At 56.3% G+C, this 276,471-nt stretch overlaps 6 protein-coding genes and 1 pseudogene across 18 annotated transcripts in view; 6 read left to right on the top strand and 1 right to left on the bottom strand.

Annotated features, from left to right (window-relative positions):
* Nucleotides 1–26,093, top strand: part of HTT (huntingtin) — a 119,016-nt gene extending 92,923 nt beyond the window's left edge. For both annotated transcript variants that reach the window (XM_081071428.1, XM_081071429.1), the window contains 21 exons: nt 216–338; nt 1,884–2,097; nt 2,471–2,616; nt 4,146–4,323; nt 5,258–5,353; nt 7,876–8,063; nt 9,565–9,691; nt 11,522–11,622; nt 12,522–12,676; nt 13,065–13,204; nt 14,627–14,709; nt 16,448–16,575; nt 16,698–16,827; nt 18,514–18,669; nt 20,955–21,145; nt 21,390–21,504; nt 21,617–21,830; nt 22,200–22,305; nt 24,123–24,285; nt 24,460–24,620; nt 25,393–26,093. In XM_081071428.1, the coding sequence (XP_080927554.1) occupies nt 216–338; nt 1,884–2,097; nt 2,471–2,616; nt 4,146–4,323; nt 5,258–5,353; nt 7,876–8,063; nt 9,565–9,691; nt 11,522–11,622; nt 12,522–12,676; nt 13,065–13,204; nt 14,627–14,709; nt 16,448–16,575; nt 16,698–16,827; nt 18,514–18,669; nt 20,955–21,145; nt 21,390–21,504; nt 21,617–21,830; nt 22,200–22,305; nt 24,123–24,285; nt 24,460–24,620; nt 25,393–25,606 (3,129 nt within the window). In that variant the 3' untranslated portion in view covers nt 25,607–26,093. The remainder of the gene's footprint in view (nt 1–215; nt 339–1,883; nt 2,098–2,470; nt 2,617–4,145; nt 4,324–5,257; nt 5,354–7,875; nt 8,064–9,564; nt 9,692–11,521; nt 11,623–12,521; nt 12,677–13,064; nt 13,205–14,626; nt 14,710–16,447; nt 16,576–16,697; nt 16,828–18,513; nt 18,670–20,954; nt 21,146–21,389; nt 21,505–21,616; nt 21,831–22,199; nt 22,306–24,122; nt 24,286–24,459; nt 24,621–25,392) is intronic.
* A 2,372-nt stretch (nt 26,094–28,465) lies between these two features.
* On the top strand, nt 28,466–41,090 carry MSANTD1 (Myb/SANT DNA binding domain containing 1). Of its 4 annotated transcripts, none has more exons than XM_081072566.1 (5): nt 28,466–30,359; nt 31,214–31,299; nt 34,226–34,437; nt 37,835–38,110; nt 40,350–40,793. In XM_081072566.1, the coding sequence occupies exons 3-5, from the start codon at nt 34,268–34,270 to the stop codon at nt 40,588–40,590; spliced, it is 687 nt and encodes a 228-aa protein (XP_080928692.1). In that variant the 5' UTR covers nt 28,466–30,359; nt 31,214–31,299; nt 34,226–34,267; the 3' UTR covers nt 40,591–40,793. The 4 variants fall into 4 exon arrangements, with proteins under 4 accessions (XP_080928692.1, XP_080928689.1, XP_080928690.1 ...); XM_081072563.1 differs by having other exon boundaries at nt 28,843–30,359; nt 34,173–34,437; nt 40,350–41,090; XM_081072564.1 differs by having other exon boundaries at nt 29,224–29,380; nt 34,173–34,437; nt 40,350–41,088.
* Nucleotides 41,091–57,902: 16,812 nt separating this feature from the next.
* Nucleotides 57,903–214,290, top strand: RGS12 (regulator of G protein signaling 12). 6 transcript variants are annotated; one of them, XM_081062131.1, is made up of 18 exons: nt 57,903–58,018; nt 111,760–113,736; nt 126,971–127,087; nt 158,785–158,806; nt 191,787–191,956; nt 192,387–192,479; nt 193,450–193,593; nt 194,762–194,941; nt 195,207–195,360; nt 197,086–197,162; nt 198,816–199,010; nt 199,454–199,527; nt 199,986–200,112; nt 201,593–201,689; nt 203,165–203,235; nt 203,550–203,703; nt 205,170–205,607; nt 213,773–214,290. In XM_081062131.1, exons 2-18 carry the CDS (start codon nt 111,856–111,858, stop codon nt 213,997–213,999), a joined length of 4,221 nt encoding a protein of 1,406 aa, XP_080918257.1. In that variant the 5' UTR covers nt 57,903–58,018; nt 111,760–111,855; the 3' UTR covers nt 214,000–214,290. The 6 variants fall into 6 exon arrangements, 5 of the variants coding, with proteins under 5 accessions (XP_080918257.1, XP_080918256.1, XP_080918258.1 ...); XM_081062130.1 differs by lacking the exon at nt 57,903–58,018 and adding an exon at nt 62,551–62,637; XR_013994151.1 differs by lacking the exons at nt 57,903–58,018; nt 203,550–203,703 and adding an exon at nt 62,551–62,637.
* Nucleotides 177,991–178,291, top strand: LOC308497888 (non-histone chromosomal protein HMG-17-like; annotated as a pseudogene). The gene has a single exon. The product of its transcript is annotated as a non-histone chromosomal protein HMG-17-like (transcript).
* Nucleotides 214,291–215,903: 1,613 nt separating the features above from the next.
* HGFAC (HGF activator) lies at nt 215,904–225,177 on the top strand. 2 transcript variants are annotated; one of them, XM_081062181.1, is made up of 14 exons: nt 215,904–216,133; nt 216,589–216,769; nt 216,920–217,016; nt 217,261–217,340; nt 218,043–218,165; nt 218,309–218,440; nt 218,568–218,678; nt 218,803–218,977; nt 219,209–219,294; nt 220,037–220,292; nt 221,965–222,104; nt 222,486–222,626; nt 222,722–222,870; nt 223,900–225,177. In XM_081062181.1, the coding sequence occupies exons 1-14, from the start codon at nt 216,029–216,031 to the stop codon at nt 224,080–224,082; spliced, it is 1,959 nt and encodes a 652-aa protein (XP_080918307.1). In that variant the 5' UTR covers nt 215,904–216,028; the 3' UTR covers nt 224,083–225,177. The 2 variants fall into 2 exon arrangements, with proteins under 2 accessions (XP_080918307.1, XP_080918306.1); XM_081062180.1 differs by having other exon boundaries at nt 216,589–217,016; nt 223,900–225,171.
* Nucleotides 225,178–228,523: 3,346 nt separating this feature from the next.
* DOK7 (docking protein 7) lies at nt 228,524–250,951 on the top strand. Of its 2 annotated transcripts, none has more exons than XM_081048977.1 (8): nt 228,524–228,659; nt 228,732–228,777; nt 238,060–238,290; nt 239,679–239,879; nt 247,191–247,310; nt 248,458–248,577; nt 249,031–249,755; nt 250,373–250,951. In XM_081048977.1, the coding sequence occupies exons 1-8, from the start codon at nt 228,606–228,608 to the stop codon at nt 250,430–250,432; spliced, it is 1,557 nt and encodes a 518-aa protein (XP_080905103.1). In that variant the 5' UTR covers nt 228,524–228,605; the 3' UTR covers nt 250,433–250,951. The 2 variants fall into 2 exon arrangements, with proteins under 2 accessions (XP_080905103.1, XP_080905104.1); XM_081048978.1 differs by lacking the exon at nt 250,373–250,951 and adding an exon at nt 250,160–250,314 and having other exon boundaries at nt 228,563–228,659.
* A 10,887-nt stretch (nt 250,952–261,838) lies between these two features.
* LRPAP1 (LDL receptor related protein associated protein 1) lies at nt 261,839–272,205 on the bottom strand. Its single transcript, XM_081062417.1, has 8 exons — nt 271,955–272,205; nt 268,431–268,575; nt 266,851–266,975; nt 265,905–266,025; nt 265,294–265,452; nt 264,711–264,793; nt 263,491–263,667; nt 261,839–262,230 (listed from the first exon to the last, which is right to left on the bottom strand). Exons 1-8 carry the CDS (start codon nt 272,141–272,143, stop codon nt 262,168–262,170), a joined length of 1,062 nt encoding a protein of 353 aa, XP_080918543.1. The 5' UTR covers nt 272,144–272,205; the 3' UTR covers nt 261,839–262,167.
* Nucleotides 272,206–276,471: the final 4,266 nt, after the last annotated feature.

Here is a 276,471-nt window from a genome sequence, read left to right as displayed (position 1 = left end):
TTCGCAGCCACCTGTGGTGTGGTAGTGGCCTGCACAGCCAGCGAGTCATTTTCCAGATCGCATTCTTAGTCTGGGGAGTACACGGGTCCTGTGATCGGGGGCCACAGGCCGCCAGGGCGGCGGGTGGAGACGCACCACGTCTCCAATAGTGTTGAGGGCCCTTGAAAGTCTGGCCCATTGTATGCTGTCGTCACCCACCCTCCTCTCCTTCCCAGGACTGGTACCTACGCCTCGTCCAGTCCCAGTGCTGGACCCGGTCAGATTCTGCGCTGCTGGAGGGGGCGGAGCTGCTGAGTCGCGTCCCTGCAGCAGACATGAGTGCATTCATGATGAACTCGGTACAGTGGGCACCGCGGGATTGGGCCTCCCTGCCTTTCTCCTGTTGCTGAGACACACTGGCTTTCTCTCACTGCCATCCTGCAGCCTCCTTGGGATGGTACCACTCACCCACCTGCCCTGTTGGCTGAGGTGCTGTCCAGGCAGGATGGGACTTTAGTTTAGTCATGTTCGAGTCCAGAAGGAGGCAAACTGTTTGTGTCAACTTTTCACACATGTAAAGAAAGTAGGTTCTGGTAGATTACAGTCCGTTCTAACGGCTCGTTCTCATGGGGCTGAGCAAGGCTGTTAGATGGTATCAAGTGCAGGATTTAACACTTTCCTGGAGCTCTGGAAGTTGATCTTTCATAAGCCCCCTCCCTAGATGCAGTGAGGTCCTGCTCTCCCATAACCTGTAGTGAGGTCCCTCCACCCCTACTAGATGCAGCAAGGTCCCCCACTTCCCCACTAGTTGTCCTGAGGTCCCTCATGCAGGGCTGGCCCAGGTCCTGTCCTTAGCTCCTGGGCAGGTCCCTTTCGGTGTCATCCAGCCACAGACTTACTGGACTCCTCAGACCTCCTGGGACGAGCAGTTAACTCAACTTGTAGTGTTTTAGTGCTGCTCTGATATGTGCCAGTGGCATGTAAACCAGCAGGGACTTGGGGACAGCAAGGCAGTTGCATGGGGGGGGGGTGGCACCAAAGACTGGGCCAGTGTGGACGGACGGAGACTGGGGAGGCTACGCAGTACTTTGTTCCCACGTACTAATCTCCAGCAGTTTGAAAATACAAGTCACATTGACAGAAACAGGAGAATTGGCCCCAAAGCAGTTGGCTAGAATCAAATCAGTTTCAGATCCAGTCACTGAAAACTGATTTGTTGAATGATAATGTTGTTTCAATGACCAATTTATTGAATTTTCAAATTCAGTGATTGGACTTTTACCAGTTTTTAAACTTCTGGCTGTAACAGAAGTCTTCTCTTCTGGTCACTGATGGTGATACGTGCTTCTCTGAATATTAACTAAGTAAAGATTGACATTCGACCTGAAAATTGACCCTCAACATCCTTAAATGGTTTTTAAAAGTTGGCAAAACATAATACAAATTGAAACATCCTATGAAATGCTATTTTTCCAACCAAAGCGGTGGCATTTGTATGGTACTTTGATTTATCTTAGCCGTTTTTGGACATAGCTTATTTTTCAAACTTTGGGAATGTTAGGTGTTTCACTGATTTCTTGGATGGCACATCAGCTCGATTTTGTATTTCTATCAATTAAATTTTGTTATTAAATTGTTTATTTCACACCAATCTGAAGGCATAATAAAATAAAAATATTTCTTTAAAATTAAAACACCCAAGAGACCAGAAATATACTTCACTGCGTGTATGTTTAATGGACTTGTTTGTGTATTTATAACAGAAATAGAATATTCCTTATGATTTTTTATGGTTTAGTAACCTGTGTTGTCTCAGAAATGTTCGCATTGTCCTTTCTTCTGTTGTGTTTTCTTGCCTGGCTGAAAGCCTGTCGTTGTTGTTGCACCCCGACTGCCCGATGCAGGAGTTCAACGTGAGCCTGTTGGCCCCGTGCTTGGGCCTCGGGGTGCGTGAAATCTCCGGAGGCCAGAACAGCCCCCTCTTTGAAGCAGCTCGTGAGGCGACTCTGGAGCGTGTGAGCAGCATGGCTCAGCAGCTCCCGGCTGTCCACCAGGTTTTCCAGCCATTCCTGCCTGTGGAGCCCACTGCCTACTGGAGCAAGCTGAATGATCTATTTGGTAAAACAAAGAGAGTCTTATTTTTAAAACCTGCTACAGAGCCATTACCGTGCTTTGCAATGAGTAAACATAGAATAAACACTGCTTTAATCAACTGAAAGCATTTACAGGGTAACTGAGGAATGGCGTTGGGGTCCCTAGCTCTGCATGTCTTTGGTGTGTCTGCCACTTTGCCGTTCGCTGACACTGCCCGGTCTTGAGCCGGGAGCCACACTAGGCTAAAGCCCAGGGGACGCGGGGCCTGGAGTTCACATGCAGGTTGGTGTGTGTGCAGGTGTGCTCCCTGGCAGCGGCGTCTTCCGCTCCTGTCAGATTCTCAGGAAAGTCACGAGCCTTTGTTATTTCTCCCGCCCACTGAGCTGTTCCGTTTCAGGGGATGCCATGTTATACCGTTCCCTGACCACTCTGGCCCGGGCCCTCGCCCAGTACCTCATGGTGCTCTCCAGACTCCCTGGCCACCTGCAGCTTCCTCCTGAGAAGGAGCCGGACACGGTGAAGTTTGTGGTCATGACCCTCGAGGTAAGCGGCCACTCCGGAACTCGGTGCTTCTGTGACTGGCACTGTCACACGAGAGAGGAAGACACTTTTAACCGGAAATGGGAGCTGTGCAGTCCGGGGTCCTCTTCAGCTCATTCCCACTGAACTAACGCCTGTTGTCAAGTGTCACACCTGTCCCTTACTTTTCCTGAGTGCTTTCATAGCTCAGATCACGGGTGCCTCGTGATTTGGCGATACGGCACTTCCGACACCTACTTCAGAGCCAAGGAAGGCGGTCTCTGAAGAGCCAGGCCTGGGACCTGTGCCTGGGCTCCCCCATGCCATGGCCGGTTGTCACCAGGTCTGGGGAGTGGCTTAGTGGAGTGGGTATCAGTCCTGGAGGAGGGCCAGCAGCGAGTTGGTGAGACCATCACAGGCCTTTCGGGGTCTCCCCGGTACAGTGAGGTGAGCGTGTGCTTGGGCATGAATCTGCTTCCTTGATTCTCAGACGCCTCTGATTTTAGTATAGGCGGTCCATTTACACTTTTTTCCCCAAGGAAAAGGAAGCACTACAAGTGTAAGGTGGATCCCAATTTTAGATACTTGAACAAAAATTGGGAAATTTATTATGTTTTAAATTTAGCAGTAAACCTGGACTTTCAGCCATGAGGAATTAGCACTCTGCGTTAACACTTGGTAGTTACCCCAAAATGTGTGCGCGTTGTGGGTGCACTGCCTTTCCATATGGCTTCTGGAAAATAGAGTGTGTCCTGCATCTTTGGAGCCTAGAGCCAGAGCTGTGTTGTCTGGCCTGCGGGGGGACAGGGCTGACCCAGCCCTGGTGGCACCAGCCAGCTCTCGGCACAGAGCAAGCTGTTGGGAGACGTGCGTGTGGTGGTTCTTGAGACTACGAAGCAGCGTTTACTTGGAGCCAGGCCGAGTCCCGTGGCTGTGCTTCCGTCCTCAGGGTAGTGGGGAGGCTGGCAAGCAGCACTGTTTCAGTAAGAGTGACCGCTGCCCACTCGGTCACGTGCCCACTGTATGCAGGATGAGACACTGCCTGTTGTGTCACCTTATTCAGGTCTCACATCTCCCTGAGATGGGCTGTTAACTCCTGTCCCACAGACGAGGGAGGAGAGCTGGCCCTGAGAGTTCTTGCCCAGGTCACCCAGCTGGGACCGAGCCTCTGTGGCCTTTGAACTCATGCTCTCCATTCATCCTCTGTGACCATGACAGAGGCATGGCCAGCACTTAGGGGCCCCGAGGAAGAGCCTGGCCTGGAGTACGGCGCCCACAGAGCCGAGGGAAAGGGGTGGCCAGATCAGGGTGGGCGGTCTGGCAGACGGGGAGCCCCACGCACTGTGGGGAGCAGTGGTCAGGAGTGAACGGAAAGGAGTGGCAGTGGCCTGTTCCTCAGGATGGGCAGGGTCATTGGCGCCTGCCGGCCTTTCGAGCCTCCGACAACGGTTCCTTGCCAGCGGGTGTTGTCTGCTTCCCTGATAGCACACGCGTGTACGATAGGAGGGAGCGTGGGTCTGAGCCTCTTTAACGCAGCCCTCCCTCCCCTCCAGGCGCTGGCGTGGCATTTGATCCATGAGCGGGTCCCGCTGAGTCTGGACCTCCAGGCGGGTCTGGACTGCTGCTGCCTAGCTCTGCAGCTGCCCGGCCTCTGGAGCACACTGTCTTCCCCCGAGATGGCCACTCACACCTGCTCCCTCATCCACTGCGTCCGCTTCATCCTGGAGGCCAGTGAGTCCCTGACCCAGTAGTCAGCTGTTTCGATTTAGTCACAGACATTTGCTTTGTGCCAACTGTCTGCCTGGGGCCACGTGAGGCATTGGGGTGAAGAGGTGGATAAGATAGGGGCTTTGCCTTAACCTCAGGGTCTCGGAGTCCACGCTAGGATGTAACCTGAATTGGCTTTTCTGGTCATCTTTAGATTTTTGAAGTTCCAGCTTTCATAAAAAAATACTCTTCATTTTATGTCTCTTTGGTCTTTGGTCCTAGTTGACAGTTTCATGCCTTTAGTCCTAAATGATTGTAAGATTAATAAGATTACATTCAAAGATGACTTGATTTCTGTTACAGTCAAAATGCTTGTTTCTATACTGTATTGTAATACTAACATATTGTAAAAATTCTTTTCAAGGGACTGTGTCCTCAACAAGGGTCATTAGCCAAAATTTTTCAAAAATTGGACATTATAGTTTACATGTTAGAGGGTGTTTTGAAGTTTTGTGTTTCTAAATGAACATTATAGAGTGGTGTTTTGAAGTTTCATTGTTAAATTGTTTTCATCTGTACATTTGTAGTCAACTTGAAGCGAAGATCCAGGGAGTAATATTTCAAAGCCAGACCAGTTGGGGGTTGTGGGACGCTTTTAGCAGCAGTGAATCCTGGCCCGTCTGATAAAACCCTTCAGGGATGGAGGTGGCGACAGCAGACAGTGGGAGGGCTTGGCAGTCTGAACGTAGGAGCCCAGCTTCTCGTGCATTTCACGGCGACCCAGACCCATGCCGAAGCCTGGTACTGCCTAGCTGTCTAAAATTGGCTCTATGATGGCTGTACCTCGTTTGACACAGCTTGTCACTTGAATGTTATGAGGCTGCATAAATGTGGACAGTTGAATAAAAAGGAATGGGAAGATTGTTCAGAAATTCTTCTATCTGTGTTATGATTTTAGTTGTGGTGCAGCCCGGGGACCAGCTTCTCAGTCCAGAAAGACAGACGGACACCCCAAAGGTTGCTAGAGAAGATGGAATACACTCACACATGCAGAGTAAGTCTCAAGACCCCTGATTTCTTACCTGTGTTTTTGGGTGTTTGATATTCATCCACAGAAGACATTTAAAGTGGTAAATGTGGACCCTGGAAAGCCGTCTTGTAGCTCGTCCCTAAACTGGGGGCAACTGGGGACACTGCCCTGTGTCTGCTCTCCTCCTCCTGCACATCTGCCCCCTTGGTGACTCGCTTCAGCTGACCTTCCAAGCTCAGCAGGCATCACGGTCCTGGGGAGGCCCTGCTGTCCCCCATCTTGCACTCAGAGGCTTCGTGCGTCTCTCACCTCAGACTGGCTCCTGGGGGCTTATGCGGCCTTCTGTATTCTCACTATTATAAGTAATAGGCTAATGTTTGTTTAGTAATGAATGAGCAAACTACTACAAACTACTAGAAATACTAGAGAACTTGCAGTTAGGGGAAATACCCACCTGAACATTAGATAACCTGAATGTCTATTTTAGCCATTTGCTTTGGTGGAATTTTTTTTTTCTTTTCATTTGGGAATATAGGGGAACAGTATGTTTCTCCAGGGCCCACCAGCTCCAAGCCGTCGTCCCTCAATCTAGTTGTCGAGGGCGTAGCTCACTGGCCCCTGTGGGAGTCGAACTGGCAACCCTGCCTTTGAGAGCTTGCGCTCTAACCAACTGAGCCATCCAGCCGCCCCTCCAGAAGCTCAGTGGCAGCTCGTTGTCTTCAGTCTAGTTGTGGAGGGCGCAGCTCACTGGCCCCTGTGGGAGTCGAACTGGCAACCCTGTTGTTCAGAGCTCCCGCTCCAACCAACTGAGCCATCCGTTTGCCCACTTGGGTGGATTTTTAAATGAAAATTCTTGCTCTTCCGACAGAAACAAAAAGTCCACATCCCATTTATTTAAACCTGCCTATTCCAGATTTAGGCAGAGATCTCAGTCTTTCACTTACTTTTTCCCAATTCAGGTGTTTTACCCTGCACATGGAGGTGAGGGAGGGTGAGAGGAAAGCTGTTCAGCTGAGTGACTTTTTGTCATCTGGGTTTCTAGGCTCCGGGGTCTTTCCTGGTCTTCACCAAGGGTTTGGCTGGAATGCCAGCCTGCAGCCCATCCCACAAAAAAGGGGAGGAGATGCCCCGCATGGCGGCTTTTATTTGGAACACCGGTGTCTTATCCGTGCTCTGCTGGTTTAAACACACCTTTTTCATAGCAAGTCCATGAATGCCTTGTATCTTTTTTCTTTTATTTTTCTTTTTTTGCCAGTTTTTGTGCAGTCCCAGGTAATTAATGTAATTAATTACAGGAAGATGGAGTCTTCCTGTCATTTGTATTCATGGTTACCTACTCAAGGCTTTGTAATTGCACAGCCATCCAGAAGCAGTGGTGTTTCATGACACAGCCAGGCTCTTCTCCGAGTGTTCATCCTAAAACTGGTTCTGTCAGCCCTTTGTGGGGGACTTCAGGACTTCTCATTGACACCTGAGGGAATGTGCAAACACTCACTTCCCTGCTTGGCCCCTCTCTCACTGAGTGGCCTGGGCCAGTTAGTTGCCTTGTGCTTCCATGAGGCTAAGAGTGATGCTGACCTTCCAGAGCCTCCCAGAGTACAAGGCGGAGTAAATTAATCCTCGTAAAGCACCCAGACCAAGTGCCCTGCTGCTACAGGTGCTCGGCCCGTGGCGCCCTAACTGTAGGTGTGATTTGAAAGGACTTCAAGTGTGTCAAGGGTTGAGTCGGAGCAGGCAGGCCGCTGGCTAGAGCGTACTTCCTTTGGGTCAACGCTGTCGTGCTCACGCTCCATGACCCTGCTCAGGCCACTTACTGTTCCTTGGCCAGAGGAAGAGGCCTGCTTTTTGTCTCACCCCCAGGATGATACCTCCGAAAGACTGCCCCGTCAGTTTTACTGAAGTCAGCCTCGTTTCTCTCAGCTTAGGGTCTGACTCCTTGCACGCAGTAAGAGTCCTCTGCGTAAGAGGAGGTCGCCTGGCCTGTTGAATCTCACGGACCATGGCCACAGTCCTAAACATTTGTCACCAGGTGATTTGGGGCACATACTCGATGCCAGACTCAAAGCGAGTCAGAAGCAGCCCTTGCTGTCTGAGTGCTGGGTTCTCAGCTAAGGGTGGGGTTTTCTCCCGCCTCCAGAGTTCTAGGCTGGGACACCCACCACTCTGAGAACCCCGATTGTGGGAAATGGTGAACCGGGGATCACACCATGACTTTTCGCATGCCAGTGTAGGGGCGAGCTCCAGGTTCTGGGAGAACCAGAGAAAGCCAGCTGCAGGGAGGGTGGGAGGGCTGGGACGCCTGGTGGCAGACCGGGTTCACGATGATCACAGCAGTCCAGGCCCACATGGAGTCGGCTGAGTGTGTAGACAGATAAGAGCAGGTAAGTCTGTAGGCCTTCAGTGAGCAGCTAGAAGTCTGGGGGCGCCTCCGTCCTGGACGGAACGACTGGTTGTGGGGTGTGCTGGGCCCAGCGGGAGGAGGAGGAGAGGCGGATGGTCGGGCGTGGCTTCACAGCACCGCCCTCCCCACTGTGCTCTTTGCGTAGGGCCTGAGTATATCACTGCAGCCTGTGGTATGGTGGCGGAAATGGTGGAGGCTCTGCCGAGTGTGCTGGCCTTGGGGCACAGAAGGAACAGCAGCACGCCTGCGTTTCTCACGTCCGTGCTCAGGAACATCGTCGTCAGCCTGGCCCGCCTGCCCCTCGTCAACAGCTACACGCGCGTCCCCCCGCTGGTGAGTCTAAGCCATCCTTTGTGGAGACCAGGGCTGGGGTTCCCAGGTGACCATGGTCGTGACTTCAGATGCCACCCTGAGGTGGCCAGGGCGCTGCGTGTCGTCCTGCTACCTGCCTGGTGTCCTTGGGCATGACACACACCTGGAGTTAGCAGAAATGCTGGCTTTTCTGTGGGGCAAAGCAGCACGTAAGAAATAAGGCCATATTCCCTCTAGTAGGCACTTAGTGTCCGGTGTGATGCTGAAGGCACAGGTGAATTTGGTTAACGGTGTGACAGAAATGGCCCCCTCCAGGAGTGTCTCCCTTTCTGAGTAGTCCCCTTTGGAGGTCATTGACGTGCTTTGGCACCACCCCCTTTCCTTTCCTTTTGAAATTGTCTTCAGAATCGGTTTCAGGGCTCGTTTCAGACAACGGAGGTTAGTGTGAGCAGGGTGGGTGGTGGAGGCTGGACTGCGCTCCCCCTAGGGAGTGTGCCGCAGTAACCAAGGGTGATGGGCTGGCCCAGGGCCTGGCGCAGGAGCGAAAGGTCAGCCAGGACCCAGAGGGCAGGCGCTGGCTTCGCATCCGCCAGTGGGGCTCAGGCCCCGTGCGTGTAGCAAAGTAATGGTGCTCGATAGACCTGGGGACAAAGAGGGCTGTGCTGTGGGGTGACAGTACTCATGTGGAGGGCTCCTTCTGAGAGCCCCAGGCATGCTGTGCCGGGCGGCTTTGCAGAGCAGGCAGTTGGCGGCGTTTCCAACAAAGGTGCGCTCCGGGAAGAGAGGCTGTGGTCACTGGAGGGCTGGTTTCAGCTGTGGCAACAGAGTCACTGTAGGTTTTGAGACAACTGCACTTGTGAGGGCACAGGGCGATGGCGCCGGAAGGCAGTCTAGAGGTCAGGGTGTGTGGGACGGACCGGGGAACATGTCAGCACAGAGCTGTCCTGTAGATGAGCTCTTCCAGCAAGGCTCCTTCCTGCACCGGGCAGCCCCCTGGAGGCGGTGGTGACAGCCGTGCGTGGGGGTCTGGGGAGGAACGGGAGGAACTTCGGAAGTGTGTTCCATGGGGAAGAGAGAGATGCCCAGCAGCTGAGGGTGGGGCCGCGCCTTAGAGGCCTGTCGGATGGGCTGGGGGTCCGGGTCCAGCTTGTAGGGCCCCTGACTGACCGACAAAGCTGGATTTAGTGGCGCTCACATACGTGGAACGGGGGGCTCTTGGTGCCTGCCTCAGCACAGCTGCCGGCTCCCTCCTGTCTGCCTGTCATGGAGGCGCAGCCTGGCGGGGATGGTGGGGGCGAGGTGGGAGCAGACGGGCTCGCTGGTGGGCAGGGAGCTGCTCAGCCAGGTGGTTGGAGCCATTTTCCTGGGAAAGGGGCATACTTGCTGTTAGGGTGGCTTGTGTGTGGTCAGCAGGCTGGGGCTCGGGAGGGAGCTGCGCTTAGAGAAGTGGCCTTTCCTGGTGCCCTCGCGACGCAGTGTCCTCCCTTGACTGTGCAACTTGGTTCCTTTTTCATCCCCTCAGGTCTGGAAGCTTGGATGGTCGCCCAAGCCAGGAGGGGACTTCAGCACAGTGTTCCCCGAGATCCCTGTGGAGTTCCTGCAGGAAAAGGAAGTCTTCAAAGAGTTCATCTACCGCATCAACACACTAGGTAGCTGCCATTTCTCCTGCAAGTCGGGGGCCGTGAAACACGTCAGCTTAGGGCAAACCCCACGCCCCAGAAGTGGGCTCTTCTCATCTTTCTCCCTAAAAAATTCAGGGCGTGACCTACTCACACAAATGCATTTGGCAGTGTGTTCAGAGCTATCACAGTGGGAAATTCGATCCTAGTTTGTATGTGAGTTGAACCCCAAATTCTCATACATCACGCTTGTTTGAGGTTGGGTACGGTCCTCTGGCAAATGACAGTGAGCGCCACATTTGGTCTTCATACTGGGCACCTGTCCTGGGCATTGCGTTGTGTGATCCCTGCTGCCGCTGCTCGTGTGTTGGACAGTGGACCCAGCGTGGTAGGGGGGAAGGAGGCAGATTTCAGGTGAGGCAGCACGGGTCCCTGTGTGATGTGGGCAGGACCCAGCCTGTCACCAGAAGTTCAGAGAGGCACCAGTGCCCAGTGCCCCTATAGGTGACGGCGGTGGCAGTTTTCCTGTCAGGACTCTTCTCTACAGCACAGGGGAAGTGCCTTTTTTGTTCCTGTTTTATGTCTGGAGGTGTCACCCGCTGAGAGTTGCGATCAGTAGACCCTGAATGGTAGTGCCCTGCTACGGTGTCCCGGGAGTGTTTTGTCTGCTGTGTCAGGCATGGCACCCTGACTGCGCTGGACCCAGCCTGGGTCCCGTGGTGCCCTCCTGTCCTGGGCCATGCAGGCTTTGTGCTCACTTAGGTCCCGGAGGATTCGGGCTGACACCCTTACTGCCTCTACCTTTCCCTTCAGTCGAATGCACGACCCATCACCCCATCCAAGATGCAATCAGCGCAGTTGAAGGCCGGCTGCCCCAGAGCGTGTCCTCTTCCTGTCTCTCTGGAGGTTGTTGCCAGCCCATCTCCTGGCCTCCCAGGGCGTCTTCCTCACTGAGCCATCCTGTGTGTGGCTTGTCAGTCAGGCCACGGGACCCAGGACCGTTGGGCGGGCAGTCTGGTCCTCATGATTGCATTTGTTCTTGTTTACTCTCCCTTGGTTCATCCTTTGCTTCGAAAACCCTGTGTAAATTGTTACATGTGTCTGTCACCGTCTGTGTATATCTAGCCTATGTCCTCATCAGTCAGTCACTCTTTCTTCATCCAGCTTAGCAAGGATTCTGTCACTTGTAGCCCTTATCAGGGGGCGTAGCCACTTGCACCTCCGGGGTCATGAGTGAGGATGCCAAGAGCAGCCCTCAGAAACAGCTGTCACCCGCCTGCCGGAGCGCAGCCCATGGCCTGGTGCTTGAGGTCCCAATGTGCCCTCAGGACCTGCGTGCCCCGAGCTGCAGTCCACTTCTTTTGGGTCTGTTCTTCTAGACAGGCCCGGAGATACCACTGCTGTCACTTTCTTGTTGAGACAGACCCCGCACTGCACACGCTCCAGCATGCACAGCGGCACATTGGACCTGAGCTGTGTGTGTGCAGAGCACCATCCAGCGGCCGACACACTGGGGGAGTCTGACCTCTGGTGCGCAGGGCCGAAGAGGCTCCAAGCCCATTAGACTGCTGCACCTCCAAACGGGTGGAGAGGGCGCCTCCCCAGCGGGCGCCCTTGCTTAGCTCGTATTGCTTCTCTGTCGTGTGGTCTCCCACGTGCATGCCTCAGCGTCCTTGCTGATGGGCTGGAGCTGGCAGTGTTTGTGCGTCACAGAGCTGTCGTGACGGTTAGGGGGGCGGCTGTACGTGGCCCTGGGGCAGGGCCTGTGCCAGTTAGAGCAATGCAGCCCAACTGTCACAGCTCGGCGAGAAGTTGGAGGACTGGGTGACCCTCCGTCTCACGTAACATTTGCATTCTTAGGGTGGACCAGCCGTACCCAGTTTGAAGAAACATGGGCCACCCTCCTTGGTGTCCTGGTGACCCAGCCCCTCGTCATGGAGCAGGAGGAGAGCCCGCCGGAAGTAAGCCTCGTGCCCGCCCGCGCACCCTTTGGCTGGCATGTGGGCAGTTACGGCGGCTTGTGAATTGGTGGTGGGGGCAAGGAGGCAGCAGCCTCGTGTTTTCTGTCTCACGTTAGTTTTAAAAGAGTAGCCGGAGCAGGAACAGATGTCCCCAAGGTTTGGGGGGTCCTACCTGGGTGGCCAGTGGCTGCAGTGCATTTTGTCACAGTGTCTTGCATGCTGAGAGTCAGTAAATTGTACCCTTTCTTGAATAGATTTCTGAGTTCTGTTTCCCAGTGTGCAGGTGCGCTGTGTAGGTTGAATCAGAATGAAAAGGGGCTTTATAAAGGCCGTGCGTTGTACTGTGTTCATTTCTCCTGACTGTTTTGCAAAGCATCACCCAGGCTTCTTGGCGTGTTAATGTGTACTGTATTGATATAATATTTATGAAAGCCACGTTCTGGGAAAGCAAAGCCCCTAGAGATCTAAAGCCAAGGCATGTACGTAGGTTCTTGTTCCTGCAGAAGGTGTGGTATGACTTACGGAGGGACAGGTTCAAAGATGAGATGGACGTCAAAACTGTCCTCACTGTCTTTACATCCACGTGTAGAGGCTAACAGGTGCCCTATCAGGAAACTCATGGGGAATTGTTTTAAAAAGTGATTCCTGTTGGAGGTTTGTGCCCATGGAGATGTTGCTTTGAAAGGTGGACGTTTGCCCCTCAGGTTTGTTTCGGGTCACCTGTGGGTGGGTGGTGGCGAGCGTCGGCAGGCAGAGCAGCCCCTGGCCGGGAAGGCTTGTCCCGCCGACACCCAGGGCCACAGCCTCGGAGCCCGTGTGCTGGCGGGGCGGGGAGCGGGACACAGTGCTTGCTGGCAGCCGGCTGCTCCTGGCGTGCTGACGCGGGGCTGTCCTTGCAGGAAGACACGGAGAGGACGCAGATCCATGTTCTGGCCGTACAGGCCATCACCTCCCTGGTGCTGAGCGCGATGACTGTGCCTGTGGCCGGCAACCCAGCTGTGAGCTGCTTGGAGCAGCAGCCCCGCAACAAGCCACTGAAGGCCTTGGACACCAGGTCTGTCCCCAGGGCGCAGCTATAGGGGGTTGCGGGGGCCCTCTACCATCCGGGGCAGCCAGCATCGGCATCCGGGCCTTTTCCTTGTTGCTGAAATTAACATAAAACCCGGTGTGTGTTGTCTGGCTATAAGACGTGCGAATCCAAAAGCGATGTCGTGACCAGAGACAAGAAAAGGAGACAGGACGCCACAGGGGTCACCTGAATTAGCAAGCTAACAGAATGTCTGTGCGAGGGCACCGGGCAGGGATCGCCGACAAAGGGGATGTCCTTTGGTACTGTAGGTGCCTGTTTCCTTTAGGCAAAGCTGGGGGAGGGGTGGCTCTGGCGTCTCTCACTGTTAAGATTTTGAAGGAAGCAAATATTTACCCTTTGTTCTGAATCTTAGGTTTGGGAGGAAGTTGAGCGTGATCAGAGGAATTGTAGAACAGGAAATTCAAGCAATGGTTTCAAGGAGAGACAATATCGCCACCCATCACTTGTACCAAGCGTGGGATCCTGTCCCCTCTCTGTCTCCGGCCACTACAGGTACCTGTGGGAGGGGGTCGTTGCACTTGGGCCAGACTGAGATGGTGGCCGCAGTGACAGCACCGGTTGGGCAGACAGACCGAATCGTGGTTTTATTTGGAGGCTCTTTACTTAATATGCTGTCCTAATTTAAGTGTGAGTCTCAGTTGGGACCTGGGAGTTCAACAGTCCTCAGGGAATAAAGCCTGGAAATGGACGGGATCTCTGTCTCTCATCAGTCAGGCGTTGGGAGGCAAAAGAGGCGTCAGGCTGAGAGACCTCGGCCTACATGGGGCTGTAAAAGCTGAAAATTAGAAAGTCAGCAGAGTTCACGGGGACAGTGTGAGTGTCCCCTCCTCGTGAGAAGTCCCCGCCGCAAGCACACTGCATTTCCCAGTAGCTCTCAGGGCTGGGCGGCCTGGGGCTGAGCTCCTTCTCCCCACACACACACCGCCACCCTCATCCGTGGCCCCGTGCATGGGCTGGGCAGGGCACCTGTCCCATCTGGGCCTGCAAGTGGCGTGTCTGCTGTGTAATTGGCCCTGGATTTTGTCACCCTGGCTTCAAAGAAGGGAGTTTGGGTGTTTTTTTTCTTTAACACACATATTTTTATGTTGACACTATTTTAGCCTAGAGTTTTTGTGATTCCATCAGTTTTTTAGGAGTGACTGGATCCTGCAAGTTGAAGCATCTTGAAAGCTTCTCCTGGAAAAGGTTCTGTATGGAAATGCAGTGCGTTACACACGTCCAGGCATTTACTGGGGCTGAGTTAGGCTGAGTCTGTGAACTTGAGTGGCTGTGGGTCCCTCGAGGAGCTGATGGCCAATAGGAGAGATGAGAAGTGGCATCCTTAGTGTCACAGAAGGAGCAGAGCCAGTGCCAGGAGAGGTACCGACAGACGCTCCCGGAGCTCCGAGGAGAGCAGGTGCTCCCCGGGTGTCAGGGAAGCCTCTCGGGAGAGGCTGACGCTATGTCTGGCGAAGGTTAAGGGGCTTTTCAGCTGGTGTGAAGGTGACGCCCAGTGGAAGGAAGTGAGGGGGCCATTCGTTCTGAGGCGTGGAGGGCATGGAGGGCGGTAAGGGGTTTGTGGGGAGAGCATCAACCTACCCCCTGTTCCTGGTGGGCATAACGCTGTAGCCCGGGCACCACGGCAGGCTCCTAGGAGGGACTGTCCACTGAATTGTCCTCTGGGCCCCCAGGGCTTGTCTGCTCTGGGCTGTTGCCTTGTCCGCAGCTGCTGACCCGTAAGCTTCTGCAGCTTAGCCGGTTCCTGTCAGAAGTTGGTTTGTCCCGGAGAAAAGTGATGGTCCAGCAGTGCCCCAGTGTCCCTGCCAGCTAACCAGGCTCTAGAGTGCCAGAGAGGCCCCCGGCTCCGCAGAGCTGCGCCCCTGCCTGGCTGGGTGGTGCCTTTGGGCGGGGCTGATGCACTGTCGTTGTCTACAGGGGCCCTGATCAACCACGACGAGCTGCTGCTGCAGATCAACCCCGAGCGAGAACTGGGGGACATGAGCTACAAGCTCGGCCAGGTCAGTGATGCCCTCGCAGGCACCTCCTCCGCTTGCCTCGCTCTGTCCTGTCCCCAGACTTGGGCCACTTCACACGATCACAAGAAAGGATGAACCCACTTCTTACCTGAAAGGAAGGATTACTTTTGTTTCACTGATATTATTATTCCACGGAGGATTCAAGGTATTTTCTGTCCGCAGTGGTATAAACGTATGTAAACGTGCTGAGCTGGGCTGAGCTGAGAAAGGACAGAGGCCGGGGTCCCGCGGCCCGGGGGTGTGAACACGTGCAAGGGCCCTGGCTGTGCTGGCCGCAGATCGGCCGCAGCATCCCAGCTGCCAGCTCAGGAAGCACGGCCACACAGCCCAGTGAGGTACAGGGCCGGCGGCACTGGGTGCTAGGCCCACAGCTTCCTGGGTGGGTCACTGAACTGTGTTCAGTTTCCCCTCAGAAACGTGGGGGCAGCGTGCGTGTGATGGTGGGTGGTGGTGCTAGGAGGCCACATGCATGCTGGGCACAGGGACTTGGTGGTGCCAGGCTGCCCAGAAAGCACTTAGGCTGACGTCATTCTTTAGCTTGTGTTTCAGAAGAAACTGGTCAGAATAGGGTTTGCAAACACTGGTCTGGTGGTTCCCCGTGCGCCCTGGACAGCGGGCTTTGCAGCGGGGCCCCATTTCCCCTGCACAGCCTTCCTGTGATCGGGAAGCCCAGGCACACTGTCCGCTCTTTGGCAGAGACGTTTCTCCCCCGCGCCACTAGTCCGAGCGGTTGGAAGCATTCTGTCATGTCTGCAGAGGGGTCTGAGGAGCAGGCTGTGAGCACAAAGCTGGGACCGCGGGCTCAGTGGCATTTCTCCAACTGCGTCCTTCCTTCAACGTCTGTGTCCATAACCCACCACCGAGAACCCAGTGTCATGTGGGGCACCTGCCCTGCCAGGGATGCTTGTCGCCTCCAGCCCCTCTGCCCTTGGCTGCCGCTGGCGTCTAGGAGAAGGTGTCGGATGGGAAGTGAGGGGATATCCTGAAGATGCTTTTAGGGATCCCTGGGTTATCTGCATTCTGGCAGGCCTGGGGCAGCGGCCCCCTGCCTCACTGCAGGTGGTGGGCGGGAAGGAGAAATGGCTGTTGATGCAGAGTGGGCGTTGGGGCTGGTGTATTGGTTGTGGGAAACAGCTCTGGGGCCAGCGTAGCCCGCGGCCACTTGTCCCGTCACCGGGCAGTGCGGCACCGTGCCTAGGGCTGGAGGACTTCTCGTGAGCTGGCCGTGGGGAGGCAGGTGGTGTGTTTGAGCTGGGGCGGGGGAGTGTCGCAGGGATACCTCCTGTTCCAACACTGCCGTGCCCCTAGCCCACCAGCTCCAGAATAAGCACGGCACTGCTTTTGCATTGGGAGGAGTGCTTTTCTTAGCAAGTAAGTCAGAAAATGGGGTTTACCACAAATGGCCCGCATGAGGCAGGACTGGTTTGGGAAGAAACCGTGTCCTGGTTCCGGTTCTGCTGGACCTCAGCCACATGTTCCCCAGCCTCTCAGATGTCCTTTCTTGGAGGCTCTTTCTGTCTCTGTTCTCAGCTGCTCCCCTCGCTCCGGGTCTTTGGTCCTGGAGGCAGAGCTTTCCAAACCACTAGCCCATCACCCCTGGTCTGGGGCGCTCCGCCTGGGCCTACTGGGGCTGCTCGGTTCAGAGGCCCTGGGCCGCGGCGCTTGCTTCCGGGACCTGCCGCCTGGTCGAGCGCTGACCCTAGTGGCCTGTGTCTCTTAGGTGTCCATCCACTCGGTGTGGCTGGGGAACAACATCACACCCCTGCGCGAGGAGGAATGGAGCGAGGAGGACGACGAGGCCGAAGTCCCCGCACCGTCGTCACCGCCCACGTCTCCGGTCAACTCCAGGTTCGCATCGCCCTTAGTTTAACGCTATTTGAAGTTTATTAATCATTTGATTTGTTGGGGTGCCTGCTAGGTGAGCTTCTGTGTTCTGTGCGGGGAAATGACCCGGCTCCCGTGCCCTGCAGGAAACACCGGGCTGGCGTCGACATCCACTCCTGTTCGCAGTTCTTGCTTGAACTGTACAGTCGCTGGGTCCTGCCGTCCAGCTCGGCCCGAAGGACCCCCGTCATCCTGATCAGCGAGGTGGTTCGATCTGTAAGTTTGCCCCCCACCCCCGCCCCTGTGTGCACATCGCTTCTATGAGTACGTGCGTGCGCACGCACACGCGTGCACCACTTCACTGTCTCTGGGAACCTATGCAGGAACTCTCAGAGCCACAGCATGACGAACTGTATTTCTCAAGCCGGTGGCAGTGTGGGAGAATGTCATGCTGCTGTCCGAGTTTAAGGCCTCCTTTGTCCACGTGTATCTCCTGGAGGGCTTGTGACACAGTCCCACGGACCCCCTTGGAGAAGCACGGTTTGGAGCTGTCATTCTCAAACTGTTGGTCTCACAGTTCACTTCCATCCTTCAAATTAGTGGGGGCCAAAGAGTGTTTGTTTCTGTGGCTTATATCTGTCGGTATTTACAGTATTAGGAATGAAATCTGAGAAGTTTTAAAAATAGCTGCTTGCTGCATCCTGCTCACCGTCTCTACCATCTCCCAGATAATGTCCACCAGGAAGAAACAAGTAGGAATTCCAGCAGGAAGAAATGGGCAAAACGTTGGAGCTGAGACCTTTTAGCACTTGGCTCTCTGCCCGTTGAGCAGAGAACCAGAACCTCTGCATTTTCTGTGTAGCATGGGGTTTTTATTATTTTTACCTACAAACGTCTTTTTAGTAATGACAAATGTGTATATTTTTTTAAGCCTGGTTTTTCTCAGTGCACCTTTAAATTTTTTTAAATTGTTTTATGTCTGGTCAAGTTGAGATTTTTAAGAACTTCATTTTTTCTTTGTAATAAAAGTTTACACTTGATTTTTCAAAAATGTCAAACTGTAAGCACCATTAATAAAGGTCTTACGTTTGAAAAAATAACTTATTAGTCTGTTTAAAATAACTGATCATTTTTTATTTTAAAATAATTTTTCAAATTGGTGAGAAGAGCTTTATTTTATACTTTTGTGAATCTCTTTAATGCCTGGCTTATTAGAGAACAGTGGATTCCCAGACCTGCTCTGCTCTTACTCTCAGGTAAATTCTAGAAAATAGCACACAGCTGGAAGAGAACAGGAATGAAAAGGCGAGTAAGGTCTTACTTTGATTATGGAAAGTTTTGACTCTGAACTCCAGGTTTCCCATGTGTAAGCACTGCTGACTCAGACAACTTGTGGGGTTCGCCTGTGGCCTCTGAGAAGGACCAACCCCACTTTCCCACAGGCTTCCAGAGAACAAGGGCCATCTCACCTCACTCACGTTCATTTTTAGTTGGAATATGAAGAACAGCACTAGAGAACTAAACATTTTGGGAAGACAAAAAATCGTTGGCTAAGTATTTATTTGTGAAACAACTTCTCTGTCCCGGGGCGTTTGAGAACCTGGCCCCCTACACTGTGAGAAGGGCCTGGGGTTTTGTAACAGAGCAGATGTGGGCTTGTCTGTGGTGACATGGGGTGTGGGTGCGCATTCCCACCCCGCTCGTGATAGGACCCAGTGCACCCTGGTCTGCAGCTTGTGTGTGCAGAGGCGTCTGGAAGAAGCTGTCGCTGACCAGCTGGTCCTCACATTCGTGTCTATTGTATTTTAGGTCTCCAGGTGTTTGCCGATTGCTTTTCCCAGTCAGGGCTTGTGGGAATCCGTCCTTTATTGTCCGTTGGTTGTGAGAACGTGCTTTTCGAACTGCATTGCTTACTTTCCTGATTGCGGGCCTCTCCCCTTCTGTCTGAATGTCTGTCTCCAGCTTCTCGTGGTCTCCGACTTGTTCACCGAACGCAGCCAGTTTGAGATGATGTATCTGACGCTGACCGAGTTGCGGAGGGTGCATCCCTCAGAAGACGAGATTCTGCTGCAATACCTGGTGCCCGCCACCTGTAAGGCGGCCGCCGTCCTCGGAATGGTAAGTGGGGGTGGGGCCGAATGTGGGGGCCACGTCAGCCTTGTCATCCTGTGAGATGTTGGAGAGCTCAGTTCCCATCTGTGCTTCTCCACGGGACACTGGTGTGAAGAGTGCTGTGGTGGGCAAGCCCGGTGTGGGGCCCCTGGACCCGTGTTCGTTAGGCTGTCACTGTGGCTTGTGCCCTAGGAGCTCAGCTGTGCGGCTAGTGGGAACGTGGCTGACGTCTCCACATCGCCCGCAGTGCCCCCACTCCCTTTTCCCTGATGTGCTTCCGTCAGCAGGGCTCCCTCCTGGGGACTGCTCTCACAGTAGCCCTGTTTCTACCCCCAAAGAGGGGGTATCGTAAGGGCAGGCGGGGCCTTCTTTGCAGTTCTCCCTTACTGTGCATCTAGTTGGTCAGAACTCAGCCAGCCCTGCCCCTGCTTGGGGACGTCACTGCGCAGTTGTCTGCTGAGTAGACCTTCCCCACTGTGTGCTAGAGCATGCTGGAGAGCAGCACTGGACACCACCCTGCCCAGCGCTGGCCTTGCTCCCGGCGTGTCACGCTAGCCAGTAACTGGAGCCCATCCTTATGGTGGCAGCGGAGACTCATTCGCTCAGCAGACACGACCGGCTGCCCTTGGCTGCACGTTTGGGACCATTGGTGAATGGTGTGGCAATGCCTGCCCTGTCTCCCGCCACGTTCTATCCTCGGTTCTGTCTGTCCTAACGGTGACAGTAACCACGTGCCATTGCATTTGTGGGGTTCTCCCTCCCGCACCCTACATGGCCCCCTCCACAGTCTGATGGGCAGGGAGCGCTGTTCCCATCTTCCCCCGGAGGCCACACGTGGCCAGGGTGTGAGCCAACGTGCTCCAGGTCACACAGGACGGGGCGAGGGGGTGTGACCCGAGCCCTGACTCTCGTCCCTTCCCCCCCTGTGCTCTCCTGTCCTGGTTGGCCTCCAGCCCTGGTGCCACCATCCAGGGAACAGAAGCACTGAGTGCACGGGCTCTCCTCCCGTGAGCTCTTTAAAGCAGGCGCCCTGTGGGTGTGGAGAGATCGTGAAGAAGCAGCTAGACTGGGGGGTCTTTCTGTCTTTGTGGGGAGTTTGAGCTGCTGGCTTCACTCCCATCGTCACTGTGTGTGTGTGCCAGGCCCACACCCCCAGGCAAACGCTGTGTTCTAGGAAATCAGAGTCACAGTCCTTTGTTAAGCAGTACTTCAGGCAAGATGATGCATTTGGACTCCCCGGTCCTGACGTGTCCGGGCACTGTCCCTAGGACGGTCTTTTGTGAGTGTCGCCTGTGTGCCCTGATGCAGGGGGCAGGGCCCCGGCTGTCTTTTCTTCCCGAGACACATGCCCAGTGTTGTGAGGTCTGCCCCCTCACTGTGGCCCTACTGGTGTTTTCAGAGCGGGGGACAGGAGGTACGGGTGGGAGTGGCCCCAGGAAGGTGTCTGCAGCCTGTGGATGTGAGAGAGGCGGAGAGCAGGGAAGCTCTGAGCAAAGAATGTCACCCCTCAGCAGTGACTACAGGGACACAGCCCCCGTGAGGCCCACGTGGTCTGCGTGCCTCTTGTTGCTTTCGCGGAACGAGACAATTTCTCAGCCAGCAGGGGTCTCGTTTCGCTGGGCGGGATGGTCTGAATGGTTGCCCCCAGTTCTGCACTGTACTTTCTCTGAAGGGCTTCTCAGTGTTTAGGTTCCTGCTCACCTCGAGTTAAGGATGCTAAGTGAAGTGGACAGCATTTTGCGTAGACGATGGTCAGGGTCACGAAGACCACCTGGGTGTTTGCTAGGAGGACTCACAGGCCTCAGCTATTCTCACGGCTAAGAGTTATGATACAAACGCCAGTCAGTGAAGGGAGAAGGCACGCGGGGCGAAATCCAGAGGAAACCAGCCTCAACTTCCAGAACCCTCTCCCAGGGTCGCACAGGACGCGCTCAAGTCCCCCAGCAGCTCGTGACGACACGTGTGGAGTGCTGTCCACAAGGGAGGCTCCTCAGAGACTCCGAGCCAGGGCCTTCATTGGGGGGCTGGTCACACAGGCCCCTCTGGCGGGCATGTCCCAAACTCCAGACCCCCAGGAGGAGAGGGGTGTCAGCACACAGGAGAGGCACAGGGAGCCGCTCTTGTCAGCCGGGGTGCTGAGGACGCTCGCGACGCCAGCCCAGGGCCAGCTCTCACGCAGGCGTCTCCCAGCACAGCCAGGCCTGCTGTGCGTCTCTCACGTAGCATGAGCTCTGCCGTCCTTGGCCTGCCCTGTCACTGTAGGCCTGCCTCTGCTTGTGCCTGTGCTCTAGGACAAGGCCGTGGCAGAACCGGTCAGCCGGCTGCTGGAGAGCACCCTCAGGAGCAGCCACCTGCCCAGCAAGATTGGGGCCCTGCACGGCGTCCTCTACGTGCTGGAGTGTGACCTCCTGGACGACACCGCAAAGCAGCTCATTCCGGTCGTCAGCGACTATCTCCTGTCCAACCTCAAGGGCATCGCCCAGTGAGTGGTGCTGGCCACAGCCAGGGGCGGGGCTTTAGAGGGGCCTGGGAAGAGTGAGGGTGCACGTGTCCCAGCTACGTCAGACCCTGGCCAGATCACAGGCAGGGGTCAGTGGGAACCTGAGCAGGCACCCTGCTCATGGGGACGGTGGCTGAGGTCGCTGGGACGCAAGGACATCACACAGCGTCGGACGGGAGCAGCCTGCTGTGTGTGGCTCAGCGTGGTTGTCGTCTGGTGTTTGCAGCTGCGTGAACGTTCATAACCAACAGCACGTGTTGGTGACGTGTGCTACCGCCTTCTACCTGATCGAGAACTACCCTCTGGATGTGGGGCCTGACTTCTCCGCATCGGTGATTCAGGTGAGCGGCCGGCATCCTCCCCGGAACGTGACGGCACCACTGGGTGGTGATCTGGGGAGGAAGCGTGAGCGGCAAGAGGCTGCTGTGACTTAGACAGCTTCCTTCTCTCCAGATGTGCGGGGTCATGCTGTCTGGGGCTGAGGAGTCCACTCCGTCCATCATTTACCACTGCGTCCTGAGGGGCCTGGAGCGCCTTCTGCTGTCCGAGCAGCTCTCCCGACTGGACACAGAGTCCCTGGTCAAGCTGAGTGTGGACAGAGTGAACGTGCACAGCCCACACCGGGCCATGGCGGCCCTGGGCCTAATGCTCACCTGCATGTATACAGGTGAGCAGTGGCGCCAGGGCTGGCCCAGGCCCGCAGGGTCTGAGCTCCAGACCGTTCGAGTCTCCTGTCACTTCTCGGGACGCAGACCACAGGTCCCCTCTCATTCTCCAGGAGATTCTAGAGCTGGAGAAGGTGACCAGCTCCAGCCACATCACTATGCTGGTGTTGGAACCACACCTGGGGAGCAGGTCTGCAGACTGAGCACTGCCACCTGTTCAGCTGGCTGGGCTGGGCCCTAGGCTGCCAGGGGCTCACACACATGGCTTCAGGGCATGTCTAGGGTTCATTGAACTCCCGTGTGAGCTCAGGGCACTGTCTGCAAAGCCTGTCCAGTCCTACAAAATGATAGTTCTGAACGACTCGTTTCAGGAAAGGAGAAAGTCAGCCCAGGCAGAACCTCCGACCCTAGCCCAGCTGCTCCCGACAGTGAGTCCGTGATTGTGGCCATGGAGCGGGTGTCTGTTCTTTTTGACAGGTAAGAGGTGAAGCTTGCCTTTGTCCTGAGCTGCCTGCAGCGGCCTTCACGCACATCCGCTCTCCTCCACCTGCACTGCGGTCCCGGGGCTTCCTGCTCAGGGCTCTGGGGACAGGGCCGTCTTTGGGCCGCAGCCCCCAGGAGTTTCGAGGGGACCGGCTCCGAGGCCATCCCAGTGCTCGCCCATCTCTCCTGAAGGTGGTGTGGGTATCGGGAGGGGCACGTGAATGAGACGTGTGAGAACTGGCCATGGAGCCCTGGGCAGTGACAAGAACGTCAGGCGCTGCTGCCTGTGGGGAAAGGAGCCCCCGGTCACATGGCTGCCCACCGTGGCCAGGGGCCAGCACAGCAGCAGAGCAGCTTCAGGAAGCGTTCGGTAGACCCGGTGAAGGTTTAAACAGCTCACTGGCATCTCAGAGTTGACATTAACCCCACCTCCCCACTGTGTGAGCCGGTTGCCAGAGTCGGCTCAGCCTGACCATCTGGACAATGGGCCAGGGGCCTCCTCGGTCATCTTCTGTAGGACAGGCCCCGAGTTTCGCTCAGGCCTCAGTGCAGCCGACATGGTGCGTGGCCTCGGGGAGGTCAGTTCTGCACTGCTCGGCCGTCATCTCCTGTCAGCTCGTGTGGGGGCAGTGGGGCATTTGGATTTTCACGAGAGCACCCTGAGCAAGCCCCTCTGTGCACTCTGGCCAGATGAAGTGTGCTGGAAGCTTCTGGAAGCTGAGCAGATGGGCTGTTTCTGCATTGAAATTTAAACAAATGTTTACAGTCGGGCTTCCTCTGCTCCACAGTCGTCCACCAGCCAGCCAGGTGGTGGGCAAGGAGCACACTCGGGTCCCTCCCTCCCTGAGGCTTCCATCCCAGGGCTCATGTTACAAAGGCAAACTTGAGCAGCTGCGGTACAGGCATTCAGCTTGATTGCTCTGCAAACAATAGATGGACACTGGGCTTTGTGGTGGAAGGACACTGTCGGATCTGGGTGCTGGCATCTGCAGGTGGCTACATCTGGCCACACCTGGGAGGGGGAATAGGCCTGGTTTCTGTGTCACTTCCCGTGCTTTTCAGTTACAGACAGCCTGTGTGCACTGCCAGGGTAGTGGCCTGGGGGCTGTCTGCCAGCACTCAGGATGCTGCTCGTGCACACTGTGGGGTCCGTTAGGGAGGAGCCAGCAGGGACTCCCACGTCCAGGGTAGAGCAGAGGGAAAAGTCCTCGCTGGCAGCTGTGCTCCAGCGGCAGGACGTGGCGGTGAAAAGGCCGTGTGCCGAGCTCTTGGGCTTGGAGAAGAGAAGAATGTCACAGGGATGGTATTTTCACTGCGCATTTTTAAATGCGTAGTGTCACCACCCAAACCATTTCTGCTTAATACTGTACACGACCGTAAGACCCCTTTTGGGGTCTTTTTTGGGGGTATCATTGGCCCCCCCATGGGTTGGGGAGCCCCAAGCCTGTGCCTCTCTGCAGTCACTGTTGAGGTCAACAGGAAAGGGTTGCCATTTTTTTTTCCGATTGGGGAATATTGGGGAACAGTGTTTTTCCAGGACCCGTCAGCTCTAAGTCAAGTCTGTTTTCAATCCAATTGTGGAGGGCGCAGCTTGCTGGCCCATGTGGGAATCGAAGGGGCAACCTTGGTGTTACGAACACCGCGCTCCAGCCACCTGAGCCACCGGCCGCCCCGAGGGTTGACGTTTGGTCCCCCAGTTAATGTTTTAGGAGCCCAGCTCATGATCCCCCTGGAAAGGCCCCGAAGGTCCTGGGTGGGGTGGTGAGGGCTATAAGGGGCAGGCGGGGCTCTGAGTGTGACCCTCCTTTTAGGATCAGGAAGGGGTTTCCCTGTGAGGCCCGAGTGGTGGCACGGATCCTGCCTCAGTTTCTAGACGACTTCTTCCCACCCCAGGACGTCATGAACAAAGTCATTGGAGAGTTTCTGTCCAACCAGCAGCCCTACCCACAGTTCATGGCCACCGTGGTGTATAAGGTGTGGGGGTGGGGTGGGGCGGGGACGTGCCTGGGGGGGCTGCCTGACTCCCGACTCCTGGGCTGTGCCTCTCCCAGTGGCCTTGCCGTGGGCCCGCCTCCTCCCCTTTGAACAGCTGTGTTTCCCTCTCCCCGGGCTGCCTGTGCCCCTGATGCTCCGGGCTCCTCTTCTCAGGTTTTCCAGACTTTGCACAGCACGGGGCAGTCGTCCATGGTCCGGGACTGGGTCATGCTGTCCCTGTCCAACTTCACGCAGAGGACGCCGGTTGCCATGGCCGTGTGGAGCCTCTCCTGCTTCTTCGTCAGTGCATCCACCAGCCCATGGGTCTCCGCCATGTATCCTTCCCCGGGGTCCTGGCGGGGCGGGTGGAGCAACCCTGCTCACCACCAGCCACCGTGTGCTCCTCTGTCAATGTCTGGGCAGATGTTCTGTGTGTGTTTTTAAACTTGACCTCTGTAAAACCCCAGATGTCAAGGTGACATTTACTTTAAGCCCCAAGAGAATGAACTATTGACAAGGGAACAAAACAGCATGTTCACCTCCAACCAGGAGGGCCGAGGTCCCTGCACACTCACGGGTTCTGTGCATCTGGGTCTGTCACCAATGCTGCTTCTCATTAGCCTCTGTCAGTGTGCCCTGTATCATCCCCTTGGGTAAAGGCTCAATGAAGATCCAAGTCCCACCCCCTTTTGGCAGCCTCCCCCCAAGACAGACCACAGAGCCTCTGAGCAGACGGCCGTCCTGGTGCTGACAGCAGGCCTCACCCAGCGTGCCTGGGAGGCCCGGGGAGGGCGGCCATGGCTCTGCCCTCACTCGCAGGAGCAGAGCTCAGAGGAGCAGCAGCCACCAGCGCCTCTCAGGGAGCCGCGCCAGGTAAGTGCTATGAGGAGTGCCCTCCAGCCAGAGAGGGGCAGCGTCCTGGGAGCCATTGCGGACTCGGCTTCAGGAGCCGCCCTGGCAGGCAGCTGCTGCTGGGCAGCCCGGCTCTGCCGCCTGCTCCGGGCGGCTGCTGTGACATCCTGGGCCCGATTGTAGCCATGTGTCAGGTGAGGACGGGGAGGCGGTTCTCCGCTCACTTGCAGCCTTGCTCCTTAACTCCGCTGCCAGCCTTCCCCACGTCATCAGCAGGATGGGCAAGCTGGAACAAGTGGACATTCACCTCTTCTGCCTGGTGGCCACGGACTTCTACCGGCACCAGATAGAGGAGGAGCTGGACCGCCGGGCCTTCCAGTCTGTGTTTGAGGTGGTCGCAGCCCCGGGAACCCCGTACCACCGACTGCTGGCTTGTTTACAGAACGTCCACAAGGTTGCGGCGTGCTGAGCATCGCATGGGCAGCCGCAGGTGGCGCCCGTCTCTGCAGGCAGACGCGCTGTCGCTGGCGCCGTGGGGCTGCGCGCAGGGCGTGTATGCGGTAACGTGGGGGTGAGCCTGAGTCCTTCCAGGAAGCATGGACAGCTGTGATGCTGGCCCTTCTGCTGTAACTAGTGTTACCTGCCAGTTAGCCCGCTGTCCCTCTTTTCCCTAACGTCTGGCCTGGTCCTCGTCACCAGGGTACACGCGTCCTCTGCTCTTGCAGGTTGGCCGTCAGCCCCCCTGCTGTGTCAGGCAGAGGTGATGCTGTCAGGCTTTGCGAGCCTTGCCGTGTCCTGCCGCGCGGTACAGGAAGCCATGGGTGGCGGTCCTGCTCCTGGCGCTGTGTGCCGGGCGGGCCAGCCGGGAGCACACCCTGCGCCATACTTCCCTTTGTCTGTTTTCTTCTCAGGATTTCAAATTGAATTGTATCAGTAAAGAGATTAATTTTAAGGTACTCGCTACGCCCGTGTAAAGTGTGTGCTGCATGCCACAGCCTCCGTGGGAGCCGACAGCCTGTCCCTCTCCCGAGTCCAGCAGCCCCTCTCACCTAACACCTAATTCCTCCTTAACACGCTGACACATTTCAGGCATGCGCCAGTCTTTTTCATGCATTCACACCCATTAGAACGTAGAGAAGTGTCGATTTCAGATCTTTGTAGCAGGAATTCTCTGTCCAGCCCCTCGAAGGACTGACAAAGTGCCCACTCGGCTGTACTGTGTCCAGGGGCCCCTCTGCCCGCAGCAACCTCTTCCTGAGGGGCCAGCAGTGAGGGGCGGCCTTGCTGGCACTTAGTGGGCCCGGCCAGCAGCCTCTGTCGAACCCAGAGCCACCGCCTTGGTGTCCTCCGGCTCCCATCTCGAGCTGGCTCTGGGCTGCCCTGTGGTCTACCCTGGGGCTGGCCAGCCACTGCAGGGCTCTGATTCCCCTGTGGCCCCACATGCACACCTGGTCCGGCCACCCCGGATTTGTCCGGACCTCTTGGTCCAGAGCAAAGCTTGGTGTCTAGGCAACTGTCAGAGAAAGACCACAGCACTCCTTGGCCCCCTTTCCACTCAGCCGCTACGCCAGGCCTCCTTTCAGCCCAGGACAGCCAGATCTGTGCCCACTGGGCCAGGGATGGGGCAGGAATGAGATGGGTTGGGCAGTGACCGGCCAGCCCATGCTCCTCAGTGTAGCTTCTAGCCCAGGCTCAGGCTCCTGGACCAGCTTTCTGTTTCCAGGCCCAAAGCAGTCAGACCATCCGATGCACATGAGCCCTGGGCAGTCAGGCTGACGTGGGTCTGGGAGCTCGGAGCGTAGGGGTGGGGCTCTGCTTGCCGTGGGTCGCAAGGCCCTATGGGTGCTCTGCCTCCTTGGTCCCCAGGGGCCGGCTGGCCATTTGGTCAGCAGTTCAAGTGCAGTCAGGGTGGGGGGTAGTTCCTATGGTGAGTGGAGATAAGTTTGCCGTTGTTTTCTGGAGTCTGCGAAGGAGGAAGAGCCTTTGGTTACTTGATCAGTTAATTTCACGTCTGCGTGCGAGGACCTGACGTCTCACCAGTGTGCACACGGCCAGCGAGAGGCTCTGCCCCGCTGCCCCACTCCCTTGGGCCAGCTGAGGTGCAGACTTTGCCTGCTGCCCACGCATGTGAGGGAAGGCTGTGGGGCTCCTCCCCAGAGCAGTCCTTGGCTTTTCCCGCCAACCCCCAGCAGAGACCCAGCCGAGCCAGGCGTGATGGTGGAAGTGGGGCACATGTCTGAGCAGGCCGTTAGGGGCTCTGCTGAGGTTTAACAAGAAGGCAGAAAGTCAGCGCGGACCCTTACTCACTTTGGGCCCCCGTTTCTCATCCTAGCTTCTGCCCTAAAACGCCTGTGAGAGGGTTGGTGAACACGGGGAGTTCTCAGAATGTGCTGCCTCCCGATATTCCAGCAGCTCTGAGATGGATGCGCCACGGGCCGGTGGGTTCCTGGTTAGGTGTTTGCACTTGTGAACAACGCTGAGCGTGGGCTTTGGGACCTTCCCCGCAGGGCTCCTGTCACGGGCTTCCCTTGCTTACGACGTGATCTAAGCAATCAGTTCTTAACAAGGGGTCTTGGAGCCCAGCTCTGGTGATAGGTGCCAACCCAAAGACGTGCCTGTGTGCTCCGGAGATGGGTGTACGTTTGTGGGTGGTTACTGTACCCCTGGATAAGGGCTGTCCATATGCGTGTGTACGTGTCTATAGTTATCTGTGTATCTCAAGATATAAATATGCAAGGTCTCTAGGAATGCCGTCAGTTCTTTGTAGAGGCTGACTTTTCTTAGACCTGCCAGATGGAGTCGGCTGCGTGACTGGAACGTCTGAGAGTGGGGGGTCATTGCTCATTAAATCCCACTGAGGAAATAGGCCCCCTTGTCAACTCTGAGGAAGGGATTAAGACTTTACATTCCTGAATGTCTGGCAGGTACCAATCATATCCTCAATCCAAATTTATTGAAAATATCATTCATTTGATTGCCAGGGGGGTTTTGTGGGGATTGTTTTGTTTTCCTGGTGATACCAGGAAAGATCTGAACGCAACCAGGGTAGAGTAGTTCCGCAGTGCACTTCAGCGTGTCCTCTCCAGAAACGTGCCCCCCCCCACTGCTGGCCCCGCCCCGCCGTGTGCGCCGGTGGCCTTGCCAGCTGCCAAGTGCCCTTTACTACTGTTTGCTCGCACTTTTGTCAGCAGCGCTGTCCTTTCAGGAGGAAAGGATGACGCTGAAACACCTTCAGACACCCAGAATGTAGCACTGGAGAAGGCCTACACCCAGACACTCGCTGCCGGGGTCACTTCCGAGCCCTTGGGGCCGTGGGCAGCTTCTCCTGGAGCTGAGATGAGCCGTGCTGTCGGTTCCTTGGGTCAGACTCTGAACGGCAGTGACTGCTCGCTGCCTTGCAGGCCCAGCTCCCCTTGGTGGCCGGGGCTGCAGTGGGCTTGGTTGTCTGATTTGGGGGGAGTGGAACAAGTTTCCTCCACATCTGAGCACCCTTCCCAGCATGTGCCCTCACTTGTGCTCCAGCCCTCCTTCTGGGGTGAGTGCCCGAAACCGAGTACCAGCCTGGGTGACACTTGACTTGTTCTGTCCGGGGGTGATGGGTGGGACCCGGAGAACAGCTGTGACAGTCGCTGGCTGGGAAGCTAGGGCTGGGTCCTTGGAGGGGACGGCCCAGGCTGTGGTCTGCGCACATGCTCAGCCGGGAGGGGCCACTCAGAGGGCAGTGACAACTCAAGGTGTCCCGGAAGGTTCAGGGGACATGCTCCCCTGTGAGCCTTTCACTTACTAATGCGATCGAAGGAGCCCCCACCCCGAGTGCTTCTGGGAGCCTCTGGCTCTGGACAGCACTCTGCTCCCCTTGCACACCAGGGGGCGCTCAGGCCTCAAGGACCCGCCGCCGCCGCCGCCGCCGCCGGTGACTGCGCCCTGAGCTAAGGGGCGGCGACAGAGTGGCTGTCTGTGGGGTTTGAGCCACGTTGCACCACCACCCCGTCTCCACCGAGTGGTGAGCCAGCAGGGCTGGGGGGCGCATCCCGGAGCCGGGCCCACACCTGACTGTCTGCTTTTGAACAGGACTGACATGAGATGTATGTTTAAGGTTTTGAAACGGCTGCAAACATTGTACATCTGAATTAAAGGAAAGGAATTAAACCGTGAACTGCTGTGCAAGGCCTGCTTTGCTTCGAGGACCTACACCCTGCTGGGGGAGCAGAGGCTGCTGCTGCACCACACGCCCGACACCTCGGTGGGGAGACCCGCATTTGCGCCCACAGACCACAGCGCGGGGGGTTCTGCTCTGCAGATACGGCTGCAGGACCCGTGCTGGTCAGATGATGTAATCCAGTTACGCAGTGGTTTTTGGCACTGAACCTGCCTCCACATTCGCCCCAGGGCCCTGGGGGGCGGTAGAGGCGGGGTCGGGACTAGAGTGCTCACGCAGAGCCATGACCCAGCCTTTGACCCACTCCCCAGACCCCCAGACCCCACGGCCCGGCTGGCCCCTGTGCCTTACTGGCTGTGGGCACCCGTGCCCCCTGGCCTCATTGTGTGGCAGTGTGTGCCACGCCCATTTGAGCTTGCAAGTCCTTGTCACCTGAGAGCCCAGCGCCTCTGGAAGTCTGCCCAGCTACAGGGCACGTCCTTAGCTCTGGTGAGACCCTCCCGGGGAGCCTGGGTGGTCAGGGCCGTGGTAAACTCGGGGTGCAGGTGTTTCCCACCAACCTGCAGACACAAAATCTCTAGGCCGTAGGCTGCTCAGGCAGGTACTTCGGAAATGCCCATTGAAGTCCCGTGGGTTCCACTAATTTGGTGGGAGTGGTCGGCAGGGCAGTCCCCCAGCGACACTGCAGTGGAGACGAGCACGGGCTGCCCGGCCCTGCATTTGGGTCTCAGCGGTGTGACTACACGTGGGCTTCCCTGAGGCTCTGTGACAGCTCTGCCACCTGCCCTCCTGAGGCACAGGGATGGTGACAGCATTGGTTGCCAGGACCAGGGGGACAGGCCACATCAGCCTCCGGTCTCATCTCAGTTGCTCTAAACATTTGATGGGAGTGACTTCACCTAAATTTGTTTCCTCTGTGACAGAACTCCAGGGCCCCGTGGCCTCACCCGTCAGAGCCACCTAGTTGTAGTCCCCTACCTGGGCCACACTGGGACAGCCAGACCCCGGCTGGCACGCCTGAGCACACCTGGTCTACCTGTCATTTCCAGAAAGAGCCCCTGGTGTGAGTGGGCTTGTTTGCCACACGTCCCCTGCTCGTCCACCACGGCAGAGGGGCCCTCAGGAGAGGGCGAGACCCTGCTTTTCTCAGAGGAAACCCCTGCTTCTGACCTGAGACCCTTGAGCCCTGGGTGTGGGGTGGCCCGCACCTCAGCCCTTGGCAGCGTAGCAGTGGGTCTGAGCGCTGCTGGAGGCAGTGTTCTGCCAGGGCACACGGGCACAGAGGTTGACCTGCTTTGTGGAGTCACGAAGACGTTTGGGAAACCATGAGCATCTCCTGAGGTTCCCATGGGTTTTGGGGCGTCTGTAGTCAGGCTCCTCCATGTGGCTGGATGGCTCGTCCACGGCCTCCCAAGCAGGAAACCCAGGCACCACCCATATGGCCTCGCCATGTCCTGTAGGGGCTCTGGGGTTCTCAGGCCTTCACCCTGCGTGGGGAGGGGGGGCGGGAGGAGCCACTGGCCAGGCCTTCCCTTGTCCTGGCCCAGGGGGCGCTTGGGGTGTGGGTGGGCCCAGGGGAGCCATCAGGCCAGGGTTGAAACCTGCTCACCGAGGGCTCAAAGCTAGGGTCTGGGCTCCTGGTGTACATGGAAAGGGTGATGGTGTCAGCAGGGCCCTCAGGCCCCAGGCGTCCCACGGCTCTGCCCTGCCCTGTTGCTCCCCAGCCTGGACACCTCCCCCCCACACACACACACCTGGTGTGCTTTCCTCCCTTTCCCCAGGCTGGGAGTTCTTCCACCACCAAACTTTCCTACCCGCTGCCATAGGCCCCAGTCACTGCTGCCTGGACCCCTTGAGGGGCTGCCCGCTTCCTGCCCTGGACTCCCACATGGGCCTGACTGCTGCTTCTCCCCGCAGGTGCTGCCGGCTGCCCAGCCCCTAGCCCTTTGCCTCCCCCTCCCGCAGACACTGAGGGTCCCAGCAGGCCATGCAGCTGTGCCAAGGTATGGAGCCCCCCTTCGCAGATGAGGACAGACAGGACTCCCCCCCACCCCCCGGGCCGGCACAGCTGGGTGCTTGGCCCTCCTCACACACACCCAGCTGCTTGTCTCTGGGGGCGCATGAGGGCTCTGCTTCCAGCACTGCCCTCAGGGGTGCTGGGCTTCTGGTGTTCACTGAAACCCGAGAAGAGACAGTTGGAGGTTGGAGTCCAGCCTCTTACCCTGACTCCCTGGACATGCCAGCTGGAGGGCAAACAGGAGGTGTAGGCACCTTTCTGGTGCCACGTGGGTGTCAGGCCCAGAGACACCACATGGGCCAGCTGCTGCCCCTGGGGCAGTGGGACTGGCTGTCTGGGTGTTACCCAGGCGGGGAACCCTAGGGCGGCAGCCATGCCAGCATCCAGCCTCTGCTCCAGCCAGACCCTGCCTGCATCTTTCTGGCCCCCACCTCGTGTGCTCGGGGGCCAGAGACAGCACCAGGGCCACCTGAGGGGCCGGCCACATCCTTTGTGGGAGGAGTGGGGCCTTCCAGTCAGTCGTGCAAACACTCCTGAGTGCTCTGCCCAGGCAGTACAGAGATGCAGGGGTGCTGCACGGCCAGGCGCTGGTGTCACCATGTCCCCAGGTGACCCCTGAGGCCCAGAGAAGAGGGGCTCCCACCGGGAGCTGATGGCAGGGCCGGGCCTTGACCCACATGTGCCCACACCTATCCCACTGCGTTTCCAGTTCTGACCAGGGAGGAGGGTGCCCCAGCCGCCAGCCCATCCCGGGCAGCTCCCCGAGTTCAGCCACCACCAGAACGCTGAGAGTACCATGCGTCTGGGGACGGGGCTGGGCTCCACAGGGCCATCAGGGCCTGTCCAGCAGGTGCCGTGGGCTCGTGCTAATTGGCCACTTGCTGGAGTTCAATCTTCTAACTTTCGAATGTTGATGCCTTTAGGTGGCCTTTGCTCTCTGCAGTCACCTCCGGCTCTCCTGCTCTGGTCTCCTGTCCCCTGGCTGGTCCCTAAGCCCCACTGAGGTGGGGGAGGGAGGCAGCCCTAGCCTCACTCTAAAGCCCACCTTTGCTGACAACCCCCCTCCCATTATAGTCACACTGTCTCACGGTGCCCTCCCAGCCCAGCCAGTGCTGGAGGTCAGTGTCTGTGTGTCCTGGCGCTCAGGACATCGGGATGAGCCTGTCAAGCCCTGACAGAGGCCCACTGAGGCAGGGCCAGGGTTCGACGGCCAAGGACCCCAGCCAGACCCTGGGAACGGTGGGGAGCATTTGCCCAGGCTGTAGCAGTTTGCATTGGCTACGTCATGGGTGCAGAGGACGTGTGACAGTGGGCTTCCCAGGGAGCCTGCCCGCCAGCACGGGGTCAGACCCAGCTCCAAGGCAGCCTGCCTGGGTTCAAAGCCTGGCCCAGCCCAGCCCCTTGTCCACAGGGTGACCTCACCTTTCCAGTCTCTGGGTTTTCATCTGTAAAATGGGAATAACAATAGTGTCAGCCTCCCTCAACAAGAGTGCCTTGAGGATCAAAGTAGAAAACACACAAATATGTCATGTAGAACAGTGTCCAGCGCTCAGAGTGCTCGGTTCTCATTACTGTCACTTTTGCCAGTGTTCTAAACCCGGGGTCACACAGCTGGAAGGGAGAAAGCAAAACAAGCTGGCTAAAGGTGGGTCCAATTGGCAGGAGGGAGAAGGGATAGAAGACAGACCAAAGTCAAGTAGGAAGACTTCAGAGAGGAGGTGATGGCAGAACGGCGTTTTGAAGAATGAATAGGAGTTTGCCAGTAAGACCGAAGGCCAAGTCTAGGTGATCTACTGGGAAGGGAGGGAGGAGTACTTGGGGTTGGCCCCTTCATTTGTACATTACTTTACGCAGCAGGCCTGTACCAAGCCCGTTCCTGTGGGGTACGGGGGATAGAGGGAGCACCCCACCCGGCCAGGGGGAGCAGGCAGGTCTGGGTACAGATGGCGCTGATGCAGGGTGGTCAGGGCTGCTCAGAGCAGGAGGGACTCACACACCACATGCTCCCAGGTGCTATTTGGCCTCAGAAACTGTCCTGGCTCCTCAGCCCACCCCACCTCAGCCAGGTCAGCAGCCAGCCCCACCTGCAGGGAGGGAGACGTGCCCGCAGACGGGCAGAGCTGGGCCTGCTCAAGCCAGAGTCCCACTCGCCTGCCTGGCATTTACACATTTATATTTCCTATCACAAAATATGAACATGTTTGGGGACACGGTGCATGGGGCCCTCGGGTGTGAGTGTTGGCATGTCCTTGGGGGTGTCTGCTCCTGTATCTGCCCCCTCTCTGTCCATTCCTGCCCCTCCCATCCACTCTTGTCTGTCCTCTCTCAGTCTCCCTGTCTCCCTCTCTGTTTGCCATGCTCTCCTCGTTTGTCACACTCCAACTCCCTATCTTGGGCTCTCCCAGGCCCCGAGCCGTCGTGAGCCAGGGACAGACTGAGGTGGGGACCTGGATCCCGCTCCTCGGGCGCCCGGTCAGCCCAGGGCAGGCTTCTGGCTCCATGTGGCCTGGGCCAGACAGGCCTGAAAGCCAGGCTGGGCAGAGGCAGGGCTGGGAGCCTGGGCCGCCGGTTTTGGGCCTGGCCCGTCCGCTGCAATATTGATGGCCCATCACGGTGGCCCTGATTCCTGCGCTTTCAGTTAAAAGGTTTCTGTTGTTGTAGCTTATGCAGTTGCTCTGTTGCTATGGAAACGTGACATCAAAATGACGTTTCCCGTTTAAAAGCTTTTAACTAAATTCCTGCCTGTCAGATGTAGGCCCCATTTTGAGCGCGGAGCTGCCTTCCAGGAGCGGGGCTCCCGCCCGCTGTGGTGTGCAGGCCGCAGCCAGCCTCCCGGAACGCAGTCCTTTAACCCCGCAGGTGCCTCCAGCATGGCGGCGGCCGAAGTACCCGGCTACCTTGTATCTCCTCAGACGGAGAAGCACCGGCGGGCACGCAACTGGACGGACGCTGAGATGCGTGGCCTCATGCTTGTCTGGGAGGAGTTCTTCGACGAGCTGAAGCAGACCAAGCGCAATGCCAAGGTGTATGAGAAGATGGCCAGCAAGCTGCTGGAGATGACCGGCGAGCGCCGGCTGGGCGAGGAGATCAAAATCAAGATCACCAACATGACCTTCCAGTACAGGTAGGGCCTCCGCGTGCCCAGCCTGGAAGGGGCTGGGGTCCCCACTGGAACGGCCCACACATGGCCTGCCCTGGACGGGCCCCACAGGGTGACATGAGAAACCACTGGTGCAGCCTCCCATTGGGGAGGTGGGGAAACTGAGACCCAGTGAGGGCAGGGCTGGGACTGGCACAGGCCGGCTCTCCGGGGAGCCTCTTCCAGGGCCGTCCCAAGGGCACCCTTGGCACTGTCCCCCAGGCCCCCACAGTGGCTGGCCCTTGGCCTACACACTACGGCCAGGAGACTGCAGGCTGCCAGCCCAGGCTCAGCTCTGCAGCAGGGTGGCGGGACGCTGCTGTACAGACAGGGAAACTGAGACCCGAGGCGAGAAAGAGGCTCAGCTCCCGGCCCGTGAGCCCTGCGCGGTCCTGATGTTCATTTTCAGCTCCTCCTGAGCCAGCTGTGAGCACAGCGTCGTGCTGACTTCAGGGTCAGGGAGCGGGTGAGGGCTGATTGGGCAACCCTGGGCTCTCGGGAGGGTCCCACTGTGGGAGGGGCCTTGTTTGTGGAAGGAAGGGTTGGGGCCCCAGGCCTGGCCCCACCTCTGCTTCTGCCCATCCCATGGTGGCCTCGCTTCCCAGGCAGCCTGAGGGGAGCTGCTGGGTCAGGGCCAAACATGGGGCTGCGCTGTGGTGCAGCGTCCAGGGAGTGAGCCGAGTGTGCCTGGCACCTCGGGATGCGTAGGGCCCATGCCTACCTGCAGAGGGTCATGGTCAGGGTGAAGGTCGTGGGCATGCCAGGGTCTTGATGGGGTGAAGGTCAAGCAAGAACTAGAGGCTGTGGGTGAGAGCAGCACCGAGCGCCCCGGGTCCTGTGGGCGGCCTGGGCACAGCTAGGCCTGTCAGTGTCCTGGGAGGACGGACAGGTGTCCAGCGCGTCCCAGGCCTGGCCGCTTTCTGGTCCTCCTAGTGGCCGCCCTGCAGGAAGCAGAGCTGTGCCCAGGGCTGGGTGCAGGCCGGGCCCTGCAGGGCTGCCTCGGGCACCTTGGGCCACACCCTGTTGGGAGCACCCTACCCCCTCCACAGACAAGGAGACGACACCCCAACCTGGAGGTGTGCAGAGGCTCTGCAGGCCCTTGACAACCAAAAACCTGTTTCAGTTGCATCCATCTTACTTTTTATGGCCCTTGCAGGAGCAGGTCCAGAGCCTGGCCCCATGAAAAGGCCCTTTTCTGACCCACAGCCCCGGCCCCAGCCAGGCCGGGCCCAGAAGGCATGAGACACTTGGAGAATTCGTGTTAGGTCCCAGCTGTAGCTCTGGGACGCTTAGCGCTGAGTGTCTGCCGACGCCCCTCAGCGCCTGGTGGGGGGGCACAGCGGTGCTGCTGGCTGGTACTAGCCTCCCCTCTGACTGTAACGCAGGCTCTGATTGGTGTCTGGCGGGTTATTCATTATTTACCCTGGAAGCCTACTGACTCTCAGGGGAAGGATTCAGTTCCATTCCTGGAGACGGGGCATGCGGGCCCAGGAGCCGCAGGAGATGGGGGTACAGCAGAGCGGGCACCTGGGGCCTCCACTCCCGGGGCGGGGGTCAGGGCTGCATGTGTGCACAGCACTTCACAGCTTATCAAGTATGTTGCACCTCACAGCTCCCTTTCACCCAGGGAGAAACTGAGGCCTAGAGCTGGAGAGGGGCGTGGCTTGCACAGCCCTTAATTAACAGGCCAACACTTTGGCTGACTCGTTCTTTATCTGTGTCCTGAGAGGGCCTATCCTCCGCAGGGCGTTTTCTTGTGTTCTCACAGTAGCTCTTTATATATTAAGGTTGTCAGGCTAAGGCAGCCTGAGAAGGAGGCCGGGTCCCGTGGAGCATGGTTTGTTAGAATTCAGGGGCCTCCCATGCTGGGAGCAAGTCTTTTCTTTTCTCCAAGGAGTGGGCGGGCTTGCGTGGAGCCGAACAGAAGTTGGGGCTCCAGAGGGGCTGGAGGGGAGCCCCAGGCGGAGGCTGGGTGTGGGCCCAGGCCAGTCTCGCCCCTGCACCCAGCACTTGTGCAGCCTTACAGGGTGACGGACGGCTGTCCCGTGGCTGGGAAGACGGGGCAGGTGTGCTCTTCCCCATGTCACCTGTCCCTGGCTATCTGCTGAGGACACGTCACTTGGTGGGTGCTGCTGCCAAGGCTATTCCCTGCCATGGCTGGACTCTGCTCGCTTATTTCTTGGGGGCCACTCATTCAGATGGCCAGTCCATTATATCTAGTGACCAGTGGCCACACTCTGGTCGGGAACCCATGTTGGGAGACAGGAGCCATCAGCCACGGGGCACTCTAGCTCCAAGGCCTTCCCACATTTTGGAGGAACATGGGGCAGGGAACATGGGGGACCACAGGCTGAGGCTGGGTCTGATGGGGCAGAGAGCATGCACCCGCCCCCTTGTGGTTGCTTTCCTGGCCTGGCAGCCCCTTGTCCCCATCCCTCCCCTCCAGAGGATGGCCTAGGACCAGGGCCCGTCAGCATGGGAGGGCAGGACGCAGGGCCTGCGAGCCGCTCAGCCCCGTGCTGGGCAGAGCTGCACTGTGCAGACCCTTGGCTCGAGGTCTGCGTGGGGTGGAGGAGGTCAGGCAGCGTGAAAAGGGGTCCTGTCAGGCCCAACCACACTGCATCTTGATACCTTCAGCCAACACGCTATCTGGGTAGCTCACTATTTGTCAGGCCCTGGCTATTGTCATTAAATCCTTCCCACAGCCATGTGAGGAGCTCACTTTCATCATCCCCATTTTACTGATGTGAAAATGGAGGCTCAGAGAGGTTAACAAACCTGCCCAAGGTCACACAGCAAAGTGGTGGGGCCAAGACAGACTCAGATCTGTTGGACACCGAAGCCTGTGCTTTTAACTCCGGCGGTTCTCATTCCCTGGGGCATCTTCTTTAGAAAACTGCATTTTTCACGTTACGGTATTTTTTGTTCGTGTTGCACCCTTTATTACATCACGATATTCTATTCCACGTGTGTCTTATGTTTGATTACGGCACGGTGTTGTACCACGGCTGGCTGACTGATTTAGAAGCAGTGTTTGTTCATGGCAGAGAGTAGAAACTACAGCACATGAAAGGCAGAAACAATAGGAGTCAGCCCAAGGTCGCGGCACTGACCGTGACCTCACTCACGTTTGGGGCATGTGCTGTCGTTTCACGTCCAAGGCCGTGTAGGTCCCACGCCTGACTTCTTTCTAAGTGCAGTGTCACCTTGGCCCTGGAGCCTGGCCGATTTTTCTGGGGTGGCCTTTCTGGCCAAGAGTGGCTCCTGCCCGTGCCACGTGGCCCCCCGGGTCCCAGAGTCCCGGTGTCCCTGCTGAGGGCCGGGCGGGACGGGTGGGAGCAACTCTGTTTCTCACCCTTGGCTCTTGTGTCTCTCGTTTCAGGAAATTAAAATGCATGACAGATAGCGAGTCCGTCCCGCCCGACTGGCCCTATTACCTAGCCATTGATAGGATTCTGGCCAAGGTCCCTGAGTCCTGCGATGGCAGACTGCCAGACGGCCAGCAGCCGGGGCCCTCCACGTCCCAGACCGAGGCGTCCCTGTCGCCGTCTGCTAAGTCCACCCCTCTGTACTTACCGTATAACCAGTGCTCCTACGAAGGCCGCTTCCAGGACGATCGCTCCGACAGCTCCTCCAGCTTACTGTCCCTTAAGTTCAGGTAGTGTGTGTCCCCTTCTCCTGCCCCACCACCAGTGGGGCCAGGAGCCCATTGTCCAGACAAGGGGCTTTAAGTGGTGAAGGTGGCAGCTGTTGTGCCAGTGGCGTCCTCTGTCATCCCTGGCTGGCTGCAAAGCATGAGGGGGTGTGTGAGTGCGTCCAGGTGCAGCGAAGCCCCAGACACAGAGGCTTCAGATGGGAGGGCCTCAGACAAGGGGGTCTTCAATAGGGGGGCCTTAGACAGGGGAGCCTCAGATGGGGGACTCTTAGACGGGGGGGCCTTGAATAGGGGGCGCCTTGGACAGGGGGGTCTTCAATGGGGGGCCTTAGACAGGGGAGCCTCAGATGGGGGGCCTCAGATGAGGGGGCCTTGGACAGGGGGGTCTTCGATAGGGGGGTCTTAGACAGGGGAGCCTCAGATGGGGGGCTCTTAGACAGGGGGGCCTTGGATAGGGGGGCCTTAGACAGGGGAGCCTCAGATGGGGGGCTCTTAGACGGGGGGGGCTTGGACAGGGCGGTTTTAGACGGGGTAGGGGCCTCAGATGCAACAGCCTCAGACAAGGAGTCCTTAGATGGGGGGGGGGGCTCAGACGGGGTGGCCTCAGACGTGACGACCTCGGACAGGACGGCTCATACAGGAAGGCAGCTAGTTATGGAAGCATGGGCTGTCCTGTCCACAGACTGGGTTTGTCTCCTGGCTCCATCACTCTTTAGCTGTGTGGAATGTTCTTGACTTCTCTGGGCCTCAGTCTCCCTCTATAAAATGAGGACAAATCAGTAGCTTTTCCATGGATGACTGGGAGTGTCAGAGGAAAGAACAGACTTGGGCACAGGGAGGAAAGCCAAGCGCCCAACACCAGTGTGCCCTCCCTGCCTGCCCCTCAGCTTCTGGCTTACTGACTCCCCGTCACCCCAAGCAGACCCCGCCCTGGCGTCCCCCTTCTCTCTGCCCTTGCTGGGTCGGCTCGTCCTCGCAGTACCAGGGAGGGGGTGCTGGGCCGAGTCTCCAGTGTGCTTACAACCGGCTGCAGTGGGTGTGCCCGTCCCTTCTGCTGTGTATCACATGCTTCCTGCCACGTGACCCTGCCCTCAGGATATCCACACCTGTGTGGTGTGGGGGCTGGGGCCAGAAGAGGGACATTTGGGATGGGCTTTCAAGGTTGAATAGGAGTTGGCATTTTGGGGAAGTGAGCAGGAAGAGTATGGATTTGAGCCATGGCCCTGCCTCTCCCCCAAGCCCCAGTCTTCAAGTCTGTCAGATGGGGTGGAGGAAGGGAGGCATCTCTGGGGGTGTCTCTCTGATTCTGACACCTCTGATGTTGGGGCTGCAGTTCTTTTGTCCAGTGCCCCTTCCCTGGAGGGCATTTTTCAGCAAAGACCCCAGGCAAAAATGTTGTTTGCTGACAGCCAGACCGAATTAGCAGGGAAGCCTGAGATTTATGGCCAATTGTTTCTGTGGATTGAGCCCAGTTCCCAGACTCACAGCTACCCCAGGCGTTGCACCAAGGCTGGGCAATTGGGACCCAGAGCTCTGCTCTCCCACCCTGAGGTTGGCTAGGTCACTGTCCTGCTCAGAAGCATAGAGCTCAGACTGGGAGATGGGCAGGGCCTTGGGGTCTGGTGGGATTGGGCAGCTCCCTGCCCACCAGTGGGGACCAGTTAGACCAGGGGTACCCGCCACCCCACAGCAGGGAGCCCAGGGGAGAGCCGTGGACTTGGGCTGTCTTTATCTCCTGTCCACCAGAGATCCCGGCCCTGGGGAGGGAGGCCTCGGCCCTGGGTGCATGTCTTTCTGCCCCCCCTCCCCAGCCCCTTCCTGCTGGGACCTGAGTTTCCCCATCTGTCCAAGGCCAGCCCAGACTGGTCTCCTCTGGCTTCCCGGGAGAGCCACACTGCCCAGCACCCCAACCCACCCAACCTTCTTCTTAACTCCACCCCTGAGTCCCTCCATTGTGCCTGTGCCAACCTGCATGCCCAGCTTAGTGGGTTTGTGGGTGCTCTCGTGTTCCCCATCCCCTGGATTGTGGGTGTTTGGAAGTCCTGTGACTGGGGCCATTGGGTCTCAGTGGACGGCAGAGCTTGCGGCCACCGTTGCCCCCTCACATGCATGGATGGTGGGGCCCTGGCCAGTGGCCCAGCTCCCCGAGGCCTGTTTTCAGTTTATCCAGTGGGGGGGGGGGCTGGGAGGGTCAGGTGGGGCCCTCGTGCCCGCTGTTCATGCACTGGCGCTCTCTTCCCAGGTCGGACGAACGGCCTGTGAAGAAGCGCAAGGTGCAGAGCGGCCACTTCCAGAAGAAGAAGCTGCGGCTGCTGGAGGCCATGTTGGATGAGCAGCGGCGGCTGAGCCGGGCCATGGAGGAGACGTGCCGCGAGGTGCGCCGTGTGCTGGACCAGCAAAACATCCTGCAGGTGCAGGGGCTGCAGCTGCAGGAGCGCATGATGAGCCTGCTGGAGAAGATGATCGCCAAGTCCAGCGCCTAGCTGCCGCTCCGGGCCGGGACCCCGCAGGCTCTGGGGACCCCGCAGCCCCGTGTCCAGCAGTAAAGCCCCTTGGACACAGCCAGGGACTCCAGGGTAACTCTGGGTGAATCCCCAGTAAGGACGTGCCATTATAGGGTCCACCGTAGTCACCATCCATGGTACTTGAAATGGCTTCTGATAGTAAATGTGTGATTTCTCCTTCCCACCTGGAAGCAGAGCTCACTTCCCAGGCCCGGGGGGATGCGCCAGGTGGGTTGGTCTGTTCTGGAAACAAAAGCAAATGCAAACAGGTCAGGCTTGCTCGCACCTCAGCGAAGGAGGGGGCCGGTCTTCTCCCTCAGCCGGGTCCGCGTCTGCCCTAAAGTAACCTCCGACACCCAGCAAACCCGGCCCGCCGGTGGCCTTCCAGCGCCTTTTTATTCCTGTCCCTGGAACGCCAGGGGTTGCCACCACCTCCTCAGTGAGAACTCTAATAAAGGTAATGACGCCTGCTCACATGCTCCGGGGGCCCCGTTCAGTCTCCTGGGCCCGGGGTCTGGTGGTGAGACAAGGCCTATCCTCATGGAGCTTAGCCCCAGTGGGGAGACAAACACATGACTAGAGAAGTAAACTCATAGTGGGTTGAGATAGCACTGGAAAGGAAGAGCCCGCAGGAGGCCAAGGAGGGGCCGGCACAGAGCTGGGGCGCCAGGCCAGAGAGGTGCTCTCCACGCCCGGGCCACGGCTGCTGGGACCTGGACAGGAGCTGGGGTGGGGCGGCCAGGGCTGCAGGGTAACCTCACCTCCCTGCCCCTGCCCCTTGGCTGGTGGAAAACCTTTCCAGAGGCTCCTCTGAGGGATTCCTCCTGAGGCTTGTTGGCTCCTTTGGCTTTGGCCACTGGCTGTAATGGAGGCTGGGCACAGCAGCGGACGATTCTCCCCTGGAACTAGCACATTGCTGCGCACAGAGCAGGTCCTGAGGTGACACGGTGCGTGGGTTAGTGGCAGGTGAAATGGACTGACTTATGGTCCAGGGAAGCCCTCTGTGGCTACAGCTGGGCCAACTGCTGGGGGTGGTGGTGGTGGAGGGGGCCTGCCAGGAGATTTCATCACATGTCATCCTGGTGGGACAACTGCCAGCTCATCTGACACTTCAGTGGCGCAGAGGTTAGCCAGGCAGTGGTTGCCCAGTGGTGCAGAGGCCAGAGGCAGAGCTGGGCGGGCAGGGACCCCCTCAGCTACTTAGGGATCTCCCTGAAGGTGCCTGCCGTGGACACAAACCCTTTGGCTTTGGGGCTGAAGACAGTGGGGGGTCGGGTGACTAGTTACCAGGCCTTGCAGTGGTGGCTGGACCCCGAAGTGTGGCCTTGTGCATTTCCATGGTGGAGATATTCCCACTAAGGACCATTTCAGGTGCAATGTGATGTCACCGAACCCGTAGTGGAAGAGAGGCTGACGTCGGCTCCAGCACCCCACTGCCAGGATGGAGAGCGGGGAGATGGCTGGGAGGTGGAGGAAGAGTTGAGTCTGCGGACTTGCCCAGCTGATCTCTAGCTCCGGTGCCCATCTGCCTTTTAGAGAAGACGCCCCCCAAGAACTCATTTGTTTAATGAACACTTGAGTCCCTGCTGTCTGGGCCTGAGAGGGTGCTGGACTCACCTGAGCAAGCGTGCGGCTTGCCACACCCAGAAGCTTCCCCAGGAGGCGACAGGTTAGGTTCTAAGTTATGTAGCAGGTTTTCACCTTAAACATCTTTGTTCCTTGGTCATGACCGTGGGACATTAGGACTACAGTAACCACAGGTGTCAGTCACAGTGTTTGTTGCGTTTTCCCGTTTGTCGAAGGGGTGGTTTGGTCTGTTGTCTTTTCCCTGCTGTCTGTCAGAGTGGGAGTCAGGGTTCTGTGCGTTCTTGTCCTTGGGAGTCACGCTGCCTGTCGCTTTCCCTGGGCTGGAACAGAGTCACCTCCGTCGGGTGGAGCTCGCTGTGGGACCAGCAGGCTCGCTCCCTTCGTAAACAGTGTCTTTGTGAGCTTCTCGTTTCTTCTGATGTTATTGGCCCGTTAAGGAGGAAAACGTGACTAGATCAGTAAATGCTAAAATATTTGACAGGGTTCAGCAAAATTACATGTGAACACAGAAAACTAAAATCAGGAACCAGATTAATATGCTTGCTCTGGCCATTATTTAATGTTGTTTTGACAACATTAGCTAATGCACTAAGACAAATGAAATAAGCAGGATAAGAGATGAATGGAGAAACGAACATTACCTTTATTTTCAGATAGTATTTTTATATACCCAGAAAACCAAATGTCCAAAACACCAAGAGTTCTTGACACCACCTTAAACCTGTTAAATATGAGAATGGAAACGTGTTTTATCAACGGTTATGATTAAAAACTGCAGAATGTCTAGGAGTGAATGTAACCAGGAAGGTATAGGATCTGTATGAAGATAACTATTTAGTTTTATTGAAAAATCGAAAAACACCTGAGCATGTGGAGAAACTTAACATCCTCCTGAAAGCCCCAAAAGGAAATAAAATGTCATCATTTTATTAATGTAATTCCAACTAGACTCTCAGTAACGCTGGGTTTTCTGTTTGTTTTGAAATGGACAAGATTATTTTAACATTTATGTGACACAGGAGTGCAATGGGTGTCAGGGGCCCACGAGCTAGGAAGACACGCCCCGCCCCGAAAGTGATGGGGAAATGCAAAACAAAACCCCAACGGGCCATTTCATACTCGAGAGCTTGGTGTGCCCGCTGTCAGCATCGAAGGGGGCGCCCACTTCGGAAAGGAAGCTGAGAGCCCGCGCGTGGGTGTGTGAAGTGGCACAGCCCCTCAAGGAGCAATGTGGCATGGTGTCAGAAAGCTGGAGCCACTGTGCTTTTCACGCACATGCTGCCCTTGGACACCCGCTTCAAACTGTGGCCTTAGGACCCCCGGCCTCTCTTCAAAGTTATTGAAGGTCCCAGAGAGCGTTTGTGCATGGGGGTTCTAACTACCAATATCAGTACCTGTAAGATTGCCTGATTAGAAATCAGACCTCAGATTTAAAAAATGCTCCGTTCAAAATATCAATAAACCCATTACATGTTAACATAAATACCAGTGGCATGGAAAATACATTTTTCCGAAACCAGTTTCAGCGTGAAGGTGGCCTTATGGTACCAGTCCCATGTTCTCTGGCCGAGAGGTCATCTGGGCCCCCAGCCGGCTCCCGACTCAGGCTGCTGTGGGGTGTTGTTTGCTGGCAAGGATGAGTTTCTGGGGGAAATCCAGCCTCACACACAGGCGTATTTGGAGAAGAAAGGGATATTTTAATAACATCTGTAGATGGCTGCACCCAACTCAACAAGTGCCGATTCCTTACAGGTAGTTGTGATGTGGAGTCTGAACCCACATCAGGGCCTGTCGCTGCCGTATCACGTTAGACGCCATCCATCCATCTCGCACCTGTGGACCCTCCCCATCGCATCGTGCTTTCGTGACATCACAGGCTCGGCACTTGGAACACGCAGGTCTTCCAAACGTTGATGCGGTTCATTAAGCAGTCTCAGTTACTTTTGTTGGTGTCACCGTCAAGCTTAGCAGAAAAGTCTTTACTTTGGGTGGCAGATGCAAGTTTTTCAAATTTCCAATTTTTGCACGAAAGCTTGAATTTTATCATTGATCACAAATGCTGTCAGTTAGCATTTCTTGAAGCGACAGGCTTACTTTGTTCATTTTCAAGCAGGTGTGTGCCAGGTGCGGGAGTGTGAGTAACCGGGACACTCAGGGCCACGTGGTGTTGCCACGGGGATAGCCAGCGAGGGTGGGGCAAAGATGCAGGACAGCCGACTCAGGAACAGCATCCGACAGAGACGACAGTGGCGACCCTCGAGTTCCGTGCAACAGGCAGGAAAACACGGACGAGCCTCTCATAACCTTTACAAGGTTAGTTTCAGGTAGATTAGAGGTTTAAAAGTTAAAAATGGAAACTTCCAGAGGAAATTTTAGAAGAATACATAATCTTTCTGAGTGAGACAACTCATAAAGGGAAAAATGGTCTAATTTGATTAATGAAATGTCCAAAATGTTGTATGACAAAAGAGCTTTAAAAACTCGAGACATGCAACCCATGGACAACGTAGAGGATGGATAAAAGAGTGCTGCTTGTAAGCTGGGGTTTGAATGGGGCTGAGAGTTGTAGCCCCCGCCAGGTGACGGGGATGGAAGGGCAGGGGAGGAGAGAGCTGCGTCTGGGAACTGCTGTGCCCCTCCCACTCGCCCACCCAGCCCCGAGGGTCTCCTCCTTCCCCACCCAACAGCAGGCAGCACGCTGAACCCCCATGTGCACACCCGGCCTCTCCTTCCAGGGGCCTCTGCTCTCCCTTCTCCAGTAGGTGCTGCCTCTAAGGACCTGAGCTGATTTCTGACACTGTGTTCTGGAGTCTCATTGTTATTCTATATGCTGGGAACCATGTTTCCCAGAATCCTTCACCATGTACGGTTCCAGGATAGGTGAGGTCAAAGGTGAGGTTATATGAGACTTGGAGGCAGAAGAAGGCCTGGCCATGATGTTCTGAAGGTCATGGATGGTTAGGGGTGTGCATGGTTAGGGTGTGGATGGTTAGGGTGTGGATGGTTAGGGTGTGGATGGTTAGGGGTGTGGATGGTTAGGGTGTGGATGGTTAGAGACCATATATGGTTAGGGTGTGGATGGTTAGGGTGTGGATGGTTAGGGTGTGGATGGTTAGGGTGTGGATGGTTAGAGACCATATATGGTTAGGGTGTGGATGGTTAGGGTGTGGATGGTTAGGAGTGTGGATGGTTAGGGGTGTGGATGGTTAGGGTGTGGATGGTTAGGGTGTGGATGGTTAGGGGTGTGGATGGTTAGGGGTGTGGATGGTTAGGGTGTGGATGGTTAGAGACCATATATGGTTAGGGGTGTGGATGGTTAGGAGTGTGGATGGTTAGGGGTGTGGATGGTTAGGGTGTGGATGGTTAGGGTGTGGATGGTTAGGGTGTGGATGGTTAGGGTGTGGATGGTTAGGGGTGTGGATGGTTAGGGTGTGGATGGTTAGGGTGTGGATGGTTAGGGTGTGGATGGTTAGGGGTGTGCATGGTTAGGGTGTGGATGGTTAGGGGTGTGGATGGTTAGGGTGTGGATGGTTAGAGACCATATATGGTTAGGGGTGTGGATGGTTAGGAGTGTGGATGGTTAGGGGTGTGGATGGTTAGGGTGTGGATGGTTAGGGTGTGGATGGTTAGGGTGTGGATGGTTAGGGGTGTGGATGGTTAGGGGTGTGGATGGTTAGGGTGTGGATGGTTAGGGTGTGGATGGTTAGAGACCATATATGGTTAGGGGTGTGGATGGTTAGGGTGTGGATGGTTAGGGTGTGGATGGTTAGGGGTGTGGATGGTTAGGGGTGTGGATGGTTAGGGGTGTGGATGGTTAGGGGTGTGGATGGTTAGGGTGTGGATGGTTAGGGGTGTGGATGGTTAGAGACCATATATGGTTAGGGTTGTGGATGGTTAGGGTGTGGATGGTTAGGGGTGTGGATGGTTAGGGTGTGGATGGTTAGGGTGTGGATGGTTAGGGGTGTGGATGGTTAGGGTATGGATGGTTAGGGGTGTGGATGGTTAGGGTGTGGATGGTTAGGGGTGTGGATGGTTAGGGGTGTGGATGGTTAGGGTGTGGATGGTTAGGGTGTGGATGGTTAGGGTGTGGATGGTTAGAGACCATATATGGTTAGGGGTGTGGATGGTTAGGGTGTGGATGGTTAGAGACCATATATGGTTAGGGGTGTGGATGGTTAGGGTGTGGATGGTTAGAGACCATATATGGTTAGGGGTGTGGATGGTTAGGGTGTGGATGGTTAGACACCATATATGGTTAGGGGTGTGGATGGTTAGGGTGTGGATGGTTAGAGACCATATATGGTTAGGGGTGTGGATGGTTAGGGTGTGGATGGTTAGAGACCATATATGGTTAGGGGTGTGGACGGTTAGAGACCATGGATGGTTAGGGGTGGATGGTTAGGAGCCATCCAATGTTGGGGCATCAGTGGTTGGCAGCAGAAGAGACACAGAGGTCTCAGCAGGGTCTAGTTTGTCTGGTGCAGTGTAACTGGCCACATTAGCCATTTCAGTGGACTCATTCCATGCCCTTTTGGGGGGCACCTGCTCGGATTCAGATTCTGTGATGCTGTGTCTGCCCTCAGGGAGCTAAGGACAGACCTGAATTCAGTCTTCCAAATCTCCGATGTTAGGAGTCTTGGTTGATTCAGGGTTTTCCGTGTTACAGACAATGCATGAAGAGTCTTCCCTCCTGGCAGAACCTGCTAAAGGCACCGCAGTATCCACTCCTTCCTTCATAAGTAGCACAATGCTTATTTTATTCTGAGCAGCAATGTTCTGACTAAAATTGGACCAAATGTCCTTTGCTGTTTAGGGTGACAAGTGACAATCTGAGGAAGTTGGCAAATTCTGAGAAACCTCCTTAAAAAGGGCACAGGTAGGTGTGTGAGGTTTTTTGTTTTACCATTTTCCTACTTTCTCCGGCTCCCTGTCCAGCGACACAGGGGATATAGGAGATGGCTGGCTCTCCAGCAGCCTTGCAGGACTATGAGGCACTCTTGAGGATAAAAGCCGTAAGACCCCCAGCCAGAAAGACAGCAGGGTCTGACTGCTCTGCCCTGGCTTCTTTTATGTGAGAGAGACATAAAATTCCAGCCATGCCAGTGTTATTTCCAGCCAAACTCAATTTTTAGCAGAGAATTTAATTTAGTCCCGGAAAGGGGAAGGTGTGCTGGCCATGGCAGCTCCTAGAACAATGGTTGGCTAAGTGGAGGCAGTTGAATGTGGGTGGAGGGGACCATAAGGACATACCCACTGCAGACTGGAAAGCTGGTGACCTGTGTCACATCGTGGGAATCGTGGTGAAACTGTCACCTGGCCCACCTTGGCAGGCAGACCACACACAGACCAAGACGGCAGAATGAGGGGAAATGGTGAGGGAAACATTTGGAATTCTGTCAAGGTTGGTCCCTTCTCGCCACATCTCCCAGAGGAAGGCGGGCTCGGCTGGAGCAGCCACTGCAGCACAGATAGTAGGACGCACTGCTTTCGGGTGGGGGGGGGGGCTCCGCTGTGCCTATGGCCTCCTGGTGGGAGCTCTGCAGGGCTGTCCCCCAGACGGCAGCACGTTTGAGGGATGCCCCGTCACAGGGCCCACCCCATTGTTATTTCCCAAAGCTCCACTGGCACCAGCCATGGGGACCCTCCCCAGGTCATCTGCTGACCTGTGGGACAGTCAAATCTGAGACAGCCCTTCCCTCAAGGAGCAACCAGCATGGGAGGGGCAGCAGTGAGCAGGGGTGTGATGGCAGCAGAGGGTGGCATCCTGACCCCCATGTTGTGAGGGAGCATGTGTGAGGGGAAGCCCCACGGATCTGGGGGCAAGGCCAGGCCATCCCTTTACCTCTACACTGGCTCCCAGCTGGGGCTGCAGCGTGGGGGAAAGGTCAGGACCCAACAGGTGAAGGGGGGCCCAGGGGTGCGCAGGGTCCCAGGGCATGGCCAATGCCCCCGAGCATGCATATGAGCCCCAAGTCGGGAGAAGGAACCAGAGAGCTGCTGGGTATGGGGGGAACCCTGAGGCTCCCCTCTCACTCTGGCCCACCTTCTGTGGGGTCCACAGCAGCCCCGCTCCTCTCGGGCTTGTCCATCTGGTGCTGGAGGCTGGGCCCTGAGGTTTCGGTCCGCTAAGAGTACCCGCCAGGCCTGGGGCTCACTCCCGTGGGCTGGTCTCAGGGCCGAGATGGCTCTCATCTGTGGGGGGAGGACCTGGTCACACAGCTCCCCACCCTTCCTCCAGCCCCAGCTGCCAACTCATTTCACTGCCACAGAATTCCCTCCATGCAGGCCTCGCCCCACAGAGGGTTCTATCAGCTCTAGAACTTTCCCATCTTTCCCATGTCAGTCCTGAATGCCCTGGTAACCCACACTTGGTCCTCCTTCCATCTAGTCCCAGGCTCAGGCCCAGGTCTGGGCGGCAGGCCCCTCCCCTGGGAGGCCCAGCTGCTTCCCCAGACACCCATTCATTACACTGATATTTAGATTCCAACGGTGTGCCTGACCCCTCACCCCCTCATTTGCCAAAACGCCTCTGTCTTCCTGTTCAGAGAACTTTCAAGAGACTTTCCAAGTTCTGCTTGGGAACAGTGTGGCTCCCAGGGCACCAGCTGGCATCTCCTGCAATTATCCTGCAATTACAGGGAAAATTTTAATTTCACAATAATTAGAAATATCAACTGCAGCTCAGGCCTTCAAAACTAATGGAATTTTAATGGGCAGCTGCTTAGGTTACAGCCAAGAATAGGAACTCTCCACCGAGCGCAGAGCCTAGAGCCCTGAGCACTGGCCTCTGTGCGTGCGGAAGGCACCGTCCGCCCAGCAGGCCCGAGCGAAGGTGGGGAAGTGAGATTCAGGGGCGATGGGACTCCCCCTGGCAGGTGGAGTGCAACCTGCATCCCAGACTGGGGCCCCCAGTTCAGTATATTTCTCCTAACACGTAGCCCTTCCCCACGTCAGCCCAGCCCACAGCCTCCACTCTTGGGTTTGAGCTTCTTCCCAGCCCGGGGCCAGTGCCCACCTCCCCCGGCTCCCGCAGCCTTGGCCCACAAAAGCCTTCCTCCGAACGGGATACAAGGCTTCCACTCAGGCCGCGCTGGCCACAGGCAGACAGCCAGGGGTTTGGGAGGCTCACCTCACTTGCATCTCAGAATTATAGGCTGCTGTCCCAGAGCCATCATTTCTCATGTACTGTCTGGTTTTCAGCTGTTTGAAGTATGGGGCGGTGGGTCTCCAGCCAGCTCCTGTGAGGTCAGCATGGCGGATAGTGGAAATTAGTGGTGTCTGTTGGTGGGCAAAGATTTTGCTTTTGAGAAAATCAGAATTATCTAATTTATTTTTCTTTACTGGCTAGAGCTTTTCATGTCCTAAGAAATCTTCACCAATATCACGAAGATGTTTTCCCCTATCGTATTCTAGAAGCCATGACTGTGTTTAAGACTTTTGGGACTTTGAGCCGTCTCCAATTAATTATTGTCTATGATGTGAGTTAGATAACAAGTTTCTTCCTCCTCCCGACTCCCCTCCCATGATTATCCAGCTATTCCAGCACCGTTTGTGAAGTCTTTCCCTTCCCTACTGAGTTGTTTTCATGCCTTTGTCAAAAAGGCAATCCATTGGGCAGGAGTGGGGCCGCCGGCCTCTCTGCTTTATCCCGATCGCTGCAGCTTTATAGCAGGAAGGTCTGGAGGTCAGATGGTGTAAGTCTTCCAACTCTGTTTCGTTCCAAAATTGTTTCGGTTAGTCCGAATCTTTTGCATTTCCAAATACATTTTAAATCAGCTCACCAATTTGTACCCCCACAAAGCCTGCTGAAATTTGCATGGGGATGGCGTTCAACTCCAGATCAACTTGAAGAGAACTGACACGTTACCAATCAGCATTGAGTCTCACAATTTATGAACGTGGTCCACTCCTCTCTTTGGAGAAGCCTAGTGCACTCTTTATTAAACTTACTCCTCAGTGTGTTAATTTTCCAATTGTTTGTTGATAGTGTAGAGAAATGCAATTGAGGTTTGTATTTGTAGCCTGCAAGCTTGCTAAAGTCTCTTATTAGTCTGGTAGCTTTTTAAATAAACTCCTTAGGACTTTCTCTGTTCACAATGATGCTTTCTGTGAAAAAAAGGTGCTTTGCTTTTTGCTCTTTAATCTATATGGTTTTTATTTCTTTTTCTTGCTTAACTCCTCTGGCTAGAACCCCAGTACAATGTTGAAAATAAGTGGTAAGAGCAGCATTGTTGCTTTATTCCTGACGTTAGGGGGAAAATAGCCTCTCACCAGTGAGTATGATGTTAGCTGTAGGTTTTCCATAGATGTCCTTTATCAGACTGAAGAAGTTTCCTTCTATTTTTAGTCTATTTAGAATTTTTAATTATAAAAGGCATTGAATTTTGACAAATGGTTTCTCTGCATTTATTGAGATAACTACAAGATTTTTCTCCTTCATTTTGTTAATGTGATGAATATAATGATTGCTTTTCAAATGTTAAACCAACCTTGCATTCCTGGGATGAACTATGTTTGTTCATACTGTGTTGTTACTCAATTTAGCAATATTTTTCTAAGGACTTTTGTGCCCATGTTCATGAGAACGTGCAATTTCCTTTTCTCATGATGTCTTTGTCAGGTTTTGATATCAGAGTTATGCAAGCTTCAAAAAGTGAGTTCAAGAGTATTCAGTCTTTCTCTATTTTTTGAAAAAGTTTGTGTAAGAATGGTATTATTTCTCCCTTAAATTTTGATTTATTCCCACACCATATGGTTTTGGGGTTTTCTTTGTGGGTAAGTTTCTTTATGGAAAATGCTGGCTTTTTCCCTGAAATTTTATTATGAATAATTTCAACCACTCAGAAAAATAGACAGAATTGTATAATGAACAGTCATGTCCATTTCCTAGAATGACATTTTATTATACTTTCCTTGTCAGATATTTATTCATCACTCCATCTTACTTTCTGATGCAGCCCTAAGTAAGTTGCAGACATCAGCACACTTCCCCTTAAAGGTTCTGAATTATCAATTCAATTTCTTTAACCGATACAGGGCTATTCAAACTTTCTATTTATTCTTGTGTAATCGTGTTGTGTTGTCAAAGGAATTTTTCCATTTTATATAAGTTATCGAATGTGTTGTCCTAAAGTTGTTCATATTTATATTTTACTATTCTTGAAATATCTGTGGGCTCTGTAATGATATTCCTGATATTAGTAGCTTGTGTTTTCCCTCTATTTTTCATTAGTCTGATTAAGACTAATGAAATTTTATTAATCTTTTTGGAAGACCAACTTTGGCCTCTCTTGGGTTATTTTTTTTCTGTGGTTTAGCTGTTCTCCATTTCATTAATTTTCACTCTTATTATTTTCTTCTTTCTGTTTACTTTAGATTTAATTTGCTCTTCATTTTGTAGCTTTTTAATGTGGGACTTAGATCATTCATTTCAAACTACCTTTTCCAATATAAGCATTTTAAATTATGCATTTATCTATAAGAACTTTAGCTACATACCACAAATTTGGGTATATTATGTTTTCCTTACTATTCAGTTAAAATATTTTAAAATTTTTCTTTGTGATTTCTTCTTTGACTTGTGGATTATTTAGAAGTGTGTTAACTTAATTGTCAAAAGTTAAATACTTTTCTAGATATTGTTATTGATTTCTGTTGTTAGAAAACATATGCTATATGGCTTCAATCCTTTAAAATTAATAAAATTTATTTTATGGCTCAACATATGTTCTCACTTGGGAAATGTTCCATGAGAAGAATCTGCACTCTATAGTGAATGGGTGGTCTTCTATAAATATCAATTAAGTTAGATTGTTTGATGGTGTTCAAATCTTTTATATCCTAACTGATTATTTTGTCTGGTTTTCTCATCAATTTATGATAGAAAAATGTTAAAATGTTCAGCTGTAAGTATGGTTTTGTCTATTATTATTTGTCTTCTTTATTTCTCACAATTTTTGCTTCACATATTTGAAGATATAGCCACGGCAGTTTTCTTATGGTTATTTTTCCATTTTATTTTAATCCTTTCACTTTCAATCTAAATGTGTTTTTATGTTTAGAGTGTGTCTCTGTCAAAGAAAATATAGCAGGGTTTTTTAAAATATCCAGTCTGCCATGCCTTGTCTTTTAATTGGCGTGTTTAGTCTATTTATATGTAATGTAATTATTGATATAGTTAGATTCAAGTCTACCTATAATCTTGCTAATTATTTTCTATTTGTCCTGTTTGTTCTTTATTCTTTTGTTCTTTCTTTCCTGTCTTCTTTTGAATTAACTGATTTAAGTTTTTAAAAATGTTGTCTCTACCATTGGGTTTTTAGCTACAATGCTCTGTATTACTTTTTAGAGTTTGCTCTCGGGCTTCCAATACGTATCCTTGATTTACCTCAGTCTACTCTGAAATTGTATTATACTACTTCATGTATAATGAAAGACCTTTCATCATATAATTCTGTTTCTTTCATCTTTTGTGCTCTCGTTGCATATAATTTGCATGTTCTTATGTTACAAACCTCGTAAATACAATATTATTATTTTTCCCTTAAATGTTCAATTGTCTTTAAAGAAATGAAGAAAAGGGAAATATAGTCTTTCATATTTACACACATATTCACCATTTCTACTTTCTCTTCACTCCTTTGTGTAGATCCAAGTTTTCATCTGGCATCGTTTCCCTTCAGCCTAGAGAATTTCTTTTAGCGTTTCTTGTAGAGTGAATATGCTGCCAGTGGATTCACTCAGATTTTGTTTATCTGAAAATGCCTTTATTGTTCATAGATATTTTCACTGGATATAGAATTGTCGGTTAACAGTTTTCCCTCCTTTAGAGAAGTGCCTCTTTTGTCTTTGGGCCTCCATTGTTTCCTATAAGAACTCAACCATTTTTGTTATTCTACTAAAACATCTAATGTATCTTTATTTCTTTGGCTGCATTGAAGATTTCAGTTTTTATTTTCAGCGATTTGTTCCTATGTGTGTTTTCTTTGTAATTATCCTTCTTAGGGTTTGTTGAGTTTTAAGATCTATGGATCATTTTTTAAAAATCAAATTTGAGAAAATTTTGGCCACTATTTCTTCAAATATATTTCCCCCATTTTATAATTCTGGGCCTCTAATTACACATATGTCACTTGATATTATCCCGTAGGTCACAGGTGTTCTTTTCATTTGATTTAGTCAATTTTTTCCTCTGTGATTTAGTTAGTATTATCCATATTGATGTGTCTTCAAGTTCACTGAATATTTTTGTGTCTAGAAGCCTAGCCAATACGTTTTTAAAATTTTCAAATATTGTGATACTGTAGTTTTCAATTTTTGAATTTCTTTTGCGACTTTAGAGTTTCCATTTCTTTTCCAAAATACCCCATCTCTTTATCTATTATTTCCATCTTTACCTGTAAATTCTTCTACATATTCATAATATTTTTTTTATATTACATGTGTGCTAATTTCTATTACTGGATCATCTGAGATCTACATGTTTTGATTGTGTTTTCTTTTGACTATAGGTCAAAATCTTCACGTCTTGTAATTTTTATCCCATTCCAGACATTTGTGCAAATGAACAGTGGAGACTAATAATATGCAATGTTTTGTTTTGATTTTATTCTGCTTATTTCCCACAGAATACAAACTGTTTCCTCAGTTTGGGTGAGGAGTTTAACATTCAGATTTCTCCAAGAGTCAAGTTGACTCTGGAACTGGGACACAGCTTTACTTATTTTGAGTTTACCTATGTTCACCCCAACCTTCCACATCCTATTCCACTGCAGCCTTTTTTTATCTTTTTATCTTGTCAGAATTGGAGCTGGGAACCCAACTACAGTTTCAGACATATTGGATTCACTGTAGATTTAACTCTGGCAGAGCACTGGAATCCCAGCACGGTGAGACTTTGGAGGACTAAATGATATCGCTCTGCTTTCCAGCCTTTCCTCTCACTCTCTTTGTATAATTTGAGTCTGAGTGGGTGAAGGTAGACTGGTGGGGCTGAGCGACTTGTTATCTAAGACTGGGCTGGTTCCTCTTCACCCCTGCAACTCCACCCACTAATATGTGGGCCAGACTTCCGTTACAGGTATGGCTGCCATACTCTGTTTAGTGATGAAGAGCTCGTCTTTCTCGGGCATTCAGTTCTTAAACATTTTCTTGCATCTCCTTGTCTACTAACGCCATAGAAAAGTACAGTTTTTCCCTCCCTGGGTTTTTCTTGTAACCATGGGAGCAAAAGTCTTTTGCATCCTTCCACACTCCAGCTGGAAGAGGAAGTACCACTTTCTTTCCTTCATTTTGCTTCACTTTGAAAATGCTTGCGTTGAAATAGAAGGTAACAAACTTGTCAGGTCCTTCTCTTCAGGTGGACCGAATGCCACAGACTCACATAATGGTGTTGACGTCTATTTGCCTTGCTTTCCTTCATATTTCTATTTGTGATTATTTCCAGAGGTTCTCAGAAACTGACAGAGCCTTCGCAACAGCCCACTTGGCAGGTGGGGGGCGTTTTGCAATGCGAGTGTTCGCATTACTCCTCCGTTTATGTGCACATCGGGCGAGACCTAACGGTGAAGTGGGTGACGCCATGGCAGACCGGCAACAAGATGGACGCTGACACTAACGTTGCGAATCCTTTTATTTAATAAGATTCATTTACATTTTCAAAAATCAAATAAAACAATCTTACCTTCAAATACTTTAGAAGATGGTCAAGAGAAGAGTGTGATAATGGTACTATCGCAGTGGGCAAAGGAAAAGGTAAACGAGCCCAAATTTTGGCCGGAAACCCAGAAGCCTTTCTTGTGCCAACTGTGACATAGTCTGAATTTGTTATTGGGAGACATGGCTGTGAGGCTGCTGGCCGTGATGATAGGCTCTGCAATCATTCAAAGACTGTTGGATAGCTTCTGCATCTGCCCAGAGGTGGACCATCTTGATGAAACATGTATTACATCTACCCTTATACTCACCCTCAGAAACACAAAAGAATGCCACCGAAATGCTGTTAAAGGAATTAGATTTAATTTATAGAAGACTCAAGCTGCATTAGAAGAGTTAAGTGAAATGCCTAGCAGAATATCCTCAGCGAATCGCTGTCTTCAGAGGAAAATAAAACTGATTTCAAATTTGCTCTATTCCAATCACTCAGTATGTTGATTGCTATTAATAACATTAGAAAAAGCTGACCAAGAAAGAAGATACAGAAATAAGCAAGGTTGACTAGTTCATGTTTTAAGAATTAAATGCATTGTTTTTAATTGGAGAGAAAATGGGCTTTCTGCACACGTCTCCTGCCTGGGGCCAGGCACCCTCCCTGCTCCTCAGGGAGAGGCCCCGGAAGCCCACCCTGTAGCGGGATCTGGAGGGGATGATAGGAACATCTGGGAAAACACCCAGATCGCCTGTCTGGGAGCTCCCAGGGCTCACAGCATGCCTTTGTACAATTCTCTACTAATTCTCAGGAGGGGACGGAGGGGAGCTTTGCTGCCAATAAACGCTGTACTAGTGGCGGGAAAATGCCCTTGCTGGCCGGGACCTGACACTCCTGTGGTATCAGCAACTGGGGCTGTGACTGGGAAATGGCACCCAGAGAAAACGACGAGGCCCAACTCCTTCAGGTGTGACAGGCAGTATCTTTGCCCAGCCTGGCATGTCTCTGGTTATTCGTGAAGTCCATTGGAGGTGGGACGACTAGTTGCCCGTTTGCCTGCAACTGGGAACCCAGGAACGCAGGAGTTGGGGTGCTAAGACCCAGAGAGGCCCAAGCAAACCCAGACAGTGTGTCCCCTACAAGGGACAGGTCACACTTTTCACCCTGCCATCTGGAATATCTAGCACCATGCAATTGGTGAGTTGAAAAGCATTTCTCATGATACAACCAAAATGTAACTTTCTTTGTTTTCTCCTCTTTCCCACCCCAGCTGATGCTGTGGGGCAAACTTCTGCCTGCCCTAAAAACTTCTGGCTGGCCTTTGGATTTTAGGTTTCTCTTAAATAAAAAGGCAGCTTTCCGTAACTTCAGTAGCAAATCCAGTGTCGATTTAGAATTTGTCCTAATCCATGCTCTCAAGTCTGAGATGTTAACCAAAGTTCCATACTGATTTCAAGTCAAGCCCTCCTGCCCCTGTACCCCTGTCCTGGGCCTGCTCTGGGCTAGGGTGGGGTGGGGGTGTCTGCTCCCCCCTCCATCCACACTGCACCCCAGCCAGGCGCCCCCTTTCTGACCCTTGCAGGTGGAGTGTGGGGTGGGGGAGAGGGAGAGGTCGGAGGGGTCAGGGATGACCTTCTGTGACCCAACCTGGGGAGCTGGCTTCCTGCAGCTGGGCCTGGGGTGCTCAGCGTCTTCTCTCTGTGGCCGCTTTCCTGGGTTCTTGGGGGGGGACCCTGGCTTCCTTCCTTGGCCTGGAGGAACTGGGGTCCACTCCTGTCTTTGCTGTGGATGCTTTGTCTCTCGGGGTGCCAGGTAAACAGGATGACGGGTGGTCCACGGGAACCCGGCATCCCTCATGCCCACAGACTCAGGACGTGGGATGGGCTGGGCCGCCTGAGATGCACTTGGGTCCCCTGTGTCCCCTCTGCAGCAGACACAGTGACACCTGGACATGGAGGGGCAGCACCTCCCCCCACACTGGCAGTGGGGCCTGCAGTAGGGCACTCCACAGAGTCTCTCTCCAAACTCTCTTCCACTCTGCAGTGGGTGAGCTGGCCCAGGGGCCGTGTCTCGTCTCCACTGTCACACCCCGTTACCCCTGAACTCCTGCTGTCACCTGGACGCAGGCAGACCTTGGCTCTGGCCCGCTCGTGCTGGGGGGTAGGAGTGGGTATGACTTCACCCCCTGAGCCTGTTTTATTATCTGACAGTTGGGATAGTACTCATAACACCCATGTTGTGAGGCTGGCTGGCTAGGATGATGCCCAGAAAGTTCCCCACACAGGACCCATTATCACCATAGAAAATGCAGGAAGCACGTGTGGGTGGGGAGGAGCCCGCACAGGGGGAGAAAGCCAGGTCCTCTCCAAGGTGTCGCTGGGGGCTGTCAGTCCCTGGAGGTGGGTGTGGGCCTCCCTTTGGCCGCTGCCTCCCGAACTCTCTGTTGCTGCTGCAAATCCTAGAGGTCTGATACCAGCCTGAGGCTCGTCCACTCGCACACCTGCTGCACCCCGGCAGGAGAAGGAAGATGAGCCTTGGGGCTCCGGCCCTCCAGTGCCCGCCCACCTGCCGGGGGACGCTGTGTGCCGCCTGTCGCCCCAGGATGCGGAGCTCGGGGGGCAGCTCTCAGTGGTCGCTGGGTCCCAGACAGAGGAGGGCACACAACAGACAGGGTGGCCTCTCTGGCCAGCCATGCCGTCACTCCTCTCCTCCCGGCCAGCTGTGCCCCACGTGGCTTCACTGGGCTGCCCCTCTGGGCCCTGCAATGCCCTGGTGCATACAGAGCATTCGCAAAGCTTGGAGCCAGCACGGGAGGCAGGAGGCCAGGCCGGGCATGATACACACTGGGAAGGCTCTCCCCAGCACGTGTGTCCCTGAGCCTCAGTCTCTCTATCTGTAAATGGGTGTGTGCAGGGTTGTAGGGGGATTAAAGGGCCTAGGTGGGCAAAGTACCCAGTAGGCACCTAATTGGCATGGCTGTTGGTGCCAATCCTGCGAAAGGGAACCCAGCACAGAACCAGGGGCTGTCTCTGCAGGACGTGGCCTTAGCCTGGAACATGCTGGACAAGGCCCCGGCCCGTGGCCTCAGCTCGTGCACACATCAGGGAGCAACCCAGAGGAAGTCACCGTGTTCAGGAAAGCGTCGCTCATTCCTTCGGAATCCTGGTCTGAAAGGTGAGTTCTTGGGCCTCCTGTTCACTGAGTGTCCAGGAAAGGAAGCCTCAGAGGGCAAGGCGCTGTGTCCACTCGGGAGCGCAGCATGCAGCGCAATGGTGAGTGTGGGCCTGCTCACGGCACTCAAGATGCTTGTAATTTCCCTGGCTTGAGGGGACGCTTTCTGGTTTATTTCATGTTTATTTTCTGCGAAGGAAAACACTCTCCTAACAGACATTTTCCCCAAAAGGGGACTTCCCAGCACAAGTGACGCTGTGACAGCAGAGACACTTCACAGTTGGGTCTGCACACACAGGCGGTGTTCAGGCCACACAGGGGGCTTCCTCTCCTGCCCTGTGAACTCGCCGAGGCCGGCCTGCCCGCCGGACCTCCCTGTCCTTGGCCACCGGCACCCTGCACCATCCTTCTTGGGGCCCCAGGAAGAATGAAGTGTGTTCCATTGTGGGAACAATGTGTGCTGGTCAGTTATTATACATTTTGTTCAGTAACAACATGGTCGATTTAATTAACGCCTGTTCCATTTGGTGACGATGTCCCTGATTAACCGGAGTTCTATTGAGCAACAATATGCTCAATTTAATTGATTTCATGCGTTCTGGTTAAAAACATTGTGCTTCATTTGATTTATTTCATCTGTTCAGTGATCCTAATGAGTTCCAAAACACAGGGGTGCAGCAGGGGCGGGGGGTGTTGGGAGATTCTTGTTCCCTGGGGATTCTTGTTCCCTGGAAATCAGGAGGGCCTCCTGAGGGGGGGCTTGGAGCCGAGCATCAGGTGGGGGCAGGTGCGAGCTGGGCCTGGGTGGGGCCCTCAGCCCACCCTAAGTGTCGGTGTCCCCTGGCTGCCCCAAGGACCTTGCCTTTGTCTGGTCCTGTGGCCTCCTTGGTTCTTGTTCCAGGGCCCCGCCCTCCCTTCCATCCCACTGACTGCAGCCTTTCAAGTCCACCGTGGCTCCTTCCCCAGGGTGCTTTCCTTTCCGGGGCAGCTCACTGTCCCTGCTCCCCAGTCACCCCCCGCCCCCACCCTCTCTGTTGTCCCTCCCCTCTACACAGTCAAGGGCTTTTCCAGAAACACAAATCTGCCCAGTCTCCTGGACATGGTTCCCAAACCCTTGCCAAGTGACCCTGCAGGCCTCTGCCAGCTGGCCACCCGTGGGCCATCGCACCTGCTGGGCTGGTCTACCGTGAGTTCTTGGAGCCCTAGACGTTGTGGCCCCACGCCTGGCATTCGTTTGGCACAGGTGGTCCATCGTGGTACTTCCTGGTCAGTAGCTCCAGGGTCGGGGTGAATAGTGTGGGGGCATAAGACAGATGTGAACTTGACCATCTTACAGAGGGATAGGATGGTGACAGGTGTGTGTTGGGTCTGGTGGGTGCATGGGCGGGGCTCCCTTCCACTGGGGTGGGGGTGGGGTGGGGTGTGGTGCGTGACACCTGAGCCGATCTCTGACAGTTGAGGAGGCAGCCAGCAGGTGTGGCAGCAGGTGGCATTTCTGCCTGCCCGCCAAGGACAGGGAGCATGAAGGGCACCAACTGGAGAGGGGTGGAGAGGACCTCGGCCCGCAGGCCTGCTGTATGCTCTGACCTGGCCTCATGTCTAGCTGGCTGCAAGGTCCCCCGGTCCCATCGCCTCAACTCCTGGAAGGCAGAAAGGGGTTCTGTGGAGGGACGCCCAGACCCAAGCCTCGGGAATCAATCGATTCCTTAGTGCAGACAGTGGGCCCTGTGCAGGGCTACACGGCACAGGCAGGCTGGGGAGAGGGGCTGGCCGTGTGACGCTGGGTCCAGGAGGCCCTTCCACGTGGTATCCAGGGCGTGGGAGCAAGGGGTGCCATGGAGCTGTCAAGTTTTGGGAGCCAAATCCCAGCTTCTCTGCTTAGTGGTGCGCTGCTGCGGGACCCTGCTCCAGCCTTAATCTCCATCTGTAAATGGGCTGACACTAACACACCTACCTTGGAGGGTATGGCTGCATCCAGTGTGAGGGACACTCCTGGCATAGCTTGACACCAGGTCTTAGCTCCACGGTAGCCAGTGAGGTAATGACTCAGGCTGGTGGCTGGCTGGTGGCCTCAGGCTGAAGCAGGGTGCTGGGAAGATGGCTGAAGGTGCCAGGTGCTGGGCAGGGGAGAGCAGGTATCAGCCAGGGCGGAGGCAGTGTGGGATGTCCCTTTGCGCATGTCCTGCAAGTAGGCCAGGGGCTGGGGAAGCTGACCTGGTGATATCCATGTGGCAGAGGGAGTAGACACCAGAGAAATATGTGTGTGCCCCCTCGCTCTCTTCCTCTCTCTTTCTCTCCCTCTCCCTTCATGCTCCCTCACCCTCTCTCCCTTTCTCTCCCTTTTCTCTGCCCCACAACCCTGGCACCCCCTTCTCTGGGCTGCCCCTGCTCTCCCAGCCCTAGGGGTGGTTCCTGGCCCCCGCCCTGCTTTTCTATCTCTGCTCTACACCACCCCTCTGGATCCTCTGTAGATTGGGCCTTTACTGGACTCGAGTTCTCAAGTTTCCCTGTTTGAGAATGCCATGTGTTTCCTCCTGGGACCCGAAGTAATAACACAAGACTTGATGATGATGAGCTGCCAAAAAAGGACTTGGGAGACACAGGGGGAGAGGGAAAGAGAGACAGTGGTATCCTCAGAGTCAAGCAAAGCAGATGACACACTCAGAAGAGGAAGGGGACAGGAGCAGAGCTTCAGCAAGTCGCCAGGGTGTGCAGAGTTTGGAGAGTGGACAGGCAGCGAGTGGTGTATTTAAAGGGGAAAGAAGGCAGGAGAGAAGGAGGCATGGTGGGCCAGAAGGAAGGAGCAGAGCATCCAGCATTGGAGAAAGGAAACAAGAGGCTGAACAAGGAGGCCAACCTAAAGAGGTGGCTGGGACAAGTCTAGAGAAGGCAGAATTCCAGGAGGCGGGAGCGTGACATGATCAGAAGGAGACAGTGCTCTCCGACTGCTCTCCTGCCCCTACCCCTTGTACAGAGGGTTGGACTTGGGTGCTTGTCTCAGAAGACCACAGACTGGGGGGCCTTAGAGAGAACAGGAACTAATTTCTCATGGTTCTGGGGGCTGGAAGCCTGAGATCAAATCGCCAGCAGATTTGGAATCTGCTGAGAACCCACTTCCTGATTCATGGACAGTGTTTTCTTACTGTCACCTCGAAGGTGGAGGGGACAAGGGGGCACTGTGGGGTCTTTTATAAGGTACTAATCCCCTTCGTGGTGGCTCCACACGCATGACCCAATCTCCTCCCCAAAGCCCCACCTCCAAATACCATCACATGGGGGTGTTAGGCTTCAACACATGAATTTGGGGCGGGAGACATACATTCAGTCCATAGCAGTGCTGTTGTAGAGACAGTGGCCCCCAGCCACAGAGTCACCGTTTCCTGCCCTCTGGTAGCAGAGCAGGGCGTGTGCTTCTACCAGGGCCAGTTCCACATTCCATGGCGCTGTCCAGGTATTTCATTTGCAAACACGGCGGAAGATGCCTACTGATAACAGCCCAGGTAGTGAAAACATTGCCCTTGCTGTCATTCTGGGAGCATAACTTAGACTTCCTTGTTGTTGGGGTCAGTGGAGGGACTGGAGTGTGACGGCTGGTGGCTTTGTCCTTAGGCTGTAACATGCAACCCAGCAGGCTCCAGCCGGGTTTGGTGCTGGCGGCAAAACTGAAAGCCAGGGCCCAGCTAGTCAGGCGTCCTGGACCTGATACCCCGCCACTCCCCGCACTTAGGTCGTGCAGTACGTGTCCGGTGGACTGCTTCCTGAAAATCCTCTGGTGGGTCACTGGGAGGAAAGGAAACGGAATTCCCAAATAGTGACTGCGGGGGAAGACAAGCGGAGGCAGGGAGAGCTGCCTGGAGGCCCTCCGGGGTCAGAGGAGTCTGGGCAAGCCGCGGAAGCAGGTCCCGGGGCCCTCCCCGGGGTCGGCTGGGCACCCGCGTGCCTGGCCTCTGCGCCTGTTGGAGGACGGGGGGGACCCCGCGCTTCCTATCTGCTCTTCGTTAAACATAAAACCATTTCCCGTGGGATGCAGTCTCCACGAACATCAAAGTCCGCGGAAGGCAGTCGGAGGAGGGGGCGGGGCGGCCTTGGCGGGGGCACAGGAGACTGGGCGCGGGTCGAGAGGCGACCCGAGCTGGGGGTCGGCAGGGGACCCGGGGTTAGGATTCGGGTGGGAACCCGGTGTCGGGAGACCGGAGGGGACCGAGGCGGGGGCGCAGGGCTTCCTCCGGAGAAGCTGGCCCAGCGGCCAAGCTTGAGCAGCGGAAGTCCCGCCCCTGCCCGGAGGCCCCGCCCCAGACCCGCCCCTCAGGCCCCGCCCCTCGTTTCTTCTTACCTTCGTCTTCTGTATGCTCCGCCCCTAGGGCCGGGACGCGCGTCCAGTTTCCCGCCCCCTGGAGGCTCCGAACCACCCACACACCGCGCACCGCTGCCCCCTCCTGAGACCCGCCCACGCCCTGGAGGCCACGCCCATCTCGCCGGAGACCACGCCCCCGACGACCACGCCCCCGGAGGGCCCGCCCCATCGACCCCGCCCCGGGCCCGCCCCTTGCTCCGGGCCGCGGAGGCAGCGGGGACCGTTGGGCGCGCGGGCGGCGCGGTCTCCGCCGGCGGAGGAGCGGCCGGTAGGTTGCGGGCGGGAGGCAGGGCCGCCCCGCCTCCGCTTTCTTTCTTTTCTAGGCGCGCGCTCGCGCCCTTCGCGGGCCGGCCCCGCCCAGCGCGGCGGAGGCTGAAGGGGCGTCCGGGGGGCCGGCCCCTCAGGGCCGCTGTCCCTCGGGACCCGGCCCCCGGGCCGCCGGCTGCTCTCCTTTTGTTCCCGGGCCCAACTCCGGGGGCCGGTCGTGGGCCCGGCGCGGGTGTGGTCGCTGTGAAGCCGGCCGGGTGCTGGCGGGAGTGCACGGGCCGGGCCGGGCGGGCGAGAACCGGGGCCTGCGTGTCCGCCGCGGGCGCTCGTGCCGCGCGGTCCTGGCTTCCTGGCCGAGCCCAACAGGCGCCGCATTGTTTGGGCAGAGGCTGTCTCCAGAGACCCAACTCTGGAAGTTCAGTGCCGCCGCCTCCTGCCGGCCCCGGTCCCCGGCTCTGCTGCCGCTCCGGGGAGGTGGGATGCAGACAGAGCGGCCCCGGGCTGGTGGGGTGCAGGCAGAGCGGCCCCGGGCTGGTGGGGTGCAGACAGAGCCGCCCCGGGCTGGTGGGGTGCAGACAGAGCGGCCCCGGGCTGGTGGGGTGCAGACAGAGCCGCCCCGGGCTGGTGGGGTGCAGACAGAGCGGCCCCGGGCTGGTGGGGTGCAGACAGAGCCGCCCCGGGCTGGTGGGGTGCAGACAGAGCGGCCCCGGGCTGGTGGGGTGCAGACAGAGCCGCCCCGGGCTGGTGGGGTGCAGACAGAGCGGCCCCGGGCTGGTGGGGTGCAGGCAGAGCGGCCCCGGGCTGGTGGGGTGCAGACAGAGCGGCCCCGGGCTGGTGGGGTGCAGACAGAGCGGCCCCGGGCTGGTGGGGTGCAGACAGAGCCGCCCCGGGCTGGTGGGGTGCAGACAGAGCCGCCCCGGGCTGGTGGGGTGCAGACAGAGCGGCCCCGGGGTGGTGGGGTGCAGACAGAGCCGCCCCGGGCTGGTGGGGTGCAGACAGAGCGGCCCCGGGCTGGTGGGGTGCAGACAGAGCCGCCCCGGGCTGGTGGGGTGCAGACAGAGCGGCCCCGGGCTGGTGGGGTGCAGACAGAGCCGCCCCGGGCTGGTGGGGTGCAGACAGAGCGGCCCCGGGCTGGTGGGGTGCAGACAGAGCCGCCCCGGGCTGGTGGGGTGCAGACAGAGCGGCCCCGGGCTGGTGGGGTGCAGGCAGAGCGGCCCCGGGCTGGTGGGGTGCAGGCAGAGCGGCCCCGGGCTGGTGGGGTGCAGACAGAGCGGCCCCGGGCTGGTGGGGTGCAGACAGAGCGGCCCCGGGCTGGTGGGGTGCAGACAGAGCGGCCCCGGGCTGGTGGGGTGCAGACAGAGCCGCCCCGGGCTGGTGGGGTGCAGACAGAGCGGCCCCGGGCTGGTGGGGTGCAGACAGAGCGGCCCCGGGCTGGTGGGGTGCAGACAGAGCGGCCCCGGGCTGGTGGGGTGCAGACAGAGCGGCCCCGGGCTGGTGGGGTGCAGACAGAGCGGCCCCGGGCTGGTGGGGTGCAGACAGAGCGGCCCCGGGCTGGTGGGGTGCAGGCAGAGCGGCCCCGGGCTGGTGGGGTGCAGACAGAGCGGCCCCGGGCTGGTGGGGTGCAGACAGAGCGGCCCCGGGCTGGTGGGGTGCAGACAGAGCCGCCCCGGGCTGGTGGGGTGCAGACAGAGCGGCCCCGGGCTGGTGGGGTGCAGACAGAGCCGCCCCGGGCTGGTGGGGTGCAGACAGAGCGGCCCCGGGCTGGTGGGGTGCAGACAGAGCGGCCCCGGGGTGGTGGGGTGCAGACAGAGCGGCCCCGGGGTGGTGGGGTGCAGGCAGAGCGGCCCCGGGCTGGTGGGGTGCAGACAGAGCGGCCCCGGGGAGGTGGGGTGCAGGCAGAGCGGCCCCGGGCTGTTGGGGTGCAGACAGAGCGGCCCCGGGCTGGTGGGGTGCAGACAGAGCGGCCCCGGGCTGGTGGGGTGCAGACAGAGCGGCCCCGGGCTGGTGGGGTGCAGACAGAGCGGCCCCGGGGAGGTGGGGTGCAGGCAGAGCGGCCCCGGGCTGTTGGGGTGCAGACAGAGCGGCCCCGGGCTGGTGGGGTGCAGGCAGAGCGGCCCCGGGCTGGTGGGGTGCAGACAGAGCGGCCCCGGGCTGGTGGGGTGCAGACAGAGCGGCCCCGGGGTGGTGGGGTGCAGGCAGAGCGGCCCCAGGCTGGTGGGGTGCAGGCAGAGCGGCCCCGGGGTGGTGGGGTGCAGACAGAGCGGCCCCGGGCTGGTGGGGTGCAGGCAGAGCGGCCCCGGGCTGGTGGGGTGCAGGCAGAGCGGCCCCGGGCTGGTGGGGTGCAGGCAGAGCGGCCCCGGGCTGGTGGGGTGCAGGCAGAGCGGCCCCGGGCTGGTGGGGTGCAGACAGAGCGGCCCCGGGCTGGTGGGGTGTAGACAGAGCAGCTCCAGGGTTGTGGGGTGTAGACAAAGCGGCCCCGGGGTAGTGGGGTGTAGACAGAGTGGCTCCAGGGTTGTGGGGTGTAGACAAAGTGGCCCCAGAGTGGTGGGGTGTAGACAGAGCAGCTCCAGGGTTATGGGGTGTAGACAGAGCGGCCCCAGAGTGGTGGGGTGTAGACAGAGCGGCCCAAAGTTGTGGGGTGTAGACAGAGCAGCTCTGGGGTTATGGGGTGTAGACAGAACGGCCCCGGGGTGGTGGGGTGTAGACAGAGCGGTTCCAGGGTTATGGGGTGTAGACAGAGTGGCCCCGGGGTGGTGGGGTGTAGACAGAGTGGCCCCGGGGTGGTGGGGTGTAGACAGAGTGGCCTGGGGTGGTGGGGTGTAGACAGAGCGGCCCAGAGTGGTGGAGGGTGGGCAGAAACCCCCGAGTGGGCTGCCTGGCCTGGCACCTGCCTGGCTGCTCTGCAGGGATGTGCCCTTGGGCCGGTGAGCACCCTGTCTGTGTCTCAGTTTCTTCATTGGTGGGTGGGGTTCGTCATGGGACGTGCCATGGGGCAGGCAGGCGCTGAGTGGATCTGCCCGGAGTCCTTAGCGTGCTCAGGGTCACTTACCTGCGTGGTCGCAGCTGCTGTGACTCAAAGCCCACTTGTAAGGCCCCAGACCTGCAGGGGGGCGGCAGTGAGGTCTGCGTGGAAAAGGGCCCCACACTTACTTCCGAGAGGAGGAGAGAAGGGTGGCGAGGCAGGTCCCTGGACAGGGGTGACGTCCTGAAGAGTCCTGTGAGCTTTACAAAGGGTCTGAGACTCAGCCTGGAGTGCGCAGTGGGTGGAGGGCGGCGAGTAGGAGAGAACGTGTTTAAGTTTTACTTTAGAAACACAGTTGTCACGTCACAGTGTGAAGTTTCATAAAAATGCCTCCCTGCCCTGTGGTTTTAAGGACCAGAGATAATGGGCCTTGAGTGCCCGCAAGGACCTCTGCTTCAGGGTTGCTCCTCAGGTGGTGACGGCCTATTGTTGAGGCGTCCACTGCCAGGGCACTGGGTGACTGATGACGAGGGACACCTCTGGGTGGGGCTGAGGAAAGACCACGGACTTGGGCTGTGGAGGGGGTGGCAGGAAGGGGCAGCGACAGGTGGCTGGAGGGCTCAAGGTGGCAGTGCCGTGGCGCGGGTCAGGAGGTGTGGAGGGAGACGCTGAGCAGGCGTGTGGCAGAGAGGCGGGGGCTGGAGGCTCATGGGCCTCAAGGTCAAGGGTAGGCCTTTCTAGAATGATGGCGTCTGAGAGGATGGCGTCAGTAGCCAGGCAGAGGAGCAGCTAGGGGGCTGGTGAGGGCCAGAGGAGATGGCCCCGGTCCCAGGCAGGGCCTGTGATGTCGGGAGGTGGGGCAGCTCCAGGTTTGGGGTGAAAGTGCTCAAGATGGCCGTGAAGGAATAATGAAAGGAAGCGAGGCTGTGCCCACAGCCTGCACCTCCACTGCAGAAGGTGACAGTGTGTTCATTTCTGATTTTACTCTCTTTTGACATGTTGTATCTTTGTCTGAAAAGGGCCAAACAAAACAGAGTGAAGGAGAAAGCAACGTGTTAGTTATGACAACACATTCTGTGTGGCAGGCACAGAATCAGTGAGCCAGAGTATTTTCATTTTCATTGAATTTGGTGGCATTCCTGTAAGCATTTTACTTTCTTAATTAGCATGTGTGTGGTTCCCGTGGCTGTTGAAACAAATTACCACCCACTTGGGAGCTTTAACAACAGGAATTTATTCCCTCACAGTTCTGGATGCAAGAAGTCGGAAATGGTCTCCCTGGGCTGAAACCCAGGGGCCGCTTCGGGAGGTTCCAGGGAGATCTGTTCCTGTCCCTTTCAGCTCCTGGAAATTGTCCCCAGTCCTTGGCCCCGCCTGACAGCCCAGTGCCCACCGCCCTCGCTTCTGCCGCTGTCACATCCTATGTTCAAGTCCCCCCCTTACACCCCAAGGACACTGGTGATCGCTCGCATCCACTCCCACCTGCATAACCCAGGATCCTCTCCCAACTCAGGGTTCTTGAGTTCATCACCCCTGCAAAGTGTTCCCTGTTAGGTGACATTCACAGTTCCAGGGGCCAGGACCTGCTGTCTCTGGGGACTACCCCTGAGCCTAGCACAGTGCTCCTGACTGCTTCTGGAAGGACTGTGGTTCTTCCCACTCCTGCCCTGGTCCCTCGGGCATGTCTGTCAGAGGGGCTGCCACTGCCCCTGTGTCCAGATGGGCCTAGTGGTTTCCCTGCTCTGCCCTGGAAGAGAGACTGGGGCTGTACTAGGAAGGGCATCCCAGGAAAGAAGATAAACCTGGCTTGGGGTTCGAGTCTGGTCGATCACTCATTCTTTACCTTTTGGGGTTGGTGGCCACCAGGGCTTTGGCCATCTGATGAAAACTATAGTCTCTCTCCAGAAGTATACACACATGTACACGGGATTTTAATATGGGCACAAGTTTTCCTGTGATTTACAGGGGGCTCACATTTCAAAAGTTCACCAGCTTCATCCATGAAGGAGGCCCTGTGCTCCAGGCAGAGGACTCTTCTGTTGGAGCTGTCTCAGAGAAAACATGGAGTTCGTCCTGTTTTCCTTTCTTCCCTCCTTTCCAGTGGCCTTGCTCTCCCCAACACTGTAGACATGGTGATTTCCCAATGCGTGTGTTTCCCAATCTTTTTCCTTGTTTACACATTTGTAGACATATAGACACACGCACACACAGACACACACTCCATGCTATTTACATATCTTTTTCTACATCTTGTTTTTGTCCCTTATTCTTCTGGGACACTAGCTGAAGCTAAGCCTACTGGATTTAAGAATCAGACCGTAGGCCTTCTGTCCTGCTTCTCCTCATCTCTGAGATGCAGTCATCTTCAGGTATAGCTGCTAATTAAGCTGCTCTTTTAAACTATGTATGTAGACATTATCTTTTGATTTCTCTCAAAAGTGTGGAGGAAGCTTTAGCTTTCCTCTCTATCCATCACTGCTCCCCCTCCCTCCATTTCTCAACGTTACTATATCACCTTTTGGTTAAACCAGTGGTCATTGCTTACCTTTTTTATAGCTCTATTGTTCATTACCGAACTGCACAGTACACTCGAGCACAACTCCTTTCTCATCCAACCCTGTCACTCATCTATCCCCAAACTCCTTTTCCTTACATCCAGCACACGCTCCACCACACCCCTTTTGTGGTTGTTGGGAGACTTCCTGCCCCAGTCTTCTGGTCCCAGAGACCTGCATGCAGCTGCCGACTGGGTTTCTCTGTGCTGTTCTCCCTCTGTGATGGGCCTCTGTGTTCTGTCTGGGCTTACTCCTTCTTTTGTTGAAGTACATGCTCTTGACAACTAAGAAACGTTACATAGATTTTTCTTTTGTCTTTGATTTAAAAAATACCTTTACCCTTCAGTTAACTTTTAGTTTAGCTGGGTATAGAAATCTACTGAAAAGTATTTCCTTAGCATTTTGAAGATGTGGCTTGACTGTATTTAGTTTCCAGCACTGGTGGGAAGTCTGTTCCTTTCTGATTTCAGTTTTCTGTGTGGGATTTGGCCCCACGTAGCTCATAGGAGCGGCTTTTGTTCCCTGTGTTCTGCAATGTCCCATGATTGTACTTGTTCTCATTACTGGGGGTGTCGGCAGGAAGCACGTGGTGGCACCTTCAGATTGAGGACTGATGTTTTGTATCATTCCAAGATAATTTTCTTCCAATTTTGTGTCTTTTCTTTCCTGAACTCATTTATTTGGAGGTTTGATTTCCTGGGCTGATGCTCTAATCTCCTGATATTTTTTCTCCTTTTGTTGGTCTCTTTGATGTTTGTCCTGCTCTTGGGAAATGGCTTTCCATCATCTTCCAACTCTCCCATTATTTGTTTTATTTCCATTATTCTTTTTGGTTTTCAAAAGTTCTTTTAAATTTTGATTTCCTTTTTCTATTTTTTAAAATAATATCTCATTCTTCATTTAAAGATGTAAGATCTTTTAGAAGATAATTAAGAATACTTTGAGTTTTTATTCTGTTTTTTGTTTTTCCTTTTTTCCTTCTGTTTGCACTAGACTATATTCTCCATGAAACCAGGGATTTTTTTTCCCCCTCATTATTATTAGTGGTTGAATTCAAACACCAAAATGCCTGGCACATAGAAGGAACACTACATAGTGTTTTGATCTGCTGTATTAGTACTGATTTTTGGCGGGTGAGGATTCAGATAGTTCTAACCGTTGCTGGAAAGGTGTTAAATAACATTGACTGTGGATCGGTCTCCTTCTGCCTTTAGTTCTTTCCAGTGTGGTTCATGTATTGAAGCCCTATTATCAGGCCCCCACACGTTTACGGTGATTCTGTCTTCCTGATGAATGGAGCTTTTGTGTCTAGGTCTATTTTGTCTGAGATTAGGACAGCGCCTCCAGCTTTCCCATGTTTGTTGTTTTCATGGTATAGCTTTTCCATTCTTTTACTCTCAGCCTACTCGTGTCTGTATATTCTAAGTCAGCTTCTTATAAAGCATATAGTTAGATGGGGCTTGCCTTTTTATCCAGTCTGATAGTTTTTGCTTTTGAATGTGAATGTTTTATCTATTTACATTTTTTTAATGTTTAAATATCCCCCAATTGAAGACTTTTTTATTAGCTAATAAATAAAGAATAAACACCATTTTTTTCCAAAGCAGCTTGGAGGGTGAGGCATAAATAATATTTGGAATACTCTTAAATCCAATTTTAAAAAGTGTTCATTATGGAAAATATTGAATAGATACAGAGTAAACAGAAGAATATGTACCTGTCACTCAGCTTTAACAACTGTTGATGTCCTGCCATTCTTTTTCAGCTCTACTCCACGTACTCCTCACTCCTCTCGTTGCAAAGTTTTTCATTTCCATTTCATATGAATATTAATATGGCTGATCTGTGTCTCCCACTTTGTATTCTATTTGCCCTATTTTTTGTTGTTGCTGTTTTTCCTTTCCTATCTTGTTTTGGGTTAATTGAATATGTACTTATATGTATACACACACACACTCACACACATATATGTACATGTACATAATATATGTGTGTATTTGTAATATACATACACATTTTTTAGTATTCTATCTTAATTTCTCTATGGGCTTTTTTGGCTATACTTCTAAGCATTCCTTTTTTTTTTTTCTATAATTTTATTTTTTTTGTCAGACAAACATAGTTGTTTTTTCCCCCCAGGACTTTATTGGGGAACAGTGTGTACTTCCAGGACTTTTTCCAAGTCAAGTTGTTGTCCTTTCAGTCTTAGTTGTGGAGGGTGCCGTTCAGCTTCAAGTTGTTGTCCTTTCAGTCTTAGTTGTGGAGGGCGCAGCCCAGCTCCAGGTCCAGTTGCCATTGCTAGTTGCAGGGCACCCCACCATGGGCGCAGCCCACCATCCCTTGCGGGAGTCAAACCGGCAACCTTGTGGTTGGGAGGACGCGCTCCAACCAACTGAGCCATCTGGGAGCTCAGTGACGGCTCAGCTCAAGGTGCCGTGTTCAATCTTAGTTGCAGGGGGCTCTGCCCACCATCCCTTGTGGGAGTTGAGGAATTGAACTGGCAACCTTGTGGTTGAGAGCCCACTGGCCCATGTGGGAATCGAACCGGCAGCCTTCGGAGTTAGGAGCACGGAGCTCTAACCGCCTGAGCCACCGGGCCAGCCCTGCATTACTTTTTAGTAGTCTGAAATATCTTACTATAGTCTGTTAGGTTAATTTTGTAACACTTTACATAAAATGTAAGGATTTTTGTCATAGTAAGTTCCATTTATCCTCCCTGGAGCTATTCTCGTCTTCATATTACATCTACATGTTGTAAATCACACCACACAGTGTTACAATTTTTGCTTTAAAAAAATTATATGCATTTTAAAGAAATTAAGAAAAGAAAGTATTTAAAAATTTTTAGTCACATATTCACCATTTCTAGTGTGCTCCATTCCTTCTTGTAGATTTGAGTTTCCATTTGGTACCATTTCTCTTCAGCTTGAAACACTTCCTTTAGCATTTCTTGCCTGTTAATGACAAATTCTCTCAGTTATCATTTACCTGAAATGTCTTCATTTTCCTTCAATTTTAAAGGATCTTCTTGCTGGATATAGAATTCTAGGTTGCCAGTTTCTTTTTCCCAGCTCTCTGTGTTGTTGTAACATCTTCCGGCTGCCCTTGTTTGTAATGAGATGTTAGCCCTGTCTTCACTGCGTTGTTCCTGCGTGTCCTTGGTGATGCTGCTTTCCAGTTCCCTTTGTGTTCCAGTAGTTGGACTGATGTGCTTAGGAGGGGTTTCTCTGTATTTATCCTGCTCAGGGTTTGTTGAACCTCATGGATATATACGTTTATAATTTTTTACTAAGTTTGGGGAAAATTTGGTTATTGTTGCTTCAGATGTTTTTCTATCCCACTTGTTCTCCTCTCCTTTTGGTACTCCTGTTACATTTATGTTTGATATTGTCCCACAGGGCATTCAAGCCCTGTCCATTTAAAAAATCATTTTTGCCTGTTTTTTATATTGCATAATTTCTATTGATCTATCTTCAAGTTAGTTCACCCTTTCTTCTGTCTCCACTCTGTTAAGTCCATTTGGTGAGTTTTCAAAATTGTTACTGTAGTTTTTATTTCCAGAATTTCCATTTGCTTCGTTTTTATCGTTTCCATCTCTCTACTGAGATATGCCATCTGTTTATTGTGACTGCATTTTCCATTAAATCTTTGATCACACTATATTAACTGCTTTAAAGTTCTTATCTGCTAATTTCAACCCCTGGGTTATCTCAGGATTAATTTCTGTTGACCTCTTTTTCTCTTGACTGTGGGCCAGATCTTACTGTGTCTTTGAAGATCTAGTAATAGTTGATTGTGTGCTGGACATCATGGGTGATCCATTGTAGTGACTTTTTGTGTGTGTGTGAAGAGTTGATTTTTGTTCTAGGAGTTCATTTGTCTGGACTCAAACTGAAACCTCTGCTGTGATCTCCACTTGGTGAGTTCAGCCCACCAGCTACCTCCTCCTGTTCCTTGTGCATGGACAGCTTGGGCTGGCCCAGGACCTGGCAGAGTTTATGAATGGATTCCAGGGTTTCCTCTCCTCAGCGCCTTCCTTTCTGAGGTGGTGAGATGTCCCCCTCTCTTTCTAGGCACCCTGCCATGCCCATCTCCGTTCTCTGACTAAGCCAGGAGGAGTGCAGCCTTCTGCGTGTACTGCAGTCACTTGTACAGACGCACAGCGTAACATTTTACCCACTGCAATCTTTTTCGAGGGGAGAACATTCCCCGCCCCCAGTTTCTGCTCCCTCTTTACAGCTCTCCAGTACCTTCAAATAGTCGGTCTTTATTTTGTACCTGGTTGGAATTTGATTGAGCAACAAAGGAGAATGCAGGAGGCTTTGTCACTGCACGGACAGACTGGGACTCGTAGTCTGTTGGTTCGTGGGTTTTGAACTTGGGGTTTACTTGTTTCTCCCCTGGAAAATTGAGTAATCAGAGAGTGAGGCCCTCTACCCTAAAAGAAGCTTCCTTACAAAATTCTGGGTGAGCTAAAGCCCACGGCTGGCTCTCCTGCGTGTTAGCCTCAACAGGTGCCCTTCTCCGTATGGAAAGGAGTTTGATGAGCGTGGTGGCAGTAGAGGCTGAGCAGTTTTCACTGTCTTCCTCGGCACTACTTAGGAGTAAGGACCTGGCAGGTGTCCTGGGCCTGGCGTGTTTACTAGGCGTCGGGCTCCGTCTGAGGCCTGAGAGGCAAGAGCATTGCCTTTCGGTACCAAAGGCACCGAAATGCGGTTCTTTACCGCATCCTGTTGTCTAGTTTGACCTTGTGCAAACTCTTCTGTGCTGCAGTTTCTCTCGCTAAACCAGCAGTTGTGAGGATTAACTGGGCGACGTGTGTAAGACGGTGGGAGCTGGGCCTGACACCGGACGTTCTCAGTATCCGTGAGCAGCGCTGTGCTGACGTCGTGCCTCGGCTTGCAGGGTCGTTTCTGGGAGTGGGTCTGTGCCCAGGTAGGCGACCCTGGCCTTCATGTGGTACATCTGTGTCAGGCACGGCCGGAGGAATGAGCTGCGGGAGACCAAGCTGGGTCTGTTGGAATTTATTGGGCATGTTTGAGCTGTGGGAGGTGAGGCTAGAGCCGAGGGAAAAGATCATAACCTCCCCGAGCAAAGAGGAGGATGGCTGTTCCCCCTCAGTCTTCAGGTGTTTTCGTTGACAAAGATTTCAGGGCATGGTCAAGCCCTCCAGCTCCACACCCAGGCCTAGGCCCCTAGGAGATAAAGCAAGATGGGCTCAAGACAAGATGGCTTTTCAGATAAGGTTTCTGCTCGTGGCCTCAGTGTGGCTTAACACGATGTGACTCCACCTGAGCGCAGTCAGCGCAGCCACGGCCAGGACACAGTTTCCCAGGGAGCAGTTGGGCAGAGGGAGGTGCCCGCTTGCCAGAGCCCCGCATCCCTGTTTGCCCGGAGTCCAGCCCAGAGGACGGTCTGTGGACGTAAATGTGTAGCAGCTGGCCTGCTTCCTCACTGCGATGGGGGGCAGTAGGGCCGGGAGGAGGAAGGAGGGTTTCACTTTCCTGGGTCTGTTGTAACGAAGCACCACAAACTGGGAGGCTTACAACAGCAGCCATGTACTCACTCACAGTTCTGGTGGCCAGACGTCCACGTCAAGGTGTGGGCAGGGCTGTGTTGCTTCTGGAGGCTCCAGAGGAGGGTCCTTCCTGCCTCCTCCAGCTTCTGGGGGCTGCAGCCGTCTGGGCTTGTGGCTGGTCCTCCAGGCTCTGCCTCTGTCTTCACACGGCCTCCTTCCGGTCTGAGCCCTTCTCTCTGTCTGGATAATCCAGGAGCATCTCCTCAACTCAGAATCCTTAACTTAATCCCATCTGCAAAGATCCTTTGTCCAAATAAGGTCACGTTTCCCAGTGTCTGGGATTAGGACCTGATGTCTTTGGGGCCACCATTCAGCTCACCTCACCCTGCCTGGATGTGGGAGGTGAGGAGCCATCTGGGGTCCTGGGGGGTGGGGCCTCTTCTGGCCACCCCTCCTCCTTTGCTCCCAGCACCCTGTGTGTGGGCCTGTGGCTCTCAGCTTGTCCCTCCTTCTCCAAGCTGACCCAGGTGCGGGCAGGTTTTCTTGTCTTAACAGTGACAGGGAAACAATCAGAGAGCTGAAAGATCTCCTTGAGCCCCAGTGAGAAAACCAGGACAGGCCAGCACCCGTGGCTTTCTCATCTCAAACCCCAGAGGGAACGACTACATTTGTATGTGGGAGAGGGAATTGCATGGAGGAGGCTTGAAATAAGACCCATTTAATGAGGAGGAAATTGTTCTCAGTCTTTCCCGGGCCTTTGGGGGTGAGGCGGGGTGGCAGACGAGGCTGGGGATTGAGTGGGGCAGGTGGAAACAGGGCTTGGCCTGCCCACCCTGTCCTGGGCCTGTCACTGTTGGCTTTGCCCCGGGAAGGGTGTAGGGGGGCCAGCCAGGCTCCAGCAAGGAGGAGCTCAGGGAGACAGAGCGGGGGGCATGGGCGCTGCAGTGTGGCCAGGCAGGAGGGCAGCCTCAGCCGTTCCCCCCCAGACTGGCCAGATAAAGTGTTCTGCGCAGTGTTTAGGACATATTTACACTAAGCAGTTATTCGTCTTTTATTCGAAATTCAACTGGGCGTCCTAGTTTTACTTGCTAAACCCAGTAACTCTATTTATAGTCCCACTTTGCCCAGGTTTTAAAACCACAAACAAATAAATATGAAGCAGAGATAAAAGAAAGTCAAACGATAATGGCAAGGGAAGGCGGAGATGATATAACCTTCATTATTCTGGGATTGTTGACCTAGAATTTGTTTCTGGAATCAGGAAAAGCCCTGCAGTTCCCTCAGCTGTAGGTCCTGAAAGTTCGTAGCTCAACTTGTCCTGCCCCTTGCACAGCTTCCCCTCAAACCTGTCACCCATCCTGACGTCCACACGTGTGCCCGCAGCCTGCACGTGTCCTCAGTGTGTGTACCGATGCTGTGTGCGCCCACTGCGCCGCCTCAGAGACACGGAAGTCTGCTCACTGATGTCCCTGGGCTGACCAGTGAGCAGAGCGTGCGGCCCCCTGGGCTGCGGGCGGCTGGGGGCGTCTCAGACCCCACCTCCTCCCTAACGACCCCGCCAACTCCCGCACCCGGCACCAGCCACCACACACCGCCACTATGAAATAACCCCCTTCTCTAATCCGCGGGGTCTGATGTCTGTAGTTATTTTCCATGAGAGAGCTTGTGTACATTTGTTTCTCTTAATTGTTATCCTTTGGCATTTGCTTGAGGTAGACTTTACATGACAAAGGATTAGAATCAACATGTGATACAGTCGACCCTTGGACAATGCGGGTTTGAGCTGTGCAGGTCCCCTCACAGGCGGGCGTTTTCAGTAACTATCCAGTCGGCCTCCATATCCCTGGGTTTCGCATCCGCGAATTCAACCAGCCGCGGATTCTACCAGCCGCAGGTGGAAGCAGTATTTCTGACCCTGGTTGGGGATCCTCGGGTGCGGAGGGCCGGCTGTGTATGTCGTTTCATGCCACTTGATGTGAGGGGCTTGGGCACCTGCTGGGGGGTGGGGTCTGGAACCACCACCCCAGCAGATACCTAGTGACTGTAATTAAGTTTGGGGGGAGTCAAAGTTACACTCAGATTTCGACTATGGTGGGGGTTGGCGCCCCTCACCCCTGTGCTGTTCAAGGGTCAACTGTATATTCATATTTTTGAACCAGTACAATGGACCTTTGTAATTTAAAACAATGTCTTTTCTGCTGAATCTAGACTTTCTTCTCCGCACATGAGAAAAAGGGAACATCCTGTGCTAGAGATGCTGCCTGGCCTTCTCGTGGGGGCGGGGGACAGTGGGAACCAGTGATAAAATATTCAGGCAGCTGGGCAGGTATCCTGTTCCCACAGGCCCTTCTGTGCCAGGGCTGTGGTCGCTCCCTCCCTGGGGGCAGCCCCTCGTTCCCCTGCGGCCTGAGCTGTACTGGGGGGCACATAGCTGCACGTATCTTCGTGGGGGCCGCGCATCGCTCCGTGCTAAGAAGGCCGGGCTGTGCTGTCGTGAAGGAAGAAGGAGCTAGATGAGTTCACTGTTTCAAATTTTCCTTGTGTGGTAAGTATGACATTAGCATAACTGTATTTCTTCAACCTTATATTATTTTTGGCATTCTGTTTCCGTTTTGCATTATTAGACTGTGAGTAATAATTGTGTGTACACTTTTCTGCTGTGTTCAAAGAAATGAAACATCCTTCAATTTGCCAGCCAGTCTGTAATTTCTTCTCTCCCTTTCTTATTTCTTTCTCCTCTCTCCTGGTTATGTGTGTTTGCTGTATTTCCGAATTCCACGAGCTGCTTTCCTGTTGGCGTAAGTTCTTGTCCATCCCTATCTGCCGTGCGGCTGCTTAGTTGGCAGTGAGCCAGGCTGGGAAGGCAGAGGGGACATGCTCCCGAAGACCAAACCAGGCATCCGATATGTGCCCGAGCCTGGCCTCTTGGTTTCTTGAAGTGGTAACACCTCAAGAATTGACATTTGAAAAGAAAAACCCACACAAAAACTCTGCATAACAAATGTTGAACTGGGACTTTTATATATTGTACGCTTCTGTTCAGCCTACTGTAAATTATTCCACAAGCATGCATACTAATAGTTTGGCTGGCTTCCGACCGACCTGCTCCCTAAACTTAGATTAATGTTCATATTTGGGAGATGAAACTCCCAAGGAATTGGGGTAGACTCTCTGAGAATGAGGCAAATCATTTCTGTCAGCAGCAGAAATGCTCCGAGGGGCGTTTCTGCCCCTTTTGCTTGTGCGCTGGTGGTGAAAAGGAAGGCACAGCGGAGACGGCCTTGGCGGTGGGTCCAGCGCTTGTCCTCTGTCGTGGCGGCAGGCAGCTGCTCGAGCCGCGGTGTGCTCGTGTGTGTGATGGCGCGGTTTTCCTATTTAGCTGTGAGACTGATTGCTCAGGTAGTCGTCCTGCAGAAGTCATGTATTGGCCCCTTGTTTCCATTCTGTAATCAGTTTATCTCTGGGGTACGCAGCACCATTTCCTCCATCACCTCCTCACAGATTAGACTGCGGGAACACGAGACACACGTAGCCACGCATTGCTGCCTAGAAATAAGTAGGCGCTGTTTTTATGTATTTGTGGCAGGCATGGTAATAAATCAAACCCTGACATTAGATTTTGCATTATATGGTGCATTAGTTACCTGCTGCTGTGTAACAAACCACCCCAAACGTGGCCGCTTACCGCAGGCGTTTGTCACCTCAGGAGCCGGGGGCAGGCCTTCTTGGGTCCTCTGCCCCAGATCTCACACAGGTGTCGCCAGGCTGTGGTGGGTGCAGACCCGCTTCCAGGCACACTCCGAAAACCCCCCTCCAAGGCCAGCGGTGTGGCTGTCAGCCGGCGACGTCGCTCCCTGCTGTGTGGACTGCTGCTCAGGGCAGCTCACAGCCCAGCAGCTGACATCCCTCAGAGCGCGTGCGCGGCAAGGTGAACAAGACAAAAGCCACAGTCCTTTTGGAACCCTACTTGGAAGTGACATCTGTTCACTTTTGCCACATTCTGTTTGTTAGAAATGGGGCACTGGGTCCAACTCACACCCACGGGGAGGCGCTGCCCAGAGTAGGCCCCGGGGGCCACCCCAGAGGCTGCCTGTCACTGTCCAGCCCCGGGCCCAGTGGTTCATGTCCGTCCTGCGTACAAAACACACGCCCTCAAGGGCCTCCCCTCGAATCTGAGTCCCATTGTCCGAATCAGCTCCAGGTGTGGCTGAGGCTCCCAAACGTAGCCCCTTGACTGCCACTCCTGGGGTGCACTTCTTCTCTGCCTTAGACCTGAACACCAGCCCCCAGCTCCCGCCTCCCCCCGCCCCCACAAACCAGAAGTGCATTGTTGGCACAGACATACGGCGACCACTATAGACGCTCCTGCTCAAAGCGCGGTAAAATGGGAGGCATGGTGGGGCCACGGGGTGTAGCTGTCTTGTCTGCCTGGCAAAGGTGGCAGTTCCTTGGTTAGCTCTCCAGACTTGGGGATCGTTCTCTCACCCTGATCAGTCTGTCTGAGCCATCTCCCCTTCTCGGGACCGAGCACGTGCTTTGCCGTGGAGTCGTTTCCTCAGCCTGCTTCCTGGCAGTGCAAGTTGGGGGATCCAGTCCCACTTCTCATTTTGTACTGCATCCGACCCTTCGCGTTCAGGCTGGTAGTGTTTCTACGGATACAATTTTCTAGAAAATGTCGTGGGCCTCCTGTGAACCTCATTGGTGTTCACTCCGTCAGATAAGAGCCATTCCTCAAATCTCAGAAGGTGAGTGAGGGACAGCGCCCGCAAGCCCCTTGGGGCCCAGCTGTGCTGTGAGGGCTTGTGAGGCAGTGTGGGGACAGAGCCCCAGAGAACCGTTTCCAGGCTCTCGGTCTTGAGTGGGGAGGTGCTGGCTCAGGTAGTAGATGGCCGTCAGCTGTTTCCGGTTAGCTATTAGCCACTAATATAACTGCCGCGGCTGCGTTGGTTGGTTGGTTGGTTGGCAGGCAGAGAAGTAGATGGTGGATTGCGGATCGTGTGGCTACTACTTCCTGTGTGCGTCTTGCCAGGCCGCCAGAGAGACTGGGGGACAGGCAGGCCCCTTGTTGGGGTACTGGCGGACGTTTGCCCCGTGTCTCCAACCTAGCCGCCAACGAGACTACAGTGGTATGACTCCCCTGTCTATGGCTCCGTGGGTGTTCCTTTTTGGCCTCACCATGTCCTGCATTCTTGTGCGGGGATCGGGAGCTGAGACCCTGCGGGACCCCCTGCATGACAGGCATCCTCGCACCTCCTCCCCCTCTGCTCACACACAGCCCTTCCCCTCAGCGTCACCGCACTGGGACAGGCCTTGCACAGGCATGGAAGGTAAGGCGAGGCGAGGAGGTAGCTCTGGAGACATAGGGTCCATGTGGGTGGTGACCGCTCAGAGGGGAGAGAGAGGTGGCACGGGGAGGCGAGGTGGTGGGACAGGAGCTTAGCAGGGCGTGGAGAGAAGGCGCCCTGGCCCAGGTAGAACCACTCAGCCTTGCAGGAGGAATGCTCGTGGGGGGAAAAGAGGGGCACCCCGAGGTTGTACTCGTGCCATGCCCGCCCCCACGTGTCACGTGGATCCACCAGCACACCTGGGCTTTAACCCAGGCTTTCTGTGCCGTGTTGCTCAGCCCCTTGTGCTGCGTATGCCTGCACAGCCGGCCCGGCCTCTTCGGAAAACTCGTGCTGATTGTTTCCTTCTTCAAATATAACCGCTGTCAATCTGTCTGCCACTTGGACCTCAGCACCGCCCCTCAGGGGACACGTCACGTACCTGGAAGCGGCGAGAGACCTGAGTGGCGGCCCGTGGCCCTGGCCGCTCGGCCCCAGCCCCCATGGCACTCTGCTTCTCTTTGGGTCGGGATGTGGTGCGTGGGGCACTGCATCTCTTGCCGGATTACCTGGCAGTTAGGCTGACAGCCTTGGTGGGAGGAGTTGGGTTGGGTTAAGGGGTGATGGGAAGAACGGAGACAGGGGACTCTAGCTTCATTTTAGGGAACTCTGGATTTCCGTCAGTTTTCTGATGTTTGGTTCCCTTTCATCCATTTACTCTTCTGAGTTGTGCTGATTAATGTGTGTGGGGGGTGCCTTGCTCACCGCTCCCCACTGAGCTCGGGAGCTCTGATGACGGCCGTGTTTCCACCCGGAGCCAGCAGTTCGACTTGCTGGTCTGCTCCTGGGCTACGGCATCCAGCCGACGTGTCGCACCCTTGCAAATTCCCTCTGTGGCTCAGGTACAGCCGCCGGGACAGGGGCCCGGCGTAGTGGGGACAGACCCCACAGCGGCAGCAAGTGCACACCACCAGGCACTGCTCCCCACTGTTGGGTCCCCACTGCGTGCGACAGGAGTGACGTGGGTCTGGAGAGAGAAGGCCACCTTCATTGTACACTCACAGTTAGGTATTTTGTTCCTGATCGTTTGTGGCGGCCGACGTGTAGAAACGCGTCATCCTCTTTAGTTAACGTATTTTTCTTACTACAAAAGTCATATCTCTTCTGTTTAGAAAGTTTAGATACTGGGGATGAAAATAATTAAATTCTAACACTTGGAGAAAGCTCAGGCTGTTTCAGCCACATTTATTCGTTCAGCAGGTGGCTTACTGAACACTTTCCCACTCCAGTGGGCACGTGACATGAACACAACACCTCCTGTCGTATCTACACGTCCCGTGGGGCAGGAAGGGAAGCAAGCCATGCCATCGGGCTTGTGATGTGCCCTGGGAGAGTGGGACCTTCCAAAGGGGAGGGCGCGGGTGCGGTTGATACAGGTGCAGAGGGCCAGGAGCCAGCACATTCCTGTCCTCAGGGAATTGTGTGGGTCGCATGTCCTCTACGGGCCCTGGGGCTCGTCCCAACAGGCAAGGATGAAGCCACAGCTAAAGTGTAAGGCGGGCCGGGCTTCTGCCAGGCCTCTCACATGTGACCCCATCTGACCCTCCCAACCTCAGGCAAGGGGCGCTGTGGTCTCTGTTGGACTTGTAACCAAGGTCGCAGGAGTGGCGGGCCTGGGTTTCCAGCATCTGGCTCTGCAGTCTCTGCCCTGACTGGGACAGTCTGCAGGACTCTGTTTCAGCTACTGATGCTTGGACAGAAGGCGGGCCCCCCCAGGGTGGTCCCCCCAGGACAGGCCCCTCCCCAGGATGGTTCTCCCCCCAGGTGGTCCCCTCAGGAGACGCCCCCCAGGGTGGTCCCCCCAGGACAGGCCCCTCCCCAGGATGGTTCTCCCCCCAGGTGGTCCCCTCAGGAGACGCCCCCCAGGGTGGTCCCCCCAGGCCAGGTTCCCCCAGGACACGCCCCCCAGGGTGGTCCCCCCAGGACAGCCCCCCTGGATGGCCCCCAGGCCGGGCGGGCTGCCTCTGTTGACCCCTCTTCCTATAAGGGCCTGAACAGAGCACAGGACTAGGCATTCGTGGAATGGGTGGGATGAAGAGCAGTTTGCTCCTCCGTTTTACCGTGTTTCCCCGAAAATAAGACCGGGTCTTATATGAAGTTTTGCTCCAAAAGATGCATTAGGGCTTATGTTCAGGGGTTGTCATCCTGAAAAATCATGCGAGGGCTTATTTTCTGGCGAAGTCTGATTTTCGGGGAAACCTGGTCGCAGGGCTCCGTTAGTGCCTCCGGTATTTAGGGGAAGGGTGTAGAATTCTGCGCTCAGAAGGTGCTGCCAGGGCAGCAGTCGTTTGAAAAAGGGAACTTCCTTCTCTGTTCCCAAAGTCCACAAAGCCCTGTAGGGAGAGGAGGGGAAACTTTCCTTGCCTGACATGTTTGGGCTCCAGCCGCCCCACTAGGGTGTCTGGGGGCTGCGCCGAGGCCTGTTTACCCCTGCGGCTGTTTCTCAGACACTTGGAGTTCAGGCGGGTGTGGTCAGACACTGGGGGGTGCGCTGCCCGCAGCACACCTGTCTGTCTAGCTGGGTGACGAATTCGGTCTGTGCCTCTGCTGACGTTTACAGGGGGCAGGGGCCAGTCCCCTCCCAAGGCCGCCCCGCACCGCTAGAGCTTGCATCCTGGGTGAATAGAAAGGAACACGCCGGAGGAGTCAGACAAACGGTCTCCCAGAGACGGCTCGCGGTGAAGGATGTGGAGTCCAGCCTGCCAATCCGTGCCGGGGACGGGCTCTGGACAGGGTGCCTCATTTCAGCCTTCCCTTGCTCTAGGGCGACCGTCACACTGAAACGGTGAGATGCAAGTGCTACTTTTTCTGGCCACCCTCACCTGTCAGAGCGGCCACAGGTTGAAGTCCTGGGGATGGGCTTCTCACACAAGCAGGTGGGTGCTGGTCACACCCGGGAGCATGGCCAGTCTGCGGGTACACTGTGGACACGCGGGTAGCCCAGTGGGACCACCCCGCCCAGGCCTTCGCTGCCTGCTGCCTTCTCACCGCATACATGTTTGTTCTTCAGCACGCCTGCGGGGAGCCACAGAACCTCACCGTGGGTTCTGCCATCCTCAGACGTCCGCTGGCAAATCCTGCTGCTTTGTACAAGAGCTGTCTTTTCTCCTGAAAGTCTGGGGACTTTTCACTCACCCTGCTTAGCACTTGCTGGGCCTTTTGAATTTAAAGGTTCTTGTCTTTCTGTAGCTCTGGGAAATGGTCCGTTAATTTTGGGGCCAACCAGCTGTTATTGAGCAGACATTGACTACCACTAATGAATTCAGTTCATCTATTCATCCATCCATCCATCCCCCCATCATCCATCCATCCATCCATCCATCCATCCGTCTGTCTCCCATCCTTCCATCTGTCCCTCTCCCCCTCTATTCATCCATCCCCCCACTTATCCATATGCTCATGGCTGGAGCTGTGTCCCCTGGGCCTGTGGTAACCAGTTGCTCATGCAGGAGCAGCCTGATTGGAAACCACTCCTAGTCTTAGCATAACTGGTGACTTGCAATGAAACTTTGTCTGTGGGGCCTGAGCACATGGCCTGTGTCCCCTGAGTGGCGGGGGTGGGCTGGGGAGTCTTCCCTTTGTTTTGGTGGCTGCAGGATCCTTCCGCTATTTCTTCCAGTTTCTTTCTCTCCATCTTCTTTTCCCACTTCTTTTTAAAAAAAGCAAAACAAGGCCAAACATCTACCAAATGCTAATACCTGGCTTCAATTTCAGCTGCCTCCAACGTTCTCCAAAGAGAATTTTGCGTTTTCCCCATTACTTACAATTTAAGTCATACAACCCCCAACACATGCTACAAATTTGGGGAAACCTTCCTGGCTGTCCTTTGCGGGTGACGCAGTGACAGATACACAGAGAGACAGCTTTCACTGAATTTCCCCCCCTGTTTCCTTCCCTTCCGTTCCACACTTGTCCCCTTGGTGGCTCCTGGTCACCAAGATGCTCTGAGTCTCTCAGCTTGTCTGTCGTCCTCCTCCCGTCTCACGGTCCTTCTGCTCTGTGTGGAAGCTGCACTTGGCTGGCCTGGCCTGTGTTTGTGGGGCTCTGTAGATGTTCACACTCTTGCTCCTTGTTCGTAGTCTGCCTGAGGCTGGATCTCTGTGTCCTGATTAGGATTTCAGGAGTCTCTGGGAGCCCCCATGTGTGTCGGCCCCTGCCTATGCTGCTGTGGAACTGGTGGCCAGTCACTGAGAGGGCGTCAGCTTTGGGGGACAGAGTTTGTTTTGACTGTGAGTTTGCGGTGCCCCGAGCTTGCAGAAGCAGTGTGGGCGGGAGATACGCAGGTGGGAGACCCTGGCCTTGGGGTGGGTCTATTTCCCCAGGGAAATGGGGGGAGACCTCAGAGTCACGCCCCACTACCTTGGGGAGGGTATTGAAGTTCAGAGAGGACATGGATCCTGGAGGGAGAAAGGACGGGCACAGACCAGGGGCCCTCGGCAGGTGTGCAGCAGGTGTGTGAACAGCAGGTGTGCAGGTGTGCAAGCAGCAGCTATGTGAGCAGCTGGTGTGTGGACAGGGGACCCTCGGCAGGTGTGTGAGCAGCTGGTGTGTGGACAGGGGACCCTGGGCAGGTGTGTGAGTAGTTGGTGTATGGACAAGGGACCCTCAACAGGTGTGTGAGCAGCAGGTGTGTGGACAGGGGACCCTGGGCAGGTGTGTGAGCAGCTGGTGTGTGGACAGGGGACCCTGGGCAGGTGTGTGAGTAGTTGGTGTGTGGACAGAGGACCCTCGGCAGGTGTGTGAGCAGCTGGTGTGTGGACAGGGGACCCTCGGCAGGTGTGTGAGTAGTTGGTGTGTGGACAAGGGACCTCGGCAGGTGTGTGAGCAGCAGGTGTGTGGACAGGGGACCCTGGGAAGGTGTGTGAGCAGCTGGTGTGTGGACAGGGGACCCTGGGCAGGTGTGTGAGAAGCTGGTGTGTGGACAGGGGACCCTCGGCAGGTGTGTGAGCAGCAGGTGTGTGGACAGGGGACCCTCGGCAGGTGTGTGAGCAGCAGGTGTGTGGACAGGGGACCCTGGGCAGGTGTGTGAGCAGCTGGTGTGTGGACAGGGGACCCTCGGCAGGTGTGTGACCAGCAGGTGTGTGGACAGGGGACCCTGGGCAGGTGTGTGAGAAGCTGGTGTGTGGACAAGGGACCTCAGCAGGTGTGTGAGCAGCAGGTGTGTGGACAGGGGACCCTGGGAAGGTGTGTGAGCAGCTGGTGTGTGGACAGGGGACCCTGGGCAGGTGTGTGAGCAGCAGGTGTGTGGACAGGGGACCCTGGGAAGGTGTGTGAGCAGCTGGTGTGTGGACAGGGGACCCTGGGCAGGTGTGTGAGCAGCAGGTGTGTGGACAGGGGACCCTGGGAAGGTGTGTGAGCAGCTGGTGTGTGGACAGGGGACCCTGGGCAGGTGTGTGAGAAGCTGGTGTGTGGACAGGGGACCCTGGGCAGGTGTGTGAGCAGCAGGTGTGTGGACAGGGGACCCTGGGCAGGTGTGTGAGCAGCTGGTGTGTGGACAGGGGACCCTGGGCAGGTGTGTGAGTAGTTGGTGTGTGGACAGGGGACCCTCGGCAGGTGTGTGAGCAGCAGGTGTGTGGACAGGGGACCCTGGGAAGGTGTGTGAGCAGCTGGTGTGTGGACAGGGGACCCTGGGAAGGTGTGTGAGCAGCTGGTGTGTGGACAGGGGACCCTGGGCAGGTGTGTGAGTAGTTGGTGTGTGGACAAGGGACCTCGGCAGGTGTGTGAGCAGCAGGTGTGTGGACAGGGGACCCTGGGAAGGTGTGTGAGCAGCAGGTGTGTGGACAGGGGACCCTGGGAAGGTGTGTGAGCAGCTGGTGTGTGGACAGGGGACCCTGGGCAGGTGTGTGAGTAGTTGGTGTGTGGACAAGGGACCTCGGCAGGTGTGTGAGCAGCAGGTGTGTGGACAGGGGACCCTGGGAAGGTGTGTGAGCAGCTGGTGTGTGGACAGGGGACCCTGGGCAGGTGTGTGAGAAGCTGGTGTGTGGACAGGGGACCCTCGGCAGGTGTGTGAGTAGTTGGTGTGTGGACAGGGGACCCTGGGCAGGTGTGTGAGAAGCTGGTGTGTGGACAGGGGACCCTCGGCAGGTGTGTGAGAAGCTGGTGTGTGGACAGGGGACCCTCGGCAGGTGTGTGAGAAGCTGGTGTGTGGACAGGGGACCCTCGGCAGGTGTGTGAGCAGCAGGTGTGTGGACAGGGGACCCTGGGCAGGTGTGTGAGAAGCTGGTGTGTGGACAGGGGACCCTCGGCAGGTGTGTGAGTAGTTGGTGTGTGGACAGGGGACCCTGGGCAGGTGTGTGAGAAGCTGGTGTGTGGACAGGGGACCCTCGGCAGGTGTGTGAGCAGCAGGTGTGTGGACAGGGGACCCTGGGCAGGTGTGTGAGCAGCTGGTGTGTGGACAGGGGACCCTGGGCAGGTGTGTGAGCAGCTGGTGTGTGGACAGGGGACCCTCGGCAGGTGTGTGAGCAGCTGGTGTGTGGACAGGGGACCCTCGGCAGGTGTGTGAGTAGTTGGTGTGTGGACAGGGGACCCTGGGCAGGTGTGTGAGAAGCTGGTGTGTGGACAGGGGACCCTGGGCAGGTGTGTGAGTAGTTGGTGTGTGGACAGGGGACCCTGGGCAGGTGTGTGAGTAGTTGGTGTGTGGACAGGGGACCCTCGGCAGGTGTGTGAGCAGCTGGTGTGTGGACAGGGGACCCTCGGCAGGTGTGTGAGCAGCAGGTGTGTGGACAGGGGACCCTGGGCAGGTGTGTGAGTAGTTGGTGTGTGGACAGGGGACCCTCGGCAGGTGTGTGAGCAGCAGGTGTGTGGACAGGGGACCCTGGGCAGGTGTGTGAGCAGCTGGTGTGTGGACAGGGGACCCTCGGCAGGTGTGTGAGCAGCAGGTGTGTGGACAGGGGACCCTGGGCAGGTGTGTGAGCAGCTGGTGTGTGGACAGGGGACCCTGGGCAGGTGTGTGAGTAGTTGGTGTGTGGACAGGGGACCCTCGGCAGGTGTGTGAGCAGCAGGTGTGTGGACAAGGGACCCTCAACAGGTGTGTGAGCAGCAGGTGTGTGGACAGGGGACCCTCGGCAGGTGTGTGAGCAGCAGGTGTGTGGACAGGGGACCCTGGGCAGGTGTGAGAGCAGCAGGTGTGTGGACAGGGGACCCTGGGCAGGTGTGTGAGTAGTTGGTGTGTGGACAGGGGACCCTGGGCAGGTGTGTGAGAAGCTGGTGTGTGGACAGGGGACCCTCGGCAGGTGTGTGAGCAGCAGGTGTGTGGACAGGGGACCCTGGGCAGGTGTGTGAGAAGCTGGTGTGTGGACAGGGGACCCTCGGCAGGTGTGTGAGCAGCAGGTGTGTGGACAGGGGACCCTGGGCAGGTGTGTGAGAAGCTGGTGTGTGGACAGGGGACCCTCGGCAGGTGTGTGAGCAGCTGGTGTGTGGACAGGGGACCCTCGGCAGGTGTGTGAGAAGCTGGTGTGTGGACAGGGGACCCTCGGCAGGTGTGTGAGCAGCTGGTGTGTGGACAGGGGACCCTCGGCAGGTGTGTGAGAAGCTGGTGTGTGGACAGGGGACCTCGGCAGGTGTGTGAGCAGCTGGTGTGTGGACAGGGGACCCTCGGCAGGTGTGTGAGCAGCAGGTGTGTGGACAGGGGACCCTCGGCAGGTGTGTGAGCAGCTGGTGTGTGGACAGGGGACCCTGGGCAGGTGTGTGAGCAGCTGGTGTGTGGACAGGGGACCCTCGGCAGGTGTGTGAGTAGTTGGTGTGTGGACAGGGGACCCTGGGCAGGTGTGTGAGCAGCTGGTGTGTGGACAGGGGACCCTCGGCAGGTGTGTGAGTAGTTGGTGTGTGGACAGGGGACCCTGGGCAGGTGTGTGAGAAGCTGGTGTGTGGACAGGGGACCCTCGGCAGGTGTGTGAGCAGCAGGTGTGTGGACAGGGGACCCTGGGCAGGTGTGTGAGAAGCTGGTGTGTGGACAGGGGACCCTCGGCAGGTGTGTGAGCAGCAGGTGTGTGGACAGGGGACCCTGGGCAGGTGTGTGAGCAGCTGGTGTGTGGACAGGGGACCCTCGGCAGGTGTGTGAGCAGCTGGTGTGTGGACAGGGGACCCTGGGCAGGTGTGTGAGAAGCTGGTGTGTGGACAAGGGACCTTCGGCAGGTGTGTGAGTAGTTGGTGTGTGGACAGGGGACCCTGGGCAGGTGTGTGACCAGCAGGTGTGTGGACAGGGGACCCTCGGCAGGTGTGTGAGCAGCAGGTGTGTGGACAGGGGACCTCGGCAGGTGTGTGAGCAGCTGGTGTGTGGACAGGGGACCCTGGGCAGGTGTGTGAGCAGCTGGTGTGTGGACAGGGGACCCTGGGCAGCTGTGTGAGAAGCTGGTGTGTGGACAGGGGACCCTGGGCAGGTGTGTGAGAAGCTGGTGTGTGGACAGGGGACCCTCGGCAGGTGTGTGAGCAGCTGGTGTGTGGACAGGGGACCCTGGGCAGGTGTGTGAGCAGCTGGTGTGTGGACAGGGGACCCTGGGCAGGTGTGTGAGCAGCTGGTGTGTGGACAGGGGACCCTGGGCAGGTGTGTGAGCAGCTGGTGTGTGGACAGGGGACCCTCGGCAGGTGTGTGAGAAGCTGGTGTGTGGACAGGGGACCCTGGGCAGGTGTGTGAGAAGCTGGTGTGTGGACAGGGGACCCTGGGCAGGTGTGTGAGAAGCTGGTGTGTGGACAGGGGACCCTCGGCAGGTGTGTGAGCAGCTGGTGTGTGGACAGGGGACCCTCGGCAGGTGTGTGAGCAGCTGGTGTGTGGACAGGGGACCCTGGGCAGGTGTGTGAGCAGCTGGTGTGTGGACAGGGGACCCTGGGCAGGTGTGTGAGCAGCTGGTGTGTGGACAGGGGACCCTCGGCAGGTGTGTGAGCAGCTGGTGTGTGGACAGGGGACCCTGGGCAGGTGTGTGAGCAGCTGGTGTGTGGACAGGGGACCCTCGGCAGGTGTGTGAGCAGCAGGTGTGTGGACAGGGGACCCTGGGCAGGTGTGTGAGCAGCTGGTGTGTGGACAGGGGACCCTGGGCAGGTGTGTGAGCAGCAGGTGTGTGGACAGGGGACCCTCGGCAGGTGTGTGAGAAGCTGGTGTGTGGACAGGGGACCCTGGGCAGGTGTGTGAGCAGCAGGTGTGTGGACAGGGGACCCTGGGCAGGTGTGTGAGAAGCTGGTGTGTGGACAGGGGACCCTGGGCAGGTGTGTGAGAAGCTGGTGTGTGGACAGGGGACCCTCGGCAGGTGTGTGAGCAGCAGGTGTGTGGACAGGGGACCCTGGGCAGGTGTGTGAGCAGCTGGTGTGTGGACAGGGGACCCTGGGCAGGTGTGTGAGAAGCTGGTGTGTGGACAGGGGACCCTGGGCAGGTGTGTGAGAAGCTGGTGTGTGGACAGGGGACCCTCGGCAGGTGTGTGAGCAGCAGGTGTGTGGACAGGGGACCCTCGGCAGGTGTGTGAGCAGCTGGTGTGTGGACAGGGGACCCTCGGCAGGTGTGTGAGCAGCAGGTGTGTGGACAGGGGACCCTCGGCAGGTGTGTGAGCAGCAGGTGTGTGGACAGGGGACCCTCGGCAGGTGTGGGAGCAGCAGGTGTGTGGACAGGGGACCCTCGGCAGGTGTGTGAGAAGCTGGTGTGTGGACAGGGGACCCTGGGCAGGTGTGTGAGAAGCTGGTGTGTGGACAGGGGACCCTGGGCAGGTGTGTGAGCAGCTGGTGTGTGGACAGGGGACCCTCGGCAGGTGTGTGAGCAGCTGGTGTGTGGACAGGGGACCCTGGGCAGGTGTGTGAGCAGCTGGTGTGTGGACAGGGGACCCTGGGCAGGTGTGTGAGAAGCTGGTGTGTGGACAGGGGACCCTCGGCAGGTGTGTGAGCAGCAGGTGTGTGGACAGGGGACCCTGGGCAGGTGTGTGAGAAGCTGGTGTGTGGACAGGGGACCCTGGGCAGGTGTGTGAGAAGCTGGTGTGTGGACAGGGGACCCTCGGCAGGTGTGTGAGCAGCTGGTGTGTGGACAGGGGACCCTGGGCAGGTGTGTGAGCAGCAGGTGTGTGGACAGGGGACCCTGGGCAGGTGTGTGAGCAGCTGGTGTGTGGACAGGGGACCCTCGGCAGGTGTGTGAGTAGTTGGTGTGTGGACAGGGGACCCTCGGCAGGTGTGTGAGCAGCTGGTGTGTGGAAGGGGACCCTCGGCAGGTGTGTGAGCAGCTGGTGTGTGGACAGGGGACCCTGGGCAGGTGTGTGAGAAGCTGGTGTGTGGACAGGGGACCCTCGGCAGGTGTGTGAGCAGCTGGTGTGTGGACAGGGGACCCTGGGCAGGTGTGTGAGCAGCTGGTGTGTGGACAGGGGACCCTGGGCAGGTGTGTGAGCAGCTGGTGTGTGGACAGGGGACCCTCGGCAGGTGTGTGAGAAGCTGGTGTGTGGACAGGGGACCCTCGGCAGGTGTGTGAGCAGCTGGTGTGTGGACAGGGGACCCTCGGCAGGTGTGTGAGCAGCAGGTGTGTGGACAGGGGACCCTGGGCAGGTGTGTGAGCAGCTGGTGTGTGGACAGGGGACCCTGGGCAGGTGTGTGAGCAGCAGGTGTGTGGACAGGGGACCCTCGGCAGGTGTGTGAGCAGCAGGTGTGTGGACAGGGGACCCTCGGCAGGTGTGTGAGCAGCTGGTGTGTGGACAGGGGACCCTCGGCAGGTGTGTTGAGCAGCTGGTGTGTGGACAGGGGACCCTCGGCAGGTGTGTGAGAAGCTGGTGTGTGGACAGGGGACCCTCGGCAGGTGTGTGAGCAGCAGGTGTGTGGACAGGGGACCCTCGGCAGGTGTGTGAGCAGCAGGTGTGTGGACAGGGGACCCTGGGCAGGTGTGTGACCAGCAGGTGTGTGGACAGGGGACCCTCGGCAGGTGTGTGAGCAGCTGGTGTGTGGACAGGGGACCCTCGGCAGGTGTGTGAGCAGCTGGTGTGTGGACAGGGGACCCTCGGCAGGTGTGTGAGCAGCTGGTGTGTGGACAGGGGACCCTGGGCAGGTGTGTGAGAAGCTGGTGTGTGGACAGGGGACCCTGGGCAGGTGTGTGAGAAGCTGGTGTGTGGACAGGGGACCCTGGGCAGGTGTGTGAGAAGCTGGTGTGTGGACAGGGGACCCTGGGCAGGTGTGTGAGAAGCTGGTGTGTGGACAGGGGACCCTGGGCAGGTGTGTGAGAAGCTGGTGTGTGGACAGGGGACCCTGGGCAGGTGTGTGAGAAGCTGGTGTGTGGACAGGGGACCCTGGGCAGGTGTGTGAGAAGCTGGTGTGTGGACAGGGGACCCTGGGCAGGTGTGTGAGAAGCTGGTGTGTGGACAGGGGACCCTGGGCAGGTGTGTGAGCAGTTGGTGTGTGGACAGGGGACCCTGGGCAGGTGTGTGAGAAGCTGGTGTGTGGACAGGGGACCCTGGGCAGGTGTGTGAGAAGCTGGTGTGTGGACAGGGGACCCTGGGCAGGTGTGTGAGAAGCTGGTGTGTGGACAGGGGACCTCGGCAGGTGTGTGAGCAGCAGGTGTGTGGACAGGGGACCCTGGGCAGGTGTGTGAGAAGCTGGTGTGTGGACAGGGGACCCTGGGCAGGTGTGTGAGAAGCTGGTGTGTGGACAGGGGACCCTCGGCAGGTGTGTGAGCAGCTGGTGTGTGGACAGGGGACCCTGGGCAGGTGTGTGAGAAGCTGGTGTGTGGACAGGGGACCCTCGGCAGGTGTGTGAGCAGCTGGTGTGTGGACAGGGGACCCTGGGCAGGTGTGTGAGTAGTTGGTGTGTGGACAGGGGACCCTCGGTAGGTGTGTGAGCAGCAGGTGTGTGGACAGGGGACCCTGGGCAGGTGTGTGAGCAGCTGGTGTGTGGACAGGGGACCCTGGGCAGGTGTGTGAGAAGCTGGTGTGTGGACAGGGGACCCTGGGCAGGTGTGTGAGCAGCTGGTGTGTGGACAGGGGACCCTGGGCAGGTGTGTGAGCAGCAGGTGTGTGGAAGGGGACCCTCGGCAGGTGTGTGAGCAGCTGGTGTGTGGACAGGGGACCCTGGGCAGGTGTGTGAGCAGCAGGTGTGTGGACAGGGGACCCTCTACAGGTGTGTGAGCAGCTGGTGTGTGGACAGGGGACCCTCGGTAGGTGTGTGAGCAGCAGGTGTGTGGACAGGGGACCCTCTACAGGTGTGTGAGCAGCTGGTGTGTGGACAGGGGACCCTCGGTAGGTGTGTGAGCAGCAGGTGTGTGGACAGGGGACCCTCTACAGGTGTGTGAGCAGCTGGTGTGTGGACAGGGGACCCTCGGTAGGTGTGTGAGCAGCAGGTGTGTGGACAGGGGACCCTGGGCAGGTGTGTGAGCAGCAGGTGTGTGGACAGGGGACCCTCGGCAGGTGTGTGAGAAGCTGGTGTGTGGACAGGGGACCCTCGGCAGGTGTGTGAGCAGCTGGTGTGTGGACAGGGGACCCTGGGCAGGTGTGTGAGCAGCAGGTGTGTGGACAGGGGACCCTCGGCAGGTGTGTGAGCAGCAGGTGTGTGGACAGGGGACCCTCGGCAGGTGTGTGAGCAGCTGGTGTGTGGACAGGGGACCCTCGGCAGGTGTGTGAGCAGCTGGTGTGTGGACAGGGGACCCTCGGCAGGTGTGTGAGAAGCTGGTGTGTGGACAGGGGACCCTCGGCAGGTGTGTGAGCAGCAGGTGTGTGGACAGGGGACCCTCGGCAGGTGTGTGAGCAGCAGGTGTGTGGACAGGGGACCCTGGGCAGGTGTGTGACCAGCAGGTGTGTGGACAGGGGACCCTCGGCAGGTGTGTGAGCAGCTGGTGTGTGGACAGGGGACCCTCGGCAGGTGTGTGAGCAGCAGGTGTGTGGACAGGGGACCCTGGGCAGGTGTGTGAGTAGTTGGTGTGTGGACAGGGGACCCTGGGCAGGTGTGTGAGTAGTTGGTGTGTGGACAGGGGACCCTCGGCAGGTGTGTGAGCAGCTGGTGTGTGGACAGGGGACCCTCGGCAGGTGTGTGAGCAGCAGGTGTGTGGACAGGGGACCCTCGGCAGGTGTGTGAGCAGCAGGTGTGTGGACAGGGGACCCTCGGCAGGTGTGGGAGCAGCAGGTGTGTGGACAGGGGACCCTGGGCAGGTGTGTGAGAAGCTGGTGTGTGGACAGGGGACCCTCGGCAGGTGTGTGAGCAGCTGGTGTGTGGACAGGGGACCCTCGGCAGGTGTGTGAGCAGCTGGTGTGTGGACAGGGGACCCTGGGCAGGTGTGTGAGCAGCTGGTGTGTGGACAGGGGACCCTGGGCAGGTGTGTGAGAAGCTGGTGTGTGGACAGGGGACCCTCGGCAGGTGTGTGAGCAGCAGGTGTGTGGACAGGGGACCCTGGGCAGGTGTGTGAGAAGCTGGTGTGTGGACAGGGGACCCTGGGCAGGTGTGTGAGAAGCTGGTGTGTGGACAGGGGACCTTCGGCAGGTGTGTGAGCAGCTGGTGTGTGGACAGGGGACCCTGGGCAGGTGTGTGAGCAGCAGGTGTGTGGACAGGGGACCCTGGGCAGGTGTGTGAGCAGCTGGTGTGTGGACAGGGGACCCTCGGCAGGTGTGTGAGTAGTTGGTGTGTGGACAGGGGACCCTCGGCAGGTGTGTGAGCAGCTGGTGTGTGGAAGGGGACCCTCGGCAGGTGTGTGAGCAGCTGGTGTGTGGACAGGGGACCCTGGGCAGGTGTGTGAGAAGCTGGTGTGTGGACAGGGGACCCTCGGCAGGTGTGTGAGCAGCTGGTGTGTGGACAGGGGACCCTGGGCAGGTGTGTGAGCAGCTGGTGTGTGGACAGGGGACCCTCGGCAGGTGTGTGAGAAGCTGGTGTGTGGACAGGGGACCCTCGGCAGGTGTGTGAGCAGCTGGTGTGTGGACAGGGGACCCTCGGCAGGTGTGTGAGCAGCAGGTGTGTGGACAGGGGACCCTGGGCAGGTGTGTGAGCAGCTGGTGTGTGGACAGGGGACCCTGGGCAGGTGTGTGAGCAGCAGGTGTGTGGACAGGGGACCCTCGGCAGGTGTGTGAGCAGCAGGTGTGTGGACAGGGGACCCTCGGCAGGTGTGTGAGCAGCTGGTGTGTGGACAGGGGACCCTCGGCAGGTGTGTTGAGCAGCTGGTGTGTGGACAGGGGACCCTCGGCAGGTGTGTGAGAAGCTGGTGTGTGGACAGGGGACCCTCGGCAGGTGTGTGAGCAGCAGGTGTGTGGACAGGGGACCCTCGGCAGGTGTGTGAGCAGCAGGTGTGTGGACAGGGGACCCTGGGCAGGTGTGTGACCAGCAGGTGTGTGGACAGGGGACCCTCGGCAGGTGTGTGAGCAGCTGGTGTGTGGACAGGGGACCCTCGGCAGGTGTGTGAGCAGCAGGTGTGTGGACAGGGGACCCTGGGCAGGTGTGTGAGAAGCTGGTGTGTGGACAGGGGACCCTGGGCAGGTGTGTGAGAAGCTGGTGTGTGGACAGGGGACCCTCGGCAGGTGTGTGAGCAGCAGGTGTGTGGACAGGGGACCCTGGGCAGGTGTGTGAGCAGCTGGTGTGTGGACAGGGGACCCTGGGCAGGTGTGTGAGAAGCTGGTGTGTGGACAGGGGACCCTGGGCAGGTGTGTGAGAAGCTGGTGTGTGGACAGGGGACCCTCGGCAGGTGTGTGAGCAGCAGGTGTGTGGACAGGGGACCCTCGGCAGGTGTGTGAGCAGCTGGTGTGTGGACAGGGGACCCTCGGCAGGTGTGTGAGCAGCAGGTGTGTGGACAGGGGACCCTCGGCAGGTGTGTGAGCAGCAGGTGTGTGGACAGGGGACCCTCGGCAGGTGTGGGAGCAGCAGGTGTGTGGACAGGGGACCCTCGGCAGGTGTGTGAGAAGCTGGTGTGTGGACAGGGGACCCTGGGCAGGTGTGTGAGAAGCTGGTGTGTGGACAGGGGACCCTGGGCAGGTGTGTGAGCAGCTGGTGTGTGGACAGGGGACCCTCGGCAGGTGTGTGAGCAGCTGGTGTGTGGACAGGGGACCCTGGGCAGGTGTGTGAGCAGCTGGTGTGTGGACAGGGGACCCTGGGCAGGTGTGTGAGAAGCTGGTGTGTGGACAGGGGACCCTCGGCAGGTGTGTGAGCAGCAGGTGTGTGGACAGGGGACCCTGGGCAGGTGTGTGAGAAGCTGGTGTGTGGACAGGGGACCCTGGGCAGGTGTGTGAGAAGCTGGTGTGTGGACAGGGGACCCTCGGCAGGTGTGTGAGCAGCTGGTGTGTGGACAGGGGACCCTGGGCAGGTGTGTGAGCAGCAGGTGTGTGGACAGGGGACCCTGGGCAGGTGTGTGAGCAGCTGGTGTGTGGACAGGGGACCCTCGGCAGGTGTGTGAGTAGTTGGTGTGTGGACAGGGGACCCTCGGCAGGTGTGTGAGCAGCTGGTGTGTGGAAGGGGACCCTCGGCAGGTGTGTGAGCAGCTGGTGTGTGGACAGGGGACCCTGGGCAGGTGTGTGAGAAGCTGGTGTGTGGACAGGGGACCCTCGGCAGGTGTGTGAGCAGCTGGTGTGTGGACAGGGGACCCTGGGCAGGTGTGTGAGCAGCTGGTGTGTGGACAGGGGACCCTGGGCAGGTGTGTGAGCAGCTGGTGTGTGGACAGGGGACCCTCGGCAGGTGTGTGAGAAGCTGGTGTGTGGACAGGGGACCCTCGGCAGGTGTGTGAGCAGCTGGTGTGTGGACAGGGGACCCTCGGCAGGTGTGTGAGCAGCAGGTGTGTGGACAGGGGACCCTGGGCAGGTGTGTGAGCAGCTGGTGTGTGGACAGGGGACCCTGGGCAGGTGTGTGAGCAGCAGGTGTGTGGACAGGGGACCCTCGGCAGGTGTGTGAGCAGCAGGTGTGTGGACAGGGGACCCTCGGCAGGTGTGTGAGCAGCTGGTGTGTGGACAGGGGACCCTCGGCAGGTGTGTTGAGCAGCTGGTGTGTGGACAGGGGACCCTCGGCAGGTGTGTGAGAAGCTGGTGTGTGGACAGGGGACCCTCGGCAGGTGTGTGAGCAGCAGGTGTGTGGACAGGGGACCCTCGGCAGGTGTGTGAGCAGCAGGTGTGTGGACAGGGGACCCTGGGCAGGTGTGTGACCAGCAGGTGTGTGGACAGGGGACCCTCGGCAGGTGTGTGAGCAGCTGGTGTGTGGACAGGGGACCCTCGGCAGGTGTGTGAGCAGCTGGTGTGTGGACAGGGGACCCTCGGCAGGTGTGTGAGCAGCTGGTGTGTGGACAGGGGACCCTGGGCAGGTGTGTGAGAAGCTGGTGTGTGGACAGGGGACCCTGGGCAGGTGTGTGAGAAGCTGGTGTGTGGACAGGGGACCCTGGGCAGGTGTGTGAGAAGCTGGTGTGTGGACAGGGGACCCTGGGCAGGTGTGTGAGAAGCTGGTGTGTGGACAGGGGACCCTGGGCAGGTGTGTGAGAAGCTGGTGTGTGGACAGGGGACCCTGGGCAGGTGTGTGAGAAGCTGGTGTGTGGACAGGGGACCCTGGGCAGGTGTGTGAGAAGCTGGTGTGTGGACAGGGGACCCTGGGCAGGTGTGTGAGAAGCTGGTGTGTGGACAGGGGACCCTGGGCAGGTGTGTGAGCAGTTGGTGTGTGGACAGGGGACCCTGGGCAGGTGTGTGAGAAGCTGGTGTGTGGACAGGGGACCCTGGGCAGGTGTGTGAGAAGCTGGTGTGTGGACAGGGGACCCTGGGCAGGTGTGTGAGAAGCTGGTGTGTGGACAGGGGACCTCGGCAGGTGTGTGAGCAGCAGGTGTGTGGACAGGGGACCCTGGGCAGGTGTGTGAGAAGCTGGTGTGTGGACAGGGGACCCTGGGCAGGTGTGTGAGAAGCTGGTGTGTGGACAGGGGACCCTCGGCAGGTGTGTGAGCAGCTGGTGTGTGGACAGGGGACCCTGGGCAGGTGTGTGAGAAGCTGGTGTGTGGACAGGGGACCCTCGGCAGGTGTGTGAGCAGCTGGTGTGTGGACAGGGGACCCTGGGCAGGTGTGTGAGTAGTTGGTGTGTGGACAGGGGACCCTCGGTAGGTGTGTGAGCAGCAGGTGTGTGGACAGGGGACCCTGGGCAGGTGTGTGAGCAGCTGGTGTGTGGACAGGGGACCCTGGGCAGGTGTGTGAGAAGCTGGTGTGTGGACAGGGGACCCTGGGCAGGTGTGTGAGCAGCTGGTGTGTGGACAGGGGACCCTGGGCAGGTGTGTGAGCAGCAGGTGTGTGGAAGGGGACCCTCGGCAGGTGTGTGAGCAGCTGGTGTGTGGACAGGGGACCCTGGGCAGGTGTGTGAGCAGCAGGTGTGTGGACAGGGGACCCTCTACAGGTGTGTGAGCAGCTGGTGTGTGGACAGGGGACCCTCGGTAGGTGTGTGAGCAGCAGGTGTGTGGACAGGGGACCCTCTACAGGTGTGTGAGCAGCTGGTGTGTGGACAGGGGACCCTCGGTAGGTGTGTGAGCAGCAGGTGTGTGGACAGGGGACCCTCTACAGGTGTGTGAGCAGCTGGTGTGTGGACAGGGGACCCTCGGTAGGTGTGTGAGCAGCAGGTGTGTGGACAGGGGACCCTGGGCAGGTGTGTGAGCAGCAGGTGTGTGGACAGGGGACCCTCGGCAGGTGTGTGAGAAGCTGGTGTGTGGACAGGGGACCCTCGGCAGGTGTGTGAGCAGCTGGTGTGTGGACAGGGGACCCTGGGCAGGTGTGTGAGCAGCAGGTGTGTGGACAGGGGACCCTCGGCAGGTGTGTGAGCAGCAGGTGTGTGGACAGGGGACCCTCGGCAGGTGTGTGAGCAGCTGGTGTGTGGACAGGGGACCCTCGGCAGGTGTGTGAGCAGCTGGTGTGTGGACAGGGGACCCTCGGCAGGTGTGTGAGAAGCTGGTGTGTGGACAGGGGACCCTCGGCAGGTGTGTGAGCAGCAGGTGTGTGGACAGGGGACCCTCGGCAGGTGTGTGAGCAGCAGGTGTGTGGACAGGGGACCCTGGGCAGGTGTGTGACCAGCAGGTGTGTGGACAGGGGACCCTCGGCAGGTGTGTGAGCAGCTGGTGTGTGGACAGGGGACCCTCGGCAGGTGTGTGAGCAGCAGGTGTGTGGACAGGGGACCCTGGGCAGGTGTGTGAGTAGTTGGTGTGTGGACAGGGGACCCTGGGCAGGTGTGTGAGTAGTTGGTGTGTGGACAGGGGACCCTCGGCAGGTGTGTGAGCAGCTGGTGTGTGGACAGGGGACCCTCGGCAGGTGTGTGAGCAGCAGGTGTGTGGACAGGGGACCCTCGGCAGGTGTGTGAGCAGCAGGTGTGTGGACAGGGGACCCTCGGCAGGTGTGGGAGCAGCAGGTGTGTGGACAGGGGACCCTGGGCAGGTGTGTGAGAAGCTGGTGTGTGGACAGGGGACCCTCGGCAGGTGTGTGAGCAGCTGGTGTGTGGACAGGGGACCCTCGGCAGGTGTGTGAGCAGCTGGTGTGTGGACAGGGGACCCTGGGCAGGTGTGTGAGCAGCTGGTGTGTGGACAGGGGACCCTGGGCAGGTGTGTGAGAAGCTGGTGTGTGGACAGGGGACCCTCGGCAGGTGTGTGAGCAGCAGGTGTGTGGACAGGGGACCCTGGGCAGGTGTGTGAGAAGCTGGTGTGTGGACAGGGGACCCTGGGCAGGTGTGTGAGAAGCTGGTGTGTGGACAGGGGACCTTCGGCAGGTGTGTGAGCAGCTGGTGTGTGGACAGGGGACCCTGGGCAGGTGTGTGAGCAGCAGGTGTGTGGACAGGGGACCCTGGGCAGGTGTGTGAGCAGCTGGTGTGTGGACAGGGGACCCTCGGCAGGTGTGTGAGTAGTTGGTGTGTGGACAGGGGACCCTCGGCAGGTGTGTGAGCAGCTGGTGTGTGGAAGGGGACCCTCGGCAGGTGTGTGAGCAGCTGGTGTGTGGACAGGGGACCCTGGGCAGGTGTGTGAGAAGCTGGTGTGTGGACAGGGGACCCTCGGCAGGTGTGTGAGCAGCTGGTGTGTGGACAGGGGACCCTGGGCAGGTGTGTGAGCAGCTGGTGTGTGGACAGGGGACCCTCGGCAGGTGTGTGAGAAGCTGGTGTGTGGACAGGGGACCCTCGGCAGGTGTGTGAGCAGCTGGTGTGTGGACAGGGGACCCTCGGCAGGTGTGTGAGCAGCAGGTGTGTGGACAGGGGACCCTGGGCAGGTGTGTGAGCAGCTGGTGTGTGGACAGGGGACCCTGGGCAGGTGTGTGAGCAGCAGGTGTGTGGACAGGGGACCCTCGGCAGGTGTGTGAGCAGCAGGTGTGTGGACAGGGGACCCTCGGCAGGTGTGTGAGCAGCTGGTGTGTGGACAGGGGACCCTCGGCAGGTGTGTTGAGCAGCTGGTGTGTGGACAGGGGACCCTCGGCAGGTGTGTGAGAAGCTGGTGTGTGGACAGGGGACCCTCGGCAGGTGTGTGAGCAGCAGGTGTGTGGACAGGGGACCCTCGGCAGGTGTGTGAGCAGCAGGTGTGTGGACAGGGGACCCTGGGCAGGTGTGTGACCAGCAGGTGTGTGGACAGGGGACCCTCGGCAGGTGTGTGAGCAGCTGGTGTGTGGACAGGGGACCCTCGGCAGGTGTGTGAGCAGCTGGTGTGTGGACAGGGGACCCTCGGCAGGTGTGTGAGCAGCTGGTGTGTGGACAGGGGACCCTGGGCAGGTGTGTGAGAAGCTGGTGTGTGGACAGGGGACCCTGGGCAGGTGTGTGAGAAGCTGGTGTGTGGACAGGGGACCTCGGCAGGTGTGTGAGCAGCAGGTGTGTGGACAGGGGACCCTGGGCAGGTGTGTGAGAAGCTGGTGTGTGGACAGGGGACCCTGGGCAGGTGTGTGAGAAGCTGGTGTGTGGACAGGGGACCCTGGGCAGGTGTGTGAGAAGCTGGTGTGTGGACAGGGGACCCTGGGCAGGTGTGTGAGAAGCTGGTGTGTGGACAGGGGACCCTGGGCAGGTGTGTGAGCAGCTGGTGTGTGGACAGGGGACCCTGGGCAGGTGTGTGAGAAGCTGGTGTGTGGACAGGGGACCCTGGGCAGGTGTGTGAGAAGCTGGTGTGTGGACAGGGGACCCTGGGCAGGTGTGTGAGAAGCTGGTGTGTGGACAGGGGACCTCGGCAATGTGTGTGCGCAGCAGGTGTGTGGACAGGGGACCCTGGGCAGGTGTGTGAGAAGCTGGTGTGTGGACAGGGGACCCTGGGCAGGTGTGTGAGAAGCTGGTGTGTGGACAGGGGACCCTCGGCAGGTGTGTGAGCAGCTGGTGTGTGGACAGGGGACCCTGGGCAGGTGTGTGAGAAGCTGGTGTGTGGACAGGGGACCCTCGGCAGGTGTGTGAGCAGCTGGTGTGTGGACAGGGGACCCTGGGCAGGTGTGTGAGTAGTTGGTGTGTGGACAGGGGACCCTCGGCAGGTGTGTGAGCAGCAGGTGTGTGGACAGGGGACCCTGGGCAGGTGTGTGAGCAGCTGGTGTGTGGACAGGGGACCCTGGGCAGGTGTGTGAGAAGCTGGTGTGTGGACAGGGGACCCTGGGCAGGTGTGTGAGCAGCTGGTGTGTGGACAGGGGACCCTGGGCAGGTGTGTGAGCAGCAGGTGTGTGGAAGGGGACCCTCGGCAGGTGTGTGAGCAGCTGGTGTGTGGACAGGGGACCCTGGGCAGGTGTGTGAGCAGCAGGTGTGTGGACAGGGGACCCTCGGCAGGTGTGTGAGCAGCTGGTGTGTGGACAGGGGACCCTGGGCAGGTGTGTGAGCAGCAGGTGTGTGGAAGGGGACCCTCGGCAGGTGTGTGAGCAGCTGGTGTGTGGACAGGGGACCCTGGGCAGGTGTGTGAGCAGCAGGTGTGTGGACAGGGGACCCTCGGCAGGTGTGTGAGAAGCTGGTGTGTGGACAGGGGACCCTCGGCAGGTGTGTGAGCAGCTGGTGTGTGGACAGGGGACCCTGGGCAGGTGTGTGAGCAGCAGGTGTGTGGACAGGGGACCCTCGGCAGGTGTGTGAGCAGCAGGTGTGTGGACAGGGGACCCTCGGCAGGTGTGTGAGCAGCTGGTGTGTGGACAGGGGACCCTGGGCAGGTGTGTGAGCAGCAGGTGTGTGGACAGGGGACCCTCGGCAGGTGTGTGAGCAGCAGGTGTGTGGACAGGGGACCCTCGGCAGGTGTGTGAGAAGCTGGTGTGTGGACAGGGGACCCTCGGCAGGTGTGTGAGCAGCAGGTGTGTGGACAGGGGACCCTCGGCAGGTGTGTGAGCAGCTGGTGTGTGGACAGGGGACCCTCGGCAGGTGTGTGAGCAGCAGGTGTGTGGACAGGGGACCCTCGGCAGGTGTGTGAGAAGCTGGTGTGTGGACAGGGGACCCTCGGCAGGTGTGTGAGCAGCAGGTGTGTGGACAGGGGACCCTCGGCAGGTGTGTGAGCAGCTGGTGTGTGGACAGGGGACCCTCGGCAGGTGTGTGAGCAGCTGGTGTGTGGACAGGGGACCCTCGGCAGGTGTGTGAGAAGCTGGTGTGTGGACAGGGGACCCTCGGCAGGTGTGTGAGCAGCAGGTGTGTGGACAGGGGACCCTCGGCAGGTGTGTGAGCAGCAGGTGTGTGGACAGGGGACCCTGGGCAGGTGTGTGACCAGCAGGTGTGTGGACAGGGGACCCTCGGCAGGTGTGTGAGCAGCTGGTGTGTGGACAGGGGACCCTCGGCAGGTGTGTGAGCAGCAGGTGTGTGGACAGGGGACCCTGGGCAGGTGTGTGAGTAGTTGGTGTGTGGACAGGGGACCCTGGGCAGGTGTGTGAGTAGTTGGTGTGTGGACAGGGGACCCTCGGCAGGTGTGTGAGCAGCTGGTGTGTGGACAGGGGACCCTCGGCAGGTGTGTGAGAAGCTGGTGTGTGGACAGGGGACCCTCGGCTGGTGTGTGAGCAGCAGGTGTGTGGACAGGGGACCCTGGGCAGGTGTGTGAGTAGTTGGTGTGTGGACAGGGGACCCTGGGCAGGTGTGTGAGCAGCAGGTGTGTGGACAGGGGACCCTCGGCAGGTGTGTGAGCAGCAGGTGTGTGGACAGGGGACCTCGGCAGGTGTGTGAGCAGCAGGTGTGTGGACAGGGGACCCTGGGCAGGTGTGTGAGAAGCTGGTGTGTGGACAGGGGACCCTGGGCAGGTGTGTGAGAAGCTGGTGTGTGGACAGGGGACCCTGGGCAGGTGTGTGAGAAGCTGGTGTGTGGACAGGGGACCTCGGCAGGTGTGTGAGCAGCAGGTGTGTGGACAGGGGACCCTGGGCAGGTGTGTGAGAAGCTGGTGTGTGGACAGGGGACCCTGGGCAGGTGTGTGAGAAGCTGGTGTGTGCACAGGGGACCCTCGGCAGGTGTGTGAGCAGCTGGTGTGTGGACAGGGGACCCTGGGCAGGTGTGTGAGCAGCTGGTGTGTGGACAGGGGACCCTCGGCAGGTGTGTGAGCAGCTGGTGTGTGGACAGGGGACCCTCGGTAGGTGTGTGAGCAGCTGGTGTGTGGACAGGGGACCCTCGGCAGGTGTGTGAGCAGCTGGTGTGTGGACAGGGGACCCTGGGCAGGTGTGTGAGCAGCTGGTGTGTGGACAGGGGACCCTGGGCAGGTGTGTGAGCAGCAGGTGTGTGGACAGGGGACCCTCGGCAGGTGTGTGAGCAGCAGGTGTGTGGACAGGGGACCCTCGGCAGGTGTGTGAGCAGCTGGTGTGTGGACAGGGGACCCTCGGCAGGTGTGTGAGCAGCAGGTGTGTGGACAGGGGACCCTCGGCAGGTGTGTGAGCAGCAGGTGTGTGGACAGGGGACCCTGGGCAGGTGTGTGAGCAGCTGGTGTGTGGACAGGGGACCCTGGGCAGGTGTGTGAGCAGCAGGTGTGTGGACAGGGGACCCTCGGCAGGTGTGTGAGCAGCAGGTGTGTGGACAGGGGACCCTCGGCAGGTGTGTGAGCAGCTGGTGTGTGGACAGGGGACCCTCGGCAGGTGTGTGAGAAGCTGGTGTGTGGACAGGGGACCCTGGGCAGGTGTGTGAGCAGCTGGTGTGTGGACAGGGGACCCTCGGCAGGTGTGTGAGAAGCTGGTGTGTGGACAGGGGACCCTGGGCAGGTGTGTGAGCAGCAGGTGTGTGGACAGGGGACCCTCGGCAGGTGTGTGAGCAGCAGGTGTGTGGACAGGGGACCCTCGGCAGGTGTGTGAGCAGCTGGTGTGTGGACAGGGGACCCTCGGCAGGTGTGTGAGCAGCTGGTGTGTGGACAGGGGACCCTCGGCAGGTGTGTGAGCAGCAGGTGTGTGGACAGGGGACCCTCGGCAGGTGTGTGAGCAGCAGGTGTGTGGACAGGGGACCCTGGGCAGGTGTGTGAGCAGCTGGTGTGTGGACAGGGGACCCTGGGCAGGTGTGTGAGCAGCAGGTGTGTGGACAGGGGACCCTCGGCAGGTGTGTGAGCAGCAGGTGTGTGGACAGGGGACCCTCGGCAGGTGTGTGAGCAGCTGGTGTGTGGACAGGGGACCCTCGGCAGGTGTGTGAGAAGCTGGTGTGTGGACAGGGGACCCTGGGCAGGTGTGTGAGCAGCTGGTGTGTGGACAGGGGACCCTCGGCAGGTGTGTGAGCAGCTGGTGTGTGGACAGGGGACCCTGGGCAGGTGTGTGAGCAGCAGGTGTGTGGACAGGGGACCCTCGGCAGGTGTGTGAGCAGCAGGTGTGTGGACAGGGGACCCTCGGCAGGTGTGTGAGCAGCTGGTGTGTGGACAGGGGACCCTCGGCAGGTGTGTGAGAAGCTGGTGTGTGGACAGGGGACCCTGGGCAGGTGTGTGAGCAGCTGGTGTGTGGACAGGGGACCCTCGGCAGGTGTGTGAGAAGCTGGTGTGTGGACAGGGGACCCTGGGCAGGTGTGTGAGCAGCAGGTGTGTGGACAGGGGACCCTCGGCAGGTGTGTGAGCAGCAGGTGTGTGGACAGGGGACCCTCGGCAGGTGTGTGAGCAGCAGGTGTGTGGACAGGGGACCCTCGGCAGGTGTGTGAGCAGCAGGTGTGTGGACAGGGGACCCTCGGCAGGTGTGTGAGCAGCAGGTGTGTGGACAGGGGACCCTCGGCAGGTGTGTGAGCAGCTGGTGTGTGGACAGGGGACCCTGGGCAGGTGTGTGAGAAGCTGGTGTGTGGACAGGGGACCCTGGGCAGGTGTGTGAGCAGCTGGTGTGTGGACAGGGGACCCTGGGCAGGTGTGTGAGCAGCAGGTGTGTGGACAGGGGACCCTCGGCAGGTGTGTGAGCAGCAGGTGTGTGGACAGGGGACCCTCGGCAGGTGTGTGAGCAGCTGGTGTGTGGACAGGGGACCCTCGGCAGGTGTGTGAGCAGCAGGTGTGTGGACAGGGGACCCTCGGCAGGTGTGTGAGCAGCAGGTGTGTGGACAGGGGACCCTGGGCAGGTGTGTGACCAGCAGGTGTGTGGACAGGGGACCCTGGGCAGGTGTGTGAGCAGCAGGTGTGTGGACAGGGGACCCTCGGCAGGTGTGTGAGCAGCTGGTGTGTGGACAGGGGACCCTCGGCAGGTGTGTGAGAAGCTGGTGTGTGGACAGGGGACCTCGGCAGGTGTGTGAGCAGCAGGTGTGTGGACAGGGGACCCTCGGCAGGTGTGTGAGCAGCTGGTGTGTGGACAGGGGACCCTCGGCAGGTGTGTGAGAAGCTGGTGTGTGGACAGGGGACCCTCGGCAGGTGTGTGAGCAGCAGGTGTGTGGACAGGGGACCCTCGGCAGGTGTGTGAGCAGCAGGTGTGTGGACAGGGGACCCTCGGCAGGTGTGTGAGCAGCTGGTGTGTGGACAGGGGACCCTCGGCAGGTGTGTGAGAAGCTGGTGTGTGGACAGGGGACCCTGGGCAGGTGTGTGAGAAGCTGGTGTGTGGACAGGGGACCTCGGCAGGTGTGTGAGCAGCAGGTGTGTGGACAGGGGACCCTGGGCAGGTGTGTGAGAAGCTGGTGTGTGGACAGGGGACCCTGGGCAGGTGTGTGAGAAGCTGGTGTGTGGACAGGGGACCCTCGGCAGGTGTGTGAGCAGCAGGTGTGTGGACAGGGGACCCTCGGCAGGTGTGTGAGCAGCTGGTGTGTGGACAGGGGACCCTGGGCAGGTGTGTGAGAAGCTGGTGTGTGGACAGGGGACCCTGGGCAGGTGTGTGAGAAGCTGGTGTGTGGACAGGGGACCTCGGCAGGTGTGTGAGCAGCAGGTGTGTGGACAGGGGACCCTGGGCAGGTGTGTGAGAAGCTGGTGTGTGGACAGGAGACCCTGGGCAGGTGTGTGAGAAGCTGGTGTGTGGACAGGGGACCCTCGGCAGGTGTGTGAGAAGCTGGTGTGTGGACAGGGGACCCTGGGCAGGTGTGTGACAAGCTGGTGTGTGGACAGGGGACCCTCGGCAGGTGTGTGAGCAGCTGGTGTGTGGACAGGGGACCCTCGGCAGGTGTGTGAGTAGCTGGTGTGTGGACAGGGGACCCTTGGCAGGTGTGTGAGAAGCTGGTGTGTGGACAGGGGACCCTCGGCAGGTGTGTGAGCAGCTGGTGTGTGGACAGGGGACCCTGGGCAGGTGTGTGAGAAGCTGGTGTGTGGACAGGGGACCCTCGGCAGGTGTGTGAGCAGCTGGTGTGTGGACAGGGGACCCTGGGCAGGTGTGTGAGAAGCTGGTGTGTGGACAGGGGACCCTCGGCAGGTGTGTGAGCAGCTGGTGTGTGGACAGGGGACCCTCGGCAGGTGTGTGAGCAGCAGGTGTGTGGACAGGGGACCCTCGGCAGGTGTGTGAGCAGCAGGTGTGTGGACAGGGGACCCTCGGCAGGTGTGTGAGCAGCTGGTGTGTGGACAGGGGACCCTCGGCAGGTGTGTGAGCAGCTGGTGTGTGGACAGGGGACCCTGGGCAGGTGTGTGAGCAGCTGGTGTGTGGACAGGGGACCCTGGGCAGGTGTGTGAGCAGCTGGTGTGTGGACAGGGGACCCTCGGCAGGTGTGTGAGCAGCAGGTGTGTGGACAGGGGACCCTGGGCAGGTGTGTGAGAAGCTAGTGTGTGGACAGGGGACCCTGGGCAGGTGTGTGAGCAGCAGGTGTGTGGACAGGGGACACTGGGCAGGTGTGTGAGAAGCTGGTGTGTGGACAGGGGACCCTGGGCAGGTGTGTGAGCAGCTGGTGTGTGTACAGGGGACCCTGGGCAGGTGTGTGAGCAGCTGGTGTGTGGACAGGGGACCCTGGGCAGGTGTGTGAGAAGCTGGTGTGTGGACAGGGGACCCTGGGCAGGTGTGTGAGCAGCTGGTGTGTGGACAGGGGACCCTGGGCAGGTGTGTGAGCAGCTGGTGTGTGGACAGGGGACCCTCGGCAGGTGTGTGAGAAGCTGGTGTGTGGACAGGGGACCCTGGGCAGGTGTGTGAGCAGCTGGTGTGTGGACAGGGGACCCTGGGCAGGTGTGTGAGAAGCTGGTGTGTGGACAGGGGACCCTCGGCAGGTGTGTGAGCAGCAGGTGTGTGGACAGGGGACCCTGGGCAGGTGTGTGAGTAGTTGGTGTGTGGACAGGGGACCCTCGGCAGGTGTGTGAGCAGCAGGTGTGTGGACAGGGGACCCTGGGCAGGTGTGTGAGCAGCTGGTGTGTGGACAAGGGACCCTCAACAGGTGTGTGAGTAGTTGGTGTGTGGACAGGGGACCCTCGGCAGGTGTGTGAGCAGCTGGTGTGTGGACAGGGGACCCTCGGCAGGTGTGTGAGCAGCAGGTGTGTGGACAGGGGACCCTGGGAAGGTGTGTGAGCAGCTGGTGTGTGGACAGGGGACCCTCGGCAGGTGTGTGAGCAGCTGGTGTGTGGACAGGGGACCCTCGGCAGGTGTGTGAGCAGCAGGTGTGTGGACAGGGGACCCTGGGAAGGTGTGTGAGAAGCTGGTGTGTGGACAGGGGACCCTGGGCAGGTGTGTGAGCAGCTGGTGTGTGGACAGGGGACCCTGGGCAGGTGTGTGAGCAGCAGGTGTGTGGACAGGGGACCCTGGGAAGGTGTGTGAGCAGCTGGTGTGTGGACAGGGGACCCTGGGCAGGTGTGTGAGCAGCTGGTGTGTGGACAGGGGACCCTGGGCAGGTGTGTGAGAAGCTGGTGTGTGGACAGGGGACCCTCGGCAGGTGTGTGAGAAGCTGGTGTGTGGACAGGGGACCCTCGGCAGGTGTGTGAGCAGCAGGTGTGTGGACAGGGGACCCTGGGAAGGTGTGTGAGAAGCTGGTGTGTGGACAGGGGACCCTGGGCAGGTGTGTGAGCAGCTGGTGTGTGGACAGGGGACCCTGGGCAGGTGTGTGAGCAGCAGGTGTGTGGACAGGGGACCCTGGGAAGGTGTGTGAGCAGCTGGTGTGTGGACAGGGGACCCTGGGCAGGTGTGTGAGCAGCTGGTGTGTGGACAGGGGACCCTGGGAAGGTGTGTGAGAAGCTGGTGTGTGGACAGGGGACCCTGGGCAGGTGTGTGAGCAGCTGGTGTGTGGACAGGGGACCCTGGGCAGGTGTGTGAGCAGCAGGTGTGTGGACAGGGGACCCTGGGCAGGTGTGTGAGCAGCTGGTGTGTGGACAGGGGACCCTCGGCAGGTGTGTGAGAAGCTGGTGTGTGGACAGGGGACCCTGGGCAGGTGTGTGAGCAGCTGGTGTGTGGACAGGGGACCCTGGGCAGGTGTGTGAGAAGCTGGTGTGTGGACAGGGGACCCTGGGCAGGTGTGTGAGCAGCTGGTGTGTGGACAGGGGACCCTCGGCAGGTGTGTGAGCAGCTGGTGTGTGGACAAGGGACCCTCAACAGGTGTGTGAGTAGTTGGTGTGTGGACAGGGGACCTCGGCAGGTGTGTGAGCAGCAGGTATGCGGGTGTGGGTGGCACTGTGCAGCCAGGGAGCCAGTGCCCCTCAGGAAGTCGCTGTCCTCGTAGCCTCCTCGCAGGAAGGGACTGCTCCCTCCTGGGGTATCGCTGTGCTGGCCCAGTCTCGCGCATTGTTGGCGCTCAGTGACACCATTGAACTACAGGCAAAGGGTTTGAACCAGCACCGGGTAGGTGGTGAGTCCGGTGGCAAGGGGTGGAAAAGGGGCCCTTTCAGGGAAAAGCATGGTGAGGGTTGTGTGTTTGTGGCAGTAAACGGCCCGGAAGTGGCCTTGGTGAGCCACGCATTGGCCAGTGCCTCCTTTTTGGTGCTTGCAGGTTGTCTGTGTCCAGGTCGGTTCGGTCAGGCTGAGGGCAGGCCGAGGGGTGGGACTTGGGAGCACTTCTCAGGGGTCAGGTGGCCGGCTGCTGGGATGGAGCTGAGGGGGTGAGGTGGCCAGGATGCAGGGCGGCTCCACGTGCGTCCTGGTGGTGTTTGTGTGGGGACGTGTTGGCTCTTCCGTGTGTGTCCCCAAGGGGGATGTGGAGGGAGGTGGCACCTGGTGGGTGTTTGGCACTGGGGGCAGTTCTGAGGTGGTGGCCAGCGTTAACTGCTGGGACACAATGGCTTTGGGGGTGGGTTTAGGGGGCAGGGGTCTGTTGGTGGGCAGGGCACAGCCAGGACGTTGCACAGTGCCGTCAGGTCCCTGCACTGAGTGGGACCAGGCTGACGAGGTGTCCCCAGTGTGTCACGGACTGTGGAAGTGGACAGCGCCTGCTCTCTCAGGCTCAAGGCCATCTCTGCTGCTTCTCAGAAGCCCTCTGCGTGGGGATAGAGAAAGCCGAGAATGACCTCTGCTCAGATCCACCTCTGACACTAATTAGCTGTGCAGCCTTAGACAAATTCCTTAACTTCTCTGTGCCTCCATTTCCTTACCTTCATAATAACCGTACTACCTCACATGACATTGCTACGGACACACAAGCAACTGTGCGTGAGGTCCCGAGGCCCTGGCCCCTGCCGAGCGCCGTGGGAGGCCCCCATTGCTGCGTCACTTGCTGGTGTCACAGTCACTGTCCTGCGCTTCTCCTCGAGCTTCCCCTCCCCCTCAGTGCCTCATGGTGCTGTTTCTCTCCCTTCGATTACATCTCCATGCACTGCTCTTTATTGCTTTGCGCTTTTGGCCCCATTCATGCCCATTGAAGCATGAATGTCTGTAACATTTGGGGGCACACTTCTGGACAGCCGAGCTTCGTCCTCACAGAACGTCCCCTGCCCATGGGCAGAGATGGAGGCTGAGCTGCACGATGGCCGGAGTCGTGCCCTCCGCCTCTGCCTGGGATGGCTTTTGCATCTCACTGCTGCCTCTGACGGGGGACTCCTCACACGAGCGTACAGCTGGGGCGGCGCTCGCTCTGCTCAGAGAGGGCTCCCTGGGGACTGCCGGGACCCTCTGTAGCTTCTGCATCTGAGACGCTGCCTGGCACGGGGTGGGCACTCACGCTGTGCTGCTGAGTGGAGGAATGCATTAACGGGCCTTGTTTTATAGCAGATGGAAACTTTGGAGAGGAAGGGGCAGGGAAACGTCATGGCACCTGGTATTTATTTCTAGGCTCTGTTAGTTTGAAGGCTGAGTGACTGGAGGGTGACAGTAGTGGGTGCAGTGAGAGTGGAGACCCTTGTGTCACAGCTTTCTGTGCCGTCCGGAAGCTGTCACTCAGATGAAACCCTGCTTGCCGACCTCAGTTACCTTTCTGCAGGCCAAGGAGGCTGGGTGACATGACATCTCGTCCAGTGTGGCCGCTCTAACTGAAGCCCACAGATGCAGGGCTTAAGGACAGAAATGGCTTTCTCACAGTTCTTGGGCCAGAAGTCCAAGATCAAGGTGCTGGCAGATCCGGTATGTGCTGAGGACACGGCCTGGCTCACCACGGCTGTCTTCTCCGTGTGCTCACGTGCTGGCAACAGGCGGGTCCTGTGTGTCTTTCTGTGTCACAAGGACATTAATGCCATCACGGGCTCCACTGTCATGACCTCGTCTAAAACCAGTCCCTCCCAGAGGCCGTCTCCAAATACCATCCCTTTTCTACGTAGGAATTTGGGGGACACGTCTCAAGCCAGGGTGCTCCATGTGTTGCTGCCTACATCAGAGTCTCCTGGAACGTTGTGGGCTGCGGGGGAGCTTCCTCAAAGCAGGCGCCTGCTGGGCCTACAGCCCCGAGCTTCTGGGTGGAGGAAGGGACCCGGACCTGGCATTTCAGCTGCCCAGATGGCGAAAATGCCTGTGCAAGTTGGAAACTGGTGCCCTGTGGTTTCTCCTGAATTTCACTGCCTGTTCCACCAGTTTGCTATTCATTGATGCAGCCTAAGGAAAATTTAAAGTATAGGATGAACTTACAAAATGTGATTTATAGGTATGCAAATAGCATTCATATGAGTTAGAAACTGCTTTTAATCTATAGAGGAACGTAGCAATAAGTCTAATAGAAATGTCTGAGGAAACCACATACAAGATTATTATTCAATGGTGTGTCATACAGAGTTGTGACTCCTGGTGATCGGATGAATTACACAATAATTCTGCATGTGAAACTGGAAAATAGCTTCTTTCAGAGAGGATCTCTTATTGTTTGGAAGAGAAAGCCAGGAGGTTTTCTGTTCCTGGAGCCGCAGGGCCTCACCGACCTCTGTCCTGGGAGACCTCACAGTGACAACTGACACCTGCAGTTACATCGGGAACGGCGGCGGCTTTGAGGTGTCATCTGCCAGGAGCCAAATGCTGTGCTGAGCGGTTCTCAGACAGGTTATTTCATGCATGTGCCGTATCCCCACCTACAGGTGACTCCCCTGGATGAGGGCCCTGTGGCTGCTAAAGCAAATTGCTGCAAACTGAGGGCCTTAAATCCACACAGATTGGCTCTCATAGTTCTGGGGCTCGGAAGTCTGCAGGGCTGGTCCTTCTGGAGGCTCCAGGGGAGAACCCATTTCCTGCCTTTCCAGCTTCTAGAGGCACCTGCATTCCTCGGCTCCTTCCTCCACCTTCCAAGCCCGTCACTCTCATCTCTGCTTCCGTCATGTCACGGCCTTCTCTCTGACCTTGACCCTCCTGCCTTCCTCTGATAAGGACCCTGTGGTTACACAGGCCACCCGGAGAGTCCAGGATAACCTCCCATCTCAGGGTCCTTCACCGAATCACAGCTGCAAGGTCCCTTTGGCCACGTGAGGTGACATTTGGTTTCCGGAGAGTAGGCATATTTGGTGGGGGGCATTAGCTCACCACACCCCTTATGAAGATCTAGTGAGAAGACCTAAAGCACATTTCTTGGCCATCTTTAATATGTGCATTTCAATGATGGATGTTTAAATGATTAATTTAGTACCACTTCAGTATTAAATAATATGGTAATTTAGAAATAAATGATTTGTTTTCACTCTTACATGCCGTAAAATAATTTTATTCAAACATGCATCCTCCATATCAGTGTTTTCATCATTCTTGAAGCCGCTCTTGGAGCCCTCTAATAATACCCTTTCCATTTCATCTAGTTCTTTCATTGTGTGTGTACATAAATTACCTTGAATTATGCTTCTATTACTGCAACCTTATCCCAGGACATAAGAATTTCTCCTAATAACTTTAAAACAATTACTTAAAAACATACACTCTTTAAAAAACATTCTCTATTCTATTTTGGATTTTCACAACATAATCACTTACTGTATTCTTTTTAAAGTGATCTTTAAAGGGTTTTGTGCGGAGGAGCTCGCACAGCAGGCCTGGCTGTTCTGGGAGACGCCTGTGTGAGAGCTGGCCCTGGGCTGGCGTCGCGAGCGTCCTCAGCACCCCGACTGACAAGAGCGGCTCCCTGTGCCTCTCCTGTGTGCTGACACCCCTCTCCTCCTGGGGGTCTGGAGTTTGGGACATGCCCGCCAGAGGGGCCTGTGGGACCAGCCCCCCAATGAAGGCCCTGGCTCGGAGTCTCTGAGGAGCCTCCCTTGTGGGCAGCACTCCACACGTGTCTCACAAGCTGCTGGGGGACTTGAGCGCGTCCTGTGCGACCCTGGGAGAGGGTTCTGGAAGCTGAGGCTGGTTTCCTCTGGATTTCGCCCCGCGTGCCTTCTCCCTTCACTGACTGGCGTTCTGCATCCTGTCCCTGTGCTAAATCTTAGCGTGGGTACGACTGGCCGTGCAGCCCCTTGTTCTCCTACACAGTCGTCAAATCACGGGGCCCGTCCGTTTTGTCCTGATGACCACAGTCCTGTAATTATGCGGCCACCCCCTGGGAATGACTCTTAGTATTGAATTCCTCTGCTCTTTCTGCTGCTCTTATCTGTCCTATCGGGCGGCCTCTGCGGTACTGACTGCGGCTGTTCAGTGCAATACGATGTGTTGTCCCCACACGGTACCTTGTTCACGGGGATTCCTGGAGGGAGGGTGGTGGGCTGGGAGAGAATATCAGCTGACTGCCTTTCCTGGGGAGAATGTTTCCTAGAGGGAGTTCGAGGTCACATGCAGGTTGGACTAGGGGTCATCCGGGTGCCTGTGTCCCCCAAGTCTCCAGCTAGCACTGCTTTTCACTCCAACTGCCCCTCTGGTTAACATGCAGACTTGGGTGCGTGGGGCGTGCAGCAGCTCCGGCCCTCGGGCCACACTGAGGGTCAGGTCTCAAGGAGCCTTCTCTTCCATCCCTACCAGGAGCGGATTCTGCGCAGTCCTGTGCCGCTCCAGGCCCAGCTGGGGCAGCCTCAGAGCAGGGGGCGGGGGCGGGGAGGTAGTCTTGGGAAACGTTTTCTACTTCGGGAGGAACTTGAGCCTGACTAAGATTTACCGCTTCTCCTTCATTTTGACATTTATGTGGTAACTGGAGATTCCTTCTGTGGCGGGTTTTGTTCTGAATTCTCTCATTATGTGTAGGTAATAAGCAATAGAGAGCTGGGCTTTCTAATAATGAGCTGTTTATTTTTCTTCCTTAGGGCATTATTTCAAGAACAACTATGGCAGCATCAGGCATTCTGAACTGCGGACCCCTGGAATAAGAACGATGCTGCTGGTCCCCGAGGCCCAGTGAGATGTATAGAGCGGGCGAGGCAGCGGAGCGTCCCCTGCCAGGGACGGCGCCCCCTCGCATGAGGAGCGTGCAGGTTGCCCGGGGAAGAGCTGGGTACGGCTTCACCCTGTCTGGTCAGGCGCCCTGCGTGCTCAGCTGTGTCATGAGAGGGAGCCCTGCCGATTTTGTGGGCCTCCGCGCTGGAGACCAGATACTTGCTGTCAATGAAATCAACGTGAAGAAAGCGTCCCACGAAGACGTGGTGAAATTAATCGGGAAATGCTCTGGGGTCCTGCACATGGTGGTGGGGGAAAGCCTCAGCCACATGGAGTCGTGCTCCAGCGATGAGGAAGTGGGGTTCTATGAAGGAAAAGGCTGGCTGAAGCCCAAACTCGATTCTAAAGCATTAGGTATAAACAGAGCAGAGAGAGTCGTTGAAGAAATGCAGTCGGGTGGAATTTTCAATATGATCTTTGAAAACCCTAGTCTTCGTGCAAGCAGTTCAGAGCCCTTGAAATTGAAACAAAGATCCCTTTCAGAGTCAGCTGCGGCGCGATTTGACCTTGGACATGAAAGTATAAATAATCCGCACGCCAGCCTGCTCTCCCAGGAGGAAATCTCCAAAGTTGCTAATGACGATTCGGTGTTCGGCATTGGCCTAGAGAATCATGAAGACTTTGGGTTGGATGCCAGCATTCTGAACGTTGCCATGGTCGTCGGCTACTTGGGTTCTATCGAGCTTCCTTCCACGAGCTGCAACCTGGAGTCCGACAGCTTCCAGGCCATCCGTGGCTGCCTGCGGCGCCTGCGGGCCGAGCAGAAGATCCACTCTCTGGTGACGATGAAGGTCATGCACGACGGCGTGCAGCTGTGCACCGACAAGGCTGCCGTCCTGGCTGAGTACCCCGCCGAGAAGCTGGCCTTCAGCGCCGTGTGCCCGGACGACAGGAGGTTTTTTGGGCTCGTGACCATGCAGAGCAGCGAGGACGGCAGCCTGGCGCGGGAGGACGAGGGCGTCCTGCGGACGTCCTGCCACGTGTTTATGGTGGATCCCGACTTGTTCAACCACAAGGTCCATCAGGGCATCGCTCGGCGCTTCGGGTTCGAGTGCACGGCCGACCCCGACACCAACGGCTGCCTGGAGTTCCCCGCGTCCTCCCTGCCCGTCCTGCAGTTCATCTCCGTGCTGTACAGAGACATGGGCGAGCTGATCGAGGGGGTGCGGGCCCGGGCGTGTGTGGACGGGGACGCGGACGTGCACCAGAATACCAGCACGAGCAGCAACAGCGACAGCGGCATTGGGAACTTCAACCAGGAAGACAGAAGTAGCCGGGTGCTGGTGCTCGACCTGGGCGCCAGCTCCAGCAGGCATGGCCCCGGCAGCGGCACCTGGGACGGCGGGGGCGGGCGGGGCTCCCAGCCGTGGGGTGCCCCCTGGAGTGGGGCCTTCTGCCACGACCCCGACCTGGGCGCCCCGTTTGAGGCCGCTCTGCAGGCTGACAGGTGCTGGGACTTCGGCAAGCATGGAGGGCCCACCGCTCACGTGGAGGTGCCCCCTGCCTCCTCGCGCAGTTCCGTCCCTCCTTCCAAGAGAGGCGCTGCTGGCCCCGGCGGTGGGTTCAGCCAGCGGTGGCTCCCGGTCCACGTGCTGCAGGAGTGGCAATGCGGTCACGCCAGCGACCAGGAGTCTTACACGGACTCCACCGACGGGTGGTCCAGTGTCAACTGCGGCACGCTGCCCCCACCCATGAGCAAGATTCCCGCCGACCGCTACAGGGTGGAGGGCAGCTTGGCGCAGCCCCCGCTGAGCTCCCAGAAGAGGGACTGGTCCAGGAAGGCTTTTGGGATGCAACACATTTTCAGTCCCCATCGCAATGTTAGAAAGACTAAGGAAGACAAAAAGGTAAGCCTGCTGGGAGTGGCCCATCAAAGTGAGCTTGGTGTCATAGCTTAGTCGGCTACGGTGAAATGCTGGCACATCAGTCGCCGTGTCCCCAGTCCGGCTTCCTCTCACTGTGGCCTGTCACTGGCACAGGATGTGTGCTTTGCCTGTGGGCTGCAGGCTCCGTCTGGCCCTCTCAGTGCACTCAGCTCCCTCCCGTGGGCTCATCCCCGAGCTGGCTTTGGCTCTGCTGGTTCTCGGGGTCCTGGGTAGGACACCTGGGGGACAGGTGTTGGTAGAAAGGCCATTGAAGCCTCACAACCCTGATGAGGCTGTGCCCCCTCCTTCCTGCCCTGTCCTCCTGCCGGTGCCTGGGACAGCCCTGTCCCTTGGCCCCTTCAAAGCCCTTTGTGTCTCTGACTAGAGTCTTCACCTCAGTGGCCAAGGCAGCCAGCCTGCTGAGGAGAGAAAATTCTTGAAGCACAGAGACTCTTCATGATCCTTGCACTGCCTCCTTCATCGAGAAAACCCTGCTACAAAGCCATGCCAGCTGAACCCGACAGTGGCGGGTGGCGGGCTCCTGGTCGTCGGGGACGAGCATCAAACAGCTGGGGGCCGGCTTGGCGTAGCACTGCCCTCAAGCCCCTAGGTTGGCTGTGTCCCTTGGGGGCCTTTGTGTCCCCACACACACGCTCAGTTTGGAGCCTTAGGGAGGTGTCGCCCTCCCTTAGGACTGCTGGGAGAGGGCCACCAGCGGCCGTGGTAGCAGCCTGGGCAGGAGGGAGGCTCCTGCTGAGAGGAGCATGGCGCTGGGCTCAGATTGTTCCAAAGGAATGTCTCACAGGACTTCTGTGACGTTAGCGTACCTTTCCTGTGTCTGCTCGGACTTTGTTCTCGGTAGCTGGACTCTCCCCAGCAAAGCCTGCACGCCTGTGGCTGGGTAGGGCAACAGGCAGAGGAGAGCGTGGGGCTTGCGCTGGGGGTTCCATCAGGTTTTGTTCTAGAGCCTTCCGCTTCCGAGTCTTCTGTTTGTCACTACGGAGCACACTAAGGAAACACAAAGGTGGAGCAAGCACAGCTCTCCTGTAGCTTTACCTCGTGTATCTAGGCACAGAGGTTTGTTTTCATATACACAGTTGTTGCCATATGAGTTTGGGACTAAATCCCTAAGCTGGTGGTGCTCGTGGGAGTTCTGCCCCTCTGTGCACCAACCCCCTTCCTGGTCCAGGTTCAGGGTCTGAACCATATGCAGGCAGGGTTTCAGGGTCTCAGGGCAGCGTGGCTCCTGCCCCTCCTTCTCTGCACCCCACCAGCCCACCTGTGCTGTGGGCCACACCTCCCACCTGAGCCTCTTTCAGGGGCCTCCCCCCAGCTTGGGCGGGGGTGAGGCTGGGGAGGGAAGGCCCTGGAAGGCTCTGGAAGTTGGCTAAAATGTTGGTTGAAACTGAGGAATTCACCATCTCTTGGAATACGTATTCTACAAGTGGGTTTTCTCAATTGCGGCTGTGTGAGTACATTTCATAAGAATACGGTTTTTGTACGGTCCTATGTAGACCACAGTGCCGCTTCACGTCCATTCTCATTGGGTTGGAAGTGCCCTGTCTATACACTGTCTTAGATCCCTCACAGTGGGGTTCTGGCCTCGGGAAACCTGGGAGATGGGAATCTGCTGGTCCCTGAAGGGTTAAGTGATTTGTCTAAGGTCCAACAGTCAGCATTAGCAGGGTCATGATTCAGTGCTTCTTTATTTTATTTATTTAAAAGATTTTATTGGGGAAGGGGAACAGGACTTTATTGGGGAAGAGTGTGTATTTCCAGGACTTTATTGGGGAACAGTATGTATTTCCCAGGACCCATCAGCTCCAAGTTAAGTTGTTGTCTTTTTAATCTTAGTTGTGGAGGGCGCAGCTCAGCTCCAAGTCCAGTCGCCATTGTATAATCTTAGTTGCAGGGGCACATCCTACCGTCCCTTGCGGGAGTTGAACTGGCAACCTTGTGGCTGAGAGGATGCGCTCCAACTAACTGAGCCCTCCAGCCACCCAGGAGCTCAGCGGCAGCTGAGCTGCAGCTCGTCGTCTTCATTCTAGTTGCAGAGGATGCAGCTCGCTGGCCCATGTGGGAATCGAACCGGCAGCCCTGTTGCCCAGAGCTCGCGCTCTAAGTGATTGAGCCACCTGTCTGCCCTCAACCCTTCTTTACAGACTGTTTTCTTCAGAGCAGTTTTAGGGTCACAGCAAAACTGCGCGAAGGTGCAGAGAAGTCTCATATACCGTGTCTCCCACACACGCTCACAGCCTCCCCCACCGGATGGTACCTTTGTTACAGCCCGTGAACCTGCATGGACACGTATCACCCCCCAGAGTCCTTCTTTGCATCCGGCTCACTCGTTGGTGTGCATTCTGTGTGTTAGGACTGTGTAATGACACGTGCCCACCATCACGGCGTCACGCAGAGGGGTGTGCATTCTGTGGGTTAGGACGGTGTAGTGACACGTGCCCACCATCACGGCGTCACACAGAGGGGTGTGCATTCTGTGGGTTAGGACGGCGTAGTGACACGTGCCCACATCAAGCGTCACACAGAGAGGCGTGCATTCTGTGGGTTAGGACGGCGTAGTGACACGTGCCCACCATCACGGCGTCACACAGAGGGGTGTGCATTCTGTGGGTTTGGACGGTGTAATGACACGTGCCCACCGTCACGGCGTCACACAGAGGGGTGTGCATTCTGTGGGTTAGGACGGTGTAGTGACACGTGCCCAGCATCACGGCGTCACGCAGAGGGGTGTGCATTCTGTGGGTTAGGACGGTGTAATGACACGTGCCCACCATCACGGCGTCACACAGAGGGGTGTGCATTCTGTGGGTTAGGACGGTGTAGTGACACGTGCCCAGCATCACGGCGTCACGCAGAGGGGTGTGCATTCTGTGGGTTAGGACGGTGTAGTGACACGTGCCCACCATCACGGCGTCACACAGAGGGGTGTGCATTCTGTGGGTTAGGACGGTGTAGTGACACGTGCCCAGCATCACGGCGTCACGCAGAGGGGTGTGCATTCTGTGGGTTTGGATGGTGTAGTGACACGTGCCCACCATCACGGCGTCACACAGAGGGGTGTGCATTCTGTGGGTTAGGACGGTGTAGTGACACGTGCCCACCATCACGGCGTCACGCAGAGAGGTGTGCATTCTGTGGGTTAGGACGGTGTAGTGACACGTGCCCACCATCACGGCGTCACACAGAGGGGTGTGCATTCTGTGGGTTAGGACGGCGTAGTGACACGTGCCCACCATCACGGCGTCACGCAGAGGGGTGTGCATTCTGTGGGTTAGGACGGCGTAGTGACACGTGCCCACCATCACGGCGTCACGCAGAGGGGTGTGCATTCTGTGGGTTTGGACAATGTAATGACAAGTGCCCACCGTCACGGCGTCACGCAGAGGGGTGTGCATTCTGTGGGTTTGGACGGTGTAATGACACGTGCCCACCGTCACGGCGTCACGCAGAGGGGTGTGCATTCTGTGGGTTTGGACGGTGTAATGACACGTGCCCACCGTCACGGCGTCACACAGAGTGGTGTGCATTCTGTGGGTTAGGACGGTGTAGTGACACGTGCCCACCATCACGGCGTCACGCAGAGGGGCGTGCATTCTGTGGGTTAGGACGGTGTAGTGACACGTGCCCACCATCACGGCGTCACGCAGAGGGGTGTGCATTCTGTGGGTTAGGACGGTGTAGTGACACGTGCCCACCGTCACGGCGTCACGCAGAGGGGCGTGCATTCTGTGGGTTAGGACGGTGTAGTGACACGTGCCCACCATCACGGCGTCACGCAGAGGGGTGTGCATTCTGTGGGTTAGGACGGCGTAGTGACACGTGCCCACCATCACGGCGTCACGCAGAGGGGTGTGCATTCTGTGGGTTAGGACGGCGTAGTGACACGTGCCCACCATCACGGCGTCACGCAGAGGGGTGTGCATTCTGTGGGTTAGGACGGCGTAGTGACACGTGCCCACCATCACGGCGTCACGCAGAGGGGTGTGCATTCTGTGGGTTAGGACGGTGTAGTGACACGTGCCCACCATCACGGCGTCACACAGAGGGGTGTGCATTCTGTGGGTTAGGACGGCGTAGTGACACATGCCCACCATCACGGCATCACACAGAGGGGTGTCACTGCCCTAACCCCCCCCTGCTTGCCCTGTCCACCCTCCACCCCCCCACCCCGGCAACCACTAATCTCTCTACTGTCCCCACAGTTTTGCCTTTTCCAGAGTGTCATGTCACTGGAATCACACAGTATGTAGTCTTTTCAGATTGGCTCTGTCACTTAGTGACATGCATTTAAGGTTCCTCCGTGTGTTTTCATGGCTGGACAGCTCATTCGTTTTTAGTGCTGAGTAACATTCTCTTGTCTGGATGGACCACAGTTAATTATCCATCACCTACTGGAGGAGGACATCTTGGTTACTTCCAAGGCTTGGCAATTGGATGGGCTGCTGCAAACAGCTGTGTGCAGGGTTTCGTGTGGACGTGGGGCTTCAGCTCCTTTGGGTAAATACCCAGGAGCCCGATTGCTGCATCTCCAGGTGTTTCTCCGCTCCGCTCCCCTGGCACCTCAAGCAGCCTCGGCAGTGGCTTCCCAGTTGTCCCCAGACCCCTGCGTGCGGTCAGTGCACGAGCCCCCCAGATGACACTCAGCGCATCCCATCAAAAGAAGCTCCTTGCTGAGAGCTAGTGCTGCAGGGACAGGAGACCCGGGCAGTGTCTCTAAGGGAATGTTTATCTCCACAGGCCAGCTGGCCCCCTGCCTGCTGTGCTTTGGGTGGGAGTGGTGCGTGGTGCCCTGGGCATTGTGTGCACAGGCAGGGATCAAAGCCGCTCTCTTCACAGGGGCCGAGCTGTGTTCTCCAGATAGTTTCTACAGTCTATTTTAACACTTCCTGCCATTGTGCTAGGAAAACTCCCCGAGACCCATTTGTTGAATGCAGCGCTGTCCTGGCTGTCGTTCTGCGTCACAGAAACGCAACTGTGGCTTCAATGCCCGGCCTCACTGTGTTCATTAGAGTTCACTTAGCATTTCAGCTATGTCATACCCCATCGTGTGACTGTAGCACTGCACACACACACACACACACACACGCAGCTCCTGAAGGAATGACGGGTGATGCTATTGTGGACATTCTTACACACGTCTCCAGGGGTGGATGTGAAGGAATTTCTCAGGTTCTATGCAGAGTGGGCAGCTCGTCCGTAGCAGTATTCAGCTTTGCAGGCAGTAAGGAGGTGTTACGTTTTTAGTATCTGTGTTCATTCATGTTGACAAGTGGACACCACGTTTCTGAAGCATGGACAGATTTAATTATTTACTTATAAGAACCATGCTGGTTTCCCCAGGTCCAGTTCTTACCCTGGGGTGATGCGGTGAGAACCACATCAGATGTCACCCTACACATACCAGGGGTTGTACTGTGGGCCAGGAACCCCCAAAACAGGAATCTGGGAGCTTAGATACATGCTGTCCCCTTCCCCTCCTGAGATGGGGAGAGAAACCTCTGCTCTTTCATCAAATTCTCCTTCAAGACAGAGGGAAGAATCCTGGGTTTCCCCTCTCCCCCTTGGCAATGTGAGCTAGCGTCTCCAGGAGGAAGGTAAGACCACTACTCCAGGCGAGGTCTTGCAGATCTCATGCCTCTGCAATGTGAAAACATACCCTGGGGAGGTAAACTCTCCTGGAGTTTTCACTGTGCTTTCCGTCGTCATTTAACCACCAAGTTCTAAGACTTGGAGACTTTAGTCCAGGTCTCCAGTCTTGGTCAGATTCGCTCAGAGGCCCTAACCCTGCAGAAGCAACACTATTTTCCTGACCGTCCCACGCTAGCTAGTGTAAGAGCTCAGACGGCCCCACGTCCTTACTACAACTTGCCTTGTCAGGCTCTTCAGTTCTTGGCAATCTGGTGCTAAAGTGGCATCTCCTTGTGGCTTCAGTTTGCTTTCCGTTGGTCGTAAAGATTTGGATTTCCTCTTGGTTGAGGGCCCTACCCAAATCTTTTGCCCATTTTTTTGTGGGGTTATCTTTTTCTCTTCGGTTTGTAGGAGTTACAGATATAGCTGTTAACCCTTTGCTGATTGTATGTGTACACGTTACCACCCCAGCTCCTCGTGGCTGTTGTTTTCACTGGCTTCATGGTGGTGTCTTGATGGACAGAAGTCCTTAACTTGAATCCTGCCCTACTTGTCAGTCTTTTCTCTTAGGGCTTGCACCTTTGATGTAACACATTCATTATGACCCTGAGGTCAGATTCTCTCCTTTGTCGATGTAAAAAACGTCCAAAACTGTAGAGAGTTTTTGTAAGAGTTAATTGGAGCCAAACAGATGCCATCTGCCGGGGAGCAAGATCTCAAATGCTCTGGAGAATAATAGTTTCACAGTTTCTTCTATGCATTTGGAGTTAAGGAGGGCACAAGGAAGATGGCCTGGAGGTGGGAAAGCCAGCCAGGGATTAGATTACAGGAGAGTTAAGGAGACTGTGCTCTCTTGAGGGTGAAGGCCCCCTTGAAGGGGTGTTACTTCCCGTACTTCAAAGGTGTGTTAATCTAGATGAAGGAGAACGATGGACAGACCTGGTTTAAGACCTTTCACTCAAGAAGTTAGAGGCTGGGGCGTGAGGACCCACCAGACCTGCCCAGTTAGGGATTTGGGATCTGATTCCCGTGAGGTCATTTTCCATAGAACCCCTTTTTTTCATCCACACCTTTTTTTCCTAAAATTTTTTTGGAGTTGATTTCTATGAATGGAATAAGGTGGGTGGCAAGTTAATTTTTTTTCCTTATGGATGACCAGTTAGAGCACTAAATTCCCTCTCACGTAGCCCAGCAGTACCCCCTCAGCCATGTCATGTGTGGGTCTCTTTCTCAGTTTTCTTCTCAATTGTCAATACCCCCCAACAGTACTTTTTAAAATTGTAGCTTTTAATGTCTTTATATCTGATAGGGCAAATATCTTGACTATGCTGGAGCCTTGTTCTTTTATATAAATTTTACAATGTTTATAAATTCTCTAAAAATGCTTTTGGCATTTTTATTGCTGTATTTTTTTTGGGGGGGGAGGGGAACAGGACTTTATTGGGGAACAGTGTGTATTTTTCCAGGACTTCATTGGGGAACAATCAGCTCCAAGTCAAGTTGTTGTCCTTTCAATCTTAGTTGTGGAGGGCGCAGCTCAGCTCCAAGTCCAGTCACCGTTTTCAATCTAGTTGTGGGGGGCGCAGCCCACCATCCCATGCGGGAGTGGAGACTCGAACCATCAACCTTGTTGTTGAGAGCTCACGCTGTAACCAACTGAGCCACCCGGCCGCTGCTATTGCTGTATTTTAATCTGTAGACCAATTTGGGAGAATTGATGTCTTTAAAGATATTGAGCCTTCCTATTATGAAAATGATCTCTCTCTCCATTCATTTAGGTTTTCTTTATTTTCTTTCAGTAAAATTATATAACTACTTTATGGACATTGTTAATTAGATTTAGTCTTAGATTCTTTAGTTAGATTTATTCTTAGGTACTTTATATATTTTGTTTCATTATAAATGGTACCTACTTAAAAATTGGAAATGCTAACTTTTGTGATATGTAAAAGTGCAATTGGTTTGTTGATTTTTATCTCCAGCTGAGTTGCTAAGGTTACTTCTATTTGTTAATACTTGTCATCATGAATGTGTGTTTCTTTTTTGGTTATTTTGCATTCATTGAGATGATCAAAGCTTCCTCCTTTAATATGCCAATGTGGCAGATTACACTGATAGATTTTTTTTAAAATTTTTTATTTATTGGGGTGACAATTGTTAGTGAAATTATATAATTTCAGGTGTACAATTCTGTATTACATCATCTATAAATCCCACTGTGTGTTCACCACCCAGAGTCAGTTCTCCTTCCATCACCATATATTTGATCCCCCTTACCCTCATCTCCCTCCCCCCACCCCCCTTACCCTTTGGTAACCACTAAACTATTGTCTGTGTCTATGAGTTTTTGTTTCTTATTTGTTTGTCTTGTTCTTTTGTTGTTTTTGGTTTATATACCACATATCAGTGAAATCATATGGTTCTCTGCTTTTTCTGCCTGACTTATTTTGCTTAGCATTATACTTTCCAGATCCATCCATGTTGTCACAAGTGTTCCTATATCATCTTTCCTTACCTCTGAATAGTATTCCATTGTGTATATATACCACAACTTCTTTATCCATTCATCTATCGAAGGACATTTTGGTTGTTTCCATGTCTTGGCCACCATAAACAAAGCTGCAATGAACATTGGAGCACACGTGGATTTATGGATAAATGTTTTCAGATTTTTTGGGTAGATACCCAGGAGAGGGATTGCTGGGTCATATGGTAATTCTATTTGTAATTTTTTGAGGAACCTCCACACTGCCTTCCATAGCGGCTGCACCAGTCTGCATTCCCACCAACACACTGATAGATTTTTGAATGTCAAACCATACTTGCATTCCTGAGATAAACCTAACTTATAATTATCTTTTTATACACTAACGGGTTTGGTTTTTTAATATTTTTGTAGGATTTTTTGATCTTTGTTTATGAATGAAATGATCTTACAGTTTTCCTTTCTCTCACTGTTCTTGTCTGGTTTTGGTATCAAGGTTATTCTAGCTCTTAAAGCTATTAAATCAGTGGTGGCATTTTCTCCTCTTCTTCCTCCCCTTCTCTTTTTAGTGTATTGAATCTTTTATTTAAAAAGCCCTATTATGGATGAAGTTTGTTTTGTCTGTTACTATTATAGCTATAAGGTTTTTTGAATCAGCATTTTCTATCCTTTTTAAAAAAAATCTTTTTCATTTCTCCATGTTGTAGGAGTGTTTCTATTAGTAGATAGTTGGATTTTTCCCCCTAATCCACGTTGACATTCTTCTGACAGTTCAAGAGTAATATCAGAACAAATTGGCAAATTTGGTCCATTTATATTTATTGGGCTAACTAGAATGTTAGTCTTGTTCCACGATATTTCTGTGTACTTTTTGTAAATCTGTTTTTTCTAGGCTTTCTTCTCCTGCTTCTCCAGAGCCTTTGTTTTGTTTTCAGGGCTATTTTTGGTTTGTTTGCTTACTTCATTTCCCTTCCTTTCTTGGTTTGGAAGTTACACACTTTGTTTCTGTCTTTTAAATGTTTTTGTCCTAGCTGATTGTGTGGAACACAGTAGGCTGTTAGATAATTGTTGAATAAATAAATGTTTCCTTTAATTTTCTGTCTTAATTTAAATGTCCTTTCCTGTACATTCATCCTTTTCCTACTTGGATAGGAGAGCCAGTCTGTCTGCGTTTTCTCCTTCCTTTCTCTAGAAGGGGATTCACATGCTGGGGACACCTTTCTTCAGTTCCTTACATGTTCCTCTCATGGTCATCTCTCTGTTTGTCCAGTATTTATGTGTGAAATAGAATTCTGTGGGTTCTAAAATTGTCTTGATTTGGGGCTTTGAATTCTCTCTGGTTTGTAAAGTTTTGTTGTGACAGGATTTAACAAGCTGTGCCAGTTATTCAGCTGTCGTCCCTCAACCCTGGGTCCACCTCTTGCAGTGGTCTGTGGGACACGGGTCTGTGACCCCTTCCTCTGCCAGTTGTGTCCCCGTGCCTGCTCTTTCTTGTCTGTCTGCCCAGCCCACATCACCATGGCAACACTCTTCCCCCCTCGCCGGCAGTTCCTTCCTGTCACAGCCCTTGAGTCCAGTTTGCGGGCTCGGGGCCAGGCATGTTGCCCCTCAGACCCCAGCCTTGGCCTGCACCCCTCTGAGGCCCGGATCCCAGCCCCACGGCCCTCAGGCCGCTGCTTCCTTGCTGTCCCCGCCCTGGGGCTCAGCCGCTTCCCGTGTGGCTGCCTCCCGAAAGCTAGAGCCCCTTCTTGCCTTTTCAGTCCTCTGATACCTGGTTGCCAATTTATATTTATGTGAAATTCTCTCTGTTAAAACAACTGGTGAGGTTTTGCTTTCTGACTAGACCCTGCCCACGCGCTGGGAGAAGTGTGTCAGTTGGAAATCTTACTCCTCAAAGTCTCTGTTACCTCTCTTGGGAAAAACAGTCAGGTGATCTGGTCTCTATTTTAGGCTAAATCATCTCTTTGGCAAGAGTTGGTTTGTTCAGTAGTGCTCAGTGAGCATCTACTATGTACCAGGCACTGGGGGAGCGGTGGGGGGCGTTGCGGCCACCTGGGCACAGTCTTGTGCCCGCGGGGCTCGTGGTCTAGAGCTTGGACTTCGTAGGTTAGGCATTTCTAGTTCGGATTGTACCTGGGAAACCGCAGTGGAGGAGAAGGGGTCTGGGTCTCACCTAGCTGCCTCCCTCCCGCTGGGTGGCCCTGGGCAAACCCCCCACTGCCTTCCGGCTTCTCATCTGTAGATTGAGGAGGAGGGACTGGCTGTGCTAAAACGAGTCCTCTCCCTAAGTGGTGGCTCCATGGGATGGCTCAGTGTTGGCACTGGGAGAGGCTGAGGCAGTTGGGCACCCTTTGTGGTGGGTGGGGCCCATGACGCGGGACCTGCTCTCACCGTTTTCTGGCTGTTTCAGCAGACAGTGAGCCCGCAGCTCTCTGGGCCTCGTTTGGGGCGGATGAAGGCATCCTGGAGGGCCCCTTCCGCCCTTACATTTTGAGGCGACAGTGACAGGTGGGTCATTTCTCCAAGCCCGGGCCAGGGGTAGAGAAGGGCCCTTTGGTCTTCCCGGCACACGCTGGGCACCGCTGCCTCACGCGTGGCTGCTGACAGCGGGCTGTGTTCTCCATGCCCAGAGCAGTGAGATGGCGTTTGCTCCTCCAGCACGCTGATGTTGGGGTGCAGAGAGCTCGGGCTGGGCCAGGCCAGTGTGAGACATGAGGCTGTGGCCGGCATCTCCTGCTCGCCTTCTCCAGCAGTTACGGTGAGTGGGTTGCAATTTAAAAAGTGGAGCTACTTTGATGAAGGAACCGCTTTGTAGGCCCTTTTGCAGTAGTCGTCGCAGAAGTGCTGTTTCGGGGCTCAGGTACGCAGGGCCGGTAGGGGTGCGGGTCAGTGGTGACTCCTGGTCAGCAGTGGACTCTGACGTGAGAAACAAACCGATACGCTCAAGATTCCCCTTGGTGAAGTGTCACCGCAGAGTTGATTCAGTTCCTTGTGGGAGCTTTTGTGTCTGCTTGCTTGTTGGCGTTTTTCCTCCTATTGCCTTTAAACTTTGCCATCTTACGGCACATCCGTGCCTAACGAGCTGTTCTCGGCTTCATTTCCCTCCCTTTGATGGGACACGAGCTCAGAGCTGCGTGGAGGGGCCGCGCCCTGCGATGTGACGTGGCTGTCTCAGCCAGAGTCGCCTCTGCGGCCACCTGGGCTTTAAAAACAGGAAAGAAAATACAGACCAGCCAGTCTGGTTTGTGCCGAGGGCTCACTTCTTCGTACCTGGGGCCTCCTTTGGTTCGGTAACAGATGAGGGACATTGTCCACACCATCACTTTGGGAGGCCTTGTCCATCAGGGGCTCCCCGCTCTCAGCAAATACCGTGTCCACTGGCTGGTCACTGCGCTGGGCAGCAGCTTCAGGGCGACAGAGTAGAGGCCCTGCCGCCCTCTGTAATGGGCGAGCTCCTCGGGGACAGGAGCGATAAAAGCTGGTGGTGTCATTTCAGTTCATGCTCAGAGGTACAAAGAAGAGATGGTGACCTAGGAGACGGGTAAAAGGAGGTCTTCAGGGGGTGCCGTGGGTGAAGGCCCCGGGGCGGGAAGAGCGGCCACCAAGGGGCCCAGCAGGGTCGGGCGGCAGGGACCCGAGCCCGCAGAGCCGTGTGGAGGCCCTGAAGAGCGCGGGCAGCGGGCTGCACAGCGAGGGAGACAGGAGGGCTGGGCAGCAGTGCGTCTGGGGGATGGCTGGGTTCCACACACGTTTTCCAGATAGAATCAGCCTTGGGCATATTTTTGAAGAAGAAAGTTTTTAGACAACTTTTTCTGGAGAATATGTCAAATTGAGTAACTTGCTAGCTCGGCGCCAGCACGGTGAGCGGCAGGGCCGCTGCCTCAGAGGGCAGGGTGTTTGGGCTCAGACGCTGGCCGGAGTGGGCCTGGCGTGTTCGTCGTTCTCACACAGACGCGGAGGAGCCTGTCGCAGGAGCAGAAACACATGGGCAGGCACGTCTGTGTCTGAACTGGAACCGTGAGGCTCACCCAGGAGTGCCTCGGGGGCCAGTTAGCTAGGGCAGGACCCCGTGTCCCCCAGACCTGCAGCCAGCCTTCCAGCGACAGGCGGGAGTTGTAAAGAGTCATTTTCTCAGCCTTAGGCAGTGCGCACAGGTCACCCAGCCATCCATTTGGGGACAAGCACATGTTCCCGTGCAACTTGATTTCTTGGAGGACATTCCAGCGGGGCACCAGCACGGGCACACTGGAGAGGCCCCCACACAGCCGCTCTGAGGCGTCACCTCCACACGGGTCGCTTGCTGGCACCTCTGTGGTGCGGCGTCACGTTCAGGGTGACAACTTCCAAGCTTCTCGGGCCTGGCTCCAGCCCAGGTGGGTCGATCCTCTCTCCCTAGTCTTTGTGCCGACCTCACACCTTTCCTCCAGTTCCCCCTCTGCCTGCCCTTAGGTCACTTAGGATTTCACGTTCTCAGGAAGTCAGAGATTTTCAGCTGTGATGCTTTTTATTTCAAAGATGTGATGACTTCCTTACTGATCACATTTGGACAAGTGCCTCGCGTAATAACTGAGAATTGATTCTGGTCGTTTCCTGGAGGGAGAATAAGGAGTTTCAGTGGGCAGTTATTTGCCACACCTGTGTTGGTGAATGTCTAGGAATTCTTTAATTTCCCAAACTGCTTATAAAATTATGTAAAAGCCCCACCTTGCTGAAAACCAGCTTCTGTAGTGATAACTGTTACTCTTAGCACACAAACATTCAAACATGCGTTTGCATTTGCTCTTGGTGACAGCCTTTGGAGGCAGCTGTTTTGATCCCTTCGTGATGGAGGAGAGAGAGGCTCTGGGGGTCATTCTCTGGGGCACACAGATGGAAGGGGCAGAGCAAATGCTTGGAGATCTGTGTCAGCTCTGCACTTTTGTACTGTGGTGATGTCTGCACACCTTGAAATGCAGCCTAGAGTGACGTAGCCCAGTTTTCAGTTCCACCGTAGCCCTCTCTTTCTACGTGGTAGTGTGTCAGGCAAAGCTACACATCTCTTCCCAAGAAGGCAACTTGATGTATTTACTCTTTCTTTTTCTTTAGGGCTCAAAACTTGGGCGAGGACTTGGACTCGCTCAGACTTCTCAACGCACCTCTGCTCGGAGATCATTCGGAAGATCCAAGCGATTTAGTGTCACTCGCTCCCTCGATGACCTTGAGGTAATCATTTTAGTTTTTCTTTTATCTCCGGGTGTTTAGAAATGGAAATCAATCTTACAGATACATCTGAACCCCTTGGCAACCAGTAATCCTTTCACCAGTTCATTCTGTGTGTTTTAAAATTCTACACTGGCGCAGTTGCACTATATGCCTTATTCTGCCACCTTGAAAACACTGCATGATGTTTTTGACATTTACCCGTGTGGTGTCCGTTCAGTTACTTACTTGTTATGTGGCATTCCATTATGAATATGCCACAGTTTTTATCCATTCCACTACTGACAGGTACTGGGTGGCAAATGGGAAATAGTCTCCGAGGTCTTCCAGGGCACACGTGGCAGAGAGAGTACCGTGTTTCCCCGAAAATAAGACCTAGCCGGACAATCAGCTCTAATGTGTCTTTTGGAGCAAAAATTAATATATGACCCAGTCTTATATTACATTAGATAAGACCCAGTCTTATAGTAAAACAAGACCGGGTCTTATATTAATTTTTGTTCCAAAAGATGTGTTAGAGCTGATTGTCCAGCTAGGTCTTATTTTGGGGGAAACACGGTATTCCCAGCAGAACACTGCCGGGTGCTGGGCATGGCCAAACCCCCACTCACAGTGGCTGTTCCCACTCAGGCTCTGGTCCTTGTGACCCCCCTCCAGTGCGTGGCACTGTCAGATGTGAATTTTTCCATTTCAATGAAATGGCATCTTGCTTTAATTTGCATTTCACTGGTCACAAGTAAGGCTGAGCTTTCTCCACTGTGGGTTTTGGGTTATTTGTTTTGTCTGTTTTGAATTAATAGCTTGTTCATATCCTTTTTCGAATGGGTTGTTTTATATGTATATATATATATTTCTTAGTAGTTCTTTATATATTTTGGATATGGGTCCTTTGTCAGGTAAACATTTTGAAAAGATCTGTGTGGCTTATTTCTACCCTTGTTTAGGTGTCTTTAGTTAAAAAATATATACTTATATATATAAATACATATATATATAAATTGTGGTAAAATATTATAACATAACATTGATCCTCTTTAAGTGCACAGTTCTGTGGCATTGAGCACATCCACACTGTTGTACAAGCCATCACCCCCATCATCTCCAGAACCTTCTCATCTTCCCAAACTGGTGTACATTAAACGACTCCCCGTCTCCCCGCCCCCAGCCACCACCTACTTTCTCTCTCTCTGAAGGGGACTCCTCTGTGGACCTCATGTAAGTGGCATCATACAATATACGCCCTTTGTGTCTGGCTTATTTCATTGACTACAGCGTGGTATCTTCATGGTTCATCCATGGGGTAGTGTGTGGGAGAATTTCCCTCCTTGTCAAGCCTGAATGCTACTTCATTGTGTGGGTGGGTCCCATTGTTTATCCATCTGTGGGTCCACGGACACTCGGGCTGCTCCCTCCTTGGCTACTGTGAATGGTGCTGCTGTGCACACGGGGGTGAAAATTAACTCTACATAAGGTAGTTTGTGACAGACTCCGTGATGATAAACTGGACACATTGACTTTGGTGGTGGTTTCCTAAGAGTGTCAGTTAATTTGTGTTCTAATGTGAAACTGGAATGTTAGCGGGGAAGAGGCTCTTGAGGTCCCCTCATGGTACAGCTGCAAAGGGAGCTGCAGGCTGGATTCGGGGGGTTTGCAGACAGTGAAGGTGGCCTCGGGGCAGAGGAGAGGGCACTTGGGGCTGGAGGCAGGAACCTGCTGCTGTCCTGCCGGGTCTCAGGTCACAGGGCTTTTCCCGCCAGCACAGGGTACTTGGTCCGGGGCTGTTGTGGAGGAAACAGGCATTCAGGCTCCGACGAGGCCCCACCTGCCTGTTGAGGACCCTGGGGTCTGTGGGGGGTCCCCCGCCCCACCCCCAAGGTGCGTCTCAGCTGGTTTAGGGTTTTGCCAAGTGTGTGTCTGTATTTTCCTGGGAGAAGGTCTCAAACTCCGAGGTGAAGAAGCTCGCTGTTGATCGCCGGCTTTGTGGTGACGTGCGGGCGTGTGGTCTGACTTCTGTGTCTCCCATGCGTGGCTCCACACTCCAGCTGGCTGCCCTTATTGCCCTTATTGCTGCTTCTCTTCATCAGAGAGGAAGTGCTAAGACGTCCACTTTCCAGGACGAACCATCAGGGTGTTTATCCGCTTACAGGCAGGGGCAGCTACATATCCATGTCTTTTATCTCCGATCGTCAGATCGGCCCGGCAAGGAGACTGTCGTTGTCTCCATTTCCTAGATGAGATGCAGGGAGGCTCAGTGGCATTCTTAGGCCACACCTGGCTGAAAAGCACGTGATTTCGCCACCAAAAGAGGAAAAATCGTATTAGAGACATGGGAGTGAATTTTTGCTAATTTTTTGCCTGAAGATTTCAAAATGTAGAAGCTATTAGATTGGTGCAAAAGTAATTACGGTTTTTGCAATTATTTTTAACTTTTCAACCACAGTTACTTTTGCACCAGCCTAATACATATAACTTCCTTTCACACTCGTCATTGGTAAGGCTGTTCCTAAGGGAAACAAGCCTGCTGAATACTGTTCTTCCCTTTGTTACTCTCTGGCTGTGTGCGAGGCCACCTCTGAGAGGGCCACCCCTCTTAGTCTTCACACCCTTTCATTGTCCCCACCCCGGGGGCACCGACTTTCTCATCTTCCTTTAATTGGTGCTTCATGGTCCAGGGCCTGTTAGTAACCTTGTGTCTGCCGGCCAGGGGCCTCTGCATTGGGCCACCACAGGCTGGACACGCCCTTCTGCACAGGTTCAGTTACAAGACCTCTTCCTGGGCCCCGGTGGGCACCAGCATCTTAGGTTGGGTCCCTGGACGCAGACTCAGATGGAAGGCCATTTACACACCGGGATGAAGAGGAAGTCCCAGGAAGGGCCTGCATCAGTTACACCCCAGCAATGGTCCGAACGCTAGGAGTGGGTACACATTTCAGGGTGCTTTACTGACGAGAAAGAGGGTAAAAGTGCCAATTCGTAGTTGATTTTTATAAGGTAAGAATGCCTGTTGTAATCTCCAGGGGAACCTCAGACAAAATAATGAATCAATTTCAAGTTAATAGAAGGAAAAAATGGAATCATAAATAATACTCAGTTTGGAAGAAGGCGAGAAAGGAAGCAAGGAGAGACAGATAGATAGCAGTTAGTAAAATGGTAAAAGTCCAAATATGTCAGTAATTCCATTAATTTTAAATGAAAGAATTAAAAAGAAAAGATTTCCAGACTTCATTAAAAATCTATTAGGCTATTTACTAGAGATACAACTAAAAATTAAATATACAAAAATGAAAATAAAAGAATGGAAAAGAATGCACCATGAAATACTAATCAGAAGAATGGTAATGTAGCCATATCAATATCAAAGTAGACTTTAAGGCACAAAGCATTTCTAAAGATAAAAAGGGAGACTTCATAGTGATAAAAGGCAGCAGGAAGTTATAATTCTAAATTTTGTGCACATTCAGTAACATGGTCTCAACACAGCTAAAGCAAAAACTGACAGAAGTAGGAAGAGAAATGGAGTAATCTGTACTCACAACAGGAGATTTTTTACTCCCTGCTCAATAAGTGGCAGTTAAGCCCCAAAAGTCAGTAAAAGAGAGAGAATCTGAACAGCGTGACTCCCACCCTGGCCTACTGGACTGATGTCAGCACTGCCCCCAATCCCTGCGTTCTTCTGTTCCCTCTTGGAACATTTACGCCAGCTGACCATCTGCTGGCCATAAAGCAAGTCTTAGCAAATGTGGAAGCTCTTCCCGCAGAGTATATCCTCTGCCACTGGCAGGTATTGTGGAAACCGGGGGCAGACTCGCTGCCTGGGAGTGGGAGCTGAGGCTGAGGGGGCCGGGGTTCCAAGAAGAATCACTATGGAAATTAGGACATTTTGCATGATAATGAGAACACACACAGCTAAACCTGTGGGATGTAACTAAAACTGTGCTTACAGGAATGTTTATAGCTTTACAATGCATATATTAGAAGTGAAGGTCAATGGAAAGTCATCTCAGGAAGGTAGAAAAAGAGCGGGGAAAACAGATGCAAAAGGAGGACAGCTGGACAATAACTAAAGCAAAAGCAGAAATTAATAAAATTAATTAACAAATTAATTAAAAGAAATTAATAAACTAAATTCAAATTAACAAACTAAACTAGCAAAAGAATAAATGAAGAGGGGTTACTTCCCAACTCATTTTATGAAGCCTCCTGAACCTTGGCACCCAAACTGACAAAAACGACAGGAGAGTTCCAGGGTGGCTCACTGGTGAGCACAAGTGTGAGGCTCCTGAACAACGTGATTATGCGTAAGCTGAGTGCCTCGCTTCCTGTTTTTTCCAAGGACACAATATTTTTTGAACATTTGAGAATCAGTCAGTGTAATTTCCCACATTAAAAGAATAAAGTAGAAAAATCATATATCATCTCAACAGAAGCAGGAAAGGCATTTGGTAAAACTCAGTATCCATTCATAGTTTTTAAAAAAACACCACCTTTAAATAGGAATTAAAGGGAACTTCCTTAATCTAATAAGAGTATGAAAAACCTCTACAGCAAGCATCATACTTAAACTTTCCCTTTGAGATCAGGAGCAAGAGAAAGACGTCTGCTGTTACCATTTCTATTTACATTTTTATTGCAAGTCCTAGTCAGTGTAGTATAAAAATAAAAAATAGAAGTTAAAAAGCTTGCAGAGAAAATGCAAATGTTGTTCTTCTCACATGATATGATTATAATATAGAAAATCCAAAAGAATCTATAGATTAATTATTAAAATTAATGAGTTTAGCCTGGTTGCCGGATATACGGTCAATATACAAAAATTAGTTGTGGATACAGGTAGAAAATGACCTATAGGTTCAATGCAATTTTAATCAAAATCCTAGCAGGTGCTTTATGGAATTTAAGAAGTTGATTCTAAAATATCCATGGAAATGCAAAGTGCTAGAGTAGCCAACATATAGTTGGGAAGAATAAGATGGGGGCACTTCCTCTGTCAGCTCTCAAACTTGTAAAGTGAGAGCAATGGGAGACTGTAAATGTTGACCTACCTGCCCAGCCACAGGGAAGGACAGACTGTGCCTGACTAGCCCAGCGGGTGCTCTGTGGCTGCCTCCGTACATGGCCACGTATCCCAGGAAGGGCAGACACAAACAGCGTGGCCCCCTGATTCTATTCATAGAAACTGAAAACGGGCCGCACTGAGCCATTCTCTGGTTGTGCTCAGTCTGTGCAGAACCATGAAAAGCTAGAACACCGCCACGCTTTTCGTCATGACCGGGAGAGGCCACGCGGGCTCTGCTGCAGGATAAACCCCGGAAGCCTAGATTCCTGCCTGTGCTCTTTTCTGAGTTTGTAGTGAAATGATCAGCACAGCCGTGCACGCGCGTGTGTGTGTCTCTTCCAGCCCTGGGTTCCTGGGCAGTGTTTTGCAGATGAGCCTGAGAGAGGAAGATAGGACCCAGGGGCCCAGAGTGTGTGGAGCGGGTGCCGAAGTGAGAGGACAGAGCTAGTGGCAGATTGTGGGAAAGAGGGGAGGGCCTTGTGGGTAATGTGGTGAGGACGATGGTGACCCGACTCCCGGGAGGGCAGCTCCCCCCACGCAGCGCCCCATGACCTGCACTGACAGGCCACACGAGGCTGATGGCATCTGCCTGATGGCACAACCTGCCCCGTTGTTGTAGATACAACAGTGAATCCTGGGCCGCAGGAACTATCATCATTTCTGCTTTACAGAGTGGGAAATTGAGACAAGGTGCCCCCGCCAGGGTTAAGGGACTGGTCCCAGGCCGCCAAGCCTGTTCCCCAGGCAGGCGGGCTTCAGAGCCCTGCTTCTCGGCGTGCACTAGACTCACGTGCTGCCTCTCCCCGGACCCCAGAGCTCCAGGCCGGGCCCCTGGGTCTGCACATCTGGCTTCCCAGCCTTCTGTTGCTCCCACTATTTCTCCTGCTCTCGGATCGCTGTTCAGGTGAGAGAGGCGACCAGACAGACATCTCAACAGGAAGACGGCAGACAGGGTGATGGCATATGGCGGGAAGACATGAGGCTCCCCTGCAGGCCGCATCGGGGATGAGGGCTGCTCTGAGGAGGGAACATTCACGCCCAGCCTGCGATGCTGAGGCGGCCGGCCACATGAAGGTCTTGGGACAGGACAGCGAGTGTGTGCAGGGACAGAAGGGAGCGAGGGCCAGGCAGAGGCCTTGGCTTTCCTTCTCAGTGTGATGGCGGCCTGTGGGAGCTGAGAAAAGCGGCTTGCCCTGCTGTGGGCTGGCCTGGGGAGCTGGACGCAGCCCCCCTTGCGGGAAGCATCACGCGGCCTGTTTGAAGACCCCTCTGGCAGCAGTGGAGGCTGGCTGGGCGTGAGACTCACAGGAGGGCAGTGCAGCAGCTGGAGGCCAGGCAGCCACCTTCTCAAGCCCAAGCTCTCAGGTTTCCAAAGACCAGGAGGGGCCACCAGGCTTTGGACTAGAAGGGGGCGGGGCGGGGGTGCGGTACCGCACTGGGCAGAGGCCGTGGTTGGGGCCAGAGTCCGCTGACTACAGTTTTATTGGCACAGGGTCACGTTGCTCGCCCGTCTGTGCTGTGTTCAGCCTGCAAGGGCAGAGCTGAGTGGTAGACACAGTGTGTCGCCTGCAAAGCCGGGGTACTTACCCTTGGCCTCTAGAGCAAGCTTGCTGCGCCCTGGGCGGGGCCACTGGTGAACTTGCTGCCGCACCAGGACCGAGCCGGAGGCGGGCCTGGACGGACACACCCAGCTCTGCTCTAGACTGTTCTCTAGCCTGTGGGTGGGGGCCTCCAGCCCCTTCCCATGGCCTGACACACTGCCCTTTTCCAAAAGGGCCACTGGCAAGTGCCAGGCCCACCTGCCGGGCTGCCCTTGGACTCCCTCACTGCTGGCTGTAGCCCGTGTCCCAGACCCAGCATTTTTGAAGCTTCCTGCAGCCCCTGAGGGGTGGGGGGTAGGGGGAGCCCAGGTGTTGACCACGGGAACTGGCAGTGTCAGACCTGGACAGCAGGGGGCGCCGAGGCCACTTGGTTCCGTGAGAACTACAGACTGCTCCCCGGTGGGGGGAGAGGGGAGAGGGGAGGGGGGGAGAGGGGGAGAGGGAGGAGTGGGGGACAGGCCAGGAGGGGGCTTTTGCAGTTGCTGTCTCTACGGTACAGGCCCTGGGTGAACTCCTTTACTTTGAACTGCTGTTATGCTTGCCTTCGGAGAGCTGTCATCCCGCAAAAGGCAGGCGGAACCTGCGCTGGACTAGACCTGAGATTCGCTGAGGCTGCAGTTGCCTTCTCTGGCCAGTTGTCTGGTTTGGTTCATTGCCCTCAGCCCTGGCTCACCTCTGGGACAGCCTGCAGTTTACAGAGTTCGTAGGATCCAGGATGCAATCTGCAGACAATTCAAAACAAGCTTTCTTTTTTAACCTTATTTCTTAAGTCTGCTGTTTGTTATTTCTCAGAGAATTTCACTTAGGCGTTTTTGCTTGTTTGGGTCTTTGATGTACTTGTCTATCCTTTAAACCATTTACGTAGGAAATTATATTAATTTTCTTTAAGACCCTATTCACTCGGGCATGTACCAGGATTTCTCAGTGCCTGGTGTGTCTCCTCCCTCATTCAGTGAGTGTTCATTGAACACCTACTGTGTGCCTAGCGTTATTGAGGCTCAGGAGAGAGGTGAATGAATGATACCACTCCCTGGTCTCCTGGAGCGGGCCTTTCGGCAGTTGCAAACACTAAACCCATGCACTTGGGAGGATGGGACACCAGACTGGGGTCTCTGAGCCAGCTTTTAAAAGGGTCCTTCTGGGCGTCGGGGAACAAATGACCATTGGGGGTGCTAGAAGGAAAGGAGGCAGTTAGGATTCCGGGCATGTGGTGGTCCGGGCTGGGGGCCTGGGCTGGGGGAGAGGGGCGCTAAGGGTCAGACTCCTTACCTGGGATCAGGGAAGGAGCAGCTGGGGGGAGCCTTGAGGGTCACCGCCCATGGGGGTCACAGCCAGGCTGGGCGGGGCAGGAGGCCTGGGGGCTGGCATAGAGAGGCCTGTGAGACCAGCTGCTCTGCCCCCCCCCCCCCGCCGTCTTCCTCCGAGAGTCTTGGGGCCCCCCATGAGTGGAGGTGGTCTGACCCTTGTCTTTGCAGGGAGAGGGGCTGCAGGGCCGACAGGAGCCTCCCCTGAGGCCTCCCTGCTTTCTGCACTCATCTCCCTGCTGTTACTGTGAACCATTAGTGGAGCGAGTGTCTGTCCCTGCTGGTCTCCGCTGTGAAGCTGTGAAGCCCTGCTGGGTCTAGGGGCCTCCGGAGAGTGTGTCCCTCCCCCTTCTGAGATGGGCGTGGGGCTGGGGCAGTGACTCGGACCTGTGAGGGGACCCACAATGAAAGAGGGGCTCGTTGGCAGGCCCCTTCACAGGAACTTTGCACTGCCCAGGATGCCTGGTTCTCCGGGACACACTGCAGGAGGATTCTCTCTGTCACCATGCTGCTCCCGCTCAGCTCATCTCTGTCCCTGATGGAATGCTCCCCACCCCTTCTCTCTCACCTGTCCCTCCTGGCTGGCCCCTCCCCTGACCTCCTTCCTGAGCTGCCCACAGAGCCCACCCCCCCCACCTTTCCTGCCATTCCCAAGTGCTTACACAGGCTGGGCAGGCACAGGGCCGAGGCAGTAAGGACGCCCAGGCTCCTGTCAGCCCTGGGACCAGCTGGGGGCTCGTAGTACGTCCTGTCATCCAGAGCACCTGGCACTCAGGCAGTACAGCGCAGGTAGGTGCTGGACAGGCCGGGGTTGGGGGCTGAGCAGGACTCGCCCGGAGCTGGCCCTCTTCCGGTGGCCTCCAGGAGCTCACTGTCTCTTGCTAAGGCCCAGCCTGGAGGCCACGTGCACTGCGGCCACCCCAGCCTTTCCTCTGTTCCCAGACCCATCGGGCTGTGCCAGGCCCGGGGCCCAGCAGGAGTGCCGGGGGCTGCTGCGTCCAGTCTGTGCGCCTGGCCAGACCCACAGCTTATAGCACACAGGCTCCGAGCATAGCTTCTCACTGGTGTAGCCCGGTCTCAGAAGCAGAGTTGGCAGGAGCTGGACGGAGCCAGGCTTCTCTTCCCCATGGCTGGTTTCATGGCTGCCCTCTTCCCAGGAGGAGCAGCTCTGCAGATGCAGAGAGGGGGCTGCCGGGGGGTGCCAGCCCTGCCCATGTCCCTCAGGCAGGCAGGCTGTTAGCTGCTGCCACCCCTGCTGCTTTAGTTCTGCCCCCAGCATTCCCTCACTGCCCCAGCCCTGGGTGGGCCTCCCCTCCCCCTCCTCCCTCTCTCCCCTCTCCCTCCTCCCTCTCCCCCTCCCCCTCTTCTCTCTCCCATCCCCCTCCTCCCTCTCCCCCATCCCCTTCCTCCCTCTCCCCCCTCCCCTCCCCCCTCCTCCCTCTCCCCCACCTACCTCTCCCCCCTCCTACCTCTCCCACTCTGCCTTCTCCCTCTCCACCCTCACCCTTCCCTCTCCCCCTCCCCTCTCCCCTCTCCCCTTCCCCTCTGTCCTCTTCTCCTCCCTCTCCCCCCCCCGCCCTCTCCCCTTCCACCCTCTCCCCCTCTCCCTCCTCTGTCTCCCACTCCCCCCCCCGCCCCCTCCACCCCTCCCTTTCCCCCTCCTCTTCTCTCCCATCTTCTCCCCTCCCCTCTACTATCCCCTCCCGCTCCCTCCTCCCCTTCCTCCTCTTCTCTCTCCTCCCCCTTCCCTCCCCTTCCTCCTCCTCTTCTCTCCCCTCTCCCTCCCCTCCTCCTTCTCCCCTCCTCCTCCTCCCTCCTCTCCAGGTCCTCACTGCCCCCAGCATTTCCTGGGTGCTGGGCCAGGCAGTTCCTGTGCTCAGCGGTGGTGAGGAGGCCTCTGCCCCTCTCCTGCTCCTGCTGTTTTTCATGCTTTTACTGTGTGCCGGTCCCTTGAGAAAAGCTGTGTGAAGAAGCTTAAGCCGATGCACTTTCTGAGATGTTCACCCTTCGGGCAGGCGTTGTCTGTCTGCATTAAGCATAGAGCCGTGGGCCTGTGCAGCAGACTGCCCCCTGACTGCTCCTGGGGGAAAGCTCGGGTTTCCCTTCCCCTTCCCAGGGAAAACCAAGAGGGAGAGTGGGCTTAGCACCAGCCCAGCTAGTGACCTGACCACACACCCGAGGGCCTTCGTACCAGCCCACGTGGGCACTGCTTTGCCACCCTTGACAGGTTGCGCCCTGAGGCCTGCTCCTTCTGCCATTCTAGGAGCCCCTTCCCCTTTGGATGAGACGTGATGTCCCCACTGTTAAGGCTGGAGAGTAAGGAAGCACTGCGAGTGCTCAGTTGACCCCTGAATCTCCAGCACATTAACGGGTAGTTTTGCGATGCTACCTCCCGTTGGTCCTGCAACGAGTTTTCACTCTCTTTCCTTCTTCCCTTCGTAACCAGGACCTGTCACGGTTCCCTCACTTGCAGATGGTGTCAGATATTGGAAGGCAGACAGAGCAGGTCTAGGAAGAGAGGTCCTCGGGCTGGCACCACATAAACCCACATGGCACATGGAGGCTTATAATAGAACCAGCCCCTGTAATTAAGGGGGGGACTGTGCCGCACTGCTACACACACGAATTCTCTGCAGCTGTTGTGCTGACTGAGAATTACCCCATCAGCTGAAGTCTTCTTCTTCTGATTTGGTAGAGGAAATACTTTAAAAATGATCTCACAGCATGATTTATGTAAACGGCTTTTTTTCTTTGTACGAGACACTCCAGAGAGAGTCTGAATCCCTGGCCAACCACCGCTTCCTGCAGTGTCCTGTTGCCATGGGTTACAGAGGGAGCGAAATGGAACTTCATCTGAAATGTCTTTAAACTTCTCTGACATGCACAGGCACGCCGCCCTGTGAATGGTATATTCTAGGTCTGCGGCCCTGGTGAGGTTCGGAAGTTTTCTTGTCTTAAGATGAATTTGGGAAAAGGGTTGTCAAAGGAAACGCACATTTTAAATGATCAGCAGGTAAGTTACTCCAGCCGTTTCTTGTCTTTTAAACAGAATTGTTAAAAGAAGAGTTGGCAGCTTGGTTACTGCTTTGTTTTCAGCTTGTTTCGAGAATGGTAGCTTTTAAGTGTAAACTTTGAAAAACGCTTCCTTTGTGTCTGCGTCATGGAGCTTAAAGTGATTCCTGCGGAGGTAAATGCCGGGCTCCCCCCCGCCCCAGGCCCACAAACCTTCACCCAGAGCTATGCTTGGGGGGGGGGGGTCGGTCACGCGGGGGGAGGGGCAGCCCACGCTCACGGGGCCGCTACCTGTGCTGTAAGTCAGCCTTGGGAAAGCGTCAGTGTTTCTCTCGTCCTTACCACAATAATGCTGACGGAGCTTAAAGAGGCGTGAATAATTTTGTTGAAATATTAAATTTCAACTAGTTAAATGTATTAAAATCTATCATACTCTTAATTACTGTTCTATATCTTACATCTTTGAATGTAATGAGTTGATTGTTTCATATGCATACATAGGGAACTACCGGCAGTCATATTTAATGATTATTGTCTGAGCTTATAAAGTTGAATTTCCTGTAAACATTTTTTAAATGTTCAAGGTTAAATAAAAAGAATAATTTTTATTTTCCTCTCGTGGCTGTGCTGTGTTGATGTGAAGGTAAAACTAAATGTAAATCATTTACAGAAGATTGTCACTAATTGCTGGGGACCAATTTTAAATTCACTCTTTTCTGACAGTGGTTGCATGGTCATGTTTTCCTAATGCCTAATTAGAAGCTTCTGTGGAGAACTCAGGAGACAGGCTCCTTCCGGCGCCGGGTTTGGAGGGCGCAGAGGAGAATGAGCAGTGTCCCTCCTCTGAAATGGAAAAGAGAAGTAGGTCTGCTGGGCAGGGCAGGGATCATGCCGATGAGCCACGTGCAGATTGTCCTGGGTTTTCAAAATGCAGAGCTGTGGTTTGGAAGCCCCTGTTCCCATAGAGTTCATTCGTGGGGTCCAGGAGCACTCGGGGGTTTACGGGCACGCTTGCCTCGAGGCTGCCTCTGGCCAGTTTGTGCCGCGCACTCACGTATTCCACTTCACATCTTGGGTGGAAAGTGAGTTTTGCACGGATTACGGCCTTCAGGGGCCAACTAACCAGCTCGTTACTTCTACATACGTGTAGACTGCACTTGCATTTCAGTGGTGTATTAAGGCAAGTTTTAGAACAATGTTTTTTACTCTAAGTGAAAAAAAAAGGTCACTGAAAATCTGCCTTTGTACTTGGTAAATGATTTGGATTCCTTTTGAAATTTCTGCAAGTGTTCAAAGTAACAAATAAGTTGTTCACGTGAGTGTGTTAACACAGTCGGGCTGTGTGGTCGTATTTTAAGCATCAGAAAATGGGCAGCCCCCCTGTGAGTGGAGCGGCCAGTAGAAGGTGAGCGGCTCTGCATTGCAGCGCTGCCTGGCTCCACTGGGGCCAGGTGAGTCATCTGGCAGGCCAGCTGTGCAGTGGCGACAGGTCACATGGCGCGGGGCGTTGGGGGTGAGGGCAAGGCACCGTGTGGGAGGGCTGGCTCCCGCCCCACCAGCTCTGTGATCTTAACTAAATTGCTTAGATAGTTCATCTTTAAAATGGGGGTGTCACAGGGATGTTGGGCTCCATCCAGAGTGTGTGAGTGGCCAGGACAAGCTGTGCTCTGAGTTCGTCGTCGTGAAGTGGGGCCCTCGTAAGCCTTTCTAGGAGCTATTTCCCAGCATTGTTTCCGAGGCACCAGGGAGAGCTGACAAGATGCTGCCCCAGGAAGAGCAGAAGGCTCTCACCGGCCGAGTGAGCAGCTCAGGTCCCCACAATCTTAGAACTGAGATGGACACAGCATCAAGTAGACTTGGAAAACGTACCCTCCCTTTGCCAAACGAAGCCATCCATCATATTTAAACCCCATCACAATGGGGGGGTCACAGTCTTAGATACTAGTAAGATACTGATTGAGGAGATGCGAATACCCACAGCCTAAAAGAAATACACACTGTCAGAAGAAAGCTTTAACACGCTGTGGCCCCCGCCCTCGCCGTGGGCCTGGACTGGCACCCAGAGTTCCGTGCTATGTCTGACGGAGCCGTGCCCGGGGCGGGGTGCTGTGCGTGCTTAGTGGGTCCCCGTCTCAGTGCTGTGGCCGGGGCAGCAGCCCAGGAGGGCTGTGACAGGCTCACTGTGTGCGGCTGCAGGGGTGGCTCCCCAGGGCCTGGGCCAGAGGGATTCCTGAGCCAGACGCCGGCAGGAGCAGCTTAGTGGCTCCAGGGAATCTCCGCGCCAAGCCAAACATGGGGTGTCTTTCCCTCCTCTGGGCTGAGGAGCAATCCCATCTCAGGGCTCCGCTGACCCGCCGCTCTTCGTCCCTGAGCCCTATGACCACCACGCTCGGTGTACAGCACCACTGGGCTGAGGTGTTGGCCTCCTTCCGTGTTTGCTTCAGGTGGCCGGGGCGTTGTCACTGCTGCGGTCTGTCCTTCCCTTCGTGGTCATAAAATGCAGGTTCTGCTGTGTCGCACACTTGGCAGAGGCTTGTCTCTCAGGGGTTTGGAAGCACATCAGATGTAACAGATTTGTTTTGAGTCCGAGGGAAGGAATCTTCCAAAGACCAAGGGCTTTTGGCTCTTTTTGCACTGGACTCCGTGTAGGATCTGAAGATGAAAAGACGGGCGCTATAAAGAGCCAAGCATTCTTTTCCGGGCAGCACGGAGCCTTGCGTCCTTAGTGGTGGCAGTAGGACCCCAGTGGGATGGGGTGGCTCCTGGGGCCCTGGGAGGCTGGGGAAGACAGAGCCTGGCGGTAAAAGGGAAGTGCTGGGCGCTCGTGCCTGGGGAAGTGAAAGCGCCATGAGGAAGCCAGCCAGGTCGTCAGGAGGAGTCAGGCTGTCTGGCGCAGAGGGCAGCTCTGGCTCCAGACGCCATCGTCCTGTCCTTCCCCCATGGCACTGACAGGACTCTCGGCCCTGTTCCTCTCCTGGGTCTGCTGGGCTGGGTGGCTTGGGCAGGATGGCGTCCCCTCTGAAGTCTCAGGCCCACCAGCCTGAGGGGGTGTGGGCCTCCACGAGTGTGGCCGGGAGCCTGGGACATGAGGAGGCTGCATGTGTGAGCGCCTCCTGCTCCACTCTGAGCCAGTCCAGATGGGCCCCTGTGGGCAGACTTCTGTGGCTTTTGCCGGTCCCTTTTCTAGCTCAGATGAGAGGACATGAGTGGACATGTGTCTGCCCCCTCTTCTCCCAGTTGGGCCCCACACTGCCCTGCAGCCAGCGTCCTGACAGCTGAGGTGGGAGGTGCAGTCTGCCCTCTGTCCATGGCCCACACCTCCTTGGACCCTAAAACCGGGGGGAGGAGCCTTGGGTCTGCTAGGGACATTCTGTGTTTATCCAGCTCCAGCCGATGGCTGCACCGACCCTCTTCTCACTTTTCAACGCTCCGATTCTCGTTACCCCTGTGAGAAGTGAGGGAGGCTGTAAGTTTCTCTTTTCACCTCTTCCTTTTTTCGTGAAGAAGCGAGTAACCTTGAACTGGCAGCCTTCCTTCCAGGTTCCAGGCTTAAAGACGCACGTGTGTCCTCCTCTGGCTCCTGTGGCCTGGCCAGCATGTGGCCTCCTTCCTTCCAGGTCCCGAGGGGACAAGCACACGCCCCTCTCCCTGCATCCCCAAACAATGGCATGAGCGCGGAAGAACAGCTGGGCCTCTGGGACAGCGGGATTCATCCCCCTCCCAGCCTTAGCGCAGCTTTCCCAGGCCCCCCTTCTCCCCAGGTCACTAAGAGGCTGCCCTCCCCCACCGAGCTCTGCAACAGGTTCCCCCGGCCCCCTCCAGACCCGCAGCCCAGCCGGCTCGCTTCTCCCTCGGACAGACGGACGGACGTGCAGGAGGACCTACGGCCCAAGCGTCCAAGTCTGCCCGTGACCCCCCCACGCCCCAGTCTGCTCTCCCCCCCCCACGCCCCGTCTGCTCCCCCCCCCCACGCCCCAGTCTGCTCTCCCCCCCCACGTCCCGGTCTGCTCCCCCCCCACGCCCCAGTCTGCTCTCCCCCCCCACGCCCCAGTCTGCTCTCCCCCCCCACGCCCCAGTCTGCTCTCCCCCCCACACCCCAATCTGCTCTCATCCCCACGCCCCAGTCTGCTCTCCCCCCTCCACGCCCCAGTCTGCTCTCCCCCCCCACGCCCCAGTCTGCTCCCCCCCCACGCCCCAGTCTGCTCTCCCCCCCCACGCCCCAGTCTGCTCTCCCCCCCCACGCCCCAGTCTGCTCTCCCCCCCCACGCCCCAGTCTGCTCTCCCCCCCCACGCCCCAGTCTGCTCTCCTCCCCCACGCCCCAGTCTGCTCTCCCCCCCACGCCCCAGTCTGCTCTCCCCCCCACGCCCCAGTCTGCTCTACCCCCCACATCCCAGTCTGCTCTCCACCCCACACCCCAGTCTGCTCTCCCCCCCCACGCCCCAGTCTGCTCTCCCCCCCCACGCCCCAGTCTGCTCTCCCCCCCACGCCCCAGTCTGCTCTACCCCCCACATCCCAGTCTGCTCTCCCCCCCCACACCCCAGTCTGCTCTCCCCCCCCACGCCCCAGTCTGCTCTCCCCCCCCACGCCCCAGTCTGCTCTCCTCCCCCACGCCCCAGTCTGCTCTCCCCCCCCACGCCCCAGTCTGCTCTCCTCCCCCACGCCCCAGTCTGCTCTCCCCCCCACGCCCCAGTCTGCTCTCCCCCCCACGCCCCAGTCTGCTCTCCCCCCCACGCCCCAGTCTGCTCTACCCCCCACATCCCAGTCTGCTCTCCCCCCCCACGCCCCAGTCTGCTCTCCCCCTCCACGCCCCAGTCTGCTCTCCCCCCCCACGCCCCAGTCTGCTCTCCTCCCCCACGCCCCAGTCTGCTCTCCCCCCCACGCCCCAGTCTGCTCTCCCCCCCACGCCCCAGTCTGCTCTACCCCCCCACGCCCCAGTCTGCTCTCCCCCCCCACGCCCCAGTCTGCTCTCCCCCCCCACGCCCCAGTCTGCTCTCCCCCCCACGCCCCAGTCTGCTCTCCCCCCCACGCCCCAGTCTGCTCTCCCCCCCACGCCCCAGTCTGCTCTCCCCCCCCACGCCCCAGTCTGCTCTCCCCCCCCACGCCCCAGTCTGCTCTCCCCCCCCACGCCCCAGTCTGCTCTCCCCCCCCACGCCCCAGTCTGCTCTCCCCCCCCCACGCCCCGGTCTGCTCTCACCCCCACGCCCCGGTCTGCTCTCCCCCCCACGCCCCAGTCTGCTCTCCCCCCCCACACCCCAGTCTGCTCTCCCCCCCCACGCCCCAGTCTGCTCTCCCCCCCCACGCCCCAGTCTGCTCTCCCCCCCCCACGCCCCGGTCTGCTCTCACCCCCACGCCCCAGTCTGCTCTCCCCCCCCACGCCCCAGTCTGCTCTCCCCCCCCACGCCCCAGTCTGCTCTCCCCCCCACGCCCCAGTCTGCTCTCACCCCCACGCCCCAGTCTGCTCTCCCCCCCCACGCCCCAGTCTGCTCTCCCCCCCACGCCCCAGTCTGCTCTCCCCCCCACGCCCCAGTCTGCTCTCCCCCCCCACGCCCCAGTCTGCTCTCCCCCCCACGCCCCAGTCTGCTCTCCCCCCCCACGCCCCAGTCTGCTCTTCCCCCCCACGCCCCAGTCTGCTCTCCCCCCCCCACGCCCCGGTCTGCTCTCACCCCCACGCCCCGGTCTGCTCTCCCCCCCCACGCCCCAGTCTGCTCTCCCCCCCCACACCCCAGTCTGCTCTCCCCCCCCACGCCCCAGTCTGCTCTCCCCCCCCACGCCCCAGTCTGCTCTCCCCCCCCACGCCCCAGTCTGCTCTCCCCCCCACGCCCCAGTCTGCTCTCCCCCCCACGCCCCAGTCTGCTCTCCCCCCCCACGCCCCAGTCTGCTCTACCCCCCACATCCCAGTCTGCTCTCCCCCCCCACACCCCAGTCTGCTCTCCCCCCCCACGCCCCAGTCTGCTCTCCCCCCCACGCCCCAGTCTGCTCTCCCCCCCACACCCCAGTCTGCTCTCCCCCCCCACGCCCCAGTCTGCTCTACCCCCCACATCCCAGTCTGCTCTCCCCCCCCACGCCCCAGTCTGCTCTCCCCCCCCACGCCCCAGTCTGCTCTCCCCCCCACGCCCCAGTCTGCTCTCCCCCCCCACGCCCCAGTCTGCTCTCCCCCCCACGCCCCAGTCTGCTCTCCCCCCCCACGCCCCAGTCTGCTCTACCCCCCACATCCCAGTCTGCTCTCCCCCCCCACGCCCCAGTCTGCTCTCCCCCCCCACGCCCCAGTCTGCTCTCCCCCCCACGCCCCAGTCTGCTCTCCCCCCCACACCCCAGTCTGCTCTCCCCCCCCACACCCCAGTCTGCTCTCCCCCCCACATCCCAGTCTGCTCTCCCCCCCACGCCCCAATCTGCTCTCCCCCCCCACGCCCCGGTCTGCTCTCCCCCCCCCACGCCCCGGTCTGCTCTCATCCCCACGCCTCAGTCTGCTCTCCCCCCCACGCCCCAGTCTGCTCTCCCCCCCCACACCCCAATCTGCTCTCCCCCCCCACGCCCCAGTCTGCTCTCACCCCCACTCCCCAGTCTGCTCTCCCCATTACGCCCCAGTTTGCTCTCCCCTCATGCCCCAGTCTGCTCTCCCCCCCACGCCCCCCCCTCGTCTGCTCTCGCCCCCTCCCCTGTCCTTCCCTCTGGCCAGCCCTGTGTCCTGCCTTCCAGCAGACCCTGGATCTGTTCCTGTGGTGACAGTTCCTCGCGTGGAGCCCTGGGGACCACAGCCCTCCTCCCACACCCTCCTCCATTAGCAGCCTGAGGGGACACTTGCCTCTGCCCTCCTCTGCGCCATGCTCTCGCCTGAAGGTGGGGACCTGACAAGGTTGAATTTATCTGTAGTCGCCAGTGTACGTGCCCTGGGGGTGGGTCTGAGCAGGTGCTGAGCAGAGTGGCAGCCGGCTCAGCTGGATCTCCCCACCCGGCCAGACCCCCAGGGCCCGCACCCACTACCCCGAGCCCAGGCTCTGCCTGGACAGGACCGGCTGGCTGCTCGGGCAGAGTGAGCCAGCCTTGGCCCTTAGGAGTAAGCTGTTCTCTGGTGTTGGGCGTCAGCTTGAGGTGACAGGCCTCGGATTCTAGTGTCCAGCACGTAAAGGAGTGACGTGTGTATCCCGAGGGGCTCTCGGCCAGTGTCTGCCTGGGAACTGGGCCAGGTGCCACTTCCCAAAGGCCAAGGCTCATGCCAGCTTAGCTGGCAGGAGGTTAGCTCTGTCCTGAGGTCCCGAGTGTCGCCCCAGACCCCTCTGTGACACCACCCCTCTCTGTATTGGGGACTCCTGTCTTTGTTAAGTTGGGCCAGCCGGGTCAGGGGGTTCTTGTTTAGTCAGAGATGCATGTGGGACCCCTAGCATTGCTGTGGGGCCTGCGCTGCCTCGTCAGGCTGGCGCCTCCGACTTCTAAAGCTTTTAGAATGAACCGTCCTGCGCTTCACCCAGGGCGTGACAGCTGTATCAGCTGTTCAATTCTTAGGGAAATGCTGTCGCCGTGGGTTTGCCTGGGTAGGTTTCTTTTGATTTTTACTGAACATCGAAGAGCTCTTTGGGACACACGCACGTGTGCACACACACACGCGTGCACACACTTTAAAAAGAAGCAGGGCCTCACTTCCGCGCTCCAGCTGGTCTGCTTCCAAACCGAGGCCCTGGAGGCCGGCCGCCTCCCTGGCAGCGTCGCTCTGCCCTCCTCGCCCGTAGCCCTCGCCTGCGTCCTGCAGGCCTGTGTTTGTCACTGTGCCCATCGTGCCTTTGTTGTCACCATCGCCTGGGTCACAGAAATTCTTTATTGTGAACATCATGGTTTGAACCTAGAAAGATGTGCCTCTTCCTCGCCTCCCGAGCCTTCTGTCCAGTTGTCTCTGCTGGAAAGAAGTAGTGTGTGTGTGTTCGGGGGGTGTGTGTGGTGTGTGCACGCGTGTGTGTGTGGTGTGTGTGTATGTGTGCTTCCATCTGCCGCTGTGTGAACGTGGAGAAAGCGGGTGGTGGGATGAAGAGTTGGGGAATCCGGGCGCGGGGCGGGCCGTGGAGCACACCCCCTTTAGCTCAGGCTGCTGCATGGTCTGCCGGAGGTCACGCCTGTGTCCTGCACCTGAGGGACCCGGGAGCTGTCCTGTGAGGACAGTCGTCATGGCTGTGCAGGGAAGCTTCTCAGAAGGTGTGGATGAAGCTGCAGCCCTGGTGGACGGGCTCACCAGGGGAGGCTACAGGTGAGAGTTGGGGCACAGGGACGGGTGCTCCACGCTGAGGGGATGTGAGAGGCTGGGTCATTCCGAGCAGCGACTCTCAGAGTCCTGACACTACAGCCCACAGCGGGAGTCACGTGGTGTGCGAGCTCACACGCACAGAGCTCTGAAGCCAGGTCCAAGCACAGCATGGATCCTGGAATGTCCTTGGGATTTTCCTTTCATGTTCTCCTTTCCCATCTTACTTCATTTTTTAACAAATGCTGCTCATTGCCCATTGAATTGATTTGACAATTCCTTCGAGGGCCATGGGCTCGTGGAGCAGAGGGCAGGCTGGTGAGCAGGCATGGGCGGGCTTGTGTGCGCCCAGTCTCGTAATCCCACCAATCAGCTGGGACCTGACGCCCCACCATGCCCTCCAGGCCCACCTCTCGGGGTTGGCCCTGCCCCACATGGACCCGCTCTCTAATGGACTGGAGCCAGTAAGGAGTCGCCTTAAAACTTAAATGATCAAGTTTTTAAAAAGTCAAGTAAATATACAGAGGGTGCCAAAAAAATGTATACACATTTTAAGAAAATAAAACTGTATTAAAATTGTAATACTGAACATATACTGATAACAGAAGATGAATACAAGTCACATTTGACTTCTGCAAGTACAAGAGGTGCTCAGAGTGGTTCCCATCAGTGTCCAGACACTTCTGATGACGCGAACTACTGCTTGAGCAACGTTGACCAAAGTGTCCACTTGTATCCGTTTTTTTGGCACCCCCGTATTATATACAAATTATATGTGTGGTCCACGTTCCTGCCAGGAATAGACACAAGTCAGTTTCCACTGAACTGTGGGGTGTCCGAGGCCCACTGAGGACCGGAGCCGGTCTGAACTTGGAGCACACCGCTAAGACACTTGGTAAGTTCCTTTAAAACGAATCTATTTATGTTAGTGTGAATTCCAGCCTGGGAGGTGCATTGTAGACCTTTTTAGAGCCGCCTACTTGTGGTATTTGTTTAAATTGTAAGCAGAGAAAAATGCGAATTTAGTGGGACCTTTTTTCCTTGGCAGCTTGTTTTTGCGGCTGTACTTTTCTTGTAAGTAAAACAACTGGATTTGGGGATTTAGGAAGAACCCAAGAAGTTCAGGAGATGAAAACGACTTGTTGATACAGATTGTACCGGGCATCAAAATACTCAAGAGGCGTGTTAAGTCTTAATTCACAAAATGTTTGTGGTGGTAGGTGGTCTGTGTAGGCAAGGACTCTGGGAACGCCAGCTTTCGGTGTCACACTGAGCTGCAGTTCATCCTACTTGTTCTCTGTGGGGCCTTCTTGAATGCCTCTGGAGGTTTCGGGGCCTGCGCCATTTTAGATTGCTTCCCCATCAGCCAGGCTGTGCTCAAAAACATGAAACCAGGCTACAAAAGGGTACTTGGGTCAGAATTGACATGTTGTCAACCCGAAGGCAAATGGAAACAATTTAGGGGTTATGTGCCTTCCTCACAGACCCCCATTGCTGGTGGGGTGCCTGCCTGCACCTCCTCCCCCCCACCACTAAAGCACCCTGTCCCCTGCTCCTCATAGGGCACCTCCGGCCTCCTGCCCTGACTCCACCTGGCACCGTTGGCATGACGCCGACTGCTTCACCCCGTCGTCAGCCTCACCTCCTAGTATGAGGCCTGGCCACGTGCTCCTTAGCCTGGGCCCTTCCTGTGCAGGCAGCTGGGTGTCGGTTATATAATCGATATACACACCAGGTGTGCGCTTATAAATAAAGTATTGGACAGCAAACAGAACACTTAGGTTTGTGGTCATTATACACTGTTTGTTTGCAAATTAAGTAATCTGCTCAGGGAAAGTCAACACCTGTTTCCCAATAGAATGTGACCTTGGAGGAGGACAGTGGTTTTATGTCCGGGTGATAATAAACATGTCTTCATGAGACATTTAGATTAATGTCTGATTGGGATGTGATCAGTTGCCAGATAAGTCGTAAGCAGAGACAGTGGGGGACCATGAATAAAAGGGCTGTGTTGCTGGTTCCCCTGTACTGTTTCACACTGGTTAGTGTTAGGAGCAATCCAGGTATGAGCTTACCTTTTATGGAGGATTTCTGGGCGGAGCTAACTGCCTGTCACACATAAAAGCCAACGCTATGGCACCAGCTTTTGAGAAAAGAGTAAAGCTTTCATTTGTGAGTTGACCGGTAAGGAGACAGGAGGCAAGGCTCAGATCTGTCTCCCCATCTAGGGTTCGGGGCGGGGTTCTGAGGGTTTTCAGCACCGTTTCTTCCTGGACAGCGGACCCTTCGTTCTGAAAGGGTTCCGGCGTTCAGGTTCCCATCAAGTCCCGCTCCTTTGGTTTTGTTGGGGGAGCAGTTAAAGGTTCCCCAGTGTTGCATGTCAGTGGGGTATCCGAGGTTTAAACTCTGGTTCCAAAGGCCTTCTTAGAAACAGGATGGGGGAGACGTCATCAAAATAGTGGCATGAGGTGAGCCTCTGTAAAGCTCCCCTGGAATTTACAACTAATCGAACAACCACAACTCCACAAAGGACTCCCTGCACGGCAGACAGGCAAGACGAAGAGGCCCACTACTGAATTCACCTAAAGGTGGGAGAATCGCGCGAGCAGAGGTGGAGGGAAGGGAGAAGTGCAGAGATGTAGCCGTGCGAGCTGGCACAGGACGCAGACCTAGCTCAGTGCTCCGAGCCCGCTGCTCCCGGAACTACTGCAGCTGCGGGAGAGGGAAGGACTCGGACTGCTAGGGCTCCGCTTACGGCCCACAGGGCTGAGGGGGCAGCATACAAAACCGCTGAACCCAACGCTCACGGCAGAGACCTCGGAGAAAAGACTGAGGGAAGAAGGCTGAAAACGGTGGTTTAAGCCCTCACTGCCGAGCGGAGAATGGAAGCCTTAGGCACTGAGACTAGCCACCCTCTCCCTACCCTCCCAGAGCTCACCCCATCCCCACCTGACCGGTGCTAGAAGCGGAACAGTAGTGGTGTCAGTTCAAAAGAACAGAACATTTACTTCTCTGAGAACTGTGGACCGCAGATACAGATTCGCAGCCCAGCTAGTTCCGGCAAAGGGGAGGGAGCTGTGGAAGCAGGACCGGCTGTGGTGGTGGTCGCCGCCATCGCTCTGGGCCACCTCTCACAACTCACCCCGCCCCTGGCCCCACCTATCTGGGCGGATCCCTGCAGGAGTAAATAGAACTGATGAAACATACAGGCTCTGAATCTGGTGCAGAAAGAGCTTTGGAACTTCAAAAGCTCTCCGCATCCCCACACGGACACTGCGCTCTGTGACCCAGGCGAATTGTTAACAGGAGAAGCCCGTCTCCCAGGGAATCCCCCATTGTGTGAGAAGCTGGAATAGTGCAGAGAAAACATAGCAGTACCGTGTGAGAGAGAGAAAAAAGGCTGCAGTCAGAGAGAAAACAAGACATTCTACCAACAAGTATTGGAAAACAAAAGAAAGACCTCTTCCTATCAACCTGTTGCAGAGCCACTCCTGTAGATGTCTAGGAAGAGAAATAATAAATCAGTAATTGCCATGAATAACCAAGGCAACAAGACAGCTCAGAAAGAAAGTGAAAAGTCTCCAGAAAAGGAACTTAAGATATGGAAATATGTGATTTAAATGACAGAGAATTCAAGATTGCAGTTCTGAAAAAAATCAACGAGATGCAAGAAAACACAGAAGGGAAGTTTAATGAACTCAGAAACACAATCAAAGAACAACATGAGCATTTTACGAAAGAGATTGAAATTTAAAAAAAGAACCAAATGGAATTTCTGGAGATTAAGAACTCAATAGAAGAAATGAAGAATGAAATAGCCAGCTTAGGTAGTAGAGTTGACCAGATGGAGGAAAGAATCCGTGACATTGAAGATAGAAACCCGGAAATTACACAGATGGAAGAAGAAAGAGATTTGAGACTTAAAAGAAATGAAAGAACTCTACAAGAACTTTCTGACTCCATCAGAAAGAGCAATATAAGAATAATGGGCATACCAGAAGGAGAAGAAAGAGAGAAGGGAACAGAGAATATATTCAAACTAATTGTTGATGAGAACTTCTCAAACTTGTGGACAGAACTGGATCCTCGAATCCAAGAAGCAAATAGAACACCTAATTACTTCAGCTCCAACAGGCCTTCTCCAAGGCACATTGTATTGAAGCTGTCTAAAATCAACGACAAAGAAAGAATCCTCAAGGCAGCCGGGGAAAAGAAGACAGTAACCTACAAAGGAAAGCCCATTAGATTATCATCAGATTTTTCAGCAGAAACTCTACAAGCCAGGAGGGAGTGGAACCAAATATTCAAACTATTGAAAGAGAGAAATTATGAGCCAAGAATAACATATCCAGCAAAGATATCCTTTAGATATAAAGGAGGAATAAAGACCTTTCCAGACATACAGAAGCTGAAGGAATTTTCTAATACACGACCTGCACTACAAGAAATACTAAAGGAGGCTATTCGACCACCATCAACAGGGACAATTTGTGGCAACCAAAACATAAAAAGGAGGAGAGTAAAGGCCTGAACTGGAATATGAGAATGGAGAAAGTAAGCATGCTGAACAAAATGGAATACTCTAAACATCAAACTTTCTTTTATGTAAACTTAAGGGTAACCACTGAAAAAAAAATCCAGAACTGAAATATATACTGAAATAAAAGAAGAAACAGAGGGAAACATCATAGAATACCACCACACAGAAATAATAGACAACAACAAAAAGGCAAAGAAACAATGGAGACACAGCCTTATCAGAAAACTAAAGATAGAATGACAGGAAATCCTCACGTATCAATAATCACCCTAAATGTAAATGGACTGAACTCACCAATAAAAAGGCACAGAGTAGCAGATTGGATCGAAAAACTAAACTCAACCATATGCTGTCTCCAAGAGACACATCTCAGCTACAAGGAGAAGCATAGATTCAAAGTGAAAGGGTGGAAATTGACACTCCAAGCAAATGGTACCCAGAGAAAATCAGGTGTAGCCATAATGATATCAGATGAAACAGACTTCAGGGTGAAACAGATAACAAGAGACAAAGATGGACATTTCATAATGGTAAAGGGGACTATTCAACAAGAAGACATGACAGTCATCAATATTTGTGCCCCCAATCAGGGAGCACTGAAATATACCAAGCAACTACTAACAGAATTAAAGGGAGAAATTGACCAAAACACAATTATACTAGGGGACTTAAATACATCATTGACAGCTATGGATAGATCATCCAAACAGAAAATAAATAACGAATAGCAGCCCTAAGTGACACATTAGATGAAATGGACATAATTTACATATATAGAGCACTTCATCCTAAAACATCAGACTGTACATTCTTTTCTAGTGTACATGGAACATTCTCAAGGATAGACCATATATTGGGACATAAAATCAGCCTCAGCAAATCTAAGAAGATTGAAATCATACCAAGCATATTCTCTGATCACAAGGCTTTGAAATTGGATATCAACTACAAAAAGAAAGCAGGGAAAAACACAAATACATGGATATTAAACAACATACTTTTAAAGAATGACCGGGTCAAAGAAGAAATTAGAGGAGACATCAAAAGATACATAGAAACAAATGACAACGAAAATACATCCTATCAAAATTTTTGGGATGCAGTCAATGCAGTTTTAAGAGGGAAATTTATATCATTACAGGCCTATCTCAAGAAACAAGAAAAATCCCAAATAAATAATCTCATGTTACACCTTAAAGAACTAGAAAAATAAGAACAAGTGAAACTCAAGGTCAACAGAAGAAAGGAAATAACAAAAATCAGAGCAGAACTAAATTACATAGAGAATATAGAAAAAATTAATGTGACAAAGAGCTGGTTCTTTGAAAAGATTAACAAAATTGACAAACCCTTGGCTAGACTCACTAAGATAAAAAGAGAGAAGACACTAATTAACAAAATCAGAAATGAGAAAGGGGAAGTTATCACGGACACCACAGAAATACAAAGGATCATGCAAGAATACTATGAAGGACTATGTGCCACCAAATTCAATAACCTAGAGGAAATGGACAAGTTCTTAGAAACATATAGCCTTCCAAGGCTGAACCATGAAGAACTGGAAAATCTAAACAGACCGATCACCAGTAACAAAACTGAATCAGTCATCCGAAACCTTCCCAAAAGCAAAAGTCCGGGACCAGATGGCTTCACTAGTGAATTCTACCAAACCTTCAAAGAGGATCTAGTACCAATCCTGCTCAAACTCTTCCAAAAAATTGAAGAAGAGACAGTACTCCCTAACTCATTTTATGAGGCCAACATCACCCTGATACCAAAATCTGGTAAGGACAACACAAAAAAAGAAAACTATAGACCAATATCTCTGATGAATACAGATGCAAAAATCCTAAACAAAATTCTAGCAAATCGAATACAACAATGCATTAAAAAGATTATTCATCTCAACCAAGTGGGGTTCATCCCCGGGGCACAAGGATGTTTCAGCATCTACAAATCCATCAATGTGATACATCACATAAGCAAAATAAAGGACAAAAATCACATGATTATATCAATTGATGCAGAAAAAGCATTTGACAAGATACAACATCCATTTATGATTAAAACACTTAATAAAATATGTATAGAAGGAAAATATCTTAACATAATAAAGGCCATATATGACAAGCCCTCAGCTAATCTCATCATTAATAGTGAAAAACTGAAGCCCTTTGCTCTACGTTCAGGAACACAACAGGGCTGTCCCCTATCACCTCTGCTTTTCAACATAGTGTTGGAAGTCCTCGCCAGAGCATCAGGCAAGAGAAAGAAATAAAAGGCATCCAAATTGGGAATGAAGAAGTTAAATTGTCACTCTTTGCAGATGACATGATGCTATATATAGAAAACCCTAAAGACTCCACCAAAAAGCTGTTAGAAACAATCAACGAATACAGTAAAGTTGCTGGCTACAAAATCAACGTACAAAAGTCCATTGCATTCCTATATACTAACAATGAAATCTCAGAAAAAGAAATACAAAAAACAATTCCTTTTGTAATTGCAGCAAAAAGAATAAAATACCTAGGAATAAACTTAACCAAGGATGTGAAGGACCTATATGCTGAAAACTATAAGACATTTTTGAAAGAAATTGAAGAAGACACAAAGAAATGGAAAAACATTCCGAGCTCATGGATTGTAAGAATCAATATAGTTAAAATGGCCATATTACCCAAAGCAATATACAGATTTAATGCAATCCCCATCAAAATCCCAATGGCATTTTTTAAAGAAATAGAACAAAAAATCATCAGATTTGTTTAGAACCACAAAAGACCCTTAATAGCCAAAGCAATCTTAAGAAAAAAGAACAATATTGGAGGTATCGCACTCCTTGAGTTTAGCTTGTACTACAGGGCTACAATAATCAAAACAGCTTGGTATTGGCAGAAAAACAGACACTCAGACCAATGGAATAGAACTGAGAACCCAGAAATAAAACCACATAAATATGGACGGATAATTTTTGACGAACAAGCTAAAAACATACAATGGAGGAAAGACAGCCTCTTCAATAAATGGTGCTGGCAGAATTGGATAGCCACGTGCAAAAGAATGAAACTGGACTGCTATCTGTAATCATGTACCAAAATTAATTCAAAATGGATCGAAGACTTAAGCATAAGACCTGACATAATAAACTGCATAGAAGAAAACATAGGTACCAAACTTATGGACCTTGGGTTCAAAGAGCATTTTAAGAATTTGACTCCAAAGGCAATGGAAGTAAAAGCTAAAGTAAACGAATGGGACTATATGAAACTTAAAAGCTTCTGCACAGCAAAAAAAAAACCATTGACAAAATAAAGTGGCAACCAACTGAATGGGAGAAGATTTTTACAAACAGTTCCTCCAATAAGGGGCTAATATCCAAAATATACAAGGAACTCATGAAACTCAACAACAAAAAGCAACCCAATTGAAAAATGGGCAGAGGCCATGAAGAGACATTTCTCCAAAAAGGACATACAAATGGCAAATAGACATATGAAAAAATGCTCAACATCACTAATCATCAGAGAAATGCAAATGAAAACCACAATGAGATATCACCTCACCCCAGTCAGAATGGCTATCATCAACAAGACAAATAGTAACAAGTGTTGGAGAGGCTGTGGAGAAAAAGGAACCCCCATACAGTGTTGGTGGGAATGCAGACTGGTGCAGCCGCTATGGAAGGCAGTGTGGAGGTTCCTCAAGAAATTACGAATAGAATTACCATATGACCCAGCAATCGCTCTCCTGGGTATCTACCCAAAAAATCTGAAAACATTTATCCATAAACGTTTATCCATAAATCCACGTGTGCTCCAATGTTCATTGCAGCTTTGATTACAGTGGCCAAGACATGGAAAGAACCAAAATGTCCTTCAATAGATGAATGACTAAAGAAGTTGTGGTATATATACACAATGGAATACTATTCGGCGTTAAGGAAAGATGATATAGGAACATTTGTGACAACATGGATGGATCTTGAGAGTATAATGCTAAGCGAAATAAGTCAGACAGAAAAAGCAGAGAACCATATGATTTCACTGATATGTGGTATATAAACCAAAAACAACAAAAGAACAAGACAAACAAATGAGAAACAAGAACTCATAGACACAGACAATAGTTTAGTGGTTACCAGAGGGTAAGGGGGATGGGGGATAGGAGATGAGGGTAAAGGGGATCAAATATATGGTGATGGAAGGAGAACTGACTCTGGGTGGTGAACACACAATGGGATTTATAGATGATGTAATACAGAATTGTACACCTGAAATCACGTAATTTCACTAACAGTTGTCACCCCAGTAAATTGAAAAAAAAAAGAAAGAAAGAAACAGGATGGGACCAGTCGGAGCTGGTTCTGAGGTTACAAGGAGGTGTGGGGTGGGCAGGGATATCCATGACCTCTGAGTGCTTACTGGCCCCTCCAGGAGAACTTTCGACACACAGAGGCCACCAGCCTGCAGCTCCCCAGATACCTAGAACTTTCCTTAGAGTTTTGGGCTTGGAAAGTACTCTTTTGGCACAGAGACCCAGACGGGGAAAAGGGAAGGAAATACATTTGAGGATGTGGCTTTGATATTTTGAGTCCCTCCTGGAAAATGCTGGCCCACTGATACATGGGACCCTAGACACTTCTTCCTGGTGGCCAGGCCTTGAGAAGTTCCTGAAGGGATGGCCTGTGGGCGGTGAGCTCTTTCGGTGTGGGCGCTGGGAGCATGTCTACGTTACAGCCCTCATTCTGCAGAGCTTTGCGGGCCGCTGTTCCCGCGTCAGCCAGGACTCCTCGGAGTGGTCCCCTGCTCAGCCCTTTTCGGGTGTCTTCTTGTCTCTATGCCTCATCTCTATGCTGCCGTCAAGGTGATTCTTTTCAGGTCAATCTTCCAATTCCCACATTTTCTGTTCCACCTTACATCTCTGCTAACCTCTCTTTTGAGTGTTTAATTTCAACAATTGTAGTTTCCATTGTCAAACATTCTGTGGGGTTGTTTTTCAGATATGCCACCTTATTTTGTCTTTTTTTAATTGCGACTTTTACTTTTTTACAACTTCATAGTTATTTGACATCTGTACGAGGACTTTCCAGTGTCCGATTCTGTCATTGTCAGTTCTGCTGGTTCTTTCCTGTGGTGGATTTTTCCTTGGTTTTAGGGGACTTTTGAATTGTGAGCTCATATTGGCGTGGGCTCATTTTGTGGAACTCCTGTGGGCCTCCGTTGGGCTGCTTTCTCTCCAGAAGGACTTGTGTTGCGGGCTGCCTGGCCCCAGGCATCTGCCAGTGAGTGGCCTGCCCTGCGGTGACACTCAGCCCAGGGTCGGCATTTTTTTGCTGACTGCTCTCCCTTCCCTTCCCTTCCCTTCTCCCTCAGGGACTCCCCTTATTTCTTTGGGATCAGCAGTGTATTAAAAAGCATGTTGGTTACTGTTGTTATTTCACAGTTTTTCTATAAATCTAAAACTGTCCTAAAAGGTAAAGTATACCTTGAAAAAGCATGCTCATTGAGCTCTGCCTGGGTCTGCTCACTCTGTGCCCAGGACCCACAAGCTGCAGTCTGCAGCCCCCCCCAGAGCCCTGAGCAGACGCCCTGAGCCCGTCCTGTTTGCCACGTGGCTCATACCCTCCTCACCGCCTCTCTGTGGGCACCCCACTGTCAGCCACCACCTCTTTCGTCTCTGTGGCTTCAGCGACACCCTTCTGTCCTGGGTCTTGTTTCATTTCACTTCATTTTGGGGATGCGTGTAGAGATTTTTAGTGCACTTTGTTCCATCTGCTAAAAGCCTAAGAATTTAGTGTTAATCCTGATTGTGACATGAAACGAACCATACCCTTCATATAGATGAAGTTTATGTTTTATGATTTATTTTTCAGATTATTATTATTGATGGTATTTCTGGTTTTGCGTGTGGCCTCGCAGATTTTCTTAATCTCGGAATACTTTGCCTTTGATTCTGTTTAATGTGTGACATGACTGGAGGTGACTTATTACGAGCATGGGAGAAAGACCGCTGTCCACGGGCCTTGGTCAGCCCCAGAAGGAGGCCCACCACTCTGGGGCGGGAATGGGCCCCACTCGGCTGAGGGCCGATAACCCAACGCCTGGCTTGCAGGCCGCTCTTCTGCCTGATGTGTGGGAGATGAGAGTGTGAAAACTGGACACGTAACAGTATGTTTTTACTATTGAAAACACATTGATAAGGTGCCAAGAGACAGTTTCAAAGTATTTCTGACCCGGGACTCATGACGGTTCGAAACAGTGACAGCCCCTCAGGAGGTGGCTTCCTCTTGCTGTCCGAGGTCAGACCCTTTCTTGGAGGAGGAGGTGGGTCACTTAGCTGGGCTCCCTGGACTTCAGGTGTAAGTTCCACCAGGTAAAGGCTGAGACCAGGTCTGCTCAGAATGGAGAAGGTTCCCCGTCTTCTGTGCCACTTGGGGGGCAAGGTTTGGGGGCCTTGGCGCTGGGGATGGGGCAATCAAGCAGAAAGCACAGAATGCCAGCTGACATGGGTAGCAGCTCTAGCCGCACACACGTGCTTTGGCTCTCCGTGATGGAGGCCGTGATGACGAGGGGCGTTCGCTGGAAGCCTGGCTCACCTGGCGGACCTCGGGCCTCGCTTGTTTGGACTTTGGCCGGAGGGGTCTTCAACATGACCTCCGCTTGTTGGGGGAGGCCCACGACCAGGGAAGGGGCGCTGTGTGTGGTCACGCTGAGGAAACACCAGCTCTGGTCAGCCAGTTTATCTAGGCGTCCTTCTCACCCCACCCGGTGTCACCTGTGCCTTCCGCAAAGCCTTCCCCTCCCCCTGCAGAGAGGCTGTGAGTCCATTTCCCACCGGAGCCCTGGGGCTCTGCAGCCACAGAGAAGCACCGGTTTACTCTTATTTCAGAGCTGGGAGGGTCCCATACCCCCGGTCTCCTGACCCCAGTGCCCGCACCGAGGCTGCTGGAACCCCCTACCCCCCAGGCTCCTTATGCCTGGTGTCTGTCACCAGATCCTGTCCTTCTGAGCTCTGGTTCCCGCCCCTTTCCCGACTGCCCCAGACTCTTCTCCCTCCACATGACCGGGTGGAAGTGACCTCCCCTTGAGTGGCCGCCTGAGAGCTGAGTGCCCATCCCAGACAGACTTTCTCAGACCCCCCCACCCCCAACTGCTTGTAGCTCTCAGTGCTCGGAGCCGTCATGGCGGGACCTCCCTCCACAGCCCGCCTCTTCCAGCACCGGCCTGCTTCGTGCCTTGTGGGACGTGTTGGCTCTTGCCCCGGTGCCTCCGAGTCAGCCGCCCTCCTCTCCTTCAGTCTCTCAGCCTCTCCCAGACGCCCTCCTTGAAAGGTCCCCCGACCTGCCTGCCGTGGGCCCTCCTGCCCCATTTGGTGGTGGCTGGGCCTGGTGGTCCAGGGCACGGGTGGGTTGACCCATCTCCAGGGAGCTGTTTGCCCTCTCTGGGCCCTCTCTGGGCCTGGATTCTGCCCTGTAGAGTGGAGGTGGCACCAGGGCGTGAGCGCCGAGCAGGGTGTGTCATGCCCAGGGCACGGCCGACTTGCAAGCCAGCGGCACTGAACGGACTCTGGAGGTCGCCTGCCTCCCTGGCGCTGTGTGTGCCCTCCAGACGGCAGCCCTTGGCTGAGGAGATTGGAACGTGTGTGTAGACTTGTCCTCAGTGAGGCTGGCTGTAACTAAGGTTGTGACGTCAAACATGCTGGGATTCATTATGTTCCAGTGAAAATGACGATGACTTCGCACGTCCTGCTGTGGCCTGGCGCACCGGCTTGGGTGGAGTTCTCCCAGGAAGTGGGAGCGTAACTCTTGACTCACTGAGGTGTCTGGTTTTCCTGGGACACCGGCGCGGAGAACCAGAACCTTCCACAGAAGCTCCCCGTTTTGTTCCTCAGATGGATGCGCTGTTTCCTGAATTTGTCATGAGGCTTAATTAACTCATGTCTCTCTCTCTTTTCTTTCAGTCTGCAACTGTGTCTGACGGTGGTAAGTCACAATTTCTGATGTATATTTTTATTATTTTTAATGAAGTTTTCAAATTGTAAAAGTGTATTTACCATTGGCTCACGCAAAAAAGGGGATTTCTTTGCCGTTCCCCATTCCCTTGGGGGAGGGTTTTGCCCGGGCTGGTTTGGGGAGCATTCCCTGGCTCCCCGGGGGAGGCAATGTGTGTGGAAGCCGCTTACCATAGAGACATGTCAGGAACCTGAATTTCAGCAGATGGCACAGCTGCGGCCGGCGAGGGTGGGGCCGCACACCCGGCCGCTCACCTGCGCCTGACAAGTCAAAGCCTGCTGTCGCCTGTTGTATCACCAGCAAGGGAAGAGGTCAAAACTCTTGCTGAATTGGAGCAATTCTGCAAATACGGGTGACACTCTCAGCTGCTAAATTTCCCTTTCTGAGGACAAGTGTCAGAGATGAGCTGAGAGTTGTGAGGTGAAGAGGAATCAAAAACTTTGTCTTTAAATAATTTTGTGCACGGGAATTGTTTTAATGGGGCTGATCCAAAAAGGAAATGGCCAGAGATGTCTTATTTCACTTCAGATTTCTCTGATGTAATACTTACCGCTTTAGTTCCATGATTTTTTAAAAGCTCTCCAAGGTGATTTGGAGAGTTTCTCCCAAATGTTCCTTGTTTCTTGTAATACTCATGGAAGTGCCTATGCTCACAGGTTGTTTGTTTGTTTGTTTACATGATTTTAATTAATCTATTCTTCTGTTTTTTGAGAGTTGAATTTTTAAATTTACCAAAAGGTACCAGCACTTGATTTTCATTTATACGTTGGCTGTGGGTCTGAAGTCCAGGTGACAGCCAAGGCTGTCCCAGCAGGGGCATGTGATGAGGCTGGAGGCTGCCCCCTTATTGTAAGCTACAGGGAAGCTAAGTGTAGTCTGGGCACTGGTGTCCACACCACCGGCCTCCCCACGGCCTCAGAAAGGCTTGCTTTACAGGGAAGGGTGCAGCCGGGAGCCCTGCGGTGGGTCAGAATCTGAGACCAGAGAAGCTTGTGTTTGGGGCTTTATTTTTATAATAAAAGGAATTATGTTGCCTATTTTATGTACAAGGATAACCATGTCATTTAATCTGTCTTAACCTGGGAGTGGGAATAACTTCCTTAAAAAGAAATAGGACCTGTCACCAAATACAGGATAAAAGTGAATGGTGTTTATAAGATTCTGTTCACGATTACCCTTTCTACTGTGCTCTAATTTCTCTTTTCTGGTAAAAGACTCATTTCTGCAGGAAATATATCAATTTGAGAAGTTTATTTAATATGTTCAGTTTAATCACAAATATTAAGGTTTATTCATCTCTAAAGTTTTCTTCAGTTAGCAACAGATTCAAGAATCTCAGGGAGTTTTATTATAGAGTCTGTTTTATAGTTTTTTACAAAGCTAAACTTGCCAAGTGTAGGAAGCCCTGAGTCATAGACCTGATGTCCTTTCTAAGGAAGTGGTGCCCTGGCTGGTGGCAGCAGTTCCTCCTCCCCTGCAGGGGCTATCCACCCCTCTGGGCCTGCCTTGCTCCTGTACTTGAGACCCTGGTGCCACTGTGGGGGAGGGGGAAGCCCTTGTCCCTGGAGTCCCTCTGTGGCAGAAGGGGAGGGGAGAGGCCACTATGTCATGAGCATGCCCTGAATTTCAGGAACTGCACCTGACAGCTTACATGTGTTTTATTTCTTTTTTTTCCCCACGTTTTTATTTTTCCTTCTTCAATTTCTTTTCTGATTATAAGTAAGAAGAAAAAGTTCTCATTTAATCTGTATGTTAGTTCTAGGAGGCATAATACTACATTCTGCCATCTCTATCAGTAAAGACTCTGAGGCAGAAACAGCCCAAGTCGATCAGGGCCATGTAGACACCGAGAGAAGTGGCTGTGCTCAGACTCGGGGCTGCTGATGACAGAGCGGTGGAGGGGCCCCTGGGCCGACGCTCATGTGCTCTGGCTTCCCACCCCGTCTCCCCGAGAGTCCCAGCTCCAGCCCGCTTCCTGGGGATGGGGGGACTCCACCCCTCCTGCCCTCCCCGGCAGTGGACAAGAGTCTGTTGAGAGGATCTGGGCGGAAACTGGGGATGTGTTTCCACAGTGACATGTTTTTGTCTGAGGTGAGCAGCAGATTCAGCTGACTGAGGGGCCTGGGTCCTCCGGCAGCCATAACTATGGGAACACACCCAGCTCCACGCAGTGACTCAGGAGCCCACTTGGAAAGCAAGCTGCTCGCACGGTGGGATGGTCTGGTCACCCAGCCTCACCGTGGCCATGAGTACACCGCTCACTCAGCAATGTTTGTGTGCCATCCCCCTTGTCAGGGACACAGCTTAGATTCGTGTGGCTGTTGGCTTCCATCTCACACATTATCCTTTTATAACGTGTGTTCTTACTGTTTTGTGGCTTTATTTTAAGGAAGTTGGACAATACTATTTTTGTAATCTTTGGCCACTTGAGGTGTGTTTTTCCACTTTCTCAGAAGGAGAGAGGCTCATAATGACTGCTCCTCATCGACAAAGGCTGCCCGTGACGGAAGGAGTAGCGGTCAGTCTGCAGAGGGCGAGCCAAGGCCCAGACTGAGGTCTAGGTAGGCAGGCTCTGCCTCCAGAAAAGGAGAACATTCCAGCATTAGAGAGAGGCTTAAAGAGGTAACGCTGTGCCTGTGGGAAGTTACTCAGACACTTGTTCACACAGAATGCCCCAGCGTTCAAACACAATGTGATGGGGTCTCGGCAGCGGCTGGGAGGAAGTAGGTGAGACCTTCCTTGCTGGTGGGCGTGTCCGGCTCTCTGATCCTGGCATCTAGCGGAACAGAGTTCATGCTCGTATTGGTCTCCTTTTCTACTTCACTCTGTATCAGCAGCTTTGCCAGCATTCTCCTCCCACCAAGGCACACGTCCTCGAAATGTCAAGTGTTTTCTGCCATTACTGGATACGGCTTTGGAAGAACTTAGGGGTGTCAGGGAGCGTTCACACAGACGCCCACGTTTACTGGCACATGTCGGGCTGTGACCATGGGAAAGTCTGGCTTCTGGGTCTGTGACACGTCCACGCAACACCTCCACTTTGGCTGCTTCATAAACACGCCAACTTAAACTTGTCCAGCCTCACTCTCGGCTTTCCCCTCCACGTGTGCTGGTCCCCAACTCTCCCAGTTGCCGTGAGGGCTCTTCTGTGCCCGTGACCATGTCTGTGACCTTCCTCAGTCCCCACCTCCCGCCGCCCAGCACCCAGGAGGCTGCAGCTGTGCCCCCACTCCCTTCACCTAAACTCCTGCCCTTTTTCAGGTTGCTCCCCCACCTAACCCATCCTGGGTATCGCTGTCCGCCTGCTCAGAGCTGTCCTCGGGGCTATGTTAGCACTTTCTATGTTAGGCCTCATCAGGCAACGTCCTCCCACCCTGTCTCCCGTCGCCCTTCAAAGACGCCTGCACTGACCACCAGCCCTTATTCTGAGTATCAGCCCAGACTTCATTTCCTTGCGACATAACTGACAAGGCCTGTCATTTAATTATCTGTCTGTGTCTGGTTTCATATGTTCCCCCACCCCCCAAAGTGACCTACGAGGCAGTTTCAGGGTTGTGCTCAGTGCCCTGCACAGCGGACGGCACGAGAAGTACTGTCAAGTGAATGATTCAGTCAAGGCATTTGCAATGTGCACAGACGTCAGCCAGAGCAGGAAGGGAAGACCTACACCAGGACAGGGGCTTGCCAAGCTTTTCTTTTCCAGTGAAATCCTCTCAGAAAACAAGCAAACGGCTTAGTAGCGTCCTGTTCAGTGAAACACAGAAGCAGAGCTACCTGGTTGAGTCATGGGGCTGGGCCGGCCTCTCTGGTGCTGCTTCTGCGCCTGGACCTGAGGGCCCGAAAACCCCGCAGACCCACTCGGCCTCTTCTTCCCAGGGGCAGCCACGGTCCCCAGCAAGCGTGTCTTCTGTCTCCCACAAGCTGCCACTTATCATCACTTCTTATCTAAGACAAATCATTTTGAAGTCGATGGTAAACTCCATGCTATAAACTATCAAGCAGCAATTTCTAATGTTTCTGATTATCGTTTTAACATAGAAACTTGAACCTTTTTGACATCAGAAGTAATATCTGAGAAAAAGACATGCAGTCAGGGGCTGGCAGGTTTAGGAAGCGGCAGGTGCAGTGGAGCTCCCTGTCCCCTGGCAGCTGGGGAGCCCTGACTGGCAGAGCCCGTGGCGCTGCGCTGGGTCTCATCCGGCCTGGCACCCAGCCTTGACTTTGTAAACTCTGGGTCGTACCTGGCCCAGCTCAGTAGTGGGGGACTCGGCACTTGCTGGTTAGTTCCTGTGCAACTAGTGGCTGAGAGGTCGTGCCAGCAGGTTAGGGTCATTTCATAGTTGTGACCAAAGTGGAAGGCAATTAGACGTGTCATTTAAGCTGATCATCCTTAAATCACTAAGATTATATCGTACGACGTGGGCCTCGTGGAGACTGTTAAAAAGAAAAGCATTGCAGTTAAGGTCACGTGCCCTGGGCCGTGCACTCTGCCAGGTCTGCGTGCGCTGTCCTGATGTCCTGACGCAGCTCTGGTGTCAGTACCTACTTCCTGCACCCGAGTTTCTTGTTTCCTTTTCTTTTAAAAATGATTCTTATTTTCCTTCCAGCTTTATTGAAGGCTAACTGACAAACCGTGTTTAAGGTGTATGATGTGATGATTCGATGTAAATTACGTCGTGAAGGGATCACCATGACCCGGCTGATTTGCACTTCGTCACTCACAGGGTTCCCTGGGGGTTTGTAGTGAGAACACTTCCGATCTACTCTGTCAGCAAATTGCAAATATACAATCCACTATTATTCGCTCTGGTCGCCAGGCTGTGCCTGAGACCCTACATTGGTTCATCTTTTCACTGAAACTTTGCATACCCTGACCAGCATCTCCCCATCGCCGCCCCTGTCCTGGCACCCACCATTCTGCTCTCTGCTTCTACGAGCCTGACTGTTTCAGATTCCACGGAGAAGTGAGGTCGTGCAGTATTTGACTTTCTGTACCTGGCTTATGTCACCCAGCGTCGTGTCCTCCAGGTTCATCCATCGTGTCGCAAAGGCAGGGCTTTCTTCTTTTTTAAGACCAAATAACATTCCGTTGTATGTATCCATAACTTCTTTATCCATTCATCTGTCAGTAGACGCTTAAGTTGTTTCCATATCTTGACTACTGTGAATAATGCTGCAGTGAACACAGGGGTACAGATATCTCTTTGGGATGCTGATTTCATTTCCTTTGGATAAATACCCAGAAATGGGATTATTGGGTCATATGTTCTATTTTTATTTTTTTGAGCAAACTCCATACTGTTTTCCATAGAGACTGCACCATTTTGCAATCCCACTAACAGTGCACGAGGGTTCCTTTTCTCCACATTTTTGCTGACGCTTGTTATCTCTTGTCTCTTTGAAAATAGACATCCTAATAGGTGTGAGATGATTCCTCATTGTAATTTTGATTGCATTTCCCTGTTGATTAGTGATTCTGAGCACCTTTCGATGTACTTGTTGACCATCTGTATGTCCTCTTTGGAGAAATGTCTATCTACGCAGGTCTTCTGCCCATTTTCAATCTGGTTATGGGGTTTTTATTACTGACGTGTATGAGTTCCTTCTATATTTTGGATATGAATCCCTTATCAGATATGGTTTGCAAATCTTCTGCAGAGAGCTTTCTGACCATGTGGCCGGCATAAGCAGTTTAGACCTGTAACCCTGGTACTTTCTGAGTGAGGCGCAGGGACTGGAAGAGGCCACAGCTCCCTGCAGAGAGCTTATGCTGCATACCGTCCTGTGTCTGCCCGGTTGATTTCCATGTTAATGACGCCTCTGCTGGGCAGGCCCACGTGTCCATCTGCACGAGGCTGGGGGACTGCACAGTGGGCCCAGTGGGAGGACAGGGAGCGCTGACCCTGCTCCAGCTGCACACACCCACACGCTGAGCCTCGGCGAGGCGAGCGTGCTCTGCAGAAGAAGCCAGACCCCAGAGAGACAGACAGATTCTGTTTTTGCCAGAGGCTGGAATTGAGATGGAGGCCTGGGGAGGCAGGATCCTACCGAGAGAGGTAGCCGAGGTAGCCGCGGTGCGACGGGACCTGTTCTCCAAGTCACCAAACCTTTACTATTTGCTTTATTTTTACAGATTTAATATTTGAGAAGAATTACCTTTCTTGGTAAAGTGATACTTATGCATTATAAATAATTTAAGTAAGAAGAAAAAGTAGAACAGAACGTGGTTCTAAATAATGAGCCCAAATCCAACAACCGAGAAAGTTGCACAGCACACAGGTGTTTACACAGAGATCAGTCCGGGCAGGTGGACACGGTGGGAGCCACGCCAGCAGACGCACCAGGTCGGCAGTGCGGGCCAGGTCTCTCGGTGGCGTCCCCACTGTGGCCTCTGCCACACTCTGGCTGCTCCTGGGTTCCCTCAGCTTGTGTCTGCTCAGCTCCCTGTGGGAAGCTTCCCTGTGGGAAGCCTTCTGCTTTCTCCCTCCTCTCCAGGTCTGCGTCAGGGACCGCCTTCCACTGGTACGTGTGTCGCTATAGCGCCACCCCCAGAGCCCCCAGGGCACCCGGCCCGGTTCTGTACTAAATGAAGGAGAGGAGGCTTATGTCAGTCCTTTACCAGCCGCCTCTCTCAGGTTCTTTGCTTCACCTGGAAGGTATCTAAGAGCCACTGGCTGTTCTGTTCCTCACGTTTCTGCTGCTTTGAGAAGGCAGGCAGTTCTCCTTATACTCAAAAGGCAATTTGGTGGTAAAGGTCTCTTTTTCTATATCATTAATTTGATTTTCAGACATATCTTGCCTCTTTTCTACTTTTTATTGGTCCTGTAATAGTCTTGATTTTGTCCTCAATTTGGTTAGTCAGCTCTGCATTCTCCTCTTTCTCTTCTAGAACGTGAAGGATTTTAAAGTTCTTTAGGCTGTGTTTTCTTCCAGACCAGATTTTATGTTTGCCGTTTGCGTGGTAAACGCCTCCTTTCATCCACCCATCACCCACCCATCGTTCCACGTGTGCTCTACCCCCCGCCCATTTACCTATCCCTCAGTTTGCCCTCCCACCTGCGTATGCCAGTGGTCCCCGTGGTCCCGATCGCTGTGCTTTCTGGGGCTGACGTTCTCAAGCCCAGAGACACCACAGATGGAGCCCCTGTGCCCTTCTCACCGGAGCCCTCAGTGCCAACTGGGGCTCTCCCCACAAGGGTTTATCCTGGACTTCCCCTAGCTTCCTCATTATCCTGCCGGTTTGGTTTTGTTTTAGGAGGACACAGCAAAGTTATACTCAGAGACTGATGCTGTCCCTTGTTGCTAGAGCACGTTGCTAGGGAACGAAGGTGCCGGTGTTGGCGGGCAGGCCAGGCTACTCTGAGGGTTATCATTCCAGGGGACACTGCACAGATCAGCACCCCTGCCAACCAAAGAGTTGCCTTGCCACAGCAGGAACAGACATCTCGAGATCCTTGGAGAGCTGCCGAGGTCAGCGAAGGGTGCCTTGCCTGGACCAGAGTGCTCCAATGGTGCGCACAAACTCGCAGTAGTTATAGTCTAAATGTCCCCTTGCCATAGCTGCTGCTCCACATGTTCTTATTGATAAGCCCACAATCGGGTCCCTTGCTGAGCTGCTGTGTGCTTATCAATGACAGCAGATGAGACTAGGGTTTCCAAATTCCCGACATTTTGGAACCTTCGGGAATCGAGAACAGGAAATCATATTTCCCGAGAATTCTTGAGAATTCCTGAAATAATCTTTTTTATTTAATTTTCATTGATCATCTGTAATAATGGCTGTAACAGTAAATGTTAATAAACAGAAAAGCCGTAGAGAAGGTGGGGCAATCGGGGTTCGTGGCCCCAGCGCAGTCTTTCAGAGGTTTCGAGACACTCCTACATGTAAAATGACAACGCAAAACTTGAGTAAATAAAATTTCCTAAGTGGAGGTCGATCAGAATTTCATGACTAGTGCATCTCTTGCCCTGGGCGCTAAACGGGTCACTACGGTATCATTTTGGCTAGGTTTCTGTTATATTTCAGGTTTTCTCAAAATATAAACAATGTAATTAATACAAAGTTCATTTAACCAAACCTTAAAGTATACAGTGAGTTTTTACATATATTACACAATGTATTAACATTGCCAATCTCATGTAAATATTTTATTTATTAAACATTAATAGAAAACAAATACAAATATTATTCGTTTGAAAATTTAAAAAATACTTCAAATAGTTTTTATTTGTCATTTTTAAAAAGAAACTTTGGGAAACATAGAGCATTACTTCCCCGATCAGACAATCGTGATATTCACTTTGTAACAAATATACTTGATGTGGAAAAATTTCTTTCATTTTCTGTAGACGTTGGTTGAATTGTTATGAGTGCTTCTACAAGCATTTTCAAGTTGGGAGAGAGAAAGCGTTGCTTCACATAAGCTCATTTCCTCCCTTAGAGAAGCAAATATTGTGTCTGCATGCAGAGGGCTAGCCTGTGATGTTGGAATGGATATTGCTTTACTCAGTTCACACTTCAGATTCTGATTTAATGGCAGAACTCTCTGAAAGGACATCCTTTATTTCTTCTCTTGGAAATTCTTCTGCTGTAAATGTTCCTTTAAAAAGTCTTTCCATTAATGACTTCGCCAGTCATGCAATTTCATTCTTACCTGACAAGGCAAAAAATTCATCCTCTTCTATCTCACATAGACAACTAATGTTGCTCAAGTCTTTTGTGAGACACACAAGATCTCTGTTTCTATGTTTAACCAATTCAAATTTTATTTCCTTTAAAAGCATTTGGCTCATTGAAGAATTCTGTTTTTCTAAATTACTGAACAGGAACTTAAAAATTCCTTCACTTGTGAGAATTTTAGCTTCTCTATTGCTTAAGGCTTCAACTGCTAATCTTACAGGTTGTAAGCAATTCAACAAACTTTCAGTATTTCATAATACTCTTCTTTCCATAAGTGACCGAGTGTGGTTGGTAGTATCGGCCGTCACTTTGTGGAAACGATTCATCGTGGAGAACAGAAAACAGTTTGTATTTACACAGAGAAATATTTATTTTCACAACCCAGGATTTGACTACAAGGTCATATTAAGGTAAACTACCTTAGATTTCCTTAGTTAGTTCACCTGAAGATGACTTTGTAGTCAAATCCTGGGTTGTGAAAATAAATATTAATGTGTAAATACAAACTGTTTTCTGTTCCCCATGATCAAATGTGCTCGATTTACAAGAGTAAAATTAGTTGGTCATGTGATAGCTGATTCTGGTGTCTGGCATGGATGTCTGGTGGCGTGCAACATTGTAACACAATGTAACTTTAGATAGCGGTAAATAGGAAAAATGTTTAAGAGATACATTGTGAGGAGTACGTTTATTTCCCATTGTGGGTATTACTGGGTTCAAGGAGCCGATTTTCCCGATTTCCTGACCAACTTTTTTCGGGATTTGGGAACGGGAAAACAAAAAAAATTCCCGAGATTGGGTGGGAAAGAATCCCCGCCCAGAAACCCTAGAGGAGAGGATGACATCCTGACGTAATCCACTTCATTCTTAATTTACTTCATTCTTACATCAAAACATCTTCACTTTTAAAAATAAGTTATATTTGTTTTTGTCATAAACAAATGGATTAAAATAACTTCCCCTAAGTCATAAACAAGTGGATCTGAGATCATATTAAACCAACACACACCACTGCCTTATTTATTAAGAATGTTCGGGATTTTGTTGACTCAGCTTCCTGTCCCAGGACAACTGCTGGGGACTTGGGAGTGGGTCAGACATAAAAACCTGTCAACACCTTTTTCAAACATTTTTCCTTGGCTTCACCCGTCCCCTGTATTTCTTATTCGTGTCTGAAGCTATGGCATGAGACTGTGCCCACTGTGCCCACTTCTTTGGTTGCTTTTGTTGGGTTTGTCGCTGATTTTCCATTCCCCGTTGCCCCCACCTGTAGTGGGTGTGGGGAAAAGGAGTGTCTGTGGGCCTTGTCCAGTGCCTGTACTTGCCTGGGAGCTGTCGCGTGCAGGTTTGTTTTGTTTTTAAGTTAGAACTTTCAGTAGGAAATGAAAGAGGAAAGGAGGTCGTCATAGCCTGTCGCTTTCCAGACCTCCTTGCCCTGCTCCTTTCGGTCCAGGACCTGCTCCGCTGTCTCCAGGGCTTAGCCGGCTCCGCTCGCACAGTTTGAGCACACCTGGCCACCTGAGTATCGCTCACTGGGCTTGGCTGCTGGGCCGGGTCTTTCTGGGTTCCCCCCTCTCCTCATCCCCGGGCCACGCACCTGGTGAGCAATGGTGGACTCGGTCTCAGTCAGATCCAGTGCAGGGTCCCCACTCCCCCCTCCAGTCCTGGGGTCTCTCCTTCCTCCCTCCTCAGTCCAACCCCCAGCTCTGTCTGGGTCTGCCTTCAGGCGCTCTTCTCCATGTGCGTCACATTCCTAGGAAACGGTGCTTTCTGGAAGTGGCACACGACCTCACGTGTTTGGGGTTTGGAGGGCCTCTCCTCTAGTGTCATCCTGCCTGCCAGAGTAGATGCCACCCACAGGACCACTGCCTGTGCTCCAGTCGGGTGTTCCACGGCAGCCCCTGGCTCCTTCCTTCTGTGCAGCTCCACACACGCCAGGCTGCTGTGACCAGCTTTCCTGGGCTCACACCACACGGCCCGTGAAGGGAGGGTGTGGCTTCTGCCCACAGCCACGCAGCTCACAGGCCGACCTCCGACCTCTGAGGGCCTGGTGTTCTCTCCCGTCGGTGTCCCATCTACCTGGCAGGCTCGCTGTGTGGGACAGCCGCGTGCTGGCCTGTCCCACGGCGGCCTGAACCCAGGGTGCCGCCACTCTTCCGTCCATTGGGGGAGCTGAACTGCATCCATCCTTTAAGTACAGGGTCTTACACTGTGAGAGTGTTGAGATGAGTCTGCTTTCTATACAATTATGAAAGAGGAAGAGAAATGTAAAGGTTTCAGGGCAGGGCCATGGGTATGTGTAGAGAATTCTGGAAATTCGTATGTTCCTCATCAGAAAAACAGCAGCCTAATTACACATTCCTCAAAAATGTTTGCTAAATCGTAGAGATGGAATGTTAATTTGTAATTGGCTATGCGAGAGGGGTTGCTTTAACCAGGACTCTTTATTTTGGTTTAATGTATCACATTTTTTTATGGTTTGCTTTTGAACTTAAAAATTATACCCAGAATAACATAGTGTATTTAGAGGGTACAAAGTACTAAGTATTTGTAAACACTAGTCAGATTGGAGATTTTCGTTTGTGGAAGCGTGGAGACTTGATTTCTGCCAAGATGCCTTGCAGTGTACTGATTTCTTTCCAGTTCTACAAGATATTTGGAGAGAGTTTTTATTAGTAATTATTTATATTGTGGAATTTTTTCCAGGCAAACAGACGTTCAAAAGTAGTAAGATCAGTGACCACATACCTACCTCCCAGAAGTAACACATGTTAACATTTGGGCATATTTTTTCTAAAGCATTAAAATCACAGTGGAGGTCTCCTTGGTGTCCTCTCCTCCTGTGTCCGTTTCTCATTCTCTTCCAGAGGCGCGACCTGAAGTGGGTGTGTATCCTTCCCACTGCAAAGGAGCTGCTCAGTCTCATTCTAGGGCAAAGCCTCGCTCAGGAAACTGGAGTGTGGGAAGCTGTCAGGACTGTTGTAGTGCACCCCGGGCGGGTGGGCGGGTGGGCGTAGCGAGCCCCGTGTTCCCTCGGGCGCAGTGCCCCTACAGCAGCCCCAGGGGCCCTCACACCTGGCTCGGGATCTGGGACCTGGTTCCACGAGTGTGTTCACTTGTGAAAATCCAGCGAGCTTTGCACTTATGATCTGTGCGCTTTTCTGTGTTCTACTCTAATAATTTACTAAAATAATATTGTTCTATATGTTTGAAGATTTTTACCTGAGGACTTTCAAAATGGTCTGGAAATTTTAATAGATCCACTCTCAGGAGAGTATGTGTAAACTTGCTAAGAGAGTGTTGCAAATGAGATTAGCCAAAATAATTTAGGGGAAGGTCTAGAAGTAGACCTGGGGTTGGGGGTGTCAGTGGCTTTCCTCAGGGGCTTTAGCTGAGTAGCTGTGCTGCAGATGGTGGATACTGGGCCCCACCACCAACCTGCATAAACTGGGGAGACAAGTGTGCGCCTCCCTCCTGCTGGCTGCCAGCAGTTCAGTTATGAGGAGTCCTGGCTTGGCTTTGTCTGCCTAGATGCTGTTTGGGGTCTGTCGAGGGTCAGATATTTTTCGCCCGCTTCCACTTTGGGAACTTTAATTACCAATATATTAGACCCATCGCGTTTGTCCTGGAGGCCACTGAGGCTTGCTCACTTTCAGTCTTGTTTTCCTCAAGAAGCTTTGTGTTTCATCGTCGCTGTGTGCTTTTTTCCAGTTCACTGATGGATTCTTCTGCATGTCGGGTACGCTCTTCACCCCATCCTGTGAACTCTGCGTTTTGGAGCTCCTGTCTTTTATCTCGGGCAGCCCCTTTTGGCTTTGATAGTGTTTCGCTGTCCTCGCTGCGACCATGCCTGCCTTTGAACCCTCAGGCATGTTTCCAGCACCTCTAAGTGTCCTCAGGTTCCTTGTCTGCTGACACATTGTCACTGTCATTCCTGGGTCCTTTCTGGTGACTGAGTTTTCTCCTGGTTATGGGTCACAGTTTTCTGTATCTTCACACGCCCTGTGAGTTTCCTCCTGGGTGCTGCATGTTGCGGTCTTCCTTGGAAGGGTGTAGAGGTTTGTGTGAATAGGCAGTTAAGCCCTGTGGATGGGCTCGGTCTGTCTGAGGCTTGTGTTTAGGCTTTTTAGGGCGAGTCTAAAGTGGCTTTTACTGTAGGCTGGTTTGGTGCCCCCACGGAAGCCGAACACATGCTGGAGCTCCTTTGAAGGTTAGTGTTTAGCAAGAACTGACGGGGGGACTCAGAAACCTGCAATCCTGGGCAAGTTCTGGGAGCAGCTCAGCCTGCAGCTCCCAGCAGTTCTCTGACCCATGGGGTTCCGCCTGTGCACACACAACTCAGAATTCAGCAACGGACTCAAGGGGTCTCTTGTGACACGTCTGGAGCTCCTTCTCTGCTGGCTCGTTTCCTCTGGCACCGCAAATCCCAGACACCCTCGCCCTCCCTAATTCTAATCTCTGTCTCTCCACTCAGTGAAACAGCCATAACCTACCTGGGTTCCCCTTCCTTGGGCTGAAGTTTGTAAAGTGCCCCCTGGCAGGTAGCTGGGCAATTGTAGGATACTCCGTGTGGATTTCTTGTCCATCTGGAATCAGTCTTGTGGTGATTGTGGCCCAACTGTTAAGAGCTGTTGTGCATACATTTCACCTAGTTTTCTACTAATATGTGGCAGGAGATGTCTGTTCCCAGGTACCCCATCTGGACAGATACAGAATTCTTGTAATGCATATTTTTCTCTTTAATTGTAGGCTATGATGTGTGAAATTCAGAACAAAACGCAGGTTGTGACACTTCCTTGCACAAAGACCTTCAGTGATTTCCCATTACCTGTAGGGTACAAACTGCCCTCACACCCCAGGAAGCATGGGTTCTCCCCACCACCCTGTCTCTGGTGTAGCCAGTACCCGGTGCAGGTGGGCACGTGGAAACAGCCAGTGAATGAGCCAGCACCTTATTCCGGAACCACCCCATGAGCTCTGATGGCCTCCCATTCTTAGCATGCTGCTAGACTTCAGCATCCAGGTGGAAAAGTCACCGGTAGCCGGCGTCTGTGCTGGAGTTGAGCTCTGCCTCCTGGTTGGCAGACACCCCGGCTCCCCAGCGCTGGTCCCTGAAACACACCCAGTTCTGTCCGGGAACCAGTGCAGGGAACTCTGTGGGCCCGGGGACGTGCCCTTCCTCTGATTGGAGGGAATTTGGAGGACCTGGCTTGTCCAGCACCACACAGAGAAACACCAGCAGCGGGGGGCATGTCGTTCAGTGAATTCCCTCGGGATAGGAGAGGCTGGTGGCGGCCATGGGACCTCTGGAGCGCGGCGTGGGCAGCGCTGTCCTAGGTTCTCAGCTGCTTCACACGCTTTCATTCATCCAGCCCTCACTACCACCAGGTGCTCCCGTCTGCAGGTAGATGGCCTTGACGTTGGTCAGGGGGGCGGGGAGCCTGATGTGTCTGGCAGCGGCCCACCGACTTGTGCACCGCGGGCTGCTGGTGTTATCACTGCAGTTTGCTCACGGAGATGTCTGTGTGTGGCTCCTGCGGCCCAGGGGTCCTGAGGGCCAGGAGCCTGTAGCCCAGGGCCCCCCTGCTTCTGCGCAGCTCAGGCTCAGGCTGGTCCATGCTCAGCCTGTTCCTGCCCCTGCAAGCAAATCTGAGACCACCCTCGTCTGGTCCTGTGGAGCTGAAAAGCTTCCATGTGAGTGTCTCAGTGATGGCCACATCGGACAGCTCTGGCCTGAGCGGCTGTTTCCCCAGCTTCAAAGGCGGCCCTTTGAGTGAGTTCACCTTAATCAAGCTTCAATCCTGCCGCCGGCGGTGATCTGTCTTTAAGAACTCACTGTGGAGAAGGGGCTGGAATCTAGGGAGGAAAGCGGCCCCCGGTGGGCTTTGGCCCTGTTCCCTGCCTGTGTCCTGCTGGTGGCCGGAGGGACAGGCAGGGAGCTGTGCCATGTGCCATCGCGCCCTCGCCCGTCCTGCCGGCTGGGCCCAGTTGGTCTCCGTCCTCCCACTGATGGGCACGTCATCTTCACTCTCCCACAGGGCACATGTGACAGCACAGACGCACGTGTCCCCGTCCCACCTGATACGTGGGTGAGCTTGGAACATACACCGGACCAACACAGGGCATCCCTCACTGAGGACAGGCCCCACTATTTTCTAATGCCAAGTCCCAGAACTCAGTCTTGGCCAGTTTGAATATGTAAAATGTAGATAACAAATCCAGAAAGAAATGTAGTAACAAATGTCTACGCAGAATACTTATTTATTTCATTATACAAAGTTACATTTTACATCAAATGATATTAATTTAGAAAGGCTTCCATTCTCACATTTCCTGATACTGCTTTATTCAAGCACTTTAGATGTGTTTTTGTTACAGCTGTCTTCAAGTAATGAAAACTTTTTATTGAACAACTTACACATCAGCAATGAATGGCTTGAGGGGCTTTCACAAAGTGAACACACCTGTGTTACCAGATGTGCCCCCATCCCCACCCGTCAGCTCCTGCCCCACAGAGCTGACCCCAGCCTGACTGCTGACACCATCTGTAAGTCTTATCTGTTTTTGAACTTAAAAAAAGAAAAGGATTCATGCAATGCCTGCTGTTCAGTGTCCGCTTGCCCCATCTAACCCTGGGTCTGTGCGCTTGCCCCCGTCATGCACCAGTCACTGTGCCCTGTCACTGCCGCGTGCTACCTCATCATTAAATACGTCACTGTTTACTCATCCCTTCCGCCATTTGGACATTAAGTTGGTTTTGACTTGGCAGTGACATACGGTGCCGCTGTCACGGGGCTGTGGCACCTGCATACATTTCTGTGGTGATAGGCTGGTCGTGTGTTTGTGCGTGTCAGCCTTTAGTAAATACTGCCCGTTTTCTTTTTTTTAAACATTTTTTTATTAGTTTCAGGTGTACAAAACAATGTAATAATTAGACATTTATCATTTATATCCCTCACACAGTGAATACTGCCAGTTTTCCAGAACAGTTTTCCAACATATGCACCCACAGTGGCGTCTGCAAATTTGGGCGCTGCATGTCTTCTCAGCACTTGATACTGCGTTTTCCTTTTAGCCAGTGAGGAGGTGTCGGGGCGCTGGCTGGGGTTTTAGCTCGCACATCCCTGACGACCAGTGAACTGAGCCCTTTTTCATGTTTTCAGCCATTCAAATACCTGCTTTTGTGAAGTTCCTTGCAAGGTTTTTGCTCGTTTTTCTCTCAGATTATCTGCCTTTCCTTATTGATTTGTAGAAATTTTTAAAAATGTCTTCCAGAAATGATTCTTATGTTGCATTTGTGTAAGCAGGTGCGGCCCCTGCAGCTTACCTGTTCATTCTTAGTGGTGTCTTTTGATGACCAGAACTTCTTAATATCATCCAATTTATCACTCTTTCCTTCTTGTAATGCCATATTTTGACCTCCTGGAGCAGGCATTGTCCTTCCCATGACCATGAAGGTAAAACCATTACTGTTTTGTCTTCCCCATTGAAATCTCTGGTCTTCGGGAACTGCTGTTTTGTATATGATGTGACTTAGGGGACAAGATGCGTTTTCCCCACACGAGGTCTGATTGACCCAGCTCCGCTTATTGAAAAGACGGTCCTTTCCCCACGAAACTGAAGCAGCACGTTTATCAGGTAATCATATATTCACGGGTCTGTGCTGGCCTCTGTATTCTGTTCCACTGGTGTCTCTGTGTGTCGTTGGGTCAGCGCTTCGTGTCGTAATTCCTGCCGCTCTGTCGACTCTCAGCTCTGTGTCTTCAGGATGCTTCGTCGGTCCCCGGCCCTCACACATGTTAGAGCCAGTTGTGAGGCCCCAGCCATTTTGCAGAGTCTTTTGGCGGCTGTCTGAGGCGGCTGAGAGCACTGTGCGAGCTGCGTGGTGCTTGCATGGGAAGGAGGCCCCCAAGCCGCAGCCAGCCGCTGGCAGTCGGTCAGCTGGTTTTAACACCGTCTCCTACGTTTCTGACCTTGGTGACGGAGCCTTGTCTGGCTCACTAAAAATCTCAATCTCATTCCATAATGACAAACACTAAACCTGGCGTGGCTTGTGTGCCTTTTGAAAAACCATTTCTTTTAGATATTGACCTTTGTAAGCATCTAAAACCAGCATTAGTTATTGACCTCTGTAAGTATCTAAAACCAGCATTAGTTGAGATTTTTTTCAGGCACATGTGTCACCTTCAGATAGACTCTGTTGTTCAGAGGAGGGTGAGAGAAACCTGTGACATACAAGACCTGACGAGGGCTGGCGTCTGAGGTGGCCTGTCACATCGGAGGGAAGCGGGTGGGAAGGCCGTGGGTGCCTCTGGGGGACGGTGGCCTACGAGTGGGCTCTGGGGCCTGTTGTGGGGCGAGTGTGCAGCAGGCCTAATCCAGTCAGAGGCAGCGTGGCCGAGCAAAGCTGAGACCTGAAAGCTGAGATGAGCTGAACCCTCTTATAAGTTTGGGGAGACAGGAGGAACGGGGAAAAGCGGGAAGGAGCAGCCAGCGAGAGTGGGAGCCCTAAGGGAGAATGTGTGTCCATGAGCAAAGCGTAGAGTCAGATGAGAGAGGGCCCAAGCTGACCTTAGGTTTTCACGTGGGGACCTGGGGGGTCGGGGGGTGATCATGCCATTTGCAGGGATGGGCAGGAGTAGGGGGGGGAGAAACAGATAATGGGGCGATAATAAGAGTTCTGCTTTGGACCTGCGGTGTTTGAGATGCTTTATTCAGTTTCTACGTAAGTAGAGATGTCATGTCGACAGTTGGATAAATGACTATAGAATGCACAAAAGTGGTTGGGCCTACGAGCATAAATTTGGGATTTATCAACCTGTCAGTGGAATTTGAATTTGAACTTGAATAAGAGATCATGCAGAAAAGGTGAGTCTCGGGGCCAGCCTGGTGGCTCAGGTGGTTAGAGCTCCATGCTCCTAACTCCGAAGGCTGCCGGTTTGATTCCCACATGGGCCAGTGGGCTCTCAACCACAAGGTTGTCAGTTCAATTCCTTGAGTCCTGCAAGGGATGGTGGGCAGCGCCCCCTGCAACTAAGATTGAACACGGCACCTTGAGCTGAGCTGCCGCTCAGTTGGTTGGAGCGCGTCCTCTCAACCACAAGGTTGCCGGTTCGACTCCCACAAGGGATGGTGGGCTGTGCCTCCTGCAACTAGCAACAGCAACTGGACCTGGAGCTGAGCTGCGCCCTCCACAACTAGCACTGAAAAAACAACTTGAAGCTGAACAGCACCCTCCACAACTAAGATTCAAGGGACAACAACTTGACTTGGAAAAAAGTCCTGGCAGTACACATTGTTCCCCAACAAAGTCCTGTTCCCCTTCCCCAGTAAAAATCTTTTTTAAAAAAAGAAAAAGAAATAGAAAGAAAAGATGCGTCTCAAACCTCTGAGGTAAGTAGGAAACTGGAAGACCGCTGGACACAGACATGACAGGCAACAGGATATGTAAGAAGTGAGAACATGGACTCTGGAGCCATACTGTCTAGGTTTAATTCCAACTCTGCTACCAGTTATAAGCCTCAGTTTTCTCATCTGCGAAATGGGTCCTAGGATGCATCCTATAGAGTTGTTGTGAGAACTAAATGCGTTAATATCTGTGATGCACTTAGAGCAATACTGGGCACATAATGAAGCACCATAAAAATGATAGCTGCCGTTATTAGATGCCTTGTTTCCATTGCTTTCTAACGTGATTAACACTGGAAGTGGATAAAATTGCCTAGAGGGACTGGGATAGAAAGAGGCTGGGACAGATCCGAAGATGGTGACAGAACAGTGGAGGAGGAGGAGCACCAGAGGACACAAATTGTCCGTTTAAATGGTTAAAGATCCAGTTTCAAAACAGAACAACACAGGAAAATTGAAAATAATAAAATAAGATATAACAGGCAGATACTAAGAAAAAAGAAACTGGTATGGCAATATTAACATCAGAGAAAATAATTCAAAATGAAAAATGTAAGAACAACAAAGAGTAGTGTGCACCAAAAATAAGCATCACATTTATAAATCAAAATTAGATGGAACTACAATAAAGTTGACAAGTACTCTTAGGGGGAGACTGTAATATACCTTTTTCAGAAACTGAGAGACCAAGCTGATAAGCAAAATAGTAAGATTACAGAGTATTTGAATGATAAACGGAAACATTAAATCTAGCAGATACATATAGAACTTTACACCCAATAGAGAATACACTTTTTTCTAAAGATGCATGGAATATTCCCCAGAATTGACTATATCCCGTGCCAGAAATGCAGTAGCTACAAATTTAAAAAATATTTATAGCATACAGATCACATCGACTAGCAACAGTGTAATAAAATAGAAATCAATTGCAAAAAGACAACAAAAAATAGTTCATACATTTGAAAGTTTAAAACTGTACTTTTAGAGCAGTGTGAAGAAGAGGTGAGAACGACCCCCGGACCGACTAAAGCTCGCGCGCCGACGTTCCGCCGCCGTCACCATCATGCCCAAGAGAAAGACTGAAGGGGATGCTAAAGGAGATAAAGCCAAGGTGAAGGACGAACCACATTGAAGATCCGCAAGGTTATCTGCTAAACCTGCTCCTCCAAAGCCAGAGCCCAAGCCTAAAAAGGCCCCTGCAAAGAAGGGAGAGAAGGTACCCAAAGGGAAAAAGGGGAAAGCTGATGCTGGCAAGGATGGGAATAACCCTGCAGAAAATGGAGATGCCAAAACAGACCAGGCACAGAAAGCTGAAGGTGCTGGAGATGCCAAGTGAAGTGTGTGCATTTTTGATAACTGTGTACTTCTGGTGACCGTACAGTTTGAAATACTATTTTTTATCAAGTTTTATAAAAATGCAGAATTTTGTTTTAAAAAAAAACCTGTACTTTTAAATAATCCATGGATCAAGGAGAAAGTTAAGATGGAAATTATAATACAGTTTAGAACTGTTTAACAATTATAGTGCTACAGATTAATACCAGTGGGATATAGCCAAAGTGGCTTTCAGAGAAAAATGTGTAGCATTAAATGTATATATTATGAAAAAGAAAAGTTGGGAAAATATGGGAAATAAGCTTTCAACACAAGGAGGTAGGGAAAAAAACAGAGCAACATAAATGCAAAGTAAGATTAAACCAATAATAAGGATAACCTAACAAAATAGAAAAGAAAACAAAATGTATAGCTGATTAATAAAACTAAAAGATTAGTCTTTGGCAAGTATGATCAAGAAAAAGACGGAAGACACAAAGAAAACATCAATAATGAAACTTTAATAAGTAAAGTTGTAAGAAAATTATATGAATAACTTTACACTAATACACGTGATTACCAGATCAATTGGACAACTTTTAGGAAAATAAGTGATCAAAGTTGGCCTAAGAAGAAAAAGAAATTTTGGTTAGCTAAATCAGCATAGGCAAAAATGACTTAGAAGTCAAAGATTTATCCCCCAAAAAGGCACTGTACCAAAACCAATTTATAGGTGAGTATATTAGTCAGCTTAGGTTAAGTAATGTTGCAATAACAAATAACTCCAAAAATTAGTGGCTTTACAAAAGCAAATATGTCTTTCTTACTTATACTACATGCCTACTGCCATTTGACTTAGAGTTTTCACTCCAGGAGTCAGGCTGTTGGAGTAATTCCTCATGGGATACTGGGTCTTGTGGAAGAAGCAGGCAGTGGCTCCCCCCTGAAGTGGCACGTGTTGTGCTCTCTCACACTCTGGCCAAAGCACACCGCAAGGCCAAGTCTGACATCAGTGCCGAGAACGTGGGTAACCCTCCCACAGCAAGGGGCAGCAAACACTGGAACGTAAAGTGGTCTTCCACATAGGGTGTAGAAGATGGGAAGCTACCCAACTCGTTTTGCAAGGCTAGCCTACCCTTGATACCAAAACTGGACAAGGATGGCACAAAATTAAGTTATTGGCTAATTTAACTTATGAACAAATATGGAAATTTCTTAGATACAATGTTAGTAAATTGAATCCAGCAGTGTTGTTGTTTTCAAAGCTGCATCCTTATGAAGTGAGGTTTACTGGAAGAATTCAAGAATAGTTCAACGTTAGGGCATTTTCCATTTAAGTCACCACTCATTCATTCAACAATGATTTTTCGAGCTCCTACTTCTAAAACTGTTCTGGACCCTGGACATTGGCGAACAAAACCAAGTCCCTGACTTCATGGAGCTTGCATGTTGGTAGTGAAATATCACAGGCACATGCACAGGTTGTGTCATGTTAGTAGATTAAAGGAGTAAAACTATATGATTATCACAATAGAGGCTAAAGGAGCACCTGATAAAATTATATACCCTCTCTGTTTTTTAAAAGTTACACTTAATAGTTAAGCTTCAGGAGCATTCCCAGTAGAGCCAGGAATAAGGCAAGGATGTTCTCTATCTCAGCAACTATCGAACATTGTATTGGAGATTCTGGCCAACACTATAAGGCAAGGAAAAGAAATAAATTAAAAAACTTGTAAAGGAAGAAACCAAATAATCCTTATTCTTGAATGATATTGTTCTCTAACTAGAGAACCCAAAGCGTATCAATCACATGGCCAGTCCTTTTAGAACTAATAGAGTTCAGAAAGATAAAAATTGGTAGCTTTCCTAAACAATACACATTATTTCTATGGGGATATAGGTATATATGTTAGTAAAAGCATTAAAAAATATTTGAGGGCCGACCCAGTGGCTCAGGGGGTTAGAGCTCCATGCTCCTAAATCGAAGGCTGCTGGTTCGATTCCCACATGGGCCAGTGGGCTCTCAACCACAAAGTTGTCAGTTCAATTCCTCGAGTCCCACAAGGGATGGTGGGCAGCACCCCCTGCAACTAAGATTGAACACGGCACCTTGAGCTGAGCTGCCGCTAAGCTCTGGATGGCTCAGTTGGTTGGAGCACGTCCTCTTGGCCACCGGGTTGTCAGTTCGACTCCCACAAGGGGGCTGTGCCCCCTGCAACTAGCAACGGCAACTGGACCTGGAGCTGAGCTGCGCCCTCCACAACTAAGACTGAAAGGACGACAACTTGATTTGGAAAAAGAAGGCCTGGAAGTGCACACTGTTCCCCAATGAAGTCCTGTTCCCCTTCCCCAATAAAAAAAAAAATCACATTAAAAAATATATATATATTTGAAAGAATCAACAGCAAACAATAAGATGGGTTTTCTCTGGGGTAGGAAGAAAGGACCAGGGTTTCAGATAATGATCAATAAGAAATTTTAGATTTATGTGTAATATTTTAAAGAAGAAAATATTCATGAATTGTGCATTAAAACTGCAAAATATGTATAATTTGAAGTTATATGCCTTTCAGCCTTTCATCTCATTAACTTGTATTTGGGAGACATGATCCATTATTCATTCAGTATTATTGCCGCCTACCATGTGCCTGGCACTGTTTGTCACACAGCATTCCTATGACGCCAGTATCCGGTTCCTACCACAGTTTTAGAGAAAGGTGAAGTGACTTGTGAGTTACTTGGTAAGGAGCAGAGTGTCACAGTGTCCCTGTGACATCATTACAGCTCCTCCCGCAGTGTTACTGAAGGGTGAGGACATTGCCCAGCTAGGAAGGGTGGCGCTTGGATTTGCCCGGCAGTGTGACTCTGGACCCTCCCCGTGAACCACCACACCTGTTCCAGGCACACTGGCCTGGAGACTCTGGTGCCCAGGACAGAGTTTGCCACAGTGTAGACCTGCAACACATCTGTTGAAAAAGTGAGGGGGGAGGGCCCATTTACCTCTTACTCATCTTAGATGGCCCCAGTCAGTTTTAGGAAGAAAACAGGAATGTTGGCTTCTTTGTGTAGCGGAGCCCTGGTCATCTGCTTATTCCATAGAAGAGTCAGGCTTGACAGATCCCCAAGGCAAGGTGGACACTCCAGCCTTTAGCTCCACCCACTGGAAATGTACAGACCATAGTAACAGGCCCCGCCCACTGGGTGAGGGGCATGTCTCTGGGAGCCTTGCCCATCAAAGCCTGCTCCTGCAGGAGGAGTAGATGAGCTGCCAGCCTTCCCTGCACCAGGGAGGCTGCCAAGGGCCCCCAGGGAGCAGGAATCAGCATGGTGAGCATGGTGCTAGTTTTTAAAACCCAGTTTTGGACAAATGATGTTTTAAATTTGATTGTTTTATTTGGACGTCATGTAAAAGGTACAAGTATTAGATTGTGTTTACTTTTACAGCTAACATATCTTCCTTAAAATTATGTGAAATCGTTACTGTTGCAGAAAACCCAGGCTTATGGTGGCCATAGCTAAAAACTTACAGTCTACACCTGACATGTACGAGGTGTGATCAAATAATACGGGGAATGTTTAAAAACATTTATTAAAGTAGAAGACACATTGCCATTAACTCCCCTGAAAATCCTCCCCCTGGCTTTGAACACACGTATCCCATTGTTCTTGCCACTTTCTGAAGCAGTTCTGGGAGTTCTCATTCGTGGGTGTCTTTAGCTGCACTGTCGTGGCTGCCTCGATGTCCTGAGTCATTTTGACTTTGGGGAAGAGCCAGAGGTCACACGGTGCCAGATCTGGTGAATAAGGTGGAGGAGGACACACAGAAGTGTTTTTATTTGACAGAAATTACCATATACCAGAAGCGATGTGTGACATGGAGCGTTGTCATGATGGAGGATGATTTACAGCACACTTTAAAACACACCTTCTCTCAACCGTAGCTCACACCGGACTGACGGCACTGAACAAGTTGAAACTTGTCACACACTTTGTTACTAAGGTTCCACGGCTGCTTCCCATATTGAAGGTCCCTGCCTTTCCGTTGGATGGCACTCAGCAGCAGCACTCACCATATTTTGTGATCACAGCGGATAGGCTCCATGTCACACATTGCTTCTGGTACTGCAATTTCTGTCACATAAAAACATTACAGTGTGTCCTCATCCACCTTATTCACCGGACCCGGCACCGCGGGACTTCTGGCTCTTCCCCTTGGGAACCAAAGTCAGAATGATTCAGAACATCGAGGCAGCCACGACAGTGCAGCTCAAGACACCCACGAAAGAGGACTCCCAGAACTGCTTCAGAGAGTGGCAAGAACAATGGGATGAGTGTGTTCGAAGCCAGGGGGAGGATTTTGAGGGGGATTAATGGCAATGATAAATGTTTTTAAATTTAAACATTCACAGTAGTGTTTGATCACACCTCATGCAGTAGGTGTTTTCCTTGGTCACTGTATTGCTTCTTCCTGCTCTCAGGAGGGGCCTCCCAGTCCGTTTCTGATGAAGGGGGTGACTTTCCCATGCACCCTTCATGACTGTACCCTGACCTCCCCTTGCCAGAGCACTGGCCCCGCAGCCCCGTGTCAGCGCTCACAGCTCACAGCTCACAGCTCACAGCCGGGCTCACAGCTGGGCCTTGGTTCCCGGTGGGGCCCTTCCTTGACTGAGTGTAGCGCCCATTTGAGTCTTACTTGTGGAGCCTGCATTTGGGGCCTGAGGCGTCTGCACCGGGCAGTGTCCTCTGGGCAGGGACAGGCCACAGCTGGAGAGTCTGCATTTCATGTGTGGCCCTGGGCACAAGAACAAAAGAATGTCTTCACAAACCATTCATATTTTATTTGTTGAGATGAAATACATTAATTCCATAAAGAAATTACTTAGTAAGTGAATAATGTAATTCTTTTTATTGAAATTTGCATAATATATGAATTTAATTAGGGCTAATCTTTGAAAAATGTCCGGTGTCCCTATTTGGTGAGTTCTGGAGGCTCCCTATGGTCAGAGGCCACCTTTAGCTGCCCAGCCACTTGTGGTCAGAGTTGATAGCTCTGAGCCTAGAATCCTGAAAATTCAGTGTGACAAGTGACAAAATTCACACATCTCCACTCCTCTCCACACTTCCTACACTGACCCTTTTTGGTTACTGTACGCCCACTCATGTGGCCTCGTGAGCTCTCCCAGCATTTCACCCCCATCTGCTTGGCATTTCACTTTTCAAAAGCACTCATGTCATTTCAGACACAGAAAGTTTGTTTGGCTCTGCTTGGCCACACTTTCCTGGTACTCACTTCAGGAAAGGCTCACATTTAGCTTTCTCCCGTTGGGGCCGACATTTCCTCTGGCCTGGGAAGTCCAGGACGTGCACTGTCCGTCAGGCCTCCAGCGGGACGTGAGGCGTTTTACCTCCTCTCTAGGGCTACGAAATCTGGCTGCGAGGCCAGACTGGTGTAGCTCGTGGAGCAGTGTGATACTCCACCGGGCCGCGGAAGGACGGCTCAGCGCGGTCACTGGCTAATCTCAGGTCGCTCATGGGAGGTGTTTAGACCTTGACAACGTCATCTGTAAAAGAGGCTGATTGAATCAGATCAGTAGTTTCTAGACTCCGTTCTGAGGAGGTACTGTGGGGTCCTAATGATCAGTAGGGCTCCATAATTTGTCATCAAGAGGAGCTGGGCCGGCCTGCGGGGGCTGTGCTGCGTGAAGCAGAATGGGGCCTGAGGCCGGTGGCATCTGTCCTTGTCGGGGTCCAGGTGGACACTCAGGCCCCAGGACGGTCGCTTTGGCTCTGGGTGGTGTGATGTGACAGCTGGCACGGCCGTGGGGTCCTTGTGCCTTGGTTTTCTCATTAGGGGACAAAGGGACATTTGCAGGGCTTAGGGCAAGAAGGAAGAAATGCTGGGATCTTTAAAGAGGCATAAGGACTAGGTGACCTGAAGTGGATCCCAGGCTCGGGAAAGAGCTAGAGAGGACATTAGTGCCGCCATTGGAGCATGGACTGCGTGACTCCCCGATTTTGACAGCTGTGCTGTGGTTATGAGAGTGTCCTTGTCACTGGGACAGGCACACTGAAGTATTTAGGGGCGAAGAGGGAAGCTGCCTCTGGCTTCATCTCAGATAGTGTGTGTGTGTGTGTGTGTGTGTGTGTCGCAGAAGAAAGGATAGGAGGAAGGGAGTGAGGGGAGAGAGAGGCGGACGTAGCAAACGTTGGGAGAATGTCTGTGTTTGGTGACTGGGTAAAGGGGCATGGATGTTCCTTTCACTAGTCTTGTGACCTTTCTGCAAGTTTGAAATTATATCAAAATAAAAAGTCTCCCCAAACAGATGGCACATAAGAAAGGGGCAGTTCTAGGAAATGGACTTATTAATAAAAAACATAACACATATAAAAAAGGGGGGCAATCTTAGTGCAAGTGAAGGAGTGTTCCCATGGCATCGGCTATGCTAACAGCTCTGCTTTCTGAGCACAGGCCTGCCAGGTGTGGTTCTAGTGACGGTCACATCTGGACTGGACTGTCCTCTCCACAACCCTGGGGGCCCTGAGCAGCCCCGGCAGGGCGGGCCTGGCCCAGAGGGGTGGAGCCTGTCCCTCCGTTCCTCCCACGCTCGGTGACTTTGCTTACCTGAGGGGTGGTGCTGGGCTCTCCCTGTACTGCAGAAATTGAGGTCAGAAAGGACATGGACAGGAAGGTAGGACCAATTGAAGTTCCCTTTTCAAACCCTTTTCCAGAACGGTCTTCTTGGAAAATGTTGAGATTGTGGTAACACCTTTTTCATAGCACTATCACCAAGTTGCAGTTTGTGTGGCAGTGTCTGTCCCAGAAGTCATAGCAGGGGTCACCGCCAGTCCATAAGCAGCACCTTTCCGGGACACAGTCAGGTGCGGTCTGCGCTCCCCCCTAAAAATGCTCGTTACAGTGTGAAAGTGGTCCCGTTCGCTCCAGTTGCTTATTACCGAATACCTATTGCGGATATCGTGCAATTTTTGGTGATCAGCTTCTCGTTAAAAAGATAAGTTTATGGGATAAAAAATTTATTTAGATTTAAGATACATAGGGAAATAAGAGTTTAAAAACTTCATAGTTATTATAAAAAAACAGCAAGTATTTATGTTTTTCCTTTGCCGTTGCTAGTTGGACAAAACAATTCCCCAGATAGAGCGGCCTGTGGGACGGCCCTGCCCGCCCTTCGTCTCCTGCACTGATGCCCGGGAAGGACGGCCTGCCTGCCGGTTTCTGGAGCTGGGCTCTGCTGGCCTAAATAATTCAAGGCCCGTTGGCAGCAGCAGGCCAAGGGCCCGTGGTCAATTATGCATGCGTGTTCTGCAGGGCTTTGTGTTAAGCGCACTATTGGTTTCCTCTGCTGAGCGAGCAGGGAGAGCCGCCTTTGTCAGCCTGTGCCACTGCCGTCGCTGGAGCGAGAGCACTACTTCGCCTCCTTGGGGAGCGAGCTAAGGAGCAATGTCTCTGTGTGTGGCCCGGGCCTTTGCCCGGGGCCCCGGGGGCTGTGCCAGCTGACCCTGGTATGGATTCAGAGGGGTGGTTTGCGGTGAATGGTTGGAAGTATTTGGTTAAATGGCATCACAGTGGCTCTTATCAGCTCTACCCAGGTAAAGTCCCGCGTGGTCTGTGCGCCTTGTCGCGGTTGGCGGGGGCAGGCTGGCTTGTGCGGTCTCCAGGTATGTCTGCGGAGGGCTGGGTCAGCTCCCAGGCTGGCGTGCGGCCTGCGGCCCTCTGACCGCCCTGGAGTTGTGATGTAACTATTTCACGTGCTTGGGATTATGGTTTGGATGAAATATTCTGGTGAGATGTTAATGGACTAACGCCCTGTGTTACAGAATTACCTATAAGAATTTAATATTAAGGCATTATTATCTGCAATATACAACCAACATGTTCAACTAGTGTAAATAAAGGTGGTGGCTTTTCCAATTTTCAGCAAATCTGAGACAGACTTTAAAAACTTTCTCCCCAAGAAAGCATTCTCCTGACTCAAACTGGTCAATTAAAAGAGGAAAACAGCCACAACAAAAAGCAGGAAACATTCCCTGAAGTGACACTGTGACTCGGCCCGGGCGGGTGTCTCCTGTGGGTGTTTTCTTCTGTGCTTAGAGTACAGGTGCCCAGCTGTCCCCGCACACTGGCACCCACAGAATCAGGCAGCGGTTTAGGCGGGTGGGGCGACCCTCTCCTGACCTTGGAGTTGGGTGGGGATCTTGGCGTTTGAAAGAATTTCATTCAGCGTTCAAGGTCAATGCTTCATGTGTGCACCATTTTCCATGTGTTGAGAACAATTCCAGAGCGAGCTCAGAGGCGGTGTGAATTATGAGATGCAGAATTTGAAAATGGATATCCAAGACCAGGGTCTGTCCGTGTGTGTCGAGGACACAGGGAAGCTGCTAAGGTTTTGTAATCCATGGGAGCAGCTCTGCCTTAACCTCGCTGCGGGGGCCTCTGCACCCACCACGTGACTCTCCACATTCTGTAAGAGTGTGCCGTCAGAAGTCCCCGAGGGAGTCCCATGACGGAAGGAACTCTGTGTGCCGCCTCTGAGCAGCCAGCACTGTCTCTGACTGTCCCCCTTTGAAGAAGGCGCGTGTCCCTAGAGACCTACCTGTCGCTGAGGGAGTGGCTGCAGTCGGCAGCTGCCCGTAGCATGTGGCCTGGCCCCCACCTCGCTGCATCCTGCTGTCCCTCTAAGCTCTCCTGGTGCTTGCTTTGTGGCCCAGGGAGGCGGCATGGCTTTCGGGTTGTTTCCGCCAGAAACAGAACAGAGTGGGGGTGCCTTTCTGGAAGGAAAGAAAGGGAGACTATGGGGAGGGAGGTACAGTCACGGGGAGAGCAGGACCCCAGAGCCTGCACCCTCAGTGGACGTGGGGTTTCCAGCCAGAATGGCTCTTGCCTTCATTGCCTGAGCCCCTCCCCGCGTCCACTCTCTGCTGCCCCCTGCCCCTCGAGCTGGGCTTCGCAAGCCAGGCATGCACCTTTCTGGGCAGGAGGTCAGTCCCCTCAGACTCCAATGCAAACTTGACACGCACCAAAGAATCAGTAAGGGCGGACCCCAAAACATGCTGAAGTCATCTGACACACAGAGCATAATGTACCTTGCGGGGCAGTAGTTTCCTGCTTTGTAATTTTTAAGTTTCTTTCTCAGACTTTTGAAGTATCGGTTATTGATTTGTGAGTCTTAAAAATAATTAGTATTTGCCAAGTGTTATAAGAATGGGTTTAGTTAATAATATACAGGTCATCTTTCACTTAAAATTTATATTCAGCCGGTGTTCGTTCATTCGTTCGTTCGTTTGTTCATTCGTTTGTTCGTTCGTTCATTCATTCCACAAACACACAGCACATCCTTTGTCTCCACGCTGGGGGAAGCACTGGGCACTGTGGAGATGAGTGGTGGGCCTGCAGAGCAGGGGCTTGGAGGAGGGCAGGCCGTGGGGGGTGGGAGGTGGGAAGTGTCCTCTGCAGAGGGGACAGTCCCACGCGTGCTGGCGAGGGACGCAGATACTCTGCCTCACACCGCTGTGGTGTGGCTGGAGTCCAGATACCCTGCATCTGAGAAATAAAAGCTCCAGCACCGCTGATGGGGGCGGCAGCTCTGTCTGCAGTTTGTGGCCCGTCTCCCTCTTTGCCTCCCCTGGCCTCACAGTCCAGGCCACCAGCACCCTCAGCTGGGCCTCCCTGGGGGCAGCTCTCAGAGCTGCCCTCTGCCTGCGGAGAACGGAAGTCTCTCTCTTCTTGGCAGTCCTGTGGATAATTGTCCCCCAGGGCAAGTTCCATACTGCTTGGGTGCCTGCAGCCTGCCATGCTGGTCCTGCCAGCTCGCCTGCTGCTTGGCCGTGAGCCAGGTGCTTTCTGTCCCAGGCAGGGCCTTTGCACATGCTGGTGGCGTCGCGGGGCGCTTTCCTGCTTCCCTGAGGCCGGTTAACTTCTGCTCATCCTTAGTTCTCACTTCAACTTTTGTTGTCTCAAGGACAAAAAAGCTGGAGGAAGAAGGTTTTGGTGCTTAGAGTGTTTATTTCATTTTGTGAGGATGAAAGGGAGCAAGAGGGCACCTTTGCTCATCCCCTGCTGAGGGGGAGTGGCCTATTGGGAAGGTACAGCCACTCATCCTTCCGACTCACCTTTAGCTCATTGCAGATAAGCCCAAGCACGTCTCCAAGTGGCTGGGACGCCTCTTAAGCCCCCACCTAGGGACCGTCCATCCTTCTCTTCCTCTTGTCTTTGGTCTATGTGTCTTTTTCTTATTGATGTGTACGTGTCTTAAATATAAAGGAAATTAGTCTTCCGTCTGTAATGTGTTACATGTATTTCCCCACAGTTTCTTTTTTGTCTTTTGACTTAGCTTGTGGTGCTTTATACATGCAGAGATTTTATTTTGTTTGTTTTTTATTGAGGTATAATTGACACACAACATTATATCAGTTTCAGGTGTACAACATAGTGATTTGATATTTGCGTATATTATAAAATGGTCACCACAGGAAGTCTAGTTAACCTCTGTCACCATACAGTTGTTTTTCTTGTGATGAGAACTTTTAAGATCTACTCTCAGCAACTTTCCAATACACAGCACAGTATTAACTACAGTCACCGTACTGTTCGTTACAGCCCAGAACTTACTCATCTTATCACTGGAAGCTTGCAACTTTTGACCCCCATCACCCATTTTGCCTGCCCTCACCCCCAGCTTGGCAACCACCAATCTGTTGTCACATACAGAGATTTTAAATCTCTGCTGTCTGTTATGCTTGTATTGCTCTGGACTTGTGTCTCGTGGCTCTGCTCATTCAAATATTTCAAAATATTATCCTGTGTTTTCTTCTAATATTTCTCTAATTTCATTTTTACACTCCGATCTGTGGTCCATGTAGCATTTATTTTAGTGTGTGTTGGAAAGGATCGGACTTGCTCATTTCTCAGACTGCTCTCCAGCTGGCCTCTACCACTGACGGAACAGCCCGTCTGTGTTCTGTCAGTGACATGTCTGTTTCTGCGCCACTGGAGGACGAGGCTGTGACGGTCTGACATTGGGTAGGGCTGACCCTGCCTCATCCCTCTGTTTGGTTTTGTTTTTCCAGCATTTCAGGTTTAGTTTTCCACTGAACTTTTACACTCAGCTTGTCAAGATCGAATAAAACTTCTACTAGGAAGTTTATTGGGATTACATGTTCATTAGGGAGCATTCACATCTGTGGTGTTAACCCCTCAATGCCCCAGTTACTGAACACAAAGCGAACTTAGAGCTGGGCCTCTTCCCGGACCCCCGCCCCAAAGTGAGAGAGGGTGTGTGCGTAAGTGCCTGTGTGCGTGAGTACACGGAGGAGTGTGTGTCCTACATCCTGTGGACTTAAGGAACGTCCAGACTTGTAGAGAGTTTTTAGTATATGTGCCGACGAAGCGAGAACAAGGGAGTTTTTATAAGAGTTTATCTGAGCCCAAACTGATGCCATCTGCTGGGAAGCAAGATCTCAGCTGCTCCGGAGAATAACAGTTTCACAGCTGCTTTTATGCGTTTGCAGTTAAGGAGGGCACATAAGGAAGATGGCCTGGAGGTGGGAAAGCAAGGCGCAGGACGGTTAGGAGATTGTGCTCTCCTGAGGGTGGTTCGGCTTAGCTCAAAGGCTGTTAAACCGGACGCACAGAAACGACGGGCAGGGCAGCTCACGGCCACCATGAGCCTTTCACTAAAGGAGTTGGAGGCTGGGGCGTCACGACCCGCCGTGACCTGCCAGCTAGGGATTTATGATCATGTCACCCTGGGAGGTCACTTTCTGTACAACCCCTTTTCGCCCGCAGTCCCATCCATGTAACATGGAGAGCTTTCCACATGGGCAGGTTCTGTAGGTCGGGAGTCTTAGGCCAGGCATTTCCAGATGGTTCCGTCTATGTGATGGCAGAGTGGCTGCGTTCTCTGGAGTGCCCGCGTGGACCTGCGTCCTGCTGGTCACTGACTGCTGTGCTCCGGCGAAGCTCGTCCTGTGGCGCCTGTGCGTTTCCCAGACGGCTCAGTCAGCCTTCCTGAGTCCTCGCTGACTGGTGGCAGGCAGACTACACGAGTGTTGTCTCTCAAACGTAACACACGCAGCACGGTGCGTCCTATTGAAGCTCAAGGAGAAACTGAAATTGTCCTCTGATCTTCCACGACTTCTAATGGGAATTTTTCCTGTAGCAGTTTAGTCGTTTGATTCCTCTTGCCCTTCTATTTTTCTCTTCTTTTCTAACCTAAATGCTTGTAGAGCTTTAAGTGGGTCCTGCCAAAATTAGCCTCTAGTTACCACACCAGTACAACTTGATCAAATTCCTGCTTTTGCTTTCTTGGCCCCTACAGGCCCACGTCTCCCTAGACGAGCAGGGTCTGGGACGTGGCCTCCGCGCCCTCAGGGCCCTGGCTTGCCCTCGCTACGGGCTGTGGGCATGGCGGCTGCAGGCCCAGCCTCTGCCCACCATTGTCAGCACGTCTGTGAAGGCGTTTAATCTAAGCTTAGCGTCACTTCTGCCCCGTCAGTCAGTCGGGGATTTACGCGACTCCACTGGCCTCCAGCCTTCACTAGTCGTCTCCTCCGCTGGTCCCTCGTCACTGGTAATATGTCTTTTAAACGGTTGGCCTGGAGCTGGGCCAGTTAACTAGTCCACGTGACTCCTTACCACAACCGGCCCAGACGGCTTACTCCACATAGGTGACAGGGCACAGCGGGCAGTGGGACAGAGGAGGGTGACGTGGGAGCACATGAAGCTGCGTTTCATTAGTCAGCTTTGCTCCACGGAGCTGTGCCAACTCGCCGAAGCCTAACCCCACACCCACGCAGGTTTGGGGTCCTCCGGTCCTGTCTCCATCGAAGGTCCAGGGGCGGGCGTGGCACTTCGGAATGTGAGGGCAGTCCTGCCAGGCCAGACTCTGCCCGCAGGTTTCCCTGGCCAGGCCTACACATGCCAGCCTGGGACATGGGGTGGTGAGTGTGACGGGGGTTCCCAGGCACCTCCCCCTTTACGGAGGGAAGATTATCGCGAGCTCACTTTGAAGCTCATGGGAACCAAGGCTGTCCAGTGCCACTTTGCAGATGAGTGAGGAGCAAACCTGCTGGGGCACATGTGACATTTGCTTCACCCAGGTGGCCTCTGGGTGAGTTGTCACACTGACACATGTGCCGAAAGACTCACATGTGGACGTTAGGAGTGGACCTTTCACAGAGACCAGCCCCGCTGAGTGTCCGCGGCCCTGCCCCTTCACTCTGCTGCCCTGACTTCCCGCCCCGCCGAGCTTCACACATGGACCCCTCGAAGCTCCCTGTTGCGTCCTGGCTTTGTGATGAGCAGCCTTGTCGTGCGTGGTTGTAGACGCCATTCTTCCTGCAGAGTGTGCGCGTGTGGCTGGGTTAGTCCTGTCCCGGGCTCTCCCTGCACCCAGAAGAGCACTGGGGACACGGTTAGCGCTCGTTGCGTGTGCTCGAGAAGAGCCTTGTGAGACCCCCGTGGCCTCCTGCAAGGCCGGCCGAGCCCCCGGGCAGGTGTGCAGGTGAGGTGTGTGCTGGTCCCCACAGAGCTGAGCGGCGCCGACCGGAAGGACTGTGTGAGCAACCACAGCCTGAGCAGCAATGCCAGCCTCCCCAGCGTGCAGAGCTGCCGGCGCCTGCGCGACAGGAGGGTCGCCAGCTGGGCCGTGTCCTTCGAGCGTCTCCTGCAGGACCCGCTCGGTGTCCGGTACTTCTCTGTGAGTGGGGCTGGGCGTGGGACCCCGGGACCATGGCGGCTGGGGGTCACCCTGCAGCCTCACACTCGGGGCCCAGGCAGTGCAGGGAGCCCGGCTCAGCCTGGCCTCGGCTCTCACAGGAAAGAGCACCCGAGCTTCTCCTCACTGCCTGGACGCCAGGGATGCGGGGTGCTTAGCTCCTAGGGGACCAGTTACGGACCCCAAAGCAGTCTGATCAGTGGGCGGCTTCACAGTGTCATGTGCCCGGCCCTGGGTGAACTGTGGGCACATGCTTATCACCCGGTTTCTGCAAAAGGGAAACTGGGGGACAAGTGGGAATGAGGAAACAGAGCTCCAGGGCAGGGGCAGGCGCAGGGCGGGCCTCCCGGGAACTGCCGACTTACCTTCTCCTGACCGCTGTGTGAAGACTGACGGACGGTGTTTCTCTTAGGATTTTCTCCGGAAGGAATTCAGTGAAGAAAACATTTTATTCTGGCAGGCTTGTGAATATTTTAATCATGTTCCTGCACACGACAAAAAAGAGGTACGTCTGGTCCCGCCAGGAAGTCAAGAGCTTAAGGGCAGGGGGGTTTCACTGCGGGCAGCAGCTAGTGTAGTCGGAAAAGTCCGTGTGAAATATTTTCACATCATTTACAACACACTTCCTTTCAGAATGTTTCTTCATAGACACGATATTTAGTTTTGCCTAAACGTAGTTTGCATAAATGTCTTTAGCCATTGAACTTTCATCAGCAGATGTGCTGCCATTCAGGGTGTGGAAAGGGGGTTTGGGCCATCCTGGGAAGAGCATCAGGGAGGCCATTGGTGTGGCCCCGCCTCACATGCGGGGTGGGTGTGCCCCGCTGGTCCCTGCCCGTCCAGGCCCACGGCGCCTCCTGCTCTGCAGCAGCCCGCTCCTCCATCCCACGAGGCCCGTCTGCTGTTACACCCAGGGCCACTTGGACAAGTTCCCCCCTCCCCAGGAGCACGCTGCGTGAAGCACTGCACACTGACACTGCACGCGGGTGCCCGTGGCTGCAGCGCTGCCCAAGTCCTTGGGACACATGATGGCCCACTGGAAAAACTGAGAGGAGCCAACTCAGTGCAAAGTTTCACGCTGGCTTCTACTTGTATTTAGTCACTCAAGCAATGTGCCCAAAAAATCTATACACATTTTAAGAAAGGAAAACTGTATTAAAATTTTAATACTCAATACATCCCGAAAACAAAATATACAAGTCACATTTGACTTCTGCAATTACAAGAGGTGCTCAAAGTGGTTCCCATCAGCATCCAGACACTTCTGATGACGGCGAACTACTGCTTGAGCTACGTTGACCAAAGTGTCCACTTGTCTCCATTTTTTGGCACTCCCGGTATTTACTGGGCCCTGAGCAAATGCCTCTCCAGAGCCTGGAACCGCATCTGGGTTTTGGCATAGAGCAGTGACAAGCAAACCCCCCGTGCAGGGAGCCCATGGTCTGCATGTCCCGCTCATGGCCCTGTCCTGTCAGCTTTCCTACAGGGCCCGCGAGATCTTCAGCAAGTTCCTGTGCAGCAAAGCCACCACCCCGGTCAACATCGACAGCCAGGCCCAGCTGGCGGACGACATTCTCAGCGCACCTCACCCCGACATGTTTAAGGAGCAGCAGCTGCAGGTGACACCGTGCCCCAGGTTCCCGCAGGGACTCCTGGCCCGGGCACGGGGCAGAGGGCTCGGGTCCGTGAGCTCCCAAGTGCCAGCTGGGAGGGGGGAAGCGCCAGTTGGCTTGGTGTGCTGAGGGACCCCTTGCCCACTGGGCTTCAGTGTCAGCACAGCCGATGGAGTCTGCGGATTGCAGTGGGGCCCTGAGATGCGAGGAGCCCCCCCACTGCATGGTCCCCAGAAATGACGTGTCCAGTGACACTTGGACTCGTGCATCTGTGTGAAACCACAGGTTCATGGGGTGATACATGTCAGGACATGTCTGTGATGAGAAGACGCCTGGGACCTACTGTTATTTACAGCTCGTCCCACCGGCCTTACCTGAGATGGCTTCTGTTGCTAAGTCACATAAACGATGTGAAAAACAAATGGAGGAGGCCTTCTCAACACAGTCCTCACTTCCTTCAGATTCCGGTGGTTTTGTTTTTTTATTGGGGAATATTGGGAAACACTGTGTTTTTCCAGGAGCCATCTGCTCCAAGTCAAGTCGTTGTTTTCAATCCAGTAGTGGAGGGCGCAGCTCGCTGGCCAATGGGGGAATCGAACCGGTGACACTGGTGTTATGAGCACTGAGCTCTAACCAACTGAGCCAACCGGCCGTTTGGGGTTCATTTTTTTTTATTATTAAATTTATTGGGGTGACAATTGTTAGTAAATTTACATAGATTTCAGGTGTACAATTCTGTATTACATCGTCTATAAATCCCATTGTGTGATCACCACCCAGAGTCAGTTCTCCTTCCATCACCATATATTTGATCCCCTTTACCCTCATCACCCACCCCCCACCCCCTGGGGTTCATTTTTAACGAAGTAAATCTCCTCCGAGATTGCACGCTGGCTACCCTGGGTCTCCTGGTGGTGCTGGCTTTGTGGAAGTTGTTGGGATTCGCTGATATTAAGTGTGATAAATGAAAGGCTGTCGTCTTATAAGAAAGAGTAGTCAGGTTTAAACAAACTCTGGAAAATAACTGTGGGGTGGGTGGGTGGAGAAATGGGCTGAATGACGTCCTTTCAGAAAAGGGCTGGCAGGTATCTGTAGGTCCCGCTGCGACCTTGAACCTTCATGGCTGAGTCTGTAGGTTCTGGTGTAACTAAAGCATGTTGCATTTACGCCACAGATTTTCAATCTGATGAAGTTTGACAGCTACACGCGCTTCCTGAAGTCCCAGCTGTACCAGGAGTGCATCCTGGCGGAGGTGGAGGGCCGCCCCCTGCCCGACCCACAGCAGGTGCCCAGCAGCCCGGCCTCCAAGCACAGCGTCAGCTCGGACCACTCCAACGTGTCCACACCAAAAAAGGTGCCTCGTCCCCGTCGCCGTCGCCTCAGAGCAGGCTGTTCTGTAGGCAGGACACCAGCCCATGTCAGTGTCCCGTCACCCACAGTGAGCGCAAGACCCTGGGGACGCGGACCTTCCAGAACATGCCTTCCTGTGGGGTGGGCGGGGGTCCAGCCTTGAAGGATCCAAGCAGCACTTTACAGCTCGTCTTCAGCTTCCTTTTGCATTTCATGTCATTTTAAAGTAACTGTCCATGATTTTAACGATGTTTTCCATTGGATGACAGTTGAGTGGAAAATCAAAGTCCGGAAGATCCCTGAATGAAGAATTGGGGGACGAGGACAGTGAGAAGAAACGAAAAGGAGCCTTTTTCTCTTGGTCCAGGACCCGGAGCACCGGGCGGTCCCAGAAGAAGAAGGACCACGGTGACCACGCAAACGGTGTGTGGTGTGCAGGGGGGGGTCTGACTGTAGCCTGATGAGGGCGCTGTCCCCGGGGCGGGGCCAACAGGGGCGTGGCTGTTTGTAGGTGTGGTCTTGGGGGCAGGCCTGCACGAGCCAGGGGGGTCTTAAGGTCTTCTGGAAAACATGGGCTGCACTCCCACCACCCGGGCTGCCCCTGGCTGCTGCTCTCCTGCACTCTTCTTGCTGGAGCGGCAACAGGTGCTCTGGGAGAAAATGTGGAAAACACAACCAAGTAAGAAGAAGAAAGCCCAAATGCATGCCGTCCGTCCACCTAGGACGACAGCCTCTTGTTTTTCTACCTAGCTTTCTTCTAGGAACGTGTAGGGGTGCACCAGCCTTTGTGACTTTGCTTACATGCAGTACCATAGTTTGGCTACAGGCATTCTCACAATTGTAATTTTTTATTGTTGTAAATCTTAAAGGTCACTGTCCTAGATATTTTCCCCTTGGTTTCCTTCTCGTGTGTACCTGAGAAGTCAATGTGAGAGACACAGGGGGCTCAGTGAGGCCGAAGGGCGGAGCAGTTCGCACCAGGCTCTGAAAAGCACTGGAGGGAAGGGTTTGCAAGGGTTTTCTTCTGTAGAGCTCTTTAAGAAAGGGATTACTTTCCAGGAAATAACCTGAAAGCCCCAGGCCTGTGGTCGCAGAGTTTCATCGGCCAGTGACCCCTATGGAGAGAGGACAGGCAGGTGGCACCGAGGGAGGGACCAGGCGCAGCTCCTGACCAGGATGCGGCCTGGCTGTGCCGAGTGGTTTCTGCGGTGTGTGTTTCATCTATTCAGAACAGCCTGCAGAGGTCTTACGTGCCTTCTTACAGAAAGCGGCTCAGGGGGTGTGGGCCTGAGGTCCGCAGCCCCTGCCCCGGCCACATTGCGGGTGACGGATGCAGGAGTCCTTCCATGAAGATAGGCAGACAGTTGTAGAATTCAGTTAGTGAGACCTCCAGGGGGACGGAAGCTGTGTAGCCAGATGGGGACATGGACCCCCAAGTGCCAGGGAGACAGGTAATGCTCGCCTCATACTGTCTGTCCCCCCCAAGCAGGACCAGAGAGGCTGGGGACCCCATGCCTGGCACATCTTTAGAGAGCTTTAATCCTGGTTCCAGGGCACTGCCCAGGAATTCGGACTTGGTTGCTTTGGGGAGGTGGGTCAGCGGGATGTGGGGGCCTGTGTTCACACACCCCGGCTGCACAGCATCATGACTGGGAAGCAGGCCCCATGTTCAGAAGGGCCTTTCTAGATCAGCGCTTTCATGATTTTCACGTTAGCCTAAGATCACAATTAGTTCAATTAGTGACCACAGGTGTGATTGTTGGCTCACTTTAGGGCTTTGCAGGAAGACGTGACAGAGCTACTGGTAAAGGTGCAGTGACCGTGACAGGGGACATTTTCTGTTTAGGTCCAAACCCCAAGTTGAGATAAAAATCCCAGATAAGTGAAGGGAAGGGCGATCCTGCGCTTTGACCTGCCCTGAGCCAGTGGGCTCCTGGGGGCTGGCCGAGCGCAGCGCAGGGGGCAGCGTCTCTGCAGCGTGGCCCAGGGAGGTGGGGCAGTGCCTCCAAAGGGCTTTTCTCTGCTGCCTCTGTCCTTCATTCAGCCTCAAGGGGTGGGGTTGGGAGATGTGACCAAGTAAGTGGGGTTTTTGTAGTAAGTGAAGTTGGTGCGGTTTGATTTTCTAAGTCTCTGTGTTTCCCCATCAAGACGCCCCTCACACCAATGGAGGCCTGGGCCGCAGGGAGTCTCAGGGCTCCGTGTCCTCTGCGGGGAGCCTGGACCTGGTAAGTCCCAGAGGCCACGTGGACTTGTGGAGCCTGTCTGACAGTCTAGTCACCAAGTGCCCACATGTACAAAACCTGATACTCTGGGGATGGGGGGGCGGGGCTTCTGAACGGGGCAAGGAGCCATTTGTTAGGTGTGGGGGGGTGCTCCTTGGGCACTAGAAATATTTCTGGATTGATTTTGAAATCTTTCTGTTTTCATTCAGTTACATTTTTTCGAACTCCCATTACAAACAAACAAAAGCTTTGTGTCACTGTTTGAACATCCCACTAACTCAGACATTCCCGTGTTTGTGGGGGCTGCTGGGAGGGGCCCCTCACACCCTGCTAACCTGGTGTCTGGTTGCTTGTTCTGCCCCAGGTAGGTGAGGGCAGGTGGGACGCTGGGGTAGGTGCTGCCAGCATCCGAGTCACTAGAAATTGTCAGGCAGCAGTTAGTGGGCAGAGTGTTCCTTCTGCTGTGCCACACGACGGTTACCGCTATAAAAGCGCCCCAGCTGTCCGTTAGCTGTGGCTCCTGAAAGCCGCCCAGAATTTAGGGGCTTAAAGCGTACTTGCGACCGTGGGAAGGGGATAGTTGGGACCATTTTGCAATCAGGGTAGCACCTACAAACTAGTTTTCTGAAATCATGTTTGGGTGAAAGATTTTCAGACTATGTGGAGGATAGTGACAGTGAAGTGACAGCTAAGGCAGCAGTGCATTAGAAGAGTGTGCAGGAAGCGGTTCCTAGTGAGGAAATGAGATCATGACTCAGGGACAGCCCCAAAGGCTGGCCGCTCAGTCCACGTCCTGCCTCTGAGCATGGGTCCTGGTGCTGGGGTGCCGTGCCAACTAGTGATTTCCTGAGCTCTAAAGTGTGTGAGTGATGCCACAGACAGTGCTGTTCTGGAAAGACCCAGCACACCAGAACCGCTGCCCACCCCCATCCTGCGGGCACGTCACTGCTGAGGACCTGGGAGGGGCGGGCACGCGAACTTGAGCCTCGTCCTCTTCCGGGCAGACTGTAGTTAGCATTCTCTGGGCAGAAACGGCCGTGGCCTGTCCCTCACTCAGGCAGGGCGGGCCCTCTGCCAGCAGCCACTCTCACTGTGGCCCTCACAACCCCTGCCCACCGCCCAGACCCTCCCCCAGCCGCCTCCCTCGGGCTGATTGGCTCTCCTCCATCAGGAGGGGCCTGGGAGGTTGGGCAGGGGAGCCGGAATGATAGCAGGAAGCAGCAGAGGGGCTCCCAGACTGCGTCGGGCCTCGGGCCCCTCAGTGTGTCATCCAGCCTGCTCTTAGTCCCAGCCCCATAGACTGAGGTGGGAGAAGGCAGCTCAGGGTCAGTGCCCTGTCTGCTTCCGGGTCCGGTCCAGACAAGACCCGACAAGAGCAGTATGAAGGGCCCTTCCTGCTCTGAGAGCCGGCCCAGGGTGGCCCTCGTAAGTGGAGGGTGAGACCGTGAATTCCGTGCCCGAGTGACCAGAAACGGCATGGCTGTCCCCCTGTGTCAGCATGGAAGCCCCAACCCCTTAGTGGCTTTGCTGCACAGCGGCACACTGCGTAGCTCTGTCACACAGTTGTGTGTCAACCTCCCTGAGCACATGTGAGTTAGCCATAGCCCTTCTCGGGCGTCCTGCGCACTCCCCGTAACCCTGTGTCCTGCTCCCCAGTCAGAGGCCTGCAGGACCTTGGCGCCCGAGAGGGACAAGGCCGCCAAGCACTGCTGCATCCAGCTCCCCGACGGGACGTCCTGCGTGGTGCTCGTCAAGGCGGGGGTGTCCATCAAGGAGGTGCTGTGCGGGCTCTGCGAGCGGCGCGGCATCAACGGGGCTGCCGTGGACCTCTTCCTGGTGGGCGGGGACAAGGTACGGGCACGGAGACCCTCAGCTCCCTTCCTTGGGGGGACCCACCTGTGGGTGCACCAGCCTGGGGAGGGGAGGACCTGCCCCGTGGGGGACCAGTGAGGGGGGGGCCCGCCCCGTGGGGGACCAGTGAGGGGGGGCCCGCCCCGTGGGGGACCCACTCATCTCTGCCTCCCTCGTGGTGGTGGCAGGCACTCGCTTGCTCACGGCTGACCCTGTGCCGAGCTCCCTGTCTAGGCAGCTTGCGGGCACCGTCCTGAGGCTGGGTCCAGCTCAGGGACCCTTTGTGTGCTGCCGCGGGGAGCATGGCAGCTGCCTTCTCTCCTGCGGCTCTGTAGCGCTGTGCAGCGGTGTGTCCCACAGTGTGCTGACAGCGCTGCAGGGCACTTCCTGCCCCCTCGCTGATGTCTGATGCCACCTCTCTGTCCCTTGCATGTGCCCGGAAGCCGCTGGTGCTGCATCAGGACAGCAGCATCTTGGCCTCCAGGGACCTGCGCCTAGAAAAGCGAACTTTGTTTCGGTAAGAAAAGTGCAGCTGCCATTCCCATGAGGGTCCCAGACACACACAGCTATTGGAAGGACTGTCCTGGAGGCCTCTGCGTCCCAGTGGTTGCTGGGAAGGGATTGCCGACCCCCATTGTGGGTCTGAAAGGAGGGAGGTGGCCGCACATAGCCCCCTGGAGCCCAAGGGGCCTTCCTGTCCCACGCACACAGTAGGGCCACACCCAGGGGTGGGCAGGATGGACGGCAGAGCTGGCCACCCCGTGGGGAAGGGACCGCTCTTTGCCAAGGTGTCAGCCCATGTTCAACCCCACAGGAAACCGAGAAGGCCCCGCAGGCTTCCTTCCAGAGTCAGAACCTGGGCCTGAGTCGGGCGCCCCTGAGGGCTATAGGTGCCTGGGGTGCCACCTTGTCTGCCCGTGACATGGAGTGTCTCAGTGAGGTTGCCATGTCAGTAGTGTGTTTCCCTCCAACCAGGCTGGATCTGGTTCCAATTAACCGGTCAGTGGGACTCAAGGCCAAGCCCAGCAAGCCCGTCACAGAGGTGCTGCGGCCCGTGGTGGCCAAATATGGCCTGCACCTGAGTGAGCTAGTGGCCAGGCTGGTGAGTGACCGCCCCGCCCCCGTCCCCCACTGCTGTTATCTGGGAGAAGCTCAGCGCCTGTTGGCTGGGCAGTTGGCTTCTAATTCTCCATAAGGCGCCGCTGTGTCACTGTCCTCAGCTTCCCCCCATGCCAGCCCTGGGTGGGGGAACTGTGTCACCTCTGCTCCCTCACTTCTCATACTACTGAGTGCAAACAGTTGTTGTTTGTACCTTGGTCATTCCCAAAGGGATTAGGCTTGATATTTGAGATGTGGTTTTGGTCCAGAGAAACCAAAATGAGAAACAGACAACTAACACCCGGAAATGCACCCCCAATTTGCACGTCTGAGCTCAGAGCAGTGCCTCCACACCCTGAGCCGGGAGCCAGGCGTTTGCTGGCGGCCTCAGGTGTGCCCTCTCATTAAAGTCCTGTTCCACCTACACTTGGTAGATTGAAAAATCTCTCTGGCATTTCCAAGCAGGGCTGTTGGGTTACCACATGAGTGGGTTAAGGAAGAAGACACTGGGAGAGAAGGAAAGCAGTCTCTGGATGGGAGCAGAGTCCACTGTCCCTGAAGCAGAGGGCATGTGTGGGAGATGCCCTGGTTCAACCAGCCTGGTCCCCCAGACCTCGTTTATGCTGGGATCACTGCCGGGTCTGCACACTCTGTGCGTGTGCTCTGAAATACGGTGATTTATGACACAGAGTTTGCCTTGTGTTCGCCTTTCTTTGGAATAAGTAAACTTTATCGGAGCTATGATTTCAAATATTTTTAGCATTTTAATTTTATGTGAAACATGCCCTCCACTTGTTCAGGATCTTTGAGGTGAAGGAGAGGACCGTGTTAAATAGTGTACAGACATCCCGGGAGTAACCTGACATCCCCCTCTCCCAGCTCAGCAGGGGCACCGCTGTTCTACAGTCCAGACATGCTGGACGGAGAAGGACATGGGCCTCCCTGCTCCTACTCTGTTGAGATCCTAAGCCATCGCTTAATCCCTCTGTGCCTCAGTTTCCCTATCTGTAAAATGAGGTTCCCTTGGTAGTGTGCTTGTGGGGCTGTGGTAGGACTTAGGCTGGCCCGTGGCCAGACCGTGCCCCTGCTGGACTGTGGTTCCTGGGTGCTGTGGGGTGCCCGTCGTGGAGAATTCTTGGGGAACGGGTGTGACACATGTGGCTTTTCCATGGAGACACCAGCTGACCCTCTTCACTGAACACGTGTGTCCACCTAAGCCAGGCACGTGGTGAGCAAGGCAGGACCTCGTTAGCCATTGGCTGTTTCCTCACTGCGTGGAGCTCTGGGACCTTGGCCTCCTTCAGGGAGCAGGTCCTTGGCGCTGGGCCCCTCTGAGGCAGCCCTGCTAGCTGGCAGGTCCTGGGGTCACCTGGCATGTGACCCATCAAGCCTGGGATGGTCTTGCTGTCAGCAGCTGGCCCACATGAGCTGTTCCAGAAAGTTTTTGTCCAGGTGAGTTACTCAGCACACCGTCTTGTGTCTAGAGTGGAGAGAAAGAGCCCCTAGACCTCGGCGCCCCCATCTCGAGTCTGGATGGACAGCGGGTCATATTGGAGGAGAAGGATCCCTCCAGAGGAAAAGGTGGGTGAGGCCCTGCTACTTCCCTGCCTCCTGAAAGCTCCCGGCCCTGCCTCCCTGCCTCCTGAAAGCTCCCGGCTCTGCTGCCCAGCACATATGGCCTCAGCTGAATCTAGGGTCTCACAGGGCCTGGTGACCCCTGCCCTGGTAGTGCTCAGCACCCATGGGCATCTAAGGGGCCTGGACTAGTCCGGCCCCTGACTGGGCAGGCGCACGAGGGCCTCACTCTGGAAGCCGTGTGCCTCTGGACAAGTGGGACCTTCCTGAGCCTGTGTTCTCAGGAAACAGGCCCTGCCCAGCCCCGCAGTTGCTCCAGGGTTCTGATCGCCCAGTGTTGAGGGCTTTAACTACAGAGAACTCTGTTCCCAGGAGGCTTTGGGTCCTTCTGTCCAAGGGGCTCGGCTTCCCTGGGGGCACTGTTGCCCTCCTCGCAGACTGGGTGGTGTCTGAGGTCCCACTGTCCCCTTGTGCCGGAACCACGTGGTTTACAGAGCCCTCCCCACATCCCGTCTCAGCCACATCCTCCCGGGTACGTGCCTGACCTCAGAAGGGCTCAGTCAGGCCCCCCATGCCTTGGGGACCTGTGTTTCTCCTCAGTTCCTTCCGGGTGGAGGGCAGTAGGGAGCACGGCCCCTGGAGAGAGCTTTCTGGAACCATCCGATTACCTGGGTGAGGAGGTGGCTTTGTGAGGAGCTGCCTGAGGCAACTTTGGGGCTTGGGCCCAGCGAGGGCTGTGTAGCAAATAATTTGTGAGGGCTGGCTCAGCTCTGAGAGGTCTCTGTCCCCGGGTGACCTGCCGCCCTTGGGGCTCCAGGGCCTGCTCCTCTCCCCTTTGTGAGAGGAGGGACCTTCCCGGGCCATCCTTGCTTCTGGAGAAAGGCACGCTCCCTGGTACGGGGCAAGGTGCACCAAGCGCCCAGCAGGTTGCGGGTTCGCTGCACCTCCCTCCGGGTCTGACATGGTGGCTCTCCCGGAGGTTGTCGGCAGAGCTGCAGGCAGGCCGTGCCGAATGTCTGCAGCAGCTGTAGGTAGGTGCGCTTCCTCCAGCCGAATCGGGCCACAGAAGGGGGCTAGGGCCCTGAGTGCCCACAGGGGCCAGACGGCAGCCCTGACGTGGGGCCACGGCCGTCTTTCAAAATATGTGACTACTTTCTAAAGAATGTTCATGCCCAGCAGTCCATGACATGAGCTTTGCCCGTCTCAGCGCCACCACAGAGTCCCGTGTAGTGAAGTCGTTGTGCCGTCCCCCCCATCCCACCTGGGGTGCTGCCAGCAATCAGGCTAAAGAGGCTGGTCCTGTCCCTTTGTCCTGACTGGGCGTTGGGCCTGTCTGTGCCGAGGTTAGGTAAGGGCAGCTATGCTGTGTCTTCTGCACAGCCCTGCTCTCAGGCAGTGGAAGCGTGATGGTATTTAAGTGTTCGGATGGATTTGCGATTTGCCATGACTACAAAGCTGTCTCATGTGTTCCATGTCCACAGATAAACTGAAAGCCACGCCGGGTAGACAGAGCATGGCCGTGAGTTCCAGCTCCAGAAGTCTCTCGGCGACGGTAATGCCCCACCTGGCCCGCACGGCGTCTCACTCCTCCAGGCCTGCCCGCTGTCCCCAGCCCGGTGTCCTTTCACGTCCCCTCCTGGGGCCTGCTCCTCTGACCTGTGACATGCCAGCTTGCTTCCCCCGTGGCGGGCACTTGTGTCTTCCATGCTCTGCTTTCTGATCTTTGTCGTGGTGACTGCTTCCTGCGTGTTTAGGCGCCTCTCAAGCAGTCTGTGCCTCAGAGACCCTTTCTGTCTGTAACTGATGAATTGTGTGCTGTCATGTGTCTGAAATGTGAGTAGAACTTTGACTTTCCTTCTAATGCAGGGAGAGGAGAGAACACTAGGCAAGTCTAATTCTATTAAAATAAAAGGAGAAAATGGAAAAAATGCTAGGGATCCCCGGCTTTCAAAGAGAGAAGAATCTATTGCAAAGATTGGGAAAAAAAAAAATCAGAAAATTAATTTGGACGAAGCAGAGGGTATGTGTACTTTTTAAACTTGCACGTTTGTTAGTGAATGCAATGTCAGTGTCTTAGTACAATCATTAGAACTTTCTTTGAGTTGTTGGCAGCGGGGTGACTGATCCCTGTCACACTGAGAATGTGTTGCCCCGTCAGTCTGTGGCTGTTGGTGTAACTTTACTAAAATCCCCATTTTCAGACTGAGAGCCGGGCCCCTAGGGGACAGGAAGCATCCATGGGGTGGGGGGCAGCACGTCTGCTCCTCCCTCTCTGTCCCCAACTGGGATGGTGGCTCAGTTGGTGCCAGGAGAGGAGGCAGCCAGTGGGGGGCCTGGGTTCGCTGACCTCTGTGTTAGCCTGTGGGGTGTGGCGGCCTGCACCCCGCCCCCAGGAGACAGGAAGGAGGCACCCAGGAGATTGAGAGGGAGAGAGGGTCTCTTTTATGGAAACTTCTTTGTCTGCCAAAAGTTTATAACCAAGGGAAGCATGAAAAGCAGAATCAAAACTAACAGCTGTGACTGTGACCTGAATTTTCATCTGGGGGTGCTTCCTCGTCAGCTTGTCACAGCTCCCATGACGCCCACCCTTAACACCATAAAGCCCTCCCCCCCGTTAGCCGCTCTGGCAGAGGTGAAGCACCCCCCCCACTGCCACTCTGAAGTTTGCGCATTTCTGAGAAGCATTAAGATTTGAGATTTTAAACTTGTCTTGTTCAAAAACTGAGAGTGTGATTTAAATGCTAGAGAAGCTCAGATTAGGCACCTGCTGCTTTGAACAGTAAGCTCAAGTTACAATTGCAAAGCCTTCTGGGTAAGGAAAGGGGTTCTGGAAGAAGCGAAGAAGCTGGGGGCAATTAGCAAGCTGTCGAGGGTGCCAGGGAGGTGGCGGCCCAGAGGGGCCATGGGGCTTGGGTGGGAGAGAGCATGGAGGGCTCGGCGCTGCTCTCAGGCCCTGTCAGGACCAGCCTGTGCCAAGAGGGGGTGACCCCAGAGGCCCCGGGTTTGGGGTTGCACAACCAGGGGCTTCCTTCCCATGCCCCCTCCCCAGGGACCCCTTCCCTTGTCCAGACAGGTTCGTCCAGCTCCAGGGCCTCAGCGTCTGCTGGGTCACTGCCTTCCTCCCAGAAAGGGAGGAAAGGAGCCCGGCCTCCCACCGTAATCAGGCCCTGGCCAGAGTCCAGACAACGTGCCAGTGAAATGCCGTCAGCACACAGCTGTGTTAGGTCAAGGGTTTGGAATTATTCAAGTCCGGACTTCACACAGGGTTTTCAGGGAGGTAGAGAGCTGTGTCGGATTGTTCCAGAAGCCCAGGACTTCCCGCGCTCTGCGGATGAAGGTGGTAGGATACACACGCCTCTGGGCCCAGCCCGTGGTCCCAGAGCAGTAGGGCAGCGAGATGAGAACAGTCCGGACGGTGCTTGTGCTGTGGCGTGCCTGAGTGTGCGCTGCTCTAAAACTTGGTCAATGTGGCTTTTCTCCCCATAGCGTTTTTTGAGCTCATTTCCAAAGCTCAGAGCAACAGAGCCGACGACCAGCGCGGGTTACTAAGGAAGGAGGACCTGGTCCTGCCCGAGTTTCTGCGGTTACCTCCTGGCGCCACCGCACCCGCCCTGCCCTGCCCGGCTGTGGCCAAAGGCTCCAGCAAGACGTCCGTGAGCAGCAGCGGCAAGGAGGCGCCCTGGCCACGAGACCACCCCGAGAGCCCAGCCACCAGCCCCAGCTCAGGCGACAGCCCACCATTCTGCTCCCCGACCTCCCCTGGGCCCCACGTGCAGGAAGTGGAGGCCGGGGGCGTCCAGATCGTGGAGGGAGAGCACGTGGCCGACCTGACGCTCACGGGGGAGGGGGACATCAGCAGCCCCAACAGCACTTTACTGCCGCCGCCCCCCACCCCGCAGGACTCGGCCGGACCTCCGAGACCAGGTACCTCTGGTGTTGATTCCCCTGCTCACCTTTGACTCTTTGCCACTCCACTGCCCACTCGGGGCCGTCCTCCCAGGGCTGCCCACCAGGCTCCCAATAAAAACCACCACTGTGGTCAGTCACCCCTCTGCCCCATGATCGTCTGTGTAACAAGACGTTTCAGTGTGACCGTCCCCTCTCAGTAATCACAGTAACTGGGCTGCCTCTGTCTTCTCTGCACGGAGGGCGTCGGGCAGCAGCTGAGGTCGCGTGTGTGGTCAGGATGGGTCACGGAGGTGCTCGGTGGCTATGCCAGTGTCGTGCACTGCTCGGGACACGGGACTGAGTGGTGCCCGCAGTGGACTTGTCCTGGGTCCAGTGACACCGCCGCGCAAGGCCCTGGGAATTTCCAAAAATGTGTGTGTTACTTTTAAGATTTCGAGAGCTGGCATTTTACTGTTGTGGTCTCAAGGCTGGAAAAAAGCGTTTGTCTTGAGCAAGTAAGTAAAGCCCAGGGGACTTGGAAGGACTGTCCCGTCTGCCGCCAGAGCCCTTCCACAGCAGACATCGTGCTGGGCCTGCGTGGCTGCGGGTGTGGCTGGGACCAGGGGCCGGGGGTTTCCGTGGGCGGCCTGAGCGCGGACGGTCACAGGTGTTTCTCTAAGTGGAAGTGTGACTTCAGTGTGCTCACGAAACTCAGTGAAGAGTGTGCTGGCGGCTGGGACTGTCTCCTAGACACAGATTAGAAGTTGAAGTGAGGCCCAGGGCCTCCTGCGAGAGAGGCTTCCAGGAGCAGCTCCGCTCCCCGCCCCATAGTGCCACCACATTGGTGCCTGCATCCCTGCACTCTGTGGACCAGGTGCCTTCTCAGTTTGTACTTTGATAGAGCCCCTGGGGGCTGCCCTTTCTCCTGTACGCTCGGTGGTGCGTGGATACTTTCGGCCATGATCTGCTGTTGGGAGGACAGGACACCCCGCTCTGCTCAGCCCTGTCCAGGATCTGACAGCAGTCTGTGGCCCACACCTGGGCGGGGAAGCAGGGGGCACTCGTCCCTGCTCTGTACTGTCCACAGCCAGCTGTGGAGGACACGTGCTGTGTGGGAGTGGGACGGCCGGCACCTTCCCGCTGTGACAGCGCAGCCCACAGAGTGGAAGGAGCCCGGCGTCTGCACTACAGCCCAGCTGCCCTCTGCTCTGCTCTGTGGACACCTATGTGTAGTTTCAGCCGCGTCTGAGTCTGCGTTCTTCCAAAAGGAATAAACTCTAGATCTCATGATGGACTGCTTGAAAACTCTTTCTCATTTGAAAATTTGTTTTCCACTTTAGAGAACTATAGGTGCCTTTTAATCCAGGGAAAATACTACACACTTTCAGGGACCCCAGTGGGTTTGCCTTAATATACGGCCTTTTTAAATAGACCGTTCACTCAGCAGCTATTCTTGAGCACCTCACATGTACCCACAATGTACCTCACATGTACCCACAAACTCAGTTATGTGATGCCGCAAGGACGAGTGTCATGAGGGGGGCCCACCCCAGCGACCGCGAGGCAGGATCAGAGATGGAGTTTGCGGCCCAGCACAGGGCCTCCTCTCCCTGAGGACACCAGCGGTCTCAGTAGGCAGGTCTCCCGTCTGCCGTTGCCAGGCAGAGGTCAGTGAGGTGGCCGGGCTGCCACAGCGGCCCCTCCCAGCCCCAGGGAGATGGGGACCCTGAACCCTTGGCTCCTGGGCAGGAGAGGGTAGGACGGGCTTTGGCCCTGAGCCAGCGCTGTGGCCATGTGGAGCTGGGAAGAGTCTTTGACCCACCCTGTGTGTGCCGGAGCTGACGAGCTGGGAGGGGCCTCGGCACTGACTGGGGAGCGCAGTGGGTCTCCCAGGTCGGGCTTTTCACATGCAGTCTGCGTTGGACAGTCACCCGTCCACGTAAGCCTTGTGTGGCTTGCCCCACGCTGTAATGGAGGGAAGCCATGCCCACGAAGCCTCAGTCATGTGCCTGGAGAGCATCTTTCACACCCTGGGCCAGGGCGCCGCTGGCCTAAGTCTGAGCTGTATTCCTCGGGGTTGGGAGGCATTCGTTCAGAGTTCCCCTCACCGGTTCTGCCAGGTGCTGGGAAGGAAGTGTTTCTTAGCAGCGTGGTGGCCACGAGGGGCCTTCCGTCCACAGTGAGAAACACCCGGTGGGGATGCAGCGGGGCCCTAGGGCTCCCACACCACAGCCGTGTGTCGGGGCCGTGTGGCCGGTTTTGGGGGCTGCCAGCAGTGCACTCCCAAGGAGGGATGTTCTGAGAGCCATACCCCTCGCCCACCCTGACCCGCGACACTCAGAGCCCACCTGTGAATTGCCCTGTGCACGCCCTACGTGGCCGAGGGTGGAGGATTTCAGAGCAGAGGTACTTAGGAAGGCAGCGGTATCCAGAGGGACAGGGCTGTGCAGAGGGACGGAAGGATCCAGAAGGACAGAGGTGACCAGAAGGACGGAAGGAGCAGAGCGCTTCTGGGTGCCAGGCCCTCCTTCCACGGGCACAGCCGTAAGACGTCTGTGCTGGTGGTTTGGATGCAAGTCCCCAGCTGCCTCTTATGTTTCCAACAAAACCCTGGGAGCTTGTGGGTGTCCTCTGGCCTTTCCCATCTGGGCAGGGCCAGGTGGGGCAGCGGTGCTGTGTGTGCCCAGGTCCTGGCCGAGCGCGAGTCAGAGTCCTGTGGCTCGTCCTGGGGGCCCGTGCGGGGGTCAGTGCTGCCTCAAGGGTTTGCTTCCCGGAGGGAGAAGGCGCCTCAGATGCAGGCGGACACAGAGGGTGTCGGGCTTGCCCCCTAAAGAACACCTTTTCCTACCAGGGAAACATCTCTGTTGAACTGCAATTTTGGTGAGGGGTCCAGAGCCCACCGAGGAGCTGCCTTCAGCTGACCGGCGGCGGGTGGCCCCAGGCCCAGCCTGCCCCACACGCAGGAGCTGGGTTGGCCCAAGGCCGGGTCCTCGCCTTAGTCCCAGGGCTGAGCACTCAGTAAAGTGTCAGCCGGCAGAGAACCTCAGGGTGCAGGTGTGGCCACGTGGCATCTGGACGTCTGCAGCCCTTCCCCAGGCCTGGTCTTGGAGAAGTCCCTCCTTAACTGCCCCTCCCGCTAGCTGATGGATGGGCCAGACGTGGCCAGCAGGGGCTCTCCACGCTCCACCCTGCCCCACCAGCCCCCTGCCCTCCCAGCCCTGCCCCCTGCACACGTAGAGCCTAGCGTTTCCTCTCACTGCCGCCTGGCTGTGCTGGCGTTGGAGGCCTGGGTCAGGGTTCTGGCTGAGCCCCTCCCAGCCCCTCCTGCAGGCCAGTCCCAAGGAGCCCACAGGCCAGGCTGGGCTCCGTGCTGCCCTCCTCTGCGTCCTGGCAGCGGCCGTTACTCATCACCCAGGAGCGCAGCGGCCAGCCGGCCACACGGCCCGCCCCCGGGGGTCGTCCTCACACAGCCATCCTGGCCCAGGGTCCCCAGGGGCTCAGGTGCGAGGAGCTGCTGCTCACTGGGCAGGAGGAAGTCACCCCAGCATGGAGGCCTCGCCTCGTGCCTTCTGTCAGTGTCTAGTGGCCTCATGGCCACATCCTATTGCCAGAGTGACAGCGCTTGGTGGGTCCACAGCTCACTTCCTAGCAAGTATGTGCAGCTCTCCTGGTCCACTCACACAGCCCGCCAGCTAGGGGATGGCTGTACCCTAGTAATGTGGCTTCCATGGAAACGGAGCTGGAGCGCTAACCAGAGGCCATGCCCTCCACCTTGGCAGAGGCAGCCAGCCCACATGCCTTTGTTGTGGCCAGTGTGTGGGGAGCTTGTCTGCACCTCACCGCTCGGCGGTCGGCCACCCTCCATCCTCACCCCCCAGCCTGGAGCTCCTGCCGCAGTCTCAGGTGTGTCACACCTGGTCCTTCCCAGATGAGGTGGCGTCCTGGGCTGAGGACACCAGGGGCCCTTGCCTTGCTCCTGCTGTGTCCAGGACAATAGCCACAGGGCGGTCTCTGCAGCTTTTGTCCAGCCGCCTGTCCCCAGCCACCTGTCCCCATCTTCTAGTCCCCACTTGCCCAACACAGACGTGCAGGTCTCGCCAGCCCAGGGCCCGGCCTCTTGTTCCCTGTCCCTCCCCAGGTCTGCACTTGTCCATTCCAACGTCCTCTGTCCAACAGAGGCCTGGCCCTTCTGTCTGGGGAGTCCAAGGGACACCCCCACCCATGCACAGCGGATTCCAGCTCAGGCAGTTCAGCCTTCCCAGCACAGACCATGATGTAGGTGAGGGTGGCACGTGGCCTTCTCGGGGACCGTCGGCGCAATGGGTCTCAGGCCCAGAAGTCACCAGGAGGGCCACCCTGCCAACGGCCTCTTCAGAGCCCCCTTCCAGCACAGCGTGTTGTATGCTCCGGCACCGACCTGGCTGGAACGGGCCTGAGTGGACCAGCTAGATGCCCGCGGCTCCTGCACCAGCCTAGCCCACTCCCAAGTCGGCCCAGCCCCACCCCAGACCCCATCATGGCAGCTCTGTCCTCCTAGCTGCCCGGGCCTGTGGCCCTGGGTCTCCCATTGCATGCCCATCCTCCTCACCCCACCTCCATGAACCCCACCATGTGCCCTGAGGGTGCTCCGCCCAACCTCTGGGTCTCAGAGTGGAAGCCACAGGCTCCAGTGGCCACCACGTGACCTGGCCCCACCCCACCCCCTCCAGCACAGCACAGGGTTCTGGGTCCCTGTCACCCACGCCCACCGAGGCTGGACCTCCTGCCGGCAGCCCCTCCACCAAGGCCACCCACCACCCCCGTGTGACCTCGAGACCGCCCGTCCCCATTCTCCTGGAAGACATCCCGTCCCCTCACCGTGTGCTGTCCCAGCTCTGAGGGTGCTCAGTACACACTTGCTGAATGAGGAACTTGAATCCAGCCCCACCCAGTCACAGACGTGATCACGGTCCAGCTGTGGTCTGAGTGGAGGGGGACCTTGTGCCACACGCAGGACCCGGGGCTTTGGTCGTGGCTGTCAGGAGCTTTCCTACGGGAACCCCGCCAGCCTCCGAGGAAGTGGGCAGAACGGTGTGGGGAAGCAAGGGCCAGCACAGGCCTTAGAAGGGCCTGGAGGGCTGGGGGCTGAGGGCAGACCGTGGGTCCTGCCCCGGGCCCCCTCCCGCTCCCCAGATTTCCCAGCCCAGCCATGCCCATGTCTTCTTGTGCTGTGCGAGCTTCTGAGGGTCAGTCCAGGAGACTTCACAGAGGTGGCAGTGTGGCCTCAAAGGACACGCAGGGCCCAGCCTAGCCGACGATTCAGAGCATGGGGACAAGTCACAGCAAAGGAGGACAGAGCGGGTCCCCTGCGGTCTAAGGGCTATGGGACAGGCAGCTGGGGCTGGGACCACAGGGAGAACTTGGAGATGGCCGAGGGATCAGCCTGTGCCCCCCACCTGGCCCGCCAATGCAGTCCTGTACCCTGCCGTCCCCAAGAGGAGACTCCTGACTCCGCTGCCACCTTCTCCTGATGAGGAGTCTTAAGGAGCAGAGCAGATGTGGCAGCCAGTGCCGAGAACACTAGTGGACAAATGAAGCGGTGGCCCAGGGGACAAACAACAGCCAGCAGGAGGATTTGGGCGGGGCTGACCAGTGGGCAAAGAGAAGACCCTGGATCGCAGTGAGGGTACCAGCAGGGCCCCTCAGGGCAGGGAGGGCCCGACTGCAGAGTCGGAACCAGCAGCACTTGGTCCCTGGGGGTGGGGGGGCGGGGGCTGTGGAGCCCTGGAGAGAGAAGGGGTCAGCAGGGCAGCCTTAGGGGGCAGGGGGCGAGTTCTGACAGCATTCCATCGGGTATTTCAGGGACCTGGGGCAGGATCTGAATGAACTCGTGCATAGAGTAGAACCAGGCTCCCTTTGGAAGTGGTGGCCCCTGGACCCTGTGGGGTCCTCTGTGTCACCATCCCTGCCAGGGAGGCCGGGCAGGCAGCTCTGGGACAGGCTCTGAGGTGGGCTCTGTGACGCCTTTCCCACTGTTCCATCAGCGCCAGACCTGCCCTGGAGGACACACCTGGGTCCAGCCCCGTTGAGATGGGGGCGGACATGTGCAAGCCGTGTGCCCTGACACTGACGTGTGGAGCGCGGAGGCTGGCGCGAAAGGCCCATGGTCTGCTGCATGGACTTGTTACTGAGGGGACGCCGTGCCTCTGCCTGCAGGCCTGGGCTTGCCTGGGAGGCCGCGTGGAGGCTCTTCTGGAGGTGTGGGGTGCAGTGGGACCTGGAGACTTTGGGGGTCACGGACTAGCTGGGGAAACACAGGCTCCTGATCCTACGGTCGTCCCCACTCCCGCTCAGAGGCCTCGGACCCATGGAGCGAGCAGAGGCTTCACCTCCCCAGCAAGGTCAGGGAACAGAGGCCCAGGGCAGGGTCTTCAGGGGGGCAGGACCCCGTGGCCCTGGGACTGGCTCCTCCCCAGCCTGGCCACCGCGGGTCATGGGCACCCGAGGGGCCTCGGCCCCAGGCTCACCGACACCCCTACAGATACGCCAAGGCTCCCACCCAGACCAGGTCCGGGGCAGCCCAGGGCCCTTGAGCCCTGCCCATGGCCCTAACCTGGGTGGCACTGCCTGTCCCTGGCCTGGGGTGAGCCGGGGAGTACGAGTGCCTGCCGAGTGCCCCTGCCCACCCCTCGCTGGTCCCTGCAGACTCCACGTGGGAAGATAGGTCTGCTATCCTCCGGGGTCCCCACTCGTGGGCGGGCAGACCTCCAGCTGTGGCTGGCAAGGGTTAAGGCTGCCCACTCATGGGCCTGGAAGCTTCCAAGGCAGTTTCAGGAACTCCCAGTGGTGAGGGGGTGGCTTGGAGCCAGAGGTGCGGCTGGGCACTGAGCAGCCTGAGGAGGGGCCGCCGGGGGCAGAGGGTACTGGGTGGAGCAAGGGCAGGCAGCCGGGCTGTGGGCAGGGGGTCGGGAAGCGTACCTGGCACCCAGAACCCAGAGCGGGTGCCTAGAAGGGCTCAGGGTCTGTGTGGTGAAGACATGGGCCTGAGGCAACAGGCAGTGGACAACCAGGTGGCCAGGCCGGGAGGGTACTGGGGACACTGGAAGACGGGCTCGGCCCCTGCCCCACCCGGCCTGGGAGCTGCTTTCCTAGTCCCTCGAAGAAGCTGGCAGTGAGGGCTGTGGGGAGAGGCCTCGAGTGCCCTCAGGGGGCCCTGTCCTCATCCCCAGCCCAGTAAAGATATTGCCCCCCACCCTGGGGTCTCCTTCGGGACCCTGGCCTAGGAGCAAGCCCTGCAGATGGCCCCCCAGAAGGAATCAGGGGGCTTACTATCCTGTGGGGGGGGTCGGGGCAAGATGAGGCTGGGTCCTCAGCAGGGGCCCAGCTCTGTTCCTGAGCCTCAGTGGGGGGGTACGGGAGTGTCTGAGCAGCATGGTGGGAGGTTTCTCATGCAGACCGTCCCCCCACAATGCTCTCTGCAGGACACAGCTCACCGGGGAGGCTGACTGGAGCTCTCTCGGAGCCCTGGGGTCCCGTCCCCTGCGCCTCCCCTCTCTCCATTTCCCCTGCCATCCCAGCCCCCTTCATGGGGCTCAGAAGTCATTTCTACAACATAAACCACACACCTGTCCCCACTTACAGCCCTGGCAAGGGGACAGTTCAGTGTCATCAGAGCTGGGGGAGCACAGCCAGGGAAGGCATCTAATGCCACCTGGAAGAAGGAGGAAGAGGTGGCAGGGGCAAGCCTTAGGGCAGGCTGCAGGGGCTCAGGAGCCCCAGTAGGCGGGACAGCCCTCGAGTAGGTGACACACTGTGGCTGGCCTGGCACAGACTGGACAAGGGCAGGGTGCAGGGAACCCAGTCACTGGGTGTCCGTGACTGATGGGCGCTCCCCCAGGTCCCACCACACAGGACCTGGGCCCTGCAGCCTCAGCCCTCATCCTCCAGCGCCCTGGGCCCCGGGCGCTGCCCCCTCAGCCTCGGGGCCCTCCCCACACTGTGTGGCATGTCTGCCAGAGGCCCCTGAGGGGCTGGCGCCTTGTTTAACCAGAGGCTCGAGACTCCTGCCCCAGGCCAAGGGGGCCAAGGGCAGAGGTTGCCTGCTTCTGGGCTGCATTTGGGTGTGAGGAACCCCTCCCACAGCTGGCGGGGTGGGGTCTCCTGCCTTGGGTGCCTACAGGGCTGGGGCAGACAGGTGACAGCCTCTCTCTTCTCTGTGACAGGAGGCAGGGCCCGCGGCAGCCGAGGCGTCCCCGCCAGCACCATCATCGACGTGGACCGTGTGGCCTGCTCGGCCCCTGGGCTGGGCCGTGGGGCCCCTAGTGGATGGACAGGTGCCCTGAGATCACAGGCCAGCAGGCCCCCAGCTATAGACCTCCCTGGCCCGAGCCCTGTGCCGGGAGGGCCCGCCAAGCCCAAGGCCAGCCCGCATCACGCTACCTTCGTCTGAGGCCGTGTACAGCCCTGCCCCCGCCGGCCGACCTCCGACCTCTCCTGACAGAGCCCAGCCAAGCTGCCCATCTGAACCTGCGTGTGGAGGCCCAATGACCTTGTGGGGGCCCCCGAGCCCATCTCAAGGGCCTCGGAGGGGCCACCATAGCTACCACACCCTTGGGAACCAAACCAGGAGAGGGCGGAGGGCCTGATCTCGGACAGCGCCACGCTGGCTCAGAGGTTCCTCGGACCCTGCCCCTGCCCCGGCATCCAGCCTTCCCTCAATAAAGTGTCTTCGAGGACCCCCAAGCGTCGGCCTCGTGCTGGGTGCTGGGATCCCAGGCCCTGTCCTCCAGGAGGTGTTGTTCCCAGGGGCCTCTGTGAACGTGTGGGGAGAGGGGCTGAGGGCAGATGGCTCTTGTGATGAGGTCCAAGGTGGGACTCAAGGCCAGGCCCTGTGGGAAGTGAGGCTGCGGTCAGGCCTGGGCTTGTCCACGTCACACTTTCCCCTGCCGGTCAAAGCAGGCTCTCCTCTCCAGGGTGAGCTGGTCACTGTCTGTGGTTAGGAGCCAGGTCTCCTGCCACGGCTCCCGGCTGCTGTGGCTCTGAGGGCACAGTGGGGACCCTTCAGGATGCCCTGCCCTTGGCCTCACTTAGAGGAATGGTCCGGCAGGGCCTCTCTGTGGAGGGAGTATGTGAGCAGAAACCTGGTTGTGAAGAAGCCCTGGGAGTGTCAGTGCTGTGCAAAGGCCCTGAGGCTGGAGTGAGTGGTTACAGAATGGCTTCAGCCGAGTCAGGAGAGGCTGTGCAGGACGGTGTGGGATGAGGCTGAAGCAGATGGAGATGGTGCCACCGGCCCAGGTGGCCTCAGTGGAACCCCAGTGTGGAGCAGCTGAACGCTGAGGGGCCCCCCACAACCGTTCCTCAGAGGTGGTGGAGGAGGTAGGGGTCTTGTCTTACCAGGTTTGTCAGGAGGGCCTGAGGACACACAGCAAAGCCATGGGACTGTCCTGGGTGCTTCCAGGGAGTGGCCCCCCATGAACAGTGCTCTGAGCAGGGCTCAGAGGCGGTGTTGGAATGAAAGAGAGGGCCCAGCACCCTCTCCCTCTCCCTGCACAGATGTCAAAGTAGGGAACGAGAGAGAGTGCTGTTTGGGGGCACACAGCGAGGCAGGTGCAGTGCCAGCCTCCCCTGGGCCCCGTGCAGGCAGCCAAGCTCACTTATGGGAAACTGAGGCTGCCCAGAGATTGTGATCGAGGTCCCTACGGGAGCTTGGCCCGCAGCCCCCAGCCTGCTTTCTGGGCAGGGAGGAGCGACTGCTGCAGCTGCGTCCGGCATCAATGCCCCCATTCCGGTTCACAGATGGGGACAGCAGGCATCGCAGACCTGGCAGGACCCCGAGCCCCTAGTTACCTGGCTGGGGCTCCACTAGGGACCAGAGAGGGAGTCCAGGAGAGGTGAGGGAGGGGACGCTCCTGGGCACCCCCGAGGCAGGGCTGAGCGATGGGCAGGTCTGGTCCTGCCCCTGCCCCAGTTCTACTCCCCGAGGGCCTCCCCACTCCAGGCTCATCCTGGAAAGAGCAGCAGAGGTGCCCATCCTGGGTCACTGTTTGTCACACTCAGCCCAGTGCACACACCCTCCTCTCTGCCTGGCCTTTTGGTGGCCTTGGGACCAGCACCCCACCCCCCAGGCCTGAGCCGTCGAAAGAGCTCAGCAGTCATAGCTGTTCACAAATAGACAGTGGCCAGCCCTGTGGCCACATGGGGACTGGAAGCTGGGGCCTTGAGTCCAGGCCCCTGAAGATTTCGTGGAGGAGGCTTCTAAGCTAAGACCCGAGGATGATTCAGGTCCAGGAGCAGATGGCTGAGGCCAAAGGGGACGGCTGGCAGTGGGCCTGGCCCGTGATCTGGGCAGCAGATACGGGGGCCACATGGCCGGCGTGGGTGGCAGCCACGGTTAATCATTTCCAGGCAGCCTTGACCCCACCTGCCTGGCCGCTCTGCTTCGGCCTCCTACTGCCCCGCACGCCAGCTCAGGAGGAGCCATGGGGCGCTGGGCCTGGATCCTCAGCCCCTGGCCCCTGCCCGGACTGTCCCTGCTCCTGCTCCTGTTGCTGGCATCTCTCAGGGCCCAACCACAGGCCGGCAGGGTGAGCACTGACCCGATCACACTGTGGCCATGGGCTCCCTGTGTCCCTCGGGTCCTGGGCTCAGGCCAGAGAGGGGGTGGAGGGTGAGGGGCCCAATGTAGTGAAAGGGGGCTTTGGGGTGAGGTGGGCGTGCTGGGATGGCCTGGGGGCCGGGGCCTGGGGATCCAACTTGCTGGGCTCAGTTGGTCCAAGTGTTTCAGGTGGGGGATGGGGCCTCTTAGTGCCGCTCAGCTTCTCTCACCCGTCCCCCAGAACGGATCCCCAGGACTCAGCCCGAGACTTATGGTGCCCTGCCTGGGCAGACCCTGAGCCAGCCTGGTCTAACCCCGTGGGCTCAGTGTGAGGGGGAGGGCATGGGTCAAGCTGAGGCCTCAGGACAGTGTCCCCTGGTCCCTACTACAAGACCTGAGGGCTCAAATGTGGAATCTGAGGCCCACCCTCTCGGCTCCTCCTAGAACCATACGGAGCCCCCAGAATCTAATGCCACAGTGACCTCTGGGGCCCCCACGATCAGTGTAACCTCGGTGACCCACATGCCCCCAACTGTGAGCACTCCAGAGGCAGAGGGACCCCGTGGTGGGGGGCTCACCTCTGCACCCAGGGTGGCCCCCTCCAGCAGCAGCCCTAGGGGCCCAGGTGGGTCAGGGGGGTTTCCTGGAGGAGGTGGTGGGCTGCACCTGGACAGGTGGGTTGGGGGACATAGACGGCTGCTGGAGAATGGGATGAGTGATGGGGGGTCAGGGTCCCCAGCACGGGAGCCCCTTGACCCCGCCGCCTCCCCAGCAGTGCTCACCGAGGACGGCCAGCCCTGCAGGTTCCCCTTCCGCTATGGCGGCCGCATGCTGCACTCCTGCACTTCGGAGGGAAGCGCCCACAGGAAGTGGTGGGTCCCGGCTGGGGCAAGGCCTGCAAGCTGAACACCAGCCTCCCCTCCTCCTGGGCCCCACAGCCCCCATCCACCCTTCCTGCTCCAGACTGAGCCTGGCACACAGCAGGTGTCATGAATGGATGAAGGCACCCACGAGTGAGTGAGTGAGTGAGTGAGTGAGTGGGTGAGTGAGAGCTCCAAGACAGTCAGGGCAGCTCTGCAGTCTGGGGCGCCCACACACTGCACACGTCACCCCCAGGTGTGCCACGACTCACAACTATGACCGGGACAGGGCCTGGGGCTACTGTGCACAGACCTCCGCGTCCCAGGAGGGCCCAGGTGGGTGCCGGGAGATTGGGAGGCCCAATCCCAGGCTAGGAGGGGGATGGGATTAGGGGATAAGCTTGGGGGACATCAGGATCTATGTGCTGATGAGGGTGGGGGGTCCTGCCTGCAATGCGGGAGGGGGCTCCAGGGTGGATCCCTGCAGGCCTGGGGGGCCAGGCCAAAGTATGGGGGGCATTAGCATGGGACCCCAGGAGTGCGGAGGGTGGGACCCTCCCAGTCAGGACCCTGACCTCTCTGGTGGCTGCTTTGGCCATTGCTGGGACCAAGACACCCCCTGCTGGTCAGTCCAGGCCCTGTGGCCGCACAGGCAGAGCCCTGGCCGGTGAGGGAGGGTCAGTGGGGTCTACAGGGTGCGGTGCTGGCAGACCTGCTTCAGAGAGCCCCAGGGCACACAGAAGGGGACCATGCTGCCTGATGAGGTGGGGTGTCAGGCTTCCCCGGTGCCAGGTGCAAAGCCAGAGGCCCACCTGCCCAGAGTCTGAGTGCCAAGCAGGGATGTGGGATGAAGGGGGAGACCTGCATTTCCTGCCAGGGCACCCACACCCCCACGGAACTCAGAAGGGGCATCTTTAAGGTGGCAGGCCTGATGGAGGCACCGTGAGCCCTTGGAAAGCAGGGAGGGTCATGGAGTGTGAGGGATACTGACCAGTGGGGCTCGCAGACCCCACCTCCACCCCTCTTGCATGTCCCCAGCTGCCCTGGACCCCTGTGCCTCCAGCCCCTGCCTCAACGGGGGCTCGTGCACCAACACCCAGGAGCCTGCGTCCTACCACTGCACCTGCCCCGTGGCCTTCACCGGCAAGGATTGCAGCCTGGGTGAGTGGGGCGGGGGGGTGGGAGGGGTAAAGCCAGGTCCTGGGAGGGGGGTGGGTGGGAGACGGCCTGCCGCATAAAGGGGGCAGGGCCCTGTGTGGGGGCAGTGGTGTGCAGAGAACAGGGACTCATGGTGCCATCTGCAGAGAAATGCTTTGACAAGACCCGCTACGAGTACCTGGAGGTGGGCGACCGCTGGGCCCGCGTGCACCAGGGCCAGGTGGAACAGTGCACATGTGCGGGGGGCCAAGTGCAGTGCGAGGACACACGCCACACAGGTACACTATGGCTCGGGGGCCAGGTCAAGAGCCTTCCACCGGGTGTCCCCTGCCCCGTACTCTCCCAGGGTCACCCTCATGCCTCATGCATGAGGCCCGAGGCCGAGCTCCTGCGCCCTCCCCCCAGCTTGCCTGAGCAGCCCATGCCTGAATGGGGGCACCTGCCACCTGGTCGTGGCCACCGGGACCACCGTATGTGCCTGTCCCCCAGGCCATGCTGGGCGGCTATGCAACATTGGTGAGTCGCTCGGTCCCTGGAGCCACATGGGTTGGCCTCCTGGCGCGGTGCCCTGGGGGCCGGGTGTCAGAGTGGGCGCAGCCTCAGGCCCAGGCTCACCGATGGCACGCCATGCCGCCCCCAGTGCCTGCACAGAGCTGCTTCATCGGGAATGGCACCGAGTACCGAGGCGTGGCCAGCACAGCGGCATCGGGCCTCAGCTGCTTGGCCTGGAACTCCGACCTGCTGTACCAGGAGCTTCACGTGGACTCGGTGGGCACTGCAGCTCTGCTTGGCCTGGGCCCTCACGCCTACTGCCGGTCAGCACTGGGTGGGCAGGGTCTGTCCTGGGGGGCGGGCGGGGGGAGCTAGCTGCCCCAAGGAGAAGAGTCAGGCCCCACGGCCACTGTATCCATCTGCAGAAACAGCGAAAGGCTGCTGGGGGAGGGTGTCAGGACCCCCACCGTGCTAGGTGTCCCCATGTCCCTCTCTCCCTTCCCTCTCTGGAGGGCAGTGTGACACCTGCCCACTTGCCTCTCCATGCACTCCAGGAACCCAGACAAGGACGAGAGGCCCTGGTGTTACGTGCTCAAGGACCACGCACTCTCCTGGGAGTACTGCCACCTGGTGGCCTGCGGTGTGCAGAGCTTGTGGGGGGTGGGGAGAAGCAGGGTGGACGGCACTGGCCACACTCCTGTTGAGGTCACAGCGGTTCTCCCTGTGGCCCTCCGTCCTTGCCCCCACACCTGGCCTCTTCTCTCTGGCAGACCATTGAGGGGTGGGCAAACTGAGGCTTAACGGAGCAGGGCTGGTCCAAGGCCAGGCAGTAGGTTGTCACCAGGGGTCAGAGGGGCCAGGCCGGTGACCAGGTCCTCTGGGTGGCCCCTGCCCAGGCTGAACCATGCTGGGAAGGCCACCAGAGGCGATGAAGTGCTGGCGGAGTGACTAGTGTGGACAGGAGGTCCAGCAGGGGCCCCTGGAGTCGGGCCCTGGGGTGGGCAGCTCTGTGAGGCCAGCGGCCCTCTGGCCTCCGTGGCTCAGCATCTCGCCATTCTGGGACTGGCAGCTAGGAGGCACATGGACCCCTGCCAGGTGTGCCAGGCCGGTCCGGTTCCCACAAGCCTGTGACTGGGTGAGGAAACCTGGAGGTGGGCGACCGCTGGGCCCGCGTGCACCAGGGCCAGGTGCAACAGTGCACAGGTGCGGGGGGCGAAGCAGGTTCAGGGAGTAAATCATGTGCCAGGAGGGCGGAGCTGGGCCCGAGCCCCGGACCCTCTTCCAGAGGAGCTGCCTAGGGCGGCCCGAGGAAGGTGGAGGGTGGGTGCAGCCGGGGCTGGCAGGAGGGCCCCAGGGGTGTGACCAGTCACCTGTGCCTTCAGAGCCCCTCGCCAGACGTGAGCACCGACTCACCAACGTCCTGCTGACGCCGCCTGAGCCCGCCCCCGCTGGACGCCCGACCTGCGGCCGGCGGCACAAGAAGAGGACTTTCCTCCGGCCTCGCATCATCGGTGGCTCGTCCTCGCTGCCCGGCTCCCACCCCTGGCTGGCCGCCATCTACATCGGGAACAACTTCTGCGCAGGCAGCCTTGTGCACACCTGCTGGGTGGTGTCTGCGGCCCACTGCTTCTCCCACAGGTGAGCAGCTCTGGCCCAGTCCCAGACCCCCACGCCACCCCCCGAACCATCCCCTCATCCCTCCCCATCGACCCCTCCACCCATCCGCCCGACACTCCATCGCCCACGCCCTCTCCCGCCCACCGGCCTGTCCTCACACGCTTCTGCCTAACCACCACCCACGTGTCCCCACGCCTTCCACCTACCCTCAGCCTCTCGTAGCTCAGCTCCCCGTCCCGCATCGCCCCTCTGCCTCAGGTGGGACTCAGCACTCAGCCAGGTGCTGGACATGAAGGCTACAGAGGCCCGCCCCGTCCCTACCACGATGGCTGTCCCCGCCCCGTCCCGTGCCCGGCCTCTAGGCTGTCAGGCGCTTTGGGTGGGGCGAGAAGGCGCGTGGAGTACGGGGGCGCGTGCGCAGTAGGGGCCATGGGCGGGGCCATGGGCGGGACCATGGGCGGGGCCATGGGCGGGACCGTCCGCTGCGCAGACCCCGCCCCGGCCCCGCCCCCTCGCCCAGACTGCGCAGGTGGCACCAGGGGGCGCCCAGAAGCGGAGGCTGCGCCCGGTCAGCGGCCTCCGGGCGGGGAAGGCGGCCCGGGGCTGTCGGCTGTGGGCGGGAGGCTGGGGGATGCAGACCCCGCACCGCGGGGGAGCCCGCGGGCTCGGAGCCGGGAAGGCCGGCCTTTTCCGCGCTCCCACCGCTGTGGCGGGGACGCGGCCTGCCTGGGGACACGCGGGCCTGGGGCTCGGGGGGGGGAGGGGCCAGGCCTGACAGCCATCCCAGTGATCGAGGCTGGGGCGGGCCGAGGGGTTGGCCGTGAGCCTTCGTGGGTCAACCCGGGGACTACGGCGTGGGGGGTGGGGACAAGTCCTGCTCCACTGACCCGGTGTTAGCTGCAGCAGGCTCCTCCCTGGGCCTGTGAAATTGGACCCCTGAGGCTCCCCCAGTTTGGGGTAGGGTGGGGGTTGAGAGTCTGGGGGAGGGGAGCAGACGTCCACTCCTCACATACAGGGAGGGGCTGGGAGGGGCCAAGCTGATGGGAGTACCGGGGGACCCCAGCACACTGGTCGCCGGTCTGGACCAAGGAGAGCTGGGGAGATGGGCACAACAGGACAGGTGTGGACAGGCAGCAGGGAGGGGGTGTGGCTCAGACGGCTGGGCCCCCGGGTGGCCTCGCGGGAGGGGCCTGCTCCCTTGGGGGTGGGCAAAAGGCAGAACCAGGAAGCCTCCTCACACCCCTCAAGGTCTGGGCGTTTCCAGCCTGAGCTCGCTGGCCATGTACCCTCAGAGGCCTGGAGGCCTGGACCTAGGAGCCCCCAGCGCTGGCCCTGCCCCGGGGGTGGGGGCACCAAGTCCCGCTGTGTGCTGGGCATCCCCTGCCCGTGGAGAGGGAGCCCATTTTCCAGAAGGGCCTGAGGCCTGGGAGGGCCAAGTGGCCAAGGTCTCCTGGTGGCGTGGAGGTAGAGCCCAAGGCGGGAGGGCCGCCAGGCTGGAGTGACCGCCCCCCTGCACAGCAGATGCGAAGACGGGGCTAATGGGCCTAGACCGGTGCCCAGCAGGGCTCCAGCACAGTGACACCCTCCTGGGCCTGTCTCTGGTATGCTCGACCCCTGTGAGGGGCAGAGAGCCAACTTTGGGGACCCAAAGGGAATGCCGGGGTCATGCTGCCACCAGCCCCTCCCTGCACAGCCCCCCCAGGCAAAGTGTCTCAGTGGTCCTGGGCCAACACTTCTTCAACCACACGACGGACGTGACACAGGTGTTTGGCATCGAGAAATACATCCCGTACCCCCTGTATTCAGTGTTCAACCCCAGTGACCATGACCTTGGTGAGCTCGGGACACATTGGGGAGCAGCAGGGCTGGGATTGGGCGTTCCGTGCACCCCGGGCCAGAGCCAGGAGAGGGTCAGGGGGTAGGCAGCAGGAGGGTCCTGGGAGAGTCGTCAGACATGAGTGGGGAGAGCGTGGGAGGGAAGGAGGGAAGGGGTGCAGGGCAGGGCAGCACGGGTGCCTGGTGTGGCAGAGCAGCCTTGGCCAGTGGAAGAAGCCCTGGACAGCCAGCCTTTGTGGGCCCCGAGTTGGCCTCCTGGGTCTCCCAGGCCACAGCCCCTCTGCCCACGGGGACTGCAGCTAGTGTAACTCAGTAGCCACCCTCTGTCCATCACGGGCCCCACAGCCCACGCTGATCTGTGGCCTCTCTCCCACCCAGTCCTGATCCGGCTAAAGAAGAAGGGAGACCGCTGTGCCGTCCGCTCCCAGTTCGTCCAGCCCATCTGCCTGCCTGAGCCCAGCAGCGCCTTCCCGGCCGGACACAAGTGCCAGATTGCAGGCTGGGGCCACCAGGACGAGAGTGAGTGGGGGTGGGGCAGCCTGCCAGTGTGGTGGCCAGAAGTTGGGTGGCACTTGAGCCTTGCCCACCCTGAAGGCGCCGTGCGCTGTCCACAGACGTGAGCGGTTACTCCAGGTCCCTGCGGGAGGCGCTGGTGCCCCTGGTGGCTGACCACAAGTGTAGCAGCCCCGAGGTGTACGGGGCCGACATCAGCCCCAACATGCTGTGTGCCGGCTACTTCGACTGCAAGACCGATGCCTGCCAGGTGAGCCCCAGCCTTGCCGAGCCTGGGGAGGGGCTACGACCGCAGGGCCAGCAGAGGCCAGGGCAGAGAGTACACCTCCGGTCACTGCTGGAAGGCCCCGCGGTGGGGCACAAGGGTGGGGAGACTGAGGCCCAGGGAGGGGAAGGGCACAGAGCTGGTCACGTCCCCGCCGTCCAGCCGAGGGCAGGGCTGTCCCTGTGACCACAAAGGCTGAACCCCTTCACCCAGCATTCTCCCAGGGGGCTCCTAGTCCCAATAGCTGGTGCTCAGCCAGGCTCCACAGGCAGGATCTTGTGCAGGCTGCCTGTCAACCCTGAGATGGAGGAGCTGCTTTACTCCCCATTTTATACATGGGGATCCCGAGACCCGGAGAGGTCTGATCACTCTTCCCAGGTCACATAACAGACATAGCAGGGGAGTAGGCGTGGAGGTGGGGGGCTCGACACTGGACCACGTGCTGCAACAAGTGCCCTTGGGGAAAGTCAAGGACGGCTTCATGGAGGAGGGGGTATTTGCACTTGTCCTGAGGCGGTAATAGGAGTTTGCTGAGAGGCGAGGAAGGTGGGGGTGGGGGTGAGGGGATAGCATGTGCCAGAACACAGGGGCCACCTCGTCCACGTGGGCCCTTGCTGGTCGGTGGGGGGCAGCCAGCTACAGGAGCGTGTTGCTGGCCCTGGAGGCAAGAGGGGCCCGGCAGGGCTTTAGGAAGGGGAATGACTGGCCAGACCCTGTCGCAGCAGCTGGAATGAGAAGACTTCCTGTCTGTGAGGTTCGGGGAAAGGGGACAACTCCGTTACTTGGAAATAATGCCTTTGCCATCGGTTCCCAAGCTGCCAGGGGGCCGTCTGAGGACCCTGGGGAGGCCTGATCACAGGGGAGCGTCTGAGATACCTTTGGGGGCATTCTTGGGTTGGAGTGAGGGGAAGCCCGGGAGGGAATGGGTGGTGGGGCTGTTTCTGGGGTGCTGAGGAGCTGAGCCTTGGGTCCCCCCAAGCCAGATCCTGGCTCTGACTAGCAGCTTTGCCACAGGGCGACTCAGGCGGGCCCCTGGCCTGCGAGAAGAATGGCGTGGCCTACCTGTACGGTATCATCAGCTGGGGCGATGGCTGTGGGCGGCTCAACAAGCCTGGAGTCTACACCCGCGTGGCCAATTATGTGGACTGGATCAATGACCGGATTCGGCCCCCAAAGCGGCCTGTGCACCCCTCCTGAGACCACCTGGGGGCATGCTGCCTCCCAGCCATTCCCTGCTTGCTAGCAATAAAGATGTTTCCGGGAACGCAGCCCACCCTGCCTGTCCTGCTGCCTCAGCCCAGCCTTCCCTCCCAGGCCACACCTGGGCTGCGTTCCCCTCTGAGAACTGTGTCATGTCGGTCCCGCCATACCCCTCGCCTGAAGGGGGCTGTCCCTGACCCTTCTCCCCTGAGTTTGAGTGTGGATATGTTAAAGAGGTGACTTGTCTGTATAGGTTGTCCAGTGTCCAGCCAATCTTGCATTCCTGAGTGAGCCATGCTGAGTGTGAGTGTGAGCCAGGGGACCTCCATTTACCCCCCAGATTTATTCCCCACCTTGCTCTCTGCCCCAAGAGGCTGCTCTCGTGTCAGTGGGCTTCTGTGCCCTTTGAATTTTGTTGGGCCATTAGGGAGCCCGAGCAGGAGGTCAGAGGAGGAGGAGAGTGAAATTGGGTATTGATTTCCCCGGCTCCCTCCTTTTGGGGTCATCTCAGTGTTACAGGTTGAATTGTGTCCTCCTAAAATCCATATGTTGGAGTCCTGACTCCCAGGACCTCAGAAGTGACCTGATTTGGAGAAAGGGTCTTTACAGAAGTGATCAGGTTAAGATGAGGTCACTAGGTTGGACCCTCATCCAATGTGACTGTGTCCTTACCAGAAAGGGAAACTTGGACACAGAGACACAGAGAAGGAAGACAATGTGAAGTGTCACCAGGGAAAGATGGCCATCTACAAGCCAAGGGCAGGCCTGGAGCAGCTTCTCCCTCCCAGTCTCAGAAAGGACAACCTTGTGGACCCTTCGATCTTGGACCCCTGGTCTCCAGATCAGTTTCTGGCATTTAAGTCCCCAGTCTGTGGTGCTTCGTTATGGCAGCCCGAGCAAACCAATACACAGATCCCTGAACTGACAGTCATTGCTCCTCCCGAGGTGTATATGGCTCTGCCTGGGCATTTCCAGTGACCGCTCCCTCCCCCGGCCCACTCCTGCGCTCTAACTAGCCCAGGGCTGCCGAGTTACCCCTGGTGGTTCCCCTCCCCCTTTGTAAATAAACCTGCCTTGATTTGTCCTAATGTCATGTCAGCCTGTTGGCATTCTGGGTGTTGATGCACGCTGTATTTCTTCATAAGCTTTTTGAGGTTTAATTATATGTTATTTAGGGTTTCACATTTATGTTTCTGAGTGAGGCTGGCCTATAGTTGTCCTTTCGTATACTTTTTGAATGGCTGTCATCGCCAACCTCACAGAATGAGTTCAAGCGTATCTCTTCTCTTACGATTCGCCGTAAGATCGTATAAAGCTGCAAGTTTGGTAGGAGTCCCTATAAACTTCCCTGGGCCCACTGTTTTCTTTATAGGGTGGTATTTAACTACTGATTCAAGATCTTATTAGTTAAGGGGTAGTTGAGAATTCTCCTTCTTCCTGAGCCAGTTGTAGGAAGTCACACTTTTAGGAATTTACCTGTCTAAATCATCACATTTAGTGCCCTAGAGTCGGTCAGAGTGTTCTGGCATTTAATCTCAGATGTTATTGGTGGTGATTCTCTGCTAGCATTTGGGGGGCACTCCACCATTTTCTGGCTGTCATTGCTACTGCTGAGAAGGCTGCTGTAAATCTAACTGTTGTTCTTTTGTGAATAACCTTTTCCTCTGGTGGCTTTTATGATGTCTTTGCCTTCGATGTGCTGTGTGCCGCCACCATGGTGTACATGTGGCTTTCTCTGTTTTCTCTTTTCCTGCTCGCTGTGTGTTGGATTTCTTGCTCAGCCTGGATGTTTGCTGGTGCCCTTCCCCCATGGTGACCAAGGCTCCTTCCACTTAGAGCTTTTAGCATCCCATGAAGCTTGGGGTCCAGTACCAGACACTCCATGTCAGGATGCTTTCCCTGTGTCACAAATGGCCTCCACCCTCAGCGATGAAAAACAGCAGCCATGCACTTAGCTAACAATGCTGTGGGCTGGTAATTTGGGCTGGGCTCTGCGGGGTGGTTGCTGTGGGCTGGCCGGCTCCTTCACATACTGGGGTCGTCAGTGGGTCTTAGGCTGTTCTGCTCTTGGGGGCTGACTGGCTGTTGGCTGGGACCATGGGGTGACTAGGCCACATGCCTTTCATCATCCGGCAAGCTGCCTGAGCTTGTTCCCATGGTGGAGGCTGGGCTGTAAAAGAAAGAGTGGATATGAGCATTTCCATGGCAGCTCACTTGTCCAAGAGAGCCAATTCCAGGCCAGAGTGAAAGACCCATCTTTTAGTGGCAGGAGGTATTCAGCCACATTTCAAGGGGTGTGGGTACAGGGACAGGATTATTTGCATCCATTTTTCCAAACAAGCAACCACACTCTCTGTACCACTCAGCTCGGGCCATCATCACAGAATACCACAGGCTGGGGCTTAGACGACAGACATTCGTTTATCACAGTTCCGGAGCGTGGAATAAGAGATTAGGTCCTGGGGAGAGCTCTCTTCCAGGTGTGCAGATGGCTGCCTTCTTGCTGTGTCCTCTTCTAATAATGTCCCTCTTCTAATAAGGGCACTAATCCCATCATGGGGACCCCACCCTCATGACCTGATCACCTCCCAAAGGCCCCACCTCCTAACACCATCACACTGAGGATTGGGCTTCAACACATGAATTTGGAGGGTCGAAAACATTGGTTCCATAGCAGGAACTGAGGAACAGAGGCCAGGAGCCGACCCAGCGCTGGAGTGGGCGCCAGGCAGGAAGCTGTACCGCCTTTCAGCAGCCCAGGCAGGCGTGGAGGGGGAGGGGAGCTGTCTGTCCCTCTGCAGCCCGCATTTTCTGGGGCCAGTGCGGGAGCAGGTGCAGCTGCCAGGCGTGGCAGGAGCCTGGGTCATGGCCAGCCCTCAGGAATGCAGCAGGCACTGCCCCTCCCAGAAGGGAGGACCAAGTGCCAGGCGCCTGGGTGAGCGGGTGTATCTGTGGCTACAGCCCCCAGCCCCCACCCAACTCCACGCCAACTGTCCCGTGCCAGCCTGTGGGGGTCTGAGATGTGTGAGGAGCGTGAATGGGGCTCTGTAGCTGGGAACTGCTCAGGAAGGCGGCTGGTGGCTGCACAGGTGATGTGGGGTGAGCTCAGGAGACACTGAGCTGCTTTCTGGCCCTGGTGTGACCCTGCTCTGCATTAGGTCCTGGCACGACACCCCCAGGGCATCAGAATCAAGCTTGTGGCCCACCAGGGACAGTGGGGAAGGGGCGCCAGTGGGGGTGAACCTGGATCTCTGCACCCAGCACAGTGGCTGCTGAGCTGACTCCATCCCAGGCTCGGTTGACATGGGTCAGTCCTGGTGACAAGAGACCTGACACCAGTGGCTCTGGGACTCACTTCCCTCCTCTGTGAGTGGCAGGAGCCAACCAGCTGGGCCTGGATGGTGTGAAGACTCACCGCTGTGCCTCAGGAAGGGCAACCTCCCTGCAGTGAATCTCCTGTTAACAGGACACTGCTTATCTCTGTCCTCTTCTCCCCACCAGAATGTAAGCCCCTGAGGAAGGGACCTTGAGTAGGGCATGCTGCTTCTCATTGCTTTGCCAGGGTGCTGGCCCCACCTCTGTGCCGTCCCCTTACCTTGGTGGATGTTCCTGGAAGCATGAAAGCTGGAGGCTGTCTTAGGTGTAGCCCTACCAGGTCCCACAAACCACCTGGGCTCAGAGAAGGGGGGCGTCTGAACTGGACCTACAGGGTGGAGGAGGGGAAACGCAGACGCTCCAAGCTACCTGCCCCGCAGCTGGGGGGACTCCTGGTGACCTTCGCAGAGCAGCATACCTTCCAGCCTGCCACGGGCACACAGTGGGCTTGGACCACCTTCAGCGGGGCAGTGTTCAGCTCCAGTGGAGGAGACCGGACACGGAGCCCAGGGGCCCAGGTGATGTGGGCTGTACACAGTAGTCCTGTCCCCCAGCGACCTGCACTGGGGGCCATGCTGCGGGGGACACAAATGGATCCCCTTCCACACCCTGCTTAGGGTGTGGGGGCAGTCAGGGGGGGCGGGACAGGGAGCTGGAAGGCGGGGGGCGGGGCAGTGTCCTGGCCAGAGTGGTCCCACAGTCGGTCTGTTGTCAGGGGCGTCTGGTGACAGCCCTGGGGTGGGAGGGGCAGGTGCCAGAGGGCAAAGTCAGGTTGGCTGAAGACAAACTTAAAAATTGGGAAAGCTGGACACACGGGTTTTTGTTGGGTTGTTGCCTTTGGAAGAGAAGCCCCTGGCACTGGCCCCGGGGTGAGCGGTGCCTGAGCCCCAGACTGCGCCTTGTTCCGGGGCCGAGGCTCCGGGCCTCGGGCGCCCCGCTGTGCCCATCGTGGCGGCTGCGGGCGGAGGGGCCGCGCGGGTGGGAAGCGGCACCTCGGCGGGACGCCCCGCCCGCCCGCCCGCCGGCCCGCCCTTGCTGGCCCAGCCCAGGGCCCTCCCGAAGCTATTTTGAAAGTGACCCTGGGCTGGGGCGGCCGCAGGGCGGCGGGGAGAGGCGCGGCGGGCGCGCGGGAACCATGACAGAAGATGACCGAGGCGGCGCTGGTGGAGGGCCAGGTCAAGCTGCGGGACGGCAAGAAGGTGGGGGCGCGCGGCGGGCGCGGGGCGGGCGCGGGGCGCGGGCGGACGCTCACGCCCCCTCTGTCCCCGCAGTGGAAGACTAGGTGGCTGGTGCTGCGCAAGCCGTCGCCCGTGGCAGGTGAGCGGGGTGGGGGACGGGCGCGGGGCGCGGGGCTGGGGCGCGGGGCGCGGGGCTGGGGCGCGGGGCTGGGGCGCGGGGCGCGGGGCTGGGGCGCGGGGCTGGGGCGCGGGGCTGGGGCGCGGGGCGCGGGGCTGGGGCGCGGGGCTGGGGCGCGGGGCTGGGGCGCGGGGCTGGGGCGCGGGGCGCGGGGCGCGGGGCTGGGGCGCGGGGCTGGGGCGCGGGGCGCGGGGCGCGGGGCTGGGGCGCGGGGCTGGGGCGCGGGGCGCGGGGCGCGGGGCTGGGGCGCGGGGCGCGGGGCTGGGGCGCGGGGCGCGGGGCGCGGGGCTGGGGCGCGGGGCGCGGGGCTGGGGCGCGGGGCGCGGGGCTGGGGCGCGGGGCGCGGGGCGCGGGGCTGGGGCGCGGGGCTGGGGCGCGGGGCGCGGGGCGCGGGGCTGGGGCGCGGGGCTGGGGCGCGGGGCGCGGGGCTGGGGCGCGGGGCGCGGGGCGCGGGGCTGGGGCGCGGGGCGCGGGGCTGGGGCGCGGGGCGCGGGGCTGGGGCGCGGGGCGCGGGGCGCGGGGCTGGGGCGCGGGGCGCGGGGCGCGGGGCTGGGGCGCGGGGCGCGGGGCGCGGGGCTGGGGCGCGGGGCTGGGGCGCGGGGCGCGGGGCGCGGGGCTGGGGCGCGGGGCTGGGGCGCGGGGCGCGGGGCGCGGGGCTGGGGCGCGGGGCGCGGGGCTGGGGCGCGGGGCGCGGGGCGCGGGGCTGGGGCGCGGGGCGCGGGGCTGGGGCGCGGGGCGCGGGGCGCGGGGCTGGGGCGCGGGGCGCGGGGCTGGGGCGCGGGGCGCGGGGCGCGGGGCTGGGGCGCGGGGCGCGGGGCGCGGGGCTGGGGCGCGGGGCGCGGGGCTGGGGCGCGGGGCGCGGGGCGCGGGGCGCGGGGCGCGGGGCTGGGGCGCGGGGCGCGGGGCGCGGGGCTGGGGCGCGGGGCGCGGGTGCTGCCGGCCTGGAGCTCCTGCCGCCCGGAGCCGGGCCAGTTCGCCCGAAATAGCCGGCGGCGCCCGGGCGAGGGCTGTAACCGGAGAGCGCGCGGCCTCGGCCTCCTCCTGCGGCGGATGCCGGACCCTCTCGCAGGCGGAGGGTGCGGGGCGGGGAGCGTCAGGGCAGACCCCAGGCCCCAGGCGAGGACCCCCTTTCCAGAAGGGCAGACTGAGGCCCGGGAGGGGCTGCAGGGGCAGTGCAGGCTGGAGGGGCACACGTGCAGGAGCCTGGGCTGCCCCCTCCCCCATCACGCGCTCGGAGCGCCCAGAAAGTTATGCGCTGTGCGCCTGGGGGGTTGAGTGGTGTCACTGAACCAGAATGAGGTGGGGCATTCCGGAGTGCGGTCCCTGCAGCCCTAACACCTTCCCCAGGTGGAGAAGAGGGGGCGGCAGGAGGAACAGTGTTGCTTCTGTGCCTGAATAAAGTGTAGTCTAGCTGGTTTGGGGGGCACAGTCCTGTGGGAAGCACCCCAGCTCCCCCACAAGCCGGCACCCCAGCGTGGGAGGCCAGCAGGGAGCCGGAAGTTGGGCGTCTTCCTCCTCTGCCAGCCGTGGGGAGCAGTGGAAGGCTGGGCCAAGTGGCTGCAGCTGTTTCAGGAGACAGGTGTCCTGGAGCCGGCCCAGGCACCCGGGGTCTGTGTGGGATGCTGGGGGCGTTAGTGCACGCTGCCTCACACGTGTGGGGCTGCCAGGGCATCTTCCGGGATGTGGGTGGCTGTCATTTCCTAGGGAGGGTGTGGGGGCCCCACCCTGTTCCCCTCCTGGGTCCCTCCTGGGCCTGCTGAGCTCCAGGTACCTCGCGGTGCAGTCTGAGGGCCTGCTGTTGGCCAGACACACTCCCTCCGGCTGGCCGGGGCTTGGCATCCCCCCCAGGGGCTGGCTGCCTGCACAGCTCATTCATCCAGTGTCTCATGCTCAGACCCTGTGCTGGTGCCGCAGGGCCCTTGTTCTGGGGAACTTCAGGGAGGCCTGGTAGAGAGGGCAGGGGCTGGGGAGATGGGGGCCCTGGCAGGCAGGGAAAGGAGGGAGCCAGCAGGGGCTGGGGAGATGGGGCCTACAGTGATGGTGACCGTGAAGGACTCTGGCCAGTTGTGGCTGGAGCAGGGCCAGCTGCAGTTGGGTGTTGCTGGTGGGTCAGTGGTGAGCGGGGCCTGTGCAGACCTCAGACGGGTGTCCCACTGGAAGAGCAGCCCCGGGTTGGTCTTTGTCCCTTTGTGGGGGTGGCGGTGTGATTTGCAGGGGGTGGGTTTCAGCTCAGTGTCAGAGAGCCATCTGAAGGGTGAGCTCTGGCCTGGAGGACACCTGTGGGGCCCTTCTGCACTGGGGAGTTCGCAGGGGGTCCCCAACACTGCAGTCACTGTGTCTCCCTGCGTTTACCACATGCCCAGGAGCAGAGAGAGAGCAGTCACACAGTAGGAGAGTGTCACAGGAGAGTGCCATGAGAGCCTGGGGGTGGAAGAGCCTCCCCCCAAGGGCTCTGCGGCTGGATTTGAGGAGCCCTGGAGAGCAGAGGGCAGGTCACTCCAGGCCCGGCCTCACATGCACCAAGCCACCAAGGCCAGGGGCAGGGCCAGGGGATTGGACAGTGGAGGGCACGTTCCGTCCTCCCTGAGTGGCCCACCTCTCTGAGCCCTGCACCTGCCATCTCATGTCCCTGTACCAGCGTCTCGAACCCCCACTGTCGATGTGAGGAGTGCAGCCATCTTATTGATGACAATGTCAGGCAGAGTCTCAGGGCTGAGCCCCGCCTGTCTCACTGCCCAGTACTGGAGCTGTGCTCCCGTCTAGGCAGCCCCTGCACAGAGGCCCCGGACACACCTTGCCCTCCCCTCCCCAGCTCTTGGCCGATGAGCTGGCCCCTCTCCCTGCTGCGAGGATGGACGCAGCTGCCCCCTCCCCACCCCTATCCTGAAGAGCAGCACCCCGAGGTGGATCAGGTGTGGGGGGAGCAGGTGCGAGTCCTTGAGGACCTCACAACTAAGAACCCCAGATCCTGAGTGCGGCAAAGAGGGGAGCCTGGGAAGGACAGACGGGGCCAACCTTGCCTTCTTGTCAGAAAAGCCAGGATGCTTAGTTTTAAAAGTTGTTTCCTTCCCAGGAGGGCCCACAGGGACAGCTAAGAGGTGCCAGGGGCGTCGGTGGGCCTGAAGGGCACCTTGGCCCTTTGGGTCCTTTCTCTGGTTTGCACTCTTCCTAACCGGCTCTTCTTAGAACAGTTCAATCAGTGAGAGAAAGGAAAACATCTTTAATAAAAGTAGTGATAAACCATCATGAAAGGTGGTGATGCTTCCGTGGGTTTGTGTCCCTTGGGGCTTAGCCTCTGTCCCGGCCAAGCATTCGTGTCTGGGTCCCCCCTCTGGTCAGGGGCCCAGCTCTGATGACCCTGGGCACCCTCTCTCTCCCTGCTCGAGGCTGTGGATGAGGGTGTGGCTGGCAGATAAGGCGTCCAGAGGTGTACGGAGCAGCCAGCCGGCGGTCGGCTCCCGTTCCCCACAGTCAGGGGGCCCTGCTTCTTCCTGTGTCGAGTGGGTGGCCCTGGGCCTCCATCCAGTACAGAAAAGCCACCAAAGGGGTCCTGAGTCCTGGAGCCGGTGAGGCCTTTGGGATCTTTATAGGCAGAGGGCTGAGGCCCAGAGACCCAAGGAGTCCGACCCAAGGACAGCGGGGGGTGGGGGGGTGGCTTCCTGTCTCCAGCCCCCAGCCGCCAGCTGCCCTGTGGCAGGCCGGAGGGTCCGCACCTGCTCCACCACTGACAGTGGGCGTTTGTTCAGTCTCCCTCAAGGTCAGTGCTGAGTTCCCCCCCAGAGCATCACCCCAGCAGGCACCCTGGCAGGGCTGGGGCCTCGCTGAGGTGCTGAGAGCCTGGCCGTGCGTGGCCACACCTCACGCAGCACCAACTACCCAGAACGGAGCCGCGGGGCATGCGCCCCTTCCCCATGTAGTTGGTCGCTCTGCTGACCTGGGTGTATTCTGAGAAGACAGGCCCCCTCCCAGGTGACACCTCCCGGCTTTGAAATATCGGTCCCATGGGAAAGGGCGTGCTGCCTGTTCCGGGGCTGAGCAGGCAGCCCGTGGACACGGTGTGGTGGTGGCCAGCCCTCCTGTCCCCATGGAGCCCTTGCAGAAGGGTCAGGGCTTCCTGTGGCCCCTGCTTCAGGCTTGGGAATTGGAGCCCCTGGGCTCCAATCTCAGCTGTGCTCCCACAAATCATATGAATGGGACTCGTCTTGGTCCCTGCTCTGGGTGGACCAGCCTCTGTGAGCCCGCACGGCCCTCCTGGTGCCTCTCAAGCATGTGGGAAAGAACATGCATCTCTCCCCAATGGGATCATGAACGGGCCTGGGCCCCTGCACTTGGAACTGGGACTGCAGGGCAGACGGGCGCCTCCTGGCTGCCGCCTGAGGCACCTGCAGACTGGCCGGGTCAGCGGCCCCCAGCTCAGGCTGCTTGAGATGCCCCCAGGCTGCTGCACCCTCCGCAGGGTCCCTGTGGGCTCCTGCCAGGCCACACTCCTAAAGACACTGCCTCAAGGTCACTGTGACCTCCAAGGGCTAAATCCAGCTGCTGCTTCTCTGGCCTCTGTCACAGGCCCCGGCTGTGTCCCCATAGGTGTGGACCACCATCTCCCCCCTGGCTGGCTTTCCGTCCTGCTCCTCGGTGCAGGCTTCCGCCCTCACCCCCGCCCCCAACAATGGAGCCCGGAGGTTTTTCTCTTCCCAGCCGCCCTCCCCACTCAGCCGTGGCTGTAAACGCCTTCGGGCGCTCATGACTCCACGGTTATTTTTACTTCCAGCTGCTTAAGTGCACACCCCTTGTGTCCGGTGGGCCTCTCAGGCTCTCGTGTCCAGGGCAGCACCCCGACCCTGGCCCTTGCCCCAGCAGCCCGTCCCTAGACTCCTCTCCCCGAACGAACCCAGCATCCTCGCCCCCTTCCTTTCCCTCATCTGCACACTCTGCTCTCAGAGGTCCTGTGAGGTAGACAGCCTCAAGCAGAGGGCAGGCCCCTCCAGGCTGTCACCTCTCAGGCTTTCTGCAGAGCCCAGAGAGCCTCCAGAGCCTGGGGTGGCTGTGCTTTCCTCCAGGCCAGCCCAGGCCAACAGCTCCTCTCTCCTGAACAGCTGCAGGGGGCCTCTGCGGTTACCCGTGTCCATTCACACGCAAGGCCAGGTTCTCTTTGCTTGGAGCCCTCAGGGCTGCCTGGTGCTGGGAACCAGGCTCTTGGTCTGGCTCCGCCGGCCCTCCTGACCTGACCCCCTACACCTGGGATCACCCTGCCCCTCCCCCCTGCTGGGCCAGCCCTTTGGGTCCCTGCCTCTGGGCCTTTGCATTGGCTGTTCCCTCCAGCACGGTGCCGTGCCCGGGGGCTGCTGAGCTGGCTCCTTACATCGTCCGCTCTGGGAGGGTCTCTGACCCTGAGCTCAGCCCCCAGCCCAGCACTGTCTGCCTGTTCCATCCCCTGAGCAGCACGGACACGTAGCTTCTCTTAGTCATCCCGCTTCAGTGTTTGATTGTCTTCCCCTTTGAGCGTCAGCTTTGCAGGAGCCAGGCTGTGTCCCCTGAGTCCCTGGGCTGCGGGGAGGCGGATGAGACCCTGGCACAGAGCAGGAGGTGGGGGTGGGCACCCTGAGAGGTGGTGAGCTGGCTTGGTGGGGGAGCAGGTAATGTGTGGTCCAAATCGCATCCCTCCTGGTATTTAATGACCTAGGACTGTCTGAGGCCCTGGGCCCAGGTCCCCTGCTCATCCTGCTCTCCGCCCACTGGCAGTGTGACGTTGACGTTGCTGAGGACGTCTGCATGCCATTCTGGGCCGGGTCAGCGCCTCCACTCTGCGGGGTGGGTGGTGCCTATTTCTCCGATGGAAAGCAGAGGCTCCCAGAGCTGAGGGACAGGTCTACCGCAGACATGCAGCTGGAAACTTGTGCGAGTGTGAGTGAGTGAGTGTGCACGCGCCCCGCTGGTCCTCACTGCCTGGTGTGCACCTCTGGCACCTGTCGTGTGCCTCCTTTCTCCATGACATCCCGTCCTCTCCACCCTGCCGTGTACCGCCGGGCATGGTGGGGAGCCCAGCAGAGGCCATCTGAGTGTGGTGGCCGGTGTTCTGGATGGGAAGGTCCAACAGGCCGTCTCAGCCCTGACCAGGACACCTCGCCAAAGGCCCAGTCCTGCTGGGCTTCCTGCAAAGGGGCGCCACCCCAGGGCACTCCCTGCCTGGGTCCCTGGGAGGAGCTGGCCAGCGTTCCTGTGCCCAGTGTGTCTGCTGTCCCTGACTGAGCCTTTCCATGTCTCCACTGCCTGTCACAGTAGCAGCTTTGCACTAAACAGCCCTCCTCACAGAATGGGTTTTAAAAATAGGATCAATTTATTGCCCGAGGTGATGGGGAGAGGAGAGGTGCTGGAGCAGCTGAGGGACACAGGCCCCTCGGGGCCCCACACGTGCTGCCCCCAACCCACTTCTAATGGAGCCTCGCTGCCGGGGGCCCTGGGGACACTGTAGGGTGGAGGTCAGCTGCTCCAGCAACTGGGGCGGAGCTCCGGCCAGCTTCCCCTAGCTCTGTCCCTCTCCCTACTTTGTTCATATTTCATAATGAAATCAGTGACTTGGATGGTGTCTTAGTTTCCTGGAGCAGTCACAACGAATTACCACACCTAGGCAGTTTAAGACAACAGAAATATGCTCTCTCGCAGCCCTGGAGGCCGGAAGTCCAAAATCAAGATGTGGCAGGGCGTGTTCTCCTGTTAAAGTCGCAGGGGAGGGTCCTTGCTGCCTCTTCCAGCTCCTGGTGGCCCTAGGTGCTCCCTCCATGGCTGGTCTTCCTGTGGCCTCTGCTCTGTGTGTCTGCGTCTCTTACCAGGACACTTGTCATTGGACTGAGGGCCGCTCTGCTCTGATCCAGGATCATCTCATTCTGAGATCTGATCACACCCAGGAAGGCCTTTTCCAAACAAGGTCACATTTCAGGTTCCGAGGGTCAGCATGCAGACATATCTTTTGGGGGCCCCCATTCTTCATGCCATTACAGGTGGGTGAGGGTGCTCATGGATTCTCAGATCTCCTAAAGGAGTAGGGTGTGAGCTGCATTTCAGACACAGTCAGAATCCAAAAAGATGGGGCATTCCTGAGGGAAAAGCGTCTCAGGGACAAATGTTGGCTCTTGGACACAGTCCCCAAATCAGGCTTGCAAGTGCAGATGGGGACCTGCTCAGCAGCAGGAGACATTGGGAAGGGGTGAGGAACTATGGGGCAACACAGTGGCTGTTGTAGCAACTGGACTCCACACCAGGAGTCTGCAAACCACGGCCCTGAGCCAGATCCACCCCCTGTTTGTTTCTGTAATAAAGTTTTATTGGAACACAGCCATTCACTTATGTGTTGTTAGCTGCTTTTGCAGTTAAGTGGTTGTGACCAAGATTGCACGGCCCATAAGGATGAAAATAATTACTATTGGCTCTTTGTAGAAAGGTTTGTTGACCTTGCTTTTGGTTATATTACTGGGAGTATAACTCTTAGAACAAAGGCAGTGACAGCCACGCTCTGCCTTGCTGGTCAAGCTATGCCTAAAGTGACCATCTTTCATTTGACAGAACGTCCCCACCCTCCTCTGTGCCAGGCAATGGGGCTGTCACTGTGCATGAGCAGAAGTGGACCTGCTTTCAAGAGCTGACCTTCAAGGTGGAGGGGGAGACAGCAAGTAGACAAGGGACAGACAGCCAAGTGGAATAACCTCCCTGAGGGAGGCCGGAGCCTGCTGTGGGGCAGGGCAAAGGAAGTGGGGGTGTCTGGGGGTGTGTGGGGTGGAGTCACCCAGGTGTGGGTGGCAAGGCTGTCCTCAGGCAGACTGGGCTCCCTTCTGCAGCCGCCTGCTGCTCTCTGCAGCTTTCCTATGTCCCACGTGGCGGTCTTTACTGCAAATCTTTTACCGTGGTCTTTCTGTGATCACACCTCTCTCAGTTCTTATTTCTCAGGCCTCTGGTGACACATTTGAGAGACCTTTCCATAATGACACATGCCCTTTTTGCTGCCTGCGTGACCAATTTCTCTCTGGGCCAGGTCACACCCCCTCTTTGGGGCCAGCTTGGGAGAGAACATGCCAGAATCCTCAGATGGGTTTCTGTGGGTTCTGGTTGTTGTTTTTGTTTCCCCTCAAAATGGGAACATCTTTGCTTTTTTCTGGTATGTGCATTTCAAACACAACGGACAGGTGTCACCTGCTGTCAAGCCACAGCAGGGGGTCTGGGGACCGCAGGCCTCTCTGTTGCTCTGAGGCAGGACCTCCGTTGGAGGGCCAGGCAGGGCAGGGAGCAAACCACACTCTGCAGCTGGCTCTGACCCCAGCTAAGAAGTAAGCTTTGAGTCAGTTCACTTGGGATTGGGCTTCTCAAGGATTAGAGGAAGCACCCTTGACTGCTCTCCCTGCGTCCTCATCCTCGGGTGCTGCCCCGTCCCCCTCCCACCGCACGCCAAGGCCTGATGTCGCCAGCTTGCACGCAGGATTCTGGGTTCTCACCCCTAAATGTTTCCGTGTCACGTTAGTTCCCCAAACACTGTGCCTGCACCAAAGCCTGGGCTTGGCGTGGGGCAGGATTTGCTGGGGGGACCCAGGGTGGGGGGTGCAGCACATTTGGAATGCACCCCTGGGTGAAGTGGGCTGCTTGCTTTACTGTTGGCGTAGCAGGGACGGCAGTCGTGATGCTGAACTTGAGGACAGACCTGGCTCACCCAGACTCCTGCTTGTCCCCAGGGAAGAGGCTGGAGCTTGCGCCTGCGTATCAGGGATGGGCTCCTGTGGGGTCTGCAGGGGGACCCAGGGCCCAGTGGTGCCCTCCCCAGGCCTGGGGTCCAGGGCACACCTTGGAAACCCAGAAATCCAGGAGGTGAAGTGGGTATGGGTGTGGCAGGAAGAGGCACACATAGGGCTGAGGCAGGGCACCCCGCCACCCCGCAGGCTCTGTGCTCGTCCCCCAAGCCACCCACCATGGCTCCTGCAGCCCCTGCTCCTCTGACGGTGACCCCCAGGGCGGCAGGGCCTGGGCAGGAGCCAGGACTTGGCCTTGGGGGCCAGAGTCAGGTGGCAGGCCCAGCCATGAAGTGTTCGGGGTGCTCTGCCCTTGAGGGTGGGGATGCCATTCTGAGGCTCAGAGTGGCTGGGTGGCTCGCTCGGAACCTCCCCTTGAATCACAACGTCTGGGCATGGGGGCTTGGGGACAGCGGCCATGCTGGCTGGCGCCCCTGATGGCCCTTCTCGTGCGTCCTGTCCGTCGGCCCCGCAGACTGCCTGCTGATGCTGGTCTACAGAGACAGGGCGGAGCGAGCCAAGGGCCTCCGGGAGCGCAGCAGCCTGACCCTGGAGGACATCTGCGGCCTGGAGCCCGGCCTGCCCTATGAGGGCCTGGCCCACACGCTGGCCATCGTCTGCCTGTCACAGGCTGTCATGCTGGGCTTCGACACCCGCGAGGCCATGTGCGCCTGGGACACCCGGATCCGCTACGCGCTGGGTGAGGGTGAGTGATGGCGGGGCTCAGGGCTCCCAGATGGCAGCCTCCACCCTTACATGTCCCGTGGGGCCTCCCCCACAGGCTGCAGAGGCCGGGACCGGCCTCCAGGGCATGGAACGGGGTGTCTGCTGGGCGCCTCCTGGCCCAGGCTCTGAGCTTAGAGCCCCAGTTCAAGGCTGGGGCTGGGGGAGCGCGTGGGGCCCCCGGGGCCTTTCCAGCTGCCTGACTTGACCTGTTAGTTAGAATTAGAGCCTTTGACCCAAGGGTGCGGCCGTCTCAGGCCTTTGCACCCTACCCTGGCCACCTGAGCCCAGAGCTAGGGCAAGAAGGAACAAATGTCACGGGTCACCGTCCCTCTGAATCTCCCACACAGCAGTGTAGCAGACCCTGAGCCCTGAGCTGGGGCGCGAAGGTGACACTTGACCTGTCTCCTCGAGGAGGAGAGAGGCCCGTGCTCTGGGGAGGTGGTTTGGAGGAGGCAGAAAGGGAGGATGAGGCCTCGCTCAGCTCACCCCTGCCCTGCTGGGGACAGCAGCCACTCCCTTCTCCAGGAGTCCCCAGACCAGGCGCTCAGGGCAGGACAAGTTGGGAAGCTCAGCCAGGGCACCGGGGAGAGAGAAAAGTTCTCCAGCTGGGGTTCCCGCCAGCTCACCTGGCTCAGAGGCACAGCCCCCCTTTCCCTTATGGGGCGGGGTGGGACGCACAGAGGTCATGACAAGGACACTGCATGGCTCACTGACACCCAGCTCCTTGGCTAGTACAACATCATCCTGACCTTGCCCAGGGCCCTTGATGTCCCCATTGTAGGGGCTCAGGGAGGGGCTTCAGGTGCCAAGGGCTGAGCTGAGATGGGGACACGATCTCAGGCAGCACGATGGTCGTGCTTAGCGCCAGGGAGACCCCTGACTGGAGAGGGGACCCGGTGTCCCTGTGGTCAGGCCGTGCTGTGAGGCAGACACTCCACAAACTGGCCACAGGCTGCGCCTCCCTGAGCCTCAGTTTCTCCATCTGTGAAATGAGGCCACACCGGCCACCTGGCGGGCTATTTCCTGAGGGAGGTGCTCTGTGAAGAGGGTTCCCTCATAGGGTGTTCTCAGCAGTCTCACGTGGGGAGCTGCCATGGGAGCTTGCTGGGGCCACCTATGGCTGTTAGGGTGGGGAGGGGGATCAGGGCGGACCCTCCGAGGACTTGCCTGCCCGTGAACAAACGTAGCTCCTGAAGGATGGGCAATGTGAGTTCAGCCACCACGCTGGACGCCAGACCTGGAGGGAGCAGCTGAGAGGGCCGGGCCTCGGTGCCCCCCCGGAGCCAACCCCTGGGTGCTGCCCCAACGTCCCCTCTCCTCCTGCCCCTGCCCCCTGGTGATGCCCTCTCGCCCCTGCCTGGCCCTCAGTGCACAGGTTCCACGTGATGGTGGCTCCAGGCACCAAGCTGGAGAGCGGCCCTGCCACCCTCCACCTCTGCAACGATGTCCTCGTCGTGGCCAGGGCCATCCCTCCGGCCGTCACGGGGCAGTGGAAGCTGTCTGACCTCCGGCGCTACGGGGCCGTGCCAAATGGATTCATCTTTGAAGGCGGGACCAGGTGTGGGTACTGTAAGTATTTGGCCGTGGGGGCCCTGGCACACCTGGACCCCACTGGCACACACTGTGCTGGCGTCTGGGGACCTCACGAGGGTGATGTCTCTGAAACCGATGCTTAGACCTGAGTCCAGACCCACTCTTTCCCAGGGGTGGGGGGCCTTAGGATGCTAGGAGAGTGAGGGGGGCCCGGGCACGAAGACACACAGGAAGCACCCAGCATCTCTGGGGCGAGACCTTCGTGTCACAATTCATGGCCCTGCGTCTGAGGCCACAGAGCTGCTCATGTTCACATATAATGGGGGGAAAAAGAAAAAGAATGTGGTCATTGAGGATGTGCAGAGAAACACGTCCACGTTTGTGTGGCCCAAGGACTCCTGTGGACGCCCCAGCTCTAGGGCCTATGAGCCCCCCACACCCAGGAGCAGGGCAGGGAGGGGAGAGCTGCCCAGTGTCACAGGATGGGGGCCCGTGAGAGGCCCCAGCTCAGGGCAGGTGTCAGGGCTGCCAGTCAGCTGACCTCCATGTCCCTCACTCTCCAAAGAGTTTGGGGGCACAGTGGAGAGGGGGCTGTCCCAACGCCCTTTGCCCGCTGTTCCCATGGGGGTGTGCATATGTCTGGCCACCATGGGGGCCCAAAGCCCCTTCCCTCCTCACCTGTGTGCCCAGGGCCTGCGGTGGGGCTGGGTGACCTGAGGACCGGGCCTGAGGCTGAGATGACCACAGTGTGCTGGGTCGGCCGTGGGCCTGGGTGGAGCCATGCAGGGCCTAGCGGGGCCCCTCTCCGTCCAGCCCGGGACCCCTTGTGCACAGGCAGAGCTGTGGGAACCTCTGTCCACCTGCCCCTGCTCCCCGAGTCCGCTGGTGCAGCCTCTTGTAAGGACGACAATGACAGAAGCTCACCCAGGGTCTGCACTGCTCCCAGTGTGGCCAGTGGGGCCTGGGGTTCTCTGCACAGAGCAGCCACTGCACTTGAGGACGAGGCTGTGCTGGCCGCTGGCTACCTGGTTGCCTCGTTCTCAAAGGGCGGGCAGGTGAGACAGGCCGATGGGCACGTGTTCTGCAGCCATGCCAGGCCCTGGGAGCAAACCCAATGGGTCTGCAGCAGGAGGCAGCTCTGTGGAGCGGCCTGCGGGTCTGCCTGTAAGGAGACAAGCGCAACTATAGCCAACTGACTTCCCACGATGGCTGGGTCCTGGGCTTGGGGAGGCTGAGTTTGGAGACGCAAAAGGAGCGGGGCTGGGCAGTTTGGGACAGTGGCCCCTGGAGCTGGCAGGGTGGCCGCAGCCAGAGTCTGAAGGGCCTCAACCGCAGCCAGGCCTGTTTTCTGTGGGGAGGGGCGATGAGCGCAGCTGTTGACCTGCCTGCTCAGGCTGTCATGGAGGGACCGGATGGGACATCAGTCAGAGTCCCCTCTGCTGGACAAGCCCTCAGGCCACCTTATCGTTTGGATGTTAGAGGTCATAGTAACGGGTGTCCAGAGCAGTCGGCAGGGGTGGGGACCCTCACCCAGCTTTGTTCCCTCCCTCGTGTGGACGGTCAGGAACCACAGGCCACAGTGGCCTGGGCACGTGGCGGCCCTCCCCTCCCATGTTCCCCTGGAGCACCCCAGATGTGGGGTACCCGTGTCTTCTTTTCTCTGCACGTCCCTGGACCTGTGGACGTACCGTTTCCCTGAAAATAAGACCTAGCTGGACAATCGGCTCTAATGTGTTTTTTGAAGCAAAAATTAATATAAGACCCCATATTATATTATATTATAAATTATATTAATTATATTATATTAATTATATTACACCTGGTCTTTATTAATTATATTATATTACATCATATTTTATTATATTATATAAGACCCGGTCTTATATCAAGACCGGGTCTTATATTAATTTTTGCTCCAAAATACGCATTAGAGTTGATGGTCCAGCTAGGTCTTATTTTGGGGGAAATACGGTAGTTCCTGGAGGTGGCCTTCCCAGCAGCTATGGCTGCTTTAAGGACTAGGGTGCAGACCGTGTGGGGGTGGCGCTGGTGTGTGCCCTGCCCGTGGCCGGGCCAGCAGGCCCATTTCCGTGGAGACCTGTTTTGTTTGCCCCGAACATAATTTAATAGGGCCCACTGGGTATTTTTCCTCTGAGGCCTCAGAGTTTAAAACCCCGAGTCTTGCTGTGGATGGGCTCCTTTTCCACTTGTAAACAATTCCAGACATCGGAGGGAGGTTCGTGGGGCAGGTGGGGTAGAGGCTGGAGCTTGAGCTGCCCTGTCTCTTTGGGGGGCAGGAAGTGAGAGTGAACTGTCACAGGCCCCCCGGTGCTTCTCCTGGGCAGGGCTCCAGTTAGCTCTGTCTGCAAGCCTGGCTGGCCCCACAGATCTGCTCTGTCCTGCTGAACATTCTGGGTCCCTTATACTGGTGGGTCCTCCTGCCAAGGGCATTGCCACACCCACAGGAGCTGCTACGTCACCAAGGACCAGGGTCCATGGATGCTGAGGAATTCAGCATGGACAGCAGGGTCCAGCGCTGGTCCCTGAGCCTGTGGCTGCTCCTCCCCCGCCTTGTGTCCGTTCCTTCAGCCGCACGGACACAGGAGCGTTTTCAGTGAGTTTCTTACGCCCCACCAGGACAGCCCCATCACGGTGTGCTTAGAACACACGTGTTTGCCCAGCTCTGAGCAGTGCTTTGGTGCGTCTGGACTCGGTGGTCTCAACAGCTGAAGCTCTGGCCTCTGACCCAGGAATCGGGGCAGAGGTGGGAGTCTGCTCACTGGCTTCTCCGGGCCAGGCCCTGGTGTAGGGCTGGGAAGGCTCAGAGCCTGTGTGAGATCAACACAAGACATTTACTTAGTCCTCAGGGAGTGCCGTGGGGCTGGGAAGCGCATGGACGCCAGCCTCGGGGCATCGGGGGGCTCTCAGGAGGTGAGCCTGCGTGGGGTCTCTTCTGGGTGGATAAGAGTTAGCCCAGCCATCGAAGGGTGTGGGGACAGAGCCCCAGAGAGCCATTGCCAGGCTCTCGGCTTCACGTGGAAAGGTGCCAGCTCGGGTGGTAGATGGCCGTCAGCTGGAACCAGTTAGGCATTGGCCACTGATACAACTCCTCTGACTGAGCTAGCAAGCGCGGATTGCAGTCAGCAAGTGAGGTTGGTTGGCAGAGAAGCCGACGGCAGTTTGCGGATCGTGTGGCTCCTGCTTCCTGTGTCTCCAACCCAGCCGCCAGCGAGACTATAGTGGTGTGACTCCTGTCATGCAGGGGACCCTGCTCGTTGCGCCATGTGTTGTGCAGGGTGTCACGCGGGGTCTCAACTCCCGCTCCCCACATAAGAACACAGGACATGGTGAGGCCAAAAAGGAACACCCACGGAGCCACAGACAGGGGAGTCACACCACTATATTCTCACTGGAGGCTGGATTCACACAACGTGCGACCTGCTGTCCGCTTCTCTGCCAACCAACCTCACTTGCTAACTGCAATCCGCTCTTGCTAGCTCAGCCACCATCTTCTTGCCAGCCCCCATTTTCCTGCTAGCGAAGCCACAGCAGTTATATTAGTGCCCAATGGCTCACTGGTTATAGCTGACGGCCAACTAGCCACAGCTGATGGCCATCCAATCACAGTTGATGGCCATTTACTACCTGAGCCAGCACCTTTCCACGTGAGGCCGAGAGCCTGGAAACTGCTTTCTGGGGCTCTGTCCCCACAACTACCCTACCTATGGCTCCGTGGGTGTTCCTTTTTGGCCTCGCCATATCCTGCGTTCTTGTGTGGGGAGTGGGAGCTGAGACCCTGCATGACAAAGGGTTCAGGCAAGGTGGGGCAAAGGGTGCTCCAGACACATGTCAGGTATGGATGGTGACCCGCAGTGACAAGTTAGGTGGGGGTGGCAGAGGCAAGGCTGGAGGAGGGAGCAGTGCAGGTTATGAAAAGCCAAGTAAACTGGGCCAGAGCTTGCACTGTGTTCCCAGAGTAGCAGGGAGCCACTGAAGGCCCGGGAGCAGGAGAGTGCCACCAACAGATCCATGTGTAGGGTGACAAGTTTGGCTCCAGGGTGCACATGGGATTGAGGCAGGGGGCTTTGAGAAGGTTCTGGATGAGGTGCAGCTGAGAGGGTGGAGCTGAGCTGCAGCAACTGTGTGGATGGGAGGGGCCCGTTAACAAGGTGTTGATTGACGGGAGAGGTGGGGAGGGGCAGCTTGGGGTGGACGGGGAGGAGGGGCCGGGCGAGGGTCCCAGGAAGCAGGTCTGGAGCCCCTGCCCAGGGCCAGCTCATTCTAGTGCTGTGTCCACGGAGCAACCCATGCCAAGGCCCCGTCTCCCTTCCACTCGGTACCAATGGGGGGACATTTATGAATTGTGGTCATTCGATAGGGACCGTTTCAGGTTCAAACCAGGAGTTCAAGTCCCCTGTCTGGGTCTCAGACCAGCTGTCACATTTCTGGCAGGTCTGTGGTCAGTTTCACCCCTCTGCTCTGAAGTTCTCACTCTGGGGGTGTGAGCTGGGCTGGAATCTGTCACCCTTTTGTAGCCACTATGATATTTGCATGTTGAGGATGAAACACGAGGATGATTGTGCATGTTGAGTGTGCAGGGAGATGACTGGAGGGCGAGGTTGCCCGGGGACACCCAGGCCGGGGAGAGATGGGGCCCAGGGTGAGAGCTGCCCCAACAGCCATCTGCAGGCGTGCCATAGAACTGGGGTCCCGGGTCAGATACAGTGGGGTCCCCTCACTGTATTGCTCATCGGTCCTTACGCTGACCCTCTGAGGTACATGCACCACCCCGTTTTACAGACAGGGAAACTGAGGCCTGGAACCGCCTCGCCTTTCCTGGGTCTGTCCGTCTGTGTGCACTGGAACCGAGGTCTGCCCAGGGGAGTGGCCCCACCCCCAGGCCCAGCGCCTGCCCGGCACAGGGTTGGGTGGTGGGCCACCTGTGGGGCTTCAGACACGGCCCAGCTCTCAGCAGCCTCCGTGCGTCCTCTTGGGGAGTCTGCTCCAGTCTGTTGCCTCCCAGGCAGAGAAGCGGCCCCAGGGACAGGCACGCTGTCCCCCTGCCCTCAGGACGTGCACTGTATCCTTGGGAGGGACCATCGGGATGAGATGGCATGCAAGCCTCATCCTACGTCTCCAAATGCGAGAAATTCGGTCCTTGGGCATGAAGTCCCTTTTATCCCAGGATCTATGTGGCAATGTGTAGCGATCTGCAAGTTCCTCAGACCTCAGGGGTACCTCGTAATGTCCCTGAGCCTCAGTTTCCTCCTCTGCACCACGGGGCTCCCTGTGCCCTGTGTGCGGTGCCGGGAGGGCTCAGCTTTGTGGGCCTGGACCCTGGCACGCTCACGCCCACCAGCCCAGCCCAGCCTCCTGGGCGGACGGAAAAGCCTTGGCCCGCAGGCTGCTGCCAGTTCCAGCAGCTTCTTGTGGATGGGAGTGACCCTCACCTATGAGGAGCCGAGGAGGGCCAGCCAGAGGTCAATGACCGTGTCCTGGGAGGCCTGGTCACCAGGCTCAGGCAGTCCAGCCCCCCGAGATGCGCGTCGTCTCCCAGGAAGCCCCTGCTGTTGGCTTGGCTGGCATGGGGGGGCGGTGGCTGTGTCCCCAGGCCTCAGAGGCCGGACGCGTCTTCGGGAGCGTGATGTCGGCAGACGCCCCAGTGGAATGCCGCCGGCTCCTCTCCCCTCGTAATGTGGTTTTTTATAGTTGGGGGACTGATTGTGCCGTGGCCTCTGCCAGCTGACTGTGAGCTTGGGATTAGAAGCCTGGCCCTTTGTGAGAGCTGGCGGACTGGCTAGTCATGCGGGGTGGGGTGGCGGCCGGGCAGGGGACACTGCGAGTGGGCATCGACAGGTATGACGGGCCTTCTCCTCGCCTGCCCCTGGCCAAGGTCCGGCACAAACCCTGGCTAGGAGGGCCAGCTGCCAGCCTTTCTGGGTGGTGAACCTTGGGGGTGTCTCTGGTGGGCATCGCAGCTTGAGTCCCCTTGACCCCTTTCTGGGCCTCAGCAGGCAGGTCACCAGTTTAGGGGCATTGCATGGATGAGGCGGCAACAACCGGAGGGGTGGCCGCCAAGGGGCGCAGTGGCATTGCCACATGCGGGGGGGCTGACCAGAGTCCCCGCAACTCATGAAGGTGGAGCGAGACCAGGACGGCAGCAGAGGCTTCCGTGCGGAGCTGTCCTGTCCCACCTCTTCGTGCAGTGGCGCCCAGGGACCTTCCCCTCGAGAGCGCGTGCCTTTCTTTGGGCAACAGGTGGAGGGCAAGAGCCTGAGGCATTCTTGTGTGGTGACACCACTCTGACTGTCCAGCCCACGTGACCCGGCGTCCCCATTCACTGGTGGTGAGGGATTTCATTCACCCTGGCCAGGGCTGCAGGCCCAGCGGGAGGGCGGGCGGCCCTGCTGACTCACCGGCCTGCTGTCTGCTCTGGCACCTCCTCAGTGCCCCCACCCCTGCCCCGGTGCCCCCACCTCCGTCCCCGGTACCCCCACCTCTGTCCCAGTGCCCCCACCCCTGCCCCGGTACCCCCACCTCTGTCCCAGTGCCCCCACCTCTGTCCCTGGTGCCCCCACCCCTGCCCTGGTGCCCCCACCTCCGTCCCCGGTGCCCCCACCTCTGTCCCAGTGCCCCCACCTGTGCTCTGGTACCCCTACCTTTGCCCCAGTGCCCCCTTCCCTCTGCTGGGTGGAGCCCTGTGGGCACGACCTTGGCCTTGCACCTTCACATGTGGACTCCAGTCCCCTACCTGTAGACCCCAGGAGGAGGATGTCCTGTTCGGTCAGCCAGAACGCTGGTTGGCCCAGCAGAGTGGCTGATTCCCTGTGGGACAGGCGCCATGGCACGTGCTTTACCAACAGCCGCATTTTACCTTCACCACAGCCCTGGGTAAAGAAACCAGGTCTGAGGTCTCTAACATGGCCAAGGTGTCGCAGTTGCCCTCCAGGGATGTGAACCCCACTCTGGACAGCCCCGCTGCCAACCCCTCAAATGAGCTTGGAGATGTGGGGGGGGGAGGGCTGCTGGGCTGTCCCATGGCCACCGATCCCCAGAAGCCCCCAGCTCCTGTCCTGGCGTGGGACCAGCAGGGCAGGACTCCTTCCCCCACCCCATTCCTGCCACACATTGAGGTGGCCCTGCCCAGCTGGTGTTGCAGGTGTGGGACAAGCGGCATGTGGCCTATGTGCCTGGACAAGCGTGTGTTTGAAGTACAGGCGGGTTATTGGGGCTGAGAGGCTCGTGCAGGTGCTGGGTGACACTCCTGGCAGGTGGTGTCGTGGCTTTGCCCTGCAGGGATCCCGTCCACCTGTGCCCTGGCCAGGCTGATGGGTGCGTTCCCTGCAGGGGCTGGAGTCTTCTTCCTGTCCTCGGCCCAGGGAGAGCAGATCAGCTTCCTGTTCGACTGTGCCGTGCGAGGCATCTCCCCCACCAAGGGTCCCTTTGGACTGCGGCCAGTTCTCCCAGGTGCGTGCCGAAGCATGGCTTGGCGGGGGGTTCTGCTCGGCCAGCAGGGTTCCTTGGCCTCTGCCCTCCCCCCACGCCACTGAGCTGCGGCCCCTGCTGGTGTCACTGCGCCTCCTGGGGGCACAGCCCCTCCTCATGGGTCTGAGCTGTTAGGACGCTCTCAGGCCACCGCTTCTGTTGGGACAGTTGTGCTGCAGCTGCCCCAGGTGGGTCAGCCAGAGGCCCGAGACCTGGGGGAAGGGCTCCTGGAGACCTTGTGAGCAGCGCCACGTCTCAGAGTGGGCTGGGGTTTTGCCTGAGGTCAGGGCTGGCTGTCCGAGCCAGCGTTGGCGCTGGAAGCTGCCTGGTGGGGTGGCCTCGTGTGCGGGGTCTCGGTGTGCAGTGCAGCAGGTAAAGCCGCTCAGAGCGTGCCTCGTCTTGTCCCCGCTTCCCTGGTAGCGGCTCAGGCACCATTTGTCCCGAGTCCTGGGTCAGGGACGGTGCTGACCCCTGGAGGGGCTATGCTACCCTGGGCACTACCTCCCAGCCGGGCGAGGTCCGGGGCCCCTTGATGACCTGGGAGGCCCTGAACACTTGTCACCACAGCTTCCCTGATGGAGACCCAGGATTGCTGACTCTCCCCTCACCCCAGTGAGGCAGTGCTTGTCCCCTTGTCTAGGTGGGGACCAAGGCCTGCAGCCACACCCACAGGTGGTCAGTGAGCTCACATCTGGGGCCTCCTTGCATGGCCACCACCGCTGGAGTGGGGGCAGGTGGGGCCACCTGGGCAGGACAAGGTGGGCAGTGGGCCAGGTCCCCCTGCTCCGGGCCTTGGCTCCTCAACCCCTCAACCCCCTACCCCTCAGAAGGCCCAGCGGGAACAGGCTGGGAAGAGGGAGGCGGTTCCTGTAACCCGAGCCTGGCTGCTCAGGCTCTGCTGGGTGGTGTGGCAGCGCCCTCTGCTGGCACCGTCCTGCCTTGAGCCGCAAGTGGACTGTGGGCCCCCAGGGCGTCACTTGTGGCCCTGCCATGGGTTGGGGCTGGACCAGAGTGCACGTGGCCCTGACAGTGCTGGGCTCATGTGATGTCCTGGGCAGCATGTGGGCGGAGGCGAGGGGTCCTGCGGGGAGAGGGCTGGGGCTGCCTCTTCTGATCCTCTCTGCTGCAGAGCCCGGCCCAGGGGGGCCCACCGCCATGGACGAGAGAGTGGCCCAGGAGGCCCTGGAAGCCCTGCAGCTGGAGAAGCGGCTCAGCCTCCTTTCCCACGGTGGCAGGCCGGGCAGTGGAGGTAGGGCCACGGCCTGGGCTGTGGGGAAGTGGCAGCGGCGTGGGGGCCCGGCCAGCCCCCAAGTCAACCTCCAAGCCCTCAGTCCTCTCCCTCTGGTCATTCACTTGTTCCTCGCTTTCCGGTCATTCATTCATTCATTCCTCTCCCTCCTGTTTATTCATTTGACCCGACTCACCATCCACGACACAGGCTGGCCTGGGCTGACTGGGAGTACCGTGCAGTCAGGAGAGCCAGCTGATGAGTGGGTTTGGATTCCTCCCCACCCACCAGCCGTGTGGCCTGGCTGAGGCTGCAGCTAATGCTTTTCAGTGTCACCCTCTGTGCCTAGACAAAAAGGCTCAGGGTGCCGGCTAAGTGCTGGCCCTTGATAGCGTTAGGGGCTCGGGGGGGCCACTAGATGGCAGCTCCAACCGAGGCCCCCCCAGCAGCCTCAGCCCCTGCTCTCTATCTCAGGGGACGACCGCAGCCTGTCCAGCTCATCGTCAGAGGCTAGCCACTCGGACGTCAGCGCCAGCAGTCGGCTCACGGCGTGGCCAGAGCAGTCCGCGTCCTCTGCCAGCACGTCCCAGGAGGGGCCTGGGCTGGTGGTGGCCCAGGCTCCCGGGGAGGCCGCACTGGGTGCCTGGAGGCCACCCCCCAAGCCGCTACGGCCGCGGCAGCTGCAGGAAGTGGGCCGCCAGAGTTCATCGGACAGTGGTATTGCCACGGGTAGCCACTCCTCCTACTCCGGCAGCCTCTCCTCCGTCGCCGGCAGCAGCCTGGATGTGTGGCATGCCGGCGATGAGTTTGGCTCTCTGCTCAGCCTACTACCAGCGGCCGGGGCGCCGGAGCCCAGCCTGTGTGCCTGCCCGCCGGGGACAGCCGAGTACCAGGTGCCTAGCAACCTGCGACCCCACTACGATACACCCCGCAGCCTGCGCCAGGCCCCTAGGGACCAGACCCCGGCCACGCAGGGCAGCCCTGATGACACTGCAGCCGGGGACTCGGGCGGCCAGACATCCATGGGGTGTCCCTCTGGCTGGCTGAGCGCGAGACGACGGGGACAGGTGACAGAGGCCCCAGGCGGTGAGGCGGTGCTACCCAGCCTGGCTGCTGGAGGGTCCTGGGAAGCAGGCGGCCCCCACGCGGGACCCCCTCCGGCTTTCTTTTCCACGTGTCCTGTCTGTGGAGGACTCAAGGTAAACCCCCCTCCCTGAGCCGAGCCCAGACCTGCTGCTGCGAGCGGGCTGGCGTTGCCCCTCTGGACAGGAGAGGAGGGGGCGTTGGACCCCCACAGAGGAGGGTGTCCTTTGTGCTGGTTGGTGATGCTGGCAACTGTGTAGCTCAGTGGGAAGGGGAGGGCTAGCCTACCTGTGGGGCGGGGCTACCTGTGGGGCAGAGTCCCCAGGGCAGAGCCTGCAGGACTCTCGAGTTGGGAGCAGCTGGAAAGTGGAGGCTCTAGGTGGTGCAGACAGGGCCAGCAGAGCCCCAAGGCCCAGGATCAGGTCCTGGGGGGCAGGCGGGCGCTGCATTCCGGCGAGCTCCTGTTGGGCTGGGGGAGCTCAGGGGCCGGGAGGCCCCTCACTGGCCGGCTCTTCTGCAGCCTGCCCCACCTCCCAGCTCCACGACAGCTGATGCTTACATCTCAGTCCGGCCCCTCCTTCCCTAGCGCAGTCACGATGCCCGCTTAAAATCAAATCCATTGGCAGCCACTCCAGACTCCCAAGTCCCGGGGAGCTTGGGCCCGACTGCCTCCCTGTGCGTCCCATGTGTATGATGAGCTTTACCTGTTTGTCCCTCACCTCCTCCCTTGCAGCCGCTGGTGGCCCGTCCTACAGGGAGGAAACTGAGGCTCAGGAGGCCTAGGGATTTGTGATGGGGGGTCTCATGACTCTGGACCCCCTCCCAGCTCCCCCCACACCAGCCTGTCCCTGGACCCGAAAAGTCCCAGGAGGGGTGGGTGGGCCGTGCTGGCCTTCTGTGTGGCCACCGTGGCAGGAGGCCCAGCTGCAAAAGTGCTGGAAGGCCAGAGGTCTGGACAGGGGATGCCTGGCTCCGACGCCTGTACCTTTGCATTTGGAGGGCCCAGACACCCCTTCCGGCACCCTCCGTGGCCTGTCTGCCCACCTGCATGGAGTGCGGCTGTGTGGCCTGGGTCTGTGCGTACGCCCTGCGAGTCCAGAGGCACCGAGAGCGGCGTGGCCTGTGCCACAGATTCTGGACTGTGCTTGGCTTCGTCCCGCGCTCTGGAATCAGCCCCCGGCCCAGCGGGCAGCTCACCTGCCAGTATTCCGCTTCACTGTCAGCTGGAGATGTTCATTGCTCTTTTACATTTTAAAAAATCTGACACTGTTTGTAATAAATTCTTAGACTGGAAATAAAACGTTCTTTTCTTATTATCTTGTCCTTTTCCATTTGGCCAGCCCGAGCCCTTCCTGTGGGGCCTTGGCTGTCTCTGAAATCCTGCGTGAGGCCACATGCAGAACGTGTGAAAAATGAGTGGCGGCTCCAGACAGCCCATGGGGCCCACACGTGTGTGTGCACATTTTCGTGTGTCATGTGTGCATGTGTGTGCATTCATTTGCATGTATGTCCTGCAGTGCATGTGTGTGCAGATGCGTGTAACGTGTGTGCATGCACATGTATGCATGTTGTGTGTACACTTGTGTGTGTGGTGTGTTATATGTGTGCACACGGGTGGCACATTTCTGAATGTTTACTGGAGACCACACAGAGGTCCTTGGCACTCCCTGGGGCTCAGGCAGGCAGCTGCCATGTCCAGGTGAGGAGGACAGTCCACCTCCTGGGCCCGTGAGGGTGCTGGCATGGGGCCTGGAGACACCCCGACTCCTGTCTGCCCCAGTGGGCAGCCGAGCTCCAGGGAGCCCACCACCATCCCCCGCACATCCTGGGGGCCACACCCTGCCCTGTCACGCCCATTATCACCCTTGCTTGCCCCCCGGGGGGTCCAGCTCTGCCAAGGGCCGGAGGGGTCGGGGAGGGGCTGGGAGCTCTGGGCAGGGCTCTTACCGCACTGCAGCTGGGAAGCAGGCTTTGGGGGCCAGGCTGAGGCCCCGCCCACCGGCTGGGTGGCCCCAGGCAAGTCACTATACTGTCTGAGCCTCAGTTTCCTCTTCCATAGATGGGACAACCATCCCTACCTCCCTGGGCCCACCGAGGGTCTGACGGCACCATGTAAACGCTCCATGTCGTTTTCACCCCCACCCAGAGGGCCCCCGCCAGCTTTGTTGCAAAAAAAGATGCGGTTTTAAGCTGCTGCTGAAGGCGAGCTGGGGTGGGGCTGTTGGTCCTGGAGGGCGGGGCCGCCTGCTCCCACCAGAGCCCGTCATTGGGGCGCAGTCCTGCTCCCACGGGTGCCCTGGCCACAGTAGGGGTGGGGCAGAAATCCCTCCAACCAGAGCAGACTGAGGCCGCAGCAGTTGAATGACGTCCCCCATCACCCCTATAAGGTCAGGGAGGGCTGGCACTGGCCTTTGGTTTGTCCCTACCCTGGTGGGCATTCTGGCTGTGGGCTCTAATCTCTCTGACCGAGGTTGATGGCTGGGACTTGAGGGAATGGCATCTGGGGGGTGAGGCAGGAGGGGTGGACTGGTCACCGTCCAGGTGGGGACTTGGGCAAACTGGAGCCAGGTGGCCCTGGCCCTCTGGCATCAGCCCTTTGCTGGAGGAGGAGCCTGAGGACATGGGTGGGCAGGGCTGGGCTGTTGGAGAGAAGTCCTCAGTGCAGAGTGGGGAGGGGCCCTTCTTGGGAGCGGCCACTGACGGCTGAGGACCTTTGGGGGCCTCCTGTGATGGAGGAGAGCCCGGCCCCACAGTTGGGTGCCTCAGGCTCCCCTTGCGTGCCCAGGTGGCCTGAGGGGACAGGGTGGAGGCACGGGGCCTCTTGCCTGGTGGGGCTGGCAGGGCTGCCAGGACAGCCTTTTGCCCCTGAGGCTGTTGCAGGAGGCATTTATCTTCATCCATTCTCTTCCCAGTGAGCTTATGGGAGCCCCTTGCTCCTGGGGTGCCGCTGGGTGAGGCTCCAGCCTGCTGCCAGTTTTGGTCCCCCTCCCCGGGATGGGGTGGGGGCTTCTCAGGTGCCGCGGAACTTCCTGCTGAGTGTCAGGGCTGGGGGCAACCAGAGGGGGCAGATACTCGCCAGGATTCCTCCTTGCCCCATCCCCCGCCCGGCCACTGGGATCCCTGAGAGGCCCGAGGTTAGACCAGCCCGGTGCTCCGGAACCTGGCCCAGGACCAGGGTCGGGGTGCCATGTCCTGAGTCTGGCAGCACATCTGCCCTCCCGGAGAGTGGGAAAGGCTCCGCACCCCCATTCCGCCCCCAGCCCCCTGCTGGGGACCATCTTCTACAAGATTTGGGAGACCGTGGCTCAGGCAGCCATGGATGTGCCAGCCACGGACCACTGTCCTTGCCTCCCAAGCTGCCGGCAGCAGAGCTCCAGGCTCTGAGGCTGCCACAGTCCCCTCCCCGCTGGCTCTATGGGCATCTCCGACGAGGCACCGGGGAGACCACTCTGAAGTCTGGGGGCCTTGCTCATCTCCCAGGACCCTGGGCCAGGCTGCGTGTGTCACTGCTCTGTGGGTGGCAGTAAGTGACAAAGCATGGCTGCGTGCCAGTAACACTATGTACAAGAACAGATTAGGTCTGGGGACCCAACTTGCCAACTCTTCTCCCCAAACGGTCATGTGGGTGTCAGGGCTCATGGTGAGGCAGGGGCACGTGCGCAAGGCCCCAGGCTGGTCTCCTGTGTAGGTGGCCCAGGCCCCCATCCTGTGTTCCTCTTGGGGTTAGCGTCCCGGTTCATGGCCGGGGTGCAGGATGAGTGGGAGCCTGACGGACAGACTGACACATGCTCTCTTTGGTGTAGGGAGCGGCCGCCTCACCCCCTGGGCTCCCGATGCATGCAGGTAGGCACAACTTTGGAACCAGTTCCCACACAGCTGCGGGACGAGGGTCGGGGGCATGGTGGCCTCAGTGACAGCCTAGCCAAAAAGTCTGTACCAGATAGGGAGGGGGCAACGTGAGCAGCAGCAGTGGACAGGATGGCAACGTGCAGCTGGGAGAAGCCCGGTCTGGGTGGGGTGAGGCCAGGCAGGAAGTCAAGCACAGGAAGGCTGGATGTGGCCGGGCTGCCTGGGAGGGAAGACTGTAGATGGAGAAGGCGGGGCTGGGGCTGTCCTGGAGCCCCAGCTTTTAGGGAGCCATGTCCTTTAGATGACAGAGAACAGAGGTGAGCAATTGTCCAGGGGACCCAGTGATGGGTAGGGCGAAGGTGATGGTGGTGGAGGGAGGCCCAAGCAGGGAGAAGCCCAGGTAGGAGGTGAGAGCGGGCCAGACACTGGCTCTGATCCTGGAATGGGAAGGTTGGCCTGGGGTGGCTGGAGGCAGGGGTCAGCTGTGTGCCTTGTTTCATTGGTGGAGCCTTGGGCCAGGGTGGGGCCCTAAGGAGCTTAAATCCCACCATCTCTTCTTCAGAGGCACATGGAGCCTGTTTGGGGCCAGACCCTGCAGGCGGTGCAGGGCCCAGGCCGACCTGGCGTGAACATCAGGGGACAGGCAGGAACAAGCAGGGCCATGGGCAAGCCAATCCAGACGGGGTCCCCTGAGCTGGGACAGGGAGGCCCCGCGCAGCCCCCCCACATGGTCCTGGACTCTTCCCTCCTGCCAGCTGCCCATTTCGCAGAGCTGCCCCTGCCCTCCAGGTGCCTTTCACCCAGATACCGTGTAGCCCCAGGAATGGGCGGGGACATGGATTCTGTCCCCCCAAGGCCCTGCACCACCACCAACGCTCTCCCACTGCCGGGGCTGGTGCGAGGAAGGAGGTTGTTTCCTGCAGTGAAATCTTCCCCACAAATGGGTGGATTTACAGAAATCTCTTGCTTCAGAGCGAGACTTTCTGGGGATTGAAAACACTCAGCCTGTCCTTGGCTTGACAAGGACGGAGGATGCTCTGTGGGTGGCCAAACAGAGCAGGGCCAGCTCCGTGACTTCGCCACACAGACCCCGGGACCCGATGGGTGTTGGAGGGCAGCAGGTCTCAGCTTGAGTGACCAATGGCATCCTTGTTCGTTGGGGGACAAAGTCCCAGAGTGCAGTTTCCAGGCTCTCGGCCTCACGTGGAAAGGTGTTGGCTCGGGTAGTAGATGGTCATCAGCTGTGACTGGTTGGCCATCAGCTGTTACCGGTCAGCCATTAGCCACTGATATAACTGCCGCGGCTGAGCTAGCAAGCGGCCGAGTGTGGACTGCGGGTCGCAGTTAGCAAGTGAGGTTGGTTGGCAGAGAAGTGGACGGCAGGTTGCAGATCGTGTGGCTCCTGCTTCCTGTGTCTCCAACCCAGCCGCCAGCAAGACTATAGTGGTGTGACTTCTCTATCTATAGCTCCGTGGGTGTTCCTTTTTGGCCTCACCATATCCTGCGTTCTTCTGCGGGGAGCGGGACCAGAGACCCCGCGTGACACACTGCATGACGCTGGTCCCAGGACCTCGAGGGGGGGGTGGTCACGGCAGACTGTGGTCCCCACTCCCTCTCTCCGCAGGAGGGCCCCAGGCAGGTGAGCGCAGGCGTGACCCCTGCTGGCTCCGAGTCTTGTGGAGGTCTGGCTCCGTGAGGGTCTGGAGCTGCTCCCGGGGGCTCCATGCCCCTTGGATCTGTGCACATGAACCCTCCAAGGTATCCCTGCTGGGATCAGTGCAAGGAATGTGCAGGGACAGTTGTTTTCACTGGGTCACAGGTCTTGGAGGCCCCCAAGCATCAGTGTTAACGTGTTGAATTTCAATCAAGTGGACATGGCATCTGGAGAGGGTCCTGTGCTCCAGGGTGGGGTCTCCCGGAGGCCCCCAGGCTGGGTGGGGTGGGGAGAACCATGTGACCTGCTTTGGTTTATGGAATCCAATGGGTGGACCCACATGGACCTGGTCTGCCCAGCTCTGCCAAGGCAGCTGGCGGCACTCGGGGATGCTCAGGCCTTGGTCCCCACACTGGGAACGACCAAGCAGTGGGCTGTGCCAAAAGGCACCTGTGGACCTGCGAAGGTGCCCGGTGTCGGGACAGGGCTGTGAGCAAGCGTCTGCCTGCTGGACCCCCCACCCACCTGGGCTCAGCCCCCTCGGAGCAGCGTGCAGGTGGCTCCGAGGCAGGTCCTGTGGGGCTTCAACCCTCACCTGATCCCCCCTCACCTGAGTCCCCCTTCCTGAGTCCTTCGCCACCAGATCCCAGCCCCCACTCCTGAGAGGCAGTTGGTCTGGGCTCCTAGGCCTAGCTGGTAGAGGGATGAAGAACCCCACTCCGAGATGGTGACAAGTCCCCACCCCATGGGCTGTGCTCAAGGGCCCGGGGATCCCGTGACAACCCGCCACCCGAGGGTCCCTGAAGCCTGGAGTAGGCAGGGTGACCCAGGAGGACAGCTGAGGGGGACGGCTGGGGCGTGGACAGGCTGCAGGTGTCCTGCGTGGGAGGGGCATGGCATTGGGGACCCAAGGAGGAAGTGGCTAGGAGGGGCTGTGGGGTGGTGAGGGTCAAGGGAGGGCGGCAGGGGTGCTGAAGAGAGAAGATTGTGGTCATCGGGCTTCGGTGGCATGGGGGACAGCTCAGCAGTGGTCAGCGCAGAGAAGCAGGTGTGCGTTGGGTAGGAGGGGTGGGCACACCCTTTCCAGAAGCTCAGTGTGAAGGGAGAGGCGGGTGCCTGGGTCAGGGAGGCATGTGGGTGGGGACTTACGATGGGCAGCTGGCCCAGGAAAATGGAGGAGCCCCAGGCCCTGGACAGGTGGCGGGTGGAGATGCGAGGAATCGGGTGGGAGGGAAGCTTTGCTGCGGTTTTGGGGTCAGCTCGGCCGGTCCTTGCAGGAGCCCCGGGGCCCGAGGCGCCCGGCTATGTGAACATCCCTGCCAGCCCCTCCTCCAGGAAGCAGCTGCACTACCTGGGGCTGGAGCTCCAGGAGACCAGGGCGGAGGTCCGAGGTGCGTCCAAGTGGATTGGGGGGGCTCCTCCTCTCAGCCTGAGCGGTGTCCTGCTGGGTGGAGCCCCCAGTCCCCACACCCTGTCCAGGCCTTTGCTGGGAGGGGTGGGCTCTGTGGGCTCCCTCAGGCTGGCTCACCTGGGGCTGCTTTCAGGGGCGGGCGTGTCCCACTACGCACAGATTGACCTCGCGGCCACAGCAGCAGCCCACAGGGCGGGGGCCCAGCACGCACAGGCCCGTGAGGAGCGACTGGCCGAGCTGGAGCCCAGGAGGAAGGGGACCCCACGCTGAGGCCCCCACGACTGGACAGCCACACAGCTGCACAGCGGGTCCAAGGGAAGTTGGCCTCCTGGCCTACGCTGCAGCCCAGAGGTCTGGGCTCCTGCTCCACGGCCTCCTGGCCACAGGGTGGGCATGGCCAGTTCTGAGCCCTCCGTGCCTTACTGGTCCCCAGCGCCCAGCGCTGCCCCTTCCTTTGGCCTTAGCCAGTCCTTCTGTACCCCAGGTGGGAGACAGCTCTTGGCTGCAGGTGGCCCTGGGATGCAATCCACCCTCCTCTCCCCAGAAGTGGTGCCGCCCAATTGATGACACGGCCAGGACCTCCCCAGGCCGAGCTTCCCACAGCCCTGGGCTCAAGGACCTCCAGCCGACCCAAGCCACTCCTTGGGCTCGGAGCCCCCAGCCAAGCCCTGACGCAGGACGGTGCCACCTTCCGACCTGGCAGGCCACCAGCGTGGCCCCCACACGTGTTTACTGACTGCATGGCTTCTTGGGACCCATCACAGTCATGTAAATAGTTTAAAATCCTCACTGTTGTATTTTTAACAATGCACATTATTTTCCTGAAGAATGAGCTGCTGTCTCTCTTATGTTACGTGCAGTGGGCTGAGGCTTTGCCTGGTGGCCCCTGGACACCGCTGGGTCATCTTAACATGGCCGAGGGGCTCAGGGCCGGGACTGGCCCCTCCATGGTGGGTCTTGGTGGGGGTTTCCACGTGTTTTCCCCCAATGCCTGTGGCTCTGGGCGGGTCGAATGACATTTCCATGACTCAAAGCCAGAGGGGTGGGTGGTCCCACTGGCCCACTGAGGTCTGAACGCTGAGAAGCTTCCAGAGCTGGTGGTGGGATTCCTGCCATTCCTCCCTAGGCCTGGGGCATGAGCAGGCAGACCCAGGCTAGGCCCTCCTGGTCGCAGAGGTGGCACTCTGCTCTGCCTGGCTGGGGGACCCAACCACAGCCCACTCAGGCTCCTCCCTCCCTCCCACAGCCACGCACCATCCATCATCCATCCGTCCAACCATCACCCATCTGTCCTTCACCCGTCATCTGTAACCTATCTATCCATCTTCCCCCCAGCCCACCAAGCACCCTGTGAATCTGGGGGAGCCCGCCACTCCACGTGTTCTCCTCCTCAGCTGAAGTCCCCTGGGTGGGTTGTTCTAGAATACCAGCCTTGCCCTGCCGTATCTTCTAAGCTGATGTTTGCCTGCGGGGCAGCTGGTGTCAGGGCAGGAGCAGGCTCAGCCCTGAGTCCTGGGGGCAGGTTCTCTGCCTAGAAGGCTCTGCTCCTCACCCTGGACAGGATCCCAGCGGAGCCGGACTCCCCTTTTAAGCTGTGGGGGGGCAAAGCTTGGCCAGCGCACCTGTCCAGGGCTCGTGGTGCAGGGCCCCTCTGGGTGGGAGGGGCTGCAGGCATTGGCTCTGAGCAGCCTGGACAGGCACCTAGGGGTCTTGGGCCTGATCGGTGACCTTGAGTGGCTGGCGCCTGGGGTCTCCGCAAAGCTGCTGCGATGCCAACACCGTTCAGGGCTGTGTGACATCCAGGCAGGGGCCTGGACCCCGGCACCGGCAGGACGAGGGCCATGTCCTGTCTGCAGGGTTGTCTGCCCCTCGCCCTCTGCCCGCGGGGGGAAACATCCACCTGGAGAGGCACGGCCGTGCGGCGGGGCTGCAGAAAGCACTGCTCTCGGGGTCAGATGGCCGGGCCACGGGCACCACGTGAGGGCCGTCAGGGAGCGTGTGCTCAGGAGGCTGTGAAGGGGACCAAGCGTCCGTGCCCCACTGTGCCACCGCGGGACCGGCAGTGCGGAGGGGCCTTGGGAGTGAGGACTCCGGCCGAGGGCAGGGCTTTGCCCTGGTGCACGGTGGCCCCCTCAGCCCAGGGAGGCTCGGAGGTGCTGGGGCTACAGATAGGGGGTGGGGACCACACAAATGCCTGCCCTTCCTCCAGAGAGGTCCATTCTTCTATATTCTTAACCAAAAAGCTTCCATCATAAGAAGCAAGAACAAGGGCAGTAAATTAAATAGAAGAGAGAAATGTAAAAGGTAAGAGCAGAAGTCAACAAAAAACAAAACACGGGGCCGGCAGTTTGGCTTGGTTAGAGCGTGAGCTCTCAACAAGGTTGCTGGTTCAATTCCCACATGGGATGGTGGGCGGCGCCCCCTGCAACTAGATAGAAGGACAACTACGTGACATGGAGCTGATGGGCCTGGAGAAGCACACTGTTCCCCAATAAAATTAAACAAACAAAGAAACAAGAAAACACAAATAGCAGAGAAAAAATCAATGAACCCAAAAGCGGGTTCAGGGGGGGAAAATATCCGTAAGATTGACAAACCCTTAGCTAGCCTGATCAGGTTAAAAAAGAAAACACAAATTACCAACATTAGGAAAGAAAAAGGGGCATATCACCATAGATTCGACAGACATTAGAAAATAAGGGGACAGTATCAATCACTTTCTGTCAATTATTTTGACAACTTAGAGGAAATTCTTTCAAAAACATCTTTAAAAAAGACAAGAATTAGGAAATCTAAACAGCCTATTTTTAAAAACTGAGTCCTTAATCAGAAACCTCAGCACAAGGGAAATTCCAGGCCTAGACAGCTTCGCCCATATATCCTGCCACACACTGAAGTTAGAAATAGTGCCCATGCTGCACAAACGATGGCAGAAAACGGAGAAGGGAACACTTCCCACCTTGCTTTCTTGAGGAGACCAATGTACTGCTGACACGAAAACAGTACAGGCCAGTGTCCCCCACAAGGACACAAGCACAACTCCTAACCGAGCCGCAGCACACCTGATCCGGGCATACTGAAAAGGGACACTCCATCACTCCCCAAGGGGGCCGACGCAGGACTGCCAGGTTATTTTATGCTTTAGTATCGAAGTCCGGGAGTCATCGTGTAACTTAGCCAAAACGCGAACCTTCACCACCATCATCTCAACAGATGCACAAGAAACACTTAACCTATGGAAGCATCCAGAAAAGCCCCCCGGCCAACATCACATCCAGCTGTGAAAGCGTGAGCTGGACTCCACGGACAGTGGGTACGGTAAGGATGAGCACTGCAGACAGTGAGGAAGGTACAGCGACTGGGGGGAGGCGCAGGCTGCCGTCTCGGCAGACGACACGAGCAAGGGGGTAGAATTAACACGTGAGCTGAGGGGACAGGACGCAACATCATTAAATGCAACAATTCAAAAGTGAAATGAAAACATACCGTTCACAACAGCGTAAGACATGTGACAGCCAGGGCCCAGGCGCCGACAGTGGCACCTTGCCCAGACAATGGAGACGAGTGAAGGAGGTGGCTGGGAGGAGCAGTATTGTGAAGACATCACTTCTCCCCATGCCCCGTGTATTCAAGGTGACCCTCTCACGTTCTCGCAGACTTTTCTGTAAAACTCCAGAAGCTGATTCTAAAACGTTACGTGGAAATGCAAAGTACCCTACACGTCTTTGAAGACGGAAACGCACACTACGGCCCAGGGTCTACCCTAAAGCCGCTGGAATCTAGGCAGCCGTGGAACAAGGACTCACGGGTCACTGGACAGGACAGTCTACAAACAGATCCACACGCTGCATTTGTGACCAAGACACCAAAGCCAGTCAATCCGCAAAGGGAAGCAAGTCTACGTAAGGCACGGCGCTGGAACGCAAGGGCAGAAAGGAACGGTGACTCCACAGAACTGGGAAGCAGGAGCTTGTGAAGAAGCAACGGCATGGTGCGCCGGGACGGGATACACGAGCAGCCGATGCAGTCACACGCTCCCCTCTCACTGTCCCCTCACACAGCGGAAGGGGGACAGAAGGCGCTAATTCCATTCATGGGGGTGCCCTCGCTTCCCAGAGGTCACAAGGATTTGGGGGGACACAAGCCAAGGGGGCAGCTATTGGCGAGGCGTGGGCCTCGCATCCCGGCCAGCTGCTCCCAGGGCTGGGCCCCCCAGCACTCACTTGGGATGCCCCACAGAGCTGGACGCGAAGGCTTTGGGCACCTGAGCGCCATCACTTAGGCGCTAGGGACAATGTGGTCCCTGCCGCAGGGGCTTCCACCTCAACGGTTCCCTCCAGGGGCAGAGGGCAAACCACAGCTGAGGGCCGGGAGCTCCCGCTGGTTGTCAGCTCCCTCCCGATCGCCTCCAGGCCTGGGCCCAGCGTTCCCCTCCCTCGACGAGACCCCCTGGGGGCCGGCCCACGCCTGCACACAGGCCACTCAGTACCTGGCTGTGGCCTGGAGCTTGGACGCCTACAGGCAGCCCCCCGGAAGCCTGGCAGTGAGCGCTCTTCGGGCACAGCGCCTCACGGGACAGTCACCAAGCCCTGCCTGTGCAGCCTGCCGACAGCCGCGAGGGACACACAGCTGGCTGTTCAGGGGCAGACATGAGGCCCAGGGCGTGGTGCTGGCTCACCAGGAAGGCCCAGCCCTTGCCCAGTGACCATGAGGACAGAGCTGCTCCATGACACCTGCGTGGGGGCCACCTCCCTGCTCTTGCTCACAGCACCCCGGCACACAAAGTCCGAGCACGCTGCCCTTGGCCTTGATCTCTTAGAACAATGGACATCTGTGTTTGGTGGATCCCAGCATTGGCGGGGCCTGGACGTGGCCAATCCCACACAGCGGGACTGGGGTCAAACCTCTTCCAGGTTCGACTGGGGAAACTGTGCTCCAGCCGCTACCTGACACCGCCCGCTGTGAAGTCAGACCCGCCCTCCCGGAGCTCATCCCTCAGCCAGTACTTCCGCTGGCCACAGGCCTGCAGGCACAGCTCTTGCCGACCCTGACCTGCAGGGCTAGGCAGAGAAATGCCCACCGAGCACGGCCTGACCGCAGAGCCCATCGGCCCTTCCTTCATGTCATGCAACAGAGACGGACAAGGACGGGGTGGGTAGCGTCTGGGGTGCTCACAGGGTCCTTCAGGCTGGCAGAGACCCAGAGCCACTCCCACACTGGGACTGAAGTCACCGCGGGCCAGCCCAGGCTGAGCGCAAAGACACAGACACAGTGCGAGAGCTGAGTGACGAGTCAGGTCAGATGAATTAAACACTGCGGCTACTCTGCAGGACTGGTGTACAGTGTTCCCAGTGGCAGCTTTATAAGAGCCTGACTCTAGTGCCGGAGCACAGAGGACCCCCTCCCCACGGGCAGCTGGGACCCGTTCCCGCCGCTGGGACGCCAGCTCTGCTTGTGTGGCCAGCTGGGGCGCGATCTCACATGCTCTCCGCCAGGCGCCCCGGCATGAGGCCACCCCGCCCTGCTGAGGACCCATCTCACCCTCCCGAGGTCCTGCTCACAGACGCCACCCCAGAACACGTGGCCCGTCGTCAGGACTGCACTGCAACGCCCCTCACAGCTCGTTGTGGCGTGCTCTCGAGACCCGGCTGGACAGGTCCTGTAAGTGCTTCTTGACCTGCAGACAGCACAAGGAGGCCCACTTACAAGCCCTGCCCAGGGTTGGGGGTGGGGTGCAGTCACCCCCAGAACCGTCATCTCTAAATCGTCAAAGCAGCTGCCATCAGCTAGAAACCACCAGGGAGCAGTAGAAACAAGCAGCTAGACGCAGAGCATGCTGAGAAGGAGGGCGCTGTTTCCGCCACCCGCCCAGGTCACTTTCAGGCTTCCTTCCGCCCATCAGCACGTGGCAGACTGTCGGGGTCCCACAGCCTGCTCAAGCTTTCTACAGCTTTGCTTAATTCCCCCAGGACACTGCCGGCCGGGGAGGCGCCCACTCTCGGGCTCCCCTCTGGTCCATGGGCACCCCCGCCCCAGGCCTCCCTTGCCCAGGGCCCTAACCCACACAGCATCCTTCTCCAATCAGGTGACGCTCCCTCCACCACCCACACCTGTCACAGGTGCATTGGTGTGCAAATCGCGGCGTTAGGATGCCAAGTTTACAACCCACTCCCCAGGTCCGGCCCTTGGCTCCTCCCCTTCTGTTGGTTTGCAGCGGTAACGCAGGCCTGCAGTTTCAAAGGCACAACTGTCCTGCCCCCCAGCGCCTTGTGAGGACGGCTGTGCTCGAGCCCCACCTGCTCCTGGCTTCCCACCGCCCTGCTCCTTCCTTTCTGGTAATCTAAACCAGAGGCTCTCTGGATAAAGGGCCCTTTATGTTGTAATGCCTGGACAGGGTCCAGACTGTGGCTGACCTAACCAGTGCCCTGTGGAGGACAGCTTGGCCCATACAGAGCAGAAGCACTGGCTAGCCTAGGGCCACTCGGGCCACCAGCTGTTGTCTTGAGATGGTCCCCATTTCCTTAGGGACCAAGAGGCCAGCTGTGTGTCTGAAGAGATCCGGCTCCAGCCCCACCCGCTGTGCCCACAGCCCTCGCCAGGTCACCTGGTTCAATGCAAGTGGCAATACACAGGTCCCAGCCCCAAACCAGCCCAGGGGGTGGGTGGGAGGAGCTAGGAAGCCCCAGTCCCACTTCAGGGCTGGGCAGGACCCCTGGAAGCAAGGCCGTGAGGCTGCTTGGCGGGTTCTTCCACCGAGTTCTACGAGGTGTGGCCGATCACCCCCCCCCCCGCCCCCGTAGAGGAGGAAACTGAGGCTCAGAAAGGGGAAGCTGGGCAGGCTCAGGGCCACGGGACAGACGCCCCTTCCAGTAGACTGGAATCAGTACCTGTCACTGGCCCCCTTCCTGCGCAGGCCCCGGTGGGGCCACACACCCACCTTGTAGCCCAGCTCCTTGGTCTTCTCCTCCAGCATGGCGTAGCGCTCTTTGTTCCTGCTGACGTGCTCCTCGTCACCAAATCTCTCCACGTGTTTCAGTTTTTGATGAGAAATTTCTAGCTGCTTCTGGTAGTGGTTATGCTTTTCAATTTTGACTTCAAAGTGCTTCAGCTCCTCCTAGAATAATGTTTAAGCAATTGAATTTCCCCCCAACATGCTCTAATGCCAGCTGGGTCCCTGCTCAGACTTGACAAATGCCCCAGAATACCAAGGGTAGGCCATGCGCAGGGACTGGGTCCTACGGGGTGACAGGGCTCAGCAGGGACAGCAGTTAGCTCCCTACTGAGCCCCTCACCGTGTGCGCCACCCAGGACAGCTCCAAGGGCTGAGTGGGGGCCGAGGGCTCCGACGTCCCCTCTGCCACCCCATTATGAAGCAGCACATTTAGAAATGGGTGAACAGCACGCCCCTAGTAAGGGGACGCCCCGCTAGAAGCTGATGGCACTTGTGCCCTCTGTACCTACCCCGACTCCTGAGGACTCTCAGTGTAAAGGGCCTGCCAGGCAATGGTTCTCTCCAGCCCTGACCCCACATCTAGCCTGACACTTGGGGCTCAGGCTTTAAACACGGCCACCCTGCAGTCCTCTGTCCCCACGGCCTTCTGTCCCATCTGGAGCAGCCCCCAGCCTTGACCCTTGCCCTCCACCTTCGGGAGGCTCCAGGACCCAGCCCTTCCTGCCCACCCAATGTGCTCCCGGCTCAGGCGTCCCACTGGCCAATCACACCAGAGTACTGGAGTGGCTGTCATTTCCTCTGGGCTGCGTGCCCTGCATGGGGACAGCGAAAGCTCACAACACATGTCCCTCTGAACTGGTCTAACCTCCGCAGGGCAGATGCTCAACACAGACCTTTGCTGCACCTGCTCTGACCTCCCTGCCCATCTCCTGCCGTCACGTGTCCTGATGGCTATTCCTGAGGCCTCCCTGCTCCCCCCGCCACACAGGGCAGTTCCCCTTTCCGTCCTCCCTGTCAACGACCCCCAAGCAGGCTCCCCCTCACTGGGCTCCCATCTGAGTAAGGCAGCTTCCTGCCCAAGACCCTTCCCTACAGGCCCTCTGCTCTCAACCCACTCGCTTCCACACAGCCCTCCTCACGGAGGCCAGTTCCACCGGATAGACCGTGCCAAGTTCAGAGACAGCAGGGCCTCCTGCCTTCCTTACCCGAAACGACTCCAGCTCCTTCTCAGTGAAGTTGGCTGACCTGGCCAGGTCCCACAGGTCAATCACCCGGGGCTCCTCGAACTCTGCAGAGAGCAAGGCAATCTCTGAGACACACGTGGCCTCCCGTGACGTCTGGGCCCACGCGTCCCCCCTGGCCGCGAGTGCACTGCGACCGAGCAGATGTGGTACGTGGGTGCATGTGAGCATGCGTGCGCATGCAGGGTGTGTTCAGCGTCCTCTGGGAGCAAGCTGGGCATTGTTCCCACATGCATCCAGGACCCACTGGAACGTGGCTGACCTCTGGACACTGCCCAGGGCCCTGCAGCCAGGGCTTGGCGCGAGGAGTGGAACTGGAGCACCAGTGAGGAGCGCCGGCATAAATGGGCCATGTGTGGAGCTGTTACGTAACCAGCTGTCCCGACCGATACGAGGGCCAAGGGAAGACTGACGGATGGGAAAGGGATGGTGTGACACTGAAAATCAAGCTGCTCGTAGCTTTGCAGAAAAGCAGAGGCCGCCCCGCGCGCCTGCTCAGAGTGGGGAAATGGACGCTGCCTGCGCCCGCCATGGGCCCCGCACTCACCGGCGTCCCCGCCATAACCCTGGTGGCTGACTTTCCGCAGGCGGTCGAAGCCCTGACTGATGCCCCGTAGCCGGTCCTGCAGCTCCACATGCCTGGTCCCCAGCACCTCCGCCTGCATACGGCTCACGTCCTCGGGGCTGATGGCGTTCTCCTGAATCTCTGTGGGGACAAGCAGAGTGCTGACGAGAAAGGACCTGTGCTCCGAGGGTGTGGGGAACACCAGGACCCGAGCTGGCCCCTGCAAAGGTGCAGACGCAGGAACCCGCGGCAGCCCCCAGTGTGATGACTTTGAGGGTGGGGCAGCACGGATTTGGGGGGGTCCCCAGTCCAAACAACGGTGCCATCAGAGATCACACCAGTCAAAACTACACATCTGTGGGAGGTGGCCCGTGGTGACGAAAGAGGTGACCTGAGTTACTAAAGCAGTGTTTCATCTGACTAACACGTCCCGGCACCTGTCAAAGGCACCCCAATGGGTTTCCAAACAGAGTCCCCCTCAGAGAGCTGCGTGGGGCTTGAGAACAAGGCATGAGCTCCCCTCCCCCACAGCTCCATTCGGGAACATTCTGGAGCCGCCCACAACCACAGGGAGGGCATAAGGCCAGAAGCACCTTCAGTTCTGCTCAGGGTCTCCAGCAGGACGTTATACTCGCGAACTTTCTCTTTGTGGTGCTGAAACTCCCGCCACAGCTTGTCCAGCTCTTCCCTGGAGAACTTCCCAGAAGTCTTTGCCTGGGGAGAAAATGACCGAGTGCATATGTGCCGTGGGCCTGCCCACCTGTCCACACCCTGGTGCCCCCACCCCACCCCATGGGCCAATCACCATGTCTTCCCACCTGACCACCCCAACCCTTGGGGCTGTAGGGAGCCGTGTAAGCCTCAGGTCCCAGGCTTAGCCTGGAGGCCACAGAGAGCCCCCCACACAGCGGGCCATGCTTCTCTTTTGCCCCCTGCCAGCTCCACCCTCGTGACCAAGGCCCACTGGGCTGGTGTGAGAATTCCCATTCCGGGACCCACTCCATGTGGCACACAAAACGTCCGACAGGCGCTGGGACAGAGGGGAGGGAAGTGAGCGCCTTGCTGCGGCCGCCCAAACCACCGCCTGGCCCTGTAGGCTGGCCGCACAGGCTCCTATTTGCGCTTTGCACCCCCTGCCCCCCAGGGAAGGGCCGAGTCGGCCCGGCACCTGCCCACCAGGTGTGAGCACCTCTCAAACCACAGAACCTGCCTGCAGGATCAAACCCACTAAACAACACAGCGTCAGCACAGCCCCGGGCACAGCACCAGCGTGTGCACTTGGCCGCACGTTCGTTCTAAGCACGTTCTCGGCATCGGAAACTCCACCGCCTAGCACCAGAGTCCTGTACCCGGTGGGCACGAGGGCTCCTAGCAGGAGAGCGGGAGGAGCAACAGGAAGGAGGAACGGCCAGAGGCAACAGAGGGGTCCACGGAGACCCCACCACGCAGAGCAGAGGTAACCGTGCGCAGGTTACCAGCCGCCCCCAACTCTCGACGCGTGGGCACATGTTTCAGGTGCGCGGGAAGCCCCGAGCGTACCTTGTGCCACAGCTTCTCCAGCCTGGGGTCTTCCAGGCCATCCTGCTCCGTGCCGTCGCCGAGGGAGTTGCTGCTGACCGCCCGGGCGTCCTTCCTCCCGTCCAGACCATACTTGGCCAGAATGACTAGGAGAGAAGCCGGGTGGCAGTCAAGGCGGGTCCTGGGTGCAAGGGGCAGGCCCCCTGGGTTTGTGGTGACGAGTCGGGACCAAGCAGAACAAGAACATGAATAAACCTGGGGACCCGCCTCCCACTCTTGCTAACACGTCCAGTGGCTTAGGGGACGCCCCCCAATACAATGGCTGCTTCGGGGCTCCCACCACCAGCAACTTCATCTGGGACAGAAGTGTTTAGCAGGGAGGTCGTTTTTATGGGACAGTTTCACAGATTTTCAAAACCAAAATTTGCAGCCCGTTTCTGGCGAGTGTGGGAAGAGATGACAGTTTAGGGCGCAGGGGTGTGTCTTGGGAAGCTTTTCTACACCCAGTCATGTTTCTATTTGGAGGAATAGACTTTTGAAAGGAGAAACACCAATATCAGCACCTTCCAACAAAAAGTTCACAGCAGCCTAGAGCGGAGATCAGCTGCCAGACTGCTACTGCCCGGTCACCCTGAGCCCTCCGTGCCAGGAGGGGCCTGTGGGGGGGCCCTTAGCACCCCGTTGGCACTGACATGACATGGGGCGGGTGCCAGGCACAGCCCCGGGAAGCAGGTCTTCAGGTGGGGCCAGACTCCACTTCCAGCGTGCTATGGCTCTTTGGGACAAGCCCTCTGCTGGGTCTACCCCGGGTCCGGGGCCCATTCCCATGCCCTTGCCCGCCCAGCACTGCCTCCCACTCATCTACCTCCTGAGCTGGAAGTGGCCTTGCCCGGTGCTCTGCTCTGAAGGGACGGAGGTCCTCCTGGGCTGCAGAATCTGCTCCATGGGCTCCTCCAGGCCTCTCCCAGGCCCCCACGCCCGCCTTCCTTAGAAACTGGGTGCAGGGCTTCCCTACCCTGTCCTCCACCCCTGGCTCCTCAGCATCCAAGCCAGCAACCACCCGAGCTGAGCCCTCTGGACACGCACTAGGCATGCATGGGGGCATCTGGGCCCAGGCCCTCGGCTGTGCCAGCTGCTCAGCTCGTTCAGGCTTCACTTCCCCGGCTCAGTCTACCTTGCCTGTGCCTCAGAACTCACCCACCTGCAAGCTTACACCACTGGAGGTCTCGAGGATGTGCCGTGAAAAGTGTATGCCAGTGTTTGTCTGTGAGCTCGTGGGTTTCCTAGACATTAAACAGCAGTCTGGGTTCTCTCCCTGAACTGCAGAAGGCCTCGCTACAGAGCCACGGAGAGCCTGGCCAGGGGTGGGTCACGCAGGCACATACACCTGCCAACTCATCAAACCGTGTCACCGAGATCTGTACTTCAGCACGTGTAATTTATACCTGAAAAAACTATTTAGAAAAAAGGCTGCTGCCCAGATGGCTCCCTGCCCAGCCTGTAACCTTGTCCTGCCCACGACCCGAGCCAGAATAAGAAGCCGGGGCCCCAGAGCCTGGATGACACCCCCTCTCACAGTAAAAAATAAAAAAGGAAGATACCATTGAGATTCCGTATAAGTTTTGCTTCTTTCTCTCCGTCTTCATCCAAGCCTTCGGCCTTCAATTTCTTCCAGCTGAATTCATCCCTTTCTTGGATCTTCAGATCAGCATGGAGCTCAGATAGTTCCACAGGAGAAAGCTGAAGCTGCAGGACGAGAACAAAGGACATGTGACAACCGGCTGCATGCTGAACCAACGCTACAGCTCAGCGAAACCGACCCTGGAGAAAGGGCGACTGCGAGACACAAGGAGACGAGCAGGAGATGGAGTCAGGGTCCTGGACACTCAGAATCCTGCACACATTCACGTAGGGGAGCTTCAGGGGTACATTGGCCCTGCACATGAAGACACTGGCCTCTCCTGAAACATCCACAGCATGGAATGATCTAGAAATCCCAGGTCCTTAGCCGCCCACTATCAGCAACCTGAGCTTTAGGGCCCAGCAGGGAAAGCCGACCGCACAGGTCAGCTCTAGTGAGAGGACACCCCACCTTCCCACGCTGGACCCTGGGGATATTCGTGGGGCATCTGGGTAAATGGGGAAGGAGGGTGCAGGGCAAGAATGCAGGGCTGGGAGAAGAGGCCAGTACCTTGTCCTTGGATCACGTAACTACATAAAAATAAGCTGTGACTATTAGAAAGGACAGAAGACTGAATTTATCGAAAACTTCCCAATTTTTTTAAAAAGTTCCCCAGGACACTGGCCGGGAAGCTCTGCCCTGCCATCTCTCCCCTGTGAGCAGGGTGCTGGGCTGGTTTCTGACTGAGGGGCTCTGTGCGGGACGTCTAGTTCCTGCCAGGTCCCGCTCCCCCGTTCGGCCCAAGAGGCCCCCTGCCAAGCTGTGGGCCAGCACCACCACTGCTGGTTGAAATGGCACGGGAAGGTTCTGGCCATATTGAAGGGATGGCTTTAAAAATCAGTTTGTTCACATGCCTGACAGACAACCCACCCCCAGGAACTCACTAATGATCCCTCGATGACAGGCCCAGGTCAGGGGTGTGGGGCTCCCTCTCGTGCCCGGTGCCACCGCAGGCAGCCCAGCCCTCCCATGGGAAGGGCCTATTCCCAGGGCCATGCTCAGGCTGGTTGTGTGCGTGTGCCTGCGAGCACAGCTGGGCTAGAACCTTTGAAGAAAGAGTTAAAGGTCCAGCCAGGTAGAAAATGCAGAACTGAAGAGTCCACGGGTGAGGACCCAGACGCTGCAGGGGAGGAAGCTGCAGGGCAGGTGGCACAGAGGACCCTGCCCAGGAGTGCAACCCTGGGCCAGAGGGCAACAGGAAGGAGACTTCAGCTTGTGGTCCTGGGCAAAGTGCAAATGAAGAACACAGAGTCCTAAAGGTCTTTTACAGACAAATCAGTGCAATTTCCGATTTCCTGTTTTCATCTCATTGACCCTTCATCTGACTCTTGGGCTCAGTGTCTGCTTCTTAAATGTATCATGAGCTCTAAACAAACCCCAGACGCTTCTCAAAGGGACCCCCATCCCCTTTAACAGGAATAACCCAGCCCCCTTATCTGCTTCGAGCGGACCAGGGGCTGCTCCCCATGCAGGTCACCTGGTCCTGGGGGTGAGGGGAGGATGAGGGGTGCTTTCTGCAGGTCCACAGTGCTGGTACAAGAGCAAATGTGTGTGTCAGGTGACACCAGAACTGCAGGGTAAGAGCACTTGGAAGGAGCAGGGTTTTCCTGTTCACAAGCTCCCCACCCAGCAGATGATGACGCCCGGGCTTAAATCTAAAACTACCTTCGAGTTTGTGGTACACTCTGGAGCAGAGAGAAAATCATTTTGATTTTTGAGTTTTTCACAGAAGTGTGAAACCTGACACTCTTAAATCTCCAGCTCTGCTCTTACTCCTACCCTTACAAAAAGTCATTACTGACTACTTGTGTGACACGCTTCAAGGTACAACATTGCAGCTACTGATATAAATGGTGTCAACTGGAAAGATCAAAGCATTCTAAATGTCAAAAACAACAACAAAAAACCCACAAGAAAAAAATCCTACCCTGGGATTCTTAAAGTTTAATGGCATGCCCACGTGTCGCCATGGCAGACAGCTGGTCAGAAAGCCATTTCCAGATGCACCCCAGCTCTTGGTTCTGACCAGCTCCTGGCTACGTGCTGGGGCATTCTTTGTGGAGTCAGGCTCTTCTTTATAAAGCAGGTTTTCCAAGAGGTGTGTGACCCAGAATGTGCCAGGGACAGTCAGACCAGGGTCCATGGAAATAGGTTCTGGGTCAGTTACATGGGGAAGGCTGCTGCCACACCACTTTGTGACAGCAGCATATTGAGAGCTCTGAGGAACCTATCAGCTTCTTTGAGCCCAGTTTCCCTAACCTACCTGATCTCAGACCAGTTATCGCCCCTACGGACCCACATTCTCGGGCAGGTCCTGGTGGAGGGTGGCTAAGGAACGCCCCGGCAGCCTGAGCCCGAGTCTGTCCTGGAGCTGGTCCCCAGCAGGACCGTGTTCCGCCGCTGGAGGAGGGACCACCAGCTCCCACCCCTCAGAGCCCTGCTCCAGGTCCCGTGGGAACACCTGGCAGCCATTCTCTGGATTCTTTGACTATCTCTTCAAATTACAGTTACATGTTAATGCCTCACGTGAAAAGTTAATAGAGGAGCCCAATGCAAAGCAGAACTTGTCCCAGACTGAGTTCTGACTCATCCAGATGTGTACACTAAATATGTACAGTGTTTGTATGTCAATCAAATCTCAATAAACTGGTCGAAGAAAAGTGGGAACTGGTGTCCACCCAGCCTCTGCCGCCAGCCCCAGCTGCGGTCCCTCCCGAGCCGGCTGTGCAGAGGACAGACAGCTGGAGGCCAGGCAGCAAGCCCCCCACGGGGATGTCCTCCGGCGCCCTCGTGGTCCGCCGTCCTACCGGCAGCTCGGCCGAGGGGCTGCGCGGACGGAACACGGCCCCGCCCACGTCCTGGGACCGGGGAAGGTGGCTCCCGGCCCGCCCTCCCGGAGTCTGCCCTGGCGCAGGGGCCTGCGGCGCCGCGAGGGAAGGGAAACACACAGGGACAGGGGCGTCCAGACACACGTCCCTCCCGCCCGGCCCCCCACCCCCCGCAGGAGCGCGAGCGCTTCAACCCCGGGGGAGGCGCCAGAGCCCGGACAGGCGAGGAGCTCGCATCGCAGCAGCAGGTCCCGAGTGGCCGCAGGGGCTCCCCGTGGGGCTGCTGCCCGGACCCAGACGCTGACGCCGAGACGGGGACACCACGCAGACAAACGCCACGGGCACCTGCCCGCCGCCCACGGAGGCGCCCCAGCCCCGAAGCTCCCAGGGCGGCCCCGTCGTCCTGCTACACCCCGAAGAGTCCCCGGCGCCACCGACGGGCGGACGCGCTCGCGACACCTCCATCGGGGACTGACGACCTCGCAGCAGTCAGGGCTCGGAGGCCGGGGGCCGGGGCCGGGGCGGGAGGACGCGGCCGACACAAGCCGTTCTGCGGGCTCGGGGCGGCGACGCCGAGCTGGAGCCCCGAGGACCGGCGAGCCCGGCCTGCGCTCACCCGCTGGGCCTTCTCCCACAGCTGGTTCAGCTTCTCCATGCGGAACTCCGCCGCGGGCTCGTTCTTCTCCCGGGAATACTTGCCGCCGTGCCCCTCCGCCGGCCAGGGCCCGAGCAGCGCCAGCAGCAGCAGCAGCAGCAGAGGCGGCGCCCGGCCGCGCCGCCCGGACCCGACCCTCCGTGGCGCCATCTTCCTCCTCCGGCAGCGGAGCCCGCGCGCCGGCCGCAGTGGTCCTGTCAGGCCCCGCCCCTGGCCCCGCCCCTGGCCCCGCCCCTGGCCCCGCCCCTGGCCCCGCCCCGCCCCGCCTCCTCCTGGGAGTTGTAGTTTCTCCCGCGCGTCCGGCCCAGGCTAGGCCGGCGGCGGACTACAAGGCCCGGGAAGCCCTGCGGAGGCCCGTGGGCGTTTCCCAGGCAACCGCGCCGCGATCTCGTGACGCCGGGCGCCCCCTGAGCTAGGGGTTCTCGGAGTTGGCAGGCTTGCCAGGGGCTTGGTTGAGACAGGACTCGGAAGCCGAATGACGCGAGGCCCCTTTCTTTTCTACTCCCTAGAAAGAGTAAATCGGAAATCGGGACGTGTCTGGCTGTTCCCGAGACGGTTCCGGAGTCATCTGCATTGCTGGGGACTCTTCCTGGTCATTCTGGTCTTGGGGAAGGTGGCCCCCGCTTGGTACGCAGGCACCAATGTCACTGCGGTCGGGAGCCTTAGTAACCGCCTACCCGACCCCCTCACCTGACAGAGGAGGGAAAGCTGAGGCGCAGGAAGGCCCCGGTCTCCCGGGCCTCCTCCGTGCGTCCCCCGACCCGCGGAGCCCGCGCCCGAACGGACGCCGTCGTCGCCCTCCATCAGCCCTTGCCCTCCGTGGGCTTCTCCTGTGTCGGTACAGTTAGTACCTCTTAGACAGTTAGTTAGTACCTGTCCCACGTCTTCCCACCTGCTACGTTTTAGCATCAGCAAAATCCCACAGCGCCAGCCCAGGGAGTTGGGCAGTGCCCTGGATGGAGATAGAGGGGGAAACAAAGGGAAACAGTGAGGTGCAGGTGGCTGCCTTCCAGTAGTTTGAGATACAGAGCTGAGTAGAGGCACTAACTAGGTGCTTTGGGGCATGGAGAAGGCACAGGGTGAGTCCATCTGCTACGCATGACCTAAAGGCTTCCAAGAGCAGTCAGCTGTGCCTGGGAGTTGGCCATTCCAAGTGGAGGGACACGGAGGACGGAGGAGGGCGGTGGAGCAAACCTGGGCATCTCGGGAGGAATCAATATTTAGTTACTTTTAAAGTTACCCTCTGTTGTTCCAGAAAGGGTTTAAGGCTCCTAGAAGCAAGGAGTGATGTGCGGTCCTTCTTGCCTGATGTTTACTATCTTGAGAACCATCATTCCATGTATTTTGTCCAGTTATTTAGTTTTTTCAAGCAAAAGGGTAAGTTCAATCCCTGTTACTTCATTCTGCCCAGCTCACAGGTTCCCAGCTGCTTGGCTGTTAGTAGTGAATGCACTTACCCTGTTTATTAGTTAGGTTAGGCTACCTGCTGTAACAAACTCCAAAATGTATAAAGGCCCCAAGAGGGTAGAAGCTTATTCCTACTCCTGTTCAAGTCTGAAAGGCAGATACTCCTATGATCGTCCACACAGGCCTTCCAAGATCGCTTCCCACTGGCGGGGGGACAGAGCATTGAGGATCTCACAGGGAAGTGGTCGAAAAGCCAGGCCTATCACTTCTGCCCATGTTCTGCCGCGTAGAAGCAATCACATGGCCAGACCTAACTGCGAGGGAAACTGGGAAATGTCCAGCTGTGTACCTAGGTGGAAGAGACAGTGAGTGTTGTGGACGACTGGCCAGTGTTTTTCTTGGACTGCCTGAGTGAAGAACTCATCCAGGGTGATCATGATACTTCTTCCCTCTTGGGCTTTGGCAGAGGTCATGGGCTGCAGACCTCAAGGGCAGTGACCTTCCAGGTCCTGGAATCATGAAGTTCACAGACCAAGAACGCATCAGAGCTCCAAGGGTCTATAGTGCATGTATGGCTGTATATCTTCATATCACAGACTGACAAACGGTGGCCACGAGATATGGTTTGACTTGCTCAAAGTCATAAAATTGCTGAGGCCCTCTTGTCTGGATAACTTATTGGCCTCTTTGCTTCTAAACTTGTTTCCTGATGAGTCCATTTTCAATACAGTAACCAGCACGAGCCTTTTAAAACACAAGTCAGATCGAGAAAATTGCAGACCAATATTCCTCATGAACACAGACACAAAAACCGTGAATAAAATATTAGCAAATCAAATCTAGCCATATGTAACTATATAAATAAGTTTAGCTTCATATTTGAAAATGAATCAGTGTAATTCTCTTCATTAATAGAACAAAGGAGAAAAAAAGCACGTCATATTTTCAATAGGTGTGGTCGCAGCATTTGACAAGTCCAACACCCATTTGTGATAAAATCACTCAGCAAATGAGCAGTTGAAGGGGACTTGCTCAATTTGTTAAGAGGCATCTAAACAAAATGTACATATTTAATGGTGAAATGTTGAGCGTTTTCACCCTAAAATTAAAAAGCATACAAGAATGTTCACTGTTTTCATTAATAGTCAACACACTACTACATGCCCACTAGAACAGCCAAAATTAAATACATCCACTCTGTCATATGTTGGAAAAAATATGAAGCAACTGAAACCGTCATTTGGTGCTGGTAGGAATGGAAAATGGTCAACCACTTTGCAAAACTGTTTGTCAGTTTCTTATACAATTAAACAAATGCCTATTCCATGAGCCAATTCAACAGGTTCAATTCTAGAAATCAGAACATCGGCGGCCTATGGTGGGGGTGGGGGTGAGAGTTGGTGATTAACTGGAAGGAAGCACAAGAGAACTTTCTGGTGATATGGAAATGTTTGATATCTTGTTTGGAATGTTGATTATGGGGCTGTATACATTTGTGTAAAATCATTAAATTGTATGTTTGAATTCTGTGAACTTCACTACATGTAAAGTTAATCTTTGTTTTCTTTCTTTTAAAAAAGATTTTTATTGAAAAATATAGCTAACATACAATATTACATGAGTTTTAGGTGTACACCATACTTGTTCAACATTTATCTACCCAAAGAAGTGGTCACTATAAGCCCAGCAACCACCTGACCCTGTACCACGCTATCGCAATATTACTGACTCTATTCCCCTTGCTGTGCAGTACATCCCCGTGATGTATTTGTTTTATGCCTGGAAACCTGGACCTCTTATTCCCCTTCACCTTTCCCCCCCTTTTAAAATTTTTCAATTACAGTTAACATTCGATATTATTTTGTATTAATTTCAGGTGTACAGCATAGTAGTTAGACAATTATATAATTTAAGAGGTGATCCCCCTGACTAGTCTAGCACCCACCTGGCACTATACATAGTTATTGCCATGTCATTGACTATATTCCCTGTGCTTTACTTTACATCCCATGACTATTTTGTAACTGCCAGTTTGTACTTCTTACTCCCTTCACTTTTTCCACTCTGTCTCCCAACCCCCCTCCCATTTACCACCCTGATCAATCTAGTACCCATCTGATTCCATACATAGTTATTACAATATTATTGATTATATTCCTCTTGTTATACCCTACATCCCCATGACTACTTTGTAACAACCAATTTGTACTTCTTAATCCCTTCCAATTTTTTCACCCACCCCCTCACTTCCCCCTCCCATCTGGCAACCATCAAAATGTTCTTTGTATCTATGGGTATTTTCTGTTTTGTTTGTTTGTTTATGTTGTTCTTTAGATTCCACATATAAGTGAAATCACACTGCATCTGTCTTTCTCTGTCTGACATACTCCACGCAGCACAATACCCTCCAGGTCCATCCATGCCGCCGCAGATGGGAAGAACCCATTCCCTTCCCCGGCCGAGCAACATTCCATTGTACAGATGTACCACCTCCTCTTTATCCATTCCTCCATCGACGGACACCCAGGCTGCTTCCACATGAGGCCATTGTAAACAGTGCTGTAATGAACACACGGATGCGCACATACCCTCAAAGGAATACTTAGGGTTTCTTTAGGTAAATACCCAGAAGTGGGATCACTGGGTCCTTCTTTGTCTCTTGTTATAGCCTTTGTTTTAAAGTCTATTTTGTCTGGTATAAGTATTGCTACCCCAGATTTTTGTTGTTGTTGTTTCTATTTTCACGAAATATCTTTTCACATTTCTTTCCTTTCAGTCTATGTGTGTCTTTCAATCTGAAGTGAGTCTATTGTAGGCAGCATATGTAAGGGTTTTGTTTTCTTACCCATTCAGCCACCGCATGTCTTTGATCAAAGCATCTAATCCAGTTATATTGAAACCAATTGTTTATAGATATGTAACTATTGACATTTTATCATTCATATATTTTATTTATTTATTTATTTACTTATTTTCGTAAAAAAGTCCCTCTAACATTCCTTATAATATTGGTATGGTGGTGATGAACTTCATTAGTTTTTTCTTGTCTGGAAAGGTCTTTATTTGTCCTT

Source organism: Rhinolophus hipposideros, assembly GCF_964194185.1.
Source record: "Rhinolophus hipposideros genome assembly, chromosome: 1".
Classification (NCBI taxonomy): domain Eukaryota; kingdom Metazoa; phylum Chordata; class Mammalia; order Chiroptera; family Rhinolophidae; genus Rhinolophus; species Rhinolophus hipposideros.
Note: the sequence above shows the minus strand (reverse complement) of the source record. Positions and strands in the feature narration are given on the sequence as shown.

Excerpts from the sequence above, each read along its gene's own strand:
- MSANTD1 (XM_081072563.1), top strand. Across the intron at positions 34,438-37,834 it reads AACATGACCTTCCAGTACAG|GAAATTAAAATGCATGACAG; the intron begins GTAGGGCCTCCG and ends CTCTCGTTTCAG. Across the intron at positions 38,111-40,349 it reads TTACTGTCCCTTAAGTTCAG|GTCGGACGAACGGCCTGTGA; the intron begins GTAGTGTGTGTC and ends CTCTCTTCCCAG.
- RGS12 (XM_081062131.1), top strand. The coding sequence starts at position 111,856 with ATGTATAGAGCGGGCGAGGCAGCGGAGCGTCCCCTGCCAGGGACGGCG. Across the intron at positions 127,088-158,784 it reads GCTCCCTCGATGACCTTGAG|TCTGCAACTGTGTCTGACGG; the intron begins GTAATCATTTTA and ends CTTTTCTTTCAG. Across the intron at positions 158,807-191,786 it reads TGCAACTGTGTCTGACGGTG|AGCTGAGCGGCGCCGACCGG; the intron begins GTAAGTCACAAT and ends TGGTCCCCACAG.
- HGFAC (XM_081062180.1), top strand. The coding sequence starts at position 216,029 with ATGGGGCGCTGGGCCTGGATCCTCAGCCCCTGGCCCCTGCCCGGACTG. Across the intron at positions 217,017-217,260 it reads GGAAGCGCCCACAGGAAGTG|GTGTGCCACGACTCACAACT; the intron begins GTGGGTCCCGGC and ends CGTCACCCCCAG. Across the intron at positions 217,341-218,042 it reads CGCGTCCCAGGAGGGCCCAG|CTGCCCTGGACCCCTGTGCC; the intron begins GTGGGTGCCGGG and ends GCATGTCCCCAG.
- DOK7 (XM_081048978.1), top strand. The coding sequence starts at position 228,606 with ATGACCGAGGCGGCGCTGGTGGAGGGCCAGGTCAAGCTGCGGGACGGC. Across the intron at positions 248,578-249,030 it reads TGGCAGGCCGGGCAGTGGAG|GGGACGACCGCAGCCTGTCC; the intron begins GTAGGGCCACGG and ends TCTCTATCTCAG. Across the intron at positions 249,756-250,159 it reads CTGTCTGTGGAGGACTCAAG|CCTGCCCCACCTCCCAGCTC; the intron begins GTAAACCCCCCT and ends GCTCTTCTGCAG.
- LRPAP1 (XM_081062417.1), bottom strand. The coding sequence starts at position 272,143 with ATGGCGCCACGGAGGGTCGGGTCCGGGCGGCGCGGCCGGGCGCCGCCT. Across the intron at positions 265,453-265,904 it reads GACCCTGAGCAGAACTGAAG|AGATTCAGGAGAACGCCATC; the intron begins GTGCTTCTGGCC and ends TTGTCCCCACAG. Across the intron at positions 263,668-264,710 it reads AGGAGCTGGAGTCGTTTCGG|GAGGAGCTGAAGCACTTTGA; the intron begins GTAAGGAAGGCA and ends ACATTATTCTAG.